At 52.0% G+C, this 285,538-nt stretch overlaps 1 protein-coding gene and 1 long non-coding RNA gene across 16 annotated transcripts; one reads left to right on the top strand and one right to left on the bottom strand.

Moving 5' to 3' along the window:
* Window positions 1–61,046: 61,046 nt before the first annotated feature.
* BCOR (BCL6 corepressor) lies at window positions 61,047–177,029 on the bottom strand. 15 transcript variants are annotated; one of them, XM_070502142.1, is made up of 17 exons: window positions 176,915–177,029; window positions 87,954–88,079; window positions 86,577–86,655; window positions 82,776–85,616; window positions 82,060–82,113; window positions 81,400–81,586; window positions 74,955–75,215; window positions 74,271–74,609; window positions 73,336–73,661; window positions 72,749–73,003; window positions 67,538–67,704; window positions 66,217–66,362; window positions 65,755–65,832; window positions 65,388–65,544; window positions 63,900–64,187; window positions 61,868–61,948; window positions 61,047–61,225 (listed from the first exon to the last, which is right to left on the bottom strand). In XM_070502142.1, exons 2-16 carry the CDS (start codon window positions 88,037–88,039, stop codon window positions 61,900–61,902), a joined length of 5,313 nt encoding a protein of 1,770 aa, XP_070358243.1. In that variant the 5' UTR covers window positions 88,040–88,079; window positions 176,915–177,029; the 3' UTR covers window positions 61,047–61,225; window positions 61,868–61,899. The 15 variants fall into 15 exon arrangements, with proteins under 15 accessions (XP_070358243.1, XP_070358242.1, XP_070358238.1 ...); XM_070502141.1 differs by lacking the exon at window positions 176,915–177,029 and adding an exon at window positions 148,113–148,247; XM_070502137.1 differs by lacking the exon at window positions 176,915–177,029 and adding an exon at window positions 106,872–107,655.
* LOC123282375 (uncharacterized) lies at window positions 118,878–126,389 on the top strand. Its single transcript, XR_006522466.2, has 3 exons — window positions 118,878–119,212; window positions 123,518–123,685; window positions 125,914–126,389. It is a non-coding gene; the product is annotated as an uncharacterized lncRNA (long non-coding RNA).
* Window positions 177,030–285,538: the final 108,509 nt, after the last annotated feature.

Below are 285,538 nucleotides of genomic sequence, written 5' to 3'. Positions count from 1 at the left end.
AAGAACAGCCTCGAAAAAAAGCCCAGGGCACAATTTTCCAGGATCCAGGAAACTGGATGACTCACTCACCTGTGTTGGCACCAGCCTGGGGTCCCGGCTTGACTTGAACCACACCCACCAGGCCCGAAGCGCACCTCGCCACCAATCAGCAGGCATTCTTAAGGGGCCTGTTCCCAGCACTGGGTCCCTGACGTGGTTGGGAAAGCCATTTAGAGGGATGTAAATAGAAGATGATTTAATTTGAAGGGAATCTTCTCCCTATAAAGTTTTTTTATAGTATTTTATGGAGAAATAATTTACATCCAGTAAAATGCAGAAATCTTAAGTATACAACTTGATGCATTTTTACATATGTACACACTCGTGTGCCTTATAAAGTTTTAAGGAGCATAAAAAAAGAAATTTCAATTAAAATACATACACACTGGCTGGAATAGCTAAAAGGTAGGCGAGTGATAACACTAAATGTTGGCAAGGAGCTGTGTGAACTCCTGTACATCTCTGATAGGCGTGGAAATGGTACAATCACTTCAGAAAATGGTTTGACAGTTTCTTATAAAGTTAAATGTATACCCACCATGTGACCCGGCCCTTCCACTCCTGGGTATTTACCCAAGAGAAATGAAAGGATGTATGCACGAACATTTGTAGCAGCTTTATTTGTAATAGCCCAGAACTGGAAGTAACCCAAACAGCCACCAACGGACCAATGGATAAACAAAGCGTGGCGCATCCATACAGTACAAGACGAGTCACCAATGGGAGGCTCAAGCTCCTCCCTGCTCCACACAACACGGATGAAGCTCAAAATAGTCCTGCTGAGTGAAAGAAACCAGAGGGTACCTACTGGCTCGTTCCATTGATATTAAACTCTAGAAAATGCAAACTATTCTTTAGTGACAGGAAGCAGATAAGTGGCTGCCTGGGGATGGGGGACAGGGAGAGGCAGGCGGAAGGACTACAAGGGGGCATGAGGAAATCTTGGAGAGCAATGGATCTATTTCAAGATCTTGATTATGGAGATAGTTTCAGGCGTGGATGCATATGTCAAAACACATCCAGTTGTATGATTTAAATGTGCAGTTTATTGTCTGTCAGTTAGACCTCAATAAAGCTGTATTTTTTACAAGATGCGTGTTTCACTGTATGAGAATTATACTTTAATTTATTTTATTTATTTATTTATTTTTTGGTGGAGAAGATTGGCCCTGAGCTAACATCTGTTGCCAATCTTCCTCTTTTATGTTTTTCTCCCCAAAGCCCCAGTACATAGTTGTATATTCTAGTTGTAAGTCATTCTAATTCTTCTATGTGGGACGCCACCACAGCATGGATTGATGAGCAGGAGCTAGGTCTGCACCCAGGATCCGAACCAGCGAACCCAGGCTGGCAAAGCAGAGCGCGGGAATTTAACCACTCGGCCATGGGGCTGGCCCCCTACTTCACCACTCTTCTCCCCACCAAAAAAAAAAAAAAACCCTGTACAACAAATACAGTGGAATTTCACATATCCCCCTGTCTTTGGGATCAAGCAAGAGAAATCCTACTTCAGGCCCAAGGCAGTGTGACCAGAGTGTGGCCAGCACACTGCAGCAGCAGCAGGAAGGCGGGTCAGCGTGCTGGAGCCCAGACCTGCCTTCCCTCCACGTGGCCCCACTCTGGCTTGCACGTTACCACCAGGCGTTTACTCCCAGGGTGAACCACGTACAAGGCTCACGTCTCCACTTTCCCTCTCTCCGCTTCTTCCTGTTCCTCTTCCTTCTCGGGTGACTATTCACGGCTGGGGCTCGGCAGGAACTCCACACCAGCAACCAGAATACTGCCCCGTGACAACTTCATCTCTTAATTATAGTAAACATTTACATAATGCTCGTGCCCAGCCAGTGCGGAAAGATTCGTTAATGCAGAAACATGCCCTTTAGCCATCCCGTTTTATTACACAAACCCCCCGGGGACCTGAGCAGCCCAAGATTTGCAAAAGATGAGATATTAAGCCCCTTTCCAGGTGCAATTAAAAGTGGGATGGAGAGCCCTCTGCTCACACAGACACACGTTTTTTTCATTCTGTATTCATACTGTAAGAATTCCGGGTACCTAGTTGCTGTCAGAATTCCAGCATTTGCTGGAGATGGGCTTTTGTTTTTATTCTCGTCTGCCCCTCTCTGTTTCTGAATTGATAACCCTGCCGTTTTTGCTGGGAGGTCTAATATTTCCACGGCCACCCAAGCACAAGGCCAGCTGGAAATAAACCCAACAGCGAAGCCCCACGAACATTATGAACGTTCTCCTTGCTTCAAGCCCTTGATTCTTTAAAAGAGACCCTCTCTAGAGAGACCAACTTTAATCACATTTCCTCAAGCAAAACCCAGCTGGCCTGGGGAGGGACGGCCCAGGCCAGGCTCAGAGCGGATGAAGGGGCGCCGGAGTGCCACGGCGGGCTCCCCACTTTCAAGAGGATTTGGACCAGTGGACAAGGAAGGTCACTTAAGCAGGAGGAAAGACAGCAGGCTTCGAGAAAAGTCAAATCTGAGCTTCCTTCCGGTCTCTCCATGGCCAGCCTCTCCCTGGCTGTGTGACCTTGGGAAAATGACTCCTCTCTGTGCCTCAGTTGCCTGATCTGTAAAACGAGGACAACAGTCCCTACTTTGCCAGGATATGGTACGGCTTTGGCGAGGTGGCTCTGTAGGGAGCCTCCAATCAGGGCTGGCAGGCCAGGGCCACGCACGCCATGCTCAGTGGCAGCTCAGAACCACCATTACCATTTTCTTACCGTCACCAGTATTATCGCCATCCTTCTCAAACTTCAGGCAGCCAAAGGCTCCCTCAGGCCACCTCCCTAGCAATGGAATGGTACTCGAGCGCTCGCACAGCTCACTTTCTCCCTTTGTGACTGAAAAGATGAGTCCACCTCCAAATCAGCTAGGGAAAGCCGCCTCCAGGGTTCCCACTCAGATTGGCAAGAAAGGCCCCTGGGCTGAGGGTGGGGGTAGACGGAGCAGCTGCGAGCAGTGAGTGGCCAAGGGGAGGGCACTGCCATGTGAGAGGGTGGGGCAGGCAGGCTGAGGTCAGGGCCAGCCAGGAACCCAGAGAGAAGTTCAAGATCCCGCAACAGCGAGACCCAAGGCCAGCCCTGGGGAGAGGCAGAAGGCTGGCGTGGGCTCTGCCTTGTTCGCACACACATGCAACAGCAAATGCCCTCCCCGACGACAACTTTCAGTTAATTAACTTACTTCACAGACATTTGTAAAGCGCTTTAGCTGTGCCAGGCACAGTTCTAGCACTTGATAAACACTACTTTGTTTAATTCTCACTACCACCCTATGAGACAGATACCGTTATGATCCCCATTTTACAGATGAGGCAAGTGAGGCTCAGAGAGGTTCCTCAGCTTGTCCAAGGTCACACAGCTAGTGGGTGGCAGAGCCGGAATTTGAATCCAGGGAGTGAGGCTGCTCAGCCCACACTCTCAACCACTGCAGATAATACATTCTGCGGGGGTTCACAGAAGGAAGGGACCCAGTCAGGCTTGAGCTAGGACTGGAAGGATCAGATAGGGCAGGCGGGGGGACAGAGGAGAGAGGCAAAGGGCTTTCCAGGTGGGGACAAGAATGTGAACGAAGAAGGTAGAAATGAGGGCCACGTGGCTGGTTGAGAAGGACAGGAAGAAAAGAGTTTGTGTTATTGCGTGGGAGATACAAAAAGAGCGTGTCGTGGGTTCTTTTGACTACAAGTTACAGAAAACCTCAACTCAGACCGGCTTCCACCAGTGGCTTTAGAACTCTTTGACCTCGATCTACAGTAAGAAATACTATTTCCCTTTGGCTCTGGACCCGCAGTCCACGTCACTAGACAGAAGTTTCACAAACCATGCCAGCACATGAGGCACTCTGATGTTTTCGGTTCTGTTCTTCCCTAATCCTACTTGTTTTTTCACTGTTGATCGTGACCCACTCAATTGATTTCATGGCCCACTAATGGGTTCTAACCCACAGTGGGACAAATCCTGGCTTAAGCACTGAGGGAATTGATGGCGCCAGTTAACAAGGAGTGCAGAGGTGGGGCTGGCTCCAGGTAGGGGCCATTCAGCAGGTCAACGATGTCCACAAGGACCTGGGTGCCCCCATCTGCCCACTCAGCTGGCCTCATGTCAGCCTCATGCTACGACTAGTTTCTCTAGAGGTCGTGAGGTGCTCCCGACCACCCCAGATGACACATCGAGGCAGACACAAGTCAGAGGAAGGAAAAGGCAGGCTAGGCTCAGCACTGATCTTAGGAGCAAGCCAATATTCCCCAGAAGCCCCCAGGGGACGTCCCCTCACGCCTCATTGGTCAGGACTGAGCCACAAGTCCATTCCTGACCCAACCCCAAGCCAGAGAAATAGACTGACCCCCAGCGGGGTGATAGATATCGGGGAGTCGGCCACCATACCCTCAGCAAGCCTATAAGGGCAGGCCGTCGTTTGGATGTCAGCCAGGAAACGCAAAATTGACCTCTTGGGGTTTGCAGCAGAGGTGACAGGGTTAAATGTGGCAAAGGACAGGGATCCAGAAGGGCCACCCAGGGAGAAGGCTGGGCTGTGGGGATGGGAGGCATGCTGAAAGAGGACAGAGACCACCTCCCCGGGGGCCACTGACCAGTCCCTAGAGGCTGGCTCTCGAGGGTAGCCTGGAAGGCTTAGATGGTGTACGTGTTGGGGGAGGGCAGAGGGGGCACCCACTCCCAGTCCTACCTCTGGGAAAGACCTGCAGGGGACATGCAGTTGAGGCAAGGGAGCCAGGTGACAGGACGCAGGCAGCTGAAGGCAGGCGCGCTGTCCACAGGGGCCAGACCTGCGAAAGCGGGTGCTAAGAATCAGATCGAGTTTGAAGTGGGATTCAGTCTGCAAGAAGGAATGTGGAAGATGCTTTAGGGGGTTCCCCCAGAGGCCAACTTTAAGACAAGGATTCTGGGGCCGGTAGTTCACGTGTATTTCAGTTACCAATTGCCAGGCACTGAACCACTCCCATACTTGGTGGCTTAAAATGAGTGACAATCATGTATTTGCTCACAATTTAACAATTTGAGCCTCAGCCAGGACAGCTCAACTGGGCTGGAGGACCCATTTCTGAAAGAGCTGGCAAGTTGACGCAGCCTGTTATCTGCCAGCTCAGAAATTCACCTGTCACAGGTCTGGAGGCCAGAAGTTCAAAACCAAGGTGTCGGCAGGGTTGGTTCCTTCTCGGGGGCTCAGAAGGAGAGTCTGTTCCAGGCCTCTCTCCCAGCTTGTCGGGTGCCAGCAATCTTCGGTGTTCCTCGGCTCCTACTGCATCACCCTGATCTCTGTCTCTGCTGTGACATGGCGCATCTGTGTGTCCACCTCTGTGTCTTCACTCCCTCTTCTTAAAAGGACACCTGTCATTGGATTTAGGGCCCACCTACTGCAGTATGACCTCATCTTAACTTGATGACATCTGCAACCACTGTATTTCCAAACAAGGTCCCATTCTTAGGTACTGGGGCTTGGGACTTCAACCCATCTTTGGAGGGGACACAATTTAATCCATTACAACATCCCACCTCTTGGTAGGGGGAATGACAAAGAATTTGCAGCCATCTTTAATCCGCCACAATCTGAGTGATGAGAACAGGAAGGGAAAGAAGTCATAAAGTTTACGTTATCAAGGCAGTTGTTACTGTGGGCAACTGGGTGGGACTCAATCCCACTGGGGACCTCTGGGCGACAGTGTAGAAGGCACCTCAAAGTTTCTCCCACCTAGGGATGAGGCGGCTGGAGTGTTCGTCTGCTGGAGCACCACTTCTGGCCCTCGCCGTGCCCCGCATGCAGCAAGAGGATGCGGCCGGGAGAAACCCCTCTGGCAGAGAGCCACAGGTGTTCGCACTAGGCAGTACTCTGAGCACCCCATGAGGGTTGCAGGTGGGTGGGTGGGGCACCGAAAGTGTCTGTGAAGAAGGGCAGGCCAAGGCAAGCCAGCGGCAGGAGTAGGGCTGCCCCGTGGCAAAATTCCAACCCCACAGGTTTAGCCAATAGGAAAGGGCGAGGGGCACAGGGGACTATATAGAGGAACCCCAGGGCCCGCCCCTAGCCATTTGAATCTGACCACGGGGAGCCAGCAAGGGCATAACATGAGCTCCTTATGGGTGGGCCACTGGAGGTCAGGTTGGGGACACATGGAACCCTGCCACTGGGCAGAAGAGGGGGCCTAGACTGCGGCCTTGGCCAGGAGCTGGGGCAGGCCCCAGGCTCCAGGATGAGCTTCTGGGGAGTTGCTTCCAGGCCCGGGAAGGCAGAGGGGCTCCCCATAGCCACGCTCACTGCTGGGGTGACTCAAGCACAGCCATCTGGGATCCAGGCGCGGCTGGGCCTCCGATCACCCAAGCGGCTCTTGCCGCCAGGAGCAGCAGCCCTTCCGACCGGGGCCTGGGGCAAACACAGGCCGGAGAAGCGATGGGGGGGCGGGCAGGATGGTTTTCCCTCTCTGCTCTTCATCTTCCTACGAGGCACTGGTGGCCGCAAAGCCGCCTGCAGAAAGCACAGCCATGCGTTTCTCATGAATGATTTTCAATGAGTCTCTTTCTGTCCGTGGGGGAATCACATATCAAAAAGCCAGCAAAAGCGTGGCCAGCAGAGGGTTGCTCCGGATGGCTGCGGAAAAGCAGATAGCGTGGCCACTGGAGTTCAAATGGCAAGGGGTCCTGGGAGAGAAACGGGCTCCCCAGGCCACGGCAGGCTTGAGTCCGGGGCGATACCCTCCGAAAATCAGGCCACGATGCACCCACCCGGTGCCTTGCCTGCACGGCCCCAGTCAATCCCCTGACCCATCATTTGCTTGCTCATTCGTTCATTATGCAACAAATAAGCGCTGAGCACTCGCTATGTGTCGCCCGCTGTTCCAGGCCCTGGGAAACTGTTGTGAACAAAACAGATTTTTTAAAAACCCCTGTAGTCATGGAGCTTACATTCTTGCGGGAGAGAAAGGTAGGAAACAAATAAATAAGCAAAACCTGCGGTGTGTTTTATGGTGAGAAGTGGGAAGGAGAAAAATAGGACAGAGAAGGGAAGAGAAAACATAGGGCCCAGGGGCCGGGGGAGGCTGTAGGTTTCCAAGAGCATTCAGGACCGACTTGCTGAGAAGTTGACACTTCAACAAAGACCTTGAGCAAGTGTGGGAGGGAGCCCTGTGGACAATGGAGAAAAATCAGGCCAGGGAACAGGCAGTGCAAAGGCCCTGAGGCGGGAGGGGCCGGGTGTATTCCAGGAACCACAAAGAGGCCAGGGTAGCTGAAGTGGAGGAGGAGGAAGTAACAGGCCACCAGCTCAGAGAAGCGAGGTGGGCAGGCACCCCATCAGGCAATGCCTTCCTAACACCCTCAGCTTTCACTCAGCTGATACAGGAAGGCTCTGGAGCATTCTGTGCCGAAAGGGACAGGATCTGACTTGGGTTTTAAGGGACCCCTCTGGCTGTTTTCCAAGCAGATTGTAGTGGGGTGAGGGCAGAAGGGGGATTCCACTGAAAAGACTACACTACCAATAATTGTCCCTATTCAGACACAGAGAACCACAGATGTAGTCGGTATTAGGAATTGTTTTCACGTCATCTCCAGCACTCTGCAAAACCCACCTTCTACATTATTTTCACTTCAATTTAAACAGACTCAGGGAAGCGCAGTAACTTACTCACGTTACCCAGTTGGTAAATTCTTTGACCAAGAAAAATCTGGGATCGATTTCCCATGAGGCCTAGCCATATGAAAACCCAAATGTATCTAACTCCTCTTTCTGCTCTTCCCTCCTTCCTTTGAGTAAAACAGAAAGTGGACAAAAAGCCCCATTTTGTCCACTGGTCTTTGGGTTGATGCCTGACTCCTTCTGCGACTCCTCACGCTTCTGGCCTTTTCCTTGGGAGGCAAAGTGGCATGAGTCAGGGCTGAGGAGTCAGATGGGCTGGGCTGAGCCTGGGGTCTGACACCACTCCCAGGCAGGGCAGTTTCCAGAAGCACAAATCCAGACTTCCCCTCCTCCGGCCATAGGTCCTTTTCTCTCCACGGGCCAGACGGTAGCCAGGCCTTGGCGTCCCCAGACTCTGGGCTTTCATGGGCAGGGCTGCGGCCGAAGTTGCCAGGCTCCCAGGAGCCGACCCCCTCCCAGGCTTTTGTTTTCGACTGAAACCAAAGCTGTGAAAGGATTACATGGGATCAGCCGTTCTCAGAGCCTGTTTTGTATAGCGCCAGAGGTACACAGACCGGTATTTTTTAATAATTATGGTTATGTATTTTGATGTGCTAGGAAAAAGAGAACCAGCACAGCCAACCCGTGACTTCATGAATATTATCGCTCAGGAGGAGGCTAAAGTATTTAGGATGTTTTTTTTAAAAAAGAAAAAAGAAGATTTAAATAAAACATATTATGTTAATAATAACATAGGTGGTACAAAATACAGAAAATATCGTGGAGGAGTTTCGGAATAATCCTGTGGTAGATTGTCCCAGGTGGGGAGGAAATGAAGGGAAGGGCTTTCCCCCTCCAGCAATCTGAAAGGTTTTTTTTTTTTAATATCCATTTAATATAACAGAACAACAGGCATACTGCAGAATTAGAAAATACAGACCATCAAAAATATTACAATGAAAACCTCACACTCTCACCTCCCCGATAGCACCACCAAGAACTAAGTGCACATCTGTCTTGGTTTTCTATCGCTGTGTAGCAAATTACCACAACTTTAGCAGCTTAAAACACCACCCATTTATTACCTGCCACTCCTGCAGGCCAGAAGTCCAGCTGGACTAGGTTCTCTGCTCTGGGTCTCACAAGGTCAAAATCAAGGTGTGAGCCAGGCTGTGCTTTTATCTGGAGGGTCTGAGGGAGACTCCACTTCCAAGTTCATTCAGGTTATTACCAGAATTCAGATCCTTGTGGCTGTAGGACTGAGGTCCCCATGCCCCTGCTGGCTGTCCTCTGCTTCTTGCACATCTTCAAGCCAGGGACAGCACATCTAACCCCTTTCATGCTTCAAATCTCTCTAACTTCTGCCTGCCTCTTTTGCCACCGCTGGAGAAAACTCCCTGCTTTTAAAAGGCTCACCACATTCACAGTTTCCGAGATGAGGGTATAAAATCTTGAGGGGCCATGTGTTTAGAATTCTGCCTACCATAACATCTTTCTCGATCTTTCTCGGTATACATATATTTATAAAGACATACAATCATGTGTCGCTTAACAACGGAGATACTTTCTGAGAAATGTGTCATTAGGTGATTTCATCATTGTACAAACATAGAGCGTACTTATACAAACCTAGATGGCATAGCCTACTACTCACCTAGGCTATGTGGTACTGATCTTATGGGACCGCCATCGTATATGTGCTCCGTTGTTGACCAACATGTCATTATGCAGTGCATGACTGTATTTGTATTTTAGATAAAATAAGCAACCTGCTTTTTCCAGTCAAGGATCTCCATCTTTCCATTTCAGTAAATATTCATCTCAACTAATATCCAGAATATATTCAGATGTCCTCAATGGACCCAAAATGTCTTTACAAACCAGTATCCAGTCCAGGCCCAAGATTGCCATTGGTAATGTCATTTAAATCTTTTTTGTCTAGCCAAGTCCTTTTATTAATGATCCTGATGTATTAAAGAGAACAGGATACTTGTTCTGCAGAATGTCCCACCTTCTAGATTTATCGGGCAGCTTCCTGTGGTGTCACTGAGCTTGTTTCTCTATCCCCTGTATTTCCTCTCAGCTGGAAGTCATACACTGCTGTGGTGGCATATGTTTCACACCCAGCTCTCCAGGGGGAAAAACCCTGATCTGGGGGGTCAGCCAGTTTCCATGGTGTAAATACTTCCACCACAGCTGATTTCAAGCTACCGAGGCGCTATCCCTGACTTCAGAGTTGGAAAGAGATGCGCACAGTCTGCCGACTCAAACCAGGACAAGTCAGTTCCGGCGCACGCGGTTTGATGGATGGGAAGAGGCTTTTCGAGGGGAGGAGGTGGAGGAAGCCATCAGGAGAAAGACGTGACGAGCCTCCCGCTCACATCCCCAGAAGACTGTGAAGGAGACAGAATGACATGCCCTCCAGGAGCAGAGGAGACTGGTACCCTCTCACCTCCAAGAGGAACGTTCGGGAGTGAAGTGAACCACACAAGCTGTGGTCTCAGGAGCCGCCGTGCCAAAGATCCCGGTGGTGGAGCCCAGCCTGGAAGCACGCACAGTACTTAAACCCTCCAGTACCCTGACTCCTTGTGTGGGTCCCTCTCCACTGACTTCCAGAAGTCCCCAGCAGGGCTGGGCCCCAGCTGTCCACAATAATAACTTGCTTGATACCCATCGCTTCATGGGTTTCCTTTCCTTCCCTCCCCTGACTCATCTCTGCACCCCTCTCCTGGGGCTTCCTGGGACCACCTCCCAAATAAAGGACTGGCCCTCCCATCCCGGGGCAGAGCCTGCCACCAGGACCCAAGCTGAGACTGAAGGCGGCCGGGGATTGGAACTGAAATGAGGTTGTTTCGAGGTTTTATGTTTTTTACAAAGGGATGTATTCATCTATTATTAGTGCAATTAAAAACCAATTTTAAATAATAAATTTTTAAGGAGAAAAACTACGGCTGGAAGATCCAGGAGAGTCACTGAAAGAGACCAGCACGTCCCTCCCTATCTTCTCACCCTGAGAACCTGTGGTCCCACTGACCCCCACACCTCTCTCCACACACCCCAAGACACGACAGCGGCAGGTGAGCATTTTAAGAGGAGCTGACATTTGTCGAGCAGACACTGTGCAGAATGCTCTGTGCAGATGATCTGTGTTACATACTTAGAGCACGCCGACTTATCTCTCCCTCCTCCCGAGCTCCCTTTCATATGATCGGGAAGGAACAAAAAAGGTATAAACTCACAGTAAGGAAGGGGGGACAGGGTGAGAGCAGATGAGGGATTTCAACACATTTCGGGAAGACAGAGAGCAGAAGGAAAGGTGGTGACAGGTGACGCAGAGCAGAGAGCCACAGCTGGAACCCTCCCAGGCGGGAAGTGCGAGGAAGAGGCTCCAGGCTGAGACTCTGGGGGCCCCTGAGGGCTTGTGTGGATATTAGTGCCTTGGAAGAAAGGCCCCCACGATCCATCAATGGGGAGACCCCAGTTCCCCACCCACTCCCCTCAAGTGGAGCTCACGAGCCACCAGTCTCCACCCGTGCACACGGTGCTTATGGTCCCCATTCCTCCGGTGGCACAGGAAGAAACACCCGCCCTGCTTGTTCATCTGAAGAAAGCTTGCAACATCAAAGAGAAAGTCAACAGAGAACAACAGAAAAATCGACCCTGGAGGAAACGGAGACAATTTAGTAAACAGAGGAGAACTTCAAAAAGAAAGAGGAGGAAGAGGAGGAGGAGGAGAGGAAGAGAAGGAGGAGAAGAAAAAGAAGAGGAAGGCCCCTTTACATAGCACGGTCACAGAGCTGCGAGAAGCTCTTGCATCCATCAAGCAAGAAGGCGGCGCTGACAATTAGAGAAAGTAAGAGCACTAGAAATTAAAAATATGGGGACAGAGTGAAAGAAATCGATTGAAGACCTGCCTGAAAGAAAAAATCAAGAGACTCTTCGAGAACATAGAGCATAATGAAAGAGACAGAAAACACAAGAGAAAAGATAAGAGACGTAAAGAATCGGTCTGGGGGGTCCAACCTGTGAGGAATAACAGGATTTTCAGAAAGACCAGAGAGGGCAGAGGGAAAGAGTCTGCACATGGTCCCAACCCTCGTGGCTCAGGACCATGCTGGACGAGGCGGGCTCTGTGAGGCGGGCTGTGACCCCGCACGCACTGCGTAAGCCAGGCTGCTGTGGTTTGTGTTTTCTGCGTCGAGTCCCCTTTTGTCCTCCCTTGGTATTTAGAGGCCACAGTCAAGCCAACAGGAGCCAAGTGGGAGAAAAGCGTGTCCACGCAGGGGACCCAAGTGTAAAATGGAGAGATGGCAACACTGGGGACCAGCGTGGTGGTATCAGTGGGCCTCAAAATGAGGGTCCCCAGGGGAAGGGGACTCTGGGGGGCACAAAGTCAGAGCTGCTCACTTCTCATCCGCTAAGAGAGTATCTCTCCAGAGCTAGATCCTAGAGGCCCCAGGTTTTGTTTGAAAAAGTAGTGGGATTTTCCCATACAGGTTATCTCGTGGAAGGGAAGGTCAACTGGTCCAAGATATCTTCTATCCAGAGGGCAGTACTAAGGTCAGCAGATGGGGCTGACGGGAGTTGACGGGGGCAGAAGTTATGAAAGACTTCTCAACAGATGTGGGGTTTTTTTGTTTGAGGAAGATTAGCCCTGAGCTAACATCTGCCACCAATCCTCCTCTTTTTTGCTGAGGAAGACTGGCCCTGAGCTCACATCCATGCCCATCTTCCTCTACTTTATATGTGGGATGCCTACCACAGCATGGCTTGCCAAGCAGTGCCATGTCTGCACCCGGGATCTGAACCAACAAACCCCGGGCCACCAAAGCGGAACGTGCGCACTTAACCCCCACGCCACCGGGCCGGCCCCTCAACAGATGTTTTTGATACTGGAATGGAATGTCTGGCAAAGGAGTGAGCCTTTTGTCACTGGAGGCATTTAAGCAGAATCCAGACAATTGTGTTAGAAAAATTACAAAAGGAATTGGAACCCTAGAACAGGCCAATTCACAGAGCTAGAAATTAGAATAAAGGTCACCGGGGGTGGGGAGAAGGGAGCAATAAGGAGTTAGTGCTTAATGGGTGGAGTTTCTGTTTGGGATGACGGAAGAGGCCTGGAAATAGAAAATGGTGATGGTTACACAGCATTGTCAATGCACATAATGCCACTGAACTGTACACTTAAAAATGACTAAAATAGGGGTCGGCCTGATGGCACGGTGGTTAAGTGTGCACGTTCTGCTTCAGCTGCCCGGGGTTCGCTGGTTCGGATCCCGGGTGCGGACATGGCACCGCTTGGCAAGCCATGCTGTGGTAGGCATCCCACATATAAAGTAGAGGAAGATGGGCATGGATGTTAGCTCAGGGCCAGTCTCCCTCAGAGAAAAGAGGAGGATTGGCGGCAGATGTTTGCTCAGGGCTAATCTTCCTCAAAATTAATTAATTAATTAATTAATTAAAATAAGAAATGACTAAAATGGTAAATTTCACGTTATGTATATTTTACCACAATTTATAAAATTAAAAAAAGGGGCGTTGGAACCTACATACACTGCTGGTGGGGATATAAAATGGTACAACCACGGTGGAACACAGTCTGGCAGTTTCTCAATCAAGTTAAACATCGAGTTACTATATGACCCAGCAGCTCCACTCCTATGTATTCACCCAATGTTCACAGCGGCTTAATTCACAATAGCCCAAAGGTGGAGACAACCCACATGCCCACCAACAGATGAAAGGGCAAACAAAATGTGGGCTATCCAGACAGTGGAGCGTTATTTGGCAATAACAAGAAACGAAGTACAGATACATGCTACAACATGGATGAACCTTGAAAACACGATGCCAGGTGAAGGAAGCCAGTCACAAAAGACCACATAGGGCACGATCTCATGTATACGGAATAGCCACAGTCGGCAAATCTACGGAGACAGAAAGGAGATCAGTGGTTGCCTCGGGCAGGGGGTGTTGAAAGAAAATGGAGAGTGACTGCTAATGGGCACAGAGTTTCTTTGGCGGATGATTAAAAGTGGCCATGGTTGCATTTCTCTGTGACTGTACTAAAAACCATTGAATTGTACACTTTAAATGGGTAAATTCTATGGTATGTTAACTATATCTCAATAAAGCCATTTTGAGAAGAATAAAAGATGAACTGGCCCGGTGGCATAAGCAGTTGGGTTCCGAGCTCCACTTTGGCGGCCCAGGGATCGCTGGTTCGGATCTGGGTGTGGACCTACACACTGCTCATCAAGCCATGCTGTGGCAGTGTCCCACATATAAAATAGAGGAAGATGGGCACAGATCTTAGCTCAGGGCCAATCTTCCTCAACAAAAGAAGAGGAAGATTGACGGCGGATGTTAGCTCAGGGCTAATCTTCCTCAAAAAGAAAAACAGAATAAAAGAAAGAGAGGCTTTCCACCAAGATGGGAGCTGGGGCCAAACGACCTCGCTCCACTCCAAGGTTGCATGATTTCCATCCAAGGCTCCACCCTCAAGGTTTGCCAGGAGGGCTTTCTCCGCAGCCCGGACACACTGACGCGCTCTCCATTGTGGTGCCTGCTAGTGGCTGAGTCAGAAGGCACCCCCTGCATCACGCTGTCAGCCTGGCCCCCTGGGCTGGTTTGTTTTTCCAGGGCATAAACGTATTTTATGGAGAAATAAAATGCACAATAATAAAAAGGGGGAGGGGAGTGTTTCCACAGGCTCACATTTTATCCAAAGGGGCCATGATTTGGCGTCCCTGGCTCGAATATGAAATTATTACACAAGAATTGACTCTCGGTGTCTCCGATGCTCCCTGGGATGATTGCTTCTATAACTTATGGAGACAGCTGAGCGTTTGTATTCAAGTGATCACATAAATTAATATCCATATGTGGAAATGGTGTGCTGGGAGCGGGCCTGGTTTCAGAATGCATTCCTTGTAATGATCCTTGCACCTGAAGAAAAATGCCCAGCCCGGGCTCTGAGCTCAGGTCTGGAAGGCTCCAGTCACGGTTCATAAGGGTTTGAAGTAAAATACGGCACGCAAAATGTTCCCCCTTTAAAGAGGGGGAGAACCGAGCGCTGTGTTCAGCCGTGATGTCATCAGAGAGAATGAAGGGAAGTGCTTTTGTGGGAAAAAAAAAATTGTTAAATAAATAAATCAAAAAGCATGTGCCTTAAACTGTAATGTTTTGCTCCCCAGACATGGGTTTAGCCCAAAGTTCTAATTATACGTGTGGCAGTAAAGGCCTTCCAGGTTTCGTGCGTGCCAAAAGCTTTTATTTTGCTACGTGACAGGAGACAAAATTATTCCTTTCTCCTTAAGAGATTGCCAACACCGTGCCAAGGGATCGACGGGGGCGGCGGCAGCACCAGCAGGAATTAATGCTGGGCTTTGTGTGGGTAGGGCAGGGGATCGGGCGGGAGGAAACCCAGACTCTGCCCTCGGATCACGGATCACAGATCACATAGCTGATCGCCAACAGGGCGAGGCTGCCCGCCGGGGCTGGGGAGTCACGGTCGCCCCAGTTGGGTGCTTGAAAAATATTTGCTGAATGGAAATACAGAAGGAAAGGAGCAGAGGCACGCAAAACGACTTCCACCTTCACCCCCTCACTCATTCCTTCCTTCACTCACTCATTCAGTAAATGCTTCTCGAGCGCTCATTGTGTATGGGCAAAGCCCCAAAGCCGAGCTGACGCGAGATGAAGGGGAGTCAGCCAGCAGAGTCCATGGCGTACATTTAATTCCTTTCGATTCATTCCGGGGCTTTTCAACACCGGGTAGATTTATAACCTTTTCAGGTGATGGATGACAAATTCGTGCTCAATAGAAAAGGACAGAGAGGGGCGGCACCTGGAGATTCCGCCACTTCCTCTCGTCCTTCCTGTCACAGGCCCTCCTCTGTCCAGGTGGCAGCCCATCAGCCTGACGCAGGACTCGCTGAATTTAAAAAGAAGATGTTTGAAGGCTGTTTTTCTATACTAAGACCTGAACACACACACACACACACACACACCCTTCGTTCCTATATCCACCTCCACCCCCATCTCACAAACTCTCATTTTGCCTTTACAAGGAGAACAGTAGATTTCCCAGAAATCTCGAGAAAGCCTTGTCTAAGATTTCAATGGTACAGACTTGTCCCTCAGCAGCAGTGATGTGCTGGTAAATGTTTAACAACTGGCTCTCCAGGAAAAAAAAAAAACCCTGTTCACAGTGTTTGCCGATTTCTGTAGTGTCAATACTCCCACGGTGGCCGATTTCAAGCCGCCGACTCAATGTCACAGACTGCAGACCTGGGAAGCGATGTGTCCAGTCTGTTGTCAGCGGCAGCTGAGCCCCGGCTCCTGCAGGCCCCCTTCGGAAGCCGGCCCGGGAAGAAGGCATTGGGAAAAGCAAGGGGGCGCGGGCGTGTCTCCAGCAGCTGTCACAGGGTCAAGTCTCAGTCCCCTGCTCCGCCTGGAACCTATTCCCATGGAAAGCAGCGCGGAGACTTTCCAGCAACACAGCCCTTCCCCCGAATGTGCAGAAGACTCCTCCTTCTCGCTCTCCTGGCTTCTGAAGGACTCCAACAGGAGACGTCTGAAGGAAGAGACGGGGCTCTCCAGAAACTTAATTGTGATTTCTCTTAAAAGATTACGCCTTCCCACAGTCCAACATTCCATTGTAAAAAAAAAAAAATGGGCATCAAAATTCTTCCCCACTCAGGATGAACAGTGGAATGAAAGACAGAGAAATCACTGAGGGGGAAAAATTGATTTGCAATATCCAGCGCGGATTCGGTGTCCTTCCCTCGCCGGTTGAGTCCTCTACTTCTGCTGGAGATTGGATTTTTTTCAGGGCCAGGTGCAGTTTAATTATGCGCACTTTCCATGCAAGCCAGAAAGGGCATGTGGCGGCTCCAACACCAGCTCGCTGAGGACCCTCGAGAGCTCCTCCCGCGTCCTGCTCCCTTGACATCTTTTTGTGTGGTCCCAAGCTGGTAAGTTGCACTCCTCTGCCTCAGGCTCTGGTAGCTGGGCCCTCAGGCTTTCCTACTGCACTGTGTGCACTGCGGTGGACGGCATCATTGCTCAGCAAATGTTCACCCCCCTTCCCCACTCCAGCCCCCTCCGAGCACCCCCTCCATGGGAGGCATATACTTCCCGGCCCCACTGATGTGGGCTTGGGCCATGTGCCTCACTTTGGCCAATGGAATACAAGTGAGCGTGATACACTCAGAGGTTTTAAACGTGCTCGCCTGCTTTCACCCGGCCTCCGGCACGCCTCCCATCACCGTGGAATGAACTCGCCTCCAGATAGCTGCTGCTGCGGCTTCCACCTGGGAGCCTGGGATGAGAGATGCGTGGCACTGACCTAAATGCAATCCCGAGCCTGGAGTGGAGAAGCCACAACAATCCGTGGGTGAGAAATAAGTGTTGGTGGCAAGCCGCTAGGAGCTGGGGGTCATTGTTACCCAGCTGGGTTGTAGCCATGGTTATTGCATCCACTCCAGCTTATGTTTAAATATCAAGCCTTTAGCAACCGGCTCCTACAGAAGACTTGGCTCCTCGCCAATACGGTCGGAGACCTTCCTGCACATCCACTTCCTAGGAGAGCAGCACTTAAGGGACGCACGTGTCCCTGTGGCCGCCTGTGATTCCACACACAGACGCCTTCCTGAATTAGCAATGGAGTTTGGGTTCTTCTTTTTCTCCCACAACGAATCATTGGCTAGGTACTTACTATATACCAGAAACTGCACCAGGTACCTGGAACCCATAATCAAGAAGGGTACAGTTACGCTGGGGACCCGAGGACACAAAAAGGGTAACATTTTAAAGCCCAAGGGAATGATACAGAGGCAGAGCGCCAGGGATTCAAGGGGGAAAGAATGGTCCCTTTTTCAGGGCTGGAGCCAGGAGCAGTGGGAACGCAGACAGGTTTCCCAGAAAAGGAAGAACCTGAGATCAATCTTCAGGAAGAGTTGGTCTCAGATGCGGGCTGGGGCCTACAGCCCAGGCAGACAGTGATGAGTTCAAGCATGCTCATGGGAGGTTTGAGGGGCGATGCACAAAACAGACCACTTAGAGGGAACGGCAGCCGGAGTCAGCTCACAGCGGCTTTCGGGGGTCAAAAGACTCTGGAATCTCGTTCTACCCGCTATGAAGGCTCACTGTACAGCTACAGTGACCAGGACAGTGTGGTACTGGTGGGGGGACAGATGCTTACATCGATGGGAAAGAACGCAGAACTCCCAAAGAGACCCACACGCTCATTGTGCAAAAGCTGTCTTTATACTCATGCCAAAACATAGCATTTTTTGGGCCAGCTGGGTGGCACAGTGGTCAAGTTCGCACCTTCTGCTTTGGCGGCCTGGGGTTCACCAGTTTGGACCCCGGGTGCAGATCTATGCACTGCTTATCAAGCCATGCTGTGGCAGGCATCCCACATATAAAGTAGAGGAAGATGGGCACGGATGTGAGCTCAGGGCCAGTCTTCCTCAGCAAAAAAGAGGAAGACTGGTAGTGGATGTTAGCTCAGGGTTAATCGTCCTCAAAAACAAAAACAAAAACATAGTGTTTTGTCCTTGCCATTTTCTATGAAGTCCATCTTTCCCTCTTGTAGATATTACAAATAGGCTCCTATTTTCTTCCAGTTTTTGTTGTTGTTTATATTTTTGTTTTGTTTTTGTATTTAACTCTAACCCACCCAGAATTTTTTTTTTTGCAGCCTCTGCTGTGACCTATGAATCAAGTTAGTTCTTCTCTATACCAATAAATTGTACTAATGGCATCTATTAAATAATTACTCCTTTATCTTTGATTTGGTTAGTCGTGGATTAAGTGCTCATAGTGTTTCAAATCTCTTTCTAGAATCTTTCCTATTCAGTTGATCTCTGTTTTTGAGCCAATTACGGAGGATCTTGGTTATCACAGCAGTAAATTTACCCCTTGACAGTTGAAGGGAATTGAAAAAAAAGGAGTCAGGATTCTATTTTGTGGCTAAGCAGGACCATTAGCAGTTTTCAAGCATAACACAGCAATCTTCCTATGCTTGGGGTTCATGAGGGTGGGGCGGAGAGTGTGTGACATCTAGAAGATGGAGTAGATCTGGAAGCCAGGAGACCAGGTGGCAGTCTGAGATGATAAGGCTGAAGCAGAGGCAGAGACAACAGAAAAAGCTACGCTTACAAAATCAGAATATATTAGCCATAAAAAATCTTCTAAAGCATGCACTCACAAAGATTCACTCTACAAAAGAGGAAACAGAGGCCCAGAGTGGTGAAGCCACCTTCCCAGGACCACACAGTGAGTTAGAGCAGAGCTGGGAACAGAGCCCAGATGAATTAATTAAGAATGCTACAAGTAACAGAAATTCTGAGAAACAGTGGCTTGAGTAAGGGGTTTCTTTTTCTTTTGTAATGAGAAGTCCAGAGTAACATACAGAATCCAGGGCCCATGCGTCTGCTCAAGTTGCCAAGGACCCAGACCCTTTCTATCTTCCTGCTCTGCCATCTACTGCACGTGGTTTACATCCTCACGGTCCCAAGATGGCTGCTGCACCTCCAGGCACAGCATCTGTGTTCCAGGCAGGAAGAAGACAGAAGGATTTAGTCTTCTCTGTTCAAGGTTTTACCCTATTTGGGAAGGGAAATCCTTCCCAGAGGTTTCTGCTTACCTCTCAGTGACCAGAACTGAGTCACAGGGCCATGGCTAGCTCTAAAGGAGCCTGGTGATTTGAGAATTTCACTACCTGGCCTCTACAGTAGAAACTGAGAAGGCAGAAGGGATTGGAATGGGTATGAGTGAGACTAACTAGAGTATTTGCCTGACACCAAGTCTCTTATCTCCTGGTCCAGGGCTCTTGGTACTTGACACTGTGACAGGGCCGGCTATGGTGGGGCTGAGAGGAGAGGGAGCCACACACATTCTCTAGGCCAGAGCCAGGGAAGACGGCCACCTTTTTCTCAAATACTGATAAGGCGTCATGAAAGACGTGGAGCATTAGGAACTGCTCCAAAGAAGGGAGACAGAGATCAATGTCTAGAGGACAAGGGGAAGGAAGCGATGTAAGTCCCGCCGCAACAAGCTCTCAGTCACAGTCGCCAGGCACTTCCTCCCAGGTGCTGAGCAGCGCTCCCAGACGGGGCCTGGCAGGTGACTTTAAGAGTACAACAGGGAAGATGAGATCAAGCGGAGGGATGAGAGTCGAGAAGACGTCCTTGGAATGGGGGCGAAGAAACAACACAGAAAAGCAAAAGAAAGGAAGTTCATCTTGGGAGGAGAGGCTTTGGGAGCAGAGCGTGAAATCCTGGACAGGCTCCACCAGAAATAAAAGCAAACATTCTTTCCCGGCAGCGACAGGATGAAGATGCCCCAGCACACAAGGTCCACTTCTGGGTGGGTCCTTTGGAAAGATGTAAAAAGAGGCCCAAGAAAGAAAACTAAAATGATGACAAAGCTCCTTGGGCCAAGCACTGTGGTAGGAGAGATCTGGGTTCCCATCCTGGTTCCATACCTTCTGGATTGAACTTCTTGGAACGTGTCTGGGGGCAGTGACCTCTATGTTTCCCCAGGGCGGCAGGTAAATCAAGAATCTCTCCACTGCAAGTGGTAGAAAACCCAAGTCAAAGTGATTTAAGCAAAGAAAGGGAATTTATTGGCAGGCATAAGTGAAATATCCTGGGGCAGGGCTGGCTTCAGGTTCAACAGGATCCAGGGGCTGAAACAACGAAGATTCTGTCACCTGGCTCTGCCCTGTCTTTGTTGGCTCCATTCTCAGGCTGCCAGCCAGCCTAGGCTCATAGCCTATCTTTTTGGTAACCCCAGTAGAAAACACGATTCTCTTTTCCACTAGAAACAGCGAGTTCTAAAATTGTCTCTCTGGGACCCACACAGGTCACATACCAACTTCTGAACCAATCACTGTGGCCAGAGCGAGGTGGGGAGGCAGGTTCAAATGCTCCATTCACCCCTTGCTGCCTCCAGGAGATGGAGTCAGACCCCTCCCACAAAGCATTTAAACTGAGCGGCAGAGAGGAGTGGTTCCCACACAAAGTGCAGGTTCACGAATCTAGAAGGGGACCAGACATTGGACAGGCAAAGCCAAAGCTTTCTACCAAGCTGCCCAAAAGTCAGAAACACCAAACCTCCCACTCAATCAAAAACCACCTTTCCCTGATTCCAGCTACATCCAGTCTGGAGGATCCGAACCCCAGCTACTTTTAGCCTGGTCGAAGAAATTGCCAGAATGTCTGAGCTGAAAAGGCCCAGAGGGGAGGAGGCCTGCGTAAGCATGCGGGCCACACCAGCTACGGAAGGGGACTAGAAAAGACCTACAAAAATTCAGCCAAGCATTCTTTCACCTCCGCCTGCAGCCTCTCTGGGAATGGTACATAAAGGACTAAATGAAACCCTGGAGAATGTCACCAGAAATGGGGACAGGTCTGGCCAGCCTACTGTGATAGTTCAGTGAAGAATTTCTTTAGGGGGAAAACCCCTCTTGGACTGGTGGAGGCCAGACCGCAGGAAGGGCTAAGATGTGCTCGGCCCTCAGGTGTGGATCGGGGACAGTGTGGCTAGGGACGGAGGTGGTGGCAGGGCACTTTTCCATGACAGGCTGATTTGGGCGGCAGAGAGCAGGTCCAGGGCTGAAAGACCCTTTAGGGACATGATGCAACAGACATCAATGAAAGAATCCGCTGACGGCGCTCCGAGAAACTGCCCGCCTTCTTTCTGACGCCACCAGCCAGGTGTCTTATCAAGACCTCCCACGCCGACCTGCTCCCCACAGTGAGCTCTGCTTCCCTCGTTCCCTTGGGAGGTCACGGGTCCCCTTCGTGTTTTCGCCAAAAGGGAAAATAGGGCCCCTCCCCTGGCTTCCCTTTCATCTTTCCCTTCCTCGCCAACATCCGGGCCTGGCAGTACAGTTCTCAGAAACTCGGGGACACCCTCGGCAAGTTTATCTGGACAGAACATCCTCGTGAGGGAAGAAAGCTTTCCGAGGGAGATGTTGCAATGCTCTTTATGATCGGCCGCCTTCTTACCTCCTTGCCTTCTTTACAGGACTCGAGTGGGAACACCAAATGGCCTCAGACCCCAAGGCATTTGAAAGGATTATCATGATTACTTAAGCAAGGGTTTTCTGAAACTCCCAGCCTTCTGAAGTCCTAGCCTTGCAGGGATTGGTTAGATAAGTGTGGGGCCCGAGCAAACAGACGAACCTGGAGCGTTTCTCCCATTAACTCTTTCAAGGCCTAGAAAACAGGCCCTGGAGGCCCCCCGAGGCCCCTCTGGGCCCTGGGACTGTACTCTGTAATTTACCAAGACAAGCCTTTGTTCCTTAGATGAAAGTTCACCCACCAGTCCTTTCTCTGTCTGCTCTTACTCCTCCCAGGTCCCCTAAAGCACAGCAGCTGCGGTGGGCCAGGCCATCTCATTCTTCCAGGGGGACAGGTCCCTTAGGGAGGGAAGCCCCCATTTCCGGGGTGGGGGTGGAAGCAGGGAATTCTGTATTCTGCAAGCTGGGTGCCTCGCCTCCCTCCCTTCTCAGCTGCCGCAGGGCTGGGCAGACTGTCGGAGAGGCCTCACCTCTGGTGGCCGTGAAAGAAGGCCATCTACCAGTCACCCTGGCAGCGGAACCAGACCCAAGGCTTGGCCTGGTGGCCGCTGTGTGCAGCCTCCCAAGATGGCAACATATGCCTCGCCTGGGTCTGAGGAGCAACTGAGAGGCAGTCTCGAGCCACATACATCACCAGGAGCGTTTGCTGGAAAAAGAAAACTGCAGGAGACCAATCTCTGTAGCTGCATAGACCTCAGCGGGGCCCAGCAGGTCAGAGGTGGGAGTTGAGCTTGGGGCCCAGAGCAGGCAGCCCCAATGTCAGAGCATAAAGGCGAGGAGTCTCTGCTTTCAATTTCCCCCAAGTTGCAAAAAGGAAAAGAAAAAAATCTACAAGAAGTGAGCCGAATCTGTGTAAACTCCGGATCCAGAGTCCAGGCCTGCCCAGGTCTTGGGGACCCTGGCTGCCTCACCGGATGACTTTATGTCAGTGAGGGCGGACCCAACACTTGCAGCTTGGGGGAATGAAGGGAAATTCGTAAAAAATAATGTTTTTTTTTTTAAAGGTGCTTTTTTGAATTCTGGAAACAACCCCTACAACACGGGGGTGCACCAAGACAGGAAGGAGGAGTAAGTTTCCCAGAATTTGGGAAACCCTGTGGGCCTTGCCAATCTCGGACCCCAGAAAGTGGGGGGAGGGGAGGTAACCAGCCCCTAGCAGGCTTCTTGTGAGTGAGCCCACCCAAAGTCAGCCCTAGGCCACCACTGACAGCCTTCTACCCCGCGAGGGCCACCAGAGGCCTCAAGTCCCACAGCCCGGAGCCCCGAGAACCCGTCCCCACCCCCGCGCCATTTCCAGTCCTACAGGCGAGGGGGTCAATGTCGTTCTAGTAATTTTTCTGCGAACACAAGATGGCAGCCTTAAATAAATGCAACCCTGCGCAGCTTTTAATCTTACACATCATTAAATTCCTAATTTACACATTATGTTTTCGTGGGCCAACCCATAACTCATTAGTGTTGAACTCACGAGGTATAAAGACTGACGCACGACGGGCGCCGGGGCGCCGTCACCTGCCTGGGTTAACTGTCCCTGCCGCGGGGGCAGGGAGGAGGGCGCGAGGGGGCTTGGGGCGCGCGCGGGGCCGAGGCTGGGGCGCGGGTGAGTCCGGGTGACAGGCCCCGCGCCGCCGCCGCGCTCTCTGCACGGCCACCGAGAAAGTGCCTGGGCCGGTCCCTCCCTCCCTCCTCTCCCGGGACTCGCGCGCGCGCACACGCGAGCACACACACACACACACACACACACACCCCGCACACTCACACACCCGGGTGGCCGCGCGGAGCTCCGAGCCGCATAGGCCTCCTTGGCAGACATCTTCCTGTGGGAGGATTGCAAACGAGCCGTGAAAGCCAGAAACTACACGGGTTACAAACTCCGGAATCCCTGGCCGGGCCCGGCCCGCTTCCCCACCTCCGACCCGGCCCCCTCTGCTCGGCGCCGGGCCAGGAACCCACCAAAGGGCAAAGCGCACCCGCCGTCGGCGCCGGGAGACCCCGGGGACGCAGGAAGTGCCCGAAGTCCCATCTCCCTTCTGAGCCGGGGACCGGCGGCCGAGTGCCGCGCAGCCAAGCTCGACCTTGCGGAGCTGGGGTGGCCCAGGGCCACCCGAAGCGTGCGGGCTTCAGGACCCTCCCGGGCCGAGGGTGGAGTGGAGGGTCTCGTGGGCAACCCGCCACCCGAGGCTAGCCGCCGCGCCCCCTTAACGCAACTCTCCAGGGAAGGACGTCACCCAGGCGAAGATGACTGCCCCAGGCCCTGGCCAGGGAGAACCCTAAGTGGGAGGCTGGTGCCTGGAAGGGCCTGGGAGCCAAAGGAAGTGGTTTGCGCGCAAGGGCAAGGCCCCAGGCGGGGGCGCCGAGGACGGCTGTCCAGGCGGCGAGGGCTACGACTGGCCTCGCCCTGCGCTGAGCCGGCCAGGCCCTCGAGGGGCACCACGCCTTCCTAGCCTAAAGCCAGCTCCGCGCCGGCGGCGGAGTGGGAGGGAGGAGGCCGGGCGCGCGTCCCGCCCTCGCCGCCCGCGGTCACAGGGGCAATTACACTCCTCGCTGCAGACGGTTACCAGCTCGCCTGCGCATCCCTCTCCCCTCTCCTCTCCTCCTCTCCTCCTCTCCTCCGCGGACCTGCTGGCTCCATCTTAGCGAGCGCGCCTGGGAAGCGCGGCCGAGGCCAACTACCTCTGGGGATCTCCCGAGGCTTCTCGCACGCTGTGCGCCCCCCGGGTCGCCCGGGCGAGCCCTCCGCACCCCGCAACGCGTCCCACGAGCGGCACAGCCCTGGAGGCGGCTGTCGCGGTCCCAAAGGGGTGACAGGACCCTTCTCCACGCGCCGCAAGACGCCTGCGCTCGCGCTTTCCTCCGTAATTCTGCTCCCAGCCAGTGCAAGCACCGTCGCGCCCCAAATTCCAGGCGCGCCCCTGTTTTCCAGGTCTCTCCCGCGCCCGGCCGGTGTGCTTTCCAACTGCCAGCTCGGCGCCTAGACCACTGGCCTTTGTGGTGCCAGGCGTCCTCTGCTGCACGCAAACCGTCCCCCTCCTGCCCCCTCAGGTCTATACTATTCCGGAAGGTGTCTTTGAACCTGTGGTGAAAACTCGGGTTTTGGATTAAGGGCTTCATTTCCAAGTAACAGCGTGACTCGAGCAAAGTTTCTTAACCTCAGTTTCCTTATCTGCAAAATGGGAGAGACGATGCCTATATAAATGCGTGGCTGTGAGGTTTAAAGAAGATATATGTATATGTAAACTGCTTGGCACAAAGTCCTGGTGGTTAGCGTTATTATTACCATACGGCCAGAACCGTGGCGCCGTTAAAAGCGAGGTGGCCTTTTTCCGATCAGAAGTGAATCCCCGCGGAGTCCAGGGCCACCTCTCACAAATCGAGGTGAGCCCAAGCCACCGGCTAGGCCTGAAGGGAGGACAGAGGAGCCGAGGGGCAGCCAAGCGAGCGAATCACTCAGCCTTCCGCCTTTGCAAATGAATAAGGCTCTGTCTCCGGCTTCCGCCATTCCTGCGCCAGGTCTGCAACGCCTAAGGCTTAAACCTGGCGCGGCGGTAAATTTAGCCTGAAGGCAGCGCCTCCTAAGGGGCGGGGATGTCTCGTCGGAGGAAGGAAAGTGAACTGGGTAAGAAAATGGAGTTGCCTCTAGGAAGGGGAGTCAGGGAGAGGAAACATTCAGGGCCGCCGGCGGACCACTGACAAAAAGAAATCGAACGCAGAAAAAGGACTCCCCAGAAATTGGGCCACCGTGGGAGCGCGAGACAGACTTCCCATCTGGGAAGGGCTGCCTACGGGTAATTGGGTTTGCTTGAGTTGCCTCTATAATTAATAAGTGATTTGACTTGGAGATTGGAAATAGTCGTTGAAAGGAAGCCGCGGGCGTAGGGGTGCGAGGCCCGCGAGCCTCCCTCCGAAATCCACTGACCGCGGAGGAGGACGGTTTAAGGAACACGAGGAATGTGATAATATTGGCATCTAACCTTCCAGTGTTTGAGTAATTCGTTGCTTAGCTACTTTGGATAGGCCATTATTTTGCAAACTGGAAACATTTGCAAGTGGTGATATTTTGCTCCTGCCTGACGCAGGGGCTGCAAACCTAGCCCGGCTCTGCTGAACTCTTCGAAATATATATGCATAAATTGTTCCTAATGAGACCATCTGTTTTTTATGGCCCCTCTGGAAGCAGGAGGAACCCGAAGACTGCTCTGTCTTGCAGAAATCTGTGGCCAGGCAGGCCCGGGAAATAAATAGGGAAGATTAGAAGGGTGTGCATGATTTAACAATATGCAGACGCGGGGGGGGGGGGGGGGGGGGCGGGGATGGTCGGCGGTCGAGATGTGTGCTTGGGTTCCCAGGGGTGCGGGTCATTTAGGGTGACTCTGGGCTGCTTGGGGCAGGAGGGTTCCAGCCAGTAGGTCTCCTAGGAGGCCCAGGGACTGTGCTGGGTTTCACAGCACACACGAACCTCGCTTTGCCATGCCTGGAACACAGCCAGAGCCACAACACGAAACTGACAGCCTGCCGCTGCTCCGGGGGCCCAGGACATGAACCGAGCGGTGGGTGGCCCCCGGCCTCGCCCACTAGCCATGGGTCCCCCCCACCCCCCGCCTCTTCGGAGGTGAAGGGAGCCGGATCTGGGGCACACAGCCTGAGAACGCGCCTTGCTCCCCCCCACCCCCGGGCTGGAGCGCGCGCTCACCCGGGGCCTATCCCAGAGGCTGAGCTTGCTGCTCGGCGTGCGTCTGGCAGGCCCAGCGGCGCGGCCTGAGCCCGCACCGAGGGTGGCAGGGCAAACACTTTTCACATTACCGGGTGGCTGTTAATTGGGGCAGTGCAAAAGACGCCGAGCCTACCCCTTTGTGGCGGGGGGGTCAGGAGCGGGCAGTGGGGGCTGCTTAATAATAGAGGGGCTTCCCTGGGGAGCCTCAGATATCGGTAACCCCCATGATTAATTCATAACTCTCCACTGCGCCTGGCACCGTCTCGGGTCTTTAATCGGTTCTGAATGTCAGCGAGGCTTCCCCGACAGGCTGAGCGCAGCCTTTTGAATGTGTTGAAAGTCGCTGCGCGCACACCAGGAGACAAAGTTGCCATCTGCTCCGGGGACCACGGCAACTGGGCGCTGGGCGGGGCCTTCCTCCCGCGCCTCCGGCTGCCCCGGGCGGCCTCCTCTTCCCGGCCGGCCCCAGTCCTGCCCCAAAGCCAACGCTGTCCCCCGCGACACCTCCACCCAGGGCGCACGCCTGGTGGAAAGTCTGGCTCGCTGCGAGGTAGAGCGCGGCGCCGCGGCGCGCCGGGAGCCTCTCGGTCACCCAGACCCAGGCCTATGCTAATGAGATTACGAACCGGAGTTGTTTGTGCGCGAGGACGTGGAAGGGGGCAGATAAAGTGAGGAGACCGGGATGACTTAGAGGGGGAGGGGGAAGCCCAGGGAGAACAAAGCTCCGGGCCGTCGGCCTCCAAAGAGTAGCAGAAGTGACCGCCACTGGCTGGTGCACAGGCGGAAGCGGGGGGAGGGGGAGAAGCCGGGCCTAAAGCGCCCTCGCTGGTTTAGAGAACGCAGGGAGGGCACTGGGGGTGGGGAGAGGCTGAACCAGTAGTTAAATGTTTGGACCTTCGGGTGTTTTTTACGGAGATCGATCTCAGGAAGGGAAAGGGGGCATCGCGCCCCGGAGAGGTGGGCGTGAGAAGCCCTGTCCCCCTTCTCCCCCTCCCTCCAGCCCCAGGCAGCAGAGGGTGTGCGGTGACCGACCTCCCAGGTCTGGCCCGGGAAGGGGACAGGCCGCTGGCCCAAGCTGGTCCGGGCGTCTGGCCGCGGCGGGCCTGGCCCTCCGCACTCCCCGGCTCCGCGCGTCGCGTCCCGCGGCAGCGCCTCGCTTCCCAACTGTAATTCCACACTCCGCGAGCGCCGGGGCTGCGGAATCGTTTGAGGGAGCTGGAACTGCATCAGATGAGCACGCCGGGAGGTGAGATCGGGTAGAAAGCAGACGAAACTTGGAGTCGCGCCCCCTGCCCCCCCCACACATCATTTCCCCTCCCCCTTCCCAGCCGCCACCTCCCCCACCCTCTCGATTCTTCAAGGTTTGCAGCCCAGTCCTGTCATATGGTTTTGTTTCTGTGCTGCTTTTTTTCCGGACACGTGGAGAATTAGCCGGGCTGGAGAAGCGCTGGGTGCAGACTCAAACAATGGTTTCCAGCAGCGAAGCGAAGGCAGCACCTTCCCCACCCCCCCCAAATGACAGCCCCATCGGGGTACAGTGGGTACACCCCATTACTGCCCACCCCTCCCCCACAACAGCCCCTTCCCGAGGGACACACACCCCTAGGTGGGCCTGGACTGCCGGCTCTGAGAAGAGTATTGCGCATGGCATCTTTGGGGACTTCCAGTAAAGGGCCTGCTGTTTGTCCAAAGACGCCACCCACGTGCTAATGTTTAAAAACCCACCCAGGCTCCAGGCCTCTCTATCCTTTGGCACTTCCACCCTTCCTAGGCTGTACTTTCCTATGCTGCTAGGAGCCCCCCTCTCATCAGAGGAGCCAGTCTCCAGGTGGCCGGGCCTCTTAAGAGCCACTTCCTTTAACGATTGTCTTCTCCAGAGGCCCCATCCTCCACAGCAGCTCCAACCTTGGTCCCCAGCCTCTGTGAGGCCCCCTGGACTGTGCTGTGCCAGCAGCAGCCGCAGCCCCCCAGGCAGCTCCTCTCACGCTGAGCGGCCTGCGCATCTCACCCGGGCACACACCACACAGAAGCTCTCTGCCTCCCGGAGCTGGTTTCCTCTTACAAGCTCCCGTCAAAACTGCTGGGGCTGTGGCAACGCCTGCGGCTCCCTGTGCAGCCCTGGGTCTCCCTGCAGCGCTGCGAGCTGTGAATCTGCCTTCTCTTCTCTCCCTGCAAAGGTCAAGCCATCTCCTCCTCTTGCACCGCCACAGTTCGAGTCTGGCCTGCAGAGCTTGCGTACTGCAGCTTGGATATGAGGAGCGGGGGGGGGGGGGGGGGGGGGGGGGGGGGCATCCTTGCAGGGGAGAAGTCACCCTCCAAGCCAGGGGGCAGGGACCAAGGGGTGTGCGATTCAGGAAGGGAAACACTGCGGACAAATCCCAGAAAGCAGTCCAGGATTTGCAGCCAGAGACTCAAGAGAGGGAGAGAACACAGGACAAAGGCTGTTGGGCCTTGACTCCTGCCGGGTAGGCCTTTCTCCTCCAGAGGCTGTGCGACAGGAAGGCCTGGAGAAGAGGCCTCGGGTGTCCACAAAGGGTCCTGTCCCTAAGGCCTGAGCACCTCCCATGAGGCTGTGCTCCACTCCAATCAGCAGTCAGAAGCAACCAACAGGGCTAAGACTTTGAGCTCAGTGGTTATGGGAGATCCAGTCAGCTCCGGCCCCCCAAAGAGAGACCCCAGAGAGGCCTTTCCACCACCCACCCCAACCCCAGAGAAGCCCCTGAGCCCTGCAAGCAGCAGGGGGTATGGCTGCAACATCTCTGATGTGGAGACAAATGAGAGGAAACGCCATTAAACTTGCTTCCTCTAAAGAGCGCTAGCCCAGGTTCGCTCTGAACTGTACCTAAAAAGTCAGGAGAGAGAACTCGTTAACTTTTGTTTGGTTTAACATTGCCAGCTTCAAGTCAACCATAGGCCCCCCGAAGGTTTTGTAAAATATTTAATCTAGCTCAGACAATTTCCTGCAGTCCCTAACCGGACCACCCCACTTACTGAGCGGCTGCCAAAAAGCAGGCTTGGCTGCAGGCTGGCGACCAGAGCCTTCCAGCCGCCTGGTTGGCCTGTACCCTTCACTCCAGAGTCTGCACAAGGCCCTTCACAGAATCCAGAAAGACCAAGACCGGGGAACCCGCGAGGTCCAGACCGGCAAGAAGGAAGCCCAGGAAATGGAGTTAAAGACGCTTTTCTAAGCTGGTGTCTGTATGACCTTTTTTGGCCTTCCTCTTTCCTAAAGTCTGTAAAATGGGAATGTGGATGTCTCACCTTCCCGGGGCGCTACGCCATTTGAAGTGCTCGCCCCGTGAGAGGGGGCGACCCCCTGCGTGCCCCCCAGCGCCCTGCACTTCCACCCGTTCCCTGTTTTCTTCCACGTCCTCTCACTAGGGAGCAGAGCAAGCGGGAGTGGGATCCTTCGACTGCGCTGAGCCTCAGCCCCTTCCAAACGTGAGGCTCACGGGGAGAACTCCTGCTCTGCCCAGTTTCCATTCCCGCCTCCAGAATAACGAGCCGAAAACATGTGTACTGTAAATAAAGCCTGGCTAAATAAAGCACTCGGTAAAGGCTGCCGAGAAAACACTCGGCATCGCTCTGTGCTCAGAGAGTGAGTCAGCTTCCCAGCTCCCGGGGAACAATGGGGACCTTGCCAAGGGTCCCCTTCTGTCGACCCCTGACGGTCCCCAGGCCCATTTAGGTGGCGGAGGCGCCAGCCCACGGGGACCTTCGGCCTCGAGGTTCCGGAGGGGGAGGGGCGCTCCCGGCGGCGAGGTTGGGGTCCAGCCCCAGGATTAGCGCCGCCGGGGATCCCTCCACCCGCCCAGCCGCCAGGGGCGGGGGTTAAACAAACACGGGGCATAGGGGCGAGCCTGGGGCGCTGTGGAGCTGCGCGGCGCGGAGACGGGAGAGGAGGGGACGCTGGGGGCGCTCGACACGCAGCCTCCCGGAGGGAAGACGCCCCCTCCCCGCTCCCAAGCCAGGCTCTCGCCCACTCGGCTGGCCGCCTCTCCTCCGCGGCCTCCCAAGTCTCAGCGGAAACGAACGTAGCAGCTGCCAGAGTCACCCCACTCCTTTTACAGTCCCCATGGGCCCATCCACGTACACCAGCCACACACACACACACGTGTGCTGGAGACTCGAGGAGGCCCGACCCCAGCGCTCGCAGTGTGGGCGCCCAGGCCGAGTGAAACGGCACTCCTTTGATGGAGGGCAGGGTTGGGACTCGTGGTGACCTCTGCGCTACATCTTCTATCGTGTCCCCCGGGCTTCCACGCGGAGCTGGGCACCCCCCAGGAGAGTTCAGCCGGGAGCGGTGGCCTCTGCTCCGGCGTGGGCCGGTGGTTTCCCCGCGCCCGGTGACCTTGAGGGTCAGTGATCCACCCGGCAGGCCCGCGGTTTCCGGAGCCGCGCGGCCAGCCCTTCCTCCCCGCCTCTCCGGCCAAGGCGGCCCCCGGGCGCCCAGCCTCGTCGCGCTCAGCCGGCCGGTTCCCGGCCCCGGGCTGGGGCGCAAGGGTGAGAGCACCAAGGGCCTCCCCCGCGCCCTGCGGACACGCGCTCCAGCAGCCTGAAATTGCCCAATCGTCGCTGGGCAGGGGTGGGGGCGAGGCTTTGGGAACCGGGTCTGAGTTGGAGAAGGCGAGGAAAACAAGTGAAACGGGAGGGGCAGAACGGGGTGACGGCTCATAAATCACTCAGCCCCACCCTCGGGCTACACCGCAGAGGCGCCCCAACCCCGCGGGGGATGGAGGGTCACTCGGCCACTCCTGGCCGACCTCTGAGCTCTCCCGGAGCCAGCGCCCCACCCTGGGCTCAGGCCGCGCTAGGACCAGCTCCCGGCCGGGATCGTAAACCACCCGCCGGATTCGGCGGGAAGCCGCCCTTGGACGCAGCGCGCATCCGCCCAAGGGGAAGTTTATTTATAGCTTGTAAACGTAAAGGAAACCAGACCGCGCTGGCTCGCCGCGCTCGGGCTCCTACGCTCCCCACCTGCCCACCAGGGAGGGCGCAGCGGGAGGCGAGGAGGACGCCTGGGTTCTCTCTTTGCCTCCCACCCCCACCCCCGCTCCGGTCCGCTCCCGGGGGGGAAACAGGGTAGGGTCCTAAGAGGCTGGCAAGCCTTAAATTCCTCTCGGGACGCCTATCCAGTGCCATGAAAGCCGGAGAGGGTGGAGGACAGGGCCAGGGCACCGGCGTGGTGAGGGTGGGGGCGGCCGAGCTGTCCCACTTGGCATTCACTGGCGGGCAGGCCAGGCAGTGCGGCGCGGGACTCCGCAGCTCCCTCTCCGGGCCCGGGGAAGTCCTGGAGAGCCCGGGATGGGGGCGCTCCGGGAGCCTCTCCTTGGAAGGCGGGATGCTTCCCCCGCTCCTCCCGAGCACGTGTCCTCAGCAGAGCAAGCAAGCGCTGCGCGCCTGGGGCTGCGATCCGCGAGTGACAGCGGCTGAGAGCGCTGCTTCCCCAACCCCCACCCCCGCCGTCGCCGCCTCTCCCGGGAAGCTCCAGGCTCCGGGGTGCGCTCGGGGCAGGCCGAGGAGCCGAAGAAAAGGAAAAGTGCCAGGGAGGAGAATAGGGAGAGAAGACGTTAAAAAGCCGAGCCCTGAATAGACAAGCAGCGGAGCCGAAAAAGACGGCTGAGAGCCTACCCCCCACCCCGCCGCCGCCGCCGTCCCAGCGGCCTCTCCCAGTCCCGGCGGAGCGCACCCACCCCCGGCCTCGGCCCGGGCGAATTCCTGTGTGTGTGTCTGTATGTGTGTCCGTGTGTGTCTGTGCGCGCGCGCGCCCGCGCGCGCGCCAGACGGGCAGTTGCGAAACGGGCTCTTGGCTGCAGCGCGGCATAATGGAGGTGGCTGGAACAATGCGCGCTTTGTGCGCGCGGGGAGTTGTTTTCCACCCGCCTCGCCCCCCTTGCTCGGGCCGTATGGCACTTTAATCCCCGCCACGGCTCGACACAAATGCACTTGTGTCCTGCGGGTCACCGGGGGCCGTGCGGCTGGAGCCTGCGCCCTCCACCCGCGGACCCCACCGCCGGCTGCCCCATCTTCCTTCCTGCTTGCCCGCCACCCCCATCTCAATTCCCGGCGTGGGCCAGCAAGCCGGCTTGGAAGCTTCCGGGCCCGCGGACCACTTTTATTTTCCGTGGAGACGGCGCATCCCCCCCTCCCTTCGCGAGCTCACACAAACAGACACCCAGGCCGACCGCAGGCCCCACACTCGCCGCCCTCCCTCTGCTCGCCTCGGCCCGCCCGCCCCCGCCCGCCCCCGCCCCGTGCTCCGGACTCTTGCGAACAATAGTAAATGTCAACAGATTCCGCGCGGCGAGTGTCTGACTCGGCCGAGATAAGGGTGCGCGGTTGGCCCCGCGCTCTGCGCCGCCTCGGGGGGAGCCCGCCCTGACCCCGGCAGGAAAGAACTGGCTGTGACGAAACCCGGATTGGGGAGGGGGGGTGGAAAGAGAGGAGGCCAGCCTTCCCAACCCCGGGGGGAGACCAGGCCCTGCCCCGCCCCCACCCCCACCCCGCCTAACCCGGTGTTCCTAGGGCGCCGATGGGCACCGTGAGAGCGGCCGGGTCGACGTGGCGCTCCGGCCTGCTTTCAGCTCACGATTCCAGTCCCCCGCGGACGCCAGCAAAACGCTGATCCGGGTCAGGACGCAGGCAGTTTTCGACCTACTGGGAGCCGGCACACGAAAGACGCAAAGAATTCAAGTGCTTGTCTCCAGAAGCTCATTAAAATATTTTTTTAAGCGCGCACACTCTCTCAGGTCTTCCTCCTCGGTCGTCCGCGGCCCACCACCCAACCGAGTTAAAATTCGCAAATTGATTCTCACGCGTTGGTATTAATGGGTTGTTCCTCTTAAATTGTTGCCAACTTTGCTAATGGATTATTATTTAAATGATTTCTTTTTTATAAAGTACGTGTTGTTTTATAGATGCGTATTTACTTAAAGAAATCAACTGCATCTATTAACATATTAAAGAGAGAATAAAGCATCGGGGCCGGTGTAATGTACTGTTCAGCCTTACTTTGGGTGCTCGCGAAGATAGGAAAATCTTATTTGTTTAATAATAAGTCACTCATGAATATGCAAATAGCATCGGTGCAGTACCTCACTTCTGTCGCTATTAATGAGTTGCAAATTAATGTGACAACAAAAGGAAAATCTATTTAGTGGAGGGACTCGGGTTCCTACCTGGGGAGATCCCAAGCAAGCTTGGAACCTGGGTCTCCAGGAAGGAGAGGAGTCGGGGTGGACACTTCCTCACCCGGTCCTTTCCTGGAGCGTCCGCTATTGTTTGGTCTTAGGGACCTGCTTTGTCAGGAGCCCCTTAAAATTCCAGGAAGAAAGGCTGCTCCCGGGTAATTAGGGCCAAGTGTGATTAATGGAAATCAGCGCACAGTTTGAAGTAAGGCAGTTGGTGAAGCAGGTTTGGGGCGGGGGGGTGCAATCTCCCCCCGCCGGCTTAAAGATTCCCCGAAGCCTTTTTGGCCTCCGTCGCTTTGGACAGTTAGGACTGTAAGGACCAAAGCCGGCCTCACAGGCCCGGCCACAGGAATGGAGACAGGCCCCCGTGCGCCGGCGTTTTTACAAGGTGACTCTGCTGACGGGGGCCTGCAGAGCGGATCGGCTCCTTCTGACCGCCTGCTTCCCAGAGGTTACCTCCAGAGTGAAATCTAGTTGTCACAGCCTGTTTTTATTTCATCGATGGATGCTGGAGAGAATGTTTCTAATCCGGTTAAGTTTGGAGATGTCTCGGAGAAAAAATAAATGCTGACCTGCCTGCCCGGAGCTGTGGGCTAGTGGTTCAGGTAGCTGGGTAGTATTTCAAGAAGCTGGTTGACTAGGGAGCCTTCTGGGGAGATGCAAATATTCTGTATCTAACCTGATTGATGGCTACATGGTTATATACAAACGTAAAAATTCATCAGGCCGTACACTTAAGATTTGTACACTTTACTGTGTGTAAGTTATATCTTGTTTTGGTTATCTATTACTGTGTAAAGCCACCTCGAAGCTTAGTGGTGTAAACAACAATAATCATTTATTTTGCTCAAGAATCCGCAATCTGGGCAGAGCTTGGCAGAGACAGCTCGCCTCTGCTCCACGCTGTCATCTGGGGCAGCTCAACTGGGACTGGCGGATCCATTTTCAAGATGGCTCACGCACATGGTTGGCAAGTTGGTGCTGGCTCTGGTTCTTCTCCATGTGGGCCTCTCCACAGGATTACTTGGGCTTCCTCACAGCATGGTGGCGGGGTGCCAGGAGCGAGCACCCAAGAGAGAGAGGAAATGGAAGCTGCCAGTTACTTAAGGCCTGAGCCTGGAAATGAGCAGTGTCAGTTCCGCCGTATTCTATCGGTCAAGCAGTCACAGAGGCCAGACGCAAGGGGGAGAGGACATCCACCCCTCACTCTTATCTCTCCGTGGGAAGTGTGTCAAGAATCGGGGCTATGTTTCAAAACTGCCACATATCTCATTGTATAGGAAAATAGAATATGTGACTTCATTTTTTTGCTTTGTGTGCCGCCCCACCTTTACCTCCTTCCACATCTCTTTCCTCCCAGCCATCAGTGGGAATTCTGTGATATCCCAGTAAATCCGTGTGGGTGTGTATAGAAAAGACCATTCACATTGGGGTTTTAAATTACTAATTTGTTAAAGTTCCAGGTTTTAAAATCGAGACTTTCACAAGTCTTTAACTTCCGTTTATTAACCTTGCTATTTTTATGTAGGATTGGAGCGAACATTTTCAGAAAGGGCTTTGATTAAGGCTCCATCAAGACAAGGTGAACAGATTAGATGCTCTTAAACTGTTCCACTCACTTATAAATTTAGCTAAATTTTCCTAAACATTTTGGACTGCAATAATACTGAATTTGTTTCCTTTTCTTTTAAAGCGTTCAAATGCCTGAATGGACAAGCTTGTGCCCCTAAGAAGCAAAACCTTCTCGAGGACTTAAACATTTGTAAATCAAATAAACTAGATTTGTAAATATAGTGAATATCCAGTTGTCTTAAACGTTGCAACTCGGCTTTCCAAGTCAAATTTTACTTCCTTTTACCTTAAAATTGCCTCTAAAGTCTATTATACAATTTTAAGTTGGAATCATAAGGCCAATCTGTCAGATTCTTTACTACCCCCAAGTTTTCATACACACTACGAATTAAGTCACATACACAGATTATTCCTGAATTTAGCGCTGAAATATCACTACGGTATATTTGATTGATTTCATCTTCTCCATATTCAATTCTCAACCTTCCCAAGGTTAAAGGGACACCCTCTGAGGAATGTGCGTGGCCATCTGGGAGGGAGCCGAGGTTACTAGATGTATGGAAAAATTTAAGACTTTGGAATAAGGGGCCGGCCTGGTGGTGCAGTGGTTAAGTGCACATGCTCCACTTTGGCGCCTGGGGATCACCGGTTCGGATCCCGGGTGCGGGCATGGCACCGCTTGGCAAGCCATGCTGTGGTAGGCGTCCCACATGTAAAGAGGAGAAAGATGGGCATGGATGTTAGCTCAGGGCCAGTCTTCCTCAGCAAAAAGAGGAGGATTGGCAGCAGTTAGCTCAGGGCTAACCTTCCTCAAAAAAAAAAAAAGACTTTGGAATAAGCAAGAGAGATGACTGGTTATTCCTTCAGTGGGATGCTGGAGCCCGAGGCGGGGTGAGATTGTCTGAACCTAGGGGGACAGGACCCTTTGTTTTAGGCTGGGCTATTTTACAACTCTGTAAGGTGCTAATAATACTTCTTGCCTATAGACAAGCAAATAACTTCTATCTAGGGAAGGGACAACCCCCACCCTCACCCCAAAAGCCAGTTTTGTGTCCATTCGCCAATTTATTTCAGTAATCCCGAGCTATAAATGTTTCTGTTATTGGGATTCTCCAAGAATCCCAAGCAGTATCTTGGGATTAGAGTGGTACTATCTTACTCATTGCCTCGTTTAATTAATGACTTAAATAAAACCTTTGACATATGTTCAATTTATATTTGTAAGAGTGTCATGAGTTTGCCCTTTTTCGAGAATTACTCTTTCATATTGGTCAACGGTTCACCACGCAATGTAGATAACACTTGGGGCCACCTAGAAATTGGAGGCCAGGAGGCAGAATCTGGGCCCAACCAATCTCCGACAGACCAACAGAGCCGTTTTTCACCCTTTTTATAGTCGCTATGATAACTGAAGACCCAAGGCTATACCCTTCAGGTGGAATCTTTTTCTCAACCTCAAGTTCTAAGTTCAAAATAAATCTTACCCTGATTCTTATCCAACCTCTTACCTCTCTCCACTCTGTCATCTGATTGGAAGAGAAGGAAATATATAGTCACCACCCATGTTGCCTCAACACTTGACTGGATTCAATTAACCTATTTACCACCTGTGGTCGTTTTTAAATATGTCCACAAATTCTTTGATTCTCCGCCCTTCAAAAGGTGGGGCCTGATTTTCCTTCCCTTGGTTGTGGGCGATGCTGAGTGACTCACTTCTCATGAATAGAGTGTGACAGAAGTGACTGTATGTGACACCCATGATTAGGATATAAAAGGCATTGTGGCTTCCTCGTTGCTATCTGGGGAAAGCCAGCTGCCATGTCATGGCGACATTCAAGCAGCCCTATGGAGTGAGCCATGTGTCGAAGAACTGAGGCCTCCTGCCAACAGCCATGTGAATGAGCCGTCTTCGAAGAAGATCCTGCGGCCCCAGTGGAACCTTCAGCAGACTGCAGCCCTGGCCGACATCTTGATTACAACCTCATGAGAGATCCTGAGCCACAGCCATTCAGCTGAGCTGCTCCCAAATTCCTGACCCACAGAAACTCTGAGATCATAAATGTTTGTTGCTTTAAGCCACTAAATTGTGGGGTGATTTGTTATGTAGCAACAGATAACTAATACATGAGTCAATCTTGATTTGGACCTAGCTCTAAGCCGTTCTCCTAACACTAAACACATTTCTATTTTGCCTAGACAGGTGGACATGACTCTCCCACCTCCAAAGGAAGACGCCTACCCGTTTTTCTCAATCTCGACAACCATTTTCTAAAAGCCACAAGGAATAACCTAAATCACATTGCTGGGAGGGAGAGAAAAGAGTGAACTAAATATATGACAAAATAATGTTTTCGGCAATAACAGTGCTGATAAGCTAGGAGAAGCAGTCAAACAGTTTTAAATAGTTCTTTTGATCACTTTGCAAGTTGAAAGTCGCATCTTTGTAAGAATTCATTACCATTTAACTTACAGAGAGGAACCATTCTTGGAGACCGAGTCAAAATGAAACAAAACACATACTCACACCCTCCAAGCAGCCACCAGAAGTATGAAAAGCAAAACTGGGCTGATTAAGTTCTGGAGGAGCGGATCTCCTATAGGTATGCCCCGAAGAGCTACTTAAAGACAAAGTAACTTCCTTTCTATGTGTACGGTATTTTTCAACAACTGAAATGATAAAACATTTGGAGTGTGACCTAAATGACTCAGGTTGCTTCCTGTCCCAGGAAAGAGGATTTGGTAGCGTAGCTGAGACTTCCTCGAAAAGAGGAGATAAACCATCACATATTCAGATTACTTAGTCCCACTCCTTTCTATGAACTTGGATGGGAAAAGGGAAGCTGTGTGTATGTGTGTGTGTGTGTGTCTCACGTTCCTCCACAAAAGAGCTCAGTAAATTTATAATAAAAGTATAATAAGCTAATAGAAAAATATAAATAATAAATAACAGAATCTAGGAGAATCTAAGTAAGGAGGATGGGACAATATGAAGGCCATAGAAGGACTACTTTTTTCTAGTGATTTTCCAGTATTCAGTATTTATTTATCTGAACAATATTTATTGAACAGCTACTATAAGCTAGATGGCCATGATACAAAAATATATAAGACGCAGCCCATTGTTAAAGATGCTCCCAGGGCTGGCCTAGTAGTGCGGGGCTTACGTTTGCACGCTCCACTTCAGCAGCATTGGGGTTCGGATTCCCGGCAGGGACCTAGCACCTGTGGCGGCGTCCCACATAAAGTAGAGGAAGATTGGCAACAGATGTTGGCTTAGGGCCAATCTTCCTCACCCAAAAAAAAAAAAAATACGCTCCCAGTCTAGTAGAGGGTAACAGGGATGCAAATTGTAGTGATGTGCAATAAAGTGTTGCAATTGTTGCAACAAGTCTTTGTGGGTGGCTAGATACAGATGCAAGCAGAATTGTGTACCTGTGTTTCCTCAAAGGCAGGGCTTGCTGGGATACTGTTGGGCGTGACCCCAAACTGGAAACTACCCAAATGCCCACCAACAGCAGAGTGGGGAGAGAAACTGTGGTGTCTTTACACAATGGAATACTATATAGCAGTGGACACGACAATCTATAATCCCACACAGCAATTGGGAGGGATCTCACAAACATGATAGTGCGCGGAAGAAGTCAGATGTCAACAGGCGTGTGCTGTATGATTCTGCCGATCTGGAGTTTAAAACCGGGCCAAACTAGCCTTTGCAGTTAGAGGTCAGGACAATAGTCACCCTGGAGTCGAGGGGAGGGGGTAATGACTGGGAGGAGGCACAGGGGACCTCTGGGAGACTGGGAAACTTCTGGTCCTTATTCTGAGTGCTCCTTACACACAAGTGCAACTAATCTTCTCAGTTTATGAAAATCCGTTGAGCTACACACTTATGATACACGCACTTTTCTGTATGTGTGCTGTCCTTCCAAAAATGTGTAAGAAACCCAAAGTCCACCCTTGGACAGAGTGGGAGGCCAAGAAGGAAGGCGTGGGTAGCTCATCTTAGGGTGGGGACTTAGGAAAAGCCTCCTGGACAGGTGCTGTGGCCTTGCCTTCACAGGGGAGTCCGTTTCCCCTTGGGGATGAATGTGGAAAGTTGTCCAGACGGGGCGGAAATGCCAAAGCCAACTCAGAGAGGCTGGAGCCAGCCTGAACACTGGGGACTGTAAGGAAAATATCACAAAATACCAGTGGCCGGGAGAGACGAGCCGGCTTCTGGCGCGTCTTTATCAGTGATGCTTTTCTCCCACTTGCTCGCCGGTGTCGACTTGGGAGCTGGCGCTGGAGAGGACGAGATTACATTTGTGTTTCAGGAAGTTCCCCTGGGCAGCCGAGCAAGCTGAGAGAACCTTCTGTGTGGTCCAGGCCAACGGGTAGAGGAGCGGAGAACACTGAGAGACGGCGAGGGCTGCCATGGGAGAAAATGAGAAAGAACATCAGAGAGCGAGGAGAAGAATGAAAAGGGGTATTTTTAAAGCTTCCAGTAAAACACATTTAAAAATACAGTCTGTTCAGCTTGTCTATAAAGGCAGCTTCGCTGGATTCTTAAGAAGGACAGAATCAGTCATCAAAGGGATGCCCCGATTTCTCTCTCAAATAGGGCTTCTTAACTTGGGATCTGTAGATGGAATTCAGCAGACTTGTGAACTTGGACGGGAAATCTTTTTATTCCTCTTTTCATTACCCTTTAACTGAAATTGAGCACTTCCTTCCGTCATGCGCATAGGCAACAATTACAATGGTATTAGAAGCACCTATGATTTGGCCACAAATCCAAATCACAGATATATTCATATTATGTTACAGGTGATACCAATATCCTATCATATTGATTACACTCATCACGAATTCGAAATTATGGTATTTGTTAAGCCTGCTGCTAGATCTTAATTATTTATTTCATAATTAAAGAGGCACATCCTTTAGTGTTCTGGTTATCTATGCTATGTAACAAATTTCTCAAAATTTAGTGGCTGTAAACAGCAACAATCTTTTCTTTTGCTCTTTTTTTTTTCTTTTGGTGAGGAAGATTGACCCTGAGCGAACATCTGTTGCCAATCTTCCTCTTTTTTCGTTGAGGAAGATTGGCCCTGAGCTAATATGTGTGCCAGTCTTCCTCTATTTTGTGTGTGGGACACCACCACAGCATGGCTTGATGAGCAGTGTGTAGGTCCACACCCGGGATCTGAACCCACAGACCCCAGGCCACCAAAGCAGAGCACACACACTTAACCACGCCATCTGGCTGGCCCCTCCTTTGCTCTTGAACCTGTAATTTGGGCAGGGCTTGGCAGGCTGTCTCATCTCTGCTCCAGGCAATGGCAGAGGCCGCAAGTGGAATGATCCAAAAGACAGGGGGCTCCTTGGGCATCTCCATGTCCCTGTCCCTCCAGGCTGCCTCCTACCCATCCATGACGTCTGTTCCAGGGAGCCTCCTATCATGGCAGCCTCTGGGTAGTGGGGCTTCTTCCATGGTGGCTCACAGCTCCCAAAAGAGTGCTCCAGAGAATAAGGAGGAAGCTGTCAGGCTTCTTCTGACCTAGCTAGCCTTCGAAGTTCCAGAATGTCACTTCTGCCACGTTCTATTGGTCAAGCAAATCTCTTACCAGGGGCAGCCTAAATACAAGAGAGGAAGACACGGACCCCAACTCTCAGTGGGAGAAGTGTCAAAGAATTTGCGGCCACAGTGACTATATCACAAATTTGTGAGGTTTTGGTACTTCGATGACATATTTCAATATAACTGGTTTCCTTTGTAATCCTATTATTTTATTATATGCATTGTAAAACACCATTCTGAGAAGCTTTCTCACACTGGCACAGGGGTCCATGATGGAGAACTTCTGCTCCAAAATATCCCTCTGATTATAGGCGTCCCCTTCTGTCCGCTCCCCACAGCCTCAACCTTGGCCCAGGCTCCGATCCTCTCTTGCTGGCCCACTGCAATAGCATCCTTATTGGCTTCTGTCACTGGGCTCTTTCATCTCAAATCCTTCTTCCAGAGTCTATCCTTTCTTAAGCCCAGATTCATTCAGTCATTTATTCATTCATCTACCCATTCATCCATCCAGTCAATGAATGAACTATCTTTTTTTTTTTAAAGATTTTATTTTTCCTTTTTCTCCCAAAGCCCCCCCAGTACAAAGTTGTGTATTTTTAATTGTGGGTCCTTCCAGTTGTGGCATGTGGGACACCGCCTAAGCACGGCTTGATGAGCGGGGCCGTGTCTGCGCCCAGGATCCGAACCGGTGAAATCCTGGCTGGCCAAAGCAGAGTGCACGAGCTTAACCACTCGGCCATGGGGCCAGCCACTGAATGAACCATCTTATATGGCCAAATGTAAAATGATCCCATGTTTTCCAAATGAGAAAGTCCTCAAACTTACCTTTTGTGACTACCTTGAACTCTAATTCCTAGAACATTAGATGCAGGCCCGGGCTGCAGGGCCAAAGGGGCTGGAGAACCAGGCAGTTGTTGGCAGGCCTCAATTCCTTGCTGGCAGTGGCCAGAGGCCTCCCTCACGCAGTCACCTCACGGGCATCAACATGGGGCAGCTCCCAGCCTGGCAATCGGCTTCCCCCAGACATAACGATCCAAGAGACAGCAAGACACGAAGCAAGCAGATGCCCACGGTGCCTTCTAAGCTGGCCTCCGGAGTGTCACACCTCATGGCCCTTTCATTCCTGTCATTAGAAGCCAGCTACTCGGTCCAGCCCACAGACAAGGGAAGAAGAATTTGGCTCTAGCTGCTAACAGAAGGAGTGTTAAAGAATTTGTGGACATATTTTTTAAACCTTCAGTTACCTATATGTATTTAAAAGCACAGATTACTAAAATAACACATTCATTGAAATTGTATTGCCTTTTCCACTGTCACAGCGCAAAGCTGTTTTATTCAAACTTCTCACAAATCTTTGACATTAGTGGTTTTGTCAGCACTCTCCTGCATCCGTCACCTGACACAGCTTTCCGGAGCATGTCACCTGCCCTGCTCACTGAGTGGTTTGAGACCCTACGCTTTCTGTGTGGAAATTTTATCCAAAGCTACAAGTATTCATTGCCCAACTATTATACTCTCTCTCTGATGCCTTCTTTCCGAGTGCCTTTGCGGCCTCCACAACAGAACCAGTGATTGTGTTGCTTTTGAAAACAAGTTTTAAAAGGCTTGTTCACTTAAAAAGAAAGAAAAAAATGGGGCCGGCCCCGTGGCCGAGTGGTTAAGTTCGCGCGCTCCATTTCAGCCGCCCAGGGTTTCGCTGGTTCGGATCCTGGGCACAGACATGGCACCGCTCATCAAGCCACGCTGAGGTGGCGTCCCACATGCCACAACTAGAAGGACCTACAACTAGAATACATAGCTATGTACTGGGGGGCTTTGGGGAGAAGAAGGAAAAATTAAAAAGCAAAAAGGCTTATTCACGACAACATTCAGTATTTGTGTTGTAACCGGGAATAATGACTAAATGTCGATTAGCTTGCTTTGCCTCTGGAATGGACTGAATGTTTGCGTCCCCCTCAGACTTGTGTGATGGGGTCAGGAGGTGGGGCCTTTGGGAGGAGATTAGGTCCTGAGGGTGGGGTCCTCAGGAATGGGATTAGTGCCCTTCTGAAAGAGACCCCAGAGAGCTCCCTGGTCCCTTGCACCACGGAGGTCACAGCAAGAAGATGGCCGTCTATGAACCAGGAAGTGGGTTCTCCCCAGATATCAGATCTGTCAATGCCTCAATCTTGGACTTCCGGCCTTGATAACTGTGAGAAATAAACGTCTATTTATAAGCCACCCAGTCTATGGTATCCTATTATAGCAGCCCAAACGGACTAGGACAGCTTCCTTTCTTTTGTTCTCTTGTCTTTTCTTCTTCTTGTAACTAATTCTGTTAGACGACCTCTCTAAGCGGTGCAAACCAGCATTGACTGACGGAGGCCATTTGGGGTTCATGGGTCTTCCCCAAACACCACTTTGTTGTTCCAAATAAGGTCATTGAGACTGCCCTCCAAAGCAAGAGATTGTGTTGGGACTCAAATATAAGGCCACCGTGGCCAACCCTGTGGACCAGTACGTCGTGGCCTGTTCACAGACCGGAGCACTGCACAGCCGAGAGGGTGAACGAGCTACAACCGGGCATTCATGTGGGTGAATCTCACAAATTCACGGTTGAGCAGAAGAAACCAAAAACAGAAGACTTCGCACAGTATGCTCCCGTTTATATAAAATGTAAAAACTGGCCACACTAATCTATCACGCTAGAAGACAAGCTAGGGGTTCCCCTCGGTGGGGAGGGGACTGGAAGGGGACACGAGGGGCTTCTGGAATGCTCGTCATGTCCTGCTTCATCTGGGTGCTGGTTACATGAGTGTGTTCAGTCAGTGCAAAGGCATGTATTCCTCAATGTGTATATTTATGATTTGTGTACTTTTCTCTCTTTTTCTTTTTTTTTGAAGATTTTTTTTATTTTTTATTTTTCCTTCTTCCCAAAGCCCCCCAGCACATAGCTGTATATTCTTAGTTTTGGGTCCTTCTAGTTGTGGCATGTGGGACACCACCTCAGCGTGGTTTGACGAGCAGTGCCATGTCCGCACCCAGGATCTGAACCAGGGAAACCCTGGGCCACTGAAGTGGAGTGCGTGAACTTAACCACTCGGCCATGGGGCCGGCCCCTCTTTCTTTTTTTTAAGATTAGCTCTGAGCTAACATCTGTTGCCAACCTCCCTCTTGTTTTTTTTCTCCCCAAAGCCCCAGTGCATAGTTGTATATCCTAGTTGTATGTCCTTCTGGTTCTTCTATGTGGCACAGCACCACAGCATGGCTTGATGAGCAGTGTGTAGATCCACACCGAGGATCCAAACCAGTGAAAGCCCAGGCCACCCAAGCAGAGTGCACAAACTTAACCACTGGGCCCTGGGGCCGCCCTGCATGATTGGTGTGCTTTTCTGGACGTTACATTTCAATCAAGCTGGTGAGGGCGAATTTGGTCGCGTGGTACTTGGGCCATAGAGACACAGAGTGAAGGAGACGATGCAATTGCTGCCTTCACGCGGCTTTCAGATGAGAAACACACAACCACATATGTTTCTACGTAATCGTGTACATGATAATCAATTTATTTACAGAGAAAGGTCTGCGGGCAAAGAGGGTTTAGAAAGAGGGCTAGAGGAGTTGGACCCAGCTTCCCCGGAAAACTGAACTTAAGCTGAAATTTGGAGTGGAGTGAGAAAGCTGGGGTGATGGAGGGGAGGAGTGTCTCCAGGCAGAGGGCACCGCCCGTGGGAAAGTCTCCAGGAAGAGAAGGGGGGCTGGGAAGAGGGAAGAGAAGTGGGCAAGAGCCAGACCATGCAGGTCTTAGGGCCTACTTCTCTGTAAAACTTATAGAAAGCTCTAGAAAGTTGAGAGCAGGAGTGATTGGATGGAATCCGCCTTCGAAGAGACCTCTCAGGAGGCAGGGTGGATGGAAAATGAGTGCAGCCACGTGTCAGACCAGGAGCCCTGGAGGAGGAACCCCGGGGGAAATCAAATCGTGAGGTCAATGTTGAACAGTTTGAGTTTGAGGTACCTGGGGAAATTATAGCGATCATAGCAGCAGCTATCATGTATCTGGCACTGAATACATTTATCCCATATGCAGACACTGCTAAGCATTGTCCTAAGCAGTTTACCTCTATGATCTCATTTAATCCTCACAGCAACCCTGGGCATTATTCTTATGCTACTTTACCAAGGAGGCAACTGATTTGAACCCAGATCAAAGTTAAAATGTAGATCTGATTATATTCTCTTTACTGCTTTTTTCACTACTCTTTTTTTTTTTCTTTTGCTGGGGAAGATTCGCCCTGAGCTAACATCTATGCCAATCTTCCTCTATTTTGCATGTGAGTTGCTGCCACAGCATGGCTGCCAAAAAGTGGTGTAGGTCCAGGCCCAGGAACCAAACCTAGGCTGCTGAAGCGGTGCACGCCAAACTTAACCACTAGGCATGGGGCCAGCCCTTCTACTCATTTTTAAGGTAGACTGCTAAATCAGTTAAGATTAGGGTCAGTTATGTGGTACAGAAAGGCTATAATAATAGTTGCTTCACAAGAGTGATGCTTATTTCTCTTTCACTGAACGATGTATAAGGCTGGTATGGCCACTCCATGTCAGGAATCTGCTCTCCTTCTGTTTTGTTGCTTCAGCATTCTGGGCATGACATGGCTGCTCAAGCTCCAGCCATCACACTTGTATTCCCATCAGCAGAAAGGAGGAAAAAGTCCTTACTGTTTCATGTCTGTCTCTTTCTACTTGCCCTCAAACCCAGTGTCTTTTCTGAGATCAGCTCTCCCACTAGACTGCAAACACTAAGAATCTGGGAACTGTCCACCGTTGATATGCTCCTGACGTGGTGCCCAACCCATAGTAAGGGCTCCATAAATAATTCTGGAATAAAGTGAATATCAGGCTCCAAGCTGTTCTGTGATGTGTATTATGCTCCTGCTTCTGTATCTAGCCTCCTACCTCTGCTGCCAGGCTCTGCCTTTGAAATGCCACTGCCCTTCAAGACATAGGCACTTGTCACCTCTTCTAGAATGCATCTGTTATGAGTTGAATCATGTCCCCCTGAAATTCATCTGTTGAGTTTCTAACCCACAATACCTCCGAATGTGACCATATTTGGACATAGGGTCCTTGCACATGTAACTAGTTGAGGTCAAACTGGAGTAGGGCAGGCCCTGATCCAGTGTGACTGGTGTCCTCATAAAGAGAGGAATTTGGCCGCAGACACGCACGCAGGGAGGAGGCCACGTGAACATGAAGGCAGAGACGGGGTGATGCTCCTACAAGCCAAGGGCCGCCAAAGACTGCCGGCTAACCGCCAGAAGCTGGGCAGAGGCCTGGAACAGGGCCCCCTCCCGCCCTCAGAGGGAACCCCCCCTAGCGACATCCTGATCTCAGACGACTGTCCTCCAGAACCATGGGACGAGAACTGAGATGATAACAAGGAGCTACCGACGTGGCACTTGGTGCCAGCAGCCCTAGAAAGCTCAGGCGGCGTCTCGTCTCCCGCCTCGGGCTCCCGGGGGCACTTTCCTCACTCTCTCTGGAGCAGGTTGTGAAATTCGCTTTGGACAGACGGAGCCTGTCTGCCCCAGTCCCGTATGTGAGTCCTGAGGAAAAGGCCCTGTGGGTCCTACAGCATGTAGTGACCCTCCCAGGTACCCAGGAAGGCACAGATAGTTGTGAATTCGACAGGGCCCCACAGTGCCCGGAGACCCAGGAGTCAGGTCGTCTCTGAGGCAGTAGCATGATGCGGCCATAGTTTTCTTTCTTGTGCTTAAAAAATATAGTTAACACCCTCTAGTGCAAGAGAAGTAGGACCTTTTTAGCTGTCTTAAAAACCAAGCAATAAAATCCAAGAAAACCAGGGGCCAGCCCGGAGGCATAGTGGTTAAGATCGCACACTCCACTTCAGGGGCCTGGGGTTCACAGGTTCAGATCCTGGGCATGGATCTATCACTGCTTGTCAAGCGATGCTGTAGCAGCACCCCAGATACAAAATAGAGGAAGACTGGCACAGATGTGAGCTCAGTAACAATCTTCCTTGAGCGAAAAAAGGAAGATTGGCAACAGATGTTAGCTCAGGGCCAATCTTCCTCACCAAAAAAAAAAAAAAATCCAAGAAAACCAGGGAGGGTTTTCTTTTGCTGTTTTTTTTTTTTGGTTTGGGTGGTACCAGACCTTTCAAGGCAAGACCCGTCTGCTTTGTAGACTGCCTGATTCAAATGATGAGGAACAGTGAACAGGAAAAAGTGGGGTCCGTGCAGATGGGCAGGAAGGGAATGGCAGTGTGAGGAGAATGCGGCATGAGGCTTCGAAGGTCAGAGGCCCTGCTGGAATGGAGGTGGCCTAGATTCTGAAATCGCTGAGCCTCTTGTGTCCAGAAAGATGCAGGATCATGTAATTAATTAGCAAACAAATAAACAAATGAGTAAATAGCTTCGCAGCACCCCAGAGGGAAGAGTGACTCCGGAGTCTGCTCCTGCATGTTCGGGATCCTGCACGTTCGGGCAGGGCCTGGTGCTCAGCCCAGGGAACACAAAGAAAATCCTCTCCAGCCTCAGAGGTCTTGCAATTTAGTGACAGATGACACAAATTCCTACAGGTAGATTGCCCGGGATCCGAAGTGGCCAGTGTATACAGAGGGAGCCTTAATGGAGGGGCTGCTGTGTGGACGGCTGAGGGGACTCGATACTCAGGCGGGCACAAAAGACCTTGGCCACTTGTCCTCAAGGCGCTCATGAGAGCCCAGGGTGGAAGGACAGCGTGCCTGGCCTGTTCCAGGGCCCAGAAAAGAAATGAGCCCCTCCTGGGCCTCCGGAAGTTTCCTTTTCAGCGTGGAGTTTGGGTGGTGGCTTACATGTTACTTCATTTCGCTTTCTTTCTTTCTAGAACTGCTATGTTGGGGAGGGTTTCTGAAAGGGCTGAAGGAGGGGGCAGGTGGGAGGGTGAAGCCACCCCGCTGGGAGGAAGAACGATTTGCAAAGGTTGGTGTGGAAAGTTCGGTGGTGGTGGTCTGACAGAGGAATTGGAAAGTGGGATGAGGCTGGGCCTGGTGTATGGGAAATGGCACTCTTCCAGGCTCCAGAGAGTTCCTTGAGGTGAGCCAAATGCCTCACCTGAGGGCCGCCGGGCACCCTGTGCACTCAGAATAGCCAGCCCCTCCCTCCCAAGCCAGGCAAGGCCGGGCGGCCACAACTACACACACCTTCCTCCCAGATGCTCCCTTGGCCTGCCCTTGGGGGCCCCTCTCCCTTCCAAGACGCTAAGGCCTTGCCGTCTGATATTAGGCCAGCGACACACAGTGAGCCAGAGCCAGGACCTAACCAGCACAAATAAGCCTGACGAAAGTCTAGAAGCAAGGTCAAGAGGTCAGGCCCGGTTGTTGGAGATTTGGGGGGAGTGTAGGGGGCATGTACAGGCCAGGCGCCAAGGAGAGGGGAAGCCAGAGGAAGGAAGGAGTTTGAGAGAAGGTAGAAGTTTCTGGAAGGAAACCCAGGTGACAGCAACAGATTTCGTCAGGACCAAGGGGGCCTAAAGTGAGGCCACTTTGTAAGAGGGGACTTTGGGGGACTTGTGAGCTTTCAGGCCTCGCCACATGTCCTTGACCTCTATTTCAGGTTGTGGCTGTGTCTACTCTTTATTCTACCTGCTAGGTCTAGGAAATGAGCCCGCTGACTCATGGGAAGTGTCAGGACAGTGGTGGTGGGTGACCGTGGGGACATGACATTCTTACGCTAAAATGGGAGGAGGAACTTCAGATGAAGCAGTCACGTGCAGAAGCAGCCAGGTCGCCTGTCCTGAGCGTGGCCCCCGGGGTGTGGTTGACCGTGTTCCTCTGACCATGATCCATCAAGAGCTCATCTGTCTTTCTGTGATGTTGGTGGCCTTTGACGACCACCGTCTAGACTCCTAGTTCATTAGGGGCTGGCTGCCAAATGGTGATATTCTAATTCTATCATTTATTCTTCACATATTAGCTAGGATACTTCCACAAAATAAAAGGTCAGCTGGTCAATTATCCTAAAGAAAGGAAAAATAAATGCTTGATTCTTTCCTCTGATTAGCCAGTCTTCAAAATGCTGTCTGCTCCCAACTGTCCTGCAAAGCGACAAATGAGGTTTCTTTCTCTCTCTCTCTCTTTTTTTTTAGTATCATGATTAACTCATGAAATTGAAGATATGTTATGTGTGGCGATTCATTACAGTTCCTTTTTTTTTTGGTGGGGAAGATTGTCACTGAGCTAACGTCTGTGCCCATCTTCCTCTATTTTATATGTAGGATGCTGCCACAGCATGGCTTGATGAGCAATGTGTAGGTCTGCACCCGGGATCCAAACCTGCGAACCCTGGGCCGCATGCACTTAACCACTATGCCACCAGGCTGGCCCCTCAGTTCTTCTTCTTGATGTTCAAATTGTCCCATCTTTCACTGATGGAAGCCCCTTCAAGTTGGCCCCAGAGCCCTCTCAACATAACCGATGTCAAACTTTCAAAGTTTCCTTGCTTTCTAGTGTAAGATGTTCCAGATTCAGCTTGAACTTTTCCTGCCCCAGATGTGGAATCAGCCAGTTCTCCAAAAAGCCCTGATTCCTTTGAGTGGAAAATGGTATTTAGAGGTCACAATTTGGGCACTAGGGTTTCTCAAGGGGCACAGACAACGAGAATCAAGGCTGCATTTCCCAGCCTCCCTTGCAGCTAGCTATGATGATATGACTAAATTCTTGTCAATGGGATATAAATGGGGCTGTTGGAGATGACTTTTGGGAAATGCCTTAAAGAAGGCAGCTGTGTCTTTTTGGTCCCTTCCTCATCCCTGCTGTCGGGAATGTGAATGTGATGGTTGGTGCCCCAGTAGCTTTATTGAACCATGAGGTGAAAGCAGTGTGTGCAGAGAGGCAGAGCCAAGAGATGGTACATCAACATGGAGTTGCTGACTTCTAGACTTGCCTGATGAGATTTGAACTTCTGCCTTCTTTAAGCTGCTATTAGTTCATCCATGTGTCATTCTTCACTTTTTTGGTTCTGGCCCTCAAGTCCAAAGCTATTCCTAACTGGTACAGCAGGGTGTTGATTAAATAAATCCTAACACAGTAAAATACCGTGTTAACCATCAAAAACAGAAACAGAGAAATATACTTATTGTATATTGGAAGATGTTCACAACATATTAAGTTTAAAAAGCTACTTATAAAACATGTGTGTGATACAAAAAAGCAGAATCGATGTACTCACAGAAAAAAAAGTGGAAAGGGTTCACCAAAACCTTGCCTTCCCCCCCTCCGTGAGCTTGTGGTTCATTTGTGTAATAAAAAATTCCAAATTTTTAAATTAAAAGAATTTTTTTAAGTTCATACTCTGGGTTCACTTATTTCTTTGCTAAGAAATTACGTGAGAACCTGGCCCAGGGGCCTCAGTGCACTGTTTCTCTGGGGAGCGTCTGAGGAAGATGCTCTTTTAACGGTCTCTTTGCCCCTCCCCAGGGGATGAAACCCCCAGACTGAGCATAGTTCTGGAAATTTCTATTCCATATTTCCACGTGAGTGAAAAAGTCTCCATGGACTTATAGCAGTTTGCAAACTGGTGGGCCCGGGGTCTAACTGGGATGGCTCTGTTTGGCCTACACAATGTTTTAGCAATGTCATGAAATGACGGTGAGAGTTCACAGAAAGATCCAGATTACTGGCTTCTCTTCTGAAAAGTCAGAAGACCCGCCACCCAGAGTCCCACCGCAGTGACAGCGCACTGCTGGGCGCCAGTGGCCCCTTCGGACCCGCACTGCTCCGGTGGCACAGGGGTTCCCTTTCGTGGCTTTGTGAAACGTAAACCCATCTGCAGGCATTTCAGAGGGGTTCTTTGCCTTCCACTCATTGAGTGGTTTCCCATCTGTAGCGATTCGGGGCATGTGTGAGGGAAAGGGGTGTGATGGCCTTCAAACAAGCCTCCAGATTCTTGGACACTCTTCTCGCGAAAGATGGAGTCTAACCTGTGTCTTCTTAAACGCAGGCTGGCCTCAGCTACTTGCTTCTAATGAATAGAATGCGGCGAGAGCGACCGTGCATGACTGTCAGAGGTGGGTCATCAAAGGAAACACAGCTTCTGAGTGGTCCTCTCCCTCTCAGGGATGCTTGCCCTTGGAACCCAGCCACCATGTAGGGAAGCAGCCCAGGCCACACGCAGAGTGTAGGTGGTCCAGCTGACAGCCCCAGCTGGAGTCCCAGCCAAGAGCCGGCTTCAGTCTCCAGACGTGTGAGGGAAGGAGCCTCCAGATGATTCCAGCCCCAGCCTTTGAGCCACCCCCACTGACGCCAAGTGGAGCATAGGTGAGCTGTCCCAAAGGAGGCCTGCTGGAGTGACGGATTCACGAGCAAAATAAAGGCTGCTGTTTTGAAACAAGAAGGGTTTTTTTGACATCTTTGTTGAAATATGATTTACACACCATAAAATTCACTCATTTAAAGTGAGTTCAATGGTTTTAGTATATTCACAGAGTTGTGCAACCATCACCATCAATTTTAGACCATTTTCATCACCCCCCCAAAAGTCCCATACTCCCCTTTCTCCACCCTCCCCTCAGCCCCTGGCAACCATTAATCTACTTTCTGTCTCTATGGATTTGCCAGTTCTGGACACTTCATATACATGGAATCATACAATATATGACCTCTCGTGTCTGGCTTCTTCACACAGCATAAAGTTTTCAAGGTTCCTCCATGTTGTAGCATGTGTCAATGCTCCAGTCTTTTTTTATGGCTAAATAATATTCCATTGTATGGAGAGACCACATTTTCACATTTAATCATTCATCAGTTGATGGACATTGGGTTGTTTCCACTTTTTGGCTTTTATGAATAACACTGCTATGAACATTCGCATACAAGTTTTTCTGTGGATGTGTGTTTTCATATCTCTTGGGTATAACTCTAGGAGTGAGCGGAATTGCTGGGGCATACGGAAAATTCTCTAACATTTTGAAGTACTGCTAAACTGTTTTCCAAAGTCATTTTACATTCCCACCAGCAATGTACAAGCGTTCCAGTTTCTTCACATCTCCACCAACACTTTTTATTATCTGTCTTTTGATTAGAGCCATCCTAATGGGTATACAGTGGTATCTCATTGTGGTTTTGATTTGCATTTTCCTGATGGCTAATAATGTTTAACATATTTTCTTGTACTTATTGGTCATTTATAGATGTTGTTTGCAGAAATGTTTATTCATATTCTTTACTGATTTTTAATTGAGTAATTTAATTTGTCTTTTTATTATTGAGTGGTAAGAGTTCTTTATATATTCTGGCTGTGAGTCCTTTATCAGATATGTGATTTGCAAATATTCTCTCCCATTCTGTGGGTTGTCTTCTCACTTTCCTGGTGGTATTATTTGCCGCACAAAAGTTTTTAATTTTGAAAAATCCCAATTTAGTTTTTCTCTGGTTGCTTGTGCTTTTGGTATCATATCTAAAAAACCATTGCCTGACCAAGATTTGCTCCAATGTTTTTGCCCAAGAGTTTGCTAGTTTTAGTTCTTACATTTAGGTCATTGCTCCATTTTGAGTTAATTTGGGGGTACGGTGTGAGGTAGGGGTCCGACTTCATCTTATGCATGTGGATTCAGTTTTCCTAGCATCATTTGTTAAAAAGACTGTCCTTCCTCACTGAATAGTCTCGGCACCCCTGTCAAAAGTCAGTTAACTATCTATGTGGGGGTTTATTTCTGGGCTCTCTATTCCATTCTATTGCATTGCTGTATATGTCTGTCCTTATGTCAATATAAACCATGAAGTTTGGGAGTGACTTTTTTTTCTTACTCAGCTAGTCCTCTATTAATGGTCATATGGGCTGGTTCCAATCTTTTGCTATTACAAAAAGTGCTACAAAATAGAGCTTTCTGCATACAGCATCTCATGTATTTTGCAAAACATCTTTGGGATCGATTCCTAGAAGTGTAATTGCTGGCCCAAAGGGTAAAGCATATATAAATTTGCTTGATATTGCCAAATTTCCCCCATAATGGCTGCATCATTTTGTATCCCAACCAGCAATGTATGAGAAGGCCTGTTTCCACACAGCCCCACCACAGAGTACGTTGTCAGACTTTTGGGTTTATGTCAATCTGACAGGTAAGAAACGGGAACATAGTAATTTACGTTTCTCTTGTTATTAGCAAGGTTGAACACCTTTTCATATATTTAAGGGCTATTTGCATTATTTTCTATGACCCTTCTAGTCATATCTTGGTGTGTTTTTCTATCAGGTTGCTGACCTTTTTCTATCCTATTTTCAAAAGAATGAGCTAACGTTCTAAAGAAGGACAACAGACCCATCAACACAGAATTACTAGAAAATGTAGTAGGATGGGCTGACTTGTACGCAGCCATCATAACTGGAACAGAGAGGGAGCGGGGAGGGGAGAGCGGACAGAAGGGATTTAAGTGAAAGATGGAGAGAAAGAAAGAGAAAGGTGGCTGAAGGAAGGAGAGACAGGAGCCTTTCTCGCTTCCTTTTGAGTCTTCTCAAGCCTATCCTTTGCTTAAATTTGTATCCCCTAATAATGCCAGCCTTGCACATGCATAAGCAGCCAGCTTCTGACCCCAGGGAATGGGCCATGAGGGCTGGCATTTCTGGAGGACTGAAATGCAGTGGCATAACAGAAGAGCCAGGCCAATTTAGAAAGCTTTCAGGGGCCGGCCCAGTGGCGCAGCGGTTAAGTTCTCACGTTCTGCTTTGGCGGCCCGGCGTTCACTGGTTGGGATCCTGGGTGCGGACATGGCAACGCCTGGCAAAAGCCATGCTGTGGTAGGCGTCCGACGTATAAAGTAGAGGAAGATGGGCATGGAAGTTAGCTCAGGACCAGTCTTCCTCCGCAAAAAGAGGAGGATTGGTGGCAGATGTTAGCTCAGGGCTAATCTTCCTCAAAAAAAAAAAAAATGCTTTCAGACTTGTCCTTATCCATCCCAAGCTTTTAGCCCGAAGCCTTTGGTTGGGGGCATTGTTAGGACTTGTACAGAGCTTGCAAATCTAGCAGAGGTGGAGGTGGCATGGCAGAAGCAGAAGTTCAGCCTGGGGCCTATCAGCCAACCTGACAGTTGCCTTCAAAGTACATTCAGGGTCATGCTCCCACCCGCTAGCAAGATTAATCTGTAGAGGAAAGCCAAGCAGATAAGGAATAATTGCAAACTCTTAGTTTTCCTTGTAGGACTGTAGACAGAGGACGTGCCCGAAGACCAGAAACTCTTTACTTCTGTTATTTTAAGCACCACAGGCTTCAGTCAAAAGAAACTTCCGCTTCCAAAATTCATATCCTTGGCATTTTTTTTTTCTTTCTTTCCTTCTTTCCTTCTTTCTCTCTTTCCCTCTCCCTCCCTTCCTTTCTTTTTTCCTTCCTTCCTCCCTACCCCATCCTCCTCCTCCTTCTGGTGACCATTTCCTTCCCTCCACTGCCCCCACCCAGATGTAACATCTATCCTGAATTAAGTATGTATCACTCCTGTTCTTATTGGTATTGCTTTACTAAGTAGTCAAAGACCCGTTAAGAGTATAGCGTAGTACTCTGCCTGTTTGTAACTGTTATATGTGTCACACCATATACAGTCCGCTATAATTTGCCTTCCATTTTGGTCAATATTATGTTTGTGACGTGCATCTCTCTTGGTTGGTGGAGCTGGGGTCTGGTATCTTGCTGGTTGCCTATAAGCCAATTTATCTACCCACTTGCCTACTCGAACATCACCTCCCCCGAGAAGCCTTCTCCGACCTGAAGACCCATCTAAAGGCAACGTTTTTCTTTCTTCCTCTTCCTCCTCTGCCTTCTTTTAATATAAACACACTGAGGAGAAACACCAGCTTCCAGAAGCAAATCAGGCCCCTGCCACCTCTGGCCCTAGCTGTCTTGTACAGTACGTGTGACAGAGGCAAAGGGGGTGTGTGCTGGGGTTGGCCCAAAAGCAGATGCCAAGATGGGATCAGACAGGAAAGCGAGCCAGTGGGGAGGAAGCAGGGCAAGGTGAGGAGAGCCTTTGACCCCATGAGGTCTGACAGGTGTGGGAGGAGAGGGGAAGGAAGGAGGAGCGGCTAGGAAGACTCAGGCTGCAGCGTAGTTCCAAGAAAGGCTCGGCCGGGCCCCAGGGGGTCCCGTTGGAGGAGCCCCGCATCTTGTCAGAATGAGCCTGCCTCAGTACTGCTTCTGTGCTCAGTCACTGGCTGGCAACAGCCCACGAGAAGTGCAGCGGAGGCCTGAATGGGGCGGGGGTCTGGGGGAAGGGGCAGCTGGGCCTTCCAAGACCTACGCTCTGTGAGGCGGGTCTGAACAGTGTGTGCTCGTGGCCGCACAGCCACTCTGGCCAGCAGCTTGGTTCCCACGGCCTGCTTGCAGGTGGTTACTGAGGACTTCCCTCATCAGGCTGAGATGGGGCTGACCAGTTCACCCTCTAAAACCCTCCCCTTTGTCCAAACCAGAGGGCCCTGGGAAGGAGGGTGTTACAGCCGGAACATTTGTGTCCCCTGCAAATTCATGTTAAAATCCTAATCCCAGTGCGATGGTATTAGGAGGTGGGGCCTTTGGGAGGTGGTTAGGTCATGAGGGTGGAGCCCTCCTGAACTGGGTCAGTGTCCTTATAAGAAGAGTCCAGAGAGCTAGCTAGCTCCTCTTCCGCCATGTGAGGGCACAGGAAGTTGGCAGTGTGCAACCCGGATGAGAGTCCTCACCAGAACCTCACTATGCTGCTGCCTTGATCTTGGACTTCCAGCCTCTAGAACTGTGAGAAAGAAATTTCTGTTGTTTATAAGCCACCCAGTCGATGGTACTTTGTTATAGCAGCCTGAATGGACTAAGACAGAGGGGACTTCCCCCGTGAGGGGGAGAGACACCCCTCCCCCAAACCAGACACCACTCCAAACCCCAAACTCTGAACCTGGGTTTTGGGAGGGGCCTTGGTGGGGAGGGGCTGCAAAACCTCTTGGGCCTTCTGTTTTTTGTGTGTGGGTGAGGAAGATTGGCCCTGAGCTAACATCTGTTGCCAATCTTCCTCCTTTTGTGTGAGGAATTGTCACCGTGCTAACATCTGTACCAATCTCCCTCTATTTTATGTGGGATGCCACCACATTGTGGCTTGACTAGGAGTGCTAAGTCCACGCCTGGGATCTGAACCTGCAAACCCCGGGCTGCTGAAGTGGAGTGCGTGAGCTTAACCACTATGCCACTGGGCCAGCCGCTTGGGCCTTCTGTTTTTGACAGAATTTTAATACCTTTTAGAAAAGAGAGAAGAGTGACAAGGTAATAAATGTTTTAATCTGTCTTTGTTTCATCTTTCTCTGAGGAAACAGATATGAGAGGCATTGAGAAAAGTCTGAGATGAAAATTACAATTTTTTTCCTTTTTCCCCTCAACTTATTATTTTGAAAATGTTCAAATCTATAGAAAAGTTGCAAGAACAGTTGAATATACCCTTCACCAAGATTCATCAATTATTAATATTTTGCCATACTTTTGTTATCTGTGTGTATATAGTCTTTTTGCTGAACTTTTGCAAGTAAATTACAGACATCATGATAATTCACCCCAAACACCCTAGCTTACATCTCCCAAGAATAAGAACATTTTCCTAGGTAATCACAATGCCATTATCACTCCTAAGAAAATTTACATTTATTCAATAATACTCTCTAATTTATAGTCTTTATTTCAATTTCCCCATTGACTCAGTAGTGATAGGAACCACATCGCTGGTTGCCTGGGGGAAGGGGGGCATTGAAAGCAAAGAGGCACAAAGGAACTTTCAGGGTGATGGAAATGTTAGATTCTTTTTTTTTTTTTTTTTTTAAAGATTTTTTTTATTTTTTCCTTTTTCTCCCCAAAGCGCCCCGGTACATAGTTGTATATTCTTCGTTGTGGGTCTTTCTAGTTGTGGCATGTGGGATGCTGCCTCAGCATGGTCTGATGAGCAGTGCCATGTCCGCGCCCAGGATTCGAACCAACGAAACACTGGGCCACCTACAGCGGAGCGCGCGAACTTAACCACTCGGCCACGGGGCCAGCCCCGGAAATGTTAGATTCTTGATTGGGAGTGGTGGTTACATGGGTTTAAAATTGTCAAAACTCACAGAACTGTGCCCTTAAAATGGGTGTCTTTTCTTGTATATAAATTCTACCTCAATAAGATTGATTTGTAAAAGCTTCCCCAGTGGTCCCCAAAATGTTTGATCACTATTTCTTCCCCGATCTGGGATTCTATCAAGGTTCATGCTTTGCACTTGGTTGCCTTATCTCTTCAATCTTCTTGAATCTAGAACGTTCCCTCCTGCTTTTGTTTTTCATGATACTGATTAAAAAATAAAAGGCCAGGCAGAATGTCCCACATTCTGGATTTATCTGTTTCCTCGTGATTGGTTTCGGGTTACACGTTTTTGACAAGAACACTGCAGAAGTAACGCTGCGTCCTTCTTATTCATCGCATTGGGAGGTATGTGGTGTTAGTCTGTCCCTCTCCTAGTGAGGTGCGCCTTGGACACTTTCTGCTGCAGACTCAGGGTCAGCCATTTCTTCGAGCAGCCCCGGTTCTTCACAATGGCGAATGGTATTTAGACACCAAGAACTTGGTGCTAGCTGTGCTCATTGCTGCTGGGGTGTCAAAGTTTCTTAGGCCCTTTCAGTGAGCAGACAGAGCTTGGAAAGCCACATTGTATTTGTTTTGTTTAAATCTTGAGTTCACAATTCAAATCCAACATCACAAAGTTCTTTCTCCCTTCCCCCCATTCCATATTCAGACCTCTCTTCTCACACAGTGGTTTCCAACATCACCAATAAATTTATTGCTTGCTCTATCTTACAATGCATATAAAATACTTTCAGAATTACAGAGAGGTCTGCTAAGTAAAGTTCAAGATACCTTTGCAGTTACTTTGGTCCTTAGAATATATTCCACTAAAGATGTATACTTTGTGTACTATATTCGAAACTTACTGAGGCTCATTCTTTTCTCTGTATGGTAATGTTGCCAGTGTGATACAAAGTTTAATTTGTTCCTGTTTGTATATTCAAAATCAGCATTTGCTCTTATTCATCTGTTTTTATTTTTTGTTTTTGGATATTTAAACCATTAAAATCTATATAATTGGTGTACAGAGATGTCTTACCCCATCCCTGACCTCTCCAGCCTTTGTCACTGAGAGCTAGCATTTGCCATGGTTTCTATATCTTCCAGTTTTCCTCGTGAATGAGTCATTACCAGATGGTAGAGATAAGAAAAACACAAATCTAGTTTGCAGGAACTTGCAAATTGTGTGTGAGAGGGCAAGTTCATTTCAGGGTCCTTTTTTTTTCCTTGTAAGTACACTACATTTATTTATTTATTTATTTATTTATTTATTTATTTATTTATGCTGAGGAAGATTCTCCCTGAGCTAACATCTGTTGCCAATCTTCTTCTTTTTGTATGTGAGCCACCACCACAGCATGGCCACTTGACAAATGAGTGGTGTAGGTTCACGCCCAGGAGCAAAACCCAGGCTGTGGAAGTGGAGCATGCCAAATTTAACCACTAGGCCACTGGAGATGGCACAGTACACAACTTTTTTAAAAGGAGCCTATACTATCTGTTGGGCATTGTGCTTGGTGCTCTGCGTGCATTATCTCATTTCTCCACACAACTCTGAAAGAGGTATTGATGTTCACAAAAAAAATTATTGTGGAAAATTTCAAGCATACCCAAAAGTAGAGAGAAGAATATAGTGCAAATAAACCCCACATACACATCACTGGCTTCAACTACCAATTGATGATCAGGCTTGTTTGGTGTATACCTCCTTCCCCTGCCTCCTGGATGACTTTGATGCAAATACGACATATCTTATCATTTCATCCATGAACATTTCAGCACATATTGCTAAAAGATAAGGACTCTACCAAAAAAATGTTCAGTGTTCCTATTTCCCTAGTTTCACTATTTGGTTTTTCAATTTGTCTGTTCAAATCAGACTCTGAGATCCATATTTTGCAAGTCTTGGCATTTCTAAGTCTCTTTTACTCTATGGGCTCCCCCTCCATCTGTTTTTCCCCCTTACAATTTATTTGAAGAAACTGAGTCCTCTGCCTTATAGAGCCTCAAACAGTCCAGCTTTGGCTACATACATACCCATAGTGTCTTAACATGTTCCTCTGTCCCCTATATTTCCTGTAAATTGTAAATAGATCTAGACCTGCACTGTCCAGTATGGCAGCCACATGTGGCTATTGAGTGCTTGAAATGTGGCCAGTCCAAATTGAAAAGTGCTGCAAGTGTAAACTGGACACTGGGGTTTTTTTGGTTTCTTTTTTCCTTGAGGAAAATTGGTCCTGAGCTAACATCAGGGCCAATCTTCCTCTATTTTGTATGTGAGCTGCTGCCACACCATGGCCCCTAACGAGTGGTGTAGGTCCATGCCCAGGGACGGAACCCAGGCCACCAAAGCGGAGTGTGCCAAGCTTAACAACTAGGCCATGGGGCCAAATCCCACATTGGACTTTTTAATTCTTAGTACCAAAAAACAAAACTCAAATATCTCATTAATAATTTTTATACTGATTGCAAGTTGAAATGGTAATACTTTGGATATATTGAGTTAAAATAAAATACAAAAGTTAATTTCAACTTTTGCACTTCTTAAAATGTAGCTACTAGAAAATTCTAAATTACACATGTGGCTCACATTATATTTCTACTGAGCAGCATTGCCCTTGAGGTTTGATCAGTTTCAGGTTCAATGTTTCCACAAGACTCCTTCATAGGAGGTGAAGTGTTTGCCCCTGAGGAGGCTCGTAATGCCTGCTTGGGTTTTTTTGTTTTCTTCCTATTTGGGGGAATGTTGGCATTCATCAATGATCATTCATTGCCTAGATCCACTATTTCATTAAGGGTTGTAAACTGGTAACATTATATAATTTCTTCTTATATTGGCCGGAATGCTATTGCAAAGCGAAACGTTTCCTCGATACAGGAAAGGCAGGGGAAAAGCTTGATTCTTTCCTTTTACTTGCCAGTTTCCCCCCAACATCCCTCCAAAGGGTTATCAGTGAGTTTGTTGTCTTGTAGACCATTACAAACTCATGGACTTGAACATATTTAATGTTTATTTATATTCATTGCAGTTATACTCATTGGTGCTCAAAGTGGCCCATATTTATCCAGTGGGGGCTCCTTCAAGTTGGCTGCTGAGTCCTTCTGATACAGCCCCACCAGCTTATTGTGTATTTCCATACTCCCTTCCAAGCCTCTCCCTTGCCAAACTAGAATCAACCATTTCTCAAAGGAACCTCAATTCTCTTTAGTAAGAAAAGGTAGTTAGAAACCACAGTCTGGGAGGTAGTGGTGCTTGCTTCTATTAGTCAGTTTCTAGGCCCTTTCAGTCGACTGAGCTAGGAAACAACATTTTTAAAGACAGAATTCATCCTGAGTTCATAGTGATACTTCTCATTCAAGATCAGGACTACATAATTTCTATTTAACCTCACCAATCCTCCATTTGTATCTCCTTTCTCCCATGCTGAAAATCCCAATCCTCAACAATATCAAGTATTTTTGCTTTATCTCAACAACACAAACGGAACAGTTTCAGCATAACAATGCTGATACTACAGGATTACTGAAAATAGTTTAAAATGGCTTCATACTTTTCTGTCCTTGGGGTACATCTACAAGGTTATCATATAATCAATTTATTGTTTTTAAGTCACTCGAAATAGTTCCTTTCTGTGTGGTCGTGTTGCCAACTGGATGCAGTTAGGTTTATTTGTTTCAATTTGCTTTTTGGTTTATAATTATGTAAACTCTAAAGTCAAATCTACACCAAAAAATTCAGAGAAGCATAGCTTCCATTCCTTCCCCAGAGGTAACCATTTTTAAACAGATAATATTCTTTCATTTTTTACATAAAGCCGATATGTGTAGATGCTCGACTCCCCATCCTCTTCTTAAATAGTAGGAAGCCACACACACTTTTCTTCACATTATTTTTTCATTTAACATATCCTGTGAAGAACACAGTAAAGCAATTTGGAGAGCTAGTCCTCAATTCCTTGCAGTTGCACGGTACCCACTGTGTACCACTGTTAATTCCACCAGGGCCTGGCAGATGAAGGTTTGGGTGTTTTCAGTCTTTTGCTATCGTAACTATCAGGCCAATTTGACAAAAGAGGAGAACAAAGCTCAAAGAGCAATGCGCCCAAGTGCACGCAGATGGTAAGCATATTAAGATTAGATTTGACTGGAGTAGTAGAAAAACTCAGAATACCAGTGGCTTCAACATAACGGTTTATTTTTCTCATACACCTTTTGTGTGTGTAGGCCGGTAGGGTAGGGCTGGTGTCTCTGTTCCACCAGGTCCTCAGGAATGCAGCTCCTCCAAATGCCTTGTTTTGAGTGCTTGACTTCCACACTTCACTGCCCCGGGTGGCTGCTCTGGATCCAGCTGTCACAAGCACATTCTAGCCAGGAGAGGGAGGAAAGGACAGAGGGCGTGCTCTTGAGCTTTAAGGGCACCTCCCGAAGTTGGATGAACCACTTCTGCCCTCCAGCCCCAGTGAGCATATGAGTGAATCTGCACCTCTGGTGCCACTACAGCTGGGGTGACCTCATCTACACTCTCTTCACCTGGAGAGCTCCTCTACACCCGGTGTGATATGGTCTACACCTGTGCTCCCCTCTCTTCCCATGGCGGGGTGCTTCTACCACCATGGTCATCTCTCATCCATACTCCAGGTCAGTCCTTTCATTCTTCTTCACCCATGTTTTCAAACACCCTGATGGTTCTTGCAATAAACGTTCTTTCCACCTAACCTAACAGCTCCTCCAACTGCATGAACCACAACGTCAAATGTCTCCTAAAGCAAGTTCATTCCTTCTCCCACACCACTTAAACCTGGGGCTCCCAACTGTTTTCTTGGCTTAATTAACAGAATGACCTTCATCCAGGATAGAACCTCAGTTGGCCTGGGGCCCTCCCGTTGCCTCCAAACAAATACAAACACAAAGAGCAGAATGCCCTGGAGTTCTGCTTTGCTTTAATTTGGGCTCTCGGGAGCCCCCGGCCTACAGCAGTCCAGGCTCACCAGTCCTCTTTCGCTTACGTCATTCCTGCGGGTCTCTTTTACTGCTCTTGCTATTTGCTTTTTTCTCTCTTGTTCCCACCTGATGTTTGAGGTGACTTCCTAAAAGACAAACATTTAGCAGACTATTAACAGTGGTTTTAGCTCTGGAGTGGGGGAGGAAGGGAGGCTTGGCATGGGATGACAAGAACCTGTATTTCTGAAATGCTTGGAATTTTTTCTTTTTTTACAGTGAAAGTGTTTTTTTTTAATCAGCAGAAAAATTAACAGATCAAAAAGACTTGTTGGCTGCCTTTTGTCTCCAGGAGTTTCATTTGGTACTTCAAGTCTTCCCCTGCCAGGGCTTTTTCTAAGTCTTCCCCAACAAGGGCTTTCTCTCTCATTCCACACACAGGTTATCGGACCGTGCTGGGTTTCCCAGTTCCCAACTACAACTTGCTTTTACCGCCTGCCAGGCCACAGAGCTGGCTGGCCTCTTCCCACACATACTTCAGGACTTCACCTTAAATACATTAGCTCCATGGCTTCTCCTTGACCCCAGAGCCCCCTTCCACCTGCTCTGCCTTGGCATTCTCAGGCTTCAGTGCACGACTGGAAAGCACCCAGGGCATCCTGAGCACAAACAGCCTTCATACAAGGAATCAGAAGCTCATAAAATCTTCGGGAGGACCAGAGGAACGTGAGTCAGGGATGACACTGGAACCACTGGGCTCAAGAACAATCTGCCAAGGTTGTCATCCAGGCATGACAAAGCTGTAGACCTGATCTTGAAAGGCTGGTCTAGTCACTCCAACTGGCTGGCATGTCTCCCTGACCTTTCTTAGCAGCAGCCACTAGAGAAGGAAGACACCTCTACCTCGCTCTGCCTTCCAAACCAAACAGGCATTCAGAAACCTAGCTGCAAGGGAGTCTAGTAGTTCTCAGCTTTCCAGCCTCTGCGATGAAGGAAGGACATGAAAGGATGTGGGACGAAAAGCCTACTAGGGTATCAAAGGAGGCGGGGAAGAGAAGGATCTGAAAGACATCATATTCTGAGTATAACTCCCCTGAAATACTCTAGTCTGCTTTGATTTATAGACACTACTCATTGCCCTGAAGTCATCTAGAAGGAACTGACCATCAACGTCACTTCAAAAAAATCCAAGACAACAACACTTCAGGAATACATAGGACACAAAGTACTTCAATTTTCTCCTTTCCTCAACAGGTTTATTGCCTTTTAAGAAAATTTTTGTAAAATATAAATACAAAGGCAGAGAATTTACTTACAAAGTTAAAACACAGATTTCAAACATAAACACACAATTCAGAAAATTTTAGTTTTATGTACATTTTCAAGCAACCTCAACATATTATGTTAGTTTTCAATATTTTACAGGGTACAGAAAAAAATAGCTCAAAGTCTTCTTTAAATAAGAGCATAAAATGTTTAAACATATAAACAATCCGGTTTGACGCGTGAAAACTAATTTCACAGCTTTTAAATTAGGATATAAAAGTTTCATACAATTAGTTGTTGTGTGTGGATATGGTTTGAATTTATATTACACACTACTGGATTATATCCAATAGCATTGACCTGGCCCGAGCAGGTACTCTGTAAACAAAACATAATGTTACAACAACGCCAAGTGCCATCACCAAATTTGCCCCCCGAAACCAACCACACGGTTCTGACCACACGCAACAGTTACAGCCTCTGTCATCAGAGCTTTGTATGAAATTAAGTCAAAGCGTGGAGCTCCTTTTCCTCATTTTTTTTCCTTAAAAAAGAAAAGAAAAGAAACAAATGTTCCAAGTAAAAACAAACATATCCCAAAGCATGTGTGAAAAGTAAAGAAACATTATAACAGCTTCATAAAAATTGACTTAAAGTTTAAAAAGAAAAAAACATGTTTCTAAGTCCTTCCGACTGGAGTCATTTCTCTTATATAAAGAAGAGATATTTCATATGTAATAGTGTCCTTTCTTTACAGAAATAGTCGTATTATGACACATATGCACAAGGATTAACACTATAACACACTGTACACGGAGGGCCTGGCGAGCTCACCAGTAGTCGTCTGAGACCATGTCATTGGGGTGTAGCCATTCCACCGATGAGCCCAGCAGAGTCTGGAGCTCGTTAGTGAACTCCACCAAATGTACGAGCTCATTGCTTTCAGGATTGAAGGCTTCCAGGTCTTTGGAGCAAGAGAACAAGAGACTTGCTGAAACCTGCCGGTAGAACTCCGCCTCTGTGATGTTGACAATTTCCACATTTGGGAAATTGCAGCGGAATATGCGCGAGGACATTTTCAACTTCTTAAGCACGTCCGACAGCAACAGCCAGTTTCGGGGCCTGCAAAAGAGAAAGGAAAGTGGTTCGAGTTCCTGGCAAAATTAAAAGCGCTCCCAACCGTTAACTACCACTGTGAGGTGCTCAGGGCCCTAGCGCTTGGAGGGCTGGGGACTTGTGCTGTGACACCACTGCCCTCCCCCATTTCTCATTGTATCTCAAAGAGAAGCCCTACCGCTAGCGGTGGGAACTCTGGACCCATGTGGATCCGTTAAGAGACCATCTAGGAAACACCAACCGACTCAGAGGGAAGCAGAAACAGCACCTCTGAAGGAGCCTCGTCACAGGTCGCCTCAGTGCTGCCGGGCCTCATGGAAACCGACAGGTAAAGACCTGCTCATAACTCGGGTCCCCACTCTCCACGTGAGTGCCCCGCTAGTGACTGGGGGAAGCCAGTCTGTATCCCAGCCTGAGAGTGACCATCAATGCCTCTTTGATCTCCCCTCTCCTCCGACCCTCACAAACAGAGCACTAAAACCTCTGGCTGGTTCTCCTCTCCTGTCACACAGCTCCACCCCCATCCCTCAACGCTTTCAGGAGCATGTTACATTCTCCACATCCACCCTGCCCCACTTTGATTTCTATCACTCATAAAATGTCACTGTAACGGAACAGCGTATGTGTTTATAGCCTCAGAGCCCAAGGAGGACGTTACTCTTTAAGCACCTTTGTCCACATACATGAGAACAGTCTCCTGACACATACACCCCAAGAGATTGGTCACCAGGGCATGGTGGCCCAACCCTGGGGGCAAGACTGGATCTAACCATGTCTGATGACACACAGACTCCAGGTACCACATAAGGCTTTTCCTAATCTTACATGAGAAGGGGGTATATGAGTATAGTCCAGTAAACCTCAAATGCCTTAGAAGGTGCCTACGGTGGCCTGTTGGGGAGGCTCCTAAGGAGGACCCCTTCCCAAAGAATTTAGTGACTGAAGGCTTCTTGCATGAAATTCCAGTCACTGACTTCAATGTCCTTTGGGCTCTGGGGGTGTGTTCTCATGAGGGCGGTTATACCATGCTGTGCCTCCACCCCGGCCCCAAGGACACCTTTTCTGGAGAAGATCGACTGCGTTACGTGAAGTTTATGGACACAGGAATGTCCTCACCCACCCACCGTCACCTGCTTACAGGGGTTTCTACCCCCCGACCCTGAGAGCAGCCGGGCTAGTTCTCAGCCACACACTAGCCAGGCTCACCCCTGAGTGACGGACACTTGGACGTTGTAACATGGCAAGAGGGGGCTTTTTGAGAATTCAAATTCAAACACATCGCTGTAGGCCTCGTCGTCATCATCCTGGTCCTCTGGTCCCGGGGGGTTTGCCAGGACATCACAGCCACTTTCATTAGGTGGTTCTAATGGAGAGCAAGCGAGAGAGAAAGGAGTCAGTAAGGGAGAGCACAATTTCAGCTGGTGTCCAAAAGGGGACTCTTTAAAGATTCTTTCCCAACTGAGCCCTGCTTACAGCACCCACCCCCCGCCTCCCAGCCCCTCACCCACATGAGAGAGAAACGTTCTGTAACTCATTCACGTCCCCCGGAACTAAAGAGAACAGTGCTGCTCACCGCACACGGAGCTGCCGTAGAACTCCCAAGCGCCATTGGTGTCGTCATCACTGCGACCCTGGAGGTCGTTTAAGTAGTCTGCAGAGGGAGAGAGAGAAACGATAAAACCCGCTGGGGAGACTCAAAGGCTGGCAGAGTCAAGGGGGGGCTGGCATGTCACTCCCTGTGCGTGCCTCTCCCATACCCTATTCTCTGCCCTATCTGACCCGAGCCCACACACCTGCTCGCCTGCCTTCCCGATGCACAGACCACACCGGCCCACCCACGTGACACCATGGCACGCATCTCTTCTTCGAACTGTGGCTCTCTTCTTTGACAGACTAACTTTATGCTGCTTTCCCCAGTAAGTGTAACTCGAGGTAAACAAGAGTGGGCCAAAGGAGCAAGTGGCATTCTTTGACTGGACCTGTGAAGTCACCTTCTAGACCTTTGAATAAGACCATTTCTTGCACTTCGTCGTACCTGTTAAGAACTTTTCCATGAGTTCACTGTGGGTCATTTTCATAATAGTTCTTCCTGAGTATGTAGCCAAAGTGGGGTCAGCACCATAGGAGAGGAGCAAGCGCACAATCTCCAAGTGATCGTTCTCGACGGCGTCATGGAGAGGCCTGGGGGAGACGCGCAATGGGATTAAACTTGGGCACGCAACGCTTGCCTCCAATGAGAGTGGCTATGTGGGTGCCAAGCTGCCCAGGTGCAATACGTCACCAAGGAGGTGTGTACTGTCACTGCCACTCCAAACAGGGAAACTGAGGCACCACAACTGGCCCAAAGTCAAGCAACAAACTACTGTGTTGTTATCTCTACACTTAACCCTTTATGGGGCAGGTGAAGGGGCTCTTTCAGGCCTAATTCTCAAATGTAAATCTATCTTAATCCAGGGCCTAAGGAGGACCTCGAGCCAAAATGAACCCGTTTTCAAGGAACTAAAGTAGTGACAAACTGTGAGATAATTTATGGGGGAAAAAAATCCCATTATCATGGAAGCCAGGACAATATGCAATTGTTATACCATTAAAACAGCCTACTCCATTCTTAAAAGAAACGAGGCGTCAAGCAGAGCCTCTCCTCAAAGTCAGATGCCCGCCGTCCGGAGACCCACGATCCACCCTCTGGGCAGAAGCAGAGACCCGGGCCAAGTTCTGAGGGGGCCCAGACGCCTCCCGCCCGTGTCCGCTGAGTCGGAAGGCCGCAGCAGCCCCCTCTTGAGGCAATGCTGTTTGGAACCCACGAAACGCCATATACACTGCAGTTTTGCTAATTGTATGACTGTCAGGAAAGCCCTAGAGCCCCACCTCCCGGTAGCACCCCCACACAACCCAAAAGATCCTTGGGTTGACTCAGACCTGGGCCTCTGACCAATGAACCGAGGTCAAGGACAGGGTGGGGGCCGGGCCCGGGGATGTGGGTGGACACGGCAGGTCCTACTGAGCCAGAGGCCCTTGGCCCTCTGTCTGTACTCCTGGGACTTTTAACTCACATAGATTTTAAACACTGTGCTTTAATAGATGCTGATGAAGACTCCAGACTCTTCTAAGGCCACACCCTTGACTATTCACGCAGGCTCAATATTTTCAGAGACTTTTATCCATGGGAGCATTACAACCTTTTAAAGCTCTATCTAAATTTGCCAGAAAGGTCTGCTCAATCCCATTCTAGAGACTCCACCATCAATGTGCTTACGTGTCACTCTCCACCTCTCCCTCAACGGTTCCCTCCATACCCTGAGAAGCACCGCCTGTGCCCCAGTAGGGCCAGGCCGAGAGCAGGACCGGCTACTGACCTGGTTCCATCCTGGGCACTGCAGTTAACATCAGCGCCATACTCCAGCAGATGTCCTACGATGTTGAGCCACCCTCGAGCACAGGCCTCATGCAGGGCACAGTAACCCGCATTATCTCGATGGTTCACGTCACAGATCTTGTTCTCCAGGCAGTACAAGACTACCTCCTGTGGGGAGGGGAGGGGACGCCATCAGACCACCACACAACAGGCTTTGTAAGAGTGACTCCCCATAGCTTGGCAGTGCCCACGTTCAAAGGCATAGACCCTTGGGTTGCAAAGCCCACTACGGTGCAGGCAGGCTGTGACGTCTAGGGCTCTGCTGCCCCACGGCCTGGCCCTGGGCAGGTTACCCTTGCACTTTTCCAAGCCTCCATTTCCTCCTCTGTGAAACGGGAGACTAAGAGGCTCCCTAGGGCTGCTGAGAGGACGCAATCAGACAGCTGTAGGAGCCCTCAGGCCAGGGCCTGGCGTGGCCAGCCAGTACAGAGGTGTCCTGGCTGCTAATACCTGAGATGAGGCACTGACAAGTACAGGGCCATGCTCCCTCGATGGGTCCCGTCAATAGATGGTAGTGGAGAAGAACACGATTTAGATAAAAGTATGGATGACCGATTCGTAAGAGAAATTAAATCATAAGGAGAACATTCTTCCACTTAGAGAGGGAGGCCCAGGTTAGTCAGGTCCTCAGACCCCAAATCAGAGCCTAGGCCACAAATGCTGCTGTTTGTATGTGAAGTAGAGCAAAAGGGGCTCTCTCTATGCACCACACACACCATCCAGAAATGACACACAATGCTTTGATTAACCCCATCCTTTTTTTTTTTTTTTTGATGAAGAAGATTGGCCCTGAGCTAACATCTGTGCCAATCTTCCTCTATTTCATGTGAGATGCCACCGCAGCATGGCTTGCTGAGTGGTGTGTAAGGTCTACACCCAGGATCCGAACCCTGGAACCCCAGGCCGCCGAAGCAGACTGCAAGAACTTAACCACTACGCCACTGGCCTCCCTCTCCACCCCACTCAGAGCTGAATCAATAGAATGTTTTCATATTTACTTAAGTTAATGACAGGGATCTGATATACCACATACTGCAACCTACACATTTCCAGAACTAAATAAAATAAGTTCGCCCTTCCCCCTTCTCAGAAGGTGTTCTGTGTCAACAGTTTGCATTAGAATCACTGTTATTAATCTTACTTCTTTGGCGTGTTAAAATATTAATATGAGCCGCTCCCAGTAAGCAGAGCAGTAATTTATTCAATGTTTTATTACCTTGATTAAGAACGTTTTCAAACACATAGAACAGCATTTGCCACCAGAAAACACGTTAGACTGTTTTCCTACAAGTCATGCCCAGCAGAGCGCTGTCAGGTTCGGAGAGCCGGGGGCAGGCAGAGCCCACGTGCGGCCCAGCACATGGTACACTTGCTAAGGGGGAGCTGGACGGGGTCGGGGCAGGCCCCCCGTGACAACTCTTAAATAACTCATCCGTTCAACCTCAAACAGGGGTCATTCATGCCACCTATAGATGTGAGGTGGGTTCTAAAAAACCTTTAATGCCCTTCAGGGGACACATCAAGTGACCATTCACTTGGGAGCTAACTAGAATGTTCCATATGCTCAACCTGGGAACCCAATGTGGCATGCTGGTAAACCTGGCCATCAGGGCCCAGTTGCTTCCGGTCACTGCAGCAGCTCCCTGTGAAAACCAGGAGGTTTAGAAGGCATGCCCACAAACTCATTTCTTCGTTCAGATCCGAACCTGCCAGAAAGCCCACAATCCTCTGGGCTCCCAGGCCACCTGCCCTGAGCCCTGGTATCCAGGATACCGCATGAAGCTGCTGCTCTTTTAGCAGGCCCTCACTAGCCAGACTCGAGTGGACGGCTGCAAGCTAATGAGTTGTGTGCCCCAGCCAGGGAGAGGCCCAGTCACGTGGCTCTGGGATCAGGTCTGAGCGCCACCGACTGCTGTGCACAGATCAATTTACCCGGGTCCCGGTGGCCTGCCTCATGTCCTATCAACCCAGGGTTTATTTGCTCTGACAATTATGGCCTTCACCTGGAAACCTCCATCGCCACTAGGGCCGATTCGAGGGTACCTAGAAATGAAAGGACATCAAAACTGATGGGTAAGTCAACTCTCTTTTCCTGGAGGATGGCAGCAAAGGCAGAAGTGACCGGACAGCCAGGTCAGACTTTCTGCTGTGGGCTGTCCTAACTCATCCGTGTTGACATTGCTATTTACTTAGCCCTTCTCATTTCCTCAAATGAATACCTTCCGTTACCCCACAGCACCCTAGGAGATATCAGGAAGGGACGGTGGTACTGTTCTCATGCGACACTTGGGGAAATTGAGGCCCAGAGAGGTTAAACGCCAAGTTCAATCAACATGAAGTACTAGACCCGTAACTCAGGTCTTTTGGTACTTGGGCAGCTAGGAAGATTCAAAAGGCCCAAGAGACCCCCAGCTAGAGGGACGCAATCCAGCCAGAGATGCAATCCAGCTGTGACGGGCCACCCTGCAGGCCCTCTCTGTTGGGGTCAAGTGGGCCAACCAACTTTCTTAGCTGGGAGGGCGATGGCCTCTGAACAGATGGCAACCACTGTCCCCAAGAGTTAGAGAGAATGGTTAAGAGGCCAGGTAAGTCTGTCTACCCAGTACCTTTCTTGGTTTATTTTCTACACTAGAAATGGGAGTGTTTGAAGGGCAGCCCACCCGTTCCCAAACCAAATCACACTGTTTTTGTTGGACAGTTCTCTGTTAAGTGGCTATAAGCCGAATGCCATTAACCGCAAAATGTAACCATAAAGGCCATAAACCCGACATTGTTAATTAATTAAATGCCTCATTAACTTTTTTAAAAACATGATTTATTCGATTCATAGAAAATTTAACCATCACCACTAAACGCACAAGCATGTGGTTGCACATTGGTATTTTAGCCTAAGAAACAGAAACCTCTTTACCGGGAGGGAAAGGTTTCAGTGTCGCTGGCCACACAAGTGTCTGTCTAACGCAGATCTGAAGACAGAACGTGTTGCTAAACCTCAAGAAGCAGATTCACGACATAAAGCTTGGACAGCCTTTTTATTGCACAGGGTGTCTTCAGCTAAGCAGAAAATAGCAACGGTACAGACTAACTTCAGGAAAAGCCTTGCAAACCTGTGCATCAAAACCACACCCGCACCGGGTTAAGCACACTGTCTTGCAATTTTAAAAGGTTTAAATTGCCTTATCTCTTGACCGGGCCACCATCCCAACATTTTCATTTCTGTCCAAAGAAATCCTAGAAAGTTGGATTGAAAGTTGAAAGCTTTCATCTAGTGGTTAAAATGTTCAGCATCAAAACTGGTGACCGGTGCAATTTACATATTGACATTTACATCTGAAGAAGAAAACAAACCACTTGTCCTGCCATAAACATTCCCAAGGCTTCATGTGCCATCAAAGGCCTGGTAGCCTAAAAAATTACAGATCGAGCGCTCCTGGGTCCAGGCCTCAGACCCACCAACTCTATGAGAACAACCAAAATGGGGTCCAGCCCCTGGCCCAACAAGGGTCTCTCAGGGTCTCTGGTCCCAAAGGGAGACAGGTGGAAATGCCAAGATCAAAGGTGAGGCCAGGAGCCCCGCCCTCCAAAGCAGGTGGAGCGGGCTGCCCTCCTGCCCTCCCTCCTCTCATTTCCAGTGTTTGCTGGAAGCACAAATCTATTTTCTCAACCACAACTAGTAAGGAGCGAACACTCGGCACGCGGGATCTAGCTCAGCCCCACGTGCAACACCTCCCCTGTCCTCCAGAGCTGCTGCTCTCAGCTCACAGGAAACCAACGCTTGCCACCTGGATTTCATCTGCAAGCAACTGAACTGACCACCGAACCCTCAGAGAGTCCTCTCCAGGTAATCAGAGACCTCCGGAAGAGACACGTTGATACGAACAACGCCCCAAAACATCCCCAAACAAAGAAGGCGCTAGTTCTTCCAAACGTCCTACTTGCACCGTCAGGCCTCGGGGTGGGGTCAGGGTGGAGGCAGTCACACCAGGAAGGGCTCCCGACACAATGGACAGGGGCACAGAGCTGGCTGGGCAAATCCTGCGAGCCGTCAGCAGAGCCTGGGGCCTTCTCGGCTCCTGCCCCGCCGGCGCTCCACACCTCCACACTCAGCCTGCTGAGCCGCATTTTATCTTCACCATTCAACTCCCAGAGGGCTGATGCCAGCATAAAAAAATGCCTCTGCCCTGTGGGCTATTACATCACAATTTCAACTGACAAGTGTGGGGGGAGCCGCGCCGGGCAGAGAGAGCAATCCATCTCACAGAGGGTTCGGATTGTAAAAAGGGCAATTCCAATGTGAGCCAGGCTTGGGCGGGGGTGGGGGGAGTGTGGGGGCTGGCCTTTGGAGCCAGACTGCCAGACGGCTACCTCTACAAGTATCGCTGACCTCCTCTAAGGCTCAGTTTCCTCATCTGGAAGCAGGATAACGCTAGTTACTACCACACGAGGATGTCGCAGGGGTGAAATGAGTTACTAGGGATCATCCGGGTTAGAAAGATATAAGCTATCTTTCCACTGATATTGCTATAGCAATATAAGCTATCACTGTCATTGGTCATGCTGGGTGGGGACACAGGAGGTGGGCAGTGAGTTTGGGGCAAAGCCCGAGTCCCCGGCCCTCATTAGCCCTCAGGCTCCCTTGCCCTCTGTGAAAGAGACTGCTCAAGTTTGTCCTCTCCCCGACCCTGCCCTGCACAGACATTTCCCACCCGCTGCCCCACGGGGCGTCCGCTCTGCACAAGCAACCCGAAATAAAGCTAATAACCTCTCTCCCCCTTGCTAATCAGAATCCAAAAGGGCTCATTAAAATTCCCCCAGTCGCCAAGGCCTGGGTTATGTCAGATTTTATATCAGAGATAAGGTGAGCGAGACTGGAGGATGCCGAAGCAGCCTACCTGCCCGGACACGAAGTGAACATCAGAGAGGCCTTTCTTTCCACACCGCGATTGAACAAGCCACCAAAGAGACGGGAGCGCGAGTGGAGATGAACACAAACATCCTGCTGGAGCACCCAGCCCCGCCCCCTGATATGGAGGGGGCTGGGCTCTGAGTCCCTAGCCCTCCCCTGCCCCTGCCCCAGCCAGTGTGCTCCCCCCATCCTCAAGGAGCAACAACCAGTGGTTTCTGAATCCAGGGCACCCACAGGGACACTCACCTCGTAGCCCAGCCTGGCAGCCCGCTGCAGGAGGGTCTCACCGGCGTTCTTATTAACAATCAGTCTCCGTGCTTCGGGTGGCATCGGGCGCGACTGGGAGGTCTCTGGAGGGGAGCCTGAGCGTGGCAGCTGCGAGGACTGGGAAGCTGGTAGCAATTGTTGCAACCGGTCGAAGGTCTTCTGGTCCTGCTTGGCTGGTGACAGTTCGTAGTGGGAACCGGGCTCAGGTCGCTTCCTGAATCTCCGGACAGTCCCCTGTGACAAAACCAGGCAGCGCACACATTTAAGGCGGTCTTCCAACGCCCGCCTCTTGCCCTCCTCCCCGAGTTATGAGCCAGAGCGCAGGAAGGCACTTTTTCCTTTCCTTCTGTTTGGGGGAGAGGGGGGTGCCCAGGGGGGCGAGGGGAAGGGGCTTCATTCTTAGTAGTTTGAAACCACCACCACCACCCAGGAGACACGCCCCTAGGACAGGGAGTGCCGTTTGCGGGGGGAGCTCGGGAGAAGGAAAGCTTTGTCCCCAGAAGCAGAGCAGCAGGCAGGCGGGATGTGCTCACACAGGCCCGGGGGAAGCGAGGAGCAAGCGGTACCTTGCCATCAGCATTCTCCGCGTAGTAGTCCCCTGTCAACGACAAGCCCCGCCTGGGCTCCTGAGGGATCAAATGCTTGGTTTTGCACAGTCTCTTCCCGGATGGTTTCTCGCTGTTGCCGGTGTATTTCTGCAGCAGACAGGCAGCCTGGCAATCCTCCTCTTCGTCTGTGCACAGCACATCTGTCTTCTGGCTTTCTTCAATTTTTTGCCGTTTGGCAGACGGCCTTGAGGCTGGTGTGCAGCTTGGCTGAGTCTGCTTTTTGCCGCTTGCATTGGTGGATAAAAGGCTCTTCATGGGCGGAGAGCCGGAGAACACAGGCAAGCCTAAATCCGGAGGGGGTGGCGGGGGGCGGGCGGGCGGGAGGGAGGGGGAGAAGAAGCAGGCGTTACACAGTTGTAGCCGGTGCAGAAAGAAAAGCCCATTGTTAGCACTGATCACTGGAGCGGCTTCAGTTTTTAAAGATATACCAATTATGTTTTCAAAGCATTAATATTTTAATTATCCCACATTCAAACGGCAAATAGGTTAACCCACAATACGCCAAATGGCAAGTTTCTTCAAAGGGCCGGGACAAGGGGGCAGAAGCCAGCCCTTCCTGCTCTCTCACCCCCAGCCACTGGAGGTCTGGGTGCTCAGGACCTAAGACTGGACACAGCCTGAAGCTGGAATGAGGGTTCTGGCAAGCCCCTGGGGTCACCCCGACTTCCCTTCCTGCCCAGCCATGGGCGAAGCTAAGCCTCCTCCTCTCAGGGGCCCTCCTCAATGTCCATTCCTGAATAGAGTGTGGAGGCTGGACGGACATCAGGCAACAGCTGCCCCCACCACATCCTAGGCAGTCAACTTCGGCGCTCAGATCCCCTCAAGGGCCCGTTCCCACAGAGGGTGAGGGACCCCCTCCGGGAGTGGGGCAGGGACGGGCGGCCTCCACATACCTTGTTCATTGTCACTGGATTTGAGAGACTCTTCCAACCAGCTTCTGTTGCCTCTAGCGTCCGTTCCTTTCCTGCTGGCTTTCTCTTCGGAGATGTTAGTGCCCTGGGTAACAGCCCTAGGCTGAATTGCCTGGGTCACTTCCTTCCTGCCCTGCCGGCCAGGTTTGCTCTCTGATACCTGCTGCTCCCACCGTTCTCTAAGGTGCAGCAAGTGCCGTTGCTTTTTGGGATGAAGCCCTGTTAATTCAATGCACACCTTCAGGTGGGTCAGCTCACTATAATGTGGGTCTTCTAAGTGGTTAGAGGAATTGTTTGTCATTTCCCTCTCAGGCCAGTCATCTAATGGAGAAATAACTACAAATTAATGAAAAAGCCCCCTGGGGGAGGGGGGAACAAACTGTCTTATGCATCACTAATGGGGGTGGGGGAGGGGAGGGGTGTGGTCACTGTCTCTGCTGGTACCAAGCCTTGGGGAGGGGGCCTATTTGTCTTTGGCCATCTTTGGGCTGGAGCTCCTGCATCTGGCTTGGGGGAGGGGAGGTGTGAGCGGCTTTCCCCAGGGCTCCAGGGTGGGAATGGTAACCTCCAGTGCTCCGCCCTGGGATGTCCCCTGGGCGCCCTGCGGCTAGGGTGGGCAGCCCGCCTCCTGTCTGTCCACCTTTGGCCGAAGCCGACCGAGCTCACCTTTGGAGACCCGTTTTCGCTTGATTTTCAGCAGAGGGTCCTCTGGCAGCTCTTCCACAGTGGTGTCAGCGTGCTTGCTGTCATCTGAGATTTTACGCTTTTTCTCCAGCTGGAGGGTGGGGTCGTGTGGCATATCCGTGGCCGCCTGGTCAGCGGGCGGCTCACTGGCGGGCTGTCTGTCCACAAAGTAGTTCTCCACAGCAAGATCTTTGTCCTCCGGGGCTTCGAAGGGATCCTGTTTGTTTCCAGCACTATCCTCGCCTGGGGGAGGGGAGACAATAACACACAGATGAAGGCCCAAAGGTCCCCAGGAGAAGGCAGGATTTGGGGAGCAGCAGGCGGGACCTCCATGTCCAAGGTAAGCTGCTATGAACAGACCCTTCTTTGGAGACTGGGGGCTTCACACATCGGAAGCACAAAACCCTCAGGAACAGAACGCCCCAAAGGAAGGGCAACCGAAAGACCATCAGCAAGCGAAGCGGAGAGTGAGGTGTCCGGTACACCCACGACTCTTGCTTTCCACCTTTTCATAGTTGGGACAGGGGAAAGTCAAGGAGCTGAGGCATCAACACTAAATTTTTTTTTTTTTTAAGTACATCATGAAAGAACTCCCCGCTTGCCACAGTTGATCAACTTCGATGGCGCTCAGGTCCCCTCCAGGGCCCTTTGCCAGAGGATGGGTGATCCCCCACAGCAAGATCCAACCCTAAAGATCTCTCTGAAAACATCTGCAGAGGTCATGATCTTGAAATAAAAGGAAGGCTGACAGAATCAAAAGACCAAATATCTCCCAAATGTCACCTACACACGGGCTAACGCCAATGTTCACTTATCAACAGGGGAGATGATGAAGAAAGAGGGACAGGCGAGTATTGGGAAGCAGGGAAGCTGGGAAACCAAGGGCACTGGGATGGGGAGCCTCGCAAAGCCAAAGGACAGGTTTCCTGGCACGCACACAGGGTCAGGCGCAAGTTCAAAGAACTCATGCATGTCCCTCTGTCCTCTTTCTCACACCCTCGCTGACACCATGCATCCCCATGGGGATGCTAGTCACTCCACCTGGCACTCCTTCATGCCTTCCTTCACATGCAAGCATGTAAGGACACCACAAAGACAAGACTCCGCCCCTCCGCCAGAGGTGCCTTGTCCACACCAGGCCAGGGCTCGCTAAACCGCTCCCTCCAGCACCGCCTGTGCCGCCTTGCCTTACATCATCTCAGCCCAACATCTGTCCTGACTCTTGCTTCAGCCCAGGAAACAGCTCACCGACTGCTTTGCTGGTCAGACTGTTTCTAATACACCAACATCCATCACTGCTGTCAAGGTGTTCCCCCAAGACCCCACACATCACCAGGGGTAGGAGTTTGGTATTTCGGTAACAGTGAGCTAAGCGGCCCAAGTCCATTTCCAGATGCAATCAAACACTCTCCTCGTATGCTGATCCCAATCCTCCTCCTTTCCCCAGTCCACTTCAGATATCACCCCCACTTCTCACCAGCCCTGCTGCTCCCCTGCTCAGCCTCCTCTAGGTCATTCCAAGCATCTAGCAACCGTCAGGCAGGGCGAGCTTCACCCTGGCCTTGGCCAGCCTGTGCTCTCAATGGTGGAAGGAGCCCATTCACCTCCTCTCCAGGGACATCCCAAGGCAGGCCAGAGGGGGCCATGTCTACTCATGCACAGAAATGGTGGCATTGCCCCAACTACATGGATCTTCTGTCACGGCAGTGTCCTAACACAAAGCTTGGTGGCAGGATCGGTGGCAGGAGAAACCCCGCAGCCCGCCCAAACCTCTGGCCTGTGCTTTACGGGCGAGGTAGTCAAGACAACCACCAGACTCGGTTCGGCTGGGCAAGCGAAGGAGGCGGCTGCGACTCTCACTCGGGCTGCTCCGTGACCCCCTTAACTGCACTGGCAGTAACAGCGTCACTTTACAACCTGGCCCCCTTCAGTTGTAAAGTGGGAATATGATTGCAAGCTGCCTCCCGGGGGTGGGCTTCATAAGCACACACCTAGCCCGGCAAAGGCCAGAGAAATGACTTTAACAAAAGGATGCCAAGACTCCCAGCCCAGCTTGAATTTCAACCCCACTACGTCTGAAATTTTAAGATGTGAGCCCTTCTACCCTTTGACTTCTCTGGTCCAATCAGTCTTCCCCGAAAGCCCCATGGGAGGGGCTAGGGATCAGTGTAAAACTGTAAGAGCTATCTTAAGAACCACCACGTGCGATTTTCAAGTTAATTTTTGTATATTCCCCTCCTTCCTGCTTTAGGTAGGAAAGATGGTTCAAACCAGGTAGGTTGATATCACTGGGTAATGTCAACAAAGGTCTTCCAGGGTTACACTAAGGCAGCAGCTTAGCCAGCGTGGGCCCCACCCACAATGAGCTGCTCCGCCCTGCCACCTCTGCCCACACTTGAGATGTCCCCCAGTCAGATTAAGAATCTGTCAAGCCCGAGTGTTTCAGATTTCACTTCCACAGGTTCCAGGTCAACTCTAGGTCTCACAGTCACCTATGTCCATCACAGGCTCAATCTGTCTAAAGAAGCGTCTTGCTCGGGGAGAAGGTTTTCCACTGAAGTTTTACGCCCTCACGGCAAGCATCCTTCCTAACAGTGAAATTAGTTGATCTCTCATCTACCCAGCCTTTTGCCACGACGGCCGGCATCTCCTGCCCATAGCACCCCCCCTGGAAGACTTGTGATGACCTATTTCACAGGTGCCAGCAGGCAGTGACGGACCAGGGACCTCGTCTCCCTGCTTCTCGCTGAACAAGAGCATCCTCACAAGATGAGCCCTTCCTCGCTGTCTCCTCCAGGCCTCCCATCCAGGAACAGCTGCCTGGGTGCGGAGGGCGCCCCTTCACCCACCAGGACAGGGAGTGCGTGGCACGTGCGCCGGTCCTCCCACTCAGCTGGGCGTGGCGCTCCTGTGCCTACCTTCTGGATGATCCCCTCCTGCCTTGCCCCCAGGGACCCCTTGGTGTGACGTCTGTGCTTCCTCATCCTGAACTATTACCAGCAATCCTTCATTGCTAAAGTTGGGGTTCACTGAAATCACCCACCCAACACACAGTTTAGATACCGTGCTCCCCATTATGCATGAGGATCTTTTCCCCAACTGGGTCCATCCATCCTGTCCCCTAACCTTGAGCCTCTCAGAGTAAAGACGACAACTCCCCTCAATGAAGGCCCCCAAGACCTTATGCTAGGGTGACCTTACTCAGGCCTGTAGCAATCCTGAAGAACACCTACCCTACCTGCCCAAGATACACATGGCTACCAGCTATGAGGCAGAGACTCCATGTGACATTCCTACACACCTGGCTTGGAGCTTCTCAAGGAGGCTATTCCAACCACAACTCACAGAATTAGCCTTCGGGTCAAAGGAGATGGAGAGAGAAATAGATACACGGGGGTCTTAACCATCAGACTCCACCACTGCTACTACTTTCAATCCTTCCATAAACAGGAAGCCACGTGTCCCGGTCACTTGCGCTAAGCAGACGTGAACATGGCTGAGTGGTTCCTGGTTCAGCATCTACTCTATGGCCTTATGACTCACAGCACATACATCCCATAATTCATCATGGTTGTGCCATAGCACTCTATCACAGAAGCAGTGCCATGGCAACAAGTCACTGTGGCAACAAAGCACCCTCACAACTGTTGAGCCATGCCCAGGGAGCTCTAAACAAGCTGGGAGAGGACAGAGAGGCTGGAGGGTTCCCCACGATTGAAATTCCCTCCTCTGCAGATAACCATAGCACCCCCAGCAAAGGCTAACCTTGTTAAAACTTACACCCTCCACAGAAGAGACAGCGGGAATCTCTATTCCAGACTCAAAGTAGTTTCAAAGCACCCAGGTGCTCTGCCACAATGAAGAAGCTTTGTGAAGCCCTTTGACTGAGCTTTCTCCAGTTCCTGCCCAGGCACTGCCACTGAGCAGGTCCTGGGTCGGCCCCAGTCACCCTAGTTCAAGAAGGGAGGGATCAATGCCTCCTTGTCCCTCCCCATCTTTGAAATGCCACTGATGGTTGCTATGACGGAATGCCCAAGTTGGAAATTCCAAATGAGTTAGGAGCCCCCTCAAGCACCCCTACTATCATAAAGAATAAATGACAATCCTGACCCTCGTGTTTCCATGTTAGTTCACTTTTCTTAAGCAAACCCCTCCCAACAAGACAGACCCACACCTGGGCCGTGCAAGAAGCACCCAGCATCTTAGAAGCTCCTGGTGCCTCCAGGGGTACAGGGCTGCCTCAGAAGAGGGAAGGCGTCCTGTACCCTCTAAGACCCCTGCCCGCCCCAAATCCCCACCTCAGCTCCCACGTGCTCCCAGCTTGGCCCTTGGCCACAGTGACACCCGTGAGAAGAAAACTGGAGAAGGGAACCAATGCAGAGCAGGGCCTGAGCCCACATGGGCTCCAGACACGAGGGCCAAAAGGACAAGAAGGCCATTAATTTGCAGCTGAATGTATCCAGCACCTGCTGTCGCCTGGATGAGGAGGTGGCAGCAAGGACAATGGATCTCTAGGTTACTCCTCTTGACCAACCACAAGCCCCAAGTCCCCAGAAGACTGAGGATGGTGACCCAGCTCCTTCGTTGCCCCAATGTATAAAACTGAGCCCTTCACCTTGCCCAACCCGTCTGCCCTCGGTAGAGATTTATGGCTCACCAGGCCCTGTTCTGGGGGCTCCAGGGAAGGGAACAGGGTGGGGAGGCCTTTCTGAATCATCTGGGGCTCGGGCCCTGCTCCCCAGCGGCCACCCCGAGTTCTCATCTCTAGGTTCAGCAGGAAAGACAGGGAAGGCCACAAATTTCTCTGAGAAGAAAGGTGGGGTGAGGTCATTGAGACGTGAAGGGCAGCGGCCACCCTGGGTCTGGCTTGTTACTGGCAAACCAGAGAAAGGGCAGGAAGACTCGAGGCTGGCTAACTTCCTGCTCCCTTCTTCCAGCTTCCCTGGCCATCCACCCAGAACAAAGAGGGCTTCTCCCTCGAAGGCAGTCCCCCCTCCTCCGAGAAGCACCTTCCCATTAACTCAGCCTTGCCCACGACTACCAGTCTCTCGGAGAAACTTCCCCAAGAGCTGGCCTTATGAGGCAGCTGAGAAGGGAAGGGCCGCATGTCCGCAGTGAGCGTGGGCAAGGGGGAAGGCTCTCGGCTGCTTTACTCAAGAGAGGCCGGATGCTCTATTTCCACCTTTCAATCCCCTGAGGGGGAGGAGTAAAGAAACCTTCACTTCAGGCCCATCCGGAGTCCTTGGTACTCGGGGAAGGCCGCCATCGACTAGCAACAGAAACTCCCTTCTACGGGACTAATGGGGAACAAACTGGTGCTGGTGTGGCTCGCCCAGAACCCTGGCCATAGGCCTTTGTCTGACCCCAAGGATGAGCTGGGGGTGGAGGATGGGGACTCGAGAAGCACACTCTCCCAGACCACAAATTCTCCCAGGCTCCATCAGGCACCGTTGAACTAAGCGTGCATGGGAACGCTGGGCCTGTGATGCCCAACGGCACAGAGGCCTCAAACGCACCCCCACCCCTGACTGTACCGTTGCAGGAGGATTTCTGTGCCCACTCTCCTTGACGTTCACCCAATGCCCTAATTCACCACCGCTCACGAGCTTTCTGAGGTCTGGAGCAGGCTTCAGGCCTCAAGCATGTACATTTAGGAAATGAGGAGAAAGACCTCCACTTGCTGCGCATGCATCATATCAGCCCAGGAAATCTCCTGGGCAAATCCCAAAGTCAATCACAGCGGGGGACCAGCTAGGGGGACTGAAGAGTGTGACTGGAGGAAAGCCCTAGGTTTCGCTCCACATTTTGCCTCCAAAACATAACACACCCTTTGTCTGGTGGGAAGATCCCCCTTGTGTGTACCACATCCGTGGATTGTGTTGTCAGCTCCTGATGATGGGAAACAAACCTGCCACAGAAAAGAGTTCTGCTCATATTTATGGTGCCTTCATCAGCCTGCATCCCATTTTAACAAAACCCCTCCTCTGGAGGGAGAACACAGTACTCTCCATTCCCAAAGAGACACTCCCTAGGGAGGATGGGGGAGCCGCCTCTGGCTGGAAGTAGCATTCCACTGCTACAAAACAAAACAGAACACATGCACACTTGCTACAGAATAGAACATACACCTGCCACAACTATGTTGCCCACTGCCGTGGCAATACTGTGTTACACTGTTACTAACTACAGGGCCAGTGTTTCTCTGGAAACGGAAATGTGGCCCAGGAAACAATCTTTCACAGACGCCTCATTCCGGGATGCTACAATGTTCAAAAGGACAATGAGCCCTTCACTCCATGGACGACAAGAGCACCAACTCGGTGAACTATTGTAAGCGAATTGCTTCCTCTCACCTCCCTCAGCTCTGGGAGCAGATAGGCCCGTTCCCACCGACATGGTCCCACGCAAGCCGCCTGGGTTCACTTACATCTCTCACTGTCGTTCTGGTCGGCAATGGCCTCCTCCAGGGCGACCGACTTTGGCTTTTTGTCCTGATTTCCTTTCAACCTCTCCCAGTCAGTGGGGCTGAATTTGCACACCTCGGAGTCTTTGGTCGTTGGGTGGCCCCCTTCTCTCTCTTTCATCTCCAGCTCTGAGAAGCGCATCATTGCACGCTGGAAAGAAAACGGAGATGGAAAAAAAAACAACGCCTTACCATAAAAGCTATTTCATTTGCCTTACCTTAAAGGAAAGTATTTTCAAAGAAAAGTTTGCCCAAAACCAACCACAATTTATGATACAACTGAGATATTTTTAAATTTAACAGATAAAAATTTAAGGGTATCTATATGTAAGTAGTCACACAATCTTTATTCGTAAAGCCATATGTATATAGATATATATGTGGCGTGTATGTATATCTATACATACACTAGTGCAGAGAGACAGACATTCTCTTGAAGGTAAATAAAACGAAACAAAAACACAACGCAAAGAAAACAAAACAAAAACACAACAGAAAAGAAAATAAAATGCACAATGAATAAAGACGACCATGGCCCACAAACTTCCCTTTGTATATTTGGAAATGAAATTTAACTCAAAAGGTTTATGTAAGATTCTAGTAATAAAAATTTGAAGAACTGACCTCACAGTAAGCAGCGGGTAGACATAAAATACTGTCCTCTTGTAATCCTTCCATCTATGTAATTAAAATGGGCACTCAATGGATCATTTAGATAACTTCATCCATTTTTATAAGCATAAACCAATTTTTTTCTTAACATTGCAAAACAATTTGGCTTTATTTATCTTTTAATTAAAAGTAAAATATCTTAAGGAAATTCCTATACAACATCTATCATTCACTAGCAAGTTAAATACATACTCTATCCCTTTAAGCGAGCTTTTTTTTTTCCTTTTTTTTTTTTTTTGGTGAAAAAAATTGCAAGAATCCCACAGACATGCGGCTGCTACACACTTCCACCGAGTATCACGTAAGGCATCCTAACAGCACTTCTAGATATACTCGTTAACGTACAGTAACGGCAGAGAAATCAAAGCAATTAATAGGTAAAAGTCATGCAGTCTTTAGACATCCTTCGCAACAATTAAAACTTCCGTTTTCAGCATTCGAGTGGAGTTCTCTTAAAATCTACAGAGTAACTTACAAGTATCCAGACACATGAACCTCCAGTACTGCCACTCATGTCCCCTTACTGGACACATTTCCTACATTTCAATTACCATAAGCTTCCTTAACCAAATCTGCCTGGTGTCCTGCCCTATACTCCCCAATCCTCTTTACACATTAAAAAAAGCTGACAACTGGTAAAGTGATTGAAATTCGGGTGGGGGGCTCACCTGCAATGCCCGCTGCTCCCGGCTGAGCTGACTGGAATCTGCGTACAGTTCGGTAGTGACACACTTGAATCGGTCACCCACGTAACCAGCGGAGTTTGCGATTCTCTTTGCCAGCTTAGATGGCTTCGGTTTCAGAACTTTGCCATCACTTGATTCTGCCTCATCAGCTCCATCTTTGGTATAGGTGGGGGTGACGTCCACACTCGGTGGGGCACTGCCCACACAAAATGGTTTGGGATCCTCTTGGGTTTTACCAAAAGTTACCGCAGGGCCATCACTTCCCAGAGTTGGCTCCAGGAATGGAGTCGAGACTGGCACCCCCAGGTTCTCCTTGGTGGTTGCCGCTGGAACGTTCTCCTTGCTTAAGCTGAAGACTGACTGGCCCGGAGCCTGTTTGAAAGTATAAGCTTCGTGGAAGTCACCGACGCGCCCCATCTCCTCTCTCAGGGCGATGAAGTCGCGGTGTGGCTGCAGGGCCGGGTCAGTCGGGGGCTTGGCAGGCTCCGTGCTCTGGCCAACACTCTCAGCTGCGAAGCCGGGTTTGGACACGTTTGTGTCGGGTTTAGCATCTGGCTCTTCCCGGAGAAGGTCTACATAGACAAGCTTGTCACTCTTGACGACAGTTTTCCCTTGATTCCAGCTGGGGCTTGGCTTTAGGTTCTTTTCGGCGGGAACTTCTGGGTGTAGCTTGGTGCTGCCAGCTTCCAACATCTCAGAAAACCGGTTCCGGAGGGTTGGGTCCTCATAGCGGCCTCTCTCATGGGACCGGGACCTCCTCTCGGGTTTCTCCTCTTTAGTGATCTCTATGGGTGTGTGAGGTATCAACATGGGGTGCACCATGCCCAACCCCAGGGCGTCTTGGTAGGTCACAAACTCCGGCCGTCCCGTGGGCAGCCCGTAGGGCAGTCCGGGCTTGGGGGCAAGGTGCCCAGGAAAGAGACTGCCACTGGGCAACAAAACTGGGTGAGGGTAGACAGGTCCCTTGCCATGTAAGGAGAGGGGACTTATAGCGATGCCCTCAGGCGCTGGGTAAGGGAGGTAACTCCTGGGGTAGGGAATTGGTGGGGACCTGAACGCCTCAGTTGGAGAGAGAAATATTGAACTCGGCGGAAGGCCGTTCTCGTTTGCTTTGAAGCTCGGTTCGGGGTTGCCGGCTTTGGCGCCCTTGCTGCTGGTGCCACCGCTGTGCTTGGCAGGCGTGGTCGGGGGCTGGCCCACGTGCTGAATGACGGATGGCGTGGTGTCCACAGAGCTCCTGCTGGTCTTGCTGCCATCTGCGTTGGCATTTGGGGCTGGCGATGCAGAGGCTGGGCGGCCCGCGCTCGACACCGACCCCGAAACGTTAGTGACCACGGCGTCTGTACCGCCCATGCGGGGACACGAAGAACTCCGCTGCTGTGGTATGGCCCAGTCCAAGGCTTTGTTTTTCAGCGGCATGCCTTTGCCATTGTTCTCTTCATTAGGACTTGGCCCGGGCACCACCCAGGATGAGGGAGCCGTGCTGATGATTTCCGATCTATAGAGCGCACAGCCATTTCCTGGAGGAGACAACGTTTCTTTCGGAATCTCACTTCCGGAGAGCACTAAGCCACTTCCAGCTCTGCTGTGAACCAGGACTGTGGGAGCCATCTTTTTCATGTGGTCAGCTTTGGAAGCATCTACATCCACCACTTTAGAAGACAAGTCTAGCGGCTTATCGGTGATGTCTTTGGTAACCGTCTGCTTCTCCAAGAGAGGAGGTGAGCCACCATCCTTTCTGTCTTGACCCGCTGCTTTCCTGGCGTGCCCGGGAACCGGCTGGGCACTCTCAGCCCCTTCTGGAGCCTTCGGGTACTTGCCATTGGAGAGCCTGGCCGCAGGGAACTCACTGCTGACTGTCATGTATGGCTTCGACAGAGTGACCGAAGGAGACGTGGAGATCCTGGCGTAGTGCTTGTGGAATTCGGAGTAAGTGTCTGCAGCGGGCTGGGAGGGAAGGTGGACTCGGGGTGAAGGCCGAGGCGAGGGGGGCAACAGGAGAGCTGTGTCCCCTGGCAGGCTACTGGTGACCTTGGCAGAGGGCACCCTAGGCTGTTTACTGTTCTGGATGTGGGGATAGGCATGGGAATCGACGGGGTTCCCAGGACTGACGCCCATCTTCCAGGGCAGGCTTTTGTCTGCGCAGTGGACCAGAGGTGGGATGGCTGGGGAGGCCGAAGGCGTCGAGAGCCTCATGGGAGAAGCCAGGGATGACGGGATGTGGGGACTGACGTAGTGAGGTGGTGGCAGGTAGAGAAAGCGCTCCCCGTTGGTGCAGACCGGAGAGTACAGCGGCTGGGCCAAGCTGTAGGACTGCTGAGGTAGCAAGGCCTTGTACATGTTCAGTGAATACTTATTTGGTGAGTCAAGGAAAGGGTAGATGGCTGGTGTGGCACCTTCCATGTAAGGGTTGACCCAGGGCAGCCGCAGGTAACTAGCACCATTGATGTTGAGAGGGCTCTGCTTGTCGCTGGCAGGCCTGTCCAAGCCCAGTGTCTCTGCTGTCGGGACAGCACTTTTTTGTATTCCAGGTGGCGTTTTGTATATAGCACTGAAGCCATTTGGGGGTTTTCCAGAGACAGCGGAGGCCTCCACTGTCTCAGGTGTATTCGGCTTGAACTGCATCTCTGGATTTCTTTCGGAGGAAAACCCAAGACCACCGAGAGTGCTTGTGGCAGCCTCCCGACCTTTCTCTGAGCCCAGTCCACACAAGCTAGAATAGACGATGTTGCCAGGGACACGCAGCCCTTCCCGGATGAGGCCAGTGCGGTCCATGCTCAGCGCTGCCAGGCCATCGATCCGATGGGCTGTGGTTGCGTCCACCTTCGCAGAAGAAGAACACGGGTGTTACTTAGCACGCTCCTTCCAAGCAGCAGAGCCCGTCCCCAAGAGAAACTGCAGACTAGTTCTACAGGACATCAGCCTCAAGATCCGAGCAGAAAAGGTTAAGAAACAAAGGATTCCCCGGGTCTGTGGCCCCTCCTCCCTTATCCAAAACCCTTTGCTGCCTGCCTTCTCACCTCTGTTCGACTCCATCCCGAAAGCCAGGAAAACATGGATCCCTTTAGACCTGAGGTCCATACATTAATGCAGTTACCTCTTAACTCTGGAAAATTCACTGTCTCAGCAAAAAGCCTTTGCTGCAACAGAGATGACACCAACTCTCCGACTCTGGGCACCACCCTCATGGGGTACAGAGCTCGCACTAACCTTCCCTGGGCCTGTCAGGCTGCGCGCAAGGGCGGTGTTCACCCGTCTTTCCCGGAAGGCCTTATTTAACATAACAAGAAGCGATCTTGAGTGGGACAACAGGAATGGAGGGCTTTGGATGTCTCATTTCTAAATCAATAAAGAGGCCATGGGTCAAACCGTGGCTGGGTCCTTTGACTTCCTCTCCCCGGTGTCTGAAGACAGGTCTGTGTTTCCTAGTTTACCGGAAAGGTAGACCCTAAGGGTCTACTGGAGGCTGGAAATTTGACCAGCTGGGAGCACTGATGTGGCACGTGGCTTATGGAAGGAAAGAAGGCAGCACATATCCCACCAGTCACCAGGGGACAGGGACATAAATGGCGAGCATGTCAAAAGGAGGGCTCGGCCAGAAAGCCTAGACAGGAAGAGCTGGGGTGAGGGTCTGGTCCTGCCAGAGGCTACTACTCAGCCTAGCCCCGAAACACCCCCACCCGGCCCCCAAAAGGCCCTTTAACGGTATGCAAATGAATGCACGATTGATTACAGATCACTGATACTCAGATAGCACATCAACAGAAGCCATTAGTCTCTTACCACGTTGTGGTTCAAGGGATTTTCTTCCCTCAGTTCCAGTCTGGTCTTTGAAGCATCACCATCATTTACGGGAATTTTCCTATTTAAGAGGACACACGAACTTCATGAAAGCATTCCTCACTTAACCCATCTTTCATAGATTGCCCCAGAACAGACCAGTTTCTAGTAACTCCATTATTTCAAACTGCCTTTAAAAAAAATTCCTCCCCCATGGCCTATATTAAAAGTTGTCCCCAAATGGTGATTCAACTAGACTGCCAAAAACAAAGGAAAGGCAGGACAACGGAGACGTGAAATCACAAATATGTCCCAAGCTGGGTAAGGAAGAAATCAAGCACAATCACTCCTCTGGTGCAATCTTTTCTCTGGAGAGGCCACGTAGGCCATTCAGGGCTCTGCTGTCCTACCACACCCTTATAAGCTGAGGACAGACATTAAACAGTACAGTGGCCAAAGACCAAGTGGAGGCCACAAGGCTAGAGGCTCTTGGCTGGCAGCTTCAATCACTTCTGTGTCACCCACGAGGGCAGACTTTCAAAACTTTTCCCCAAATAAAGTTAGGTACCATGTCCTATGAAACTGGTTTCCATGGTGATAATGAAGCCATATTTGACTGCCTCTATCAAAATGATGCAGGAAACACACTAATATCACACAAATGTCAGCTGCTCTAGGCTCCAGAGGAAGCTGTACATCTGTGCCAGGCTGCTGCGGCTGCCCTGGGACTTGTTATCAGAGAGCATCGATAAAGAAAGTGCTTGGTGCCAACTTCCAAATCCCCAGGATAAAATCACTGACAAGCAGCAGAGGAAAGTTTCATCATTACCTTGAAAAGCAGCTTCAATCGTCTATTGCTTAGTGCCTCTACCCTGCAGTCCAAAATTACTGATCAGGAAGCATAACAGAGCTGTTGGGTGACTGAAACCAGGGGCCAATGGCCTCACTGAACGGGCAGCAGAGGACACGGAGAAACCCCAGGCTTGAATGAAGTAAAGGGTGGCTACCCCCCCATTTATTACTGAGCAAACTATTTGTTTTAAAAGCACATCGAATGCCGATCCACCTGGGCCCACACTCCTGACATTTAGAGTTAAAGCAGCATATAGACCGGGATTAATTCTCCTTCATAAATATGAAATAATAAATTAAGGACGAAAGTGCACTTGAAAGGCCGCTTTAGGGGCTAATCTTTTAAAGGGCGGCAATGCTTCGCTGAGCCGGGTTGCCTGTTAAAACTGTAAATCAAGGGCCGCCAGCCAGGCGGGAGATCTTTCTCCCCCACCCTTTGTGGGCCCCCTCTGGCTGTAAGAAGGTGAGGGGGCTTCAGCCTGAGCTCTGCTCAGGAGCCCGGGGCCTCAGGCGGACAGGCGCATTCACCTGTCTTCGTTGATCCCACACATGCGGACCCTCTCGCTGTTCATCCAGCTGTGAACGTTCCCATACAGGGGGGTTGCTGAAAGCATGTCGTCTTCTTGGATGGCAGCGTTTCTTCAAGCGTCTAGTCTGTTAAAAAAAAAAAAAATTCCCAGGAGGTTGAATAAAGAGCCAGAGAACAAGAGAAGCCCTCTTCTGCTTGAAGCTCTACAGGAGCTACAGGATGTCCAGGAGTGAAGGGACACACCTGACCCGAAGGTACAGGAGAGGAGAAAGGTAACTTCCTTGGCAGGAGGCACCCAGGGTGAGCAGAAGGTTAATTAAAGCACCACGCCCCACGCCATCCAATCATAGAAGGTGGAGCCCAGGTCAGCCCCCTCCCCCGCCTCCTGTCCAGGGCCATCCTCCCTTCCCCTTTCCCAGCCTTTGGAGAACACGCTTGAAAGCATCCACGGCTGGATCCCAGGGAACCACACACTGATTCTTCTTGAAGCTGAAAGGATCAGAGGTGGGGGAAGGCGCCACAGTCAGGTGTGGCGGCCCCAACTACGACAGGTTCCCAGGGCTGAATTTCCAGGGCCATGGGGTGTGTAACTTACAGATGGAGGGTTAAAAGGAGCTGGTGGACCGATGAGCCACCCCACCCGAGCCCTAGATTAGATTAAGCACCAAACCCGGGTGGTTTGGCCTGGGTGGTTTGGCCTGGGAGCTGCAGAGGGAGGCGGCTGAGTAATTCAATGACGCCTGCACGCTGGGGACAAGAAATCATTAGCAAGCGCAGAAGTCTTAGCAGCCCAGGCTGCCGGGCTGCGAGCCGCTGGCATTCGGGGAGCGGGCAAAACCACCCATTTCCCACCACCCGGGAGGGGGAGGGCTGCTGAGGCAGAGGAGGGAAGAGCACCCCCCCTCCTTCTCTGCCCACCACCCCCACCCACATCACATTCTAGTTTGCTGCATGAGTGAAGGGTCAGGACAAGCTGCATTTTATTAACAGGATTATCACGGCGCGTGATTTATCCTCGTGCAGGATTTTAATTGCTCTTTGGAGGTTGAGCCGTTTCTTTTGACTGCGCTTCAGCCCATATCCTGCTGTTAAATGCTGGGTTAATAAGTAGGGGAGCCTTTAATGCCTGGGACCGATGGCCCTCGGCAATTCCCTGCTCACAAACACACTGCAGTGTCCCTTGTCCAGGACCCGGCCACAGCATCTTTACACGGGACCCAAACCCGAGTGTGAAATCACTGGTGTGCAGATCATCAGGGGAACTTTTCTTTCTCCTCCCTCACACACCCCACCCACACAGTTTCCGAAAGCCCAAATGTTCCCTAAGTCGACACATTTCCTTTGTTAGCAGGAAAAAAATATGCAAATGCTTGCTTTTACACTTTAGCACACGCAACGAACGGACTGCCGGGTCGGTTGGGTTGGAGACACCGGGTTCAGAGCCTCTTTCTGGGAGTAACTGAGGGTGCGGGTGAGGGAGCACCTGGGAGAACTGAATCCAAAAGCTAGGCCATCCTTCACATTTCTTTGTCCTAACCAGGTCTTTTGTCCACCAGCATCCCCCATCGGCCCTCTATACATGGAACACCGTCTGTGAATCAAGAGCCACGTACAGACACACCGCACAGGGTCGGAGCTCAACAATGAAACTGGAGGAGGAGAGGAAGAGGCAGAAATCTGCAGAGTTGGGGCAGGCCTAGTGGGCTTCTGAAGAAGCTACTTCTCTAGGAAGTGTCTCTCTTCAGATAGACCGGGGCGTTTCCAACGGGCTAGCCACAGCGCCCCAAAAAGACAGAGTCCAGTGCCGAGGAAGGTTCTGTGGGGGCTTGTGGGCTTTTCTTCCATCTTCCAAATATACAAATCAAGTTGGGGGAAGGGCACCACTAGTGCTGGGCCGACCACAGGGACATTTCAACGGAGTGTCCCCTCCCTAACCCCTGCTGCCCCTTCTAATAAAAGGAAGACATTCTGGGTGGCCTAATGGAGAGGGTGGAACAACATTCCTTGGGGCAAGTGTCCTGGTCATCAGCAGCAGCAGTGGGACCACACCATGCCATCCCATCACTGTGTGACATGATGAAATGCGGACATTACATCAGGAGCAAAAGGGTCACTCACTCAAACCCAAGAGAGGGACGAGGGAAGAAGAGAGTGTGTGTCTTCGAAACCTCCATCTGCTGGTGTCCCAGTGTTACAAACCGGCCTTCCCTCAACCAAGCCGCGTGCTACACGCCTCCTTTAGATCCCTTGTAACAAGGACCCCCGCCTCAATCATCCGAGAGCTCCCTCCCCGTCAAAAAGAACCAGTCGCCCCCTTCCCTTGAAAGGGCTTCGCTTTAGAAAGGGCAGCCTGGACGGGGGCAGAAGGGTGAACAGAGTTTAGCGACACCTGGGACCACTGGGTGCTTTCAAAGCTTCTCCCCCTCTCCAGGGCTCGTCCTGTGGGGTTTTCAATATTAACGCCGTAGAGATAAATGACACCAGGTGTCAGAATGAAGCGTTCTCACATGCATAGGGTCAGACGGAGGGTTGGGGCCCAGCGTGAGGTTCAGTGTCATGGGGGTGGGGGGACAGAAGGACAGGGCTGGACATGAAGCAGCAAGGAGGGGGGGACACATTGTCGGATCCTGCTGACTACACACACATGCACACACACACACTCTTATAATCTTTAGCTGCCCCATGAACTTTTTGTGAACTGTTTAAAAGTGGAGGTCTGTTGAACAAACAGCGGCGCCACTGCCAGCCATAATTTCATTGCAACAAGCTAAAGACTTTTAACTCTTCAGGTGCCTGGCTAAAGATGGAGCTGAGTGGAAAGGGCCAATGAGCAATGGCCCTGCCTGGCAGGAAGCCCTTCTCCAGGGTGACTGACAGACAGGAGGAGCAGCCCAAATCCCCGGCAGGCAGAAACTTTCTCAGTGGAGGCCACAGTCCTTACACTCCGCCATTATTGAAGGATGGGCAGCTCCCCTCCCCCATCTCCCTGGGACGCAGAACTCAGGGGTACGCTGGGGTGAGAAACACAGAGACTGAGGCAGAGATACAGCAATGCTCATCCCACTCCACTTCTAGAAGCAACTGTTGAAATAGTTAGGGCCTTTTTTTTTACCTCAAAGGGAAGGAAAGCGCTTCAAAACCGACTTCTGACCCTTGGCGGTGGGACATGGCAGAGAGGGCCACTGATGTGATTTCGATGACAAACAGATAGGTACTTGGCTGGATAAAAGGCTCATCTGCCCTTATTTCTCAACATCTCCCCCCGCCACACACCTTCTCTTCCACATGCAGGCTATGCTTCTAGAAGTGCCAAGATGTGTGAAGTCACTCAGGAAAAGTACTTTACAAGCACCAACCTGTTTCCCGTGTGAGCTGCTAAGCTACACCTTGGCTCTGCTTTTAACCCTTTTTTCCAGCAGTGGCGAGAAGGGGCAAGGACCCGGACTTGGGATGAAGAGGGAAGGCGGCTGAGAAGCGGCCAGACGGGGGGACTGTAGAGTGTCTGCTTTCTAAAGAACACAGTGGGAATTGTAGTGACCGCCCACTGGAGTGCCTAGGTCCGGGAGAGAAGGGGCTTGCAAGACGCACAGACCTGAGTGGTCTCCAGATCTGGATCTGGTGGGAACCGAAAGCACAGGAGACTGGGGGTCTCCCTCGACAGACTTAGGCAGGCGTTCATCTGCTCTGGGAGCCGAGTTATGATTAGTATCTGAGTTGGCCTGGAACTGGGGAGAAGGGCCTGATTGGCAGAAAGAGGTCAGATGGACCAAGATTAGGAGCTATCATCCCAACCCTGGCATCCCAGAGAAGGGACACTTGCGCCCACTGAAAAGACATGAGGGGGCACACGGGAGCTTAGCAGTGCCCACCACCATTTCGTTTATTCCTGCCACGAGGACATCGTTATGTGCTGAGGAACAGGAGAGAACGTTTGGGTTTTTTTAAAGGCTCTTTACCCTGGCAGCCAACAAATAGCAGGTCGAACAGGAAGAAGGAGTGACCATGACAGGCCGGGATGAGTGAAGGGAGGGGAGCCAGCACCAGACCACTCTTGGCACCTCTCCTTTCTCTCCACCCCGGCTCCTCCTGGCACCAGGCCACTTTCCACTGCCTCCACCCTTGAGGCGGCGATCCGTTAAAGTCTGCACATCACGCTTGTCAAGTGGCACAGACAAAATGGAAAGCATCGCCACCAAACCATCCCAACTCCCATGCGCTAATGGTGACTGACCCCTCCTAGTGTCTCTCTCACTTGGCAGCCCTTGCCCCGACTAGGCAGTTATCCAGTTAGGGGCCAAGAAGGCCTGGACAGGTTTTCGGGGGCTTCCAGCTCAGGCCAGGCAGGCATCAGGGATCCTGGCCAGTGTGCAGAATGCTGGGGTCCTCAGTGGGCTAGGGACCGCTTCCGGGAAGGGGTCTCCCTCACTGCACGGCTGGCTGACTCTGGAGAACATGCAAGAATGTGGTCACCACAGCCTCACCCTCAGCCACGGCATGTCTCTTGGCAGGTGGCAGAACCTCTTCAACCTCGGTCCCCTCATCTGTAAATGTTTGGCACCACGTTTTCCCGAGGATTAAACCATATTATGGACTTGAGTTTTGCCTGGCGATAGCTGGTCCATGTCACGTTTAACCCCATGAAACAGCATCGGACTCCATTAAACATACGATGTAACAAACCCCAGAACTGTTGCATAGTCTCTGTGGCAGTGGGAAGGCTGAGGCAGGGACACAGAGGGGGCCAGGCCAGGGAGGGGTGACCTTCAGCAGAATTGTGGGGATTTCATCGAAGCCCAAAGCTAACCACGCGGGAGCCCTTCTTGGGGCTGCTCCAAGCACAGACTGAGTCACGCACAGCGGCACTTCTCTAACTGGTGTCAAGGAAGGGAGGGGTGAAGAAGTTCCTATTTTAGGATGGGGGGGGCTGTGTGGGGGTGGGAGATGAGAAGAAAAAGCTCTCCCGGATGTGCAGTGTTGGGGCGGGTCCTCCTGGGCTTCTTTCCCGGGTGTGTGTAGCAGCCGCTAGTGGGGGGACCCCAAGGCTGCCCTCTGTCCCCAAGGCCCAGGCAGGGCCACAGTCTTCCAGGGGTATGGCTGAGGGAGGTCCCTGCTCGGTCCTCCCGCCCTCCCTGGGTGCTGGAGGGGTGGGGGTTGGGAGGAGTGGTCCAGCCTGCCCAGGCGCTGTCTCTTGGCACACTCCAAGCCATGGCCATTGCCTCCGGGGGCGTCCCCACCCACGCCCCAAGTTTTGCATTAGTAACAGACTGAGCTGCGGAGCAGGAGGGGAGAAAGAGAGAGAGAAAGAGAGAGAAGGACGGGAAACTCGCGCGGCCCTGACCCTTCGGGTAACTAGAACCTTCCCTGCCTCCTCCCAGGGCGCCTGGGTCAGAGCAGAGCCACTCGGGTCGGTCGGGGAGTGAACTTGGCCCTCGGGCGGCCGAGGCGGCGGCTGCAGGGAGAGCGGGGGAGGGGCGCCCCCTCCCCCGCCTCAGCCCAGAGCACGACCGGTCGGCAACAAAGGGATTTTCTCTCCCACCACACACACCCGAGCTGCTCCGGGCTCGCCCGCCCCTCCCCGCGGCTCCTCCGCCGAGGTCCCCGCGCGGGCCGCGCCACGGCACACACCCACACCCTCGCGACGCGCCCCCGCCCAGCCTTCCAGGAACTCCAGCTCCGTCCCGGAGGCGGCCCGACCTCCGCAATCCCCCGACCCCAGTTAACCCCTTGGGCCCTGCGGCCCGCACGCTCCCTTTCCTGCGCCCCCGCCACGGAGAACTCAGGACATGCTGCCGAGCCCACCCCGGGAATGGGCACTGCAGACCCCACCCAGCCATCGTCCTGGGCTCCCTTCCGACCAGATTGGAGTGCTGCTCTCCGTGGACGCCCCCTGCCCAGCAAGATGCAAACCAAGCGCAGCCAACCGTAAAGAGGGAGGAGTTGGGGGGGGGGGGCGCACCAGCAAGGATGGACCCGGAGAGTCGCTGCCAAACCGGGGCTGCCTGCCACTTACCACCCCCCCCCCAACCAGGCAAAGCCATGGCCCACCGTCGGACACTTCCCCTTCTCCCCTGCCACCCGTCCAGGCCACTGCCTCGGCTTTTTGTTCCTTTCACTTTCTTTCACGGTTTTGCCACACACAACCACGTGTGTATGCAAGAGGGGGCCCGTTTGGAAGCTGGTGTCCCTCAACAGGAGGTGGCCCAGGACAGAAAACCTAGATTGAATGCAATTAAGCACCCATACTCCCCCTTCCCTGCCCCCCCACCCCCCCAAACCTCACATACCCCCTTGGTCTAGTCCCTATAGAGCTGGGTTCCCACTTGGAGTCTACACAACCTGGGGGCAAATCCAGAATAAACGATCCATACCACAACTCTAGAGGGGGTGTCAATGCACTGCAGTCTCCACCAGGGCTTTGTAGGAATAAAACGCACTTAATGTCCCCCCCCCAAAGGGACAAGCTATACCATAAGGCTATTAACAACAGCTATCATTAGTACACACAGGAAGCACAAAGGAACTTTTTACGCATAAAAATTGCATAATACACAGGGTCCTGCGATCTGCACCAGGGTTCCTTGCTGATTGTGTGCCGCCTGGGAGTCCTGGGAAGGCTGGGGATGAGGGTCAGAGGAGGAGAGGGGCTCCCACTTTCTCTACAAGGAACAATAGGAACCCCACGTCTGCTCCTCAGTCTTGGAACTCAGAACACCCCAAACAAAGCTGCGAACGACTGCTGTATAGATGGGGGCCCATGAATTTTTGTAGCTGTTCAGAGCTTAATTACTCCTCCTTGATCCGTGGGACTAGACACGACACCGCCAAGGTTAAAATGCCCCGAACAGCGCCGAGCAGATGTGAGCGAGCTGGCAGACGTGCAAATGAGGCCTGCCTCGGAGCACGATAACAAGTGACTAATACATTGCATATCGTTGAAAGAAAATTATTTTTCTCTAATTTGCATTTGCTTGGGGGAAAAAAAAAGCCAAGCAGAGTCCCTCCTCACAAGCCCGAGTCTAATCCTGGAAATACAGCCCGGCTGCTTTAAGAGAGCTGGAAGGAGGGAAAGACTGCCAGTGTTTTGGCGTTGCAGGCTTGTTTATCTTTCCGCCTTTCCTCCAAGGCGAAACTCGTTTTGCAAGCAACATTCCTACAGAAAATGGCACACGTCATAAAAAGAGACCAATTTATAGAACTGGCACCGAAGTTCATGTATCGCTCCAGAAGCATCTCCCAGCTCCCCACTAGGGAACCCAACTAGATGTAGAGGTCCACGTTAAAACTCAGACGGTAGACCAGGTGTGGGGAGGACAATGAACTTGATTTGCAGCTATCCTGTAGGCTGTACACCCAGGGATCAAAGTCACATAGAAGGACAGGATGTAGAATTATGTCAGCTCTAAATGAGCCTCCAAACCCAGGGGCCAGAGCTGCGAAGGCTTCAACCTCGGGATGGGGGGGGGGCGCTTTTTACACCCAGCTTGCCCCAGGACAGCCCCGAGGCAGGCCCACCTTCTTGGTCATCCTGAGCCCGCCTGCTTGGGCCAGCCCTGCATCTCCAGGACTGGCAGCCACCAACTGCTTTCCCTCCCACCCTGGCGCCTCCCTGCAGTGGCTGGCGGAGGACCAGCAACTCAGAGAAGGCCTGTGGCTGTGGGCATCTAGTTGATTAAGTCACAGAGCGGGTGGCGCTGTGGGCAGACCTCAGGACTGCACCTTTGCGTCCTGCAGCTAAAGGCAAACGCGCTCTTGAAAATGGGGAGGCTTGGGAGGGCAAGTTCAGCCATGTGGGTCATCCAAAGCCACCCTGCGCCCATTTCCCCCAAATGCACCCCCCGGGGGGCCTGAACCTACACAAGCGTTTCCAATCAAATCTGGAAACCAGTGCCGAGTGCATAGAACACAGCGCCCGCCTGTCTCTCTAAGTTGTCTGAATAACAGGACCATTTCAGAGGGGGGAACAACGGCCTTCAGAGCCTCTGCAATTTCCAGAAAGCCTTCAGCTAATAATACATTCTTTCCAACAAGCTTGCTTAGGGCTGAAAGTTATTTTCCCAAATCTTAAAACCCCTGTCCTAAGCAGCTGAGGACCCAGGCCCACAGATCCCGGCCAACGTCCCCCCAGACAGTGACACTCATGACCCCGTGGGCCTTCTCTCACCACCTCTGCCTAACAAGTTTCTTAAACCACAACATACAAACCATGCTGCACCTCCATGCCAATCCTGGGAGCCATGAATGTGTGTGTTGGGGGGCTGGGCGGGTGGGGGGTGCTGCTGCGCTCTCTCTCATCCGAGGACACTCTGGCCAGAAAGTGGCGGCCACCTCTGCAGCTCTGCGCGGGGCTGCATAGTGCGCGCTTTGTGTAAGTGCCGAGGAGGCGCAGCGCTGCTCGCGCACCAACAGCTGTCACATTATTTGCACTCGCTGTAAACAGCCTTCACATTCCCCCCTTACCACATAGTTAAAGCCAGACTAACAATCCACAGTTAGAGATCAAACCAACAACAGCAGCATTGTGTCTGCCTTCGCTGCCTTCGCACCAAGCCCAGCAGCTGGCAGGTTTCTCCGGAACAAGGGACCCCCTCTACCCCACCCCTCCGGGCTCCAGCCAAGGCTAGCCAAGGCAGCTTGCGTTTGTCGCTGCGGATTGTTAAAGCAAAAGAGCACAGCCATTTCGCGGAGATTTCTGCGGGGTTGATCAGCTCTCCCAGAGTTTTCTCCTCCTGGTAGCTTGGGCAAGCACCCCTCCCCCATTTCCTCAGCTGGGAAGAAAGGTTGTTCAGACTCCCAGGGTCGGTTTCTATGCTCAGCAAAGCGTGGGCTGGCCTGCCCTGGCCATGCCTGGGGTCAGGGCAGGGAGGCCAGGCAGCTCTGCGCTTTCTGCAGCCCGCGGCCCAACGCCTTGTGTTTCAGAAATGTCCCACTCCCGGAATACTTACTGGTCGCCCCACTGATCAAAATGTCTCCTTTATGATTTTTGGTTAAGTCGAACATTTCCATAATCGTCATTATTAGCGCAAATTACACGCCTAATCGGTCCTTAAATAGATTTTAATTAAATAATCATACAAGGCTCATTTTATGACTTAAGAAAGGCATTACTTTTCGTTATAAACTTTCCACCAGGATAGAGAATAACGATAGCAGACAAATACTTATTCTTTGAAAATCACCAATAACCAATGGGCAGAGTATCATGAAATAGAGCCTGTTTCACCTTCTCGAATGGACGCAGAGACCAGACATACAACATCTACACAACTTTCCTCTCGAGAAGAGAGGGGATTTCTTGCTCCAAAGCATTACTTTTGTCTCCTCCTTGGGGCCAGTAGAAATAAACCCGAAACGCTACTTTTCCTTACCCATCTGAAGAGATTTCTCCGGCTAGAAGTCTCTTCTGGAGACCACTGCTCCCCGCCCCCAATCGTTCTCCACCCCTTAGTCTGCTGAGAGCCGGGGTGCAAAGCAGGCAGCCTGTACTTGTTAAATGCTGTGTAAAATGCTGTTAATAAAATAATAAATACAAAGGATCGAGGCTGCCGGGTCCACGGGTGTTTTGACTGGAAATGCCTTGGCACTTGTCATGTGTTTATGGGAGGGCAGACAACTCCAGGATTTACATAGTTTGGACATTTCTGTACTTCATTTATTCTTTCCGAAATGACGTAGGCCTACAGCTATTTCAAGTTTGCGTTCGTACAGAACTGTTAAATGCCTAAGAGTTTCTCCAATTAAACCAAGTTTTAAATCAGACCCAAAGCTGGAACAGACATACTCTCTGACTTGCCCCACTCAGCCCTCAGCCCCTGTTGCTGGAGAAAACAAACAGACCCTCAACAACAACCCCCTGTCCTGGCTCTCCCCACCTTCACCCCCTCTGGGGGCAGCGAGGGCAAAGGTTAAGGTGTCTTCAGATTACAGGCAAGGCCCTGGCTACACACACGGTGGAAATCATCGCAGTCCGGCGCATCCTGGCCAGACTCTACCTCTAAACCAGTGAGCTAAGATGGGGGGAAAACCGCTGGCCTGGTAAAACCCACTGTTCACAAAACAATGTCAGCAAAGGCTGGAAGGCATTCTTTAGAGAGGGACGGGGATTCGTGCCTACTGAAGCTCTTTCAGCACAAAGGCTTTTAGGGGAAGAAGGGAAAAAGAGGGAGGAGGAGGGGGAGAGGAGGAGAGAAAGGGAGGGCTTCTGTTTCAGAGCAGGCATCCCCTGAGAGTCAAGAACCAAGTGTAGCTTCAATCAAACGCTGACTTCCCCTCTGGGAGCGAGGAGGAAACCTGATCACAGTAGCTTACTACCGGCCTGGATCCATACAGGTCTGGTTTTCTTCTCATGCTAGTAATTTTTTTAAATACATATCAATATAAAAGAAGCAATCCCTGGCCGACTTTATTGAAAACCACACTGAGACCTCATAACATCCGGACTTAATCCCTATCAAACAAACCACAGCACCTCTGGCCTCTGCAGCAGGCCACCCCTCTCCTCTTCCAACCAGGTTTCTCCCCTCCAGCCACTGCTGTTCCCTCCCCGCCCCCCCCCCAAAGAATGACGGGAAGACTTGCCAAAGAGCACCTAGATACCGGTTCTGGAATCAATTCCTAACCATATAATGATCCCACTTAAGGGAAAAAAATCCAAGTCCTTTCATATGGAATCCTTTAAAAGGCAGAATGCAAAGAACTGCAACAAAGAGAAAGGAACCCACGGAGGTCCGGAGGCGTATTCCTGGGAATACCCTGGGAGGGGAACTTACCCTCCATCGCAGGTCCCTGGACACTGGCCTAAGCAGGTTTCAAGGGTTCTCAGAGGGTCTTAGGGGCCGCAGGGAATGGAGGAGCAACTTACAGGAACATGATCAGTCATTCAAAGCAGTTACTAATCCTCAGGGCCTACTATGTGCCAAGTATTCTTTGATCCTAAAGGTGGATAATTATTCCCAGTCTTACAAATGAAGAAACTTACTGAGGCTCAGAGGCCATAAATAACTTGCCCCCAAGGTCACACAGCTAGTAAAAATGGGCCACGGTCAAACTCAGTCCTGGAGTTGCGGAGAGGAGCCAATTATTGGTCTAATTGTGCCATTCGAAATCCCCAAGAAGTTGCGAAGGCTTCCTGAGCCCTCGTACTCAAGCACAGTGGAAAAGGATACCGTTTAACACCTATGTAACTCAGTCCACAAGGAACCCAGAACCCAGTTTCTCCTACACTCAGTAATCTCTTGGTTCATTTGAAATCTTTCACAATTTCCCTGACACCTTACACATCTCCCTACACTGGGATTACCCTGGTCTGAGGCCAGGGCTCTCAACATGCTCCCGTCTCGCCTCCTCCAGGAGCCCAGAATAGGCAGGGTAGGTGGTTCAAGACTCTCAGGCCTCCGCAGAAAGCGCTGACTCCTGGTCCTGGAACGAGGCTTGCCACCCTAGTTTTGCCACATAAAGCAATAAATCAAATTATCTAGATAGAGCAAAAGCCCTTTGGAAACAGTGCCTACACTTACCATTCCCAGGGTTTTAACAGAAAAATCCCAGAAACCAAAGTGGGGTGGGGAGGGAATTAAGAGGCAAGCGGCTTGCAAGATGTCAGGCCCTACTGGACGGCCCCCCCCGGGGGGGGGGGGGGGCACAAAAAGCCAACCTCCGAAGACAAGCTGGGGGGCTGGAGTAACTTTCCTTTCCCCAACCTCTCGTTCCAGAAGCTCAGGTCGGCGGCCAACCTGCCCTCCCCAGACCATCCCCAATTTCCAGGTCTGCCCCAGGCTTTCAGATGCTCCGGGAACTCTCACACCCGACGCCACGGGCTCCACAGCCGAGGGCCGTTTCCAGCTCGCTCGGTGGGGACCCGGCCGGGCAGGCGAACCGGGCACTCGGCCGCCCTTGCGGGCTTCCCGGCCCCGGACCGGTTGCTCCTCCAGAGGCCGAGGCTCCGGATGTGAGAAATGGCCCCAGAAGCGACTGGACAGGCAGGGGCCTCGGCAGCGGGAGGGATGGAGGCGATGGCGGCGCCGGGTCCTCACCTCGCTAGCCAGCCGAACACGCCCCAGCAGCCCGGCCGCCCCTGGCTTCTGGCCAGTGGCTCTCTCTCTCTTTTTTTAAACTTTCCGGCCTTGGCGATCAGGGCAGGGTTTCCAGTCCCCGCCACCACCACCCTCCCAGCTCGCTGCAGTGCCTTCCAACCTCCCAGGAAGCGACCCCGGCAGACACCCCACCCCGCCTTGGGCCACCTGGAGCGGGCGGCTTCCCGAAGCGATCGGCGTCCGGCCAAGACTGAGACGCCTGCGTCCGGGGAGGAACTCCCGCAGCCTCCAACGGGCCGGCTTGCCCGCGGTGCGCGTGCGGTGCGCCGCACACTCGCGCACTCTCGGGAAGAGCTCGCGGGGGCGGGGGGGGGGGGCGGTTAAGGGCTGATTTTTTAGAAAAAAATTCTTCAGCTACGAGAGTTTTGGGTGTCCCAGGCACGACTGCGAGCGCTCGAGAAGAACAATAGAAATGGGGGTGGGTGCCGGAAATGGTGCAGGAAGACCCCTATAACCCTATAAACCTCTCCTCCCCCTCGCAATTACTATTAGCATTAAAAGACCCCAGTGCCTTCAATGCAATAGTGCCTGTTTATAACTTTTTTCCGCTAGCTCCCCAGACCCTAAACAAGCCCCCTCCTCACATTATGAAATCATAAGGGCAAAGATCGCTCCCAAATTTGTGACCTCCTGAAGCTCTTGGGCCTCTCACCTGCTCTGCCCCTGGCACCCTGACCTGACTCAGCCCCCCTCCCCCAGCAGTTCCTCTGGTTTGCACCTAGACAATAAATTTAGTTTAATTTAGCTTCCGGTCTTTAATTTTAGCAGGTCTCCTTTTTGCATGCAAATCAATATGGCAATTACCATCTAAAAGCTCGCCCAGCCCCGGGTCAATGTAAATTGATCATTGTCCGCCTTCCACAAAATAACACCGGGAGTCTGTGGTGCATAATGAGATTATACTGGAAACTGTCTTTTAGATCACAAATTATATTTTATGCTGTCAGGGTCTTCTCCTAGCGGACTTCCCCCGCTAGTCTAATCACGGGGAGCCGAGCCCGTGGGTGCTGAGGGGCGATGTTGGCTGTGGAGACCTGGCTCTAAAAAATAACCAAGTGAGGACCCCCATTCCCGAGACCCTCGATTAGACACAGGCGGAGAGGAGCCTGCGCTGGGAAAGGGGGCCTTCTACAGAAATATCGTAGAAAAGTCTCGTTAATTAGTTCTCGTCCGACACAAAGTCAGCTATTTCTTCCCCACGGACACACTGGGGGCAACCAGCGAGGCCGTCGGGCCGGCCCGGAGGTCGGTGGTCGTCCCGTGCCAAGTGCTCGCGACGAAGGCGGCTTGGCCGCCACGGGGGCGGCCTAAAGAGGCCACTCACTCCTGCCCTGGCTGCTTCTCAGCCCGGCCGCCGTCTCCCGGGCCCCAGCAGCGCAAACAGACGGAACCCCGCCGGCCGTACAGCCCGGCGGAGTAGCCGGGGCGGCCGCGGCCTCCCCTCCACGGCCTGGGCGAGGCCCCGCTGGGCCTGAACCGTGTGAGCGGGCGGGCGGCAGAGGCCTCCGAGCGAGGAGAAGGTCTTCTGTCGCCGAGAGCACGGCTCTCCCGCCCCTGCGCGGCCCCCAGGGCTCGGGTGTGACCCTGGGGCCTAACAAAGGGCCTTCTGAGCTCCTTGCGGCCGCGGCGGGGCGGGGGAGGGGCGGGCCGGCGGTGAGCAGCGGCCCGAGTGGACCGCGCGGCCCCGACCCGGCCCGGCGCCCTCGAGGAAACCACCCAGGTGGCATGGCCAGGGCTGCCGGGCGCTCCCGAGGCCCATCCTGGTGGCCCAGGGTTCGGGCGGCCCCGAAGCCTGCGAGCCTCCCGCCCGGCCCGCGGCCCAGCCCTGCCCCGCCCGACCCGGCGCGGGCTCCACCCGAGTGCGGTCTTCCCTATAAAAGCTGAAATTCCCGGCTGGGCTCAGACAAAGAGGGACCGCGGCAAATCGACGCCGCGGGCAAACCAAACCCTAGGCCAGTTTACGTGCGCGTCTGGGGTCACAGAGGCGCCTGCTAATCCACCCTCTGCAGGCCGTCCCTGCAGGGTCCCCTCCAGGAAAAAAAGGAAAGCATAGCAAAATGAAAGCATAGCTCCCCTGTATTCCTCCCAGAGGCCGAACTTCGCACTTCTTTCGGTTCTGTCTTTGTCAGTCCACTAGGCCCTGAGCCGCCTCCGCAAACAGGACTTGGAGCAAGGGAACATCCATTCCTCCTGACCCAAAGTGGAAAGCTCTTCTTCCGCTACCATCCATCCGCTCAAGGTCAAGAACTCAAAACCTCTTAGAAATCCTCCTACCTGATCGACACATACCCTTCCCCCGCCCCCAGACGGGAAGAAACTGTAACCAGAAACAATCTTACTAATTGAGAGCCATCCACCCTTAGCTAGGCCTGCTCTGCCCTCAGTTTCCTTCCAGCCAAAGACACATTATTTCTCTGTGAATGAGCCTGCGAATGTGGTCGTGGGGCCCACACTTCCCTGCCCACGTCGGTTTCACTCCACAGGAAAGTCTGCGTGAGGCGTTGAGGAGTTTTTGTCATTCAGCCCGTGTATCTAAGCATGGATGTATGCATATGAATGGTTTTTGTGTTTCCAAGTGACCCTCTTCACACCTTTAAAGGGGCTTTTGTCTCTGAAACGTCCTTACAGAAATTCTGCCCCAGTTTCCAGCTCAATAAAGTCTGGGATTTTCTCTTCCAATATTGCTATAGGTCTCTCTATTTGCATATCCATGTTTACATTCCTCTTGGCCAGTTCTTTATCTCTTATGTATCTCTTGTTCCATGTGGGCATCGAAACCCAAGTGTCTTGATTTGTCTCGGCGCATGTCATCCAGGCGCACATCTTAATCTGAGCATTCCTGTCTCAGGCATACACCTCCCTCACTACTTACATTCTTGCTGTGCCTGTAATGTCACTCGTTCCCAGGCCAGACCAATATGGGTTTGCAGTTTAAATGTAACTAGAGGATACCCTAGACCACAAACTCTAAAAGAGAGGAGAGGAGGAATGAGACAGACCAGTGTTACTAACGATTTATTTATATATAGGGTTAACCCACCTACAGATTTCAACCTCTAGAAAGAACCAGACCAATGTCTGCAGAGTTGTATTAAATTTTTAGACCAATTCAATATTGGCCCAGTGTGTGTGTATACAAATGATCGATCTTGTACACATCACTGTCCACCTCCAGTTTGGAGGCTGTCTCCCTGCATATATCTGATTCTAACTCCCCACAAGTTCATGGTTAAAAGTGTGTTTACTTATACTGACAACTCAAGGACCCCTTTGCTCTCCAATGCGTACCTGTACACACTGGCCTGGCATTTCAAGCTTGGGTCTTCTGTCTGCAGCAGGCTTGGTCAGAGGCCCCACCCGACTACGGCTCTGAGCAGACCTTCCCACACTGGATTGCTGCCATGAATTCTCTCTGGGGACACTGAGGTCTACATCTGCATCTCCCAAACTCAGTTCTTTAAGTGAGGGTGCCCAGTGTGTGTGTCCACACCTCCCCCATTGAGAAGTGCGGTCAAACGAGATCATCTAGCAGCTGCGTTTGGTTTGTCGAAGAATCAAGCCAGTGCACCAGGATGTGAACGTGCATACACAGAAGAGAAAGGAAAACCCAAGGCCCCAGACTCCCGTCCCCTCCCCCCGGGGGCTACTCTGCCTCCAGAAATTTCTACAAGGCTCTTTGCCCCCGCTCCTCTTACACTCTCTCCATAGCCTTTAAAGGGTTAAGAGAAACCCTCGCAGCCTTCCCTCCACCCTGCTCGCTGGGCCCGCAGGCTTGCTCGCTCACTCGCTGCTCACGGGAGTCTGCCGCCGCCTCCGCGGCCCGCCCCCCCTTCCCGTCCTTCAGCCGGGAGGGAGCCTGCATGCCTGTCTAGACCGATCTATCACAGGCACACCAACAACACCCGCGAGAGCGCGGAGACCCTGCCCAGGTCCCCCTGCCCGCACGGCTCCCGGCGGACAGAACCCGGGGAGCGTGACCGCGCCTGCGGGGTGGGGGGAGCCTCCGGGCGCGGGCCGCCCCGGGCGCAGCGCGGGTCCTCCCCGGCCCCGGCCCCCCGCGGTCCCGCCAGCCCGGCTGCCGGGGCACAGTCACAGCTCTGCGCGCTGGGCAGTCCTATTTTTATCTTGTCTAATCCCAAACTGGGCGGGGAGCACAGGCGTCGTGCTTAGAGAACAAGAGATAGGCGAGGGAGGCGGGGAGGAGCAGCCAGGCGGCGACGCGAGCGGGAGCTAGTTAAAGACACAGTCGGGGCGACCGAGAGCAGGAAGAAAGAGCGGGCTGCGCGGGCCTCGCGGCGCCGCACGCAACACGCCGCCCGGCGAAGTTACACTCGTCTCCCTGTCGCCCTCGCTGCCGGTCCCTCCCCACTTCCCAGCGGCGCTCTCTGCAGCCCGGGCCGCGGGGCCCCGGCCTGTGTGGGAGGCAGAGGCCCGGCCGGCCCGGCAAAGGGCTGAAGAGAATCGCTAATGAGCTGCGCGGCCCATTGATCCGGAGAACACTTCCTAATTAACTCTCAGTCACCTACTGGTGACAGCGCCTCAAAGGACAGCGCTGGGGCCGTCCGAGCCCCAGCCCCGACCTGCCCACCGAGCGCCTGGCGCCCGAACCCCGCGCGCTCCCCAGGCAATCCCGGCGAGTGGCGGCATATGCCCGCACACCGAAGGCCAGCCTCGGATTAAACCTGGACGGCATATTAATCACCACCATCTCGCCCCCCCCACCGTCCTCCACGCGGTGAAATCATGCCCCAAATAAACACGAGCACCAACACTGCAAAGCCCAGACCAGAGAACAGGTCGGGGGTGGAGTGGGAAGGGTCGAGAAGCAAACGTATTCTCCAAATGTCCACGTACAGAAGGTCTCCGAAGCCGACAATTAAAATGCCTTCCACACACGCAATTCTGTCGGCAAAACCGAATCCAACACCTCGTAAGGATTGATTTCGGCCCGCGGTGTCCGTTTCCAGTGCCACAGGAAGTGTCAGATGGCTAGAAATACCCAAGTCTGTCTGCGTTCACCACCCACTACCTTCTGGGGTGGGCCATTTCCTCCCCGTTTTTACTCCCAGCCCACTTTAAGGATTTTTCTCCAAGAGGCTACCCCTAGAACCAAACACCACTACCCCTCCCCTAGTCTTCTCTCACAAAAAGAAAAAAAAAAACAGCTAAAAACCCTGCGCTGTCTAGTCCAGACACAGCGAGGCTGCGCGGATACCTATTTGAAGCGCGCTGGTTTCTTTTTAAGGTTTGTTTTTAAATACACATAACCCTCCCCCTTCCTTCGCTCTCCCATTCCCAACCCCCAACCTAAAGACGCCGGCGGCGCGCGCCCTCGTGCGCGGGCACTCACAGCCTCTAGCTGGAGATCACGGACTTTCTGGAAAAGATTCATTAACAGCAAATTAAGCCTCGCCCGGCCTCGGCCTACACGCGATCAGACTCCGCCGTCTCAGGGACCTGGGGACGTGCCCACTCGAGAGTGCGAGCGGCGGGAAGCCCGGCGGGACCAGGAGTGCCTCCAGCCGCCCAACTCCGCACACGGCGCCCCAGGGCTTGCTTGGTAAACAGCAGGCGCACGTCGCCGTCGCCGTCGCCGCCGCCTCCCCGAGCCCCCGAGTTGGCGGAGGCTCTGCAGCGCAGCCGCCCGCCTGCTTGGAGCGCGGGCCCCGCGGCGCGGCGGCGCCTTGCCCTCCCCGCCTTGGCCGAGGATCGCGCCCGGGTGCGCAAGTTCCTCTTCGCCCTCAACCTCCGCGCCGCACGCCCTCCGAGTGGGACCAACTTCCTCCGGCCGCAGACTCGCACACGCCCAACAAGGCTTCCCACCAGACTCCCCGCTGCCCAGCGGAGGGCCCAGGTCTCACCCCCCCCCGCCCCAGTCCCCGCCCTCCCTTCCCGCCGCCGCCCCCGCACACGCACATTTCACCCCCACCTCGGGGGCTCCTAACTTAAAACGCATCTCGCGACGTTGGGGGAAGGTGGGGGTGAAAGGGGGTCGCGGATAAGAATTTTAAAAGAACATTTGCAAAACAAAGCGTCTGACCTGGCGGACGGGCCGAGTCGGAACCCCTCGCTCTGCTCGATTTCCTAGTAGTTTTTTTTTCCTTTAATCCACGTGATTCGTGCTTTCGGGCAAGCCAAGAAAAAACCCGGGACTCCCCTCCCGAGTTGCGCGGCGGCGGCGGCGGTGGCAGCAGGTCGAGCTCGGCTCGGCCCGGGGCGCCCGCCACACACCCTCGCGCACGCACACGCCGTCGTTCCACTAGGAGGAACGACCGGCCCCCGGAGAGGCGAGACGAGGCGGCGGCGGCTGGGGGTTTTTACAGTTCTTTCCCGAGCCGAAAAAGAAAGCAGACGGGAACCCGCCGCCCTCCCCTTCCTGCTCGCGAGCTAACGCCGAGCCGAGCTTCCCAGCTTCCAGCCCAGCTTCCCCCCGCCCCCCCGCGCTCGACTCGCTGCGCTCAGCGGCAACCGCGCTCCCGCGCACACAGACACACACAGGCTGCAAACTTCCACTCCGCGAACTCCCTGCTCTCCTCCCAGCCCCCCGGGAGGCGGCAGGCCCCCCGCCGCACCCCTCCCTCTCTGGTGCCCATGCGGGGCCGCTTAGGTTGGCTGCATTTTTAATAACATAGCGATGAAATAAAAACGAAAGCGAGCAAAGCAGCCAAAGGGAAGCGCGAGGCGAATGCTTCGCGGGGTACGCGAGAGAGGCGGAGGAGCAGCCCACGGCGGGCGGGGGCCCCGAGGGAAGGGGCCGACTGCAGCCCGCGGCGCGCCCGCCCGCCAGCCCGCGCGGCCTCCCCGGGGAAAGGTGTTCCGGGCACTGACCTGAAATCCCCGGCCGGGGAGTAAGCAGGGAGCCTGCGATCCGGTGCTTTGAAGTTTTCCCCCCGAGCGGAGTCAAGGCGGCGAGGAGGAGCGAGGGGCGGCTGGGCGGGTGGGGAGAGGTGTGCGGGGTTGGAGGAAAGTGGGGTGGCGACGTTAGCGAGCGGAGAAGGAGCCGGGCCGGGCAAGCGCGGCGAGCAGCAAAGTTTGCCGTCCCCGGCTGCCCGCAGCCCGCTAGAAGCGCCGCGCTCGCTGGCCTCCCTCGCCGTCTGCTGCCAGCCGGCTGCCCTCGGGGTCGGCCCCGCCGAGGGGTGGGCTCTGGGCCGGGTGGGGGCGGGGCGGGGCGGGGCGGGCTCAAAGCCTCCGGGCAGGTGGCGACAGCCCCGCGCGATCCTCCGGGCTCCCGCGGCTGGGCCGGGCTCGGCCGGGCTCAGCAGCTCCCGCGCCACCGCTGCTGCCGCCCGCGCTCGGGCAGGAGCCCCAGCGCCATGTTGACGGATAGCCGCGAGCGCCCGCTCGGGCTGGGTGTGTGTGAGTGTGTGTGTGTGTTGGCCAAGTCGTCCCTGCACGGCGACAGCGCGGCTTGGGCTCCCCGCCCGGTGGCTCGCGGGCTCCCCCTCCGCCGCCGCCGCCGCCTGCCTCTCTCCCGCTCTCGGTCGCGGTCTGGGCTCCGGCGCGTCTCCCCCGCAGCCGCCGAGCTCGGCCCGCGTTCAGCGAGGAGCGTAGCTCTGCCTCACCTTGCCGCTGGGAGCCCGAGCTCCGTCTGCAGCCGCACGCCGCGATCCCAACGCGTCCCCCCTCCCTGGTTCCCTCCTCTTCCTCCTCCCCCTCCCTCTGCCCGCCCTCCCTACCTCCCTCCCTCCCTCCCAGCAGCCGCCTCCCCTCCCCCCGCAGGCGCAGCGCTCGGGCGACAGCCGCCCGCCCGCCGCCTCCAGCTCTTGCAAGTTTGAGCTCCCCCAGCCTCCGCTCACCCTCCGCTGCGGCGCCTCGGCGGTGGGGTTTCGGAGGGGTGATTCCCCAAGAAAGGTTTGCCCGAGTTTCCCGAGCCCGCGTTTCGCCTCTCTGGGTCCGAACCCGGGACCACTTGGGTGGCGCCCCCGTCGCCCCTAGCCCTCCCCACCCCCGCTCGGACCGAGTTGGATGCGCACAGCCGGCCCGGGCGCGCGTCCTGGGCGAACCACAGACCGACTCGGGCGGCGGCGGCGGGGGCGGCGAGGGCGGCTCGCAGATCCCGAGCCGAGGTGATGGGGGGCGGCGGGGGCGGCTCTCCCAGCCGCGCACCGAGACTCCCCTCGCTACCCAGAAGGCCAGTGGAGGACCGCAATTACCATAAAGCGCCTCGCACTCCGCTCAGCCAAAGCTGTCAAACCCCAGCGGCAGCCGCCGCTGCCTCCTCTCACCACCAGCGCTGCGCTCTCCCGGCCGCGCGTCCCCTCCGAGACCAAGCAGAGCCTGGCGAGTGCGCGTCGGCGCCCACCCCTACCCTTGGTCGCCCCTTACCCCCGGAGGAGCCCTTTCCCATTTCGGTGTTAAGAACTACCTGAAAACACCACCCCGGGCATGAGTGGCCGTTCCGCCCGAACTCCGCGCCCGAGTTCCCTGGACGTTTCAATTGTGTGGGAATTGTTTGGAGAGGCGGGGGGTGGAGGAGGCAGCCCGTGGGGCACTAGGAGGGCGGAGGTGGGGGCCGCAGGGGAGCGGAGAGCCGCCAGAATCTCTGCCCGTTCACAGGATTTCACAGTCTGCACCTCAGATGGTTGAAGGGTCTGTCCTGACCCTTCACTTGGGCCTCGGGAGATTATCTCCCGCGTTTTATTTTCCTTGGCAGGGAGCAACTTTTGGCTTATATCGTTCGCCCCATAAATTTCCACTCGGTAACGTCGTGCTGATCGGTGCTCGGCGGCGGCGTACAGCCTGCGCCCGCAGCAGTTCAATTCAATTGACACGTATTGAGCTTCTCCAGCGCACCCGGCGCGGCGCTGGGCGCGGGGGGGAGGGCGGGGGCAGGCAAGCAGGAGGGGGAAGCGGAGAGGCGAGGTTCCGGCCTCCCCGGAGCGCAGAGCCTCTAGGGCGAGCCGAGAAACCCCAGTTCGTGAAGCTGGCGGGAAGGGGTGGGAGTGGGGGAGGGGTGTTCCGGCCTAACCGCACCCAGACCGCTGGTCCGGACGTCGCGGCAAAAGGTGACTCCACTCAGCTGCTCGCTAGGGTCTTTTTATGCTGGGGGTGGGGGAGTCTCTTTCTGCCTAAGGACAAGATGGTGCAGGCTCGATGAGAACATCAATCCGAAATGGAGGTGGCTTGTAAATCCACACGGAAAGTTTTAAAATATCCTGGAGTGTCTCCACGCCAAAAATAATCAAAAGCATCTCAAGTTGATTACTAAGCCAAGGTCAAGGCCAAAATCAGCTCTAGCTAGCAGATCCCTTTTAAAAATTAGTGCTAATATTGACTGCGGGGACTGGCGATAGGCGCGATTTTATTTATTCTGTTTTAGTTCTCAATACATAGTTATAAAAAACAGCCCTTTTCAAAGCAGAAGTGAAACATCTCTACCGTTTGAAACCCGAAACTTCGGGCAGAATGAAGTCTTCGTGCTCCGGAGCTGCTTAGAACAACTGATGCAAAAGACAGGCGGGCGGGTGCCCCCGCGCGAGCAGTGCCCAGCCGCGCTGGGCCGCCACCGCTTCCAGAACCCGCGCCTGCATAATAGAATGCACGCCTTTTTCTTTCCAGTCTTTCTGGAGGTGGATGTCTCTGAAAGCTAACCCACACATTTTTTTAATCTCCGGTAACAAGCAGAAAGACACCTGGACTATTATGCTGTAAAGCTATTTTTTATAAAGACATTTTAGGGCCAGACATTAAAAGTTATTAGACTGAACGCATGCGAGTTACAGACACAGCTGGAGAAAAGGCCTCTGGTTGTGTGTTGTAGCAACATCTCTTTTTGAAGCGACTCCTTTTATTCAAAACAAGTCTAAAATAACCGGGAAGCCTGAAGTTGGGTATTTGTGGGGAAACTTTCTGAACGTGGTTCCAGACGAGGAGGCCGCTGTGCCACTGTGGGCCTTGCCAGAGAGCTGGCCTGGGCGAGTGCAGAGCCGTGCCAGTCTCTTCCGGCTCGGTTAGGCCGCCACAGAGCCCCTGGCCCCATGCCCAGCCACCTTCTCTCCCCTCCCCATGCCTCCCCAACTCTCCCCCCAGGCCTAGGCTTTTCCTGGAGTTAAGAGTTGCATGCAGCCGTCCAGAACTTTTAGAAAATCCAGGAACCAAGCGAGATCGTGGAGCCTGCTGCCTCACGAAGTCCTGTGGCCTCCCAGGGCTGCTGACAAAGGGGCCTGTTTGTCTAACTTTAAAAGTCCTGGAGTTAAAATGAGTTGGGGAGGGGGGTGGTGCTGTAAATTCGAAGGGGCCTAGAAGAGGGCTGACTGTGGGAGAAATTTGATGCTGGAGACAAACAGGCCAGTAAATTCGCCTTTGACGTAATTTGCAGCATTCACACACACCCCCTTTTTAAAGAAGTCTAGCCTCCATGGTGTCCTCATTCCGGCTGGTGGGATTCAAAGGTTTCTTTTCTATCTCCAAGGGATACATTTTCCAACTCTGTGGGATTTTAAAAGTATCTTATTAATGGAGTCCTAAGAGGCATGGGGGGAGGGGGGGGCCTTGGTGACTCACTGAGAATTAAAATGTGAGATTTTGCCCCGAGGTGCTCTAAGGGGGTGGGGGGTTGGGTGTTTACACCTATTGGTCGCTCAGTTGGAATTGATCCAGGGAGGAGAAGCAGAAAGCTCAGGAAGGGTAGTCCCATCTTGCGTCCCCTTTTGGGAAGGGGCTCCGGGAGCTGGGGACACTGCATAGCCTGCAGCGTGTACCGGCAGCCAGGGCCTTCTCCTGCTCCCCCCTCCCTTGTCCTCCCAGGAGTCCCTCGGGAGCTGACCTGGAGGTCAGGCTGCTACACCCGGCACTCAGCAAGGGGAGGATTTCAATGAAAGCAGAGGAGGAGGTGGAGAGGGCCAGCGAATTCAGCGCACAGGCAGCGGAGAAATAAAGAAATAGGCACCAAAAAGGAGAGGTGCTTCGAGTTGAGCTGGGGGGGCACCCCACCCTCACCCATCTCTTGTCCCTCACTGGCCTCCTGTCCCAGTAATAACATATGTAAGGTTCGACCTCAGGCTCTCGAGAGCACTCTCCGGATGCAGATTCTATGCTGGCTCTGCAACTGGGCAAGCAGGTTGGCGCTTTAGGGAGCAGGCCTGGAGCACGGCCGCCTCATTCAGGCCAGGCTGACTGTGCAAGGCCTGCCAGGGCCTCTTCCACACCTTCAGCCACCGCCCGGACCTTGGGGAAAGGTCATGCATCCTGTGCTGAGGTCCTTAGCCCGTGTTTGGGGGACCCTGGGATCCCAGCATCGTTTGTGGGGTTTGTTTGTGGCATATGTGTAGGATCTAAATCGTGAAGCTCGGTGGGCCCTCAATGGCGCTCTTCAGAGGCTGTTTTCACGTCAGGGACACTGGTTACTGGAATAGGTGGGACTTGGGTGATTACAGATAATGTATTTTTATATAGGGTGAGCTAGCCTATTATTGTTACCTATTTTTAAAAATACACTAATACCCACACTAACAGTCTTCCCTAGTCACTTTGTCAAAGAACTCTGGGCTTACCCAGTGGCACTTAAAAGACCCACTGGCCCAAGCACAGGGCATCCTTGTCCCAGGGATTTCAGTTATCTGGAAACATCTAAAGGTAGCTGCCTTGCATGGCAAGAGACTGCTAGACTTAGGGGTCACCAGGTTGAGAATGGCTGCTCTTTCTGCCTTGCCTTTGAAGGGTTACTGGGCGTTTGGGGGAGGAGGGTCCGAAAGACAGGCCCTACGTCGTACGTAGTAGCAACCGCCTCTGGGAATTTATGGTCTGGGCTGGATTAGTGTCAGGTTCCGAGCTCCCCAAACCCAGACACCAGTGGGTGAACTGCCGTTTACACTGAGGGGCCCTCTGGGTAGACGGGTGTCAGCCAAAGGAGCACAGAGACAGGCGGCTTCGGGGAGGCAGCGTCCTGCGCTCCACCTGGTCCCAGCTTAAGAGCCCTCGAAGCCGCCGCACTGGGCCGGATGCTCCTGCAGATAAACCCGGCCGCCACGTCCCGCCCCGGCTGCTTATTTAGCAAGGCGCCTCCAGCTCATATTTGACCCTGCCCGGGGCACTGAGTGGGGACCGCGGGGAGCGGGGGCGGAGAACCACCAACTACTTGCTCTCGGACCCAGCCCGCCGGCCTTCCGCCCCAGCCATCTTGTAGCCTGGTCCCTCTTCCACTCCCGCGGGAACCCTGCGGAGACGCAACACCCCGAGCCCCTTCGCGGGCACCACCCTAGGGACTGGAGGGATCTGGAAGGCTGCGCGAGCCCCTTGCTCGGGACAGGAAGGGAGTACGGCCCAGCAGATGGAAACGCGGCACTGATGGTCTCTAAATACCTCTGAAGCCCCCACAAAGTCGGGCGCAGAAGTGAGTGGCGGCGGGTGGTCGCCTCAGAAAGGTCGCAACCAGGAGCAAAGCTTGGGGGTCGGGCAGGACAGGGGATTCCAAAATCCGCGGCACTTTTTACCCGCTCCCCTTCCCCCTCCTGGCCCACTCGGCTCTGCCTTCGCCCCCATGACTCCCCCTCCCCCCGCCACATCCCTGGGTCTGCAGCACGTTAGCAGCCGCGCAGCCCCAGGTCGCGAGTGCCGAGGGTGAGGGGGCGCAGGGTGGTTTGTGTTGCGAGGCCTGACAGAACCTTCTGTGTGCGGCGGAGGGAGGAGGCTAATGCATAATGCACAGCGCCTGGAAGCCCGGCCATTAGCGGCCTGTCGGTGACACAGACAAACGACTGAGGGGGAGGAGATCCAGCTCGCTCTGGAGTTTAAATATACCAGCGTGGAGGGGAAACGCCATGATTTAAAAGTGTGTGTTTGCAGACACTCGCATATATTTTAATGATTTCCAGCAGGCCTTGCGTCCCAGCCTTGCATCCCCCTCCCCAAAAGGGGGATGTGTATAGAGGAGGGGGAATGAAGGCAGAGTGAGAGGCCTCAACCCGAGACCCACCGCCAGCTTTCGAGAGATGAAGAGAAGAGGTTGGTAAACGCAGCATGGAAAAAGCGAGGCCTAGGGAAGCCCCACGACCCAAGGCCATCCTCAGAATTTTTAAAAAATCTGGCCGTCAAGCCTTCCACCAAGGAGCGGACCCTCTACGTTGTACTAGAAAGATCTGGGGGGGGGGGCATAAATCCCGCCACCCTTGCTTCCCCCAGGCGCCCTCATTTTTGAATCTTCCTTTTCCACCGACAATCCAGAGACCTCCTTCCTCCGGTTTAACACACCAGTGTTTTTTAGCAATTAAGGCGAGAAGGGGGTGGGGATAAAGATAAGCCAATTTTTTTTTTCCTGCCATGCAAGTGTGAAAGATAAGATAACGCTAAGCTGGGGCAAAGCGGCTGCTTACAACCTCCCCTCAGCGATTTTGATCGGTCACTTCTTATCTCGCAAAAATGCTCCTTTCGAAAACTGCATCAAAAAAAAAGAGAAAGGCTGAAGGAAAGCATTTTCATTTGGAAGTGACATTTAAAACCCACCTCCTCTACACCAGCAGCCCCCTCTCCATCCGCAGGGCTCCCCAGGAAAAGTCGCACCTCGACTACGGGGTTTCAGGCTTTCTCGTGGGGGGCAGGATTACTAGTGTAATTAGGCTGAATAAAACCAGGGATGCGTGATGAGGATTTATCCTGCATCCGACCCCAAGCTCGCGGCCGGGTTTTCCTTCTCTTAGTTACCGATCGGTGTTTGTGTTTTACCATCGCGTTCGTGTGTTGAAACTAAACAGGTAGTTATATTTGGGAGGGTCATCTAACTATGTCAACATGAAGTGGCTGTTAATGTGAAATAATAAGAAACTCTGCTGATTATTACAGACTCCAGGAAAGGGCAGGAAAGGCATCACACGCCCCAGAACCGGAGAACTCTCAGCCGAACCGGACTCTCGGGGAGTTTTATAAAATCCTTTTTTTCGCACAAAAATCTCACGAAGGGGTTTCCGGAAGACTTTGTATTTGTTGAGGGAGGTTTCGGTATTGAACTCCAGGCCCGCAGGGTGGCCTGTAAATTCCCCCCAGCCCAGCGGCTGGCCCCCGATCACAAACATCAAGGCGGGCGCCCCAGGCCGAGCTGATGAGTCTCCGCGCCCACCTCCGGCTTTGAGCTCCAAAGCGCCCACCTCCTCGTCCCCCATCCCGGGTTCGCACCTTGGCGCCTGGCGCACACCGAGTCGGCCCTCTTTGGGCCAGGCTGCACGACCTGAAGCCCGGGGCCAGCTGCGGCCGGATTGTCCCCGGGGAGCCGAAACCGCCGAGCGGGGAAACCCCTCCTCTCGCCCTTCCCCGAAAAGCCTGGCCGCGGCGTAGGCGCCGAGCGAGCGGGCATCCGCTGACAGCCGGGCCTCACGTAAGGCCCACACGCGTCCCATTAGTCAGCCTGAGTTCCCCTCGGGCGAGCCGTCTGGCGCGGCCCCAAGGCCGGGCGCGGGCGGGGCGGGGGTGCGGGGCCGCAGCGAGCCGGGAGCGGGGCGGGGGCGCGGGCTCTGCGGGGCCCGGCCGGGCTCGGTTCCGCGTTCCTGGGCCCGCGGGTAAGCTGAGCCGGCGGGGCAGGCCGCTCCCTGGCTGGCGCCGAGGCGCCGAGCTGCGCTTCACGTGCCCGCCATATCAGCGGCGGCGAGGAGAGGGGGCAGGGAGGCGCGCCGCAGCCCCGCAGGGTCTCCGGCCCCCGTCTCCCCCTCCCCGCTGGGGGCTGGGCCGGGACCACCCGGCAGCCCCCATCCCCGCGCGAGCCGAGAGCCGCGCTGCCAGACGCCGAGAAGCTCCCAGGGCGCCGTTCCGAAAGCTGCGCGGCGGCAGCAGCCAGGGGAGGGTGCTCCTCGCGGCCGCCCCGGGAACTTCCCAGCCGCCCCGCCGCCGCCGCCGCCGCCGCAGTCACCGGGACCGGAAGCCCTTGCGCCGCCCCGAGCGGCCTGCGCTGGCCCCCAGGGCTGTTCCAGACGAGGACTGGCTGCGCGTCACCCTCGATTCCTCCCGGCCCCAGGCGGCCGCCTTCGCCCTGGGGCATCCCCATTTAAGCCCAGAGGACCCTTCTCGCGGTCCGGGGAGACCTCCCTCTATTATCGCCAACAGCGCCGCCCCACCCGCGCCCCCAGCCCCGCAGCTGGGACGGGAGGGGCGCGGAGCAGCCACTCCGGCCGGGCAGGAACACCTGCTCCTGGGCCCTGCAGCTGGGCGCGTGGTGCCGGGAGAGGCTGCCTACTGTTGTGTGCAGAGATCGCGGAGGAGAAAATGGGGCTCCGAAGCTCAGGGCCAGGCGCAGCCGCGCCTCGGCCGCCCCCATCTCCCACCCCTTCTGTGTGATCAAGCCCGAAGCCTGAGGACTCGGGTCTCGCCACCCCTGGGATCCGTCTTCTGGCCTTAAGAGGTCGTTCGTAAGACAGATGGGGCAGAACCTGTTTTGGGAGCCTTCCCGGTGTTCGCCCCCGCTCTCCAAACCAGACACACTCATCTCCCCTCGGCCCCTACTCTAGCCGCCGGCAGGGGACCGCAGTAGGTCACGGTGGTACCAACAACGACCCCCCTCCCCACGAAGGATCTGGTATGGGGTTCGGACTTGGCCACTCCGCGTGAGGAGGGCCGCTGGACCCTCCCCATCTCCTCCATGCCCTGAGGAGATCGGGCGGCCGAGATGACCTGCGCTGCTTGCCCTGCCTCACCCCCCTCCCCCGTCCCGCCCTCCCCGGCGCTCCTGGCTCAGGGCCCGGCCGGGGAAGGCGTTGTTTTGCCAGCGGGAGCCGAGCGAGTGCGCAGAGAAAAGCCTCCCTGCTCTAATGAGAGTGCACACAGCGCTGCAGCGAGGAGGATGATTACCCGGCGGGCGGGGGGGCGCGGGCCCGGGCCGCGGGCGGCGTGTGCGGCGGCCCCGCGGGCCCGGAGTCCCCGCCTGTCTGGCTGCTAATCGCACGCTTTCTGCTGTTACGGAGGCAGGCGGGAGCTGGCGGCCGAGCCCAGCGCCGGCGACTCGGCGGGTGACACGGAAACATGGCGCAGCGCCCCTCCCCCCCCCCGCCCCCCCCCGCGCTCCCGCCTCCCGCCTCGCACTTCCTCCCGCCCGCGCGGCTTTTGCAGTTCTAATGCTCTGCTGTCGGCCCGGCACCATTACGCTAGCAGCCGCTTCTCGGCGGCCCCGCGCGTCTCTTTCCCCTTTGTTTTCAGGGTCTATAGAAAACGTTTGCTTTTGTCCTGAGCTCTCGTTAAACCAAACTTGTGGTGGCAACGGAAGGCGGTGCGGGCGGGGAGGGGCCCGGGGATTTTGGCAGCAGGCGACCAGAGCGTGGTGGAAACTTCTCTCGCTGGGTTCCCCGCCACCCCGCCTTCCACCCTCCACCCTCCCCTCACACACACAGGCCAGCCGGCCTGCCGACGCTTCCCCCTTCTCCCCCGAGAGGCCTCAGCACTCCAGGAAGGAGATCTGGGCCAGAGGGACTGTGACCAGGGGTGAAGAGCCTGGGTGCGAATCTGTGAGCCCCAAGTTTTTGGCACTCGGTGACCTCGCTCCTCGCAGCCCTGAGTTGCCTGTCCCTCCCGTTGGTCATTCGGGGCTTTGTATCAGCCGGTGGAGAAGGAAGGGGAGGGAAGAGAAGAAAGTGGTTCGTGTGTGTGGTTTTTCTATTAAGGGTTTGGTGGAATCTCTCCCCCCCAAATGCAGCCTCCTTTATAGGAACTAGGACGAGATGGGGGAAACGTGGGATCCCCTTCTGGGGATAGGGTCAGAAACCTAGGCCTGGGGGCTGGATCCTACTCTACTGGCCGGCTCAGCCACATGCGGGGTGGTACGACCTTGCAGAGTGGGAGACAGGAGGGCCAGGTCCCTTGATCCAGGAGACGCGAAACCTCCCTCCCCCCGGGCCTGAGCGCAGGTCCCCCCTGGCGCGCTCCCCACACCAGCGCGCAGGCCTTGGCTCTCCGCACCGGAGCTGCTCAGGCGGCAATTTTTTAAGCCTACAATTAAGCGAGGCGTCGCCGTGTCCTCTGCTAGTGTCGATCCTGTCAGTCGCACATGGCCTTGGTGCTCCGGTCCGAGGCCCTGCGATTAGTCACAGGCTCGCTTCGCTCCTTCCCTAATCCGCCTCTGCAGGCAGCCTGGGGACGCGGCCGACTTGGCGGCGCTGGCAGGGAGCCACCGCGCGCGAGGCGGGCCGCCTGGCCAGTACCAGCCCGGCTGCGCCCGAGCCGGCGCGGGCCCCGGGGTGCGGGCTTGAGACGCCCTCCCCCTTCACAGCCCCCGGGCTGGGGCGGCTGCGCCCCTCCTCCTCTCGCCCCACTCCCGGGCCTGCGAGATCTATTTGTGTGGTGTCATTTGCATAAAAATAGGACAAGTGTTTCAGTGCGTTCGAACGCGGGAGGCGAAATCCTTATTGATGTGTCTGTGTGGAGCCCTCGGTTGTCGGAGCGGTTTGATTTAGGGTGTTTGTGTTGCCTTCTGCGAGAAATGAGAGGAAATCCTGCGCAACGCCTTCGGCGGCCCGGGCCCCCCAGAGCATGCCCCTCTGTGCGGCCGGGAACGGTCCACCGCCTGGACCCCGGCGCGACGAGTCCACAGCGAGCAGGTTGAGGGCCAGGCGGGCGGCCCATTATGACTCATAAAACCGGGCGGCATAATCACCAGCTGCCAACCGGTTTACGTGTGGCGTTTCCCAATGCTCCCTTCGCCCAGCCCGGGCCTCCAGCGGGTTCGCCCTGGACGCGGCCACAGCCGCTCAGTAGGGGCTAATCAAGGGGCCGCTCGGGCCCGTCGGCAGCGCGGCTTCCCTGCCCGGGCGACCCCCGCTCTCCGGCCTTTGCGCTGCTCGCCAGCAACTCCTCAGCTCGGACGAATAGCTGGGAGGGCGGCCGCGCGGAGCCAGTAAATCAATCATTAACTCCCCAGCGAGGCCTGGCCAGGGAGGGAGCGGCCGCCAGAGCCGAGGCCGCGAGGCGAGCGCAAGGCCCCCACCCTGGGTCGGGAGCCGTCCACGCGCCAGCGGACAGGGTGCGTGAAGGCGGGTCTCCCCGGCGCCTTCTCATCCCCTCCAGAAGCCTCCGCCCGCCGGGCCTTTCAAGCCCGCACCTCGTCTCGCCGGGCAGGTCGGGTTGCTGTGCGGCCCCGGGGCGGGCGGGAGCATTAACGAGCCGCCCGGGGCCTCGCGGCCTGCTCTCCCCAGGAGAGCCTGCCGCGCTTGGGTAAGCGCCTCGGAAACGGTCGGGCTCCTCCAGACTCGGGCTTGCCAAAGCAAGCTGATCGCCCTTGTGTCCACCGGTCTCCCTGCGGCGCCCTCCCCACGGAGCCCACCGTGGGGCGGCACGCCGGGAGTTAAACGCTCCGGTTCGCCCTGGCTCCTCGGCGGCGCTGAGAAAACGCTGATCAAAGTGGTTACGGGGAAGGAAACACACGCACACTCGGGCCTGGGTCGAGGAAGGCCGACTGGAGAGACGGCTCGGAGCCGCCTGCCTCGACCCGCTTCCCACACTCCCGGGAACGCGGCGGCGGCGGCGGTGGCGGCGCTGGCCCGCGCGATTCCCTCGGCGGAGCTCGGCGCGGCGGGGCCGGGAGGACGGCGGGGAGGGGGGAGGGACAAGGGGGCGGGAGGCGAGCCCGGGCTGCACGCCAAGAGGCCCGGAGCCGCAGATTAGTCACCGCTCGCCTCGGCGCTCACGGATGCGCCCGGGAACCGGGAGGGCAGGCGTCGGCCCCGCTCCGCCGGGCTCCGGGCGCCTCGGCGCCGCGGCGCGGGTGCCCCCGCCCCGAGCTCCGCGCGCGCCCCGCGCGGCTGGATGGACTCTCGGGGCTCGCGCTGTCGAGATCCACTTGTCAGTTCAAGGGCAGGACAGAAACTCTGCAAGCGGAGTCTTGCGAACAGGAAATTTCTCATTGACAAGGTGCTGCCCCTCCCCCACGCCCGGCTTCAAAACAAAACAAAAACCCAGCGCGAGCCGCCGACGCACCCAGCAGCGCGCGCCGCCGAGCCCCCAGCCGCCACGGCGACCCCCGCGCCGCGGCCCCGGCCCCGGAGTGGGGAGCTCGCCGAGCCGCGGGCCCCGAGCGCAGGCGGCGGCGCACGGACGGTCAGGCCCCGCGGACAGGCTCCGCTCGGGCCCCGCCGAGGGCGCGCAGCTGCTCCCCTCCGGGGCGCGGGCAGGGGCGGGCGGGGGCGCCGAGCCCGGGAGACTCCGCGCCTTCTTGGGCTGTGAACCCGGCGGAGCGGCTTGGCGGAGCTGCAGGAGGCCGCCAGGTCAGCAGCTCCCCGGAGGGGGCGAGGGGCGGGGAGGCCGCGCGGCGCCGCCGACTTGGCGAATCCCGCGGCGGGGACCCGGGAGGGCTGCGAGCTCGGCCTGGCAAAGTTCCTGTGGAAACTCCATGTTTAGAAACTCGAGCGGCGGGGCGGGAGGAGGGGAGCGCGCGGCGCGGGGGCGGCCGGCACCCGCCTTCCACGCCCGGGAGGGTCGGCCCCCCAGCCCGTGGGCAGTCTAGAGGGGGGCGAGGAGGGCCGGTCCCCGGGCCCGTTCCTTTGTGCCTGCCCCACTCTTTCCTCCACACTCGAAAGGAAATTTCTAAACCCCTTTCATTTATTGAATTCAGCAAGAGAGGAAGGCTGCCTTTTTAGGGACCCTGATATTGAGGGTAATTTCGTATTTGACACATGTAAATACTTAGTACTCTCAGGTAAGGTCAAATTATTTATCATCTTAATTTATATTTCAATAGGCCTACAATTTAGAGGCGCGAAATGCCTCCTTATGAATCATTATGGTCTATTAGGAGAAGTAATGTATAAACAGCACTATTTGGGAGGGAATCACTTATGTTGACATTTAAATGGCTCTTCAATAGTTAAAAAAAAAAGACATTCAAGTGCCTTTGATTAAATATACAATTTACAAGACCATCAGCAAAGCCATCAGGAATATAAATTCTTCCTGGGATTTTTATTTATTTATTTCCGATTTTTTTTAAGCCTTCCAGGGCATGTCATTTAATCCCTATGGGAAAATCTACACATTTCAAGCAAAATATCATCCTCCTCTCCCTCGGTTAACGTCTTCTCAGGAACCCAGGGAAGTGCTGATTATGTGAGCAAGCACCCCAGTGGGAAGTTTGTAGATCTTTGTACCTGGGTAACAGAATCAAGACTTTCTAACGATATTGCAACTGATTTGTGAAACATGGTAGCTTCCCTGCTCGAGTGGAACCTTCCTGAAGGCCTTTGTCCATCCATCCTGGTGTTCCCACAGCACTCAGCACAGGGCCTCCTCTGGTAATTTTGTCATCCTCCTACACCTGCTACAATATCCCTGCAGAAGCTCTTCCTGGCTGCCCCCTCCCCCAACTCATGTGCTCTTTATTGAATTACCCTGTCTATTCATTCCCTTGAAGCATCTCCCATCTTCAGAATGCCCTTCCTTGACCCCACATCTCCTTCCTCGGCTCCCTATTTATCTGTTCCCCTGCACAGCTGTACTTCTCAAAGGAGCTGTCTACATCTATGGAGCATTTCCATTTTCTTACCTTGTGTACACTCTAAAAATCAGCTAGGTTTGAAGTTATTCTATGATTTGGAGATAAATGCAGCTTTGTTTGTAACAGCATAACGTTAGAAACAAGCTAAACATCCAGCAATGGCATTGATGTTGCATACGTGCAATGAAATATTCTGTAGCTATTTTAAAAATAAAGATCTGCTCTGTGTACTGATATGGAATGACCCCTAAGGTCTGTTGTTAAGCGGAAAACATAAGTGCAGAGCAAACGGATGTATATAGTATATTACGATTTGGGTATGTTACAGTTTATGTTAAAACAAAGTAGGGGAGAATGTAGACACATATTTGTAGGTGCGGTAAACATCCTGAACACTCCTGGGGAGCACCCCCTACCACCACTTTTCTTTGTACATCTGCATGCCCTCCAGTTTCATTTTCAGAAACGGGAACACTGCACAAGCTATTCTGTATCTCACCTATGAAACTTATCGATACATCTTGCAGGTCATTTTCTATCAGCACTTGGAGATGGGCCTTGTCTGTGTCAAGGTTCATGGAATTTCACTGTCTAGATACAACGTTTATCACACTCTTCACCCCACACCTCCATCCTCCCTGGCCATTCTGCAGAAAGAACTCAAGATCACCAGTCATTTCCCTGTTGCCAGGAGTGGGGGTGGGGGGGGTCTCAGTCCTTCCTTGGCCTTGGAAGCACTCAACGCCCCGGACCACTCCCCCCTTAAACTGCTCTTGGCTTCCCAGATGTGGCACACACACGGTTTTCATCCTACCTGAGTCTCTTTCTGGACTCTTCTCTGTGCTCTACTGGTTGCTTGGGCCTGAATCCTCCCCTTTTCGCCCCAGTCTCATCCAGGCCGATGGCTTTAAATACCACCTACTTGCTGATGACTCCTAAATTTTTTCCCCAGTTCCAGACCCCCATATCAAACTGCAGACCTGACTTCTGCGCTTGGCAGTTTCTGTCCAGCTTAGTCATGCCAACAGCTAACATTTGCATAGTGCCGGCAGCACTCTTCTAAGCACTTGCTCTAAATTAACTGTGAATCCTTACGACTACCCTATAAGGTAGGTAGAATTATTATCCACATTTTACAGATGAGGAAACTAAGACAGAAAGGTGACAGAACATTCCCAACGTCACTCGGAAAATGGTGGCACTAGGATTCAAACACAGGCAGTCCTGTCTCCAGAGTTCATGTTCTTAGCCACTCTGCTTCACTGCCTCTAGCATGCCTAAAAGTGAATTCTCTTAAAAAAATTAATGAATCTACAAATATTTGGGGGTATTAACTAGATGCCAGGCTCTGTGGTGGGTGCTGGGGAAACAGCAGTAAGCTGGACAAACTGTCCCTTAGAAAGGGACAAGCTCTTCCCTTGCCACCTGCCCTTTGTCCCAACTCCCTTCCCTATCACAGAAAATGTCTCAGCCACTCAAGCGCTTAAAGCAGAATCCTGGACAGGTCATTCTTGGCCTGTCTCTTTCATCTCCCACCTTACCTTCCTCTGGTTCACTGCAAGGCTAAAATAACATTCTACTTCCAAGTGTTCTAGCAAATAAGCCCACTTCTTCCCGTTGTCCCACATCCACCTTAGGCCAGGCCACCATCTTCTCTTGCCTGGATTAGCATACAGAATTATTATTCCAGCTGGTCTCTGTGCTGCCACTGTCACCTCCCTCCAACCCATCCTCCACATGGCAGCTAGAAGGGTCTTTTGAAAACATGTCACATGTCACTACCCCACCAGTTCCCACTGCACTTGGAACAAAACCCAAACTCCTTAACAAGGCTTACAATCCCTGCCACGTCGTAGCTTGCCACTGTCTATCTCACCCTCTGAGGACCAGCACACAGGCCTGTTGTCAGCTCCTTAATAGGCTCTGAGTGTTTCTCCCTGGGCTGTCATCTCTCCAACAAGACTGTACACTCTGTAAGGACAGAGCGCATCATCACCATCTACTAAGTTTGCATCGATGTCCAGCAATGAGCACATATAAACGTAATGTTCTCATAATGTTGTTCGCAGCTGCATCTCATGGTGCCTAGCATGGTACCTGGCCTGTATAGATGCTAAAAAAAAATTTGATAAACAATCAGCGAATGACAGAATGCTTAATACCTTTTTGCTAACTGATTCTATATCCTATATCATGGCCAGAGAAGAAACCAAGTTCAAGAAAGCAAGACAACTGTAGGCGTGTGCTTCTGGAAAAGGGGATGCTGGGCGGGCAGGGAGTGGCTCTGTCGTTCTGGTGAGGATTGAGGCAGAAGAAATTTGGAAAGTGAAGCATGAAGCCGGAGGTGCCATTATGGTCTGGGGAGGTCCAGGGGAGGCCCATGGGAGTGTGGGGTGCGTGGCTACAGGTCCGTGTCAGAGGAGCCGAGGTTTCTGGGTGTGCACAATTGTGCGGAGGCCTTGGACCTCCTATCCTTGCTAAGTGCTGCAGAATGTCATCCCCGGGAGATGAGAGAGGGACATCCTAGCCGAGAGCAAGACAGAGCCCAAACCAGAACTCCTTAGAGTCCTTTGCCTCTTGCCAACCATTTGGCGGCAAAAGATGGAAGCTGTTTTGCTTCTTGAGACCCTCAGAAACCAGAAGAGTGGGTCCTGGTTACACTTGATCTTGGGCAGTTGGAGTTCTCTCAATTCTATGCCCTTTGACTTCTAACAGTAACTGTGCCGCTACAATGCATTTGATAGCAAAGCAAGTGAGGATGACAAATCCCTACATGATAAAAATAGCTACTGTTTATTAAGGACCTTCACTCTTTTCAGTTACTGTATTAGGTACATTTCCAAGTTACCTCACGTAAGCCCCAAAATAACCCTATGGGTTAAGTATCACGATTCACATTTTATAGTTAAGGAAACTAAAGCTCTTACAATTGCCCCCAAAATACATAGCTAATCCAGCCACGGGGCTTCTACCTGACCCCAAACCTGGGCGCTTTCCAGTAGAGTCTATTGCTTGCCTCCCACACGCATGCACTGTTCCCTCACACCTTAAACTATTTCTGGGATTCGATCCTATACAGCTCTCCAATCATGTCCTTCTGGGGTCGTCCTGGCAACTCACCAACTGCAGTAAATATCGCGAAAGGAGTTTGTCTCTTTCTGGGATCAGCAGGTCTCAGCTGATCCGTTACGTTCACCATGGGAATCTAAGAATTTATCATCTGAGTGAAGAGTTGCCTTCCTCCCAGGTAAGCTCTGAAAAAGTGTAGGGCCAAGTTCAAGGGAAAGACTTCCTCCCCAGAACAAGTGGATTATAAACACCTTGAAATCTTATACTTCTGGGCAACATTTTTTCCTACTTTGAGCTTCCATAAAGATGACTCTGCTCTTACCATGGGGAGAGCTGGCGCAGGGAAGGGATCATAAAGGAAGAAGCCACCACACAGCCCTTCTGAAGCTGGACAGCTCTAGAGATTTGGGGCTAGGAGTCATTAGCTTTTTTCAACTTTTAGAAGAATAGCTAGGATTTAGTAAGAGCTTACTCTCAGTCAGGCACAATTCTAAACACTTTATATGCATTAATAATTTTATTTCATAGAGAAAGCTACCCTATAATAAAGGTACTATTATTTCCCCATTTCACAGATGAGGAAACTGAGGCTTAGAGGATAATTAGCGTGCCCGCTTGCCTGGACACTCATTGCCTGATTCCTAGAGCCCCAACTTTTATCCGCGCTGTCTTTCGGACTTTCCTGGCACCTGTGGTCAGCTTCATTACTCTGCCAATTCCACCGGCTCATCATAATTGGGTGCTTTATTGGGATCTGAAGGAAATGGTCTTCACTGCATCCTGGCATGCAAACGATGTCCCCGGAGGACATGACAGCACCGACTGTGTCCAGCAGGTCCCTCTGAGATGCCTCTTCTCCTCTGTAGCTTTCCAAGATGAGGCCCGTTCAGGGCGAGCAACAGCTCTGGTAGGATCCCTGTGACAGAGTGCGGAGAGCCCAGCCCTGCTCTCTTGGACAAACCACACTAGCCAGTGGGCGGATGTCCTCGCCCTTTCAGTGTCAGTGGCTGCGCGGGGACCTTCCTGACCTGCTTGCTGGCAGAGGGAGCGAGGAGGAGGGAAGATCAATCTCCAAGATAATTTAGGTTCTGTCTTTCCTCGAACCAGCCTCTGTCCTCTGCTCTAGGTCTGACGACTATGATTAATGCACCAGCGAGTATTTCCTCTCCTCGGCCTCTTCCTTGCTTTGGGGTTTATTTTACAGCCGTTGCCAGAGTTTCTCCTCAGAAGAGAGTAAATACTCAGAGACTGGAGCACAGCCCTCGGTGTTACTCAGAAAGCGTCACAGGCGGCAGGTGGCACTGGGCCATTCCTGGAGTCGGTGATGTGACTTAGGGGGTATGATTAGCATTCAGTGGTAACCTACCCCCTCCACCAGTGGAAGCCTAATCTTTTAATTATTCTGAAAATACCAAAACTAAGGATGGCAGGCGAGGCAATTAATAGGATCATATGGTCTGTTCCTCATTTGTAATTATATATTATTATTTTTCTCCCTACTTTGTTCCAGTAATGATTTAAGGCTGCTTCCAAAGATACACAAAACCCAGCAAAGATAAATAGAAGTGGGACATGAGTTATAATGTCATGCCTGCTCACACACCTTTGCCCCAGTCCACATAGGAGGACTGAATTTATAACGCCTTTCAAAAATGAGGTAATTCTGCCCTTTTAGTGGTAACACTAGGCTCTTTGTAAAGTGAGGGAGCGGTCCACAGAAATGGAAAGAATGGTGGAGGGGACAAGAGATCCGGTTTCTAACGCTGGCTCCCTCGGTGTGTGACCTTGGGCAAGTCACTCACCCTCTCTGGACTTTGAATTCTGAAATTCTCAAAGGCCTCTGCCAATCTCTGAGGACTCCTCCTCCCTCGCAACCCCTTCTCCCTCCCTTCCCCACCCGCCAGCATGCAGGCGTAAGCCAGCACTGCCCATCTGGCATGGGGCTCCCTAGGAATTACTGTTTGAGAAATGGGTTCCCAAGAAGTGCGCGCCCTCTCTCGCTCTCGCTCTCTGTCTCTGTCTCTCTGTCTCTCTCTCTCTCTCACACACACCCACACTGAAAAATCTTCCCAGACACTGGGACAATGGAACTTGAATTGTCTCTTCCCCCAAGGCAAGGACCCCCTTCAACCTTTAGCTAAAGAGAGACTTCCTGAAGGGTGGCGGGGTAGCATGGAGGATATCCTTTGGGGAGGCAAGAAGTCACGCCCCTCCAGACCTCTCTCTCCCTCCCTCAGTGAGCTACTTTCCTTCCTCCTCTTGCAGTTCAAGACCCTCTTAGAACCCGGCCAACTCTCTAGATCCAGTCTCATCTCCCCTGCATTCCCTTCGCACCACAACTTCCCCTTTTTGATCCCTGGCGGCACCCAGCACACTGCTTAGCATATCATTTTCTGCCTCTACTAGGGCTTCTCCAAGTTTTTCTCGAAGGATTCCACCGGCCAGACAGGGCTCTGGAAGCTCAGCCCTCAAGACTTGCCGCACGTGGGAGGCTGCTGGGAGACCGTTTTGAAAATGCAAGCACACACAGCAACAAGGACGCATCCCACAAATGAAACGTTCCGCAAAAGAAGTCTGCCTCAAACGACTGTGCACAATAGTGTTCCATTTACATCAAGTTTTAAAGGGGGCCAAGCCAATCGAAGGTGTCAGAAGCCAGTGTAGGGGCTACGTGGAGGAAGGGGGACAATGGAGAGGGGCATACCCCTTGGGAGGGGGCGCAAGGGGGACTTCTGGGGGGCTGGGCATACTCTGCACCTTGATTTGGATGCTGGCTACACGGGTGTGCTCAGCTTGTAAAAATTCATCAAGCTGTACATTTAGGATTTATACACCTTTCTGTCTGCGTGCTGCACGTCGATAAAATGTTAACAAAATAAAAAATACAATAAATTAAAAAATACATAAACAGACTGGGGAAGAGTAAGGCTTATAGCCGCTCTCGAGCTCTGCACAGGAGACCTGGCTGCAGGAGAGGGGACCACTCGGGGCGCGAGGGGAGGGCAGTGAGGTTGTTCTAGAGACAGCCAGGAAGCACAGTTTAAAACCACGTGAACAGAAGCAAACTTTCTGCTCCATAAGAGAGTGACGCGCGGGCCACATGCGCCATCTTCACCCTGAGGGTTCACAGTGCCGCTTCGCAGCCGCCCTGCCCACAGCCCAGGACTCCCGAGGGAGAGGGGAAGGTAGGCAGCATCAGCAGATAGCCAGGCTCCCCATCCTGTCTTCCCTCTCTCTTCCTCTCCTCTGCAGGAACTTCCTTCCACTCCAGCCAAAGTGGACTGTTGGCCATCCCTGACACAGGCCCAGCCTTTCTCCAATTGTGCGCGCACGTTCCCCTCCAGGAACTCCTTTCACCCTTCCTTCCTCTAGCCGTGCTTCTTCTCCCTGGTCCCCCCATCCAGCTGGTCATAACATGCAGTTCTGCAGAAAATTCAGTTCGGGAACCTGGAAGTCGCCTTTGACCTCTCTGACGGCCTAACCCCTCCCCAAATCCTCTATGCAGCTCTAGGAATCACACATCCCCTCTGTATCCAGCGCCTGCCCAGCACAAGCTCTTGCCTAAGCCATGACAACGACCTCCTAACCGGTCCCCCTCATCTACTCCTGCCCCTCTGCAGTCCATTTCCCACACAGCAGCCAACGCAACAACCGCCCCCCAGGATACCAACCGCTACCGGGTGCCAGGTGCACTTCCAGGCCCTCAGCCTGCCCTGGGGAACAGATCGGATACCTGCCTTCAAGGTGCTTATATTCCAGCAGGAGAGAGATGGATGATAAACAATAAAGGTAACAGAGCATAAAATTACCTTGGGTGGTAGACAGCACTCTGGGAACAGTGGGAGCAGGGAAGGGGCATCAGGAGGGCAGAGGGTGGGGAGAGGGTTCCAGAATTCACGGGGGGTGGGGGGGTGGGGAGGCCTCTTTGAGAAGGTCAGATGTGACCAAAGACTTGAGGAGATGAGAGCGTGAGCCAAGAGGATTTCCGGAGGAAGAGAGCTGCAGGCAGAGGCATAGCCAGTGCAAAGGCCCTCTGGCAGAAGAGTGCCCGCTGTGTGTAAGGAACACCCAGGATTCCAGGGGGCCCAGAGTGTGGAGGAGGAGAAGGGATCAGAGCGCGAAGGGAAGGCAGCTCGTGTGGCCCGAGCAATGGCGCTCCCATGGTTTTCCGTGTGGAGATAAAGATGAAAACCCTCAGCCAGCCCACCAGGCCCTGCTCTTCAGACCTTTGCTCCCGGCTTCTGTTTCTAGTCCTTTCCCACATCGGGGCCTTCCCAGAAGCTAGCCCAGATGCAGCTTCCCTCCACTCCCTTTGCCTAGCCACTCAGAGCTCTATTCAAACAGCACTTCCTCTAGGACACCTTCCCCGAACCAGGTTAGTGCCCCAGCTGCACCTCCCGAACCACCCTGCCCTACCCCACATCACAGGCCTCACGGTTCACAGCAGTCTGTTGTGAAGTCTATATTAGTTCATTGGGTTCCTTGCACATTTGACAGGTGTTTGCTCTGTGCCAGGCACTGTGCCGGGTGCCAGGGCACTGTGGAGAACCGGAGAGACAATGTCCCTGTCCTATGGCAGATGGACCATAAAAAGAAAGCAAATAAAGAAGATAATTTCAGGGGGCGGCCCCGTGGCCCAGTGGTTAAGTTCGTGTGCTCCGCTGCAGCGGCCCAGGGTTTCTACGGTTTGGATCCTCAGCGCCGACATGGCACCGTTCATCGGGCCACGCTGAGGTGGCATCCCACATGCCACAACTACAAGGACGCACAACTGAAAATACACAACTATGTACTGGGGGGATTTGGGGAGAAAAGGCAGGAAAAAAGAAAGATTGGCAACAGTTGTTAGTTCAGGTGCCAATCTTTAAAAAAAAATTTTTTTAAAAAAAGAAGAAGATAATTTCAGATGATGCTACGTGCCCCAAAGAAGATGACCCAGGGCAGTGTGGCTGCGAGGGGTGAGAGAGAGGGGCATCTTTAGCCAGGATGGCCAGTGAGGCCTCATCCAGGGATGGCTTTTGAGCTGAGAAGGGACCAGCTGTCTGAGTGTGGGGGAAAGAGAGCCCCAGGCAGCTGAAAAGCAAAAGCCCTGAAGTAGGACTGACCTTGAACTACTTGAGGAAGAGAAGGACACCAGCCTTTAAGGCCGGATCAGAGGGGGTTGTCTCTCCAGCTAGAATAGCAGTCCCACAAGACCCAAGACCCCTTGTGTTTTCTTTGCGGTTGCACCCGTTGTGCTTGCGCACAGTTGACGCTCATGGCATTTGTTGAATGAAGGAGTACATATTTCAGTTCTGCCCCTCCTTCAATCCCGCTTTCTCTTTGAATCTTCCCAGCCCTCGCCAGACCTCCAATAACACCCCCTCCCCTAAACCAAGACCTCAGAACCTTCACTTGAGATCCTTAGATGGTCTGCTTGGGGCTGGGCAACCCTTTACGTGGCACAAAAATGGTGGCCTCAGCGCCTGTGTCCATTTTCCTGGGGGTGCATGCATCGGAGTTCCAGAGGGTCTGAGAGGCGAAAAACATTTATGAAACTGACCCAACCCCTTGCTTCGCAGATGCAGAAACTGAGATCTACAGGAGGGCCCGCGTGTCCTGGGCTCCCCATCGGGCCACCAGCTACCAGGCCACAAGATGCACCCCAGCTGGCTGCGAGAAGCCAGGGTGGGCTTGCTTGTTGGCATTTGCAGCCTCCCAGCCTCATGGGAGGTGGCTCACCACCGGTCCCTTTGGTATGGTTGCCTTTGCTTTGCTCTGTAACATACAGTAAGTCCCTTGTGGCGGGTCCATGTCCTCCCTTCTCACATTATATATTTCTTAAGGGCTGGAAGGGCTTTTTTTTTTTTTAATGTCACTTTACCTTATTCTTTACTTCTGTGTCTACACGCTTCCAATTGTGGGACGTCATGAGCACCGGCTGCCTAGTAAGCTCCTTCCTCTTATGCCTGAAGGGCCACGGAAGCCGCCACGTGGGGCGTTAACTGGCTGTGGTCAGCTCTGTGGCTGGATATTCTTAGCAGCCCTCGGCCGCCGGTCCCAAGAATTTCAACTCCCCTGTCACCAGGGCTTAGATCCCTCACCACCAAGGCAGAGATGTTTTCTATTTCTGAGCAGACAATTCAGAGTTCAGAGAGAAGCAGAGTGTGCTCGTTGAAAAGGCCCACAGCCCAGCGTCACACTTAGCCTGTCACTACTCACTGCTGCCTCGGGCCGGACTGACAGCCAGACTGTTTGGAAAATCCGTTCTGGCTTAGCGACACTGCTCGGCACGGCAGGAGCTTTTGGCCACAGCGAGGCAGTTAGCACATCTGACCCTTTTGCTGGGCCCCGGGGCAACTCGGAGGCCTGGGAGTCTCGGACGCTCACTGACCTTCCTTTATAGAGGTTTCAAGACGTCCACTGAGGGCCAAGCAGCAACTTAAGAAAAAAAAGAACCGCGGGGATCAGAAATCCCCATTTTGGCCCTTTCCTGAAATCCCTGGTGACTTCCCCTTCTGGATGGAGGTAGCATATTTGGCCTGCCACCAAGCTGTGTGTGCGGTGGTAGGGGCGGGCACGGGGGTTGAGAAAGGGTCTCGGGGACCCTCCACCAAGGCACTGTGGATGGAGGGGGCTGCGCAGAGTCGGCAGGGACGCTGCCGTCAGTGAAGCACGTCTTTTGGTGAAAGTTTCTGCACATTCACTGTCAGTTCATAACGGTGTTCAGAGATGGAACTGAAGTCTGACTGCCCCGCAGAGTCACAGCTCTGGCAGTGGGTGGTGGCTTTGTCAGCCTTTCTGTTGGGCTGCCACCCCCACTGTGTCCCTGAGCTGTGCTGCGTGCCCATCAGAGCCGCAAGTAATCTGGAGCTTGACGTCTCCGAACTCCATGCCATTTCTCCTTGTTTTCTTCCACACGTTCTCATTTCTCTTGGGGTGGCTGTACCTGCAGCTGTGTCTTACTTTCCTTCATTTATCTTGCTCTGGAAGTGCAGGGGCACAGCCTGGGTGGAGAGGCGGGCAGGGGTGCAGGATGGCTTCCTGGGGTGTGTGTGTGTGTGTGTGTGTGTGTGTGTAAGGAGGTTCAGAGAGAGCAGAAATGCTTTCCCTCCCCAGCACCAGCATTCCACCAATCCACAACAGGGAAAAGTCAGGTTCAACGTCAAAACCCCGCATCTTTGAGGGTGCCACATGGTGAGGAAGGGCAGCTGTGGAATGGATTCGGGGGAAGGAGCAGAGGCCTCAGAGGGGAGGAATGAGCACCAGAGCAGCTGTGATAGGAGAAATCTCTGAGATCAATCCTATTCTACAAACACTTATTAAACACCCCCAATGTATAAGTCAGGCACCATGGGAATGAGTATAGGTGCTCTCAAGGGAGACTGCCCTGGAAAAGACCCTCCAGGCACCTTGAGGGAAGCGTCAGGTCAGACGGAAGATGGAAGGGTTTACATGGGGGCGTGGAGGGGTGGCGGTGATAAAGGCAGCTAGGGCCAGGCTGGCTTGTCCTGTTCCAGGAAGCTGCCCACACAGCCCACTCAAGGCCAGCTGAGCGAGCAGGAAAATTGGTGGCAAAGGCAGGCCAGGTCCCTGTGGCCTGTTGGGGGGCCCAGCAGTGATGTGTTAGGGGTGGTGCCTGGGGGAAGGGGTGTGTCTGCTGGAGAGAGCGAGTCTGGAGAGTTTAAGGCCTGTCGTTGGAGTTTGTCCTCACTAACCGCACAAGGGGCAGGTAATAAAATAGCAGATATGGTATTACTAGCAGCTGGCACGTTTGGGCACTTACTATGGTGGGCACCGTGTCATCTCCTGTAGTAGGTTAAACATGGCCACGACTTCTTTGCAGCTCCTCCCACCAAGGGGGTGTGTTATGAGCTGAATTGTGTCCCCAAAATCTATATGTTGAAATCCTAACCCCTAGGTTGAAGTCCTACCTCAGGATGTGACTATATTTGGGCATAGGGCTTTAAAGAAGTAATTAAGGTAAAATGAGGTCATTAGGGTGAGCTCTAATCTAATACGACTGGTGTCCTTATAAGAGGAGGAAACATGGACACAGAGACACACACAGAGGGATGACCACGTGAAGACACAAGCCAAGGAGAGAGGCCTCAGGAGAAACCAACCCCGCTGACACCTTGATCTCGGAGTTGCAGCCTCCAGAACTCTGAGACAGTACATTTGTGCTGTTTAAGCCGCACAGTCTTTGTTGTGGCAGCCAAGCAAACGAGTACAGGGTGGACTCGATCTCCTCTGCCCTCGAATCTGGGCTGGCCTGGTGACTCGCTCTGACCAACAGAACGTGGCAGAGTGATCCTGTGTGACTTCTGAGTCAAGCCCTTAAGAGACCTTGCAGCCACCTGCTTCACCTTCTCAGGCAGTTCTGAAAATGTCACTGTGAGGAAGCCAGTCTCGTGTACTAGAGGATGCGAGGTGACAGGGAGGAGAGCCACAGTTCCCCCCAGCTGAGAGCGGGCACCAACTGCCAGACTGTGTGTGAGGCCATCTTGTGCCTCCCCTAGCTGTCCTCTAGCTGACTGAAGCTGCATGTTCAACCTGGCCAACACACCCAAGAGTGAGGAAGGAGAAACTGTTGTTTTAAGCTACTATGTTCTAGGGTGGTTTGTTACACAGCAACAACAAACTGATACATCTCATAGAAACATACTGTAGGAAGGTTTCCATCTGAAAGTTTTAGAAGCAAATATGTTTTCGTGAATATTGGGCAAAGTACTCCATTAAATGGGAAAAACCTTTATCCAGGGGCCAGCCCCATGCCTGAGTGGTTAAGTTCACGCACTCTGCTTCAGTGGCTGGGGGTTTGCCAGTTCTGATCCTGGGCATGGACCTACATACCGTAGCTCATCAAGCCATGCTGTGGCGGTGCCCCACATAGAAGAACTGGAATGACTTACAACTGTGTACTGGGGCTTTGGGGAGAAAAAAAAAACGGAGGAAGGTTGGCAACAGATGTTAGCTCAGGGCCAATCTTGCTCACCGAAAACCTTTATCCACAATTGTTTCTTCTCTCGAGGCTTCCCAGCTACCTCTGGGTTGCCCCAGCACTGTGTCTGCGCCTGCTGTTTTAAATTCTGGGGTACACACAGGGTACCTCTCAGGAGGTAAAGGGGGCAGGGAGCTCCCTGAATCAAGGAAGAGGATGACCTCCATTTCTTTATCTGCCCTCTAACAAGTGGCCACCTCTGCCAGTCAGATCCCTGGATGTCCTTTAATTAGACACCTTCCAGATACACAGCTGTAGAATCACTGTGGAAATAGTCGCCATTTATTAAGCATCTACTAAGTACTAGGTACATATTTAATGCATTCTCTTATTTAATCCTCATGGAAGTATAGTCAAAACAAGCCACTAGTCACAATTACTACCCTCTTTTGAAGATGAGGAAACTGAGACTCAGAGAGGTTAAGTAGCTCTCCTAAGGTCACAAAGCTAGTGGGCCTGGACTTCCAAACTGATGGTCTTTCCTCTCCCCTAAGTTTTGACGCTTAAGGAGAAAGGGGCTGTTTGCCCCAGTGAGTAGAAAAGGAGGAGCTGATCATATAATGGGGGGCTAGACCTCGGTGGTGGGGCTGGGGCCAGACCAGGTATGTAAGAAAAAGAAAGAACCTTGGGTGGAGCTGCCAGGAAATGCCTCAGGGAGAAGGTGAAACAGTCTGGAGGGGGGAGGAGCTGGGAGGCCTTGGGGAGGTGGGGGTAGGGCAGGGGCAGAAGCTCTCCAGTCCTTACCCGGGGTAGGAAGGAGTACAGAACCCACCCCTGGAGCAGGCTGTCCCTCCCACCACTCTCCCTCTGGCCTCCTGCTGACTTCTTCTCCATGACTCCATCTCCATCTTCCCTCGGCAATTCCCCAGGGGCAATTCCCCAGGCGCCCCTCCCTCCTTCCTTGGCCCCTGCTGATGCAAACCCCTAACATGTGAAGACTGACCTGATTAAGGGCTGACTAGGACCAGCCCCTGCTGAGTGCTTATCCACACCCCCTCATTTCATCCTCATGGCGACACTTTGAGAGGGGCACCTCGTTACCCCTGTGTTACAGATGGGGAAACTGAGGCACAGAGCTGTGACAGGATGGGCAGCCCGCAGTCCAGCCTAGCCTAGTTACTCAGTGCAGGAGCCCTCTCCTGGCCTCCCCAGTCCTCCGAGACCTGCCTTCCCATGGATTCCTAAGGTGCTGACACATGTATCACTTACTCGGGCCCATGCTGTGTGCTCATCAACTTGTGCTCCCCAGCCAGCATCCTGGAGGCTGTGGACCATTTCTTGCCCTTAGCTCAGTGTCAGGCACATAGCAGGAGCCCACTGTGAGCTCTGGCAGCTAAACTGTTGCATTGCTGTGCGGCATCAAGCCTCACACTGCCCTGCTCTGAACAACACGGTTGCCCAACCATGAGGCTAGTGGTGGTGATGGGGGAGGTGAAGGAAGCCCCAGAAGGAAAAGCAGGAGGACCAGAGAGAGCAGCTTCCTCAGACTGCCAAACACAGGCCTCACCGCCTTTTTCTAGAATAAGAGTGTGAGCAAGAGGGGTAAAGGGGCCCCTTCCTCGAGCGAGCTCTCAACCACGCCCTTCCCAAATGACAGCAAATTGTAGCAGACACAGAACAGCTCCCCCCTCTTTGGTCCTGCCTTCCCAGGGTACGCTGTTGGGCAAATCCTAACCAGTCTGGCACCAACTGGAGCCTCGCCTCCCTTTTAATGCTGAGGCACCCTCAAATGCAGCTCCGGAAGGCAGCCTCTCCCCCACCTTCCCCTGGGAGCCCGAGAACGGGCCCAGAGGGTCTCCCTTTGACCTTTCCTCAGCTCCTGGACTCTTTTCAGGCCTGCGGTGAAGAAAGCTGGGTCAGAGAAGGGACTCACTCCTGAACATGAGGTGGAAGAACCACGTCCACAATAGTCACTCGCCACCTGTGTTTTCTTAGCTGCCACTCGGTTCACCACCCCAACACAAATGGGCTTCCCAAGGGCCCCACCCCAGGGTGTTTGTCCTGAAGACATTATGTCTTCAGCCAGGTGTTCCCATTCAGAGCCCAAGAAGCTTCCAGTTGAGCCCAGGGACATGGGCTGGGCTGATAGGGGGTCTCAGGGAACCATGGGAGACCTTGTGGATCCAACGCCCATGCATCCGACAACTCCCATTGGTAAATCAGAAGGTGCCCCACTGCTGCCCAGTACTAACTATCCCAAGGCCAGAAGTGACTAGAAACCAAGAAAGATTGTCCCTTCACCCCATCCCTACAGCCCAGCAGACATGAACAACTGCAAGTGGAAACCTAGCACCCGGCACTGATTTTGCCCTGTGAGCTCCTGGGCCTTAAACCAGAAGGAGGGGCATTCACATCTGTCCAGCACTACAAAGAGATCATCTCACTTAATCCTCGCAACAACCCCATGAGATACAGTGGCGGTCTTCAACACGTCTGCAGGTTATTTGACACTCTTTCCACCAAGAGGTGGGGTCGATGCCCCTGCTCCTAGAAATCTGGGTGGGCTCATGACTGGCTTGAACACCACAGCAGTGATGCTGTGAGATGTCTAAGGCTAAGTTAGAAAAAGGTCATGCAGCTTCCTCCTGGTTCCTCGGGCATCCATTGTGGCAGAAGTCAGAAAGAAGTCAACAGCCATGCTGGGGAGTCACAGGTAGATGCCCCAGTCAACAGCTCAGCCAAGCTCCCAGACAATGGCCAATATCAACTGATAGTCACGTGAGTGTGCCATCTTGGACATCCTTCGGATGGCTGCAGCCCCTGTTGATATCTGACCGCAGCCCCAGGAGAGAACCACCCAGCTGAGCCCTTCCCAGAATTCCTGACCCACAGCATTGTGAACAAAATAAAACAGTTGTTTTAAGTGGTGAAGTAACTGTTGGTAAATTACCAACAAATCTGGGGTAATCTGTTGCACTGAAACAGATCTATGGTGCTGTTCCCATTTCACAGAAGAGGAAACTGAGGCTTCCAGACGTTGAGGAACTTGCTCATGGTCACACACCTGGGAAGTGGAAGAGTTGAAACTCAAATCTTGTCCCTCTAAATCCAAAACATTATACCCTGCCGTCTTCACGGCGCCCCCTGACATCTTTTTACTTCTTAGAAGAGAACATTCTTTTCAGACTCAACTAGTTTCCAAACCTGGCTGTGCATCAGAGTCAGCTGCGGCGAGCGTTAAAGATAGAGATTTCCAGGACCATCCCAGGCCGACTGAGGCACACTTTCCAGGCCTGGGGTCAGGACTCTGCATTCCATGCTGACACCCACGCGACAGTGAGGCAATCAGTGTGTGAGCAGCCAACAGGCCCTGATGCTCAGCCAGGTTATTATGGACAATTAGAGGAGACCAGCAAGCTCTCTTTCAAAACATATCCAGTGGCAGGAAATCACTAGGATCTACACTCATCGGATTAAATTTAGACTTTCTGGACCCTAACATCCGAGAAGTCTTCTCCAGTCCCACACGACTAAGAGGAGAACCCAATGGCAGTGTATGCGATCAATAAGCAGGTCATGGGCAACTCGTGTGTAACACCTTGCTAGACTCTATGGTTCCCGCCCTCTAAGAACTTACAACTGAACCAAGGAGATAAGATATAACAGAGCAACCAAATGATGTTTTGTGGCTGTGACAATAAACACAAAGACAACTGGGAGGATTAGCCTGAAAGCAGTAGTCCGAGAGGGGGTCTCTGGAAGAGGTGTGCCCGCAACTGGGCGTCAGAGGCAGCAAGGAGAGCACTCTGGGTGGGGGGCCCAGAAGCTGAGGCTCCCTTGAAGGGCAGAGCGGGCAGGAGGGCATGGGCGGGCAGCGGGAAGCCTGGTGGGTGAGCTTGTGGCTTACTGAAACCAGGGTGGAGCAGGACCAGATTGGGGGAGGGGGGAGGGCTTGAAGCTTCCTCCAGATTTTTATTTTCTCAGTTCCAAAAGCTACTGTCATTAAAGATCAAGGACCAAATTTCAGATTTCCCTGAAAAGTAAAAGAAAACCACAGGCTTTTATTTCCCAGGGCATCAGCTAACATTTTCCCCATGACGGTTTTCTAGGGAACACTTGGGAGAATTTTCAAGGAAGAAAAATACTTTGTTCCTGCCCTTTAGGAGGTTAAAATCTAATAGAGTCCACCAGAATACCCAAAAGGAAAAAGAGAAAATTCTAAATACTGGCAAGGAGAACTCTCATACTCAGCTATAGGGGTATAAATTGGTAGAAATTTGGAAAACTTTCTGGCACTATCTATTAAAGCTGAAGACAGGCCCAACCTATGGCCCAGCAATTCAACTCATGGGTTGAATACATACACCCAGCAGAAGTGTGTCCACCAGAAGGCATGCATACAAGTGTTCATAGTGGCACTAAGAGCCCTGAAGCAAGATTGCCCAAGTGCCCATCAACAGTGGAACAGCAGATAAACAAAATGTGGTGTATTCACACAGTAGAATACCACACAGCAAAGAGAACGGATGAACCACCCCGCACACAATATGGATGGCTCTCATGAGCATAATGTGGAGCTAAAGAAGGCAGACACCCACAAAGTTCATATTGTAGATTCCGTGTCTATAAAGTACCAAATCAGAGAGCACTCACTGATGCCATTAGAAGTTAGGAGCCCAGTTGTCTCTGGGCCCTCAGTACTTGGAAGAGGGCACAAGCTGATTTCTGGGGTGCTGGTGACGTTCTGTTTCCTGATCTGGGTACTGGCTATATGGGTGTGTTCACCAAGCCACACACTCATGATATGTGCGCTTTGCTGTCCAGCTATTTTGCCTCAATAAAAAGTAAATCATCGTCATCATCATCTTCTAACGGGGAATGAAGGACTGAAAGCACCGAAGGGCATCTGGGATAGAGCTGCAAGGAGATTTACAGTGAGAGTGACAAAGAAACCAAGCCGAGGGAGGTTCAGACACAGGTAAGTTCAAGATGGACGCAGTTACACCAAGCAACGTTGCCAGCGAAATCAGAGACCAAGTGGCAGTTGCGGGAATGCCCGCTGTCCTCCACAATGGCGGCTGGTCTAGGAGGCGATTACATGCAGCTGGTCCCCCTTCCAGGTCTAGGCTAGGATTAGTTACAGAAGATGGATCACCTCATACACCTTTGGAGACAGGAGGCAGAACTCTCCCGAATAAGAGATGGTCTGAATCCCCACGGGGTCCCACCATGAAAACATCTGTCCCAGCGCTCCATGCTCTCTGCTTACAAGATGTAAATCTTGATGCTGCCACCTCGAATTTTTATACAGTGGATTTCTTTGATTGGAATCACTTTGGGCAAAGGCGATTAGATTCCATTAGCTGTCGGAATCAATTGAACAGCGAGCTTTCCTTCCTAAGGGGAAGGGCCAGCTTCCAGTACTTGGCTGACTGCAGAGCCCTGGAGGGTGCATTGAAGGGAGGCTCCATTCTAAACATCACTTGCTGAAGAGACACTTAGGGATCCCTCCCACATGATTCAAGGAAGGCATGAGAAAGGCAAGGCAGGACTAGGGGGAAAGGAGCTGCAACAAAGACCTGGAATCTTCGACCTACACCCTTCTACAACACATCAAGGTATGTCCTAGACTGCCAGTGAGACTAGCTAAAGGTCTAGTTGGTAGTAGCGTGATGCCCAATGGTGACACCTCCTGCATCTTACTCCAGATTTGTATCACTCCAAGACATGCTCAGAGGCCAGCAAGGATATTTGCTAGGTCTGGGTTCTCCTCTGGTCTTTCCCACACGCACCATCCCTGCACAGAAAGCCCCGGCAAGAGGAAAGGTCTCCATCATGGCCTTCTGCTCTCCCAGCACTGGAACGGCCTGTGGTCCATCTTCCCAGGTTTCCAGAGGTTGGCAGCCATGACCCAGAAGCCTCTGGTCCCATAATAAACCACTTCAGGCATGCTAATGTGTAATTATTGCATGGATTTATTTAAATTTAATCTAAAACAGAAGATTCCAGCGAAGGTAGTTATAGCACTTGATATATGTATTTGTATATATAAATGTCATAGCTAGAGATACATAGTTTTGGTTTGAACCATCTGTTCCCAATTCTTCACCCCACCCTGCATCTACGCCCTCTGCCATGTGACTTTGCAATTCATCCCGCTAGAGGTGGAGTGTACCTCCCTGTCCCATTGATGTCAGGCCACAAGATGTCCTCTGGCCAGTGGAATGGAAGCAGAAGTGACAGTGTGCAAATTCTGAGTCTAGGACTTAAGAGCCATTGTGTTTCCACTCCACCCTCTTGCACTTTTGCCATTGCTATGAGAAGAGCATGTCCCAGGTAGTCCACTCGTCCATGGAGGATGAGAGACACATGGAGCAGACTGGACTCAACCACACTTGGGAGTCAAGCCCAGTTGAGCACAGTCTAGATCAGCTAACCACAGGTGACCCACAAACACATATGTGAAAAATAAGTGCTTATTGATGTAAGCTACCACATTTTGGGGTGGTTTGTTATACAGCATTATTATGGCAGCACTGACTGATACAACACCTAAGTACCTCATTCTGTCAACCCAAGACTCGAAATGCACAATCTACCATCGAAAAGAACATCATATCTCTCTCTATCCCCTTATTCTTCTTTTGTTTTTTAATGGAGGTATAATTGGTATATAACATTATATTAGTTTCAGGTGTACAACATAATGATTCAATATTTGTATACGCTACAAAGCGATCACCACAATAAGTCTAGTTTCCATCCCTCACCATACAATTGGCCCCCTTCACCCTTTTCACCCACTCCTATCCCCCTTGCCCTCTGATTACCACCAATCTGTTCTCCATATCTCTGAGTTTCGTTTGTTCATTTGTTCTGTTTTTTAGATTCCACATATAAGTGAAATCATATGGTATTTGTCTTTCTCCGTCTGACTTATTTCACTTAGCACAATACCCTTGAGGTCCATCCATGCTGTCACAAATGGCAAGACTTCCTTCTTTTTCTTTTTATAGTTTTTTTTATGGAGTTCATAATAGTTTACATCATTGTGAGATTTCAGTTGTACATTATTTCTTGTCTGTCACCACGTAGGTGCTACCCTTCACCCCCTGTGCCCACCCCTCACCCCCCTTCCCCTGGTAACCGCTGAACTTTTTTCCTTTTCCACGTGTTTGTTTATATTCTACATATGAGTGAAATCATCTGGTGTTTGTCTGTCTCAGTCTGGCTTATTTCACTTAGCATAATACCCTCCAAGGATTTCCTTCTTTTTTTAAGGCTGCGTAGTATTCCATTGTATCCTTCTTAATTCTTCATAGCCTTTATGGCAACTTGAAATATTACATATATTTTTTGCTCATGCATTTATTTCTCTCTCCAGTAAAACAAAGTTTTTTCCTTCTTCTTCTCCCCAAAGCTCCCCAGTACATAGTCGTATATTCTAATTGTAGGTTCTTCTAGTTGAACTACAGGGATGCCGCCTCAGCATGGCTTGGTGAGCAGTACCATGTCTGCGCCCAGGATCCGAACTGGTGAAACTCTGGGCTGACGAAGTGGAGCATATGAACTTAACCACTCGGCCACGGGGCCAGTCCCAAAAGAAGTTTTACGATGGCCAAAATACTGTTTTGTTCCCCGCTAGAAACACCTAAAGCCTTGGTAGGTGGGTAGTGGGCCTTAAATAATTATGTGCCAAGTGGATGGATATAGTCCTATTTGTCCTTAGTTAATATGCCTCTTGGGGCCAGCCCAGTGGCACAGTGATTAAGTTCACACATTCCACTTCAGTGGCCCGGGGTTCTCTGTTTGGATCCCAGGTGTGGACCTACACACTGCTTGTCAAGCCATGCTGTGGTAGGCGTTCCACATATAAAGAAGAGGAAGATGGGCATGGATGCTAGCTCAAGGCCAATCTTCCTCAGCAAAAAAGAGGAGGGTTGGTGGCAGATGTTAGCTCAGGGCTAATCTTCCTCAAAAAAAAAAAAAAAACAACCTCATCTAATTTATGTTCCAGTGTGCAGCTCAGTGACTTGGCAATAGGCAAAGTTGAGGAAGAAGAAAACATGTTTTGGAGAAAAATCTGCAGACAGGAGACCTCCGCATGTTGTCCCTGATGAGAGATGTGTTAGTCTTCCTCAAGGAGCCACTCACAGTGGTTAGGGCCCTCAGAAACCACAGCAGGCCTCCAGAACCGTGACAAGTCAGCAGGTGGCTTGGCCAGTGCCATCCAATGTAATCGCAACACAGCTAAATTTCTGTACCCCGTATCAGGGGCTGTCCTCAACCTTAGGAGGTTTCTCCATGTGTCAGTTCACTGGGGGGAACTTCAAAGGGACTGGTGTGGCTTCCAAGAGCTGTCAGAACGTTTGACTTGCTGGCGTCATGCCAGCATCACATGTTAATTAAATTATATGGCAGAAACACCACTATGTCAAGGTCGGATATTACAGCCATCAAAGCCTAACATTAGGCGCAGTATTTTACAGCACGGAGCAAAGTATACCTTGAAACAAATTTCTTTATCTTTCCCGTGTTGTGTCCTCTCTTGCCTCTGGCTCTTAAGATAGCCACCACTCGGCCATTCCTATGTGAACAGCATCCGGGCAACTTCGTCTGGGAGTCCATGAGACCCTCTCCGCTTGTCAGACAGGGGGGCTCCAGGGATCACACCCACTTGCCCGTCTGACCCTTGACTCCAGCCTGAAAGGAGCCTTTGTGAGCCTGGAGCTCCCTGAGGGAGGACATGTTCTTCCTGGCTCTGTCCCTAAAGCAAATGCTGGTTGTTTCTTCAAAGATGGTTCTATCAGCAGGGCAGCAACTAGCCAGGCTAGAAAATGGGGGGGGGGGGGAGATTTTTCCCTCCAAATGTCTTTTTAATAAGTACAGCGAGAAACTCCCCGTGAGTATGGAAACTGTCCATGGGAAGCTCCAGCACTGACATGCCACTCCGCCTCGGCTCTGCTCCGCGCTTGGGCGCAGGCAATTCCCTCAGGCGGCCAAGGATTACGAAGCCACATTCCTGGTTTCCTTGGGCCTCTCTCGCGGTTACCGGTGAAAACTCGAGGCCGTGAACCCAGGGCCAAATGATTTCCGTGCAATCACCAAAGCAAAGGGGATACCAAATGTGTTTAAGTCTCAAGTCTCCTCAATCCTTATGAAGCCCCTTCTACATGCCAGGTGCTATTTTAAGCACTTTATCTCCATCCACGAGCTGAATTCTTCCAACATTATGAAATCTGTTGGATTACTACTCTCCATTTTCTGGAGGGGCAAAGCGAGGCCCCAAGAGTAACTGCCTAAGGCCACACAGCTAGTCAAGTGGCAGAGGCAGGTTTCGAACCCGGGCAGTCTGGCTTCGCCCTACCAACTATGGTGTAGTCTTTGCTGGTGAATCCCACACGCTTTATTAAATGCTGACTGTGAATAAGGCCCCCTGATAAGGTGCTAGGGGCTGCGGGGAGGGAGGACGAACAAGCAACGTATCTACGAGGGCAAAGTCTTCCTAAGTAATATTTTAAGATAAAGTGAAATTAATTCAGATCTTTGAAGGGGTTTTGAATTCTTTCCAAAGGTAGGCGTGTTGAATAAATATAGCGCTTTTGAAAATCTGCCTTCGGATATGGGTGTTCATTGTACTGTTCTTTCCATTCTTCTGCAGGTTCGGGATTTTTCAAAATAAAATGCATTTTTTTTTCAAGAATTAGCCTTAATAGACTAGCTTGGGAAGGGGCAGCTAGAACCCGGGAGCAGTGATCGCCTGCAGAGAGGCGAACGGGGTGGCTGAGGACTGGGAGTGGGAGAGCTCGCTTTTCCTCTGCACACCCTCTATATCCTTCGCATTCTGTACCATGTGCAGGTGTTACCTGTAACATCTGCCGTGAACGTGACATCAGCTGGGTGCAACCTCGGGAAGGAAAGCACAGAATTCCCAGTTCCCAACTCCCTATTCAGCAGGTCGGCCGCTCAGTTGGGAGAATGTTTGCTTATCCGCCTGTATGTGGAAAGGGGGCAGAAGCACGCTATCCACCCTTTGGCTTCAAAAATGTGTGCCTGAGGAAGAAAACCAAGGGCGCCTCTTTCTCCTGGCTTTGGTTAGCGGGAGCACAGGGAGGTTTTCAGCCACGTGGGGCTTCTCTCTCTCGGGGAGACGAAGTTCTTTAAGGAGGGGCCCAGGGCCTGGGAGCCTGGGGTCTCCCTCAGCCGCCCCCAACAGCTACAAGCATGGTGCCCAAGAGACAAGGGGGACTTGGTCGAATGCTTGAGGAATGAGTGACTGAGCCGTGCTCACCTTCCGAGAAGGACCATGTGGCCCGATGCCCTCCCCGTTATATGTGTGGGTATCTCTTGGGACCTGGATACGACACTTAGCACGAGTTAGCAGTGCTTCCCAGCCTTGACACACATAGAATGTGACATTTTTATGGTACACTAGGGTAAACAGTGACCAAGTGTTCACAACTGCCCAACATGGCTGCTCAGGGCCCGAAGCCACCAATCAGGGGACTTAGGCCACTCCTCGACCCACAGGCCACCCCAAAAAGGGCTGGCCCACGGGCAACCCACTCTCTCTCGGGAAGCTCTGGGTTAAGGGACTGAGGGGGCCATTGGTGGCTCTGGGAGGAGCAGTCTCTGTGGAGAGAGGGCAGGCTGAGAAGGCTGTTAAAGGGCAGCAGGGCTTCCTGGGGCTCGGGCTGGGTGCAAGGGTGTGCCCAGATCTGGGGGGTGACGTGGGCCCGAGTGGTGGGCTGGAGAGGGCACGCTGCCAGCTCGGGCTGGCCCGGAGCCAGGAAGTCTGACTGAACTTGGGCCAGCCCTGTTGGCCCACAGACTCTGTAAGCTGAACTGCTCCGGCGCTCCTTGGCCTCTTTGTTTTCACTTCCCCACAGCTCTCCCTTAGTGTTTAGGAATGTGCTTTGAAGGTTCCAGCGTGTTTCGCCTCTGCTTAGGGAAACCAAGAGCAGAGGCTGGGCCACGGCCAGATGGCTGCAGGCAGGGCACCTGTGATCACACTGCGAGCGCCCCGAGGGGCAGGTGGAATCCGGGGGGCACAGAGTGGGGGGCACTTCAGCCAGCCCCGTTTCTCTGCTGGGAGACTCCGTTTCCAGTGCTAAACCTTGGAGAGTCTCGGGTTTGTTTTGTTAAGGGAGGCGGTGTTCCCTTACCGGCTCCCCCAGAGAGCTACACTTGTCCAGGAGCTTTTGGGGATAAGCTATACTCTTCGATTCGTCCAGGGCAGGAGAGAGAACTGCAATGAGTGCTGGAGCTGGAACAGATGCCACCTCAATTTGCATTCGACTGATTTTCCTGGCCTGCCTTGGGAAACAGTCAGGCTCTCTAAGGCGAGGGAAGTGAAGGGCCCTGGCCCAGACGACCTTTCTTGGAGAGAAGTCTCCTGTCCAGGCTGCCCTCCTGTAAACCTCACTGTGGGCCGCATTTAAAAGTGGTGCCCGCGAGCGGGGGCTTCCTTTTCCCCTTCTCCAGCCTCCTCGGCCACCGTCCTTCATGGCCTTTGTTACCAGACATGGATAAAGGACCAAGGCTCCCCTGCTCAGTCCTTTGAGGGCTCACAGCACTGCCGCCTCGTGTGCCCAGCACAGTGCTTTGCACACAGCAAATAAATGCTAAATGACTAAAATCCCAGGCCTCTTCAGTGACCAACAGCACCCTGGATCTTGCTCTAACAGAAGTCGCTTTCCTCCTCTGATTTCGTTTCCCAAAGCAGGGAGCTCTGGGTTCCGGTACTTTTGCCACTAACGTGTCACCTTGAGCAAGTGTTTTCACCCTCTGAACTGATATTCTCAGCAGGGTTAAATGGGGGCTCCATTAAAGCCCTAGCGACTGTCACTTTATCCCCAGGTCTGGCCACTTCCATCCTGCCTGGGCCCAGCTCTTAGTGGGGCCCCTGGCCCTGGCTGAGGGTTCTCCCTCTGCTTTTGCACGGTCTGTTTAGCTTCACGACACACACCTGGTCCTTGGGCTCCTGACGTGGCCGTTCCTTTCTGTCCTCACAGCCATTTATACAGCTCCAGCCTCTGTGTGTGATGGGGCCGTGGCACATGAGCAATAACTCCAACGCCACAAGGGCACCCAAGTCATTTTTCTGCAGCTGGCATTGTCTGTTTGGAGCTCCGGTGGACCTCCCTCCTGCCTGGTGGTGACACAGGCCCTGTTTAGTTCCGTGCGAGCGGGCTACGGGGGTTTTTTTTCTTCCTAATTTCCATTTCTCCTTGATTTCAGCAGGAGAGTTAATGTGCACTCCAAGACTCTGCTCAGAAAGTGCCGTCAGAGGGATCCCTGCCTCCTCGCCCTCAGAAGATTCACTTTCTCTGCCCAGGTAAGGACGGCCTTTTCCTCCCAGCTTCCTCTCAGCCTCCGTATATTTAGTGCACGCACATTGCCCTGGATAGAGTTTAATTAGGCACCAATGCACCCAGGGGCAAGAACCAAGGACCCCTCTCGGGTTGAGCAAATGGGGCCCAGCCCCAACGCAGGAGCCTGCAGCCAGCCTCCCTCCGCTGGTAAGTGACGGACTGGCAGCAGGTAGAGGAGGGTGTCCATTCTCAGCTAATGATCGCCTTAGGCGCCAGGTGATGGAAAATCCAGGCGGGCTGGCGAGCTGCAGGGCGCAGCCAGAGACAACTGTATGGACCAGTTTAACATGGCTGGGGGAGGGATGGCAGAAGGAATGCTGTGTCTGTGTGTGTGTGTGTGTGTGTGTTTGTGTGTGTTTCCCCCGTCTCTCTTCTCTCCCCTCCCTGCTGCCTTTCCCTCCTTCTTGCTCTCGCTTTCGGTTTTCTCTTCTGTTTCTAGCCCACGCGAGTTGAAATTAGAAAGGTCTTTGCATTCATTTATTTGTTTTAATAAAGACAGCATTTTTAAGCAGCATATTTGCAGCAATTGAGTGTTAAACTAAACACCAAGCCAACTAAATGTGTTAGGGGGAAATGAAAAGTCAGTTTACAAGAAACATATAATTAACACGTTCCCTGACTTTCCCTAAGCCTTTGTCTGGCTGAGGACAAGACAGAGGAACCATAATCAACTTTAATAAAATGAAAGATGGTATCGAGGCAAAAGGGGAACACGAAAGTTTGGAGTGAGAAACAATTCTCAAGAGGGGATTCTTGAGTTATAATAAATACGTTAAAAAATGAATCTTTTGTTGCCTTATTTTTAGTCAACAGCCATTTTCTACTTGCAACTACAAAGGCTCCAGAAGGCTCCAGTCTGTTCTGTACCTGTTAACAACGACTGGAGACTGGAGCCGAGACCTCGAGGGGGTATGGGGAAGGTGGTACAAGGAACCGGCAGGAGATGCATGGGAGTTTCCGGAGGCTGATCTGCCCAGGCTCATGGAAACGACTATTGCACAACATCGGAGCCTTCATGTGGCCTGACTTCCAATAAACTGTTCCCCTCCTCACCCCTCGGAGAAAGTGAAATAAGACATTAGACTTTCAATAATCTCATATGGTGATGATCAATCAAAACCCAGAGGAGAAGGCCAATTTATAGAAATTGTATCTGCTTCACTGGGCGGCTGGAACCAGGGAGCTGAAAAGAACATTGTGCTCGCCTTTGATGTGTGAAGTTGCCTAAAAATGACAAATGCCAAAAAACATTGCATGTACACATGAGGGCTTTTCAAAAGGAGAGAGGGTGCTCCATGGAGGCCTCTGCGGGGTGGACCAGGGTAGGGACCTGCCTGCCAAAAGGCACAGCACATGTTGAGGCCACATCAAAACTATTTATTTTTATTATCTTTTGGCTATTTTAAGTTGGCGCTTCCATCTTTCTTGTTTGTTTTATCGCCAATGAAGTTTATTTACTGAATTAACTTTTAATGGATCCTCTACTTTGTTCTTCAAAGTTGGCTTCTAGGACGTGGGCTTTTTCACCAGGACCCCTCGCCTTTGTGACCAGCTCTCTCCACCGCTCCCCCATCCCGAACCTGGGGGTGAAGGGCTCAGCGTCTGTTAACTCCTTGCCTGCTGGTGTCTTTTCTCTGTAGCTACTAATCACCTCCTTTTGATCATTGCCAAGTTCTCAGGTTGAAGGAAGGAGAAAGGACCTCTTGACCATTATGGCTGGCTTTCCACATGAGCCTGAAAATGTCGACAAATTTGAAACATCTGCCGGGCTGCTTTGGTTTGATTGCTAAAATATGCCGACCTCAAGCCCCCTCCCCCCCGCCCCTTTTAATCTGTTTCATATTCACAAATTAAGCATTTAGTCTGGGTAATAAATCAGGGCGGTTTACGAGGCTCACACGAGACAAACAAGCGAGTAGGGCGCAACACAAGCCCCTGGAAGCGGAGCGCGCGGAGCTGCCAGGAGTCGTGAGCTCCACGCGCTCGAACGCGGCGAGCAGCCCCGGCGCGCCCAGACACGCCGCCAGCACCCACACTTTGGCCCGGGCGGGCGGAGCGGAGGGGTGCAGAGGAGCAGCCCCAGCCCGGGCCCACACCCCTCCAACCTTCCGCGCGAACTCGCGGCGCCCGGCCCGCCCCAGCTCTGGGCAACTCGACGCCCCCGCCCCGCCAGGGAGGGGCCGCTGGCAAAGGCGACAGCCTCACCCGCACACACCCTCTGGTGGGCCCATTAAGCCTCTCCCAGTCGAGAAGGCTGGATTCCCCCCTCCCCCACCTCTTCCATCCGGCTGGGCTCGGCCTTAAGGATCCCAGGCCCACACTCGCCAGAGAAGCAAATGAACCCCCTCCACATCCACGTGTGACCTCCACGAAGCCTGGGCGCTAGGCGCCCCGCCCCCTCCCCAGTCTCTCCGCGTTGCCTCCTCCCAGGTTTCGGTCCCAGCAGCCACAAAGCTACTTTCAGATTCAGAAGGGGGGGCGGGGGAAGGGCTCTCCTTTAGAGTGGATCAAGGCTTAAGAGAGGCATGGGGGGGGGGGGGACAAAGGCACAAACAGGGCCCAAGCCCCCGCTGCAGAAACCTAGGCCGAGGCTTTAGAGACCACCCAAACTCAGGGGGTTCCAACCTGTGCGTTTCCCGCCCTCCCCTGTGCATCAGCGAGAACCAGACCTGGACCGGGGGTCTCAGACCAGTCCCAGCCCAGGACCTTGGGAGACCCTGAAGGGGAGAGTGGCTCCAGGTCACCTCGTCCGGGCCTCCGTCGCCCTGCCATGCTCAAGTTCCCCATCGACTGGCGGTCTCAACGCTATCGTGGGACGCGGCGGGAGAGAGGCAGAGGGCGGGAAACCGGGAAGCCGGAACATGCAGCCCACCCCGGACCAGGAGGGAGGCACAAGAACAATTCCCCCACCTCACAACACAGTACACACATCGCCCTTCCTCTCTTCTAGCACACATTCCGACTGCGAAAGCCATTACCGCCGGCGCGCGAGAGACTTTTTAAATATTTACAGCCCGCTCTCCGCACGGTAGCCTGATCCATCTTGTGGGCGCGGAGGCGGGGCGCGGGGCTCCGCTCCGGGGGAGGTGCGGAGCCCGGGAGCGGGGCGCAGCCGCCTCCCCCCGCGGCCCCCGTGTCCTCTCAGAGCTCTCCACCTTATCCCCCCGGGTGGGGAGGGGGCCGGAGACTACGCTCAGCGCGCCCGGGGCCCTGCCGGGGCCTGAGCAGGCGGGGGGCAGCGTCCGGGAGGAGGGAGGGCCGGGAGGCTGATTTAAAGGTTCTCACCGGGAAGCGAGCGAGGCACAGACCTGAGAGCCGCCGCGCGGTGAAATCCGAGGAGCTCTCTTGGCGAGGAGGGGCTGTCAGAGGCCATTTATCTCTCGCCAGAGTGGAGGCTCGGCTCCCACACCGCCCGCGAGTAACAATGGCAGCGATCAGCAGCTCTGCACGCGCTTCAGTGCATGAATGGATTGCGGAAGATGCCTGCGCTCCTCTCCGCTCAGGCGGCTCTCGGAGCGCCCCCTCCCCGCCCGCCGCCCGCCGCCCGCTGCGCCCCCACCCCGGCCTCCTCAGCCCGAGAGCGCGCGGGGCGCCTCGGGGTCCGCGAGCCCAGCCCCGCGGCGCGGTCACTCTCACCCCGACCCCCCGCCGCCGTTCCCAGGGCCTTGGCACCTTGCCACCGAGTGTCATTAGGGGCTGAAACTTGACACAAGCCTTCCCGACGCAGACACCCCCGCCAGCCCCCTCCCTCCTTAGCTCCCCTCGCGGCAAGTTTACTTTCAAGGAGTTGGACTGTGTTTCCGCCTCAGAGACCGGCAGCGTGCGGGCCTAGGGGGAGGGGGCCGGCTCCGAAGGGTGTCTTCACCTGCCCGACGGCCTAGATTGTTCGCAGGGCCCTGGCTGGCCCTCAGCCCAAGCGCCCGAGACCGGCGCCCCCTCGTCCCCCTTTATAGCGGCTAATCCACCAAGAGTCCCTGCGATCGGCACATGCACACGCACTCCGGGCACCCCCACCCGGACCCACACATCCAGCCAACTTTCGAGTCCGTGGCACAACCGTGTACTCATTCTCGGCGGCTTAGTCGAGTTCGAAGAACACCATAGACGGCACGAGGTAGGCCACAAAAGTGTTCCCCTCTAACTCTGCAAAGTAGGTCTCCTAAAAGCCCCCTCCAGTTGCTGCCTAGGGCTGGGAGCAATGAGGAACGAGGAACGCAGTGAGGGATACTCCAAGCCCTCTTGGCTTGGCTTCGGTGGAGCTAAACCAGAACCTAGGGATGTTTCAGTCCCGGAGGTCGCCGAGCCCCAGATGCGTCCGCCTAGGGCGAGGGCCGCAAGGGGTGGGCACTAGCAGCGATCCCCCAAACAGTGCCAAGTAGCGCGCGAGAAGAGGCCGAGCTGAGCCCGGGTTGAGGGAAGGCGGCCACACGTGCGCAAAGAGCGAGGCGGCGTAAAAGCCGAGATGCACTCGGAGAGGCAGAGCGCGACCGGTCGACCCAGGAGACTGGCGAGGGCAGGCGAGAAGCTGGCAGCGAGACAAAGCGGGAGGAGAGAGCCGGGGAGGCTCAGCCGCAGACCCGGAAACGCAGGCAGCAGCAGACGCCCGAGCCCCGCCGCGGAGGCGTGCGCAGCCAGACCCAGCCTGGCATGCCCCCGTGCGCGCGCCCAGGGACGCCGACGCGGACTGCCGGCCGGGCCTACTGCCAGAGCTGGTCTCTGCCGAGCCTCGGCCGGCCTGGCGAGTCAGTTTGGGCCTTCCTAGCAGATGGCTGGGGGGGGGGGGGGGGAAGGGGTGGTCTGCACTGTTAGGGACCCCTCTGGTCTCCGCCCTTGCCTGAGCCCCGGACAAAGGTAGTGGGTTAGAGGACCTCGGCACGGTACTTTCCCAGGGCTAGAGCACCGCCCTCGGAGAACCCGTCTCTCCGCCCTGGGGGACCTCGGGCAACTGTTTATCTGACTGGGAGGCGTTGGAGGGCCGCCACCCTCCACCGAATTAACACTTGGGCTTCCTGATCGCAAGACCCTGACGGCAAAGCCCACGCCCTGGCTTCCCAACACTCTGGAGTCCAGACTGGACTTCCCGAAACCAGGAACAGTATAACGTGGCAAGAGGCTCCCAGCCTCAGGGTCTCAGCCGCTCCCTCCCACCGCCTGCAGGCTGGGCCCAGCAGCCCCTGGTCCACCCTCCCCCCCCCCCCCACACGCCCCTGCCGCTCCAGGCCAGCAGCGTCCCCCACTCTCTGCTCTCCTTCCATCTCCCCCACCGGTTCCTCAGCCCGGGACAGCCACCAAGGAGCGCACCTCTCCTCCCTCCAATACAGCCAAGCGCTTTCCTGTGGCTGTTGGCTTTGCCACACTCGCTGCACCCACCCCCACCACACACACACACACACACACACGCATACACATGCACACGCACACACAAACACACAGACACAGTTTCTCGTCCTTCCTGCCTCCCTGCTGGGCGTCCTGGAAACCTGACTGCCTAGCCTGAGTGTGGAGTCACGGCTCTGCCCAGAGCCTGGAAGCCCAGCGGAGTTGGCCAAGGCAGAGGAGGAGAGGGCCCCTGATGGAGGAGGGGGTTCATGCCTGAGAGAGAAAGAAGCCAGCCAGGAGACACAGCCTGCAGGAGAGGGCGAGTATAAAGGGAAAGCCAACACTAATCCCTCAGCCTGCCTACGTGGGGCCTGACAGTTTACAAAAGCCTTTTCCCTGAATATTATCTCATTTGCACCAGCCTCACCACGGGGCTGTGAGCGGGGTAGAGCAGATAGCATCACCCCCTTTGGCAGAGGAGAGAGATGGGGCCCTGGGAGGTTAGGAGAGGTCTGGACCAAGGTGGCAGAGCTAAGAGTGGTGAAGGAGGCCCGAGGCCTGGGGTTTCCTGCCTCCAAGTTCACTTTCCTGTTCAGTAGCTCAGTATGTGTAGTCTAGGTGAATATCTGTGTGGAGGGGAAGGCGGATGGCCGGACAGGAATGAACATCCAGTTAGGGAAGTCCAGGAAGGAAGGACACAGCCCCACACCTCTTCCTCAACCCAGGTCTCACACAACAGCCCCAGCTCTTTCCATAGCAGCCTGTGAGCTGGCCCCCAACCCCCTGCCCAGGGGTGAGCTGTCAGGGCCGGGCTGTGCCTTCAGCAGTGGCTACTCCAGAGGTCTGGTATCTTTGGGAGGCCCCGCTCTGCTTGTCTGCTCAGCTCTCCTCTGCCTGTCATCCCCGCCCCCAGCCTCGGCTGCAGGATGCCTTGCGTCCAACTGTGGTTTCCGGGCAATAAAACAACTATTAAAGTCTCAGGCACGGCTGGTGATTTGCATCACATCCTCTCGTGCATGGATTCAATATTTAATACACAATATTGAATACGGATATTAAAAATCAATAGCTGAGGACCCCTGGGGAGGCGGCACAGTGCGATCCTGCTTCGGGAACACAACCAGCTCCTCTAAAAAGACAGGAACGGCAAGTTCAGCCAAGCTGAGCCCAGCGCCAGGGGAAGCGAGGAGCAGTGGATGCCTCTCAGCTTCCTGCACCATTCCCAAGCTAAGCTAAAGGGAGGCCACAGGAATTATATGCCCCCAGGCTTTACTAGTTGGGGGGTGAGGTGGGGTAGGATTTGTTTCCAAGCAAGCTACCAGGTGAATGGAGCGGCTGTTTTTGGTTGCTGTTTGCACTTTGGTTAGGTTCAGGTCTGAGTCCTGCAGGCAAGCACTCAGCTCTTCCCACCATAATGGCTCCTTCCCCAGGCCTCATGACATCCATCACCAGAGGCCCCATGGGGAGCTCCTGGCACACGCTTTCAGGGAGATGGAACAGGAATTCCAATAGCTCAGAATATTCTTTGCCCAGGAAAAGAAATGTGAATGCCTGATGCCAGGCTGGGAGTCGCGGGGTCTTCCGAGGCACCACCAGCCTTCAAGACAGAAACCCTTGGCCCATGTGACCCGCCCAAGGGCCTGGTGATGGCTAGGTGGTGACAGAGGGAAGGAGCCGACCAGGAGAAAGAGGCTGGGACATCGAAGCACTCCCGCTCCAGAACGAGAATCCAGATTGTCTGTTAAACAGCCAGGAGAAGAGCAAGCTCCCGGGATGCATAATTATCTTTTCAGGCCTGAAGAGGAACACAAATTACTCTCTTCTTTATCAAAACATAGAAATACACTTTACCCTACAGAGAAACAAGGTTCTCCCAGACTGATAGGGTAGGGTTGAAGGAGAATAAACATCTTTGAGAGGATTCATTTTTTTCCACTACAGAAAGAGAAGAGAAACTAACAGTGGGAGACACACTTAGGTTATCTGATTGGAAGGGTCTGGAGGCTGTTAGATGCCAAAGAACTAGATGAACTTGACCTGTTGAAGTGCCATCCTCGACACCAAGTTATAACATTAATTTTATAGATTCCCTTTTTATCATAGCTTAAATCAATAGGGATTGAGTTGGAAATTTTGCTCTGGTTATAAATAGATTGAGAGGACACTTCAGGAAACCCCAAAGTGGCGATTCGTGTAAAAGTCACAAGGGAAGGAAAGAGGTGTTGGAAAATGACAGTTAATGAGCTGGTGGCCTTGCCTCTTTGTTCCCTAACAGTTGTCGGAGAAGCATCAAAGGGAGGGAACAGGCGCTCTTCTCAGAACCTCGCAGGAACCGCTGAAGCTCTCTGGCTGCTACAGACCCCCTCCGTGGTGGTTCCCAGACGCAGCCCCCTGGGAATTTGCGTGTGTGTATTTACGCGTTTCCGGGCTGGGGGTGCAGCCACTTTTACAACATCATTGGGCCCTGTGAAATTCACTAGCAAGAGTTCTACTCAGAGAAAAAGACATTCCAAGATGGACGTTGGATATAGAGCAACTGCTCCAGCATCATCAGCAACATCTTCTTGAGTCCTTCAGCACTATCAAACAGCCTCACTTTTTCCCACCTTGGCCATCGGGCCAGGTTCTGGGCCTCCTATAGACCCATGCAGACCTGGCAGTTTGCAGACCCAACACTTTGCACCTAGTGGGGACATGTGGCTAGCCTATGAGATGGCTGGCCAAGGGAGACGCCAGGCTCAGCTGAGGGGACCCAAAGTCCAGGAGGGCCTCTTGGCACAAGCTTGGAGCTGACTCAGCTGGGGGGACGTGAACCTCCAGAATCCACTGAGGCAGACACGTCCCCCCTGGCACTTCAAACCAAGAGGGAAAGTGGCCTTGCCCCATTTGGGTGGACTATAAGGCCCAAGGCGTAGGAGAGCTCCGCTGCATGAAGGACCTGCATACACATGAAGTCCCAAATGCAGAGAGAGATTGGGGGCAGTGCAGGAGGGAGGGGGCATCTTCAGGCCTCCCACCATTCCACCCTTCTGTAACGTTTTCCTGGAACGAGTGAGCTTGTTAGTGGCGTTGTTCCTGAAGCCCCTCCGGGACTGTCACTACCTCCTGGTGCTAGACAGCGGAGCCGATGGCTTTCTGCCGAGAGGATCTCCTGGGTAGTATTCGAGCTCACCAAAACAACGAGCCTCGGATTCTGGCGCGAAGCCTCACAGTTCCGATAAAGCTCTACCTCCCCTCCCGCGCCCCGCAGAAAAACAGCCCCGAACTGCTGGGGTGAACACGGAGCCTGAGGCCAGGGTCAGCGGAGGGACGGTCCCCACCACCAACAAGTTGCCGGCTGAGATAACAGCTGTGGGAGGGGGAGGGGAGCCGCAGGCAGCCACGACTGAACGGTTGCGATCTAGAAAATTCAACAAGAGGCCGCCGCGGTGGCGGCGGCGGCGGCTCCAATTAGCTGAGCCAACTGGGAAGGCAGAGAGCTAGGCGGCGGCCCCGCCGATCGTGCCCGGGGCGAGCAGGCGGGCGGGGGCGCGGGGCCTCGGAGCTGCCCGGGCGGGCCTCGCCCGGCCCCTCCCGCGGGCTCTCGGAGCGCGCCTGGTGTTTACACACTGTCCTTCCGACACGGGATCAAGTTTCAGGCCGCGCTGGAGGCGCCGGGGGCCGGCCACAGGCCCGGGAGAGGGGAAGAGCTGGAGCGGGATCTGAGGCAGCGCTGCGCGGACGAGAAAGCACGGCGCGCGTGGGCACAGCAGTGCGGCCGGCCCCCGGGGGCGGGGTGGAAGGGGAGTCCAACGGCCCGGGTGGGCAGGGGCAGGTGGGGCTGCGGGGCGCTCCCCGCAGGGAGAAGCATCTCCGAGTCGCAAGAGTGGAGTGCTTTGCTCACTCCGGCCGGACAACTTAACCCTGGTAGAGGAAGAACCCTGACGCAATGACTGCTCGGAGCGCCCCTTGTGAGATCTTCCCCGCTCCCCCCCAGTCCCTTTGATGTACTACCCGATTCAGGTCATTGTTGGGAGGGGTGGAGACAGCCTGTGGGCTAGGGGAGGCGAGCGCGATTGGAGACCTCGAGCCTCCCCGCGCGCCCTGGCCCAAGAGCTGCGGAGGCCTCGGGCCGGGCGCCGGAGGGCTCGCCGCTCCGCGCCGCCTCTGAGCTGGCAGCGCGCGGGTGCCCCACGCTGTCAGACGGCGGCGGGTGAGCTTCCAGCAGCACAGGCACACTGTAAACAGCTGCGTGCGCGCCCTCCCCGCCCGGGCTGGGAACCTCACCCAAACACCATGTCGCCTGCTCTCTGGCTCCCGGCAGAGGCTGGGGGGGCCGCGGGGGGCGAGGCTTTGTAGTCGCGCCTGGAGAACGAGGGCCCCCACCCCGCCCCCAGGCCACCGGGGCCCAGGACCGAGCGTTCTAAACCTGCAGGGGTGCGGGGTGCTGCGGGGAGGGGAAGCAGTCAGCGCCTGCCCCCTCCCCACTGAATGTCTGCTTTGTTCCGGAAAACAAGGGAAGCATTAGGCTGCTGCCCCCGGGGAAACACAAAACTTCTTTTTGAATCTCGGGAAGGGCGGTTGACTGCGCTACGGGGCTCCCGAGACAGACCAAGGAGGGGAAAAGCTGAGAGGGCGGGCGGAGACAGGGAGACTCCCGGGGAGAGGACGACGGACAGAGTGGGGGAAAGCCGCTTAGGGTGACCCGGCGGGAGACCCGGGAACCCGACTCGGCGCGAAGGTGCCGCGCGAGTTCCAGAGAGCAGCCGGCCCGGCCAAGTGGCGCCTGCCCAGCCGGTGGCCGTGCCAGCTTCCTGCCCTGCCCAGGACCGCGGAGCAGTTGGGGACGCCGCCGCAGGCTGGCCCGGAATCGCAGGAGGACAGCGGGGGTGGGAGGGAGGGCGCGAAGCCACAAGTAAACCCCGACTAGAACTTTCTGCACGCACCGCCCCCCCCCCCCAGAGTGGGCCCGGACCCCGGGCCTGTGGGGCGTCGGCTCCGGGCTTTCAACCTTGGAGGAGGGAGGGGGCAAAGGCTCAGGGAGCTCCCCCGCGCGGAAGGTGGAGGACAGTCTGGGGTGTCTTTGGTCTAATTTGATGACCGCTAATGGGTTGGGCTCCCAGGACAGCCGTGCCATTCCGAGGGGCCGAGCCAGTTCGGCCCTGGCCAGCAGGAGCGGGCAAGGGGATGGAGCGAAAGCAAACCTGGAGCTCGCTCGCTCTCTAGCTCTCTGTCCTCCCCCGACTGCCACCCCTCACTGCGCCCTTCCCGCACCTAAGGAAGGGGAGGGCCCCCAGGCTCTGCCCCACCCCCCCCGCGGGGCTCTCCCCTCCGCCTCGGAAGCTCAGCCTGAGCGCGAGGGTTTTCCCCCTTTCCCCTGGGCTCGCTGGGTTTCTAACTTCCTCTAAGCCTCCCTCCTCGCTCCGAAAAGCCCCGAGGAGAGGAGCAGAGAGGAAGCACGCCGCTAGTGTGCGAAATGAAGACCATGTGTGGGGACAGCGGCATCAGAGTGCAGCCGCCGGGGGTGGGGGTGGCTGAGGCCCCCGCGTGGCCGGAGGCTCGGGGCGGCAGCAGCCAGCGCCTCTGCTCGGCGTTGGGGACCCGGAGCCGCAGCGAGCAGCAGCGAAGAGGCTGGGCTGGCCTCGTGGCGGGCGGCAGGGAGGGGTGCGGGGGCTGCCGCGCCGTGGGGGGCGGGGGGCGGGGACGCAGCCCCGGCTTCCTGGGCCGCAGCTGCGACCGAGGGCGCAAGAGCAGATCGTGCTCGGCGGCGGCGGCGGCGGCGGCTCGGGCCCGCCGCGCTCGCAGCTGAGAATCAACAAAGGGAGGCAGCGGGCGAGCGGGGGAGGGGCGCCGCCGAGCGTTCGCTGGCTGCTGTGGAATAATAAAAAATAATTAATAATGATAATAAGAGAAAAATCCCCGAGCTTTCATGGCTCTGGGTTTCCGTGTGGCTGCAGCGGGAAGCACGCTGTCCTTGAGGCGGCCTCTCTCGCCTGGTCTACCCGCCCCTCCCCCTCCCTCGCCCCCTCCTCTCCCCGGGAACCGGGAAGAGAAAGGTCTGCAGCTGACAAATATTATCCATTCTCCCCATCGATCGCGGAGTGTACAGATGTGAGCGCTTGATGTGCCCGCGGAGCGGCGGATCCTCCCTGCTCGCTCGCTCTCGCCCAGGCTCCGCTCGCCGCCCCCCTCCTCCCCCTTTGTTCTCCTCCCCTTTCCCTCTCTTTAAATAGATTTCAGGGCGCTGCCTGTTGGAGAGCAGCTGGCGATCTCTCCCGAGAGAGGGAGCGAGCGCAGCCCGAGGTGCCCTGTCACCAGCCTCCCCTCCCCCACCTCGCCTTCCCAGTGCGGGCCCACCCCCCCAAACCTTTCTCGTTTCCAAAACAGAAAACACCGGGAACACCCACGTCCACTGCACCGCCAGTCTCTCGGAGCCCTTGGAGCCCTCGAGCTGTCCCCGTGTCCCTGTGCCGGTGTCTGTGCGGAGGAGGGAGGGAGCGCAAGGAGGGGACCAGGGGACGTGCCGGAAGAGCCGAGGGTCGGGATCTTTCCCCGGCAGCAGCAGGGACGCAGCCCCGGTCACGCTGAGAGGGGACAGTTTACCCATTAGGGAAAGTCGGCAGAGGCGGCCCTTTTATTCCTCTTTTGCAGATGGCAGATTAAGCCGGCAGCGTCCGGCCTCAAAGGGGCCGGCCGCTCGGCGAAGGGTTAACCCGTCGGCCGGTAATCGCGGGCACACATACACACACACTCACACACACACGCGCGCGCGCGCGCGCGCGCGCGCGGCGCGTCCTCCCCGCCCGCCCGCCCGAGCGCCCGCCACAGCCCGCAGTGAGCCCGGGGCTGGGGGGGGGCCTTGGGGGGGAGGGGCGGGGCGGGCTTAACCAGGCCGCTCGACTGAGCCGAGGCCACCTCGCCGTCTGTCACTTAAATGATTGTCCTCCGCTCCGCTCGGTGCGGTCAGTACGGGCTGTTAACAGGCAGTTGCAATCAGTTTCCGAAAGGTCAGCCAAGGTCCTCCGGCTCTCGCAGACGGAAGGCATTACGAAACCGCTTTTGTATCTGCAGGCACTTTAGAAAAAGAGGCGAGGAGGGGCGCACCGCAGCGCCGCGGTGCTTCGAGCCCCGGGAGAGGGGTGGGGGCTGCGAGGCGGGGGAGCTCACCCCCCCGCGGCCTAGACCCTGCGGCGGGGAAACCACCCGGCGAGTGACCCAGGCCCTCCCTGTTTCGATGGGGAAGCAGGAAGGAAGGGGGGTCGCAGGCGGCAAGGGAAGGAGGAATGGGAGGAAGTGGGAGAGGCGTCCTGGCTCCCCTCCTCGCCCGGCCTGCGGCCCACACCAGGACGCAGACGGGGGCGGGCAGCCTTGGGTGCGGCAAGACCCCGCGCCGACTCTCAGGTCCTCCTGACGCCGGGAAGTGCGGCGGGGGTTGGTTGGGGGAAAAAGAGAGACCCTCGCCGAGCAAGCGAGTCCCCGCGCGGTGTCTGAAGACGCTGCTGCTGCCGCCGCTAGAAGTCGTCCATCAGCAACCAGTCCAACCTGCCAGTGATAATGTGCGATCAACACCAAATCACCCCCGCCAGGCGCGATCCATCATCGCTGTGCGCCGCGGGCCCGCGTGAGGCTGAGTCGGAGCTTGGGGGGGGGGGGGTGGTGTGACGCGCGGAGCAGGAGGCGGACGCCCAGCACACCGTGACTCTCGGCGCACCTGGCTGCCCCTTCCGGAGGCCTGCACCCCGGCGTTCATAACTCTCCAAGTTCCCCGGCCGCAGAGCGCAGACCCGGTGGCTCCGAGTTCCCGGCACAGGTCACTTAAGAGCCGGTGCGTCCTCTGCGCCCTACTACCCGGGTCACACCATACAAAGCCGTCCCTTCCTCGGAGTTGCCCTGCCCCTCCCCTCCCCCTCCTCCGAGAAAGCCTAGCTGGCGAGAAATTAATATTTAATATCGTGAAATTGATTAAAGGGCTGGAAGCCGGCGATGGGGTGGGGGGAAGGGTGGGGCGTAATTAAAGATCTGAGAGTCGTGGCCGCTCCTCATCTGCCCTAGCCGCACGCGGCCTTTGTGAGGCCGAGGCGGGGTCGCGCGGAGCTGAGCCCAGCGGTCCCAGCGCGGTGGCCCGCGCTGCCCAGGTTTCCGCCGGCGCCCGAGGGCGGAGGGCAGAGGCGGCACGGAGGGAGTAGGCTGTCCCGGAGGCTGGCGAACAACCTTAGCGCACCTAGGGCTGCCAAAGAGCCGCACCTCCCTTGCGGGCCTGTATCGTGGGTTCATCTATGCCCGCAGGAGTCTGAGAAGGTCGGGTGCTGCAGCTCCTCGCTGCTAGTTTGGCGCAGAAGCGCCTTCGCCGCCCGGGAGACCCTTGAGGGGGCATTCCCCCTGAGACTCCAAGGTCCCCGGCGCAGCTTCACAGTGTGCCCCATTCCGAGGTCGCCGCCTCAACCCCTGACCCGGGTCTCCCTGGCCTCCCACGAAGCCCTCCGAGAGCAGGGAGTCAGGTCCACCCAGCTCTGTAACTAGGGGATCCTGAGTCCGAGGCTGCCCGGAGCTCCCGCTGGTTCTCTCTCGTCCGGGCCCCATCCTGGGCTGCTCACGCTGGGGGCAGCTTAACTCGTTCAGCTGCACTGCAGATGGGGCCTGCCGCTGGAGGCGGCGGTCTCCAGGGAGTCGTCACCGAACCAGCTCCGCTGGCCGCCTGTCGTGCCATTGATGGTTACTGCGCCTCCCAGGAAGGGCAAGGGGCAGGACAGGGCTGGAGGTGGGTGCGCCCGGGCAGGTGCTACTAGAGGAATTCGGTGGACGCAAGATCAGTGGTAACCCGTTGGCGGTGGCTACGGTTTAGAAATCGGAGGGTGGGCTCGGTGGCGGGATGAACCCTCAGCTCGTGGAGGCCTGGCTCCAAAGGGCCGCTTTGAACTTTTTCTTGTATACGATTTATCTTTTGCTGAAGCAGTCTGTCTGAAAAGTACCAACAAGTGTGCAGATGGGAGAAAACACACATAAACACATGCAGCGTCCTTGGCCCTAATCAGCTGGGGGGCTAGGAGGGCCCGGCAGGCTCCAGACCTGCTAGAGGGAAGGTCAGGACCAGGGAGGCTTAGGCCCAGTCTCGGGTTTATTGCTGTACTTGAACAAAGGCCCCCGGGGGTGGGGGCTGCCTAAACTGGGGCAAGAGAGAGGTAATTAAAAAAGGGGCTGCAGAAGGAGGGAAAGGCTGGTGTGGCTGCTGCCTGGGTGGGTGGAGGACACGTTCTCCATAAGAATACAAGCCGCTGCAAACGTTATGCAGCACGACTTTATTTCACCAAAACAAAACCAAAAAGTTCACCTTCAGTCTCTCACGTTGAGCTGATAAGCAACATGCAAACTTTGGATGGAACCTTGAACCAGTGGGAGGTGTCAGCCCGCAGTCTACAAAGGGCAATGGGAAGCTTTTCCGGGTACTTCTCTGTTCCTATCATTATGATTCTACCTACATCAGCTACTCCCTAGGGGGGCCCTTCTGACCTCCCAACCTGAGCCCGAGGCGAGATCATTCAGAATGCACCGCATTCATCAACGCCATTTCTGGTAAATTGGACCTCAGCTTTTGGAGTGTCCAAGGAGGACGGCAGCCTACACAGTGCGCATACCGATGTCAGAGCAAATGCGATGGGCGCCACACGTTCTGGAGCCTTTACTAGATAATACAGATTTCACCACCAGAGGTACCAGACCTTCCAAGACGTTCCTGATCTCAAGAGGTCTGGGCCCTGTGTCTTACCCAGGCACGATCCCCGACCTTTGGTCACTGGTATCGTGGAGTTGTGCACCAAAAGGGTTCCAAGGCTTACTGGCCAGGCTGCCAAGGTCGGAAGAAACCGCTCGGGTGTGAGGCCTGCACACACTGGTACCCGCTGCTCCTCATCCACCATGTGTAGTCTGGCAGTCATCCTCAGCCAAGGCCTGTCCCTACCTCCTCCTAACAGGATTCTGGGGGATAAAATGTCCCTTTAAGGTCCTTCCAGGTAGGGCTCCTGGCAGGGAGACCTGGCTGCGGAAGTCGCAGGACTCGGTCCTCCGGGGTCCCCGTGGGCCGAGGTGGAGCGGCCTCCCGGCCGAGGGCTCGGCCGCGCGCACGGGCTCCCGAGGGGCCGCCGCCTGCCTCTCCCCCGGGCGCGGGCTGCACGCGGCCGCCATCTTAGCCGGGCGGCGCTGCCCCCGGCGGTGGCACCTCAGAGCCGCAGGCCGCGCCGAGGCGGCCGCGCGGGCGTGCCCAGGCCGCCGGGGACGCGCGGGGCGCCGTGCCCGCTCCCGCCCGGCCCTCCGCGCAGCGGGGCGCGGCCGAGCCCTGGCCCCGGGCGGCCTCTCCTGCTGAAAGCGCGGCCGGTAGTCGCCCCCGCCGCAGCGCCAGCGCGGCTCTGCATCCCGAGAAACGACCTCTTGTTCCCGGCCTCCTGCAGCAGTCGACACTTGATCCCTCTCCCGCGCCGGCGGCCGTCCGCGCACCCCGGACCCCGGGCTGCCGCCCGAGCCGGCCGCCACCTGCGGAGGCAGCTCCCCGGGGCGCGGCCTGCAGCCCTGTCCCCACCGTTCAAGGGGTTCTAAGGCGCTGTCGGAACAAGAGAGGATTTGAAAGTTATCTCTGTTGAAGGGATCGCGATTGGAGATTGTCACTCTACATGCCCACTTTTTGACATGCGTTTATCGAGACGCTTGCTAAGGGCTAGGCACTGTGTGTCCCAGGGGAATCCGTAAGTGCAAAAGTGAATTTTTTTAAAAAGCACCCCTGGCCCTCCAGTAATTTACAATCTAGGTGGGAAGGCAGACTTGTAAATGACTAACTAAACACAATTAAAAGGCAACTCGAAATGAATGCAAACAAGGCGCAGGAATCCCGCGGTAAATGGCCTGGGGAAGGGCCAAGTAACTATTTTAAAAATAACCTTTAGTTCTAAAAACTTAGAGTCAGTTCTGCAAGGGGAGACAGGCGCAGGGGGCTGGGGGGGGGAGCAGGGTAAAAATTTACTAACACTGGATAGTTCTAGGGTTCCAGGGAATAACAGTCATCACTTCTGAAAGGTTGATGTTTAGGAAAAATGGTGAAAGTTTATTTAAACTAAGCAAAATACCAAGAATCAGAAACTTTGGATTCATTTCTCAGCTCCTGACATTAGCTGGGTGGTAGAGATGCAATTGTCCATCAAAACACAATACCCCCGTTTGAAATCAGTAAAACTCCCACCACGCTTTATAAAAAGACAAGTTTTAGAAAATAAAACTAAAGGGAAGATTAATAACGTCTAAAAAGGTTTCAGACTTAAAGAAAATGGGAATTTAAAAAAGCAACACACAGAAAAAAGGTCAGCTTATTTGCAGATGGTCTCCAAGATGGGAACGTGCAGAAAACTTTCCCAAGATGATTTGTGCTGAGGCTGGAGAGTGTGGGAAAATCAGTCATAGGTCAAAGAAAATTAAGCAAATAAAACAACGAGGCAATTATTAACTCCAGGAAGAAAAAATCGCGCGGGAAAGGAAACGCAATCACTCAAGCTCATTTGCCTCAGCAATAAACAATATATATGTGGTCACAAAGTAAACACTGGATATGAATTTAATAAGAAATTATGATAGAGTGCTATTGTGAGAATGGGGGAGGGGAAGTATGCTGCAGAGAACTAAAATCCTCTTCTACCATATTAGGAGGTCAACAGATGATAGTCACTATGGATGATTTAAGAGAAGGCCACATTTCCATATTACTTAGAAATATGATGGTATCTTCCAGAGAAACAGGCAGAACAAGGCGGAGGGTGGGGAGGGTATCTCCAGGGAATTGCTTTTTTTGCACCAAGCCTTTACATATATTTGGCTTCACAAACTTTGGGCAAATATTCCTTTGTGCCAAACACAAATTAATTTTTTCAATTAAGAACACACCTACTTAGAAAAATAAAACTCTGAGAACTCCCAAACAGTCACAATGATGTAACTAATGTCCTTTGAAACTATCTTCCTTCAACATACCCAACTGAAATGACCCAAAGTGTGGAAAGAAACAGGGAGGGAGGTGCAAGGATTTGGGGCTCCTGGCCTATACGTTCCTGGTTATAAGGGAAAAGCAAGCCATTTATGGCTCTACTGTGGAAATACTTTTCCAAGTATTTATGCAATTCCGAATACCAATACCGTCCGCTGTAGAAATGAACAGGAGCAAGCTCACAGGGCTTGTTCAGGAGGCTTCCAAAGGCTTCCCCCCACCGGCCTACTGCTGATACCAGAAACCCCCCTCTTTGGAGTTGCTTAATTTTGATTAGGAATTGCTTTCTCCGGATGATCCTCCACTTTTAAATGCAAATTATCTGCATCCATTACACATTAGTGTGAATTTTAGTTCACAGGTAACTTGTTAGGATGTTAAACTCGATTGCACCACCTGTTAGGGTCTTACACGCAAATGCCTGCACCCAGTACATACAGGCCTGGGGTTAACAGCATTCCTTAAAGGCTTCCCATTCAAAACCAAAGAAAACATACCCCCCCACCCCCCAACCAAAATTCCACCTTGCTGGCTGAGCAAGACACATAGGTAGGGTGACACCCCTATCTTTTTTTTTCTCTCTCTCTTTACTCCAAATAAAGCCTAGAAAGGACCCAGTAATTTATGAACATTACACTCTGCAGATGAGAGGTGACAAAACAAAAGAGCGAGAAAATGGACCTACTGCTCTAACCTGCTGGGTAACACTGGCTTGGTCTGCAGCCTTAGGCTGGCCCACTCTGCTCCCAAGATGCCCTTTTGACCTCTGTCCTGCCCTGTGTCACCAACTCTTTTCTTCCTGATCACAGAGAGAATCTGTTTCTCCTCTGCCCTGAGAACAGAACAGCTACTAGCCTACTTGGTGACTTTGTGAGAATTGGAGAAAGGTGCCCCTCCTGGGCCTGAATTCCAGCCCTCACTCCCTGTCTTGGCTGCAACCTTGTGCAATGCACAAACTGCACACCCTGACGCAGCGGCCCTGCCTGAGAAACCAGCTTATTTCTGGGGCCACTCTGAGTGTTGCTCGGTTCAACCCACAAGGTTGCTGCTGAATCTGGGTTTCTTTGGTTTCCAGCATAGAAGCAGTCGGCCCTGCAGACCCAAATCACCTGAAGGGAGGCTGGGGGGAACGAAGTACATCCTGAGAAGTCGAGGTGAGGTCAGGAAAGGGACAGGTAGGTCAGAGTTCACCCAGTTCTCCACTAACTCTGGGACTTCCATTTTCATTGAGATCTAAAACATGAGCATCATGCCCCGAAGCCTTGCTGAAAATTAAATCTTCATGAGCGAAAAGGAAAGCAGGCCAGAGGGTGCACATGCCTTTTGGATTTTCAAAAGCGGGAAAATGATTAGATTTCAGATTTAGGGAAGGTGTGTCACATTAAGGGAGCCAGAGAAAATAATAACTGCCAATTCCAAAGCAAAACAAAATCATGTTTTTCCACCACGTTTCTATCTCTGTCTCCTAGTCGAGCCACAATGAAATAGCAGATCAAATAGCAGATCAAAGGCAGAGGCAAATACAATTATGTTGCCTGTGAACCCCCTAGCATGAAATTAGAAGTCAAACTCTCCATTCAGGGGTTAGAGACAAGGATAATGGGAACCTGGGGCCCTCGAGGTGTACCCGGTCGCTTTCAGTCACAACACTATCCACGCTGGATATTTAAAACCACACCTGGGGGCAGGAGACAAACATTAAGCATTAGAGTAATTTCTTATTAATGTATTATTTTTTCCATACTTCTTTTAGAAAATGCATTGACTACATTTCCAGCCGTGTGCTACATAAAGATATCTGGATGTCGAATAAAAAGGGGGGGGGCGGGATTTGTAAGCAGATAGTGAAAATAATGCTGGCTGGAGCGACGAAGGGTTCCCACAGATCCCTCCAAGATGGCAGGTGAAGGATGGCGGCAGACAAATGGCCAGTCCTGTTCTCTATCTGCTTTCCCTTCCAATGCTGAAGGACCTAAAACCCATCGGATCCCACCCCCTAGTCCTTCCTCAGTCCTCCCCACACTTCACAAGCTCGCGGAGAGAGCTGGCCTTCAATATCTTCTATTTTTCATAAAATCCATATTTGCTTTATGGCTCTTTCACCCTGGCCTAATTTTAGCGCTCTGCCTCCCTCACCCCCCATATAATTTATGCAGCCTCTTGAGGGCACAAGCTCCTATTATAACATAGACTATTCTGTTTAGAGCCATTGCTAATTAAGCTTAGCTCTCAAGAGTACCCGGCATAGCTCTTTTTTTTTTTTTTTTTGCCAATGGCCACAAGTTCTTTGAGGCTCCTCCCAATGAGCGGTGGGGTCTATGTCCCTTCCCCTTGAATCAGAGCAGGTTGTGACTCATTGTAACCAGTCGATTAGAGTAGAAATGATTTCAAGTGTGATTTCCGAGGGTGCGTCAGAAAAGGTGACACAGCTCTTGGCTGGTTTGCCGGCATGCTTGTTTCCGGAGCCCTGAGCTGCCACTATGTAACTTCAAGTCCTACTCCCTTTAAGCTACCATCCAGTGAGGAAGCCCAGGCCATATGCAGAGTGCGCTTTGGTGCTATGGGACACAGCTGAGGTCCCAGCCAACAGCCAGACATGCGGCTGAGGCAGCCTCCACGATTCCAGCCCCCAGCTGTTGAGTCCTTCCACCCCAAATTCCAGACCCACAGAATCCACGAGCAGAATTCAATGGCTTCTGAGCCAGCTCCCTTGAAGCTGACTTGTTACAACCCTTATTTTCAGGATAGTAAGTAGCAAAGATCAGTTTTATAACATGTTGCTAAATTCATGGAAGAAGGTGAGCTGGATGAAAAACAGAAGCGTGGCGGGCAGGACATTTTCGGTCAAGACCCGAATCCTCCACCTTTGATGATGCAATGTCTTGTTCTTCATGGAATCCCCATTTCCGCTAAAGGATCGGGTTGAAAGGACCCCATCTGTTGTTCCCTCCTGATGGGTGCTGGCTGCACAAGGGAGTCAGTTCACTGGGCAGGAGAGGGCCAAGCATTTCCAGCTGTCCGCCTTTGCTCTCCAGCTATGTTCTCCTCTCCCATTTTTCTTGCCTCTTCATTAAGGTTCTCACATCATCGATGGGAGGGATGGAATATGGAAGGAGTGTCAGCTTCCTTCATTTTCTTCCCAATTCCTCCACAATTTCACATCTTTTCATTCCCTGACCCCAACTACCCCACTTGTGTCACACTCTGGGCACGTGGGTTTTCATTCACAATACTCGGAGTCACATTTGCTAAGCCATACCCATAGAACCACCTAGCAGTGCCTGGGGCCTTGTCCCTCCTCCCCTCCCCTTTCCTCCCCTCCCCTACTCCTCCCCCAAGGCAGGCACCAACAGGCTAGATGCCCAGGCAGCCCTCCTGGGGAAGTGCTGAGCTCTGGGGAGACCTGGGGATGAGGTGCAAGTCATCTGGACTGCAGAGGACTGAGGAGGGGAATGTGGGGCACCCACGTCCTGCCTTCTCCCGCCCCCAGCAAGCAGGGCAGCCACGGAGCAGGAGAAAAGAACACGTCACCTGCAATGTGGAGAAAAACAGGATTCGGGATTGTCTGTGGGGTGAGGGGTGAGAGGTAGGGAGCTACTGAACAGGCCAGGATGGGACCAGCAGCAAAGAGAAGGAGGCAACACCGGCCCCTGCCCTGCCTAGGGATGAACTTGCCAAAGATAAAACACAGCTGTGAAACGGGAGCAAAGGTCAAGCCCAAAGGGACAATTCTCCCCCTGACCACAGAAAGCCAGCACCAACTGGGATTATCTGTCAGCTGCTCATCCGGGGCGGCCTGGCCCTCAGTGCACAACCAGGGCTCAGCCGCAAGTCAGCCCTACACAGGGGAGCCCTTCCCCAGAGCCGGCACGGCACCCTGAGCTCACAGCTTGGGGGCTGCCTGCCCCACTGGACAGTGGGGTTCTGGGGCTCCGATTCGCAGGGCTCCTGGAGCACACATTTGAGAAGCAATTCTCTCTTCTACCCCAAATTCCAGGCCAGAGAGACCCACATCCAGCTAGGGCCTTGCATGAACCTTCCTTCCTACACTTCAAACAATATCACCCAAACCCTCCCTCACTCCTTCAAGAACAAGGGCACAATGTTCATTAAAATCTTCTTATTACCTTCCTGGTGCTTCCCATGCAATCACTTCATCTACTCTTTCCCCAGGCTTGTGAAGTAGGCATTCTCGTGCCTATTTTACAGATAAGGAAACCGAGGCTCGGAAAGTTTACACAACCACTGGGGGCAGAGCTCCCACCTTCAGCCCAGATGCATCTTGTTCCAGAGCTTTCCACCAAACCTGTGATCTCCCAAACATTTTGATCCCGTATTTCGTGCCAGGCCTGTGCCAGGCTTGCAAAGATAAAGAAGACGGTCTCTGCCCTTGGGGAGTTCATGGGCTTGTGGGGGAGACGGAAACACTGTAATACAGTGGGACAGGGGCTCTGAATGGGGACAATCTAAGTACCAGGGAGCCCTTCTGACTGTCTTGATCATCTTTGCCCTTCCACCCCACCTCTCTTTTCTTAGCCCCTCTGGTTTCTTCTCACAAGGCCACTCTTCTCGTCTTTCCTTAGGCGCTAGCTGGTGGCTCACTCCCACGCCTGTCTCTTTTTCTCCTGTCAACAGGGTCTGCACCCACCCGCCTAGCAGGCATCCTGACACCCTACCTGCCTGGAGAAGCTGCCTTGGTTGGGTGGACATCCTTGGCCTCTGGGGCCCCAGGGGAAGAGAGGGATGCTCACTGCAGCCCCAGGCTTCCTCAGCTGGGAAATGGGCACAGGGGCTGGACACTGAGCAGGCTGGTAGGCCCTAGCAAGGCTTTTATTGAAGCCTGTTAAAGGGCTTCGGGCTTCCTCTGATGAAAGGCGCTTAAGTGCATCTGGTTTTGATTACAGGGGAGGAGAAAGCCAGGCGGTCTCTTGGGGGTTGGACCAGTCATCTGGCTCTGCCTTCCTCCGGGCAGAGCTGGCTGCTGGTGAGGCCAGGAGGCCAGGTGTGGGGGGCAGGCAGGAAGCAGAGCCAGTACAAAACCCTTCAAGGCTCCAAGGCTCCTGACCCCAGCCTCTGGTTCTGCCAGGCGGGACTCCCAGCAACAGCGTGATAGCTCAGAGATGCAGCTCCTTTGAGAAAGTCAAGTTCAGAGGGACTGCTGCCCACCTCTGACCAGCGACTCTTCACTGATCTCCGCTCCCTCATCTCCAAAATACCTTCCCAAGAACCCCTGACCCTCCAACCTTTCGGGTTGCTCTTCTCCCTCAGACGAAGTTAAAATAGGTTTCTGCCTCAAGGGTTTCCGCAGAAATGCAGACCTTTAAAAGTTAAAAAACCCTCAGTGTTTCCTTTCTGCTTTTCAACTAGCCGGGTATCATTTCTCATAAAACAGACATCGTTAAGGATGCCACGTCACTGTAACGGACAACCATGCTGAATTAAAGGAAGAGATTAATATTAAAATAAAGTGGCTATCCCGGAACGTCATCAGGCAGTCCCAAGCCGCTCTGTGCCCCACACTTGTCCCTGCGCGGGACTCCACGTGGGCACACAAAGCTCTTGGGGGATCGGATGGGTTAAACACAGTCCGCGGTTCCAGAAACGAAATTGCATTTTCTTATTCCCGCCCAGATTTAATCCTGCTGCGTGTTATTATTGTCAAGTCTCTTCGCACCACCGTTTCTAAAAAGAAAACCCGTGGGTCTGCGCGGCCCTTCGCCGCCTGCTTGGCTTTTATTGTGAGCGCAGCCTGGTCTGTCTGCGTGGATCCAGCACGTCGTGACCGCCTCGCAGGCGCGCACGGACACCCTCGGATTGGCATTTCGATAAGACCTGGGCGCATTGTCTCAGCGGCGACACACACACACAGAGATAATAAAGGTCTACCCTCCTCGCAACCCATAATTAGAAATGACCTTTGCGAAAGGCAATTAAAATATGGTAATGATCGATGCGCTTGCCCCTTTCCAAAAAGGAAAATACACAGGTGTTGGCTTCAGGAGGCTTCACCTGGCCCGGCCAGGAGGCCTCCTCCAGCTCATGAATGAACTCTTTCTCCCGGGAAGCTTCGATTCCCCGCTACCTACGCGAGCGCTGGCTCCCCTCCTCTCCTTCCCCTCCCCCACCCTTGCTTTGGCAGCCAGGAATTGCTGGCGGCGGCGGGGCTTTGTCATCTGAACGCACACACAGACACGCACACGCGCGCACCCGGTCACCACCGGACCGCGGCGGCCGCTGCGCGGTGTCCTTCCTCGCTGCGCTCCCCTCCCCGCCCCCTCTTTTTAAGAGCTCCTCCAAACCCTTTCTTCCGTCCTTTATGTGTGCGGTCCTTTTAATCGAGGAGCTCGGGAAGCATTTTAGGGGAGCCTCCCGCGGGGCGTGGGACGGCAGGACAGAGGACGCGCTCGGAGGGAACGCGTGGGCAGCTGGGCTTTGTTCTGCCCCTGGCCGGGGTCCCGAGGGCGGAAAAGCCTCTGCCACGCTGGGGCCTACCGGCGCGTTGGCGGCGGCTAACACCCCCCTTCAACTGCAACGTGAAATCCCCTCCGGAGTTCACTCCGGACTTGGTCCGGGTGGGGCGCATCGCCTCGGGGAGGGTCTCCTGGTCCACGACTGGCTCTCCCCATACAGACAAATGTGCGGTGTCATTATGGTGGCTCCTGTTGCTCGAGGCCCCGGGGGTGCTCCGGGGGCGCGCGCGCACCCCACCCCTACACAGCGCGGAGGGCGAGAGGGGGGCCCAGGGGCTGGAGCTCCCTGGGGGGCTGCCCGGAGGAGACGCCGCGCCGGGCCCTCCCGCACCTCCAGGCTGCCTTCCGGGACCGCGAGCACGGAGCCAGGGCGGCCTCTCGCCTTTCGTTACCGGGCCTACGAAAGCAGCAGCCCAGGCAAATATGTAGCTATTAAAATTAATCGCCCTGCGTTGTCAGCTGAACATAATGCAAATTATTTATGGGCTGTCTGCGCAATATTTATCATCGTGCAGGCTCCAGGCGCTTCGTGCCTCCCGGCCTCCCCCGCCCGCCCCGGCCCGCGCAGGGCGAAGCTGCGCGCAGGCTGCGGCGGCGGCCAGGGGCCCCTGGGCACCGGCATGGGGTTCCGAGGGCGAGGCCGCGAACCAGGCTGCCTTCCAGGGCGAGAGCTTCACTTTAGTTTTTGCCACTCGTTCCACATTTGTTAGAGGCCTACTACGTGCAAAACTAGGAGGGGCTGCGAAATTAGGGGGCAAAAGCCAATTCGGAGAAATCTGAACCAGACCAGCTCGGCCCCAGGGGCGATGCAGGCGAAGGCTCCTCGGCTGTCCAAGTGGATTTTCCGAGGCTCCAGTCTGTCCTCCAACCCGGGAAACCCATGTTTGCGGCAGCTAGATTCGCACTTAGAGAAACCGAGAGCATCGGAGGTGCCCAACAGATCCCAGCACAACGCTGTCGACTGGAACAGGAATTCGGCGTCCTTCGAGCCTCAAAACTTGTTTGCAGATCGCAGATAACAGATTAACTGCTAATTGTCGAAATCGGCCAACCATTTAGTTTATCACTGCTGGAGGCCCCTTGGTATTCGCTGCACTTTTTATATGTAAAAACAGCCTTGGTACCTCCTAAACGGCTTTTGTGTGGCTTTTGTTTCTCTTTCAAATACGGTGTTTTAAAAAACAGCAGCAACACGCCACCCCACCCCCTCTCCAACCGAGCCTTCTCGGTTAAAAAAAAAAAAAAAAAGAAAGAAACCCAGGAGGAGAAATAATCTATAGGACAATCCCCCCCTACTGGTCGGCGCTGGCGTTAGGGCTTTTTACGCAGATCGAGTCGCCCTGGGCTGCAGAGGTAAACAGGCTTTCTGCACCGCTGCTAAATGAATCACGAGGGGAAGGACGAGGACGGCGGGGCGGAGGAGGCCTCGGGATCCGGGCTGGGTGCCAGGGAGGGGAGGGCGCAGCCCGAGGGGCAGTGGGGTGGAGGCGAGTTGACCCCGCCCGGAGGCCTCAGGCCAGGGAAGGGAGAGGAGAGGAAGGTCGGTGGGCGGTCCAGCCAGAGGCCCCCGCTCGCAATCGGCGAGGCTGGGTGAAAGCGCAGCCTGGGGCCCTAAACCCAGCGCGCCTGGGCGCCACCTGGGGCGGGTCACGCCGCGTGAGTCCATCTGCGGGGAAGGAGGTCACGGGACGCTCCTTCCCACACACAGTTTCAGCAGCTCTGGACCTTCTGGACGCAGAGGGAGGCCTAGCTCTTTCTTCTGATGTTCATTTTAAGCAAATGACTGCTCTTCGTCCCTGTTGTCAGTCTGAACGCCAGCGTCGCCTTGCACTTAGCTGACCAAACCTGAGTCGGGGCCTACTTCCGGGGTCCTGGGGGGACAGAGTGGCTATGGCATCTGTTCCCCAGACTATCAGAAGGGTACAGAGCCAGGATGCGACTTGGAATTTATATTCTTTATCCACTTTTCTTCTCCTTAAAATGTGTTTTGACCCAATTTAGAGGTCTTTTTTCTTTCCCCTTTAACCCCCCAATTTTTGACAGGGATTTTTCTTAGCACATTCCAAAGATTCTCCCATTACTTCGGAAACTTAATTTGAAGTGATGTAAAAGAAAAGAAGGCTCAAAATATTAAGTTGCTCTTGGAGTCCCTTTATCTCGTACATTCCTGCATGGATTTGAGTGAGGGCTGAATTTCACTTTGTTTTGTTTTTTAATCAGCAAATCACTGTGTTTTCTGGGGTAGGAGACTGAACGTGAACGCAGTGAAGTGGAAGGATCCTGCCGCGTTTACCAAGCGCTTTATAACACTTTGGTCCTCAGAATCCCACCTGAGTGGGGCGGGGTGTTATTGTTCCCATTGTCCAGATGAGGGGACTGAGCCCCAGGAGTTTCAAGAATCTAGGCGTCCTCATTAGACGGGGGCCAGAAGCCAGGCGAAACCCGCCGGCTCCTGCCCGCCTCCACCTCCCTCTAGATCAATGTCATTAGTAAATGCTGCATCCTTTTCTGAGATGTATCGACTGGAACCCAGGCCACCTTCCCGGCTGAGGCAGCCCACATTTTAGGCAGTTCCTTCTACAGCCTGCAAATCGCACGGATCGTCTCTTACAACCGTCTGTTTACTCACTTCCCTCCACCGGGTCAATTCCGACTCCAGGCCCGGGAGGACAATTTTAAAGTGTTTCTGCAGACAGACCCTCTGGCCGCACCGGAAATGTTTTATGGACCTGTGAGCCGACTTAATCCCAGGAGGGGCGGCAGGATTAGTCCCTGGTGTGGGTGGGGGATTCCTATGTTAGGGTTTAATCCTCATGGGAGAAGAGCTGGGGGTCGGGTGGCTTCGGCAATGTGTGCTCCCTCCCTGTGAAACTCCCAGATTTGGGCCAAGGCGGCAGAAGGTCCAGAGCTGCTAAAACTGTGTGTGGGAAACTGAGGCATGTGGCCCTGGACCCCCAAGCCTCAGTCCTCGGCGAGGCATACTGTAGGGGGCAGAGGGCGCCCCGCGCAGACGCCCCGTGGGAGACCAGCACGGCCCCGGAGTGCGAGTGGAGAGCGCAGCCGTGCGTTTTTTCCCCAGGTTTTATTCTTCCAGCCCTGTGCAAAGGAGGAGAGCCGCAACCCGGGGAGGGAGCCGGAAAGAAACACTTAATCACCGGCGTCTCGCTGCTCGTCACGCGAAGATGGCAGCAGCTCCCCTGGGTTTCAAGGTTCCGGGAAAGGCGTGTGTTCTGCCTTGAGGCGCGCGGGCTGCTGCGCTCCCTCCCTCGCCTCGGCGGCCGGCCCGGGCTCACGGAGCCTTTCTCAACGCCCGCAAGGGCGGCGAGGTCGGCCAGCCTGCCCCTCGGCGGGCCCCGGCGGGGCGGTGGCCAGGGCAGAGGGGTCCGTGGGTCCTTGAGAGCTAAAAGCAAAGCTTGAGGAGAGAATCTGATCGTCCGGCGCCGCCTGGGACCACGAACCGCCCCCCACCCCCGCGCGCCCCCCTCCTCCCCGCGCGCCCCCACACCGGCCCGGGCACGCAGGGACGTCAAGCTGCAGCCAGTACGGGATGCAGGGGAGACTTCTACTAGCCGTAGCCAGCCTTTGCGAGAGAGGAGATTCATCGCCAGCCCCATTCACGCAGGCCCCACTGCCTGGCTCTCCCCTTTGACCCCCGGGCCATCATGAAACAGAGCGCACACGTTCCTGCCAGTCGCGGCCCCCTCCCGGAGGGGGCTGGCATCCACAGGCTTGGCTGCACGCCCCAGGGGTGGCAGCGTGCGCATGGCCGCTGGGGAGGCGGAGGGCAGCGCGGCCCCTCCACCCTGACTCTTCCTGGCGCGGCACACAGCCGCCCCGGGATCCCGAAGCGCCCGAGCGGAGAGGAGGAAGGGAAGGCGGAGGCCCCGGAGGCGGGCTGCGCACTTGGAACTCGTGTGTCTGTGTGTGTGCACGCGCCCGGAAAGGGGGACGAGTGTTTAGGGGGGCAGGGTGAGCGTGAGCAACCCGGAACCAGCCGTCCCAACCGGGACTGACTAGCTGGCCTCTCCAGCCCCCGGCTGTGGGGCTCGGTGCCCAGGGCGGGCGGCTCAAGCGAAAGGGAGCCCGGAGCTGCGGAAGGCGCTGCCGGGCGTCAGGCCAGCTCCGCGGGAGGAGCCCGGGGACGCGCCTGGAGCTCAGGGACTGGTGTGACCCAGCCGTCCCCGCAGGCGGCCGTTTAGCTCCGCCTCCCAGGACCACTGACACTCGGTGATAAGGAGTTCCTCGGCAATCGGCTGTCCCCAGCCCCCAGTCACCTCCGGCGGACGTGAACGCCGGATGCTGTGCGGCGAGGTGGGGCGAGGGGCCTTTGCACTGCCTTCCCTGACCCCTTCTCAGCCACAGAGCCACAATAACGTGCTTCTGTGCGACGCTCCGGAACCTTACTTTGCAAAATAAGAGCCAAATGCTGGGCCTTCTCTTCTCTTGCCGGAAATTTTTCCTTTGGACGGTGGGGGCCCCAGGCAGTCCCCTCGGAACACTCCCCAAACAGCTGGCCTTCACTACACAGTGCTAGAGAGATGGCACAGCCTTTCCTCCGTCCCTCCCCCCCTCAGGGCAATCCCTGCCCTATCCCAAGCTGTGCAGCTTTGAGCAAGCCGCTTAACGGTTCTGGGCCTCAGTGTCTTTATCTGGAAAACGAGGCCAATAATAGTGTCTAACTGAAGGCTGTTCTGAGAATAATATGAGTTAATACATAAAGCGCCTAGAAACGTCCTCGTGTGTAGTGCCACAACGTGTCTGCTGTTAGGATTTGGTACTCTCTTACCTTAGGATGGAGTGAGGGTAAGAAACCGTCCAGGTGAAAGTTCCCGAAGCCTATATGGAGTTGGGTGTGGCAGGGTGGAAAGGGCACTATCACTCACAAAAACGCTAAGCAGATACAGGCTGGAACTGTCTCGACTAGACTTTCCCTTACAGGCCTGTGTGTGTGGTGGAAATGCAGAGGGGGACTCGTGCTTTAATGGCACTCATTTAGACTGGCTTCATGGGAAGCTCCTGGCAGGGCTCAGGCATCATTATCCACCCTCTTCCTGAGGCCTTGGGCAAAAGGCACTGGTTTAGAGGACCTCCAGGGGACTTTTCCAGGACACCCTTTTTAATGGCTCAAGGCCACCTCCTATAAATCAGTTCTTGGAGGCCCTGCGCAAAAGCCACATCCTCTGGGGGGTGTACTGTAGCCAGGGCATGTGTCCCTGGGCTGTCACTGGGCCTTATTTTAGGGACACACAAATGCACACGATTTATGTAAACAGAATCAGTCGGATTTTTCATTTCAAAAAGCTTTCCATTTCCTTTGAAATGGGGTCTCCTGCCCCATGGGGAGGTGTTGGGGCAAAGAAGGGCCTGAGGAGGCCTGGCCTCTCCCAGGTCACTCATAATTCATTAGGTGGGACAGCCTTTTCCTTTTCAAAGACAACGCAAATGGCCTTTCCCTTACGTGGCTGCCGGCCTTCGCCTAATCACTGAAATATGCTGGCGGTGCGCTCTCACTCTGCTCTCAGTTGATCCTTATCGGAACTGTGCATGCCAGGCTGCCTGCCCCGCGAAAGACAAAGACATGGGAGCCTCCAGGTTTGCTCCCGAAGCCTCAGGGTCACCTCCGGGGCTTCCCCTTCACAGCCACCGGTCCCCAAGCCGCTGCTGGCCAGCCTCCGAAACAAAACCCGCAGCCCTAAGTCAGAATTCCAGTTCTCGAGCGCCACCCGGAGAGTTCACATTTCCCCTCCTCCGAGGCCGCGTGGTGCGCAAGCGAGAGTCCGGGGGCGGCGGCAGCACATGTCTGGGGAGGGGGGGAGAGTGCTCCCCGCACCCAGCAGCACGTACGCAGGAAAAGAAAAAGTCAAGAGGAAAACGTGGGCTATAAAAGCCAAAACTCAGGGCCATCTACTACTAAGTACGAACAACCCCAGGCAGGAGTTTGCAAGGAGTCATCAACCCCCAAATAGAAACTACAACCAAAATAAATCCCCTTTTAGAGTTACATTAAAAGTCCTTGATGATGGAGTGCAAAGGGGACCGCGCCTTCTGAGGACACACACGGGCTGTGCCAAGATACATCGTGCTCAGCCTGGCACCTCCTGCACACACGTTTAATACCAGGCAGGGCGCGAGCTTCTCATCTACCAATTAACCAGCTCTGACAGTCTTTTTTAACTGACTCAACGTGTACTTGATTAAAAACAAAAAGATTGATTTTGCTTGAAAGATACCTGGACAACCTGTATTTAGATGGGCTAAGTTCCCGCAGCTCTCTGACCCCATTTGTCTGGTCTCTCTAAGAATCCACGTTTTCTAGCCCGGGAAGGGGCAGGCGGCCCTGGTGGCTCCTCCTTTCGCGGTTTCCTGGCGAGGCGCCCATCATCCCCAAGCACCGGGAACGGAGGCGGCCGCATTAATACTCGCGGGCAGGCTGCTCTGACCTACACTGTCATTTTTTCCATCGGTCAGAAACGGGCGGGGAGGGGGGGGGGGTCCTCCTCCGAGGGGCTCTGCACGGATCATTGGGTTTTCCCCGGCGAACTTAACACGGAGGCAAAAGGGGCAGATGGAAACCAGGCCTCGGCTGGCCGGGCGCGCGTAAGCGCCGCACTCAGCAGCTCGACGCAAAGCCAGGGCTGGATTTTCGCGGCCCGGGCCGGCGGCCTCCCCGCGCCGGCGCGATCCTCTCTCCCTCCGGCTGAGCAAACGTGCTCGCCTAATTCCGCCCTGGAGACAGCAGCTGTGCGGCGAGTGGGGGAAAAAAAACCCCGCAACTTTTCCAACAGAAAGTGTATGCGCACAGGAGAGGTGAAGGCCCACCCCGATTCTGTGCACGTACCGACACAGCATCTAATCAGTGTCACTGCCAGGAATACGCTTCCGCGGCGGGCGACACCCCCGCCCCCGCCAACCTGCAGGAGGGAGGGGGGATGCAAATGGCGTCTCGCGTCGTCCCAGACTCTGCACAGCTCCCGCTGCCGCGACTCCCAGCAGACGTCGCAGCAGGCAAAGCGCCGCCACTCTGGGGACTCCAACACGCCGGCGGCCCGAGCCCCTCTCCTGCGTCCTGCGCCCGGGTCTCGGGAAAAGGAACTGGCACCACTCCCGGTTCCAAGGCCATTCCCCTGCCCCCACCTCTGGAAAAGCCCCCCTTCCCCGACTGGAGGGGGGGCGCGGGAGACCTTGCGAGACGACTGTTCCCCGGCTTCCCCGCGTGGCATCGGAGAGGAACGTGGGTGGGTTTTCCGTCCGAGGCCTGACCACACTCCCCCACTCTTCCAGGCCTCGGACCTGAACCTCATGGACTCCGGGTGGGGGGCCATTTCGGGCCACTCCGGGGGGGAGACCAAAGTCAGGCGTCCTCAAGGGCTCTGGCGGATGGCCAAGTTTGTGTCCTTTCCCTCCCACGCTGGAGTAGCGCGCGCCACTTTGGAGAAGCGTGAGTCTCCTCACCCCCAGCCACGAGGCCCACCCCTGTCTTCAAGGCGGGGCTGACGGTTTCTCTACAGCACCCTCTCCCGCTCTGCGGCCCCGCACGGCTCCCACAACCCCGGGGAGCCCCCAGAGATGGCCCGCGCCTTCCCGCGCCCGCTCTTCCGGGGCAGGAGGAGGCGTGTGCGTGGTACCCTCCGCGGAGCCACCTCGGCAGCCCTGCCTGGCCACGGCCTTAGCCGATCCCCGCCTGGAGTTGACCCGCTGGATGCAGCCTCCCCCACGCGTAATGGGGCGCCCTTGGGACGCAGGCAGGGATGGCGGTTCCGGTCGTTCCGGGATTTGCGTGCAAGAAGAAAAGAAGGCCGGCGACTACAAGAGCCGCGCCTCCATTCTCGGGGTTCAGACGCCCGCGCAGGCTCCGCGTCAGTCCCGCTATCGCCACCCTTGCCGGGGGGACCACTGCCGCACCCCCACGCCACCGCCCAGCCATCCCTCGCCCCGCCTGTGCCGCACCACGCGGAGCTCCAAGCACCCCGGCTCCCACACCAGTCCCTCCATAGCTCGCGCGCCTCCCTCGCCTCGCGCTCGGGGCGCCGCTCGCTCCCAGCGCCCCGCGGACGCCGGTTCCACCCTCGGCTGCGAAAGCCGCCGCCCCGCGCCTCCCCCGCCCGGCCCGGCCCGGCCCGGCCCGGCCCTTGTCCCAGCCCGGCTCCCCCGCCAGCTGCGCCGCCACCGCAGCACGTGACCCGCCCCCGTCGCGGCTTCCGCTGAGCTGCCTGTTCCGGAGCACAAACAATTTCTGCTCTGACGCGGGGTCTCTCGGGCCCTGGCGTCCTCTCCTCCCTGCCCCCCCCCTTCCGGGTACGAGAACTCAAAACAACTCGCTGACCTTCGGGCGGACCAGCTCCGGCTTCCACCGACTCCGGCATTCCGTTGAAACCCGGCAGCGGCGGCTTCTAAGATTTCACTCCGCGCTGGGCTGGGGGGAGGGGGTGATTTCTCCGGGAGGGGGTGTCTCAGATCGAAAGAGCCACTTCATGCTCCTTCCTCTCCTCCGAAGTGAGTTTTTAGACTCTCCGGAGGCCTTGGGGAAACACGGGCAGCCGCGCGCAAAGAAAGCCCCCCTTCCTCCCAACACACACACACACACACACACACACACACACACACACAAATGCCGCCTTGACTAGTGTCTGACCCGATTTCCAGGGTCACGGCCCAGCAGCAGAGCGCCCGGGCAGCCTCCGAAATACCACCAAGCGGTGGGCTGTGGCACCCAGCAGAGCTGGGGTGGAGGTATCGCGCTAAAAAATAGTAGCTCAGACTTCCACGCTCTTTTCTAAGTACTTGACAAGCCCTCCAACTTTACAGATCAAGAAACTGAGGCATAGACAAAGGTCAGTTAAGTATCTCGCTCAGAGTCACCCAGCTAATTAAATGACCTAGTGGGAATCTGAACGCAGGTTTTCCAGAGCCTCGGGTGGCTAACCATTATGCTATAGCGCTCACCTTGGAATCACAGAGCCACCCACAATACGAAACTTAGTGTTCGCTTGATGGCTACATATTTTGTACGTTACATTGTGGCTGGCACAGAGGCACTCGAAAAATATTAGTGGAAGGAATGGGTGTCTGAATAAGTGATTGACAGAATCATGGATGGCAAGTGAGTTTAGAGAAAACAGCGCCAACCATTGTTCCTTCTAAGAGGATTGTCTTACCTTAATAAAACCTCTAGCTGTTTTTTGAATGTTTGCAGGTAACAGGAAACTCTTATTCAAAAATATATGAACTTCCCACCCCTGCTCCTCAGCCAATCAGCCTGGCAGCATTTGAACTTGCTGGGGCACATACCCAAAGCAGCTTTTACTTGGTCTCAGCCATTTTTTCCCCACCCTGTTCCTTCTCTGTAGGCTTCCGCTCAGGGTCAGGCAGCCTGGAACTGCATTTGAAGTGATTCTGAACATATAGCAAGAAAGGAGTGTATACCCACCAAACATGGCTCACTGGCTTCCCTTCCACAGGCAGGTGGTGGTGGGGTGAGGGGAGCGTGGCTTGCAGCTCAGTGCTTATTTTTTAATTCTCGGACCACATAAGGAGCACGACCATCCGTGCAGCTTGCTTCAAAGTCACAGCCCCTCACCAGCTGTGAGGTCACACCTCTCGGAAGGCAGTAGTCTACCTTAACCAACAGCTCTGAGATGCTCATCAGTGGGACCACATCTGCAATTTGGAGAGCTGCCACTGGTGTTCTGTGCTGTCCTGCTCCTTCCGGTGGCCCAAGAGAGGATATGATTTTTAAAAAGTTGTTCTATTTAGATAATCCAGTACAATGTACTTTTATGCTACGTTGTTATCTTCCTCCCCTCCTTTTCTAGACCTAGCCAGTTGTCTCTTCTAGGTCGCTAGTTGGGCAACCTGAAATGAGGACAAGTTTCACTTCAAGTTACCTGAAAGTGAACTTTCGCCTTTCCAATTTGATTCCTCCAACATCTGTTGAATGGCTCTCGGTGTAAGTCACTGTACTAGGCGGAATATGGAGGAGGAAAATGCCTAGTCTCTGTTTCTGATTATTGATATAGTCTGTCTCCCTCCCTTCCCCTCCATTCTCTCCCTTCCTCCCTCCTTCCTTGCCTCTCTCTCTTTCTTTCTTTTTTTTTTTTTTAAAGATTTTATTTTTTCCTTTTTCTCCCCAGAGCCCCCCCGGTACATAGTTGCATATTCTTCGTTGTGGGTTCTTCTAGTTGTGGCATGTGGGATGCTGCCTCAGCGTGGTTTGATGAGCAGTGCCATGTCCGCGCCCAGGATTCGAACCAACGGAACACTGGGCTGCCTGCAGCGGAGCGCGCGAACCCAACCACTCGGCCACGGGGCCAGCCCCTCTCTGTCTTTCTTTCTGACAGTTGTCTATTTTGGCTCACGTTCCTACAATTATTAACCAAGAAATGAAAACGTTGATTTTCTCTGTAACAACCCAATCTTGATTCTGAGGCTGGGCTTTTGGCCTCTTCTTTTACAGCCTGGTCTGGAGGGACCAGCAGGACCCTGTGACCTCAACTTGTGGCCAGCCCAGGTTGGAAGCATCAGGTGATTTCCAAGGAGGCCACAGACTTCCATCCCACGTGGCCAGGTCGTAGCAGAGAGCAGCCTTGCCGAAACTCACTTACCCCTTGTGCAGGGGGGCCTGGTGACAAGTGATGCTGAACTGGAGGTTCGGGATGCTGATTTGATTTATTATCTGTGTACAGCTTGGGGAGGAGAAAAGGCTCATAAAAGTGTTCTAGGCTGGTCATTCTGAATGTGAACATTTATTTATCTGCAAAACTGCCGAATGTCCCCGCAGGAAGTCGCGGGCGCAGCAACCCCTGACTGCACAGACAAAAGTCTCCCCTTTACACAGGGCTGCTTTTATTGTTTCCAACAGCTTTGTGCTTTCCCTGGGGGAAAAGGAGAGTCACATAGCGAGTTTTCTTCCTCTTTTCTCACGCTGCAGAGGAAGTGATGTTGTGGAAACAGTGGCATTAACTTGGCTTGCAAAGCGCATCGGAGCCAGAGTTGGGAAAAGCTCGTGCCAGGTGGCATTCCTATGGCTTTCCTCCTCCAAGCCCCAAGAAAGCCCAGCCTGGGTCTGAGCATGGGGATGGAGTGCACACACAGGTGGCACAAAGCCAGAGGAGCCATATTTGGATTCATTCCCTGGGTATAAGGGGCTCCCAGGGAATGGGTGCTCCTGACCCCTTGAGCTGCTTCCGATTGGGAATAAAGTCCCCAAAGGGCTTCTGGAGCACTTTTCATTCATTCTTCATTCTTTTCTTGGGCAGCATTTAGGAATTTCCCCCTTTGTGTCAGGCATGGTGGTAGGCCTGGGTACACAATGGTAAGCAAAAGACATGGTCCCTGCCCTCATGGAGTTTACGCTCTACTTTGCTTGGCACACAAGAGGTGCAGGCTATGGTCCTGACATCAAATCCTGTAGGTCCTGCCTCCTTAACACCTATCCTATGCTCTTCCTTGTCCAGCTGCCTTCAGTCCGAGCCTTGAGGACCCATCTCGGAACAGTTGAACCCACCCTCCCCAAACTTACCTCCTCCATCTGATCGTGCTACCCACTGCTTTAAATCCTTCAAGCAGCAAGAAAGGGAGGGACAAGGGGTGAAAGGGGCGTCCCCTTCCAGCTGAGTCGGTCTCCTTTATAAGGATTTCTCAAAAGTCCCACCCAGTGATTTCCACTTGTGTCTCATTGGCCGCCTCTTGCTGTAAGGGAGGCTGAGAAATGTTACTTTTGAGCTTGGGTACATGCAGCCTCAAGTTACTAAGGAAGAGGGGAGATGGCTATTGGGGCGGGCAACGAGTCACCCTGCTTGTGTACTCACAGATGGTGTGTGGCAGATAGTATGAAAATACTTAGTAAGTGGTTGACGGGATTCAGTCGAGACCTTTTGGGGTGTATTCCTGGTCCATGTCCCAGTTCTCTGGGAACTGCCCTTTGCCTCCTGCCCAGGGTTGGGATCCACAGCCTCTTTGTTGCTGTAGCTGCACATGGAACTTGCCCCTAGCTGAGTCAGTTCTGGCCTTTCTCCTGGGAATGGGGGATCAGGAGAGAGAAAGCCGGTCAGTCAGGGTTGGGCTGGCTCCATGGCATCTGGCCAGTGCAGTCACACAGCCCAGTGCTCAGAAGAGCCTTACACTTGGGGTTTAACGCTCTGCGGTTGCCATCTTGACATTCTGAATGGTAGTATTTTGCATTGGTGTTTGGTAGGTGAAGTCTGGTGGGGCGATGGAGCACGCACCAGGGGCTTGGAACCTCGGCTCCTGCATGGTCCCACCTCCTGCCACCTCCTGGCTTACCTCCCTGAGGTGGGTTCTCAGATGCCCGCTGCCGCTCCCCTGCCCGGCCTCCCGCACACCACCTTGGCCTGGGACAGCTGTCGCCCTCTGCCCCTGGCAGGGCCTGGGTGCTAGCATTGGGAAGGGCAGGGTCAGGGTCGGGTGTGTTTCATGGCATCTTGGGATGGGGCAAGGTGGCAGGAGCTTCTCCCCTACCACAGGTCCAGGCACTGAGTGTGTCCCACCGTGGAGGTTGGGATCCCTTGGAGGCCATCGACTACCATGGGTTGAGGCAGCGGGCCTGTGGGAAGGGGAGACTGACTTCCTTACCCCTGACTGGGGCTCTGCATTTTAATTTTGTCCTAGGCCCTGCAAATTATGTAGGCAGCCCTGCCAGACTGCGCGGGCCATTGTGTTCAAGTCTGTGTATGCCAGGCCAGGGGCAGCTAGTCTGCAGGAAGACAGAGAATAATAAAGAAGTGCAATAAGTAACAGAGCGCCTTCAGAAACAGGGGCCCCAGAGAGGGCAAAGATGGGCTCCTGAAGGGGGTTCGGTGCCCGGGGCCAGCCCCCCTGGAGGCCTGGCTGCGCTTTTGCTCCTGTGTTCTTCTAATCAATTCCCTCCTGTTCCTTGTGCTTCTATGAATGGATTTCCCTGATTGCCAACTAAAAGCTCCCCAACCACGACGGAAAGAGGAGCTTGGTTTGCAGTTCATAGCATTGGGCTTCGGTCCCAAGGTTGCCATTTAACTAGGTGTGTGATATTGGGCGAGTTAGCCATTCTCTCTCAGCCTTCATTTCCTCAGCCTGAAAAAATGACTGGACGTAATGGTGCCAACGTTGTAGGTTGCAAGGAAAATGATCTGTTCGTGCCCCTTTTGGTTAATAGAAGGACTTAAGACACAAAACATGCAGGAAATTTAGAGTGAAATGACTCCCTTCTCTCACTATTTTCTCAGTACTTAAACACTGCTTGTTTGAAATTAACTCGAGGAGGTAGAATAGGGTCAAACAAGGCAGATGTCATGGGGTTGAGCAGGGGACGGGTTTGTTAGCACATTTCCGTGACTGAAGACTAAATGCATACGGTAGATATTCCGCTTACTGTCGCTGCACAGTGAACAGCCCCCCACTCACTGGTTTAATGTAACAACTATGTCACTCTATCTCATAATCTTGTGGGTCAGGAATTGGGGCGGTACTGTGATGGGTGATTCTTCTGCTCTATATGGAGCCGACTAGGGTCTCTCAGTGGTACTCAGGTGGCGGATGTGCTGGTCTGGAGGGTCCAAGTTGGCTTCACACACGTGTGTAGTGCTTTGGTGGGGATGACCGGAAGGCTGCGCTCAGCTGGGACTGTAGAATGTGGCTCCTACCTGTGGCCTCTCCAGCATGGTGGTCTTGGGGTAGTCCTTCTTACGTGGTGGCCCAGGTCTTGCAGAGAGTGTTCCAAAAGGCCAAGACAGAATCTAGAAAGCCTCTTCTGACTTAGCCTTGGACATCATGCAATATCACTTCTTTTTTGGCTCCAGAGCCCATGCTTTTTTTTTTTTTTAGCAAGGAAGATTGGCCCTGAGCTAACATCTGTTGCCAAGCCAATCTTCCTCTTTTTTTTTCTCCCCAAAGCCCAAGTACATAGTCGTATATCTTAGTTGTAAGTCATTCTAATTCTTCTATGTGGGACGCCGCCACAGGATGGCCTGATGAGCAGTGCCATGTCTGCGCCCAGGATCCAAGTGAGTGAACCCTGGGCTACCGAAGCAGAGTACGCAAACTTAACCACTGGGCCACGGGGCTGGCCCTGCAATATCACTTCTGCTGATTCACTTAGTTACTAGAGAGTGACAAGCTCACCCAGATTCAAAACCAGGGGACTACACAAGGGCAGGAATACCAGGAGGCATGGGTCGTTGGGGGCATCTTTAGAGACGAGCTATCACAGTGGGCCAATCACTCGTTCATTTGTGCCCTTGGTCCTGGGGGGCAGAATGTGAGTACACGGATGGAAGAGCTCAGATCCATCCCCATTCATCGTCAGGAGGGGTCCGGGAAATCCTGAGCGAGGAGCGGGAGGTGGAAGGGCTCTTGGGAACAACAGCCCCTGTGGAGGATCTGAGAGCTGAGTCCCTGGGATTTGGATGTTAAACTCTAGTCCTGCTTCAAAACCAACCTCATGGGCTCTTGAACTTACAAAAAAAAATCTCAAATTCTTATGAGGGAGCTACTATAATTCTCTCCATTTTCTATATGTGGAAACTTAATTAAATTGCCCAGAGTCACAGTTAGAAAATGGTACAGCTGGAATTTGAACCCAGATATATCTAACGCCAAAGCAGTAGGTCATTTTACAATTATAGTTTAAGTAACTTTCCCAGGGTCACCCAGAGAAACCAGAAATACAATTCAATACCCATTCATGGTAAAAACACTTAGCAAACTTAGAAGAGAATGGAAATTCCTTCATCTGATAAACAGTATGTATAAACAAAACTTACAACAAACATTATATTTAATGGTAAAATATTGAAAGCTTTCCCCCTGAGATCAGGAACTAGACAAGGATGGCTGCTATCACTTCTTCTATTCATTATTATTCTGGAGGTCATAGCCAGTGCAAGAAAGCAAGAAAAAGAAATAAAAAGCATTCAGATTGGAAAGGAAGAAGTGAAACTGTCGTTATTTGCAGATGATGTGATTATGCACATGGAAAGTCCAAAAGAACCTACACTCCAACTGTTGGAGTTAATAAAGGAGCGGCTGGCCCCATGGCCGAGTGGTTCAGTTAGTGTGCTCTGCTGCAGCAGCCCAGGGTTTCGCCAGTTTGGATCCTGGGCACAGACATGGCACCGCTCATCAGACCACATTGAGGCAGTGTCCCACATGCCATACAACTAGAAGGACCCACAACTAAAATATACAACTATGTACTGGGGGGCTTTGGGGAGAAAAAAGCAGAAAGAAAAAAAAAGTTAATAAAGGAATTCAGCAAGGTCATGGAATTTAACATAGGGCTCTTCTGGGGCTTCAATGAGAAGTTTATATCAGATATTAAACCCTTATCTATTTAATCCTCACAACCACCTCTCTTTGGCCTGTGGCACTGGTGACATTTTCTCTTTGATGTCCCCTTTCCCCTGGCTTCCTTGACACTATCCTTTATGTCTCATCCCCCTCTCCCTCTGAATTTCTCTCCCAGCCTCCTCTTCTGGTATCTGCTCCTTCAGTGCCGGCCATGCTCAGAGTTCTGTCCACAAGCAGTGCTGTGGGGAGCACAACTGCACTGTGTTCCATGTGGATGGCTCCTCCCATGGTTGTCTGACACCCTCATCATTTCTTCCCTGAACCCTCTTACTGACATAGTCCTTGGCACTCCCACCTCCGATTTTTTTATTGTGGTAAAATACACGTAACATACAACTTACAATCCTAACCATTGTAAGTGTACAGTTCAGTGGTATGAAGTACATTCATATTGTTGCACAACCATCACCACCATCCTCCTGCCTCTGGTCTCACTCCCTTTGCATTCATCCGTCACATAGCCCCCGGGGCTGACCCTCCTAAAATGCAAACTTGATCTTGCCATCTTTTCCCTGTTTAAATTCTTTCAAGACCTTGAGACGCCTTGGTTGAGTTCAACATCCTCTGCATGATGTAATAGCCTTCCACGATCACTGTCCTGCTCACTCCTGATGCACCGTGCATGCTCTCTCTCTCTCTCTTCCATGCCTGTCTTAATTTGGGTACCTCCAAAAGTTGACCCTGAGCCCACGATTTTTGGGCATAAGAGAGGTGATCCCAGGAAGCACAGGGAGGGAGTGAGAATTGAGACAGGAAAGGGAGGAGGGTCAAGAAAGTGTGCATTACTGATGTGGGCAACTGGGGCTCAGTCCTGCTGGTGCCTCTCTGGAATCCTGTGTAGCACACCCCTCAGAACTGTGCCAGTGAGGGCTGAGGAAGCCAGAGTGTTTATCCACCAGCTCCCATCCTGTGGTGTGCTGGTAAACCAGCTTTCTGGGAGAACAAAGAAAGTCCCAATTTAATAGTGTTTGCCAATTGTCATGATATAAATATCCCCACTGTGGCCGATTCTATGCTACCAATGGTTTAACCATTGGCTTGCAGATTTTCTGAGTAGGTAACAATCAGGCTCTCCAGAGTGAGTTCCACTGCTCCAGCACACCCCAGCTCTCATTCCACATTAGTTGAGGGTTATTTCTGGGAAACCAAGCTCTTAGGATCTGCCCGCACATATGGTGGCCAGCTGAGCATGCTTCAGAGGCCAGAGAACATCTTCTGATGGAGTTTCAGGAAGTCCTCATTGTATTTGGGAAGTCTTTTCAGGTGCCTTCTGGGGGGTGTGGAGGGACGTGGGTGGGGCACCGTCAGAGCTTGCTAAAAGGTCTTTGCATGGCTCTTCCCCAGCCTGGAATGTTGCTCCTTCTTAACCCCCATGCTGAGCTCTGCTCATCCTTCGACACTCAGCTATGTCACCACCTCTGTGAAGCCCTCCGTGCCTTCCCACAAACCATCCTTGCTCTCATTACAGCCCCAAAGCACGTCCTCGGCTTGTTAATTACTTGTCTGTCTTTCTCACTGGACTGCAAGTTGCCAGGCCAGGGAGGTTGTTTATTACTTCCCATGCTTTAGCCCAGTGCCCAGTGCAAGCTTGGCTACCTAATAAATAGATAACTTGCCCCACCCCAGCTCGGCACATAGTAAAGGATGAGTCAGATTAGCACTCTCCTCTCCCCTATTTATATATCTACTGCCCAATCAATCAATCGGTGTCTCTATGGCTTTATTGCTCATTCCCATCCCTTTCCAAAGAGGACTTTAGGCAGCAAGCAGGTGCTTCCTTTCCCGTGAAGGTGTGAGCGACCATATTTTCTGAAGCAATGATCAGAACACGTGATCTGACACATGTTCCAACACATGGTCTGACAATGGGACAGAATATTTTAAATCACCACTGTCTCGGAAAATCCGGGCTGTGTGGCTCTGTGTAGAAAAGAGCCAGGAGCCACGGCCTCATAATGAACACCCAGGGCGGGTGGGAGTTCTGTTTGAAAGACCTCTGTGATTTTAAGAGCGGCATGTGAAGATAGCTGCAGAGAGAAGTTGATTTCTGTGGCACTCTAGCTGGAGCGATCATAGGGAGCAGGGAAAAATTTGTGGCAGAAACAAGCTCTCATGAAGACCATATGCTGTATTTCTAATCGATGGCTCTTAGAAGCAATTCCCCGACATTTCATTCATTTTTACTGCCTCCCCTTCAGGGGCAGGAAGAACAGTGTTGTTAGCCTGCATTTATAGATGAGGGTATTTAGAAACAGAGGTTAAACGGCTCAGCCCGAGTCACAGAGTGAATCAGAGACACCGCCAGCCTCGAATCCAGAATTCCGACTTGAGCTTCTGTGCCAAGATCCCTCGGGGCACATTTTCGCTCTAATTTGCATAAATCATCAACATTTTTTTCCAAGCTTGTGCTGAGAAAGCCCCTTTTCAAACAGCGGAAACTCCCTTTGCCTTCTGTCGCCTTAGTTTTATTTTATGAACCAAATTCTTTTACTTCAACACGTAGACTTGCTATTTTCCCTTCCATCGAGCCCTTTTCAAAAGAGGTCGTGACCTTTGCTTATAGATGCAATGGAAACGGGTGAACCCAAATGAAATAAGACAGATGATCGGGAGACCATATAAAGTGTAATTTCAACTAATGTTCAAAATCCCATGCAGTTGATTATAAATCTTGGATCCTGGCAGGCTATCAGAAGAATAAGAATGGATAAATGCCGCTGCCAGTGTCTGAACCCTGTTGGGTGTAAGACGTGCCTCTAACTTTGGGAGCAGATTCATAGGATTAGAAATAAGAAAGCGGCCGTACCAGGGCCGTGCAAGTTTTGAGAAATTTCTGTTCGGACGTATGTAGGGAGTCATACCTGAGACTGTTGGTACGTGAGCTTGGGCTTCTAATCACCCGCATAATTACATAGTTACAATCCTTCCACATGTTTGAGAAATTCTTAGCTCGTGACCTCATCTGTCTGATGGTCCTTAGGTGACTCCAGCGTTGAAGGTTCTGAGCCTGAACTACACTTCCTGGGATCCCAGGTCAGCACTTAACGCATTGCTGATGCTCACGAAATCATAATAATCCTCTTGAAAGTAAAAACATATGCAACGTGTTTGGGAAAAAATGTGCCCTCCCTGTCGAGTACGTTAGATAATGAAAATAATTGATGGCTTTCCTGTTTAACCATTTGGAGAAAAGGGGTTCTATCTATTCAAAATCTTTGGTGAAATAGAATTCAGCTTAGAGAAACAGCTTTTTCTCTACATGCTAGAGTAATTTACTTTAGTACTCATCACATTAGTCAGCTATTGCCGCAGTAATGCTGGGTAACAAAAGTTTTAAACACATCGAAACCCAGGGGTTTAAAATGTTGATTTCCTGCTTGTGAGTGGGTGGGTCAGCTGCAATTCTGTTGATCTCGGGGGAGTTTGGCTGCCCTCAGTAGTTTGGTTCTGGGCCTTTTCCACGTGTCTCCTCCTTCTTCCTGCACCAGCAGCTTTCTGGGGCATTCCCACCTGAGAGCAGATCACCAGAGAGCAACACGAAGGCAAACGATGCAAGCACATTTACAGCCTTTGCTGGCATCATAGCTCCTCACGTTCCATGGGCTCAAGCGAGCCACAGGGTCAAGCCCAAAGTCAGTGGGACAGGACAGCACACCATCTCAAGAGGGAGGGGAAGGTGAGTGAATATTTGCTGACTAATACTGCAGTCTCCCACAATTATCACCCCAACAGCCTGTGTTACGGGCTGAATTGTGCCCCCCCAAATTTATATATTGAAGCTCTGACCCCCAAACCTCAGAATGTGACTACATGTGCAGATAGGGCCTTTAAAGAGATGATTAAGTTAAAATGAGGCCGTGACGGTGGTTCCTACTCCAACCTGACTAATGTCCTTATAAGAGGAGGAAATTTGGACACACAGAAAGACGCTAGGATTGTGCGCACACAGAGGAAAGGCCGTCAGTAAGCCAAGGAGAGAGGCCTCAGGAGAAACCAACCCTGCTGACACTTTCATCTTGGGCTTCCAGCCTCCAGAACTGCGAGATAATAAATTTCTGTTGTTTAAGCCCCACAGTCTGTGGTATTTTGTTACGGCAGCCCAAGCTGACTCATATAGCCTGTAAACCCCTTGTGGGTGACTCAGGGCTGTGTCTTACTCATTGTGCTGTCCTCACACAGTACTTAGCACATTACCTTGTGTTTATGTATATTTGGTGAATGAATGAAACCTCTCAGTCTCAAAATCATTAATTATTTTATCAGACAGAACACATGGTGGCAAGTGTTAGAAACCCATTTAAAGTTGTTTAAGCAAAAAAGAAATCTTGAGAAGACCGGAGTAGCTTCTAACATCTACGGAGTAATTTCAGGAACCAGGGCCTCAGGTCTTGACACAGGGGACCGCACTCCTGCCAGGTCCTCTGTCCAGACTCTCCCACTGAGATACTTGACTTTGTTCTTGCAGAGAACATGGCTACCGTGAGAGAGGCAGATTATACAGTCACGCACCATGTGATGACGTTTTGGTCAATGACGGACCATATATATGACCGTGGTCCCGTAAGATTATAACAGAGCTGAAAAATCCTATTCCCTGTGACGTCATAGCCATCAGAACGTCATAGCACAATGCATTACTCATGCGTTTGTGGTGATGCTGGTGTAAACGAGTCTACTGTGCCGGCAGACATATAAAATACATACAATTATGTACAGTACATAATACTTGATAATGATAATAAGCAACTATGGCACTGGTTTATATATTAACTATACTATACTTTTTATCATCATTTTAGACTGTACTCTTTCTACTTATATAAAAAAAAGTTCGGGGCCGGCTCCGTGGCCGAGTCGTTAAGTTCGCGTGCTCCACTGTGGTGGCCCAGGGTTGGGATCCTGGGCGCGGACATGGCACCACTCGTCAGGCTACGTTGAGGCAGCGTCCCACATCCCACAACTAGAAGGACCTGCAACTAAGATATACAACTGTGCATGGGGGGTGGGGTTTGGGGAGATAAAGCAGAAAAAAAAAAAAAAGATTGGCAACAGTTGTTAGCCCAGGTGCCAATCCTTAAAAAAAAAAAAGTTCACTGTGAAACAGTATGCTGTCACACCAGCAGCCGCCGCTTATATCTCGTGCTCACTGTGTCTCTTGACTACATCATTTTCTCTTGTGCTTGATTTGATCGCATGTTGTTTTGTTCATCATGGCCCCTAAGTGTGCAAAATCCACTGCTAATGTTGCCAGCAAGAGGCCATGTTGAGTGATTGACCTGGAAACGAAATTAAAAGTGATTAAGGAAAAAAAAAGTGATTGAAGATTGCGAAGGTGGAAAATCAGTGATGGTTATTGCTCGCCAGTCGGGCATGGCCCATTCCACCATAGCTGTGATCTTGAAGAAGAAGAACAAAGTGATGGAAGCTGCTAAAGGATCCGCTTCATTGAGGGCAATGAGACTAACAAAAATTTGAGAAGGGCCTATGTCAGACACGGAGAAACTTCTAATGACCTGGGTCGAAGACCAGACACAGGAGCATATCTCTCTCAGCACCGTGACGAGCATGGGCAAGGCAAAAAGTGTGTTTGCCATGTTGCAATAAAAGGCTGGACCTGACTGTGATGTGGAATTTACTGCTACTTCTGGGGCGTTTAAGTGACTCAAGAATCGTTATTTATCACACAATGTGCAAGTGGGTGGTGGGTCTGAGAGCGCTGATGTGAAGGCAGCGGAAGAATTTTTGGAATCTCTAGATAAGCTGATTGTGGAGGAAAATTATTTACCAGAGCAAATATTCGATATGGATGAAGCTTCCCTATTCTGGAAATAAATGCCTGAAAGGACCTTCACCCATAAAGAGGCCAAGTGAATGCCAGGTTTCAGGGCTTCTAAGGACAAGATAGCAGTCTCGCTCGGGGGCAATGTTGCAGGCTCTAATGGAAGCCCTTTGTGATCTGGCACAGTGGGAAGCCCAGGGCCTTCAGCCATATCAATAAGCACACACTGCCAGTGCACTACGGGAGCAATAAGAAGTCATGGACGACCCAGCTCTTCTTCCAAGGTGCCCTCCTGAACTGCTGTGCCAGCGAAATAGAGAAGTACTGTTTGGAGAGTCACAGACCTTTCAAGATGTTGCTTGTTGTTGATAATGCTCCTGGACATCCTCCCTTTATTGGTGACCTTCATCCCAAGGTCAAAGTAGTGTTTCCAAGTTTCCCTCCAAACCCCACGTCTTTGATCCGATCAATGGATCAAGGAGTTTCAGCAGCTTTGAAAGCCTACTACCTGAGGAGGACCTTTGCCCAGGCTGTTGCTGCAACCGAGAAGACAGTGATGCACTTCTGGAAGGACTGCATCTATGACCACACCGAGGGCCTTGCTTGGGCCAAGTAAACCAAGCCAACCACCATGGACATACTTCTGAAAAGAGTGACACCTCCCCAAGAAGAGCTTCAGGTAGGTCCTTCAGGAGGTGTTCCAGAAGAAGGCATTGTTCTCATAGGAGATGACAGCTCCATGCGTGTTATTGCCCCTGAAGACCTTCCAGTGGGACAAGATGTGGAGGTGGAAGACAGTGATGTTGATGACCCCAGCCCTGTAGGCCTGGGCTAATGTGTGTGTTTGTGTCTTAGTTTTCAACAAAAAAGTCTAAAAAATTTTAAAAATAGAAAAAGGCTTATAGAATAAGGATATAAAGAAAGAAAATATTTTTGTACAGTTGTACAATGTGTTTGTGGGGTTTTTTTTAAGATTTTATTTTTCCTTTTTCTCCCAAAGCCCCCTGGTACATAGTTGTGTATTTTTAGTTGTGGGTCCTTCTAGTTGTGGCATGTGGGATGCCGCCTCAGCATGGCTTGATGAGGGGTGCCATGTCCACGCACAGGATTCGAACCGGCGAAACCCTGGGCGGCAGAAGCAGAGCGTGCGAACTCAACCACTCGGCCACGGGGCCAGCCCCTGGGTTTGTGTTTTAAGTTAAATGTTATTACAAAAGAGTCAAAAAGTTACAAAAAGTAAAAAGTTTGCAAAGTAAAAAAGTTACAGTAAGCTAAGGTTAATTTATTGCTGAAGAAAGAAAAACGATTCTTATGAATTCAGTGTAGCCTAAGTGTACAGTGTTGATAAGGTCTCCAGCAGTGAGCAGCTTCCAGTCCTGCAGGCTCCCTTCCTGGTAAGTACTTTATACAGGTGTAACATTTTGTATATTTTTCCTGTATCCTCTCTATGTTTAGATACACAAATACCATGGTGTTACAGTTGCCTATGGTCTTCCATACAGTAACATGCGGTACAGGTTTGCAGCCCAGGAGCAACAGGCTACACCATAGAGCCTAGGTGTGTAGTAGGCAATACCATCTAGGTTTGTGTAAGTACACTCTATGACGTTTGCACAACGACGAAATCAACTAAAGATACATTTCTCAGAATTTATCCCCGTCGTTAAGCAACGCACGACTGTCTTATCAAAAAATGCTGGCAACAATATCTCCTATCCCAGACACTCACCTTACAATGTGACTTTGATGTTCCTCCCATTAAGAAATGGGGTCTATGTTTTCTACCCACAAATCTGGGTGAGACTGTGACTACAGCAGCAGTGACACTGTATGACTTCCAAGGCAAGGTCATAAAGGACGATACAGCTTCTGCCTTGTTTGCTGGAAGATTGCCTTTGGAGTCCTGAACCGCTGTGGCAGAAGTCTGAGGCTGCCATGCTGTCAGGAAGCCCAAGCTACGTGGAGATGCCACTTGAGAGTGTTCTAGCCAAGAGCCCCAGCTGAGGTCCCAACTAATGGCCAGCATCAACCACCGCATGTGACTGAAGATGCCTCCAGATGATTCTGGTCCCATCATCGAATCACTCTTGGCCTTTAAGTCCTCCCTGTTGAGGCCTCAGATATTGGGGAGGAGAGACAAGTCCTCCTCGCTGTCTCTGTCAGAGTTCCTGACCCACAGAATGTGTGAGCGTGATAAAATGGTGGTTTTATGCTGCTGCACTTTAATATAATTTGTTAAGCGGCAATAATAAGTGGAATGAGAAGCCCAGGATCACACCCTTACAGCTACCCCTCCGCTTCCTCTTTAGAAAATTCTAGGAAAGCTCTCCAATTGGCCAGGCTCGGGGGGAAGGTCCACCCCTGGAGCCAACTGCTCTGTCCGGAAGGAAGTAGAGTGTCTCTGGCCTAGTTTATGTGTTAATTCCTGGGGGTCAATGGGGATGTCATTACTGCCAGCCACACCAGAGGCCCGCAGCTCGAGTTATCCACCAAGGGTGATGGGGTGGTGTCAGAGGAAAGGATACAAGAATGTGTTCTGGGCAGACTAACAACAGCTTCATCTGTCACCTTCACTTTATTCAGTAACCTTTTCTTTTGGAGGTTTAACACAGTTTCCTTTAGAAGAAGACTGGAGAACACGCTCTCTTACCTACAAGCTGTGTGACTTTGGGCAAGTTACTTTGCCACCCTGAGCCTAATAAGAACTTTTTTTCTCCCCAAAGCCCCAGGGCATGGTTGTATATTCTAGTTGTAAGTCCTTTCAGTTCTTCTGTGTGAGCCACCGCCACAGCATGGAGACTGACAGATGACGAGTGGTATGGTTTCGTGCCCAGGAAATGAACCTGGGCCGCCGAAGTGATGAGAGCAGCAAGCTTTAACCACTGGCCATCACGGCTGGCTCAAGAATATTTTTGAGGGGCCAGCCCCATGGCCGAGTGGTTAAGTTTGAGCACTCGGCTTTGGCAGCCCAGGGTTTTGCTGGTTTGGATCCTGGGTGCGGACATGGCACTGCTTGTCAGGCCATGCTGAGGTGGCATCCCACATACCACAGCTAGAAGGACCCACAACTAAAAATACACAACTATGTACTGGGGGGCTTTGGGAGAAAAAGGAAAAATAAAATCTTTTTTAAAAAAAGAATATTTTTGATACTTCTCCGGCAATTTGTTAAGAGCTTGTTAGAAACACTTCTCATTTTAGTCAAAATTCATTTTGGTTCGGGTGGTCATTACTTGGAAGCAGGGACTTCAATGTCTGGCTGAAGTGTCCACAGTACTGTAAGCATTAATTTCCACATGGCTGCCATCTGCCCTTTTCCACCCCAAAATACACATGCATACACACATGATGCACACACACATATTAAATATATATATTTTTATACATTCCCAAAATAACCAAACTTTTCCTCTTTCCCAAAAGCCAGTAATATTTTTGCAGCCTAGAAATATTCCTAAGGTCAATATTCTCTGTCAGAGATCCTCCAACTTTTTCTGTATAGGGCTAGAGGAGAAATATTTTAGGCTTTGTGGGCCATATGATTTCTGTTGCAACTACTCAATGCTGCCGTTGCCCCAAAAGCAGCCACAGACACTATAAAAGCAAATGGGTGCAACTGGGTTCCAATAAAACTTTATTTACAAAACAGATGGCTAGCCCGATTTGGTGCACAGGCTGTAGTCTGCTATAGAAGCTGTAGCAGCACTGGCCAATAGAAATACAGTGCAAGCCACATATGGAGCTGCAGGGAGGGGAGAGGTCTCCCCAGCATCAATTCCCAGCATTCAGCAGCACGAGCTCCCTTGGTGCAGGAGAAAGTAGCCAGGCAGAGCATTAGAGACATGCACACGCTGGAGGAAGGAAGTTGTCAGAGCACAGTGAACTGTCTCCTGCAGCTGCTCAGGCAGGCCGAGGGGATAAGGAATGGGGGAGGGGGAGCATCTGCCTCACAGAGCAAACCTGAGGAGAAAGCCTGTGCCTCGGAAGACAGAACAGTGAAATAGAGAGGTACTAGGCATTGGAGACATTATAGTGTCGCTGGATCAAGCCTTGCCTGAAGCTAGTGCTACCTCTGGACTTTAAGGTCATGCAAACCAATACATTCCCCAACCAGTGTTTAAGCCAGTTTCCAGAGGGGGTTCTATGTCATGTAACAGAAACCACACATCATTAAGGAAAATGAATAATGGAATATTATTCAGTCATAAAACAGAAGGAAATCTTGCCATTTGTGACAACATGGATGGACCTCGAGGGCATTACGCTAAGTGAAATAAGTCAGACAGAGGAAGACAAATACTGTATGATCTCACTTATATGTGCAATCTAAACAAAACCCAAAGCAAACCAGACAACAAAAAACAAGCTCATAGATACACAAGACAGATTGGTGGCTGCCAGGTGGGGGTGGGGGGTGGGCAAATGAGTGAAGGGAGTCAAAAGGCATCAACTTCCAGTTACAAAGTAAATAAGTCGTGGGATGTGATGTACAGCATGGCGACTATAGTTAACAACACTGTATCGCATATTTGAAAGTTGCTAAGAAAGTGGATCTTAAAAGCTCTCATCAGCTCAGCAGTTAAGTGCACATGTTCCACTTCCACAGCCTGGGGTTCACCGGTTCAGATCCCGGGTGCGGACATGGCACTGCTTCACAAGCCATGCTGTGGCAGGCATCCCACATATAAAGTAGAGGAAGATGGGCACGGATGTTAGCTCAGGGCCAGTCTTCCTCAGCAAAAAGAGGAGAATTGGCAGCAGATGTTAGCTCAGGGCTAATCTTCCTCAAAAAAAAAAAAAAGAAAAGAAGAAAGTTCTCATCACAAGAAAAAAATTTTTGTAACCATGTATGGTGATGGATGTTAACTAGACTTATTGTGGTGATCATTTCGCAGTATATACAAATTTTGAATCATTATGTTGTACACCTGAAACTAATATAATGTCAATTATGTCTCAAAACAAAAGAAAAAGCCATACCATCAGTCCAAAAGAGATCAGGGCAGGTATGGCTGGCCCCTTAAACCCCCATTTCAACTGCCCCTCGCCGACAGTCCTTTAGAACAAGGCTTTAGAGACGAGCACCAGCTTTCCCAGGCATCTGAGCAGTAGGGGTGGCCATGTGACTCTGCTCTAGCTGGTGGGATGCCATCAGAAGTCTGCGGGCACTGCCTCTTTTGCTGCTTTCTCCTTTTGCCTGGGGCTGGATGCAGCTGCCACTGCCAAGGCTGGAAGAGGGCCAGGCAGCCAGACCCTGGCCTCGGCTTGGCCTTTGTGGGGCTCCCTTTCACACCTGGACTCCATTACCCTGACTTCTTACTGCTGGAGAAAAGTCAGGTCCTTTTCTGTTAAGCCACCGCAGTTGTTGACTTGCCATTGTGGGCGGCCGAGTGCAGTCCTGTGTGACACAGCCTTATGCAAGCCTCTTGGCTTTTACCAGGGTGTTCCCTTACCACCTGCCCAAGGATCATGGCACGTGGAGGCCTCAGACGGCCTAAATTGTGACTGGGGTACAGATCCAAATCAGGACAGATAAAGGTGGAGATAGGAGAGCTAAGTGACCACAGGAGGACCTGTCCAAGTTTATTTAAAAAAAAATCCTCAGGGCCAGCCCCAGTGGCCTATTGGTTAAGTTCCCATGCTCTGCTTTGGCGGCCCTAGTTTGGTTCCCGGGTGTGGACCTACATCACTCATCTGTCAGTGGCCATGCTGTGGTGGCAGCTCACATACATTAAAAAAAAAAAAAAGAAGATTGGCAGTGAATGTTAGCTCAGGGTGAATCTTCCTCAGCAAAAAAAAAAAAAAAAAAAGTCTTCAGGGAATCCAAGGGAGATCACACAGGGTTGGCTGGTGAACAAGAAGCCAGTTCTTGCCCCTCATTAATGTAGGCTATTGGCAAGTAAAAGTGTCCAGATTCCAATTCAAATTTGTAGGGGGTAGGGGGGTTCCCCATGCCACCAACAAGCAATGCCCTGGACACCAGTGGAGTATCCCAGAATTCAAGCTGATTCTGACACTATCTACTGTGACCTGTGGGATGCTATCTTCTCACCAAAAGAGCCCTGAACTAATTTTCCATTTTTTTTTCTCCCCAAAGCCCCAGTGCATAGTTGTATATCCTAGCTGTAGGTCATTCTAGTTCTTCCATGTGGGACGCCACCACAGCACGGCTTGATGAGTGGTGTATAGGTCTGCGCCCAGGATCCAAACCAGCGAACCCCAGGCTGCCGAAGAGGAGGGCGTGAACTTAACCACGGTCAACTTACTAGCTGAGTATCCCTGGGCAAATGACTTAACTTCTCTGAGCCTCAGATTCCTCGCTAGGTGATATTGCGAGTTTTAAACAAAATAATGCATGTAGAGGTTCGTGGTGAACTCTGAGGAGCCATACCCATGTGGTTGTTGTTGCTATATCGTTACAGTATTGGCATAACTTTGTGCATCACATTCTTTCTGGAGTACCAAAGGGCCTGTCTGAGGGTAGGTGGGGTAAGGGAGAGAATGGATACAGAGAAGGACTGGCAGGGTGAGGGCTGCGACGAGGGGCTCTGATGGGTGGGATCGAGGAGAGACGACAGGGGATGGCCAATGAGTCCCTCTGGCAATTAGTGTCATAGCAGACACTATTGATGTCCATCTCCGGATCCCCTCTGCCGTGCCCGCATTCATGGGCAGCTGCCGTGAGCTGTTTCTGGAATGCCTACCGCGCCTGTCCTCTTTCCTTCTCGGCCTATGGGCTTTCTTTGGCACCAGGGATCTTGTTGTAACCATGCAACCAGGAAACGCCACGGAGTCAGCACCATGGGGAACCCTCGAGCCGGCCGCCCCGAGCTGGCTGCTTGGAGTGGGGGATGTGTTCTGAGGTGTGCCTCACACGGCCCCTCAGCAGGTCCCCAGGGGGATCGAGCCTCAGCTGCCCCCAGCTGCCCATGAAGACCCCCTGAATCGGCTTCCCCCTCAGTCTCACTCCCCCCACCACCATGCTTCCTGGGGCCACCTTCCAAATAAGTACCCTGCACCCAAGTCCCTGTCTCAGGCTCTACTTTTCGGGGAACCTCAAGCAACCCCCATCCCCAACCCCGTTCCCCGACATACAAGGTGGAAAGGCTGAATACTCTCTTTCCTGGCTCCCTTCACAGTTTCGACCCACTGCCAGCTGTTGGCTCATAAACTGAAGTCTTATGGACCATTTCTTGGAAAGTTTTCACTTCTTTCTGAAACGAACAGGTATTTTTGGTGCTGGTCCTTCCCCCCCCCCCCCCCCCCCCCACCTTCCTGCCTTGACCGTGAACATGCTCTTCGAGCTACAGCAGTGGTCCTGAGACCAGAAGGAGAGGCCAGGAGAATCACAGAAACACTGTTCCTCACGTTGTAAGTCGCTGAACACGCGCCTATAGACATCTAACTCTAGACTCCTCCTTATGTGAGGAAAACAACCCTTGGGTTTGTTGAGGACGCAGTTCATGGAGTTCTTGCTTACTTGCGTCCTAGCGCAGTCCTAACGGAGACAGTCACTCAGGGCGCCAGAGGCAACAGAGGCTGCTTCCCGCGTCTCCCAGTCGTGGAGCCAGTGAGTCGGCTTCACTCACTTTCCAGCCCCAGTTTTCTTCTGTTTCACTGGGAAAGCTCTGCAGGAAAATGAAAAGAATCTATCTGCCTATTTTGGACAATTCCCTGATTCCCGGGGGATTTGCATCTCTTCTTCACTCTCTGTCTCGTTTTGCCCTCGAATGCAAGCCCGTGGAAGCTAGGCTGAGGGCTGCTTTGGGCTGAATCACGGACAGTTGGTCACGGGGACTTCCTGAGAGTCTGGACTGCCCTGGGCTAGGGAAAATGCCGAGGACAGGGAAGAGCTGCCCTGTCCTCAAACAGGCCACCATCTAGAAGGGGTGGCACAGAGATCACGGGCATATGTTCTGGGGTGGATGGCCTCCATTGCACGAGGCATTTAACCTCTCTGTGCCTCAGTTTCTTCCTCTGTAAAATGGAGAGAACCATTGTACCTAACCCCTGGGGTCACTGGTGCAGATTAGGTAAATCAGCTCTGCTCTTGATGAGGATGGAAGTCACGTGTTCATTCTTTATCTCCAAGTGCCCAGGGCAATGCTCTGAATAGCCTAAGTGGCAGGAATGGTTCCCTTCATCCACACGATGTATGAGTCCTCGGTACACACCAGGCCCTGGGCTAGGTGCTAGAGGTACGGTGGCAAAGTAGACAGGTAAGGTACCTGCCCTCATGGGCTGGCAGGGACGTGGACATGAGAGTCATTATGCCTGTGACAACTAAGTGTTCCCGGCAGAGGGCCGCACCGAGGTCCAGGCCTTGCAATGGGAAGTGGGTGGGGCACTGGAGCCCAGAGGGGTAGATGGAAGCGAGGCTGGAGGAGGGCCCAGATCCTGTGGGCCTGGAGGGTGAGGTGTAGGCGGACCCTCAATGTCAAATATCAGTGATTTGGACCAAACGGGTGGTAATTCCATCATGTAGGCACAGGGCAGGGTGTGTGAGAATCACGCCCGGTGCCCCCTTTTGACCTCTGCCCTGCCCCCTTCCCAGGGGAAGTGTGGAGGGCTCTGGGGCCCCTGCAGGAGCCAGGCGACGAGCTCCTGCAGGCAGCAGTTCTGATGCAGCCGCGGAGGAAGATTAGCGATGGAAGATTAATTTCTCCTTGTCATTTCCCCGAGGGCCTTAAGCAATCTCGGGAGCAATTTTCCTCACCTAGAACACCGCCCTCGGGAAGCTGGCGGTGATCTGCTGTGGTGTGGCGCCGGGTGAAGGACAGCCCTGGAGTCCCAGCCTCGGAGCTGGGTGGCGAGCCAGAGAGATGTGCCTGCCGAACTGTCATTGCTGGCCTGCCATGGACGCAGAACAAAAGAAGGGCAAGCAGAAGCCTGCTTTTGCCGTGTGAAGGATGCTGGCCCCAGAGCTCTGGGACCCTCAGTGAAGACGGTCACCCGGCCACCCGGAGCCAGTAGCCTTTGTCTCCAATGAGATTTCTTTGCATAGTCGCGCCTCTGCCTGGAGGGCGGGTTGCCGGATCCAAGGGCACTGTTTCCCCCTCCTGCTAAACAGAAGGCAGAAGGCAGGGCTGTCTCGAGCCCTGATCGGGGGACCAAACTGCACTCGGACAGCTGAGTCTGAAGGCAGACCTTAGGAAGGACTTCCTGGCCATAAGGGTAGTCTTCAATCTGGATTTTGATCAGAGGCTTTTTGATCAAACAGAGAAAACTGTGGTTTGGAGTGAATTTGAAGCAGCTTAGGCTGGAGAGTCAAGGAGTGGTCAGAAGATTGGCACAGGGTGCCTCCCACACAGGGTCGTGTTTCCCGGCCCCGAAATGGCTGTACCCTTCAGCCACTCATCTACGCCCCAGCTCAGTCGTTCAGTCGCCCATGGCACCTTTACTGGGCACTGATTGTATTTAAAATAGTGTTCCACCAGGGTGACGATGGATGTGGTATTAACCGCTCAGATTCCATTGCTTCATGCCTAAAGTGGGATTCAAAACGTCTTCCTCACAGGCCGGTTTAAGCTGAAGGAGACAACGTGCGTAAAGCAGGCGGTGGATGTGGCCAGTGCACCAGGAGTGCCTTCAGCTGTAAGGAACAGAGGACCCAGCAAAACGTGCCTTGACAGAAGGGAGCTCTGGCTCACAAGAGAAGAACACCTGAGGCAGGCTCGGTCCCTGGGGCGGGGCGGGGGGAGGGTCTGGGGAGTGAGGGGCTTCCCCTCCCTCTGCTCGGCTCTCCTTGGCTTGTTGGAGGCGACTCTCCTCTTGGCCTAAAGACGACTAAAGCCATGCCAGGCATCGCACGTTCAGCTTAAAGAAATGGACACCTCTGTCTCTGTGAGTATTTTATTAGTGCGTTTGACTTCGGGTCCCATCATCCAGGACTGGGTCACAGGGCCATGCTCAACCCATCTTTGGTGAGGGAGATGAGGCCACTGTAGCTGGATTAGACCAAGCAGGATTCACCCCCCTGGGACTGGGGAGGGGGCCCCCTTCCCTGACCACAGCGGAGGGTGAACACCAGAACAAAATTTGGGCTTGGCCGTGGAGGAAGATGGAGTGGAGTTGGGAGCATAGAAGGAGATTAACCCTTGGATGAACAGCCCAGTGGTTTTGGCCGCAGCTCCCTCCCTCCCTCCCTCTCTACCTGCCTGCCTTTTTATTCTTGACTGTATGTCATATTTTCATTAACAGAGAGAGTATAAACGCTTGCTGGCAGGAGCTGTGTCAATTTTTCTATTCTTCAGCCCTGGCACATAGTAGGCACTTAATGAGCATGTGTCATTGATGATGATGACATGTATAACTGTAGAGTGTGTACATATTTCTCCTTTTTTTTTGAGAGCTGTAAGGTACTTTAAAACATTATAATTGTCGAAGGGGTTCTTAAAGTGTCACCCTAAAATTCATTATGAGAGAAAGATCAAGGAGGGGCTACGACGGAGAAAGAAAAGGATGTTGTCTGGCGGGAGGAAGTCTGCAGAAAAAGTAACCAACATGCATCTAAGGGAATATATATACACACAGGCCTTTTGGGGGTCGAACTTTCACTTCCTGCTTTACCAAAGTAATCTACATCGAGAATCCTACCCCCGCCGCACCCCCCCTGCCCCCCCTCCCCCGTAGTAAAGTGTTTTTTACAGTTTGGTTAAGCCAACAAATCAATAGTGGCACCCAGTGGCTAGAAGGGTTAATCAGGGAACAGCGATCCCTTTGTGCATCTCTGTTCTACCACCCATAGCTGTGTTTAAAAATTAAGCCACTGAGTCAGGCATTTGAAGCAAATGACTTTTGGCTTAGACTCGGCTGAATTCTGTTTCCCACGCCTCCTCTCCCTGAGCTGCGAGATCTTGAAGGCCCATCCTCCACCTTGGAGCCCAGAACTGGGCGGGCGAGCAAGCCTCTCGCATCTGGCACGCTTATGGGGGTTGTTAAAAGCTTATTTATTTGGTGTCCTCTCTAGAACGGAACAAGTGTAATTACGGGCATCGCTGGAGTTCCAAGTCTTTCCTCCAGAGGACATTTCCCCCTAAAGTTGCTGACGTCTGGTCCTTCCCAGATTTCATGAGGCAAGTGAACCAGAGGAGACCGAAACCTCTTATCCAGTTAACAGGATAACCAATTAACCAACCCAGTGCGAGGGAACGTGAAAGTGCCCACATCTAGCTCCGGAGTTTCATCTTCGTTCTTCCAGCCATTAGCAGGGTAGAACACGTGACTTAGGCTTTGCAAGGTTCTCAGTCTTATTTATTAGGCGACGTGGACTGTGCCTCTGCCTCAGAAGGGGAGGTAGGCCCAGGCCACTCACTGACACACGGAACGAATTATTTCCTGTTCCAAACAAGCTGGAAGATTCCCCATGGCAGAAACCATTAATTGTCCCTAAATAGCTCCTTCTCCCACTATTTATAAGTAATAGAATTTTAGCTGGGCACATAGCCTCCTGGAGAAAAAAACCGCTTATTTCTCAGCTTCCTTTCAGCTAGGTGTGGCCACGTGGTTAAGTTCTGGTCAATGGAAAGAAAGTGGAAGTGTTGCATGCGACTTCTGGGAAGTAGGAAGTGTCCTTAAAGGGAGGGGTCTTTCCCTGCTCCTTCTAACATTTGCTTGGAATCTAGTCCTGAGGGCTGCAGCTCAGGCAGCCATCTTGGACTATGAGGTGGCATAGAATGGTCAAGTGGCAAAGTAGAAGAAACATGAGTCCCTGAGTGCCATATCAGTTCTGAATACATTATAGACTTTTTCCCCTAGCATTTTCCTACTTAAAATGTAGCCTTGGACCAGCAGAATCAGGATCACCTGGGAACTTGTTAGAAATCCAAATTCTCAGGCCTTATCCCAGACTTAGTGAACCAGAAACTCTGGGAGTGGAGCCCAGTCATCTGTGTTTTAACAAGCCCATGAGTGATTCTGATACACTTCATAGTTTAAGAACCACTGCCCTAGACTATTAAAGTATTTTCCTGTTAAGGTATTTTTATTGATTTTTCTCCCAAAATCTATTCAGGAAAAGTATTTAGGACTAGGACACCCTAATACTCCTTTTGTCATTTCTTCTACTTATTTTCCCCCAGTTAATTTAAGAGGAGATGTTATCAACATCAATACAATTATGAAAATACATACATTATGTATGCGTGAGGGTAGGACTCCTTAAAGCATAACATTTAGGCCATGCAAGAGCAAAACTGGTACTACAAGGGGGCCAGTCCCACGGCCGAGTGGTTAAGTTCACACACTCTGCTTCAGCAGCCCAGAGTTTTGCTAGTTCGGATCCTGGGTGTGGACATGGCACCACTCATCAAGCCCTGCTGAGGTGATGTCCCACATAGCACAACCAGAGGGACCCACAACTAGAATATACAATTATGTACTGGGGGCTTTGGGGAGAAGAAGAAGGAAAAAAAAAAAAAAGAAGATCAGCAACAGATGTTAGCTCAGGGCCAATCTGTAAAACAAAAAAAAACTGGCACTACAAGCTAAAAACGTCCAAGGATAAACAAGTTGAGCTGATGGAAGACAGTGTGATGGCTAATTGTAGGTGTCAACTTGACTGGGCTACGGGGTGCCCAGGTATTTGGTCAAACGTTGCTCTTCAGGATGTGCCTATGAGGGTGTTTCTGGATGAAGTTAACATTTAAATCAGCAGACTGAGTAAAGCAGATTGCTCTCCCTGATGTGGGTGGGCCTCATCTAACCAGTCGAAGGCCTGAATAGAACAAAAAGGCTGACCCTCTTGGGAGTAAGGGGGAACTCCTCCTGCCCGGCTGCCTTCCAACTGGGACACTGGTTTTCTCCTGCCTTTGGACTTGGACTGGAACATCCGCTCCCCCTCGGCTTTGAGCCTGAAGGCCTTCAGACTGGAACTCCACCGTCAGCTCTCCTGGAACTATTCTGTTGCCTCTGTTGGGTCTCCAGCTTGCTGACTGCACATCTTAGGACTTGATGGCCTCCAAAATCATGTGAGCCAATCCCTTATAATATATCTCTGTCTCTCCTTTCACACACACACACACACACACACACACACATTGCAGACACATCCTATTGGTTCCACTTCTCTGGAGAACCCAGACTGGAAGGCACCGTGACAAAGAACAAAGACCCAGAGAGCCCTGTATCCGAATTCTGGTTCCATTACTGGCTGGCTACAAAGTTGCTTAACCTTTTGAATCTCACTTTCTTCATTTGTAAAATGGGACTATTCATACCTTCTTTTCCAAGATTTGGACAAGATTAAAAGACATCACATTTGTAGAACACCTAACACTTGGTGCATAGGGAGCCCGGCGCATAGAGAGATGCTCAGTAATTGACCACAAGGACATCAATGATGATCGTTACTATGGTCAAGATGATGGGGCCAGGCCCCTCCTGAATGAATATGGGAAGGGAAGCCACATCCTAAATCTTTTAAGATAATGTTTCTTGGCCAACATCTTTCTCAAAAGTCGTGAGTGGGAGAACCCATGATATGTCTGACCTACTGTCCTTGTCATTATTATTCATCATTATCTACATAGAGAGATGATGAGGGGTGTGGTAGCCAGTCTCCAGGATGGCCCCATTGGGCCTCGCCTCTTAGTATTCCTGTCCCTGTGCCATGCCCTCCTACACCAAATTAGCATGAATCTATTCTGAATCTATTGTGACTAATAAACTCCTGCAGAGGTGCTGGGGTGTGACTTTGAGGTGGGTTATAAAAGGTGTTGCAGCTTTCTTTTTTTTAAGGTATTTTTACTGAGATGTAATGGACATATAATATTGTGTAAGCTTAAGGCGTACAACGTGTTGATTTCATACATTTATATATTGCAATCTGGTTACCATTGTGGCATTAGCCAACACCTCTATCACATCACATAATTATATTTCTTTTTTTTTAATACAGAGTTTTTTTTTTTACAGGGAAATATTCACCTTGAGCCATTGAATATCCGTTGCCGATCTTCCTCTTTTTTTTCCCTCCCCAAAACCCCAGTGCATGGTTGTATATTCTAGTTGTAAGTTCTTCTAGTTCTTCTATGTGAGCCACCGCCACAGCATGGCAAAGATAGACGGGTGGTGTGGTTCCGTGCCCAGGAAGTGAACCCGGGCTACTGAAGTGGTGAGCATTGAACTTTAACCACTAGGCCGTCAGGGCTGGCTCTCATGATCATTTCTTTTTAGTGGCGGGAACAATTAAGATCTAGTCTCTTAGCCACTTTGAAGTTTACAATGCAGCAGTGTTGTCTGTAATCAGCCTGCTGGGCACCGCAGCTTTCGCCTTGCGCTCTCGTGTTGCTTGCTCTGGGGGAAGCCAGCCGCCATGTTGGAAGGACATTCAAACAGCCTCATGGAGAGGTCCACATGGAGAGGAACCAACAGCTATGGGGGTGAGCTATCATGGAAGGGTATCTTCTGGGCCCCTGGCTTCGAGTCTCCCAGATAAAGCCCCAGACATGGAAGAGCAGAGACAAGCTTTCCCCCTTTGTCTTTCAGATAAAGAATTATCTGAATTCCTGACCCACAGAAATCAAGAGATGTGATAAATTATTATTGTTTTGAAGCCACTACATTTTGGGGTGACTTCTTATGATAACTAATATGGGGGGTGAGTTCCCTCAGAGCTCAGTCACAGCTGACTGTGCTCATGGAGGTAAATGACCTAAAGGGGACATGTCCAGCAGCCTCCAGTCATATAAGAGGAGGTCACAAAAGGACTATCTATTCCCCTTGAATAAGTTCCCATTCTCATGGTATTTAGGCCTACTTTAAAAAAAAATTCAAGTATTACATGAGGTTTTAAGATTCAAGTATTACATGAGGTTTTAAGAGATGTGTAGACATTGCTTCAACAGCTGTCTTTCCAGAATGGATGTTGGGAGACTGAAAGTTCATATTCCCACAGTCTCAACTCGGTGGAACTCAAAGCCCTCGATAACAGTGGCCTACACAAGATAGAAGTCTGGAGGAAGGCCATCCAAAACCAGGATGGCAGCTCCTTTCTAGGAAATGCTCCCGGATCTAGACTCTTCTGTCACCCTTCTCTTATCTGTGGTGCGGGTCCTCCATTCCTAAAGTCATCTTGTGGTTCAACGTGGCCGCTCAAGCTCCAGCCAGGATTTGCTACCTGATCTGTGGGGCCTGGTACAAAATGAAAATGTGGGGCCCCTTGTTCAAAACATTATTCAGATTTTCTATTCAGCCACAGCAAAGCACTGAACCAAATGCAGGGCCCCTCTGAGTGCGGGGCCCTGTGTGGCTGCATAGGTCACACACCCACGGAGCCAGCTCTGCCTTCCCAGGCCGAAAGGAGGAAGGAACAAGGATGGTTGTAGCAGCAGCACACGGCCATGGTGACTTCTTGCAGAGCACCTTCTGTAGAAACACAGGAAAAACATGCTCTGTACTATTGTTTTTGCCTGTCTAGCATCCGTTCTCCCTCCCTTCAATGACAGTATCTCTTCCACTTATCACTGCGTGACAAACTACCTCAAGACTTAATGGCATAAAATAACCCAAATAACAGCTCACGAGTTCTGTCAGTCAGGAATTTGGCCAGGGCATAAAGGGGCCAGCTTGTCTCTGCTCCGTGACATCTGGGACTTCAGTGCGAAGAGTCAACAGCTGGGGCTGGAGGATCCACTTCCAAGATGGCGTCTTCCCTTGCCTGACTGGCACCTGGGCCCGGATGGCTGAAGGTCAGATTCAGCTGTGACTGTTGGCGGAGCACCCAGATGGCAGGCTCAGGCTAGAAGGATGTATTTGTTCCCCAGGGCTGTCATGACAAAGTGCCACCGAGTGGTGGGCTGAGACAACACAAACTGACTGTCCCACAGTTCTGGAGGCTGGAAGTCTGAAATGAAGGTGTTGGCAGGGCCACGCTCTCTCAGAAACCTAGTCTAGGAAAGGGTCCTTCCTGGTCTCTTCCAGCTTCTGGTAGCCCCAGGCATTCCTTGGCTTGTAGACAGGTCACTCCAATCTCTGCTTTTGTTCTCACATGCGTCCTCCTTTCTCTCTGGGTGTCTGTGTCTGAATTTCCCTCTTCCTATAAGGACACCAGTCATGTCTGATGAGAGCCCACCCACACCGCTATAACCTCAGCTTAACTTGCCAAATCACAGTCGCAATGACCCTATTTCTAAATAAGGCCACATTGTGAGACACTGGGGGTTAGAACGTCAACATATCTTTTGGGGGGACACGGTTTAACCCATAACAAAAGACTTCTTCCAGGTGACTCAGTCACCAAGAAGAATTGTCCCCCCCTCCCCTGGCCTCCAAATAAGGCAGAATCTGTGTGGCTTTTTCTTACCCAGCTTTGGAAGTTATAGTGTCACTTCTGCTGTTGGTTGAATAGCCAGAAGCCCAGCCATCCAGGGGTCCTAGTGTGCTCAGGCTGCTGTAACGGAACACCACAGACTGGGGGCTCAAACAGCAGACATTTGTTTTCTCAAATTCTGGAGGCTGGAAGTCCCAGATCACAGTGCTGGCACATTCGGTTCCCAGTGAAGCCTCTCCTTCGGGTTTATAGGTGGCCCCTTTCTTGCTGTGTCCTCACACAATCTTTCCTCTGTGTGTGCAGAGAGAGTTCTCTGAGTCTCTTCCTCTTCTTATAAGGACCAGTCCCATAGAATTAGGGCCCCACCCTTAGGACCTCATTTAACCTTACTTATCTCACTAAGGGCCCAAATACAGTCACATTGGGGGTTAGGTTTTCAACCTATGGATTTGAGGGGACACGATTCAGTCCATAGCAAAGTGCTTCAGTATAGATAGTGTGACACGTTTGTGTGTCTTCGCTGCTTTTGAGCTAGATTGTAGAAGAGGTGGGTTTACATTTGAAAACCACTAATGAAGAATGTACACCTCAGGGGTGCTGAGTTAGGGTTCACGAATTAGCATCAATGTTGGAAATAAGTTTTCGCTGATAAAACAGGCAGTGTTCAAGACATGGGAGTCGGCCAGAAATATGGTGCCAGCGCCTCTGCCGTTGCCTGAATGGCGTGTGTGAGTCTGACAAGCCCGGGGGCCAAGAACGCTGGGGGTGGCAGGCCAGGCCACAGGCTCAGTTTACTCCTGTGGCCTGCCACGTACCAGAGGACATGGTGCCTGTTCTAACTTGAGGGTCAGCGGACTCCTGCCACTTAAATATTGTCCCTTCTGTACTCAGTGTACCTTTCAGCCAAGGCAGGGACCTGGCGCTTCGCTGAGTGACAACAGCAGATGACGGAATTGTTTTTTGCGCCTGCTTGTGATAAACGTTTTTAGGCATGATTTCCGATTCAGTTGGAGGCTGGCTATGATTTTTTAAAAAAAAGATTCTTAACGGAGCAGCTGGTAGTGAGGTTGTGAGAGACCGGACCAATAGCCTTCACACTGGGGCTCTTAACCTGAGGTTCGAGGATAGAATTCACAGGGTCTGTGCATTGGATGGGGAGAAAATGCCGTCTTCATTTTCACTAGCCTCTGACTGAAATTTAGCATCTCCTTCAATTGCGAACGTAGGCAGCAAACCTCAGGGGTATTAGCAGTACCTGCGACTCTGTCACCAATCGAAATCACTTTCCCATTGTTGCAGATATTTTGAAAGATCACATATGCTCGTCAACATATGAAATGATGGCCGTGATTGGATCTGCTACAGGACCTTGTCACAGAATGATTTACTAAAAAAGCACACAGACAGCTACAAATTTGTTTTAATAATTTGATAATGATTTCAATATTGTTGGTTTCCTTTATACTCCACTGTATTTATCTGCGGTTAAGGCCTCTGTTCTGGAGGCTTCTGCTGCTCACCGGAGAGTCCCAATATACGATGTAGACTCAAGGCCAGGCTTGTCATTAAAACGGCAGTGATTGGGGACTCGTGTTTCAAGTTGTCTCTTGGTATTTTCAATTTGAGGGCCGACTTCATCTCAGATCTGATTAGATCATGGTTCTTTTGGCCTCATGATGTGGCTGACGAAGAGCTCGTACTAGAAGAAACATCTGTTCTACCTCCATCTTGTTCGGGCATGCTTGTACTATTTCGTATTATTTTTAACACATGGTTTCTTTGCAGGAATCTTCTTAAGCCCTATGGCTCATTTGGGAGTTAAGTTAAAACTAGGTCATGTGATCAGTAAATCCACATCACTAGACACCTGTAAGCTGCCATGCGTCACAATATGCTGACAGTGGAGAAGGGAGGGGGCCTCCGGCGCTTCTGAAGCGGCGCGGGTGCCACCTGTGACCACGATTCACAGTTGTACTGGCCAGGTGAGGGCATTCACAAGTGGCAATCTGCACGGTCAACAGAGAGACCAGTCACATTGATTTTAATCTACAGATAAAAAGGAAATTAATGTCTATTCATATTTACACGACAACCATACCCTCTGTATATTTTTTATCGTAACAAAATAAGAGAGAAATTAAAGTCGTTAGGCTGTCAACGCACCCCGGTGGAGTGTCGAAGACCGTGACTCTGCAGCATAAGCCTTTGGGATTAGCATTTTTTGGCAGTCACATGACACAACAAATTCATGTGGCGTTTCCTAAAGCCCCTAAGTCATATTCATCCATGCATTTATTTCGTCCATTCATTCATTTATTCATTCACTCAGCAAGTATTTACTAAGCACTGTTCCAGGCCAGATTCTGCTAGGTGATCAGATTTAAAGATGAATAATCTACCTTCGCCACCCTTCCTTGGCTCTGCCCAAGGGGAGATGGGTGAGCAGTCCTGGGATGCTGGGAGAAAGATGCCTTTGTAGGTGGGTAGGGGTAGGGGGCCTAGGCCCCGGGATGGGGGGCTGCTGGCCTGTGCATGGCTGAGTCTGGAAGTGACCCCTGGTCTGGACAGAGGAGATGCGTTGGGTAGGGTGGGTGAGTTGGAGAAGTTCTGCCGACTCCCAGAAGGAGCTCACAGGAGGTGTTGGGGCTGTTGTTCATCATGGCTGGTGGGCCTGTGAGGGAGTGACAGGCAGCAGGGCGGGGTCAAAGCCCTGGGCCACAGGGCCTGGTCCTTGATTATATCATGGAGTGACGGGATGGAGTTTTTTGGTGTGGTTTTTCTTGGACAATAGGCAGGACTTGTTATTTTTTATTTTTTTTAAAGATTGATACCTGAGCTAACAACTGTTGCCAATCTTCTTTTTTTTTTTCCTCTGCTTTTTCTCCCCAAACCCCCCCAGCACATAGTTGTATATTTTTTTTAGTTGTGGATCCTTCTAGTTGTGGCATGTGGGATGCCGCCTCAGCGTGGCCTGATGAGCAGTGCCATGTCCGCACCCAGGATCTGAACCAGCGAAACCTGGGGCCGCAGAAGCGGAGCACGCGAACTTAACCACTCGGCCACGGGGCCAGCCCCAAGACTTGTTATTTATTTCAACCTGTTGAGATAGTTTCCCATCTTGACTAGTCCTACATTTTATGCCCTGAAAGTTGCAGATGAGGACTGGGGTACCTCCTGCAAATCGCTGAAAGCAGCCAGTTCCACTAAGGGCAATATGCGAGGTGACCGATGCTCACCTGCCTACAGCTCTGGTGGGGGGGCTGGGGAGCCAACAGTCGACCCACTTGCTCTCCATTTTGGTGTCATTTTGACGTTAAATAAACCACTGAAAGAGATCCTATATGAGTGAAAAATCCCTGGCCATAAAACATACCATGCCATATTCCGAGGTAGCAGGAAAATACCTCCCTATAAGAAATGACAAGTGAATCTGTGTTATCTAATTATACCCCAGCAAGTTCTCCTTCAACGAAACCGTGAACATCGCCCATCACCACTTCCACTCCTGCGCACAACGGCGCCGTGGGCCCAGACATTAGGAAGTTTACACTGGGGAGACTCTGAGATCACTTGATGATGGAGAGTTTGAACTTGGATGATTCTTGTCCCTTTTTAGTGGGATAAAATTGGCCTAGATATTTTTGCCTTCCCAAATATACACGGGGATGTGGCTGCTGGTGGAGGAAGGCAGAGGCGGGAGCTAGGCCTTTTCATCTTTGCATGGAAAATCGGAATTCAGGCCAGGCTGTCGTCACTGAGCTTTATCATCATCTCCTGGGTGCCTCCGTTTCAGAAGGTTGCTGCAGCCCGAACTCTCCCCGTTTACTAGCCGTGTCCAAACACTCAAGTCTCTCTTCTTGGCCATGGCTTAGAAGAGGCTTTTTAGCAGCTCCTGTCTAGGTGGGTCACTCCTTGTGCTTGGGCCTCAGCTGTCACCTGGGGCTCACCCTCCCTCATCATGGAGACTCCCTCTGACTCTACCTTTTTGTTTGTGGGTTTTGAGGAAGATTAACCCTGAGCTGACATCCACCACCAATCCTCCTCTTTTTGCTGAGGAACACTGGTCCTGAGCCAATATCCATGCCCATCTTCCTCCACCTTATACGTGGGATGCTACCACAGCATGGCTTGGTAAGTGGTCTGTTGGTTCATGCCAGGGATGTGAACCAGCGATCCCTGGGCTGCCAAAGCGGAGTGCGAGAACTTAACCACTACACCCCTGGGCTGGCCCCCTCTGACCCTATCTTGAGTGGCATCCCTAGTTTCCTAAATTCCACATTTTCCTCTTTCTTGACTTTTCCCAACATTTTGGCGGATCATCTCCTCCCATAGCTTCCTGAGAAAAGATGCACAGGCAGCAACTTTTTGAGACCTTGTGTGTCAGAGAAGTTATTTTTCTAGGCTCACACTTAATTGGTAGCTTGGCTGGATATAGAATTCTAAGCTGGATCATTTTCCCTGGGGATTTTGAAAGGCATTTTCTCCCAACTTCCAGAGTTGCTATTGAGAAGTCCAAAGACAGGCTGCTTCTCAATCCTTTGTATATAATACATATTTTCTCTTTAGAAGCTTTTAGGGCCTTTGTCCCCAGTGTCCTGAAAGTTCACAATGACGCATGTATTTACGTGGGAGTATTTTCATCCATTGTATTAGGTACTCCAATGGTCCTTTCAATCTATAAACTTGTGTCCTTTAGGTATGGGACATTTTCTTATTTCTTTGATGTTTCCTTCCTTTCTGTCTCTCTGTTCTCTCTAAAACTCCCTTTATTTGGACTTATGGACTAATTCATTAAAAAAAATTTATTTTCTATTTCTCATCTCCTTTCCTTTTCTCTATTTTCTGGAAAATGCTCCCAACTTTATATTCCAATCCATCTACTTAATTTTTCATTTCTGCTGTCACATTTTAAATTTCCAATAGCTCAATTTTTAGTCTCTGAAAGTTTCGTTTTATTCCCTGAATGCTTCTTTTTAATGCTATTAAAATAATGTCTCTTCTGGGACATTACTGATAGGTAGGTGTGCATGTGTGTGTGTGTGTGTGTGTGTGAGAGAAGTTCACACTTCTCAGCGTAGTTTCTGTTTCCTTCAGCTGGCTTCCTCTGTTTGTTTGGGCCGTGGTCATTCATGCGTTCATGTTGGAGGTTTTCCATAGATGTCTGGTGATCACGAGTCATGTGTCCACATTTACATCAGGGCACTAAAAAGCTGCTGGGAGCCTCTATGTGTGTGGAGGCGGCTTGCCAGTTGCAGACTTCAACTGTAGAGCTACACTTTTCAAAGTATGCTCCCTGGAACGGCAGCAGGAGCAGCATTTGGGAACTGCTAAGACATGCACATTCTTAGGCCCCTCTCCAGATTTATTGGATTTGAAACCCCGGCAGTCTGTGTCTTAACAAACCCTTGAGGGGATTCTGATGCAGGCTAAAGTTGGGGAACCACCACTCTATGTGGTCTGGCTTGGCCTTTTAATTGGGAAATCCCTGATGTCAGTATTCATCTCCTTCCTAGAGGATCTAAGCCTGATGTCAAGTTTCTAGGAGGTGAGTGGGCAGGACAGCTTGGCTGGGAGTACAATATTTATAAGAAAACTTACGCCTGATCTCCCTTTTTTCAACTGGGCATCCTACTTTCAACTATGCCTGGTGTCTCTATCCAAAGACCTTCTTGTGAAAAAAATTATTTTATCCAGGCTGGCCCTGTGACATAGTGGTTAAGTTCAGGGGGTTCAGACTTATACCACTCGTCAGTCATACTGCGGCAGTGACAAAACAGAGGCAGACTGGCACAAATGTTAGCTCAGGGCTAATCTTCCTCAAGTCAAAAAAAGAGGAAGATTGGCAACAGGTGTTAGCTCAGGGTGAATGTTCCCCAGGAAAAAAAATTATTTTATTGAGGTCATATTGGCTTATAATATTGTGTAAATTTCAGGTGTGCATTATTATATTTCAGTTTCTGTATAGACTGCATCGTATTCACCACCAATTGTCTAGTTTCCATCAGTTGCCACATGTAGGTGCCCCTTTACCCCTTTTGCCCTCCTCCCACCCTCTTCCCCTCTGGTAACCACCAATCGGTTCTCCTTATCTATGTGTTTGTTTACTTTCCACATATGAGTGAAATCATATGGTGTTTGTCTTTGTCTGACTTGTTTCACTTAGCATAAGACCCTCAAGGCCCATCCGTGTTGTTGCAAATGGCACAATTTTGTCTTTTTTATGGCTGAGTGGTATTCCATTGTGTATATATACCACATCTTCTTTATCCATTCAGCCATTGATGGGCACTTGAGTTGCTTCCTAGCAAAGACTCCCCCCCCCCTTTTTTTTTTGGTGAGGAAGATTGGCCCTAAGCTAACATCTGTGCCAACCTTTCTCTTTTTGCTTGAGGATGATTGTCCCTGTGCTAATCTCCCTCTATTTTGTATGTGGGTTGCTGCCACAGCATGGCTTGATAAGCGGTGCGTAGGTCCATACCTGGGATCCAAACCTGTGAACCTCAGGTTGCCAAAGCAGAGCACACGAACTTGACCACTATGCCACCAGGCTGGCCCCAAAGACCCTTTTATTTTAACCCTCTCCAGATAATGAAAGTCCAGTCTTCTGTCTGGAGTTGTGGGGAGTGGTGAAGGGACAGTCACTTAGGTGTACAGAGTGGGGGAAGGCATCTGAATATCTGACTGCTTCTCAAATGGACTTTCAGTTGATCCCCCATTCTTAGTCTCGGTTTCACCTCCCCTTCCAGAAACACCTGGCATTGCCACTTCTGAGTCTTTGGAGCAAGGAGAGGTTCTGCGATGCAATCCACATAGCTTTTCAGCTTTCCCCATGCCAGCTTCAGATTCAGCTTTCTTTTTGGTTTTTTCATTTTTTTCTTTTCAAGATTGGCACCTGAGCTAACAACTGTTGCCAATCTTCTTTTTTTTTCCTGCTTTTTCTCCCCAAATCCCCCCAGTACCTAGTTGCATATTTTAGTTGTGGGTCCTTCTGGTTGTGCTATGTGGGACACCACCTCAGCATGGCCTGATGAGCAGTGCCATGTCCGCACCCAGGATCCGAACCGGCGAAACCTCAGGCCGCAGAAGCGGAGTGTGCGAACTTAACCTCTCAGCCCCGGGGCCGGCCCCCGGTTTCAGCTTTCTCAGCGCTGCTGTAAGTCACCAAATAACCTTCTGCTTTCCAGCTTCCAAAATTCATGGCTTTTTTCTCCTTTCCTGTTCTCTTGATACTTGCAGGTGAACGCCTTTTAAAAATCCCTTTCCTCTCATTGTCATGAAGTCTTGGAATGAAGCAGAGGAGTGAATGCATGTGTGCAGCCTTCCATCTTTAGCCAGACATACCGTTATTCTCTGAAAGAGCTCCCTTTGGGGATGAGGAACTATAAACCATCCCTGAGAGAATAGTGGTTCCATAATTGCCCCCTGCCCCTGCTACTGTAATCCACGTCAGGGCCGGGGGCTGGCTGTGCTTTGGCCTCTCCGAGGCCCCTGGGGAAAAGGGCAAGGGGATCCAGGGCCTGCTGTCATCAGGGCAGAGTAACCTTCTGAAAATATGGCTGCCAACACCTGCAGTGTCTGTTCCCAGGGAAGGCAATCAAGGCTTGCCTTACCTGCGCTTCGTTCGACTCGCCCAGCACACGGCTCTGACCACAGACACTGGCGTTCTGGCTCCCTGCCTGCGCCCTCACACCCCGAAGGCCCTCTCTCTCCCTTTGGCCTGTGCAGACCCCCCCATCCCTCCAAGGCCCACCGAGGTGCCCCCCCGCCCCCGGCAGTCTCTGTGGCCTTCTCCCTTTTCTCACCTCACACACTCGTTGTCAGCAGCACTCCACGAGGACGAGGGCCATCTCCCACCCATCTTCTGGGCCTCCCACCGGGCCCAACATCATGCTGGGAGCACTGGATACTAAAAATATATTTTTGATTGATTGGCGAAGACATACTGTGCTCATCTCATATTCTTTATTATCAATTTATATTAATAGTCATGCGTTGCTTAACAACGGACACATGTTCTGAGAAATGTATTGTTAGGTGATTTCATCATTGTGTGGACATCAGAGAGTGCACTTACACAAACCTCGATGGTACAGCCTACTGCACACCTAGGCTGTATGGTAGTAATCTTACAGGGCCACCGTCGTACGTGCGGTGCGGTATTGACTGAAACGTTGTTATGGGGTGCATGACTGTATATATTCTTTATTATTAATATATCAATACATGTAACACATAATGCATATTAATATATATTAAAAGGTAATGAGCAATATCTTAGCTCGGTCCTCAGTTTCTCTTTCCCTATGATTCTTCTCTTTGCACCATCTTGCCCCACAACTCTTAAGAAAAGGTAAGAGGTTTTGCTATAGTTGACAAAGGTCTGTTTTTTATTGTAGAATTTCTACCCGACAGTTTTTTCTTAAACACATAAAAAAATACATCTCATAAACTGTGTTTTAACAATTTTTTCAGGAATCAAAATAAATTCACCAATCGTCCTATCATGGTAATGCTTGGAACAGTTTTTATTTTTCCGTGTTCCCTTTCAACCTCCTCCTAATCCACCTTTTAAAAAATTGACGTGAAATTCACATAACATAGAATTAACCATTTTAAAGGGAACAATTCAGTGGCGTTTAGTACATTCACAATGTTGTGCAACCATCACCTCTGTCTAGTTCTAAAATATTTTCATCACTTCTAAACAAAACCCTGTGCCTGTTAAGCAGTTACTCTCCATTCCCTCCTCCTCCCACCCCTGCCAATCACCGATCTGCTTAATCCACTTTTAAAAAAATTAATTTTCACAGTAAAATAGACATACCATAAAATTTACCATTTTAACCATTTTCCAGTGTATAGTTCAGTGGTATTAAATGCATTCACAATGTTGTGCAACCATCGCCACCATCCATTTCCAGAACTTTCTCATCTTCCAAAACTGAACTCTGTGCCCTTTAGGTAATTATTGCCCCTTCCGCTTCCCCCTAGTCCCTGATAACCACCTTTCGACTTTCTGTCTCTGTGAGTCTGACTACTCTAGGGGCCTCATATAAGTGGAAGCATACAATATCTGTCCTTTTGTGACTGGCTTATTTCACTAGCGTAGTGTCCTCAAGGTTCATCCATGTTGTAGCATGTGTCAGAATCTCCTTCCTTTTTAAGATCAAATAATATTCCACCGTGTGTATACAGCACACTTTGTTTATCCACTCCCCTGTCAATGGACACTCGGCTTGTTTCCACCTTTTGGCTCTTGCCAATAGTGCTGTTATGAACATGGGCACACTGTATCTGTTTGAGCCACTGCTCCTAAGCCACTTTTAACATAGTTGCACCAGTACTTCCAGCACAGTTTGGAGTTCTATTTCATTTAAAGTTATGTCACACCTGCCTTTTTCCATGTTGCCACATCGTCTTTATACTCCCCCTCCTCAATAGCTGTGTAACAGTCCTTGGAAGTAACTCGGTTTTCATAAAGAGGTGCAGCGCCAGTTCAGACAAGTTCTTTGGTGCCTTCTCCTCCCGCGTCTTTTGAAGGTTTGGAGCCGGACCCATATTGGAAAACCCTCCCCGGGAGAAGCAGTTGGAGCCTATAGCACGGACAGGCCTCGCCTCTCCTCCTCTCACCCCCGTCCCCACCCTCATCAAAGCTTCAGGAAACAAAAGGAGACATCCCCGTCCTGAACACAGATAACAGCAAGCTGAAAGGCAGAGAAAGGAGTTTCTCTGATGTTCTCTACTGAAAATAAGAGGGGAGGAAGGAGGCAAGAAGAAGCTTAAAGCAAAACAGAAGTGCATCCCGGTGAGCTGGCCTCCAGCCTCAGGGCGAGCTGAGTGCCAGGTCCTTGCTACCTCTGCCTTCACCTGCATCCTTCCTGTGCATCCTTAGGTAGCGCCCATAATGCGCCGGGACGCCGACCTCCATTCTTGCCCTGGCTCATGTCAAATGATGTAAGCAGCACTCACGCTCCAGAGCAGGAGCAGGCAGCAACAGAGGCAAAAAACGGCTTTCAAGAACCTAGGGACCGGCTGCCAACAGCCCTGGGTGCCTGGTAGGGAAAGACAGCGTTTGGTCTGGCTTTGTTTTCTTCACAGAGCCTCCTCCTGCAGCCCTTTCACCTTTACCGCATCACTCGAAGCAACAAAGTAGCTTAATTATGCTGCCTTTTAAAACTTTGAGCAGGCAGGCTTGATTCCTTGCGTTAAAATCCTTAAAGAGCTGAAAGGAGCTTCCTTGCTCCGCCTGCTTTTAAAACCCTCACACTAAGCATGGAAAATTCTATAAATACCAAAAGCAAACCTGGAGTTTAACCTTTAATTCTTCCGGCCTCCAGCCCAACCTCCCGATTCCACTATTTTCTTTCTGCACAGATGCCCTCTTTAGACTCTGTCCGGAGCTTGATCAACATTGACCAAAAAAAATGTCCTTGGGATGACTTTCAGAGCCGCCTGAAAAGGAATAGGAATTGTAAAAGTGGGTGTGGCCTTCGGAGAACCGCTCATCTGGAGGCCTGATTGTCGCATTGTTGTGGGGGTTTGTGTCAGCTTGACGGTCTCCGAGCCCTGGAAGGTCCCCTGAGCAGGGAAAGCCTGTATGTTGAGTTGGCTCCATTTTCTCCCAGGTGGTCTCTTGGACGCATTTGTTCTGGAGACTTTTGTTCTGGTTATCTATTGCTACGTAATAAACCACCCCCAAATTAGTGGCTTCAGCAACAATCATTTATTTTGCTCACAAAGCCGCAGTCTGGGCAAGGCCAATGGGGATAGCTTGTCTCTGCTTCACACAGCATCCTCTGGGTAGCTTAAAGGACAGGCGGTAACTTGACCACTAGAGTTGCAATCATCTGAAGGCTCTCTCACTCACAGGTCTAGTGTCCATGCTGGCTGGCTGTTGGGACCTCAGCTGGGGTTGTCCATTCTCCATGTGGCCTCTCCATGTGGCTTCTTGGCTTCCTCAGAGCATGGTGGCTGAGTTCTAAGGGTGACAGTCCGGAGGGAACAAGATAGAAGTGCATGGCAGTCTTATGACCTAACCTCAGAAGTAACATGGCTTCACGTCTGCTGTATTCTTTTGGTTGAGGCAGTCACAAAGCCCTGATCAGGTTCAAAGGAAGAGGGCATAGATCCCACTACTGGAAGCATCATTCCTATTGTAGTGTCATTGTCACACTGAAGAAGAGCCTGTGGGATGGGAGATACTGTGGTTGCTATCTTCATCTGCTTGGGTCGCCATGACAAAATCCCACAGACTGGATGTCTTAGATAAGGGAAATTTATTTTCTCACAGTTCTGGAGGCTAGAAGTCCAAGATCAAGGTGTTGGCAGGGTTCGTTTCTCCTGAGGTCTCTCTCTTTGACTTGCAGACGGCCACCTTCTCACTGTGTCCTCACACGGCCCTCTGTGCATGCACACTGGGGTGGGGCTTCAACATATCAATTTTGGGGACACAATTCACTCCCTAGCAGTGGCCATCTTTGGAAAATACAAGCAGCCACAGGCCCTTAGCTGTTTTCCTTTCTCTCTCTGCGTCTCTCAAGCAGAAATCATCCTTTTCTACCGATAAGCAAGTCAAAAAGACAGTGTTGAGTCTGACCTGAGCTGAGACAGGGAAGAGGCTGTCCCATGAAGGTCTTTCTCTTCATGAGCCAAGTCCACCTGCCGAGCCTGGGGCACGGAAATGTTTGAGGACTAGCAGCCTAATAGCAGGCAGCCGTCTGCAAGCCAAGGAGAGAGGCCTCAGGAGAAACCAAGCCTGCTGACACCTTGATCTTAGACTTCCAGCCTCCAGCACTGTGAGAGAACAATATGGCAGTCCAACTAGCTGTGTAAAATTGTGACAGCGGACTTTATGGCAGTCGGTTCAAATCTTGATTCCTGTGGTGGTTTTGTATTGTGTCACTTTGGCTAAGCTAGAGTGACATTTCCCAGAATCCCGTTCCTTTTATGGTTCTAGATTAGAGTTAGTCAGAAGAGAAATTTGTACAACATTTGGAAGGTGGAAGAGAAATAGCTGCCACTCCTCTCTGGTCATTGTGGTTAAATGCAGTCTAAGATGGAAGGTCCTAGAAGGTGCCAGCTTGTCCTTGTTCTCTCCTGCTCTGCATGCAGCTCTGCTTCCTGACTGCTAAACCTGCTGAGTCACAGCCATACCATTCTAGGCTCGCCACCAGACACAGACACATCTTCCATGGGCTTCTCCCCAAGCTCTCCTTCATGGCCCCACTCTGCTGCTAGACTCTTCTCTGACCCTCCAACTTCTCCTTCGGCTCCTTCCTTTCCCAGACTCTCCCACAGTTGGATCAGGTCTTGCTCCTGCTCTATGATCCTCGTCGTGGTCTGCATCCCTGCTCCACCCCTGACTGGTACAACCCTCCTCACCCTGTCTGTCCCGGTCTCTTCACAGTAACACACCAGCATGGGCAGCGTCCCGTGACTTGATGAGAATGATTCATAATTGAGACCTTGGGGTCAACCAGCGTTCTCCCCTCCACCTGCAAACCATACAGTCACCCTATACTTGCAGTGGCCCCAGAAAAGCCTGGAGACAAGGACCACATTCATGCACCCCGCTCCTTAAATAGATTCTACACTCAAAGGAATATAAGACGAAGCCCTCGCCTCCCTGAGGCCTGGCCCACATCCTTGAGCTAGGACACACACACGCGTAACTCTAAGCGACAATGCCTGAAGACAAAATGGGGTCAGCACTGTAGGGGAGATAGAAATGAGCTCAGGGCTTCAAGGGAGGAAGATAGTTTCTGGAGTACAGGGAGTGATCAAGATTATTTGACACTTTATCTTTTAATCAGAATTTGGCGTAAAACTGCGACTGCTCAGTGACTACAGCCAGAGCAAGAGTTGCTCAATGCAGGGAGAGGAAACTGATGGGTTCAGAAGTTTCTGGTTGAGAGTGGGGTGCGTCTCATTGCCTCCATGCTCCGGTGGGGGTGTTGGAGTCGGGGCAGGGCAGCAGAGGTGTGCCCTGCAGGACTTTGCGAAGCTGGAAGGAGCCTCTGGGCCGGCAGCAGGGCCTTCGTGCCCTCCATGAGGGCCCTGGCCCCCTCCACTGCAGAGTGCTTCAGCTCCCGGCTCTGATGGTTCTCATTAGGCCCTGTGCGAGGTGTGTCCTCACTTTTTCCGTGACATCATCTCTCCCCCAGGCTTTAGAAGCAGTGTGAACACAACAAAACACTGGAGAACCCGTGGTTCTGCACACTGGGCTTCGAGAGGACAGGCCTCGCCCTATTCAATGACGGCACCATACTGATTCCTCAACATTAAAACGAAAGGAACTCACCCGACAAGATAATAAATCAGCTTGATATTGTGAGGTCAGTTTCAAGTGACTTTCAAGTGGTCTCAACCCAAACGGTGAAACATTTTTTTCAGCACCCCCCCTCCACTATATGGATATTTATTTACTTAGAAGTTACAGTCACGTGCGAATGCTTTTTGCTAAGATCGTAAGGCTGCATATATGTGTGTGAGGTCCATGATTAACAATACAAGCTGAAAATCCACATTTCAAGTGATCTTCCCGTTAAGTTTGAAATTTTTCAAACGTACTCCTTGTCAAATCGCGTGAGATCGTGTTGATTCCTCCTAATGTGGCTGGCAGAGCTCTCGAACTTGGAGAATGTGAGCTCTGCCAGTTTCTTCCTAGCTTATGCTTACATTCACAGTGTTATCTTCAAGCCATGGTTTCTTTGAAGGAGCCATTTCAAGCCCCTTGCCCATTTTGTGACGATGAGTTTAGTTAGAGCTGAGTAATATAATCTGTAAATCCACTCGACATGGCACCCATAACAGCCTATTTACTGACAGTAAAAAATCATGAGAGGTGGGTGCTGTCCAAGTTATGGGACTGCCACTCTTCCCTTGGCATTCCTTGCCTGTCACACCGGGTGCTGGGCAGTGACATACAGCCTGAATGAGGCCCCAGTTTCCATCTGCATGTTGCATATTGCTCATTGTCACGGTCAGCTCTTGCTGCAATGACGCTGCAGGACACACACTCCGAAACTCCGTGACTTACAACGATAGGCATTTCTTTCTCTTGTTCGTGGTCCTGCGGGCTGTGAGGGTTTCATCGTGGCCGCGCTTGGCTGTTTCAGGCTGCAGGTTAGCTGGGCTTGGCCAACTTCACTGGACGGGGGGAGTGTATTCCTCCCACGGTGGGAGGCACTGGAAAGTTCATGGCAAAGGGTATTAATTCTATTCCAGGTGAGTGACAAATTAGGATCCATAAACCAAACTACCACAACGGTAGAAATGGAAGTTCTAAAGTTCTGACATTTCTTTCCTACCTGTATGCATTTGCTAGGGCTGCTGTAACAAAGTGCCACACGCTGGGGGGCTTCAACAACAGACATTTACTGTCTCCCAGTTCTGGAGGCTGGAAGTCCCAGATCAATGTGTCTGTGGGGTCGTCCCTTCTGAGGGCTGTGAGGGAGAATCTGTTCCAGGCCCCTCTCCTTGGCTTGCGTTTCCCCTGTGTCTCTTCACACTGTCTTCTCTCTCTGTGTATCTGTGTCCAAATTTCCCCTTTTTATGAGGATGCTAGTCATATTTTTCAGGGCCCACCCGAATGACCTCATTTAAACTTGATAACCCCTTTAAAGACCCCATGTCCAAATAAGGTCACATTGTGAGGCACTGGCGGTTGGGACTTCAACATAGGAATTTTGGCTGGGCACAGTTCGTCCATAACACTGCCCCGAAAGGATGGTCTTGTGTACCACTTAGGGCGTGTGTTCCCCTGCTTTGGAGACTTTCTGGCACAGAGACCAGTGGAGAAAGTTCTCTCGCATCTCGCCATGGCTGACACCTCTTGGCCCAGTGTTGAGCAGAGGACAAAGACTCCAGACTTTAAGACCCCGTCCCCAGCCCCACGGCCATCAGCAGAAGCCCCGACCTCCTTGGCCACACGGTACTACCCAAGTCTGAGGTTAAGTTCACCAACCCATCTCACACTCAGTTTGCTGGGGGAAAAAATCTCCCCCGTTGGCTATGAGGTGTCCTGGAAGCAGAATCTGTGTGTCAGTCTTACCACCTGTGAAACGAGTACTGCGCATCTTTCTAACTGGGTGTTGCGATGTTTGCGAGAGGAGCCCCGGAGGAGAGGGCAGAGTAACTCCCACTGATGATTCTGTAGAACAATCCTGCTTTTCTTTTTGTGCACAGAAAGGGGTCTGGGGAAGATGATTGAACTCACACAAGCTGGTGCTCCAACAAGGAGGGCGGAATGGGCCGGCTTGTAGGCACGCAGTAAATAACTATAACACTTTGGAGGAGCAAGCGAGAGGCAATTCTCTTAGCAGGCTGCCCCGTAACGCTGGTCTGATTCATTCCTGAGTGATGTGGCCCACATGTGCTCCCTGCAGCAGCAGAAACAAGTGTCCTTTCTGCCCCGTCAGCGTTTTCCATCCTGGCGTAAATTAGGTACACTCCAGCCATTTCATTAAGAAATTACGTCTCTGATGTGACGTGTCGGGTTTCCAGAGCTGGACAGGAAAGACTGCCCGTGGCTGGGGCCAGCCATTTCCCCTGAATACTGAATACAATGACCGCTCCTGAGACACCTGGCCATCAGGGAGAGGAAGAGGCACAAGCAGCCACACTAGACATGCCTCTGCAGACGACGACGATGACAACGACGAGGAGACTGCAACAGAATGATCAGCAACTTTCTTTCTTCTTCCCCACCCCCAGGCCTGGTGTTGGAATATTCCAGACATCTGGAATTATGACTGGTTAAATGCAGTCAAACATGCATTTCTTTTTGTGGAAATATTCTGATCTGAGACCCAGGAGGGCAGGGATATTGGGTAATTGCCATCCTTGCAATAAACATATTATGGAAGTTTATAAACTTGGCCTATCTCTTGGCTGCTTTCGGCTCCTGGTGGGCCGGGGATGGCTTTGATTTTGAAATCACTCAGACGATAGGCAGACTTTTCCTCTCTTTGCATTTGCAGTGCAATCTGATAAACACATCTGCGGCAAGCCCTGTTTTTCGCTCGTTTGGGGCAGACCAAAGGATAGAGTACTTTTTACGAAATAAATACATACCTAAAAAGCATGCATGTGACCCAGCTGGAGTTGGGAAGAATGGAAATACCACAAGATATTCTGTGCACACGCTATCTAATCTCCCTCTTAGACAGAAGAAATTCAAATGAGCCTCTGCCATTAAAACTCTGATTATCAGAAACTTCATTTTAATCAGAGCTTGCCATAAACTCTGTGTGCTCAGCTGACTTGTGTATTTAACATTCTTGATATTATATGCTGTTCCAATTATCCAAATTTTTCTTAAACTCAATTTCCTAGGGCCTCGTGGTGTTCAGCTAATCAAGCTTTAACTTTTTAAAAAAGTGTTTATCTCCAGCTCTCTATATACACACTGTGTATATATACACACAGGCAGCATCCAGGAAGAAGTGGGGGTGCGTTAGAAACAGCCAAATGCACCCCCACGGGGTAGTACTTTGCTGATGAAGTGGCAACTCTGGTGCTGTCGGGAATCTAAATGCTGCCAGCTTTATTCCTGATCACGTCAGTGCCCTGTGCCAACATTTCTATGCTGCCACCCTGTGCCACCCACCCCCATGCCGGCCCCGGGGCTTTGGTCTTGACCATCAAAGGCACAGGGTGCGCTGTGTAGAAAGATACTGTGGCAGCCCCAGTTTCTCTCTGCCCCCTTCTCAGCTGCTCAGAAAGATTAGCCTTCAGGAATGCGGGTTAGCACACACTGCGCTCGTAACTCAACCCAGAATATGACAGCACACAATCACAGGAAATACCGCATGTCATTACAACGTGCCCGCTCATGCGTCAGTCCCCACACATGCCCACGTACCTTCCGTTCTGCACCCACCACTCGCTGCACGTGCCCTGCATACACTTGGGCCCCAGAGGTTACGGGAGAGGATTTTTTTTTTTGCTTCCCATTCTAGGCTGAGTCCACAAGGTCAAGAATTGTTAAGAAAGCCCATCTTGGCCCCCTTCCAAGAACCGGAAGGGTTGGAGCCAGAGATTGTGTTATTTTAGGCGAGGGAGGGAGGCCCACCGTTGCCTGCCTTGGATCCAGCGTGATTATCTCCTGCAGACCGACCTCGCCAAGCCAAATGTCCACTCAGCATCTTCTACGCGTGCCTACCAAACCCCTTTGCCCTTTGAACCCAGCTCTTTTCTACCACTGGAATGTTCTTTCCCCCTTTCTCTGCCTATTGAAATCTTCCTCTTTCCTTAATGCCTGGTGCAAGCCCCACCTCCGCTGACGAGGCCACTGGAAACACGCTCTCTCTCATTCCAGCTCCTTCAAGGCTTTATTTTCGACAGCGCTCATTGGACCCAAAGTCAATACCATCATTGGGGGTTTGGGGTTTTTGTGCATGGGAGAGCAGGCCCTCTGCTTTGTACTTCTCTCTTGCTGGAGCCTAAATCTGATGACTTACACATAACAGACACTCAAGAAATGTTTGTGGATGATGATGATAATACTAGCAGCTACTGTTCATTGAGCACCTATCGTGTGCCAGGTGCCTTATCCAGATGATTCTGTTTAGTCTTTTTGGTTTTGATTAAATACATTTTACACATGTAATACTTTAATATGTACTCTTCATAAAAAACTAGAATTTAATACATAGAGTAAAAAGTGAAAACCTCTCCCATTCCACCCTCTGCCCCCTTTCCCCCACCCCCTTCCTTCCCTCGCTAGAGATAACCACCCTTAATGGTTCGGTCTATCTGACTTTTGTCTAATATACAGCCACGTGTTGAATAATGATGGGGATACGTTCTGAGAAATAGGTCATTAGGTGTCTTGTCGTTGTGTGAACATCATAGAATACACTTACACACACCTGGATAATATAGCCTACTACACACCTAGGCTATCTGGTACTAATCTTATGGACCACTGTCGTATATGTAGTCTGTTGTTGACCGAAACATTGTTATGTGGCATGTGACTATCTTCTGGAAGCTTTCTGGGGAGCCGCTTAGGTCTTTCAGCAGGGGCACACATTGTGGTTCTCAGTGATATCCTCAGATTGAGTCTTTCTTTTTTGCAGGGGAAGATTCGCCCTAAGCTAACATCTGTTGCCCATCTTCCTCCTTTTTCCTTCTTCTCCCCACCCCCCACCAAAGCCCCAGTACATAGTTGTGTATAGTTGTAAGTTCTTCTTGTTCTTCTATGTGAGCCCCCACCACAGCATGACTACTGACAGATGAGTCGTGTGGTTCCACACCCAGAAACCGAACCTGGGCTGCCAAAGCAGAGCACACTGAACTTTAACCGCCAGGCCATCAGTGCTGGCTCTCCGATTGAGTCTTTTCTGAGGGCACCTGTCCAAACATCCTGCTAAGGTGGGTCTGCCTAGAAAGATCTACTTGAGCTGAGGCCAGTCCCTGTCTATCTGCTCTAGTGACAGCTAGAAGGAGCTCCAGAGCATCTGGCCACCTCAAGAGGCTTTTTCTTCTGTGGCTCGTACTCTCTCCTGCTGTGGTTTCAGAGAGCAACCCTTTGGGGATGCTGTTGGCGTCCAGCCAGGTTCCCGCAGCACTTGTTCAAAGCTGGGTGGCTCATAGCTTCAGCCTTCTACAGAGGACTGCTCTCTGCCCACAGGAGCAGCCTCACCCAGAGCTGATGGCTTGGGGCTTATGAGCCCTCCTGCCCCCGTGGAGGTGGCCTGCAGTCAGTGACTGACCGATATGGGAGATATAAAGGCCTGGCCCCCTTGTGCCAAGTATGGGGATGAATCCTATGATGCCGATCCTCCGTCTCCCCACCTCGCCCCCAGGGGCTCAGGCTGAGCCTAGACTTTGGCCGCATCTCCCTCTTTGCTTGGCTTCTTCCCCTGCTCTACTCTGCTTGCCTCTCGTCCTTGCCCTTGTCTCCTGAGAGCCTCCCTCAATAATTCACTTGCACAAGAATCCGTGTCTAGGGCTCTGCTTCCATGGAACCTGACCTGAGACACCGCTGGTCACCACGTCCTGCGGTAATGACCCTCGCAATGCACAGCGACTGTTAGCAAGCCATCCTGTGGCCTCTTTGTCCCGCACTTAAGTAATTAGTTCCCTCCCAGGGCCTGTTTTCTAGCCACTAATCAGAAGCTGGCATCGGAGAGGGGAAAGTATGATAAATGAAAGAGGGAGCCATGGTGCAGTGTGAAGCTGAGAAATACCGTCATCTGGGAGCCAGGAACAATGGGAAGGCCCCACTCCAAACCAAGTGTCAAGTCTACCAGTTGGAGGCACTAATTTGCCTCTCCTTGTCTGCGCATTTGCATCCTTGAGGTCAGGAGCCCTGAACACCAACAAAATAACATTAGTTAGTGCTGCTTGCTGAAGATGCGTTAAACCCAACATAACAAAGGCTGGATGCATGGAAAATCCGGAAGAGAGTTTTAAACCTGTTTATGTCATTGCATTGGAGGTTTGGAGGTGCAGGAAAGTGCTGGAAGTTCACACAGGCCACTGATGTGGACCTGCCCCAGTTTATTATAGAAACAAAATGGCCACCAGGTTATACAGAAACTGATAAATAATAATGTACACCTGAAATTACACAATGTTATTAACCGTTATGACCTCAATAATTGAAAAAACAATGGCCACCAGAAATGGCTGTCCTGTCCACTGCCTTTTGGTCGAGCACTTTCTTGACAAACATCTGTTGACATCAGAGCCTTTGAGTTTCTCTCTGTGCTGCAGGTCCCTGAACGCTGTCATTGCAGAAACTGTTTTGTATGCAGGTGACACTGCTGTAATTTTGGACATTTGGTTTTTAACTCCCTTTCTTAGCTCTCATGATTTCAATACAAAATATGATATACTAATTAGGGCAAATGTAAAGAAACACAAACACCCAGGGGCAAATTTAGCAATTTTTTGCATACATTTTAACTCCTAAATAAATGCTTAGTCATCTTCTAAGTTTTCTTCTTTGGCTTCAAGGAGAAGCTTTAATTTCCTCCCAACCATGTTTCACTGAATTTTAAAAAATGTCAGGCCGGGGGGCCGGCGTGGTGGCGCAGCGGTTAAGTTCACACGTTCTGCTTCTCGGCGGCCCAGTGTTCGCCGGTTCGGATCGCAGGTGCAGACATGGCACCGCTTGGCAACAGCCATGCTGTGGTAGGCGTCCTATGTATGAAGGAGAGGAAGATGGGCACGGATGTTAGCTCAGGGCCAGGCTTCCTCAGCAAAAATAGAGGAGGACTGGCAGTAGTTAGCTCAGAGCTAATCTTCCTCAAAAAAAAAAAAAAGTCAGGCCTGGGTAAATCTTGCCAGCTCCCCCAATAACTGAGTGTGTCCATGTGGATGGTCTAATATTCACTCAATTAACCAACTGTATATATATATATATATACAGTCATGCGCCACATGACGATGTTTCAGTCAAGAACAAACCGCATATACCGCGGTGGTCCCATAAGGTTAGTACCATGTAGCCTAGGAGTGTAGTAGGCTATACCGTCTAGGTTTTTGTGTAAGTTCCCTCTATGATGTTCGCACAACGACGAAATTGCCTAATGACGAATTTCTCAGAACATATCCCCGTCAATAATCGATGCATGAATGCATATTTAATAGATTTTTTTTATAGAGCTTTAGGTTTACCGGAAAACTGGGCCGATAGTATAGAGATCCCATATGCATCCCCCCGCTTCCCTATCATTAATATCTCACATTAGAAGCTTGGCTCAATATTCATGAATCAGTATTGATACATGATTATTAACCAATCTCCATATTTACATTAGGGTTCAGTCTTTGTTTTATACATCCTATGGGTTGGGACAAATGCCTAATGTCACGTACCCACCATTAGTGTCACACGGAAGTCTCACCACCCTAAACATCCCCTGTGTTCCATCTGTTCACCCCTCCCTCCCTCCTTCAGACGCCCGAACCCCTGGCAACCACTGATCTTCTTACTGTCTCTGTGGTTTTGTCTTTTCCGGAATGTCACGTAGTTGGACCCGTAGGGTATGTATCCTTCTCGGATTGGCTTCTTTCACTTTGTAAACGAATTTAAGCTTCCTCCGCGTCTTTTCATGACTTGATAGCTCGTTTCTTTTCAGCGCTGAATGCTATTTCGTTGTCTGGATGTACATGCCCCTTACTCTATACTAGACATTGATATGAGAGCTGAAGAGATCCAAGGGGGTCGAAGAATCAGTCTCCACCTTTGAGGAGCTTCTAGTCTGGTCGCGGGGAGAAGACACACACCCTGACAGCATTAAGCAGTAAGTCAGACGGGCTGAGAGACACCGATGGGGTGACGAGCTGCTGTGACAGTCAAGAAGCAGGAAGAGTCATGGAGGGCTCCACCAGGGAAGCCAATGGGAGAGAGGACATGGGGGATTCGAGGGAGGCTCTGGGGTCTCAGCTTTTAATGCTGTCTCCTCTCACCCAGGCTGAAGACAGAGGAGAGAGACGCGGGAAATGATGTGCCCGCAGTGTGTCCACTTCTTCGGCAGGAAACTGTCCCGCGCAGAGAGTTTCTCCGGCCGTCAGCTCGTGGGGCGCGAGCTCCTGCCTGCTCTGAACAGGGGACCCAGCAAAATCTCAAATCTTTAGCTGAACTTTGTGTGCGCGTGTGTGGAGTATAACGTTTACTTAGAAGAGATCATTTTTTTAATACTGTTTTTTATTGTGGTAAAATATATGTAACATAAAATTTACCATCTTAACCATTTTCAAATGTACAGGTCAGCGGCATTTAATATGTGCACGTTGTCGTGCAGCCATCACCACCATCCGTCTCCAGACTTTTTTCATTTTCCTAAACTGAAACTCTGCGCTCATTCAGTGCTAACTTGCCACTTGCCCTTCCCGCAAGCCCCTGGTACCCACCATTCTACTTTGCTTCTCTCCAAATTTGGTTACTCGAGGCACCTCATATAAGAGGACTCATACAACTATTGACCTTTTGTGTCTGGCTTACTGTTTTCCACAGTGCCTGCATCATTTTACATTCCTGCCAGCAGTGCACAAGGTTCCCGTTTCTCCCTGTCCTTGTCGACACTTGTTACTTTCTGTTGTTTCTGTTTTTTTAAAAAAAGATTTTATTTTCCTTTTTCTCCCCAAAGACCCCTGGTACATAGTTGTTTATTTTTAGTTGTGGGCCCTTCTAGTTGTGGCATGTGGGATGCCACCTCAGCATGGCTTGATGAGCAGTGCCATGTCCGCGCCCAGGATCCGAACCTGCGGAGCGGGCGAACTTAGCCACTCAGCCACTGGGCCGGCCCCTTTTTCTGGGTTTTGATAATAGCCATTTTAATGAGTGTGAAGTGGTCTCTCATTGTGGTTTTGATTTCTTTAGCTAGATTTCTTTATGTTAGGGAAGCAGTTGGGAATAATGATTCCTGTACATGTTAACTGTGAGTGGACTCAATTTTGCCGGTTAGAGGCTGGCCCTCCCCGCCCCCCCCCCCTCCCCGGGCAGTTCACTCAAGTCCTCTGGGGCCTGCTGTATAAAATATGTATAAAATGCTAAAATCCTTTCCCCGCACCTCATCTACCTTCCCCAAGGATTATCAGTGTATCAATTCATATGTAAAAAGTTTTTCTAAATATTTAAATGCACACAGATATACACATACAGTTGTGTTTTATCCTTTTTTAACTCATGTTTTAAATAGCAAGCAAGTTCAAACACAGGGGCCCCAAAGGCTGGGGTGGGAGGCCTGGGTAATCCCAGCCTAAGAGCCCTGGGGGCTGGACACAGGGGAGGGGAGGGACACAGAACTGGGAGCGGTCCTTCAGGTTTCTCTTTTTCCCACCTCTGTTAGCAAGACGTTTGTTTTTGTTCTTGTAACACATTCTGGTGTCTGCTGTTAAGCACACATAGGACTTTCTAGGAAAGCCGCGGCCAAGGCCTGGCTGATTTGGCTGATAAAGATGCAGCAAGCCATGTCCAGATTTGGACAGTTCATTACATCTGTAAGAGTGAAGGAGGATTAGCCAAAGGTGCCAGCTCCTGGCTCCTTGCCCCACACCAAAAAGGATGACATTGAAGTAGATGGGGCCGGCTGGGCTCATTCTAGATGGGCAGTATAAAGTGGGCAGGTCTATGGTCTGTGGCTCTATCCTGAGCGGGGCGTATGAGTCTCAGACCTCAGAACCCAGGAGGTGATGAGAAAGGGTCTCCTGAAAGACTCCAGGGGAGACAGGGGGTGTTACAAGCTGGACTATGCCCCTCTCCCCCAACTCAAATTTATATATGGAGATTCTCACCCCCAGGACCTCAGAATGGGACTGTATTTGGAGACAGGGCCTGTAAAGAGGTGGTCAAATTAAAATGAGATGATAGGAGTGGGCCCTAGTCCAATCTGACTGGCGTCCTTATGAGACAAGAGATGAGGGCACAGACACACACAGAGGGACGAGCATGTGAGGACACAGGGAGAAGACGGTCACCTGCAAGCCAAGGAGAGAGGCCTGGAGCAGATCTTTCCCCCACGGCCCTACGAAGGAACCAAGCCTGCCGAAACCTTGCTCTTGGACTTCCAGCCTCTAGAACGGTGAGAGGTGAACTTACTGTTGTTTAAGCCCCAGCCTGCTGTACTTTGTGACGGCAGCCTGAGCAGACCCTCGCGGGCAGCGAGTGGAAGATGGCCTGGGAGCAGCTCCACACAGGCCTCCATCTCTTCATGTTCTGCCGAGACTCGGATTCGCTACAGTTCGCCTTACCTGCGTGACCCCTGTGGACACGTGGAAGGTCATGAGAGCCCCATGGCAGAGTCGTGCCTAGGGGGAGACTGCCAGTCGCCTGCTTTGTGTATAAGGAGATGTTGTGCTAGCCGTGCTTTCCAAGTATTTTAATATACATATATATATTCTCTCGTAAAGGATTTTTTTAAGTTAAATATCTATTTTAAAAATGGGATTATGGGGCCAGCCTGGTGGCACAGCAGTTAAATTCACACGTTCCACTTCGGTGGTCCGGGGTTCACCGGTTCAGATCCTGGGTGCCGACATGGCACTGCTTGGCAAGCCATGCTGTGGTAGGCGTCCCACATATAAAGTAGAGGAAGATGGGCACGGATGTGAGCTCAAGGCCAGTCTTCCTCAGCAAAAAGAGGAGGACTGGTAGTAGTTAGCTCAGGGCTAATCTTCCTCAAAAATAAATAAATAAATAAATAAATGAAAATAGGATTATACTCTGCCTACTTTATTGCAAGACACTTTTTTCACTTGATGGGCAGTGTCATGGGCAGTCTTACGGTGGCCTCCTGCCCTCTGGATTGCCACTACAGTACTATACTCTTGAGGCCAACATTTCCGCAGGCTGTCACCTGAGTCCCCACCTTCCTGACGGTGGCAGAGATGACTTGAGAGGTGAACCAGTGAAGAGACCATTGTGTTTTCAATAGCAGAGGTCACGGTGGCTTTAATAGAGGACAGTGGCAATGGGGAAGGAGAAAAGTAGAATGTGGATGTACAGAATATGGAAAATGTCACCCTTTCCTCTCCTACTGCACCGCCTTCCCTAGTTCATAGGACAAAAGTCCTTCCAGCTATTTAATAAACATGAATCTCCACATATAAAATTCTGTTTCCATCTTTTGTTTATCTAAAAGTGGAATCACACTGTACATATGTTTTTTTGTGGGATGCTGTTTTTCTCTCAATGATGAGTGGACAGCCTCACACATCAGAACCCACAATGTAATACATTGTCTTTTTATCAGCTGCATACTATTCCTAGTCAGGATGAAGCATTATATTATTTTTTTTAACCCTGTCATTATTAATGAACGCAGAGGTTGACCTCACGATTTTTTTTTTTTTTTGAGGAAGATCAACCCTGAGCTAACATCTGCCAATCCTCCTCGTTTTGCTGAGGAAGACTAGCCCTGAGCTAACATCCGTGCCCATCTTCCACTACTTTATATGTGAGACTCCTGCCACAACATAGCTTGATGAGAGGTGCCACGTCTGCACCCGGGATCCTAACCGACGGACCTCAGGTTGCCAAAGTGGAATGTGCACATTTAACCGCTGTGCCACCGGGCCAGGCCCTGACCTCATGATTTTTTTTTTTAAGATTTTATTTTTTTCCTTTTTCTCCCAAAGCCCCCTGGTATATAGTTGTGTATCTTTTAGTTGTGGGTCCTTCTAGTAGTGGCATGTGGGATGCTGCCTCAGCATGGCCTGACCAGTGGTGCCATGTCCATGCCCAGGATTCGAACTGGCGAAACCTTGGGTCGCCAAAGCAGAGCGCGCGAACTTAACCACTCAGCCACGGAGCCGGCCCCCTGACCTCACGATTTTTTAATGTTACAATAAACACCCTTGGACATGCAGTCTTGTTCTGTCAGAGGTTTCTGTAAGATAAATTCCAAGAGTAAAAAGTGTGGTCAAGAGGTATATATCCACAGAAGTGTGTTTCTATGTGCACCAAAAGTCTCATACCAGAATGTTCATAGCAGCACGACTGGCATTGGCGCCAAACTGGAAACAAACCAAATGTTCTTCATCAGTACAGCAGAATATGAAAGTTCCATCTAGTCATACAGTGGAATTCTATACAGCAACGAAAATGGATGTTCTGCTTCACAGAGCAACATAGATGAAACTTAAAAATATAATATTTGATGAAAGAATAGAGACACAAAAGAACGCACGCTCTGTCATTCCATTCACGGAATGTTCAAAAACAGGCAAAACCTGTTAGGAGTCAGGTCAGTGGTTACCTTTGGGAGGATTTACTGACCAGGAGAAGGCAGAGGGGCTTTCTGGGTACTGATAAGATGTCTTTCGTGATCTGTGCAGTGGTTACGTGGATGTGTTGTGTCTGAGCCACACACTCAAGATTCACGTACTTTTCTATATGCATGCTCTACTTCAGTAAAAGGTTACTGACATTTCTTTAAAGATACATGTATTTATAATAATGATTGGAACCGCCAAATCGCCCTCTGAAAAGGTTGCACCAATTTACACGCTCACCACCAACACACACGAGTTCACCTTTCCCCACTTCCTTGCCAACAGCAATGCTCGAAAGTGTTTCGATTTTTTGCCAATTTGATGGCTTTTGAAAAAAGTATGTTCTCATTTCCTTCGCATTTTCCTAATCACCAGGAAGTTGAGTATCTTTCATCTTCATTGGCCATTTGAGTTTCTTTTTCTCTGAATTGCCTACTTGTACTTTTCCCCATTTTTCTATTGAACTGTCGTCTGGTTTGCATTTACGTATAATAGATACTAACTTTGGGTTGGGTGTGCTGCGGACATGTTCTCCTGGAGCATCTTGTGTCTTTTCACTCAGTTTGTGGCACAGCTCAGGGGCCTGCTGAGGCTAGGCAAGTGATGAGATTAAGTGAAGCAGGCTCGAAGACGTCGGCAGGCCACGGAGCGGGCGCGCGCCCCTCTGCTGGGCTGCGGCTGAGCATCGCCGGGTGCGAAGGTGGGGACCAGATCTTCTGATTCTTCAGGAGATGCTGGAAATACACATTTTTATGGGAAACCCTCCAATTTTAAAATGCCAGCAACTTGTTCAAAAAATTGTAAAGCCCTATAAGAGGCGACACATGTTTGGGCTGGGTTGGATCTGCATTTGCAACCTCTGGTTGATGCTGTATTTCACAGCCAAGGAGGTTTGTGTGGTTGCGTCTGTCCATCTTTTCCTTTATGACTTCTGAGTCGTCTTTTTTTCTTTTTATCCATTTAATACGTTTTTTTTTACTCTCTAAATCCTTCTCTTTTAGGGATACAGAGAGAAGCTTTTCATACTTTTATTCAAATCTCCTTAATGAGAGATAAAGGCGAGTACACACATTCCTGGACTCAGAGAGCAGAGGCGGTCCAGACCTTGGGGATGTGAGTGGCTGAGCCAGGAGATGGCTAAAATACCAAAATTAGAATTCCTTCCTTTTTTCTCATTTAAAGCCAAGGACCCCCCACATGGTGGGATTTCAAAGGAAGAGAATAAAGTGTTTTATTCCACGATGAAAGCAGAGACCCTTGGGAACACTGAAATTCATACTAAAATGTAAATGACTTACTTCAAACTCCTTCCTGGGAACAAGTGTGCAAGTCAGAACAGGGAATGAGCAGCTGGGCACTGCAAGCCCGAAAGTGCAGGAGGATGGAGGAAGACATCTTGAGCCCCACTCCCCTGTCCGAGGTAACTTCACCATGCCCATTGCGTCTGCCTTCCCCAGACCCTCCCTGCCCCACTTGGCTCCCACTCTGGCTGGGAGTACAGGCCCTGCTCCAAGTGGAGTTGAGGAGAAGCAAAAAGAACACCCCCAATCACTGGGGTAGTTTAATGGCAACTGTGGTGGTATCCTCTGGGCATTTCTCACTCATTCTAATGAGCAGCTTGCTTTGGCCAAGGTAGCACACCTAGAAACTGCTCTAAGCGGAGAAAAAATGTATCTGGCTGCATAGACAGCAGGACCCAACAAGGGACAAAACAGGGCATGGCTCATTCCTTTTCTGGCACCAGATGACTGAGATGCTGCACCCAGGAGAGTCGGTGTTGACGGGCATGCGTTTATTCCTGATAATCATAACTGCATTTATCCAGGGCCTAGACCGTTAGGGTCTGTGCAGAGCACTGTATGTGCGCTGCCTCCCCTTTAATCCGCACTCAGCCTGCGACGTAGGACTGTTACTCGAAGCGCTGAGGTCCAGCGTGAACCAGGCGGCCTGCACAGTCTACTTCCAGCCCAGGGCTTCCTGCCCTCTCAACCCCAGGCCAAGCAGGGGCGGCGCTCCCTTCCAGCAACCTCTCCAGCCCAGCTTTGCACGCCCTTGGGTTCCTGGTCTCCAGCCCGTGGGAGGTGTTTGGAAGTGGCCCTAGGTACCGACTGCGCATGCTCCAGGCTCACTGGCCCCGCCCCTTCTGCTTTGCCTCAGTGGTCCCGCCCCCTCTTGCCTGGTGCCTGGTGCCTCTCCCTTCCCGTCTTTCCTCGGGTTGAAGAGCAAGGTGTTCTGAGACACTAGCTAACAATCCAGGTGTGAACCAATAATGAAAGTGCTGGAAAGGAAGGGTTTTAAGGCGGTTTTTTTCCAGGCTGCATGCATTCATAAAAAGCAGCCCAGACACTATAGCTTATTTTCTGACTGTAAAGGCAATTCATGCCCTTTGCAGAGAAGTCAAAGATACGGAGAGAGAGAGAGAAGGGAAAAACTTCATCTTACCACCTGGAGAGAAGCATTGTCAACATTTTCAGACGGTTCCTGCCAGCCATTTTCATATATCTTTCATATATACATATATATAAATTTTCAAATATATATAATTTTCAAGCCAAGTTGAGATCATTCTAGCAATATCCTTTTAGATCAACTCTTTCTATGCATTGTACTATGTGTGAGCACCAATGGAAGGGACCCCTGGAAGGCAAAAGGCTTTCTGGGTAAGATGGAAGAGCCAAGGAAAGGGGAGGGCGTGGGGTTTTCAGCTGGGGGTTCCCTACCCCACCCACGACACGGTCGCTCCTGGGCCTCTGGGGTGGAGAGTGATGCCGTCAGCCTGGGTGAGGGCAAGGAAAGATCCCTCTGCCACCCTCTTCACTGTCACTCCCCAGTTCTTGGGAGGATGGGGAGTTAGCAGGGGCCTCTGGTCATGCCCACCCCCACACCGTTGTGAGCCAGGTCCCCACAGCCGCCCCTGCCCTGTGGATGTGTGTGTGTGTCTCCAGGGGGGCTGTCTCGTGGAGGGACAAAGAGACTGGCGTCTGGCTTCCTGAGGCACTCCAGTGGTGGAGGCAGGGCACCCTCGGCCGAAGCACTTCCTGCCTCTTGAGAAAGAAGCTGCCTTTTGGCTGTGACCGCCGTGCTGCTGACCTCCATTAGCTGTTTTCCTAGAAGTGAAAATGGATTTGCTCTGAGCTCTCTCATCCCTTGTGACCCAGGGCTCACAGAAGCGGTTCCGAGAGCACAGGACTGGCCACCAAACGGAGTCATGCTAAGTGGCCCTCAAGGGGACGCGTGCTGGGTGCCAGCCTTGTCAGCATGCCCCCTGCCTCCCTCCTCCAACCACCCAACAAAGACAAAGTTCTGGAACTATAGCAAGGTTTGGGCTTCCCTGGAAGGCTGTTCATTCTTTGGTGTCAGTGACGGAGGCCCTGCTGGCCCATAGCGGTTAGAATGAGAGATCTGAGTTAGAGCTGTGCCACCTTGGGCAAGTTACTTAACCCCTCTGAGTTCAGCCTCCTGGCCTGTAAAATGGGCCTAACAGCACTTACCTCACAGAGAAGCTGTGCAGAGTAGGGGCTTTAACTTACATACAGAAGGCACCTACCATAGGGCCAGCAACACAGCAGGTGCTCAATAAATGATCTTTGTTATTGTGTCTTAAATTTACTCCTCATAACTTTAGGCAACACATATTATCACCCCATTTTAAGGAGGGAGCAGCTGAGGCTCAGAAAGGTTAAACAGCGTATCAGTTCTTTATAACTGGGTAACAACCACCCCAAACCGTAGTGGCTTAAAACGACACTGATAATGAATGAATGAAAATTTCTCATGATCCTCTAGAGTGGTTGGGCGGTTCCTGGGCTCCAGGTGGCGTCAGTAAGGGTCTCTCTCATGTGGATACAGTCAGTTGACAGCTAGATTGGGCTCAAAGGTCCAAGAAGGCCTGTCACCTGCCTGAGGCCTGGTACTAGCTGTTGGCTGCGCTGCCTCGGTTCTCTCGCTCATGCCCTGTCGCCAGGCTAGCTTGGGCTTCCCCAGGCCTGGCAGTTGGGTTCCAGGAAGGAGAGTTCCAAGAGGACAAGCCACAGGGTGCTTCACATCGTGCTTGTTAGTGTCCTATTGGCCAAAGAAAGTCGCATCCCCAAAGCCAGAGTCCACGTGGGCGGGAACGACAGGGGGGCACACATCGTGGGAAGCACGGCTCCCTGGGGGCACCCACGTCACAGTCCACCAAAACAGGCTGGTCTGGGATCCCATGGCTATGGAACGGCATAGCTGGGATTTGAACCCAGGTCCATCTGACTCCAAAATCTGTGCTACTCCCTCAAGGCGTGGCTGAGGCTGGCTCTCTGGCGGTCTGGCGTTTGTAGCTCCACCATCAACCTGATGGCGAGATGACTTTCCATCTCATCTCCGGCCCACCCCCGCCCCCAGCACTCTGTGGTGTCCTGGTACCTCTCCTGCTCACCTGACAGAGGGGAGAAAAGCACCCTTATTCCGCTGGGCCCCTCTGCCCTCTTCTCTCCCATGTCGACCACAGGAAGCTATTCCTGCTTCCTCCAGTGTCCCAGCCAGGACGGTGGTGGCTCTATCACTTCCGACCTCTGTGGCTACAGCAGCATCCTGCCTCTGCTGGCTTCAGGGCACACACACCCCTCTGGACCCCAGCTCTATTTTCAGGGGCACCCTTACTAGGAAGGTGAGAGTCATGGGAACAAAGACAATATCAAGTTCAAGTTTATAGCACATTGTCATCATCCCAGTGGACTTCCAGTCTGTCTACCAGCAGGGCCCCTGAGATAGGCCACCTACCCTGATCCCTGTCTACGCTCAGCCAGAGGCTGATATGAGCTGCCCCCACGGTGGTGACTGTGGAGACCCAGCCCCTTTTGGCTCCTGCCTACCTCTGACTGAGTGAGGCCCTGGTCAGTCCACCCACTGGTGTGACCCCTCGGCCCGGCACCTAGACTAGGAATGCCCTTCTGCCGGTCCTCCCCTGCTCCTAGTCCCGTGCTGGCAGTGAGCATTGCTCGCTTTCCTATGGCTGGACCCCCACTCACTCCTCTTCTGAAGGCCCCAAGAGGGTAAGCCATTTGTTCAACGTCCTCTCGTGAACTGATGGCAAAGCTGGGGCCTTGAACCTGGGGCGTCAACTCCAGCCGTTATTCTTACAGGAGCCCCAGCGCCCCTAGCCTACATTTTTGGAATCTGAACAGGGCCCACAGCTGTTCCGCCTCAGCGTGGAGTGAAGGCTAAGAAAAAGCAAAGCCTCTGGAGAAAGAGGAAACGTTTTTTGGATGTTGAATTGGTGACCTTGGGGAGGTATGTGTGTGGGGGAGGCCTCTGACTTGTGCCCACGGAAAAGCCATGGTCAATGAGAAAACCTTTGATGGAAAGAGTCTGAGATGGAGCGCACGAGTATCATCATGCAGCTGCCCGGGGTGGATCCGGGACCTCCGTCAGACCAAGCCAGTTCTCCTGACATAAGATCAACAGGCCGAGGTCCTGGGATACGGAGCTCCCAGGAAGTGAACTGGGACGCGTGAGGTATGTAGGAATTAGTGGTGTCCTGTGTGGTCTCGCTGAGGAAGCCAGGCAAAACCTGGCCACTGAGCTGTAACAGCCAGGGCTCTGGGCTCTGAGCAACAGGAAGCAATCCTGGTTTATTTAAGCAGAAAAGGACTTTATTGAAAGGATCTTGGGTCGTTCACAAAATGACCAGGAGGGTTGGAGAACCGGGTTTGGAAAGCAGGCCAAATGGAGACGGCCACGCAGCAGTCAGGACCGTGGCCAAAGTCAGGCCAATTCAGTGACAACCCCACTGCCAAGTCCAGGACGACCCGGCTCACACTGCCACCTCTGGGCATGGATATGGTCCCTGCCATCCCAGGAATGGAATGTCATTGCTCCGGTGACTGCCAGCCCCCACCAGAACGGCCCTCTGTGCTCCCCGCATCTCTGCATCCCTAGCTCCTGACTCAGAGTCTCTGATGGGGCATCTGACCGGTCGAGACTAAGTCAGGAGCCCATGCTCACCGCAATGGCGGCTGGGAAAGTGGCTCTCTGGTGTTTTCAGCTTCTCTGGTGGGAGGCAACTAGGAAGATGGAGAATTTCTCAAACATGGTGGTGGAGGTTGCACACAGGTCAGCTGTGCACCTGTCTCACCTGGAAAAATGTAGAGCTGCTGTCCCCAGTGAGTGCTAGAGAACTGTATGCTTCCAGGGACAGCCTGAGCTTATCTTCCCTTCCTCCAGATGGTGACTGGAAGTGTGTGTGTGTAAGGACAGGAACAGTTACAAACAAAAGAGGCTGCAGGCGGTCAGGAACATCGCCCGAGGCAGGGGTGGGGTCAGCAACCCTGGGTTAGATTCCGAGTCCCTTCTGCCTGTTGACCTTAGACAAGCTGTTCTCAATCTTGGGGCCTCAGTTCCACTCAGCCTGCTGTCCAGCCTTTGAGCACGCAGAAGCTGTGTGGTAGCTTCCGCTGTACTCTGGGCCATCAGGCTGAAAGATGCCCCAAGACTGCCAAAGCCCCAAATGGAATGGGGCCCTTGGTTCCATGTAACAGATGAGAGGGCAGGTTTTGGAACCCAAGAGATCAGGGTTTACCAGCCGTGTGACCTTGTGCATGTTCCTTAACTTCTCTGGACCTAGTTTCCTTATCGGCAGAATGGAGATCACGTGGCAGGAACCCAGCCTCCATTCTAACCTCGTCCTGTGGTGCCTCCACGTTCTGCAGAGGCTGGAAGGCTAAAAGCTACAGTTGCCAGACACCTTTGCAGCGGGGGCTGCAGATAAGAATTAGATTTCACCAATTAGATGCACTTGTGTGAAGTTAGGAAGCCAGCTGTGAGGCAGAGACTGCATGCCTGCTACCCTGGCTGTGGCTGCCCGAGACGTTGTGTGTGTGTGTGTGTGTGTGTGTGAACATTCTAGTGTTTGATCAGTCATTGGCTTTGTGGGTATGGAGAGATGTTGTAGTGGCAGTGGCTTCCTGACCCCTGGATGGCAGCTACAATAGCGTACTCTTGAAATCAACATCTCCATGGCTGGCCCACTCCCCATCACCACCCTGAGGGTGGCAGAGACGGCAGCAATCTTGGCAGCCCAGCTCGGTGGTGTTGTGGGAATCTAGGCCCTGCTCCTCTGGCCCTCTCAATGATTTCGTAAGCACCAAATTTCCTGTATTAAATCTCTTCTTGCTTAAAATAGCTGGACAAGCGTTCTGTTTCCTGCAAGTGAGCCCTAACTGCTATCGAGGTAAGACTCCATTGCTCCCACAGTTGTTGGAATGAGATGAGACGGTGGATGCTGCACAGTTCTGTAAACTGTAAAGCCCTTTACATGTGTTAGGCAGTTTTCCAGAAAGGGTACGCCTTTTGTCAGAGGAGACTAAATGTGATAGAAACCTTTGTGCTGAGCCACTCGAAGTTAACCTGCCCCACAGAGCTGCTGGGGCAGAAGACAACGGGAAAGAATTCAGGTACTTTTGGGGGGGTCGTCTGCTTTCGGAGGCCGAAGGGTTTTTCTGTGTATTCATGGGGAATCCCAGCTCTCTGTCCATCGTTAGAGCAATGACTCTGTGCCACAGGAGTGCCACAGGCAGCTGGCAAGGTGGCGGGCTTCCTGGTGGAGCGGGCAAGGCCAGCTGCCATGGGGACGGCTCCCACCGTTCGCACCACCAGTTTGTGTTAAAGACCACTTTAATTCGTCACCCCTCCCAGTTAAATCTTCATATTTATGAAACCTTCCCCTCCCCCTCATCGGGTGTGAAGGACCTCCCTTTCGATGGTGAACAACGTTCTCACGGCCGTGGCGCCGGCCCATTAGTGCCAGAGTTTCCAGAGTAAAGAAGGAGAATGTAATGTCTTTGGAGTTGCTCAGGAAGAAGCTGGGGAACCTGGGCAACTCCAGCCCAAGCGCGCTGGGTGCTGAGGGAGCAGAGGAACACAGAATTGGAGAGAAGGGCGTGAAAGTAGTGGGGGATCTTGTAGAGACGCCTAGTCTGTTCAGTGAATAGATTGCTTTTCTCCCCTCAGAGATCCAAACCGCTCACCCTCTTGCTCTCCCTCATTCTATTTCCTGCCACAAAATGGGGACCCTGTGTGGAGTGAGGGGCCAGGCAGGTGGCTCTAGGGGCTAGGAAGCTGGGTGGAAGCTGGGCTGGGGTTGGTTGCCAGAACAATCCAGGCTTCACTCCAGCCCATCAGGGGGCTTGAGGCTGAGTGGGCAAGATAAACCCTTTCCGTGGTTTTCAGGAGCCCTAATCAATTGCCAGGCAGGGCGAAGCCCTCCGGGGACAGATAAAGCCAGCCCTGCGCTCCAAGCCCGGTTGGAGCCAACGTTTGTGTGGTTTGAACTTTCGTGCGGTTTGGACAAGTTGGCTGGGCTTTGCTGGGGCGGTGCGCTCTGTTTCCAAAGTGCAATACAGAGAGGCGAACGGCCCTGGGCCCCACAAGCCACCCCTGAAATGAGATAGGTGGCCTGTCCACTCTCCCCGCACGGTCTACAGGCTCGGGGAAGGGAGGGTGGGCATGTCCGGGCCATACCCCGGCTTCTCGCCAGGGGCGCGAGATGCAGACGGTTTTAGAAACGCTCCCTCGCCCAAGGCGGGCGAGACCTTCGCGTTGGGGAGTTGAGCTGCTGCAGGTTTGATTGTCTGCTCCTGCTTCTAAACTAGAAAACCGAATGAAGGCCCACTCTGAGATTCCATCTTCAGCCGCAGACGCCTCAGGGACGCGCAGTCGCGCCGCGCAGAGGAAGCCCGGGACGCTGGGGACACCGCCTGGAGCCTCCGCGCATAGCACCGGGGCGTTTTTTCCTTCCAGCTTGAGGTTTGTCGTTTAACCTCTAAGGTGCCAGAAGATCCGGAGCGCTCGCGGGCAGGCCTTTGGCTGGCTCCGGTCGAGGCTGGGCACCCCAGATCCCAGCGCCGCCAGCGGGCACTCCACGCGCCCATGTCTCTTGCACTTTGTGTGCGTGAGAGCAAGGCTGCCCGGCGAGGTAGACGGCCGCTAGGCAGGAAGGGATCTGACAGTGCCCTGTCCCTTGGGAAGCCTGTGCCAGCCTGCGGGGGCCACAGGAAAATAGAACCAGGAACATGTGCTGCCTGGGAGGAAAACTTGCGCTTGGCATATCTCGGTGATGCTCGCACCCTCCAGGGACCTTCCTGCCTCCACAGAAGGTGGAGACTGAGAGAGAAGCGAGCACGGAGAGAGAGAAAGGGAAGTGGGAAGAAATTGGTCACGGAGGAAGCTATTTTTATTCTTTGCTACAGCTGCGTGCGTTTCTCTGACCAACTAGGCGACGAAAATTAGACTGGCTCCTGCTGAAAACAGACCCTAAACTTGGGGGGGGGGGCAGGTTGTGGGAGGTGCACAGGAAAGGGGTGGAGAGGGGGACATCCCTGAGGATCCAGCAAACCAGTCTCCAGAAGCCCTCACTGGTGCAGAACAGCGCCCTGTGCCATCCCTAGCCTCAGATGCCTCCGCCTTAACCTTGGCTCTCAGAGTTGGGGCATCTTTCTCGTTTGTGTGTCATCTTGGGCACGATGCTGAAAAGATTGGGAATTTGTTCAGCGTCTTCTGCTGTTCGGCCTCAGAGGAGAGCTTTATCCCTTCCGACAGGGGACAAGACTTGCTGAGGGGTGTCAGTTACCATGGTCACCCCAGCACCTGGAGAAACTGGCAAATGTTCCAAACAGAAAACCAAGACTAGGGGTGAGAACCCTAGAGTTAGAATCTTTTGAGGCCAGGATTGTCTAGTTCAGCAGTTCCCAAAGCGTGGGCAGAGGATCCCTGGGGTTCCCGAGACCTGTTCAGACTGCCTTTGCTAACTGCAAAGCTCTGTGAGGCTGGAGTTTCTTCCTACACTTCAACCCAAAGGAGGTATCATGGCAGATTGGATGCGGAAGTAGCTATGAGAAAGCTACTGTCTTCTACGAAACCAGATATTAAAGAGGTTTGTAAAAGTGTAAAACACTGTCACTTTTTCCCCTCAATTTTGTTTTGTTTCAGAAGATTCAGTTATTTTTCCATAAGTCGTGTTATTGACGTTAACATGTATGAGTCATCTATTGCTGTGTAACAAATTACCCCAAAACTTAGTGGCTGAAGATGACAAACATTTATTCTCATTTATTCTCTGCAGGTCAGGAATCTGGGAGCGGCTAGTTTAACCGGGTGGTTCTGGCTCAGAGTGTCTGGCGAGGCTGTGATCAAGGTGTGGGCCAGGGCTGCAGTCATCTTAAAGCTCAGCCAGGGAAGGACAAGATCTACTTCCAAGCTCATTCACGTGGCTCTTGGCATGCCCCGGGTCCTTGTCATGTGGACCTCTCCACAGGGCTGCCTTGTGACATGACAACTGGCTTCTCCCAGAGGGAGTGAAAGAGAGCACCCAAGACAGAAGCCACAGTCTTTTTATAATCTAATTTGGAAGTGCCATCTATGGCTTCTGTCCTGTCCATTAGAAATGAGTCAATGAGTCCAGCCCACATTCAAGGGGAGGAGATTACTCAAGGGTCTGAATGACAGAAGGTGGGGATTCTTGGGCACCATCTTAAAGGCTGCCTACCGCGCATAAGTTCATTATTGTTATCTTTGTATCAATTAATAAATACTAAAAAATTTTCTTTTTTCATTTTTAGTATGGGAAATATTGATAGATATGGCCAATATACGCAAAAGCTTTTTGGAGTCCTCAAGAATAAATTAAAAAGTAAAAAGTTCCCAAGACCTAAAGAGTTGAGAACTGCTGGTCTAGGTGTTATGGTATCTACAGGAGAAGTACCTTGGTACCATGTGGAGGCCAGTCCCCCCACCCATCCATCCGCCCAGCCACCCACCCACCCATTCACCCATCCATCCCTCCATCCATCCTTCTATCCATCCATCTATCCCTAAATCCCTCCATCCATCCTTCTATCCATCCATCCTTCCATCCATCCATTCTTCCATCCACCCATCCTTGCATCTAGCCACTCATATATCCAGTCAAGATGTTCCAACCACTGGGCCAGAGCTGGTGCCTTAACAGTGAACAAGGCTGCTAGAGACTGCTCTATGGAGTTTATAATAATTTAACAGATGACACAGTTAACAAGTAAATAAGATGAATTTAATGTAGTTATTTCAGGTTTTGATAATTTGAACCCCCAAAGCCTGGAGCCCAGGGAAGCAGGTACCCTCAAGTTGGCACCATTTTGGGGGGTGACATCACAGGTGGCCTAGACTGAGGGTAGGGTGGGCCCAGGCTGCAGGGTCCAGGGAGAAGGGAATGTGTCCCAGCTGTGGTCGGATGGGTATGGGGCCCTGGTGAGCCAGAATGATCTGGTGTATCTGGAGATCTTCATGCCTAGTTAAATTTTGACCTCCCCCCGCCCCCAAGTTTTTCATAAAAGTACAGCCTCCTTTAAATCTCTAGGGGAACCCTGGGAGTAGGGAGAAGGGGGACTTATCTAGGCTTGCCTAGAGGCCAAGGCATTGGTGACTGTGGGACTCGGGATGAGAGACCTTCAACCCACATGGGCAGAGTTCTGATGTCTTGGTTCAATTTCCCTTTTCTCAATGGACGATCTCCTTTGGGAACTGATTTAACACGCTCTGGCTTTTATTTTGAGCCTGGAGACTCCTCCATGGCTTGTAGTATCCCGTGTGAATCCCTGTGCCCGAGGTTCCACCATTTGGGAGCCTCCAGGAAAATGCTAAGACTCATGGGAAGTGCCTCAACCTACCGCCCCCAAATATGTAAAGATTGGGTTCTTTTATCATCTTGTCACAGACATCTCGGAAGTTCGAAGTGGCAACCTTCTGATAGGAGGAGCTGGGGGAAGTCTGGGGCAGAGAGAGGCAGGAAACCCAGGCTGGAGACATAAGGAGGCTGGGCTCCAGAACAGGAAAAGCAGGGTGGCTGGCCAGGATGGAAGGAACACATAAATGCTAAGTAGTGATCTTCTCTACTTCAAAGCCTAGCTTTGCCAGCTCTGCTCTGAGGGTCAGCTAGGGTATGAGCCCCCCAGCCCCTCTTCCAGTCTCTGAAAGCCATTGAGCATTTTAAAGAGGTAATGTGGCCCCTCACTGGGTGGTTTCACGGTGTGAACTGTGCTCCAGAAGGCCGGGACATCCACCTCCTCAGGGAGCACGGCAGCTTGAATCAGTTAGACTTGCTTTTGGTGACTGTGCCCCAGCCCTGAAGGCTCCAGAAAGACCATGCCAGGCCTCTCTGGGATGATATATGTCAGCAATGCTTTTCTAGGGGAGGAGGGATGTGGCTTAAAATGTGGCCTTTCTGTGGCCCTGCACAATTCTTCCATATAGTCTTCTCCATGATGGTCCATTGGTGGCTTCAGGCCTCAGGTTTGAATGTGGGCTGTGTCTTAGCAAAATGCTAAAACGATGTGACTATTTGTGTTCAAGTTCAACCCCTATTTGGTTCTTGAGCCCTTTTCAGGAGGGAATGGGGTGTTACCTTTGGTTTCAGGCCTCATCATGGATGAGTTTTGTGAACGAATCCTAACCAGCCCAGTTGCCCATGACGTCAGGAGATCTGAAGGCGTGACCCCTCACCAGCAACATCAGCATCGCCCGGAACTCGTTAGAAATGCGAGTTTTGGGAGCTCACCCCAGACCTGCTGAGTTAGAATCTTTGGGCTGGGGTGGGGCCTGGGAATCTGTTTTTTTGGCAAGCCCTCCAGCTGATTCTGACGCCTGTTCAAGTTCAAGTTTGAGAGCCACTGTTTTATTAAGTTTATTATCCCCATTTAACAGATGAAGAAAATGAAGTTGCGAGGGGCTCGGTAATTCTACCAAGGCCATGTGGCCAGCCAGTGGGTTGCCAGGACTGAACCCCAGGGCTTTCATTAGAGAACTCTGTTTTTTCTTTTGTTCCTTCGGTCCTCTTCCTTTCCGTCCTCACCCCTCCATCTTCTCTCAGTCTCTATCTTCTAACCCGGAGGTGCTCAACTTGCCTGCATATTGACATCACCTGGGGAGCCTTAAAAAATAATATTGCTGGTAGGACTCTACCCTAAGAAACCGAAGAAGCTCCGGGGTGTGACTCTGGCATCTGTACTTTTTATTCCCTGTTCACAGGCAGTCTTACTAGATTCCTCTGCTTTTCGAAATGTTTCTGTCGAATGCATTTGCACTAAGGTGTTAGTAACGGGATGTGTTACCTTTCTCAGGGCATCTGCATTTGAAAAAAGAACCAGGGACATAAAATAATGAATTGCATAAGCATCCTAGCAAGTGGGAGAGACCAGCTTTTGATCTGGTTTCTCCCACTTGCAACAGACTTATGGCTCTCGCACATCCTGCTAGGAATCCACCCAGCGCTCTCAGCTGAGATTTCTGAATACGCTGTCTTTTTTTTTTTTTTTTAAAGATTGGCACCTAAGGTAACAACTGTTGCCAATCTTCTTTTTTTTTCCTGCTTTTTTTCTCCCCCAATCCCCCCAGAACATAGTTGTATATTTTCAGTTGTGGGTCCTTCTAGTTGTGGCACGTGAGACGCCGCCTCAACGTGGCCTGATGAGCGGTGCCATGTCTGCACCCAGGATCCGAACCGGCGAAACCCTGGGTCGCCCCAGCGGAGCGCACGAACTTAATCACTCGGCCATGGGGCTGGCCCCCCGCTGTGTCTTTTTGAGGGGATTTGGGGGCTAGAAGAACTTGAATGCATCATTTTTGAATGCCCTTAAACAACCACCTTGCCCACAGAGGGCTGAGTTTCCGAAATCAGTAACAGCCAGTGAGTTCCATTCTAACTAGCAGCAAAACCAAAATCGCTTTAAAAAAATTGTTTTTAAGCATTCAAGAATGAAAGCTAAGGATCTTCATCCCCCCCCAGGTCTTTCTCATACCCATTCAAGCATATTCAGCCACAGAAACTGAGGTGGCACCTAAGCCATAAGTTAGAGTAATTTCCTAGACCCCAATTCAATCAAATCCCGCGAGACCCAGAGCATGGCTACTTCCAGGACCTGCCAAGATTCAGATGTTGACCTAGGCTGTACGGCCTCCTCCCCCTTTTTACATAAAGCTTTGGTTCTTTTTAAAGTGAGGAAAAATAAAAGCCTACCCTAAATGATTTTTTTGTAAATGGCAGCTACTGTGTCTCTACCCCGCTTCCTGCACCTGGCCGGGGACGCGGCGCATCTCCGCCCTTCAGGAAACAGCCCACTTGTCAGCAGCTGGGCTCCCAGGAACAAAGGCCTAGGTTCATTACCACAGTATTGACCCTGACACGTTCCACCCGGGCCACCTCCCCCAGAGTTCCTCAATTCACACCCCAAATGAAGCGTAATTGGACCTGGACACCTTTGAAGTCCCCCGAGCAGATTGCCAGCATTTTGAAATGTCCTTGATTTGCATGGTGAGGACCTGGTTGGAGGTGACTTTTTCCTTTCCCTCATCCTACAGTTTTAAAGACAGAATTATTTTAAATGACATTCCCCAGTCAGGAAGAGTTACCAGGGAAGAAATAAAAATTCTCAAAGCCCAAAACAGAAAAGGCAAAATAAGTCCGAGGATTGGATCAATCTCTAATTTGCCCTTTGGCCCAGTTTTTCTTTCCTCTCAAACTTCTCCTCAGGTCCCCAAGCTGGGGGAAGGATCCAGGAGACGTGGCTAGGAGGTTCTGGAAGCCCGCAGGCCGCTGCCAGACCTGAAGCAAGGAAACAAGCCGTGCTGGTGGCTGCTGAGACAGGGAGGGAGAGCTGTGGCGACTGGGGATCATGTGTCCTCCCTCCCAGCTGAACCAGGGCCGCTGCGCAGAAATGACGCCCGGGCCCAGAGATCAGCGAGCCCATGCGCAGCGTGGATCTGAAGCCTGCTGATTTCCCGCAGCCCCCAGAGGGGCCCGCCTCGGGGGATACACGCCTGCGGCCTACGCGGGCATTTCTGGAGCCCACGAGGAGCCAGCTTGGGGGTCTGCTTTGCTCCAGGAAGCAGCCTGCCCCAAGGTGGCTGCCACCCACCCAACTCTGCCTCTGTGAGCCTCCTCAGGATAGCCACGCTCTGAAGCGAAGGATGCACTTTTCCCTGGAGTAGCCCTGTCCAGTAGAACTTTCTGCGAGGATGGAAATGTTCTCTATCTGTGCTATCCGACAGGGTGGTCCCTAGCCACATGTGGCTATTGAGCACTTGAGACATGGCCAGTGTGACTGAAGAAGTGAATTTTTTATTTTTTGAGGAAGATTAGCCCTGAGCTAACTGCTGCCAATCCTCCTCTTTTTGCTGAGGAAGACTGGCTCTGAGCTAACAGCTGTGCCCATCTTCCTCTACTTTTTATACGTGGGACGCCTACCACAGCATGGCTTGCCAAGCGGTGCCATGTCTGCACCCGGGATCCTGACTGGGAACCCTGGGCCACGGAAGCGGAACGTGCGAACTTAACCACTGCGCCACTGGGCTGGCCCCTGAAGAAGTGAATTTGAAGTTTTACTCAAGTTTATTGAATTTAAATAGCCACATGCGGCAGGGACAGATGGCACAGGGACACGTGATCAAATGAAACTCAAGTGGATGCCTCGGTTTGGGGGGTATACGGTATTGATGAACAACCCCCCAAAAGACCATCGGAAACACTTCGTCAAGCAAAGCTAAGTGCATTCGACCCCCTTCGGTAAGGGAAATCACGCCTTGAGAGACTGTCCGTAATGTCTCCAAGCAGAGACGTTGGGGAGGGGATTTGTAGCACCTTAGAGGCTGGACTGGGTAATTTTGAAATTGGACCTTTCAAGACAAGAAACTGGAATTGGGGAGAGTTTCTGACAAAATAGTTTTGGATTGGTGAACCCAGTAGGGCAAAGGTCGGATGAGCTCGCTGTTGGTCTAGATAACAAGCTGTTTGAGTTGGTTCAGTCTTATCTTCCAGGAGCAAGTATTTCTTAGAGCAAATAGCTAAGTTATTTTTGCTTCTTCTGGGTATTATTTAAACATAAGGACAGGAAAGTATGCCTGGTCCCAGTATTGTTTAATGTAGGGAGACGGAATAACAAATTCCCCCAAAACGTGGTGGCTTAAAACAATAAACGTCTATTATCTCACAGTTGCCGAGGGTCAGGAATCTGGGAGCAGCTGAACTGGGTGGTCCCGGCTGGTGTCTCTCAGGAGGTTGTAGCCAGGAGGTTGGCCAGCGTTACCAGCAGTCATCTGAAAGCTTTACCGGGGCTGGAGGGCCCACTTCCGAGGTGGCTCACTCACATGGCTGGTGAAATGGTGTTGGCTGTTGGCAGGAGGGCTCAGGTCTTGCCGCATGGGCCCCTCCAATGGCGCCACTTGAGAATCTTCATGGCACGGTAGCCGGCTTCCCTTGGAGCGAGTGATTCAAAAGAGAGCCAGGTGGAACCCACAATGTCTTTTATGACCTAACCTCAGAAGTCTCACGTCATCATTTCCACGATATCCTATTGGTTATCCAGGTTGGCCTTATTCTGTGTAGGTGGGGACTATGCAAGGGAGTCAATGCCAAGGGGTTGAGAATCACAGGGAGAGGGAATTAGGTGGTTTCAGTTCCTGGTGGTAAGTGGGGGGCAGTGGTGTAAGGGGAATGCAGAGGGTCCTGGGTTTCGGAGCTGAGACACAATGGTGGCAGGTCTGGATATATGGGGGAAGGGGGAACCCACCTGCTGACGCAGCCTTCCACCCACCTTTTTATGGCACACTGTTCCAGTTATCATTGCTATGTAACAAATCACTCCAAAATTTAGTGACTCCGAACAACCATTTTATTATGCTCACAGAGTCCATGGGTCAGGAATTCAGATAGAGCACAGTAGGGGACGGCTTGTCCATATTCCACAATGTCTTGGGCTTCAGCTAGAAAGACTCAAAGCCCAGCAATGATAGTCGGGGGCTAAAGTCCTCTACAGGTTCAATCATTGACATGTCTGGTGCCTGGGCTGAGGGGACTCAAAGACTTGGACCATGGACTGGAGTACCTACAAGGTGGCCTCTCCATGTAGCTTGGGCTTCCTCATGGCACGGCGGCCTCAGCATAATGGGACTTCTTATGTGGTGGCTCAGGGCTTCAAGTGTAATTGTTCTAGCAGACAAGGTGGAAGCTGCATGAGCTTTTATGACTCAGCCTTTGGAGTCACCCAACGTCACTGCCACTGTACTTTGTTGATTGAAGCAGTCACAAGCCTGCCCAGATTCAAGCGAAGGGGACGTAGATGCAGTCTCTCAATGGGGACCGTCAACGTCACACTGTAGAAGAGCATGTGGGGTGGATGATATTGTTACAGCCATTCTTGGAAAATACAGACTGCTACGTACACCAATTTCCCTAGGCTTTTGCCTTTGATGGGTGGGAGCAATGGGGGCTGGGCTAATTTGGGCCTGGGACATCCCACATCAGCATCTTTGTTAGACAGTGCTGGTTCCTTCCTGATCATAAGCCACTGGCCCAAGTCCAAGGTGAGTGGGACACAGGAGGAGGAAGAAATGAACCCAGGGGTGAGGGTTCTCACAGAGGCCCATAGGACAGCATCCTAGGGGATGGGGCCAGAGAGAGCTCCGCCACTTACTGACTGTGTGGCCTTGGACAAATGGCTGAACGTTTTTGTGCCTTATCTCTAAAGTGGGAACAATAAGCCCTGCTTGGGAATCACTTCGGGGGGCAGGTTAGGTGAGGTATGTGGGGCTGTAGCAGCGTGCCTGGCACATAGTGGGTATTCAACAGATGGGGGCTGCTATAATGATATCATATTTACTTCCTCAGCCGTTATCCAACCTGAGTTCAATCATCTGTGACACAGTATTAGTTATATATTGCTGGGTAAAAAATCACCCCAAAACGTAGTGGCTTAAAACAACAAAAGTCGGGGCCGGCCCCGTGGCCAAGTGATCAAGTTCATGCACTCCACTTCAGCAGCCCACGGTTTTGCCAGTTCGGGTCCTGGGCAAGGACCTAGCACCACTCATCAGGCCATGCTGAGGCGGCATCCCACAAAGCACAACCAGAAGGACCCACAACTAGAATATACAACTATGTCCTGGGGGGCTTTGGGGAGAAGAAGAAGGAAAAAAAAAGATTAACTTCCTTTTAAAAAAAAAAAAGTCATTTTTTTTCACTCTGCTGGTTTCTCGAGCACGGAAATCAGGAGCTTGGTGGGCAGCTGTAGCTCAGGATCTCTCAGGAGTTGCAGTCAGATATCAGCCGAGGCTGCAGTCATCTGAAGGTTCAGCTGGGGCGGGAACATCCATTTCCAAGGTGGTTCACTCACAGGGCTGGCAAGCTGGTGCTGGCTGCCGGCAGGGGGCCTCCGTTCTCTCCATGTGGGCCCTCCACAGGGCTGCTTGAGTGCCCTCATGGCATGGTGGCTGGCATCCCCTAGAGCAGGCTTCTCCAGGACGGCAGAATCTGGATCTGTCTTGGTCCCCCCTGTATCTTCAGATCCCAGGCTAACGCCTGGCTCAGAGCATCCTGTGAGGGTTTGAAAGACTGAGAGATGCCTTAGCTATTTTGTTCTAGCTCCTTTTCATTCTTCTGCAGGGTCTTTTGGTGTCTCCACCTATGTTGACAGCGGGCTCAAAGTTTTAAAGGGGATCCCAAGGTTGTGGGAAAGGTTAAATCAGGGAAAGACAGCCACCAAGGCTCAGGGCACTTCCTTGTTGGAAACTCTTTCTCCAGAGTTTGACCTTGGGCTTTTGAGTGTGTTCTAATGGAGTCCATGTTCACAGAAACCCCAACAACTGTCCTACAAGGCTGAGAGCTGTGTAGGCCCTGAGAGAGAGAAGGAAGTGCATGGGAAGGAGCTCATGTCCTGCTGAGGGTAGCCAAGGGGCCCAGGGTTCCAGCTGGGCCAAAAAGGACAGGTCAAAGTTACTGTTCTGGGGCCGGCCCCATGGCCGAGTGGTTAAGTTTGCGCACTCCACTGAGGCGGCCCAGGGTTTCGCCAGTTCGGATCCTGGGTGCGGACATGGCACCGCTCATCAGGCCACGTTGAGGCAGCGTCCCACATGCCATAACTAGAAGGACCTAAAACTAAGATGTACAACTACATACGGGAGTGGTTTGGGGAGAAAAAGCAGGAAAAAAAAAAAAGAAGATTAGCAACAGTTGTTAGCTCGGGTGCCAATCTTTAAAAAAAAAAAGTTACTGTTGTGGTTAAGTAGCAGATGCAAAGGCCCTGAGGCAGAATGGTATGGAGCAGGTCCTGAGGCCTTTGAGCAGGAGGGCTGGGCTGTGAGGGGGGGGCCAGATGAGACTGGAACATGGGGTTAAGCAGAACAGTGGGGTAATTGAGGCAGCCACAAGGAGAAAGAGTGGCTGGGGCGGAGAGAATGAAGCAGGGAGACTGCAGTGTCTGGGCTGAAGTCCTGAGGTCTGACCCACTGCTGCAGCCTTGGGAAGGGGATGGGAGGAAAGAGGAGAGGCAGGTTCAAGAGCTATTTAGCTGTGAACTTGACCGGATTAGATGGCCAGATGGATTAGAGGGGAGGGGGTGGAGAAGTGGTTTCCCTCTGAAGGTTTGGAGGCAGCAGTGCTTTAAGGAGGCTTAAGGGATTGGCTCAGTGTCCTGGGACAGAAAGAGAACCCAGAAAGCCGGGGGCCAGCAGAGCTTGGGCCGTGATGTCATTCACACAGGGGGCAGCCTGTCTGGGGTGAGGCCCCCACTGCTGTTTGTCTCCCAGGCAACCTAGTCTGCTGAAAAACGCACAGTAATGATGTCTGGATGTGCAGGTGACCGAGCGCTTGCACATAGATCTTTGTCACATTTAATTGTCCCAATGGGAATTGATATCCCCATTCTACAGATGAAGCAACCAAGGCTTCAAGGCTCAGAGAGGTGTGGATCTTTTCCAAGGTCAAGAGGTGGCAGAGCCAGGCCTGGAACCCAGTTGTCCTAACTCCCAGTTGAGTCTTCTCTCCAACATACTTCCCAGCTTTCTTGTCTCACAGGCCTCTGAATAGACACTTCTGTTGAATCAGGTTCACAGGTCCTGCATTTGCAGAATTCCTCCAGGGCCTCTGGGATGGGGGTAGGTGTGGCAGGTTTGGGTAGGGCTGTAAGCAGCTCTGGATTTTTTTGGGTGGGGGATCCTGATAGGTGTGTTAGAAGTGTGGGTGTATGGTAGGGTGAGAGTAGGGGGGCGAGGGACGGAGAGATCAGAGCCATCAATCAGAAAGGGGTCCCTGAAAGCAGGCTGATGTGGCTGGGGCCATCTTCCGGAAACCCATCAGGATGACAATGATCTTGGGCAAAGGCCCATCAAGGCAGGTGTCAAGTCCACAGAGATCCTGATAACAGGGCTCTTTGCTATCCCCCTCTTCTGGTGCCAGATGTTCAGGAACTTGACCCCCTTTCCTGGTTTTGTCTTGTTTCTTGTCCTCTCCCTGCCCCCCACCCCCACCCCGCCATGTCCCGCTTTGCTGGTTCCGTCTTCCCGGAATGGGTGGCCAGGGTAGGACCAGGACCCAGAAGGGAGCTAAGACCTCTAGCCCCTTAATTCCTTCCCCAGCTCCCCTCGCTGCCGGGACACCTACATGCTTTCTGCGACAAGCTCTCTAAATGATTGGAAGTTTCTCCCAAATCAGCGCTTTTTCATGCTACATTAGCATTTATTGGTTTGATATTTACATTTGGCAAAGGAGCACCCAGTCTCTAGGTCCCTGGGAGCACACACTGTCAACTGAAACAGACTCTAATTGGCACTCACAGCCCCCCCATCTGCCACCTGCCTTGTCCTTCCCCAACCCCCAGTCCATTAAAAAAAAAAGCTTAGAAGGGTTATCTTCGCAGACCAAAAGTTCTGCTGAGCGACAGGGGCCCTGCCCAGAAGCAGAGGCGCTCCCAAGACAAAAGGCCCTGCGGGGGCAATTTGAATCTGCACTGCACTGCTGCATAAGCTTGCTAGCTTCGCCACGGGATGGTGACTTCCTTGAGGGCAGGAATCTGTTTTAGTTCTTTGAATTTCCCCATATTCCCCTCCAGGGCCAAGAACCAAGCTATGCGAACTGTAGGTTCTCCAGAACATTTGTCTCCTCTGGAATTAGTAGGAAGTCGTGCCCTCCCTCCCTCTGACAGCTGCTGCGGGAGAGGGTGGAGGAATCATCCCCGGAATGCCAGAGCAATAGGGGCCACACCGTAAGAAGCAAAGTTCTCCCTTTCAAACACCCCAGCAGATTTGGCCAAAGAGCCCAGCCCGCGAGGTTGCGGTGGAGGAAGGAAGCCGTGTGGTGATGTGGTTAGAGCTCAGCACACCCAGCTCCAGAAGTCAGCCCTGCTGTGTGACTGGGGGAGGCCTCAGTTTCCTCTTTGGTGAAATGGGGATTATGGCCGTTCCTTCCCTCCCAGGCTGGTTGCGGGGATTAACGGAGATGAGGTGCTTAACGGGCTTCGGGTACCCTGCAGGGCATCCCTTGGCCTTCAGAGACGGCGGGTCCTGGGATTGACTCAGACCTGTGGCCCCATGCCCTGCGGGAGTGGAGCCCTAAACGTGAATCATAACTCCTCAAAGGCCTGCCGGTCTATTTCCTCTGTGCCCTGTGGTTTTCAAAGGGCAGGCTCTCACAGCAGCCCGGGAGCCTTGCTACTCAAATTAGGGCCCATGGACCTGGGAGGCTGTTAGGAAGGCAGACTCGCCCGGAGACCTGCCAAATCAGAATTTGTATTTTCAGACCCTGAGGTGAGTCATATGCACATTAAAGTTTGAGAAGCACTTTATCACCCCCCTGTGAAATCTGCGATGTGGAAATGACTGGTCTCATTTCGAGGATAGGAAAACGTCCTCAGAGAATCATGACTTCTTTTGCTCAAACTCCTGAGCTATCTAGAAGACAGCTTGTGACTCCTGTGTGTCCTGGATCCTTTGCCCTGCCCCTGGCTGTTTCCTGAAGGATCCGCATACTCCGGTGCAGGGTGGAGATGAACGGGGCCAGGGGCCAGGGCCTTATCTGCAGCCCCATCTCCCTGGACGGTGCCGGGCTGGCTGCCTGCCATCGGGGTGCTGTGTCGCGTTCACTCTGAGGACTATAGGGTATTGGCCCATGGGCTTCAGCTGGGATGACAAGGAGGCCAGAGAAAAATGTCATGTCAACAGACACAAGCATTCCTCTGTCGAAGTGGAATTTTCAAAAGGTTAAAACACTGCACTCGCGTGCAAATATAAAATGACCACATGTCAAAGATTTGATTTAAATCGGTCATTAATGAGGGAACCTCTAAGATGTTAAAACCGGTTCCAATGAGAATGCAAGCAGCTAGGTATTTATAGGCAATTTCAGAGAGGAATGTTAGGGTGAGAGAGCTGGGTTAGAAATTATTTGCATCTCTACCAGACAAAAATCTGAAAGTTAACCAACCTCTGCCTCTATGGGATTGTAAAATAGCGCAGTCGATAGGAAATCGATTGAAGGTGCCAGGCCAGCACCGCGCTGAAAGAACACCCAATAATCTCTTTCACCTATTTCCAATTCTGGATAATTTTTTCCGACACTACCCTCGGTTAGTCCTTGAGAATCCGGAAATAGCTGTTGCCTGAGAATTACCCTCAGAATGGAATGTGGGTCTTGGAAGGAAAGGAGGAAAAAAAGATGAGCAAGCCCGTCTTCTATCAGATTGGGGACGTGCTCTCCTGTCCACTGACCATCCCTCTGTCCTGCCGAGGACGGTGCAACTGCTCGCAGAGAGCACGAGCTGGCATTGTGCAGGAGAAAATGACCGTTCACAGAAAGGAGACAGTGCGGGCTGCTCCTGACTCCCCCTCCCTCTGCAGAGGGGATGATGTATCTGCAAACATATGCAGCCTCGTCCAAAATATTTCCCCCTCCCGTATGGTTCTTGCCAATATTGTTAATCTGTGGGTTGACTTCAGACCAAAACAAATCTCCCAGCCCTGGCCACCAGCTAGCTAATTTTACTTTGTAACCGGGGAATAGAAAGTGAGGGCCCTCGGCCGACCATTCTGTGTTTATTTTGCTTTCTTTCTGCTGCAGTTTAAAAATCACATTTGGAAAAGTAGACTCTCTGTGCATCAGTGCAGCCACTGAGAGAAACAACAACAGAGATGGACGGACCAAAGAGGCAAGCTCTACCCTGGCCCGCCACATTTGTCCCTCTTCTGAGGATTCTGATCGTCCCCACTGGCCTTTTCCATGATGTCTAGAGTTGTAAAATGTGCCAAAAAGCAGGGGACGTGGCCATTCCGGGAGGATTTTCTTAGGACTGGGTGCATTCTGTCACTCTTGTCGGTCACTACCTAAGAGAATTTAACTCTGGGTTCTCCTTGACCAGTCCTAGAGGAAGCAAATGGATAGAACCTTAACACATCAGCCCCAGAAGGCACCTTGGAGGGCATGTGGTCCAGCCCTGCCAGCCGAGATACAGGATTACCCGAGGGTTGGGAGCACAGATTTGGAGCCAGACAGCCCCACTTTGAAGCTGACTCCACCGCTTACCAGCTGTGTGACCTTGGACAAGTTACTAACCTCTGCCTCAGTTTCCTCATCTGCAAAATGGGGATAGTGATAATCACACCTACCTCACAGGACTGCAGTGGAGATGAAACGAATTAACATATACAAGCATCTAGAACAGCACAAAGCATACAGTAAGTGCTTGATAAGCTCAAGAAATGAGGCTCAGAGACCTCCCCGAGAAGCAACCTCCCCGAGGTCACCCAGGGAGTTGCCAAACTGAGTTGGACTCGGTGAAAAAAGAGGAGAGGTTATTGCCTCTTGGAAATTCCGACTAATAACTGTTTTTCTTGCCTGTGTTACATCAGCCTCGCTCAGCACTTGGAGGGAGCCCTAACGTGGAAGGCAGGGCGGCGCTTCCTAATCCAGGCGCACCTCTGACCGACGGTGGCCCTGATGGTCATCAGTTTGGGGCTGAATGGTCTCTGGGGTCCCTGTTGCTGCTAAGATCTTATAATCCAAAATTAGGGTCTGCACCTTCCACTCAAGTCAGTCTGTCTTTTCCCGCAACATTCTTTCAACTGATTTTCCACCCCATTTCCCTCTGACATTTTGCCCAACTGTACCTTGTGGACATCAACAACTGGTTTCCTTTTGGCTCTCCCACTCCATCCCTCCCCACATGGCTCCCTCTCCCCTCCCCCCTGCTAGGGCAATCATGGGCTTCAACTGCCCCATATCTGAGCCCTGCAGTTACCATGTCTAAGTTGATTAGACACTGTCAGTCTTGTAGGTGCCTTGAAAGTAGGGACTTGATTTATTCCTTATCATGACCCACTTTGAGAGCCCAATAGAGTGCCCTTGGCAGCGTGGCTTATCCATTATGGTTTGTTGACTGGCTCCAAAACAAGTTGAGATATTGGACAAAATCTTGTATTATCAAGGCTCCCTCTGGTACATTCAGTACAGTTGTCACAAATGTCCTTTGTTTGAGAGGAAGCCAGTATTTTCCAAACTTCAAAGCCTGTTAAAAAGGGTATTTTAGAGCAATTAAAATTTCAAACTTGAAAATTTCAAGCTGGGACACAGGAATATGTTAGACACTTCCTCTGCCGCTTTCCTTTCTCCCCGACCCCATCCCACATCCTCTCTCCCTAAAACACAGGCCAGAGTCAAATGTTAGGTTGCCACCTGTTGGTGAAATGAGGCACTGCAGCTCAGCTCTACAGGACATTGCACACACCTGGAGGGAAGTGAGCAGGGATGGAACGAACGCTGGCAGATGAGAATATAGGGTCAGGTGTGGCCCAGAGAAATATTTTTTGGATTAGGTTGATTATGGGAGGCTATTAGCAGAGGGGAGTCCTGGAGTAAGAGAGACTCTGCACTCTAAGGACTGCAGAGGAAAAGCGAATAGTTATTTGGGAACACTAACTTCCGTAAGGCCTAACACTGCTAGCGTATCTATATCAAGGCTCTGCATACCGTTGGGCTGACCACCAATGTCATCCTGCCTTTTTCAAACCTTTGTCCTTAGTCAAAGTTATCAGAGCCCAATTTAAAACTCTACCTTGGAGAGCAAGGCAAAAAGAGGTTTCACTATATAGTTGGGATGGCTGCATTTCAAAAAATGGCTGCAACAATATCCCACGTGCTTTTCTGCAGCATGACCTGCCACTCCCCTCCCAAGAAGAGGGGTCTGTCTCTCCAACCCCTGAACCCGGGTGGATCCTGTGACTGCTCTGACTGATAGAATGAGGTGGAAGTGATACTGTGCGATTTTCAGGACGAGGTCACAGAAAGCCTTGCAACTTCCACCTGGGCCTACCAGAATGCTCGCTTTGGAGACACTCCCTCCTGGAACCCAGCCACGATGCTTTGAGAAGCCTGAACTACATGGAGAGGCCACATATAAGGCACTCCAGTTGAAACCCCAGTTAAGTTCCCAGCCAGGAGCCAATGTTAACTGCCAACCCTACGTGTGTGCCCTCTTGGACGTCCAGCTCCATTAAGCTTTCAGAGGACTCCAGCCCCAGCGGACACCAGACTGCAACTGCATGAGAGACTCCGAGTGAAAAGCCCCAGCTGAGCCCTGTCAACTCACAGAACCATAAGAGATAATAATACATTGTTGTACTAAGCCGCTAGGTTTGGGGGTGCTATGCAGCAATGGGTAACCAGGATAAGAGCAGCTTTGGTTAGAGACATGAACAGCAGAGTGACACATAATTAGGTATATTTTTTAAATCTTGGATTCAGCTTCAGGGCAACGAGACCCTAACATCACAGAGCAGTACTATTTCAGTTCACATCTGCTGCCTCTGATCAAAACACTGTCTTACACTTCCTGAGAGAGAGAGCACTTCCTGACAGGTGTCCCCTCTCGTCCCCATCTGTGTGACTGTGGAGTTCAGTGTCTCTCACACATTCTAGCACAGCACTTTGGTGCCCTAATTGCAGGCCAAGTGGGAAGAACCCGTGCTGTTATTTCCAGAAGGTTTCATGGGTGGGATTGTGCCATATATAATGAGAATCCACTCACACATTTTCTTTTAATCAACTTTATTGATGTGTAATTTACAGGTAATAAAATGTACAGATTGATGAGTTTTGACAAATGTAACCCATGTAACCACCGCTGTAATCAAAGTAGGAAACATTTTCATCACCCCAGAGAATTTCCTTGTGCCCACTTTGCAGTCAATACCCTCCTCCCTTCCACAGCCCCAGGCAAACACCGATTTGCTTCGCCACTATAGATAAATTTTTGTCTTTTTTGGTATTTCATATAAATGGAATCACATAGAATGCCTTCTCATGTGAGTGCACAATACTTTGTTTAGCATAATATTTTTGAGGTTTGTCCGTATTGTTGTGTGCCTCCATAGTTAATTTCTTTTTTGTTTTTACTGAGTAATATACTATTGAATGGATGTCATAATTTGTCTATTCATTCTTCTATTGATGGACATTTGGGTCATTTACAGTTTGAGGCTATTATGAATAAAACTATGAATGTTTGTGTACAAGATTTTGTGGCCCTATGTTTTTATTTCTCTTGGGTAAACATCTAAGAGTGCAATTACTGGGTTATATGATAAGTGTATATTTAATTTTGTAGGAAACTGATACATTGTTTTACATGCCCACCGGCAAAGTATGACAGTTCTGGTTGCTCCATTTTCTTATCAGCACTTGACATTGTCAGTCCTTTTACTTGTAGCATCCCTGCTGAGCGTAATGGCACTTCATTTGCCCACGGGTTTTGAACTGTCTCCCCCCCCCAGACTGTAAGCAGGGACTTCTTTTTTCACTGCTACATCCCCAGCACCTGGAATGGTGCCAACACCTGGAACAGCTCCCAGCACCTGGAACAGTATGTGGTAAATAGTTTTGGAATATGAGTTCATATCTCCCTGAGTTTTTGTGTGTTTCTGTAAGATTGATTTCTGTAGGGGTTATTGAGCATAAAGGATTTATCCACTCATAATTGCGAGAGAGATTGCCAAATTGCCTTTCAAAAAGTGCCGAACCAATTTACCCTCCCACCAACACTAGCTATGGTCAATTGTTTAAATTTTTCCACCAGTGGAACAAGTCAAAAATGGTATTTCATTTTGATTTTAGTTTTGTACTACTGTTATCATTGGATGAAATTGAGCATCTTGTCGTGTGTGGCTGGGCCTTTTACACTTCTTCATCTGTGATTTGTCTTACTCTATTTTGCTTATTTTTCATTGGACTATTTTTTTCTAATTAATTTATAGAAACTCTTTGCTTATCAATGATGGTGACATTCTGTCTGTTATGTATGTGGCAAACTTTTGTGGCATGACAAGCAGAATGGTCCAGTGATGACTCTGGCACTCCTTCTCTTGTTGCCTGCTCAGGTTGAGGACCCCTGCCTTCCCCCTAGCGGGAGTAGCTCTGACTAAACCCAAGTTTGCACTGGGCTGAGGGCTCCCCTTCTTCCAGCGTGCATGCAGCCAGGTCTTGACAGTTTATTCCCTATATGTAAAGCCTCTCCAAGCTTACACAATTCAAAGGCAGCATACAGGGAGGGGAGGGCAGGGTCCCTCCCCTGTATCACGGCCTGCCATGCATCCAACATCCAGAGCCCTTGCTTGCCTCTGTGGGCTGATGAGAGAGCAGGGTCTGTGTGCCTCATCTTGCTGAGCATTTATTTGAAAAATTTCCCAATAAAACCTGCCCCTTCCAGCCCTTCCATGTGGCATTGTGGGGTTTGCCTTTACCTTCTTCTCCGCCTATTTCCTCCCAGTCTGCCACTCTCTTACACATTGTTTACGAAGTCTTTTTTCATACACAAGGTTTTACTTTTATGTAGTCAAATCTGTCCATCTTTTCCATGACTTCCAGATTTCATGGCTTGCCTATGAAAGCTTTCCTCACCCCAATCGGGTGAAAAATTAGTTTGTGTTTTCTTCTAGTACTTTCATAGGTTTTTAATGTTCGACTCCTTATCCACCTTGAACATACTTTTTTCTTTAAAGATTGGCACCTGAGCTAACATCTGTTGCCAATCTTCTTTTTTTTTTCTCCCCAAAGCCCCCAGTACATAGTTGTATATTGTAGTTGTAGGTCCTCTGGTTGTGCTGTGTGGGACGCCACCTCAGCGTGGCCTGATGAGCGGTGCTAGGTCCACGCCCAGGATCCGAACCAGTGAAACCCTGGGCTGCTGAAGCAGAGTGCGTGAACTTAACCACTCGGCCACAGGGACGGCCCCTTGAACATGCTTTTAAATGTGGGGATGGCTACCTCCTAGGAGTCAACAGCAGAATTTCTATCCTTGGAGCTGCTCTCAGAGTATAATGTTACTGTACTGTATTAGTTATCTATTGTGGCATAGCAAATTATGCCAAAACTTAGTGGCTTCAAAGAACAACAAACGTTTATTATCGCCTTTTCTATGGGTCAAGAATTCAGGAGCAGCTTAGCTGGGTGGTTCTGGCTCAGGGTTTCTCATGAGGTTGTAGTCAAGACGTTGGCTGGGGCTGCATTCACCTGAAGGCTTGACTGGGGCCAAAGGATCCACTTCCAAGACAGCTCACTTGCATGGCTATTGGCAATAGGCCTCGGTTCCTCACTGGCTATTGGCAGAGCCCTCAGTTTCTCACCATGTGGACCTCTCCACAGAGTGTCCTCACAGCATGGCAGCTGGCTTCCCCTAGATAGATTGATCCAAGAGAGAGCAGGGCAGAGGCCACAATATCTTTGATAATCTAGCCTTGGAAGTCACACTCTGTCATTCTCACAATATCCTATTGGTCATTCACAAGGGTGTGAATAACAGGAGGTGGGGATCACTGGAGGCTATCTTGGAGGTGGGCTACCATATGCATTGTCTGGCCAACAGTCTCGACTCTGTGGTGCCTGGCCCTGTGGGTGAGGGTCCTGTGGGTCTGAAGTACACTTAAGAAAGTAGAGAGCTATCAAAGTCAGACAACTACTCTAAAGGTCTGAAAAGGAAACTGAAAATTCCTGTTATGAGCATGAGCCCCAAAGACTCTAATTTTGCTCTTTTAGAATCCAGGGAAAAGGTAAACTTTTCAAAGTGAATCAAATTGAGTGACGATGGGGCCAAGACTTGATCCCAGGGTTTCTGACACAAATTCCATGACCTTCTCGGCTCTTCCTGCTCTCACTGGTCCTTGCTAGTTAGAACGGTCCACGTCCAGTCAAGAAAACAAGAACTACTCTAGGTATTTTGAGTAGATGAAACTTAATGCACAAAATTGTTTACACATGTGATGGAGAATTGAGCAGCCAAACAGGAGAAGGTGAGGCAAGCCAGGCATAAGCAAGTGCAGGAAGCCTCTCTTGCTCCTAAAGCTGGAAGGATGTAGAGCAGAGCCAGGTTGTGGAGCCCGGAAGTGGGGTCAGCAGGCAGAAGCCAGAGCTGCAGTGGTCCTGTCCTCTGGGATCCGCAGCCGCAGAGGAGCTCTAGCTGCTGAGGCAGAGAGCAAGGAGGAGAAACACTTTGGCTCTTCCCTTCCTTCTGTTCTCCAGTCTCCTTCCAGTGCCATCCATGGACACCAAGAAACATGCAGACAAAGCAGAGCAGAGGAAGATGAGGAAAGGGGTGGAATCTGAGAGTACCAAGCCCGGGACTGGCACAATAATGTTGGGCGTGAGGCAGATTTTATTTTCCCAAAATGGCCACAACACTATTTCTGGTCCCATGTGTTCTTCTAGAACCATGACACGCTCTCATCAACAGGTGGAGCCTGAGTCCCCCTCCTTCATCCTGGGTGGGACTTTGTAATTGCCTTGACGAATAGAAGGAGACAGAAGTGATGCTTTATGACTTCTGAGGCTGGGTCATAAAAGGCAATACAGCTTCCACCCCCGGGTAGAGGCTCTTCCTCTTGAGCCGCTCTGCCTTACGATCCAGTGGCCGTGCTGTGAGCAAGTCCAAACCAGCCCAAGCGGAGAGTCCACATGGAGAAGCTCATGGGGAGAGAAACTGAGGGCCAAGCCAATGACCGACGCTATCCTCCAATCCCCCAGCCGGGGCCCCAGATATCACGGAGCAGAAACAAGCTGTTCTTGCTGCCCCCTGTCTGAACTTCTGACCTGCAGAATCTGTGAGCATAATTCTTTTCTTTCCTTTTATTGCCACTATGTCTCGGGAAAATTTGTTACGTGGCTATTGGAACTGAGACAGTGGAGGCGAGGGGCAGGAGGTGTTCAGGTGTATATCCAGGGCGCAGGGCAACATCAGCCTCCTCTCAGATCTTCTCTTTGGGGGCAGAATCCCAACCAATAATTGGAATTGGTTTGAGAGCACATGGAAACTGGTCTCACTCTTCTGCAAATTCCTCAAACCTTGTTTTTGGAGCCATTCCCTTGAAGAATTCATTAATTCATTTCACACTTATTATTGCCTGAACTGTGCTAGGCAATTCGTAGACACTTAAAAAGAAAACAGGCACAGCTCCTAACTTCAGACGGAAAACAAATGGCCTTATATGTAAAAATATAATTACAAACCGAGATCAGTGCTCCGAAGGAAAAATGTTGGATGCGGAGAGAGTATAATCGTGGATCTGGATTTTGTTTGGGGTGTTGGTGAAGGAAGTGCGATTTCTCTCTCTCTCTCTCTCTCCTCTTTGCTTTCCTAAACTTACCTATTTCTACAAAGCCATGAAATGTTTTGTAATATACTTTTAAAAGTTAGCAAAACGAGATTTTTCACTGAAAATGAGAGCTGGACATACATATACAAAAAAGCATTTCTTCAGAAGAATCCAGAAATCATTGGGAGTTTTTGCTGGGAGATATAGGAAAACGAGGGGCTCCCTCCCTGGAAGAGTAGCAGCACACGGAATTTGTCACAGAGTTTGAGGGGAGGGACTCGTAGTCCCCAGGGGCCAGGGCCCCCAGGCTGGCCGGTGTGTGTGGCTAGTCTCAGCTGTGACCGTTGTTTCCAGAAGTCCAAGTGCGGGGGAGTCGGCTCCGGGGAAGAGAAGGGCAGGAGGGCTGCAGGCGACAGCGGAGCTGTGCCTGGGACGCCCGGGCAGTGGGGACTGGCTTGCAGGCTGCAGGCAAGACCAAGGAGCAGGTCAGGTCCCTGTCCCAGCCGCCTGCTGTGCCCTGAGTCTGATGAGCTGAAATTGCTACTTCGGGCAGGCCCCGGGGGGAAAGGGGCAGGTCTGAGACCACTCCCAAGGCTCTTGATTTCCCTTCCACTGGAGACGAGGGGTCCCTCCGGAGATGGGGCTGGGGTCTTTGCATCTGCCGTCTCTCCATTGGGGCGCTCCTGCCCGCGGTGGCATCTGTCCGGTCTGTCGGCACTACCCTCACACCCAGCCTCTTCCAGCTCCACTTCTCCTTGGGCCTGAGAGTGGACATTGATGGCTTACCGCACCTCCTCCACCACGAGTGGCCCATGCACTGCCGCTGCTGCCTGCATCCGCACAGCCTGGCCCCCACAAGATGCTCAGCAAATGTCCCTTGCAGGGATGGTCATCAAATAGCACTCAGCCAAACCTCAGAGCCGCAGCCCCGTTTCATGATGCTGTGAGGGACATCCGGGGCTCGCCCAGCAGGCAGGAAGGCAGCAGTGAGGGCTTGAGGCCAGGGCTGCCTTGATGGCCCTGCTGGGGTCCATCCAGGTCTGCTTCTTCCAGGTCTGCTCCCCGCTCTGACTCTTCCCTCCCTATAGATACGGAGACCAGACTTACTAATGGGTGATCATTGTGAACACACTTGCCTTTAACTTTGTTGGGGTCCAGGACAAGAGGACACACAGAGGCCCATATACCGTATCTCTAAATATTTAAAAATTAAAATCAAGCTTACCAGTCATTACATAAAATAGGTTGACAAATGTAACATCACAGTGACGTGAAAGACCAGGGACAACTTCAGAATTCTTGGATTCCTCCAAGTTCTGGAGCAAGCTGGCTCCCGGCCCCCATCGGCCCCTTCTCTTCCCTGCTGTGGGGCTCGGTCTCATGCCGGGAGGGGTCTGGTGTGAGTACATGCTCGCCCTCCAGCCCACATGGTCCAGCTCTGTCCATTTTCTTCCCCGCCCCAATCCTCCCCCTGCACACAGTCACCCCTCTGCTACCTAAGGGTGCGAACAGATGGTGACGTGTGCTCCTGGGAGGGTAGACAAGGGGAGGAGACCTGGGCAGTCCGTGGTAGTGGGCTCAGGGCCATCTGGCAGGGAATTCTGGGGTCCCGGCATCCCAAAGAGCATCCAGACAGAGAGAACAGCCTCCAGGTGGGTGTCCCTTTGGTCCTGTGGACTCCTTGCCCCCTGGGCAGGGGTGTGACCAGAGCAGGGCCTTCTAGAGCATGGGCCCCAGGCCATGAGCCTTGATTGCTCAGTTCTAAGGGTGCTTCTTGTCCTAGAGAGCAGACCAAGTCTTGTGCAGTAGAAGTACTCTGTGTCCTTTGAGCTGTCACTCATTTCCTTTTCTTTCTTCCTGTGTAGCTGCTAGGAACCTTCATCGGGGCTAGTCATCGCCCTGGCACCCATTCTTCCAAGGGCGATGTTTGAAATATTTCACCACCGTAGAGTATAGGCAAGGACCAATCAGAGCAAATGTCTGCCCAGGGCAGAACCAGCATTCAGGAAGTCCTCTACCGGGCCGGGCATTGATCCTTCTGTGTCTGGGTCGTGGGAAGATAAGAGGAGGAGTCAGGGCCACAAGGAGGGACGTGGGGGGGGGGCGGTGAGGCTTGGGGAAGGGGCCATTTATCATCATTATGGAGATATTTCAGTATTTTAAACGACAGTGCTGCTGTACCCATGAATATCCACCCTGCATTCTTCCCTCTTCCTTGGATTTTATTAGGGGCAGCATTGTGCCCAGGTAAAAGACTACATTCCCAGCTTTGCTTGAAGCTTAGAGGTGGCCAGTAATATATAAGGGCAAGTCTTCAAAGAAGCTGATTCGGCTGGGAGAAGTCCCCTTTGCCCTTTGCCCTTCTCCTTCTTCCTAAATCTGTCCTGCATGGAATGATGATGGCTGGAGCTCCAGCAGCCATCTTGTGATCTTGAGGATGGAAGCCCCATGCAAAAGAAAGCAAAGCAGCAAAATTAGAGAAGGAGCCTGGGACCCTGATGATGGTAGAGCTGCCATACCAGCTCCAGACTGCCCACCACTGGACTCTTTTTATGAGAGTTTTATGAGTTTTGTAAACTTCAAATTTGTGTAAGCATCTGAATTTGATGGCTAACTCATTTCAATTCCAGTCCTCAATGCCCATGTCTCCTCTGGGCCGGTCTGGGGTCAGGATGCGGAAGAGAAAGGAATCTTCATTTGGCATGTGCCTTCCATAGGCTAGATGTGTTTTGTCAGCTAATCCTTAAAACCATTCTGGCCACTAGTGTTACCTTCCTCATTGTGACAGGTGAGAAAACTGGTCTGAGAGGTTATGTGGCTTGACCAGTGGCAGAACTGGGGCCAAGACCTGGACCTCGCAGGCTCCAGAGCCCACGTCTGCCCCACCCTACTTCTCAGTCTGTGCAGGCAGGACTGGAGTCCCCTTCGTGCTCGCCCCTGGGGGAAGTGCCAGGGAGGTTCTCGGAGGCTGGGTACCATGGCTCGGACTGCGACATTTGCACATCCTCACTGGCATCCAGGCAGGCCTCTGCCTGTCCAGAAAAGCGGGGTATGTGTGTCAGAAGGGAGCCTTTTAAAACTCCTGTTTTTCTCCACTGTTACTCTCAAGAGAAAAGCCCAGAACACCTCAGCAGGGCTATGGGCCAGAGGGTAAGGGAAGAGCTGTGAGGAGGCAGCCTTCCGCCCTTCCCGCTCGGGGAGTGGAGACTCCCTGGGCACAAGAGGAGCGGGGAGGGAGACAACTCTGAGGCGGACACCTCCGAGGTGCGTGAGCAGGTGCTCGGGCTCCGCAGGCTTGGTGGCCGCTGTGTCCTCTGCCCAGCTCACTTGTTCCCCTGAAAACCAGCTTCTCGCTGACCTCCGATGGCGGCCACAGCTGGAGGGCCATTTTCTGAGGCGGCTTTACTGTCCCAAAGGTCACTGGTAGATGCTGGTGGAGGCGCAGCACCTGGAGGCTGGTCCTCCCCCCTCCTTGGACCTCTCTGCTCGACTCACTTCCATTCCTAGTACATTTTGTGAGGGCACCGAGAACTGTCCAGAAGCCGAGGCCCTCGCATTCCTGCAGCTCTCCCTGAGTCCTGCATGACCTGTTTTGCTCTTCAGGGGCCAGGGCCTCTCGTTCCACCTCCCCTCCACCTGTGCAGGGACTTGCATGGGTGAAGTGCGGCCTCTGACACCCCCAGAGAGGGCCTGCCCTGGGCGAATGCCTTCCCGAGCACTGGAGAAGGAGCGCGCAGACGCAGGGCGGGAACAGAGGCTGCGGGGGCGGGAGCCTCCCCTGGCCGCCTCTGACAGCCCCTCCCTGTCCCCGACTTCCCTCGCAAAACATGGCCCACCAGGCCCCCCCGCTCCCAGGCCGGCTCCCAGGCGGAGGAGATGGAAAGCAGACTCTCCAGAATGTTTAACTTCGGCGGAGATGATAATAACTTTCCCATGGACGCAACTGGATCCCTTCTCCGCGCTCCTGCGGGGATCCCAGGCTCCATACGGTTCTCATTTGCAGCTCGTTCCTGAGGAGGCCTCATTTCCTCGCCACACACCCCTGATGTGGTCAGGATCTCCCTCCCGCAGCCCGGGGGAGTGAGGCGGGGGGAGGGGGGCTTCCCTGAGTTTGTCTCTAATGGCTGCCCCCCTTTGCCTGCCCTGGCCTCCCCAGTCCCCTCTGTTGGCCTCTGCCCTTTCCCTAACCTCTGCCCCCCAACGCCTCAGGCCTTTCGCTTCCTGCTCCCCACGCCCAGGGGCTGTGGTCAGGGCTGTTCCCTAAGCAGATGTGCCTTTCTAGAAGCTTCTCCCAGTCAGCTTGGTAGGCATGTCGGATGACTCCAGGGTTCGCCAGTGGCACTGTATCCTATGTGAATGGCGCCTCCTGGAGTTAGAAGGCCAACACTATGCTGGTAGGCCCCCCCCAAGGAGAGTCGTTTCAGAACCCTTTCCAGCCAGGAAAAGATCCCAGTGGCTTTTATTTCCACAGCCCAACCCCCTCTTGCCCGTCAGCTCTGCTCCCCAACCTTTCCCCCCCACGCCCCTTGTCACTTTGATCTCTCGGGAGGAGCTGAGCGGAGGAAAGAAAAGAACCCTAGATTCTCCTGTTTGCGTGGCCTGTAGTTCTGTTGTTGTTGTCACACTTTGACGTTCCTGGCATCTCTCAAGCTTCAAAACACCCCTGCGGGGGCCTGTTATTGGCATCTGACAAAACAGATGAGGAAAAGGATCCAGAGAGGTTGAAACAACAAACCCGGATGTTAGAGCCAGCCAGGACCCCTTAGGTCTGGCGCTGCCCACGGCCGGTTTCCAAGGTCACGAGGCTGGTGCTTAGTCGTGAGGTGTGTGCACGGTGGAGCCAGACCGCCTGGCCTGCGTGGAAGTCTCCCGCCCCAGTGTTTGCAAATTGCGTGACCTTGTGTGAGTCACTCCACCTGTCTGTGCCTCAGTTTCTTCATCTGTAAAATGGGGATTATGGTAGTAGAGCTGTGGGTTCATAGAGAGACCGTGTGAAGAACAGTGCCAGGACTGAGTGAGTGATTCCTGTTGCTGTCAGCAGATGAGGGGGAGCCGAATGAAAGGCTACCCGAGAGCCTGGCTTCCCCTCCCTCCAGCCCGCCTGTCTCCACACGGCACTCTTGGAGATCCCTGTGGATGTTGCTGCTGTCGCCTCTGCATCTGGCTGCCAGCTCAGGTCTCGCTTTCCAGGCCTAGTTCTGAAGTCACTGGCCGATGGTTTCTCTCCCCCTGGGGCTGTTGGCAGCTCTCCGGGCCGAGCTGGGGCTCAGGGCTCCCAGGACCACCTTCTTGGTTACCAAGGTCCTGAGTACCCACAGAAATGCAAGCGCTCCAAACGGGCCTCAGGACCCCCGGTCCTTCCAGTTGGTTCTTTTGTCTCAGGCCGGACCCAAGATAAATAGATGTGATTAGGAGATCAAAGCACTTTGCACAGGTTTGGCCTGAGGGGGCCCTTTGATCTGCCATCCCTTCAACCCCTCCCTGTCAGCCCCACCATCCCCGGAGTCCTCTCAACTTGAAATCTCTCTCTGCTTTCGTTCCTCTTCTTATCAAGCTGCTGCCTCAGCCTCCAAGCCAGGCCGTAGAGTCTTGCCTGTTGATGAGGAGCTGGGTTTTCCCCTCCAGCTTGTTTACTAAATCACCAGTTCGAAGCTGAAGCCAGCACGCTGCGGCAGGTCTGCGAAACCCAAATGGTTTCGTTTTGAGCCTCAGTTGCAAAACCTGAAATCTTGATATGCTTGTAAATGATGGGCGGGTGAATCACGCCTGGCTCTTGGGGTAGCTAATTAGATGCAGGTCCTGCCTGGTCTCCCAGAACTTGGCCCAGTGAAGGGAGAAATCATTATGAGTATTCTTTCTTTTTCCTTTGAAAAGGGTAGAAATTCCTGTAAGTGCTTACTGTAGAGAACCTGTGGAATTTTCCTGAAAACTTGAGAGATGGCTTTGACCGATTGTGTTGTAACGGCTCAAAATGTACCCTCTTGACATTTATGAGCTCCTCCTCAGGCCATTCAGGCTGCAGGGCCCCAAAACCAGAAGAGGGGTGTGCTGAGGCGAGGCCTCTCCCAGCCTCCTGGGCGCATTCCAGGCCAGGCCACCTCAGCCAGGTCTCTCTGCCACCAACACAGACCACGGGGGCCTGCTCCTGGAGCTCTCATTCCGACCCTGGGTCTTGAGTCCAGCTCAGGAGTTGATGACGTGCAGGGCAATGGGGCGCCCGTGAGGGAAAACTTCCTCATCAAATGAAAGCAGTGGTAGGGGACATGGAGGAGCATTTCTGGAAGAATCTCCAGGCAGGAGGGAGGTCCCTGCCCCGAGCTTCCATGGAGCGCAGAGAAACTGGGGGCTCCGGCTGCTTTTACCTCCAGGAGGCCAGGCCTTGGGGAATCTGCTTTTTCTAATCCAAGAGCGATGGACACCCTGGGTTCATTTATTCAGCAAATGTTTAGTGAGCGCCTGCTGCGTGCCAGGAGCCAGTCTAGGCACTGGGGATAGAGCAAGGGGCAACACAGATGGGAGAGTCCACCTCTGGTGAGTTTATAGTCTAGGAATGGGGGAGACAAGCAGGAACCGGGATAATGAGCAAATGATCTTATCTCTTAAAAAGGGGAGAAGCGCTATGGGAAAACGTACGAGGAGAGGAGAAGGGGGACTAATTGAAGGGGAGCAGAGTTTGTCACCCCAAAAGCTGCCTCTGGCGTAAGGAGCATCCTGAGCTGGTTATTTTTCAGAAAGAGCAGACACAGGAGAAGCTCCGAAAACCAAGTAGAAGTTACCCTTTTGTAAGAGACGTTCACATTTATAAGGGAGTCTCCATTTGTGAGGCTGTCTCCCTCTGTACCTGGAAGAGAAGCCTGGCTCTAAAGCTCTAGAAGCTCCTATCAATGGAGAAGGCAGGACTTCAATCCGCATAACCACCTGACCCTTGTCTGCTGTGCTTTGCCCGATAACCTCTCATAACTGGCCCCCTCCCCAACACCTCTTGTCTTCAGTGGGAGATGGTATTTAATGGGGTGTCTTGGACCATTTCGTGGAGTTACTCAGTTTTCCTGGGTCTCTCCCAGGTATACTGGAGGTATACTTGTTGTTATATGTCTGCCTGTTTTTCTCCTGTTAATCTGCCTTTTATTACAGAGGCGTCTCAGTCAAGAACCTAGAGGGTTAGAGGGAAATTATTTTTCGTCCCCTACAGTGGTCAGGGAGAGGCTCAAAGGAGGTGAAGGAGTAGGCTGGGCGACTATCCGGGGAAAGACCATTCCAGCCAGAGGGAACAGCCAGTACAAAGGTCCTGAGGTAGGATCACCTGGAGTGTTCCAGGAGCAGCAAGGAGACCAGTGTGGCTGGGGCAGAGGAAGGGAGAGAACAGGACACTCAGGCCGAGACATAACAATGGGGCAGATTCTTGTACCCTCTTGGAGGCCATTGCTGGGACCTTGGCTTTTACTTTGAGTAAAATGGGGAACCACTGCAGGGTTTTGAGCAAAGGAGTGACTTAGGTTTTAAAAGGATCACCTTTTCAATATGAACTTTCCAAAATTCTCATGCAGAATAAAAAGGGAATGAGCAATACTAAATTTCAATATTGAGTGTCTAATATGTACTAAGCATTGTGTGTCCTGGTTGCTCAGAATATAGCAGGCTCTTCATTTAAGGACTCACTGTATATGTGTGTGTGCACATGAGGGCTCGTGTTAGAGACTGGAAATGAATTCAGTGACCACACCAAGTGAAGAAGCACAGAGGTGATGGGAGGAGTCAGGGAAGGCTTCCTGAAGGGATATCAGAACTGGGTTCTGAAGGCTGAATAGGAGTTTTCCAGGTTGGACAAAGCGGGAAAGATCATTTCAGCAGAGGAAATAAACTGCGGAAAGGAATGGAGGCTTGAAGGAGCAGAGAATTATAAGTAATTCAGGGAATGAGTGGACATTGTACTGTGGAATGTGTTGGAGGGAGTGAGCAAAGATGAAGTAGAATTTACATGAGGAGTGAGGGAGCTGGGGTATTTATCCTTCAATCCCTTTAGTCGTTAGTTGAGGGCTGTCCCTGGGAGCCACAACTCCTTGCCTCTCCCAGGCTTTCCTGCAGCCAGGGAAAACCCCCAGGCAAAGAGCTGGAGATGTGAAAGATGGGTACCAAGTGCACATGCATAGGCACCCACAGCATCTGTTACAGCTGTATACATTTCTTCAACGACCTACTAGGTCTGCAACACTGTGCTGCAGAGGCCTTGAGCCCTTCTGTGGCCAAGGAGGACACCGAAGTGGAAGGCGTCAGGCAAACCAGGCCCAGGCCCACACTCGGGCATTCTGGGCTCCATCTTGTGACAGTCCACGTGACAGAGGCTCAGGGGTAAAGGGAGAGATAGATGAGAAAGGCCCAGCCTGCACACTTGCTCTTGAGTCAGGTGTAGTGGAAGGGTTTGCAGTGCAGAATCTCTTCTCAGTGTTGACAATCTCTCTCTCCTTTTTGTGTGTGGTAAAAATAGACATAACGTAAAATTTACCATTTTAACCTTTTTTTATTTGTTTTGCAGATGAAGATTTGCCCTGAGCTAACATTTGTTGCCAATCTTCCTCTTTTTTTTGCTAAGATTAGCCCTGAGCTAACATCTGTGCCAATCGTCCTCTACTTTGTATGTGGGACGCCTCCACAGCATGGCTGACGAGTGGAGTAGGTTTGCACCCGGAATCTGAACCCGCGAACCCAGGCCACCGAAGCAGAGCACACAGAACTTCACCACTATGCCACAGAGCTGGCCCCCCATTTTCCATTTTTAAGTGTACCATTCAGTGGCATTAAGTACATTCACAATGTTGTGCAACCATGACCACTATTTCTAGAACTTTTTCATCATCCCCAGCATAAACCCCATACCCGTCAAACAATAAATAACTCCCTCCCCTCTCCCCCCACAGCCCCTAGGAACCTCTGAGCTACTTTCTGTCTCCATGAATTTGCCTATTTTGGGGACCTCATGTAAGTGGACTCATACAGTATTCGTCTTTTTGTGTCTGGCTTCTTTCACTTAGCATAACGTCCTCAAGGTTCACCTCTGTTGTAGTGTGCATCAGAATTGCCTTCCTTTTTAAGGCTGAATACTATTCCATTGTCTGGCTACACCACATTTTGTTGATGGGCACTTGGGTTGCCTCCACTTTCTGGCTATTGTGAAAAACGCTCATTGAGGAGCCGCCATCTTGTTTCCCACGGCGGCTGCGCTATTTTACACTCCCACCAACAATGCATGAGCATCTCTGTTCAAGGCACTTTGGTACAGCTCTTCACATGAGCTGGGGAGGTGGGGACGGGATGAGGACCACCCCCACATGGAGGGATTACGGCAGGGCCAAGTGAGCACACACCCAGACTTACCCGGCAAGGCCTGGAAGGGGACCCTTCTGGTCTCGGGTGTCCAGTTCATTCTACCACAGCTGTGTCACTTCAGCTGGACTATGTCGTAGTGCTGGACAGCTGGAAGGACACGGGTTTGAGTCCTGCCTTGACTATGGCTGTGTGACCTCAGACAAACGACCTCCCCTTCCTGAGCCTCAGTTTCCTTCTCTGTACAGACAAATGAATAGGATGAGGTTGGGCAGGTGATGAGGTAATGTGAGTCCAGCGCTCGGCACAGGGCCTGGCAGATGGTATATGCTCCAGCAGTGGGCTTCATTGTCACCATGATCCATTTCTGGGGATTCCTCTTAGGGTGAACCTCTAGGTGGCAACTTATGCTCCTAAAGTCAAAGTTAAGAGCCTATTTGGTGCCCGTAACTGTGCCAGGATTTGGGCTTGGAGCAACGTGGTGGACACCATGATACACGCCCAGATCCCCCTTTAAGAAAGGACTTGCTGTGCTAGTTTGTGGGGCGCTCTCAGGGGTACCCTCGAGCTGTCAGCACCTTCAGGGGCTGCCCTCAGCTGCAGAGAGTGCCTTGGTCAAAGTCACACCCTTCCAGTGACCTTTTCATATGGAGGTATAAAGGCCTAGCCACCTAAGCCTATCTCTGGGCAGCTCTGTGGTAGGAGTGTCCCCCAGCCCCCCAAGAACATCCTAGTCCCCAGAACCTGTGAATATGTTTATCACCTTGCGTGGCAGAGGCACTTTGCAGATGCGATTGAATTAAAGATCTTGAGATGGGCGATCACCCTAGATTATCCAGGTGGGCCCAAGGTAACCACAAGGTTCCCTATCAGAGGGGGACAGGAGGACCAGAGTCACAAAAGGAGATGTGACGATGGAAGCAGAGGTCAGAGGGATGTGACTGCTGACTCTGAAGATGGAGGAAGGGCCCCCGAGCCAAGGAATGCAGGTGGCCTCTGGAAGCTAGAAAAAGCAAGGAAACGGATTGCCCCTGAAGTTTCCAGAAGGAACACAGCCCTGCCGACGCCTTGATTTTAGATCTCTTACCTCTAGAACTGTGAGAGAGTAAACACGTGGTGTTCTAAGTCGGTAAGTTTGTGGTAACTTGCTCCAGCAGGAAGAGGAAACCAGCCAACTCTGAAGCTGGGTCTAGCTCCTGAGCGCCCCTTGGGGGCGGGGGTGGGGGCACAGAGCTCCTGCCCCGGAGACCCTCCCAGTCTAGGTGGGGAGCGCAGATGGTGCCAATGTCTCTGAGGCCCAGAGAGCACCAGGCAGCAGACCCCACGTCAGCAAGTGTCCGGCCCGGGGCGCAGAGAAGCAGCCTTGGAGAAAGGCAGGAAATGGGAGAGGCGACCAGAGCCGACAGGGCAGGCCCTGTCCTGAAGGGGTGGCTCCCAGGGTCACAGGCAAACTCGTCTCAAGAGTCCTGAGTGAGGCAGGAGGCAGGTGATGCAAGCAGCGCTAGACTAGGGTAGACCATCACCTGCCTTTGTGTTCCATTCCATTGTCTTTCTAAGCCGTTTTGGTTTTGTTTTAAATAGGCCTCCACCTGCTTCTACGAGACTCTATTCATGAGAGCAATTATAGAATAGTGCCAGCTGCTGGGCGAAGCACCTCCCGCGGGTTCGCTCACAATTCGCCCAACAACCCTAGGAGGCAGGTGCTATTTTCATCCCCCTTTCACTGAGACTCAGTGAAGGAAGGCCACTTGGCCAAGGTCCCATGGATAGTGTATTAGTGTCCTAGGGCTGCTGTAAGAAATGTCCACCAACTGCGTGGCTTACAACAACAGAAATGGACTCTCTCCCTTCTGGAGGCAGCGGCCTGAAACCCAGGCGTCGGCAGGGCCGTGCCCCTCTGGAGGCCCTGGAGGAAGAGCCTTCCTTGCCTCTCCCCGCTTCTGGGGGCTCCAGGGCTTCCTTGGCTTGGCGCCCGAGCTCTCCAATCTCTGCCTCCGTCTTCTCATGGCCTCTCTCCTCTCCATGCGTCTCTCCTCTGTGCGTCTCTTCTAAGGACACTTGTCATTGGAGCCAGGGTCCACTTGGATCATCTGGGATGATCTTCTCTAACATCCTTAACTTAATTATGTCAACAAAGACCTTTTTCCCCAAATAAGCCCACATTCCCAGGTTCCAGGGGTTAGGACGTGGACATAGCATTTTGGAGGCCACCATTCCACCCGCTTCAGTATGGGAAGAAGGGCACCAGGAGTCTGAACCTCAGAAAAAGTATCTGTCGTCCCTGGAATGTGATGCAATCTTTCCAAGAAGAGCCAGACAGGTAGGAACCCCTTTGTGAGGGTTTTACGATGTGGCCCCAAGTTCGACACTCCTCCCATTGAAAAGTGGCGTCTGCCCGTAGCCTTGAATCTGGATGGGCTTGTGTTTCACTTGTCCCCAAAAGAATGTGGCAAAGGAATGTCGAGTGACTTCCAATGGTGCATCAGAAAAGGCAATGAAGCATCTGTCTTTTTTGCAAAAACATCTGCCTTTGGAGCTCTGAGCTGCCACATGAGCCATCTGACAGCCTGGAGGCCGCCATGCTGGAAGGAAGCCCAGGCCACGTGGAGAGGTCCCGTGGAGGTGTTCTGACCAGCTCTAGCTGAGACAGCCGACAGCCAGCATCCTCCACCTCCAGATGACTCCAGCCCGCAGCTGTCCGGTCACCCCCAGCCATGCAATCCTCCCAGCCAAGGCCTCAAGAAACCATGGAGCAGAAACAAGCTGTCTCTGCTGTCCCCTGTCTGAATTCCTAACCCATGGAATCAAGGGCTGTTTTATGCCACTAGGTTTTGGGGTGGTTCGTCAGACAGCACTAGTAACCAGGACACCCCTCCTTGTCTAGAGAAAGCCCCAAATAGGAGGTTAGCAGTTCCTGAGAAATAGGTCTGATTCAGAAGGACAAAGAAAATATATCCTGTCTGAACTAGCACCGCCCCCCCCCCCCGCCCCAATTCCCAGCGGTTCTGTGATGAGAGATGAGATGAGATGGGGGGGGTGGGGACACAGAAAATGGAAGCAGCTCCTCTCAGCATGAGAAACCGCCTCTTCCCAAAGCCCACTCACAGGGCCTGGCGGCCCGAGGCTCCTGATCGGGGCTACAATGGAGCACAGCTGCGGGGACAACTTCCCAAGCAGCTGCAGCAGACGGCAGGCCCCTGGCCACGGCCCCCCAGGCCTGGCCACCTGACTGACCACACGGCCCTCAGGGCCCAGCCCACGCTGTCCCCAGGAGGTTGGCTCCTCCAGCCCTGCCTGAGCCAGGGCCCGGGTCTGTCTGCCACCCTGGCTGCCAATTCCAGCACCAGCCCATTCGTTTGCTGGATTGGCTCTTTGCATTTTGTCATTTGCTATGCGGAGGTTTTCTTTCTGACTAATTTGTTTACCAGGTTTAATTCTTCAATCATGTTTTCATTTTAAGAGATTTCAGGGTAATTATGAACTTTGAATAAATCCATCTGAGGCACCGAAGTGCTCTCAGCCCAGCTCTGCTAGCGCTGCCTTTGTTGCTACACTTGAGGTTTGGTGTGAATGGAACCTTTCCTGCCCGCCCCCACCCCCCTCCTGCAATTGAAAACAGCTGGGCCTCTAGGAGCCAAGGTCAGGATTGGAGAAAAAGCCACAAAGGAAAACCACACTGGAGTTGGGGAGAGATGAAATCAGGCTGGTGTGTGAGTGAGGCTCCGGAACCTGTGAGAACCAGCCCTTCTCCACCCGCCTCGCCCAGGCTGCTCCTCCGGGCATCGGGCAGAGGCGCCCAAGGCCCAGGCTGCCCCAGCATTGCCAGCTGAGTGTTTGTCGAAGCAGAGTGCAGGGACACCCGGGGAAAGGACCGGGTGCAGAGGCTGTGCCTCCAGCTCCAGCCGCACAGTCCCTGAGCAGTGGATCCGTAGGCAATGTCTCTGAGCCCTCAGGAGGCAAATAGAAATATCTCGAGGATGATGGTGACAATTCCTGTTCCCTCCACTTTGCAGGCTTGTCACGAAGGAGCAGATGGAGGGGGAGGCATTTTGTAAGCTGTGTCCCATGGCACCGTTGTGAGGTGGCAGTGGTGTGGAACAAAGTCTTTCGGTCATATCAGCAGGGTCACACTGGCAGGCTGGGGTGATGTGACACCTGAACAAGTGATATAAAGGCAGGAAATGCCACCAGGCCCCTAGATGTCTTGACTTCATCACCATTTCTCAACCAGCGCATCCTGGCTCCTGGGTGTGCTGGGATGGTCTCTATGGAGGGTGTGAGTGTATGAATTGTGACTCCAGATCCCAGTTCTGGCCTCAGCACCTTATCAACACCACACAGGAGGGCTGCCTGTGTCCTGCATCTTATCAGCATCAACAAATTAGGGTTGCCTCATTTGCATATCCATATCAAACCCACAGCCAGCCGGGGGGTGGGTAGGTAGGTATAGTGCAGCATGTGCAGTAATCATAACCAGGATCAAGGGATTAAGCTTAGCTAATTTACATGCAGCCAATCATAGCCAAGGTACGAACAGCAGAGCTGCCCGGGGAACCAATCACATGAAGAGAGCTCTCTGGCGTAGAGTGTAAGCCCTTGAGCTTCCGGGGTTTGAGGGCGCTTGCTCCCCCTGCAGGGGGAGAGGCTGTGTGGGATCTCAGGACTTGCCCTCGTCAGAATCGGGAGCTGGATCCCATCCACAGTGACAGCGCAGGCAGCCAAGGTCGAGAGGAAGGGAGCGGCCATGCTGTTGTAGTTTGGGTTCTCCCAGAAGCAAGCCTGAGCTAAAGATTCTAGTGCGGGAAGCACCAGCGGGGGACCGCGGGGGTGTGGGAAGACAGCTAATAGAGGGTGCACGATCAGGCCACTGTGGGCAACTGTTATAGACTGAACTGTGTCCTCTGCAAATTCATGTGTCGAAGTTCTAACTCCTGGGACCTCAGAATGTGACTGTATTTGGAAATAGGGCCTTTAAAGAGGTGATTAAAGTAAAATGAGGTCATATGGGTGGGCCCTAAGCCAATCTGGCTGGTGTCCTTATGAGAAGAGGAGAGCAGGACACAGACACATTCGGAGGCAAGATCACGTGAAGACACAGGGAGAAGAAGGTGGCCGTCTGCACGCCAAGGAGAGAGGCCTCGGGAGAAACCAACCCTGCTGACACCTTGATCTCGGACTTCCAGCCTCCAGCACTGTGTGACAGTACATTTCTGTTGTTTAAGCTGTGCGGTCTGTATTTACGGCAGCCAGAGCAAATGAATCTGTCACAAAGTCTCATTTCCACTGTAGGAAGGAGTGTGGAGCACGGGCTTCCAAGTTATTCTCCCGAGAGGTGAGGAGGCTGGGGTATTTATCCCCCACGTGCATCTCTCATTCAATAGGGGCTGTTCCCCGGGGGGCATTAGTTCTCGCACTCCATCCGCCACAGGGGCAGGCAAAGCAGCTTTGGTGACCAGTAGAAGCTCCCAGGTGAGCAAACTAAGGGATTGCCATTTGAAAGTGGGGCCTGGATGTATGAAGTGGTAAGAGTGAGGGGACTTGTGGGCAGCAACGATGATGGCATCTGCTGCCCAGGCCAATGAGATGAATAACGGGCTGTCTTAGGTACCCACCTAGAGGCTAGGCCACCAAGGCCTTTGACCTCTACCCCAAAGGAATATGCATGTGTGCAGTGTGTGTATTAACAGGAAGGTTTAGTCTAGGTAGAATACACACACCTATATTGCATAATCCTGCGTAATGTCGTGTGACCCTATAATAAATATAACTTACAAGGGTCCCTCTGGTTAGTTTCCATGCCAAAGCCAGTGGGGCGAACAGAGCATGCAACACAGTTCACTGTGGTCTTGGACCCCTGTCACTTTGGTGGCCTCCCTAGCGAGGCCTGGAAACATTTCAGTGCCTCTTGCTAATTTTAGACTCGTGGACTGGGCACAGCTAGGATGAGGGTGCTTTGAGTCAGGCTTCTTGGTTTTAAGCAACTGAAACCAACACTAGCCTACTTCGGTCAGAAAGGGGTCTCTGGAGGTTGGGAGGTAGTCCACAGACTTGAGGGGAGGGAGCAGGACTCATAGGCAAGAACATTCTGCTGCAGAGTGGGGGCGACTTGCCAGGGCACTGTTACTGCTGGACCCTTGAGATTGCCACCACAGTGTCATTGTTCCCTCTTTATGACATTCCCTTGAGATTCAAAGTCTTGGGGCACCCTGGCTGCTGGGGTTGGGGGAGGGGGTAGTTTCAGGGAGAGCAGCTTGGCCATGAGCTTCTCTAAATGGGAGGCAGACCATGTGTTTCCCCAGTATTACCCAAACCATATGGGAGAGACACTTGTTCTTGGCACATGGGTGGGTGAAAATTCTAGAAGAGGGGAGATGAGGGTGGATTTGTTCCTGTGAGTCCTGGCTCTTTTGCTCAGTCTTGGGCCAGGCTAGTGGAGACAGTGGGTAGACTGGATATCTGGCTGTATGTGGGGTGAATGCCCTTGACCAGGGATCCCTGTGGGCACCAAGACGAAACAAGGGGGAGAGGCAGGAAGATGAAAGGACACTGGGTGTTCTGCTTATCTATTACTGCATAACAAACCACTCCAGAACAGTGGTTTAAAACCATAGCAATCACTTAGACTGCTCATGAATCTGGGGCTCGACTGGACTCGGCCAGGCAGTCTCTTAGGATGCAGTGACATGGCGGCAGGGGCTGGAGTCATCAAAGGCTCCTTCACTCACCGTCTGGCTCCTGAGCTGGGAAGACTCCCACAGCTGGGGTCGGAAGCAGCTGCGGCTCTTTGGGGCTCCCTGTCTCCATGCGGCCTCTCCACATGGCCTTTCCAACATGGCAGCTCGGGGCAGTGGGACTTCTTACACATCGGCTCAGGGCTTTCAAGAAAGAGAACCAGACAGAAGCTGTGTGGCCTTTTGTGGTCTAGTCTTGGAAATCGCTCAGTATCACTTCCACCGTATTCCAGACGAGTCTGGAAGGCCAGCCCATATTCCAGGGAAGGGGGTTAGACTCCTCCAGCCTTTGATGGGAGGACTGTCAAAGAATTTGGGGACATGTTTTAAAACCACCACAGTGGGCTAGGAGATGGCAAACAGCCACTTGCCTTGACTGTTTGACTGGACCAACACATTTTTCCTTGTCGATTTTCTAATTTGGCTGCTTGTTTCCCAGGATGCAGACAGGCCCTGGCTCAAGCTGCGGGCAGCATGTTAGTAACTAACGTGTTTGCACCTCGTGGGCTGGACCCACCGTCTCCAGTTAATCCCACTTCATCATTATGCCAGGAGAGCTCATTCCAACTGAAATTTGACTATTGGTTTTTAATTTGGGTGCCATTTTTCATGCTGATGGCTCTCCTGGCTGACAGTGAATTACCCCGGGTGCAAATTAAATACAATAGAATTGCTAATCAGGCCATTAGAATACGCTGACAGGAGGAAATCTACAAGTTGTCAGACCTGGGCCGGCTCTCCCCTTGCCTTTGGGACAGCATTCACTTGACTTCGAATGGTCCTGTTCCTAGGACCGATTCAATGTTGGAAATAGACACCTGCAGGCAGCCAGAGGGACTGAGCAGGTGGCTGCCAGGCCTGCGATCTTACACTGGTTCATCTGATTCTTTTTGCAGGAAACATCTTGTCCTCTAAGGAGACATGCCCTGGGGATCGCTGTCTAATGTCCCATACATTCTTCTCATGCAAGGAAGTGTCGCAATTTAATTCTCAACCTCCAAGCCCATATAGAAGGCACCAACTGCCTCACATAATGAACAATGTTTTTGGATTTCTAAATTTAGAGGGAAGGTGAGAACACACCAGCAGTTTTTCTCTTGTATCTAATTCTGAGCAAAGATAGAAAGACGCTTATCCGTTGAAGCCTTCATGTCGCACGTTCAGTCACAGTTTCTTTGTATATATATTTTTTAATCCCTACAAAACTGAGTGAAAGGAAATAGATTCAGGAACACTTCCTAAGGGTGCAGCGCTTGCTGCCAAATAGTGGTTCTGTAAATCAGGAGGCGTTCGACCTTCAGAGAAGACAGAATGTGGTCTTCGAGGGCGAAGATGCAGGCCCGGATGCTGGGCGGTGATTTTGCTGGGGGAGGGGAGGTGTACTGGGATCATTTACAAATGAGAGGAGGACCCCACTGAATCCATAAGAGCTAACACTTATCGAGCCCTGCCAGCTGTGTCTGGCCACTAGAAGTGCTTACAACGTTTAATATTCACGACAGCCCTCGGCGGTGTGGATTACTATTTTTACTCCCATTTAACGGATGGCAATCTTGAGGTTAGGTAACTTTCCCAGGGTCACCCAACGAATTAGTGGCAGGGCCAGTGTTACTAGATTGGGTTCAGCTGCCAGAGACAGAAAAAAATACTGGCTTAAACAAGGTAGATATTCTTTCTTACACAAAGTTTGGAGGTAAGCTGTCTAACTCTCGTATGGCAGCTCCATAATCAACAGCCACCCAATTTCCTTCTGTCTTGTTACTCTGCCATCTCCAACATGAGGTCCCTGCCCTGGGCTGCCAATTAAAATATGGGACACCCAGTTAAACTGGAATTTTATATAAACAACGAATAATTTTTTAGTATAAGTATATCCTGTGCCATATTAAGTAGTTAAGTAAAATATTAAAATTATAGTATTAGGATTTTTTTAATTAAGTAAAAATAAAAAAATATATGTGTTTTTTTGCAGGGAAGGCTTCACCCTGAGCAAACATCTGTTGCCAATCTTCCACTTTTTTTTTTGCTCCTCAAAACCCTAGCGTATTGTTGTACATTCTAGTTGTAAGTCCTTCTAGTTCTGCTATGTGAGCTGCCACCACAGCGTGACAACTGACAGATGGGTGGTGTGGTTCCGAAACCAGGAAATGAACCCTGGGCCCCCGAAGTGGTGAGAGCACCGAACCTTAACCACTAGATGATCAGGGCTGGCTCAATAATAAAATATTTTAATTTGCTCAATCTGGCAACCCTATCTCTGCCTCATGGCTCAAGATGGCTACTTGCACTCCAGCCTTCAGGACCATACTTCAGGCAGCAGGAGGGAGGAGGGTTGAAGAAGGGTCTCCCTCTCTTTAAAGACACTTCGTGGAAGTCACACTGCAAACTATGGCTCACCTCATATTGGCCACATGTGACTTTTAGGGAGGCAGGGAAATACGGCTTTTATCCTGGGCAGCCATGGGCCTGGCTGACCATCAGAGCTTCTGTATTAAGAAAAATGGATATCAGGGGTCAATTTAGCCTCTGCCACACCTGAGATTTAAATCCACGTCAGAATGGCTTTCGAGGCTTAGGGCTTAATCACTCTGCTGTCTTGACTTTTCTCCTTTTCATGAAAGAAAGGGTGGGACAGACATCGTGTGTGTTTCACACAGCCCTTTTTGAATCCTTTTCATGATTTCTGGGTGCCTCTTCCCTGACTTTTCTGTGCTTTAGCTGCAACAGCCTGCACGTGTGACACTTTTCAGAGGCCTGCCCTTGGGCTACTGGAGCCTCTGCTCACACCTGGGAGTTTGGATGGCCCTTAGCCAATGACTTACTGTGCCGGAGTAAGCAAGCCCAGCTCCCTTGCCTGGAGTCAGGACGAACACTAAAGCGTAATTTACACTCTGGAGCCCTGGCGGGGTCAGGCCAAGGCCAAGTGTGAGCCCTTGCTCAGCTGCTCCCCTTTTCCTGTCCACCTTTCCCTGCTCCCTTAACTGGTCTCTCCTGGAAGCACTGCCTCCATAAATCACTTGCATGCAAATCCTTGTCGTGATGTCTTCTCGGCCTAAGACAAGGGTTTACCCTGGAAAATATAAATAGGAAGTGGGACAGCACTTTTGAAGACAAAGCAGTTCTGTTGTCACGTGCCCCTCCATGATGAAGAGGCCAAAGTGACTCATAAAGCCCTTGAGCTTGAATTAGGTCACAGGCAAATCCTGAGCTGTGACAACTTGGACGAAGTTGGACGTTTAATATTTATTTCTGTCTTCCTCCAAGCTGGACATTTTTTTAGGGGATGTGTATTCTTAGTCAGGGTTTGGTCAGGAAAACGGCACCCTGTGTTTCAAGTAGGAAGGGACTTTAATACTGGAGTTTAGGCGTTTCTCAAACAGTTGGAAGAGCTAGAAGAGCAAAGGTCCGGGAAAGCCAGAACTAGTGCTCAGATTTCCTCCACACTTCCGGAGCGTCAGAAAGTACAGTGGGGAGCACACCAACCTGTAGGACCAAGGTCGATGACTGTCCAGGAGGTGCCTGGGGATTGCCGTGGAAGTTTTCATTTGCTGTCCCCTTCCTACCTGTCTGCTGCTGCTGCTGCTGCTAGAGAAGTGGTCATTCTGGCTTCTTGCCTCCATTCGGCCGTCCGAGTCCTGTGCAAGTACCGTGGCTCCTCATTATTTGTGGATTCCCCATTTGCAAATTTGCCTACTCACTAAAATTTATTTCTAACCTCAAAATCAGTACTCATAGCACATTCAGGGTCGTTCATGGATTTGTGCAGAGCAGCAAAAAACTTGAGTGCCCAATGCGCCTGTTCCCAACTGAGGGTGAACAAGGAGACACTCTGCCTTCTTGTTTCAGCTCTTGTACTATAAACGTGTCCTTTTTGTGGTCTATTTAGTGCCATGTTTTTTCTCTTTTTTTTGTGCTTTTTTTGGTGACTGTGCTGTTTAAAATGGCCCTGAAGTATAGTGCTGAAGTGCTGTCCAGTGTTTCTAAGTACAAGAAGGCTATGATGTGTCTTAGAGAGAAAATATATGTTAGATAAGCTTCATTCAGGCCTGAGTTAGGGGGCTGCTGGCCATGAGTTCAATGTTAATGGATCAATGATATATATTAAATAAGATGCCTTTAAACAGAACCACACATACAACAGGGTTACGTATTGATCGGTTCGCAAAAATATTGTGATCAGAGGCTCTTAGGAACATGAACTTGTATTTCCACTAGGAGCAATGGTTCAGTATTCACTAACTCAGTGTTCTCGGCCACTTTGTAAAGCATACATGAATAATGAGAATCAACTATGCTTCTCCTTGGTGGAATCAATTTAGTAACCCATTTGGCAAAGAATGCTGGATCCCAAGCTCCCAGATGGTGCAGTACTTGGGAGAGCATAAAAGGGGAAATGGTGCTAAGTTGCTGTGAGACAATCCAGCACAGTATGTGAAAGCATTTAGTGCTTTGAAAAAAAATTTTAATGGTTGCCTAGGGTTCACAGTAATTAATTCATCAGTGTCCACCTTCAAATAATATCATGCCACTTCACATGTAGTGTAAAGACCGTATAACAGTATACTACCAATTCTTCCTTCCCATCCTACATTTTACTTTTAATCATAGCATAAACACACAATGCATTGCTGTTGTGTTGGCTTTAGACAGTCAGTAATCTTTTAGAGCAACCTAAAAGAATTAAATGAATTCTTATTTACATTGTTGGTTTCATTTCTAGCCCTCTTTATTTGTGTAGATCCAAGTTTCTGTCTGATATCACATTCCTTCTACCTGTCACTTTTCTTTTAGTGCAGTTCTGCCAGAAAGGAATCTTCTTGGTTTGTCTTTGAGAAAGTATTTCTCTTTTATTATTTATTTATTAAAATGGCAGTATGTTTATTGCATTTCTTGTTTTCCTCCGGCTTTATTGAGGTATAATTGATAAATAAAATGGTAAGATAAAGTGTACAATGGGATGATTTGATATATGTATATATTGTGAAAGGATTCCCCCCATTGAGTTAATTCACACATCTATCACCTCACATATTTACCCATATTGCATTTCGTGAAAGTCAAAATGCCAAATCTAAAACAAGTAATTTTTAAAAATCCATTTGCTAATTACATCTCTTTTATTTTTGAAATATATGTTTGCTGGGTATAGAGTTTGGGATTGACATGTTCTTTTCTTTTTAAGCATTTTAAAGATGGCACTTTATTGTCTTCTGACTTGCATGGTTTCTGATGAGAAGTCTGCCCTAATTCCTGTCTTTGTTTTACTGTATATAATGTGTCTTTTTTTCCTCTGGCTGTCTTCATGATTTTCTCTTTGTCTTTGGTTTCCAGCAGCTTAAATACAATGTGCCTAGTTTTGTTTTGTTTTTATTCCTGCTTGGTGTTTTCTGAGCTTCTTGGATCTGTGGTTGAGTGGCTGTCATTAATTTTGGAAAATTCTTGATCATTGTTCCTTTGAATATTTCTCCTGCCCCATTCTCTCTCTTTCCCTGGGATTCCGACTACATATATGTTAGACTGATATTGTCCCACAGCTCTTGGATGCTGTGTTCTGGTTTTTTTCCCCTCACTCTTTTTTCTCTTTGTCTTTCTGTTTGGATAATTTCCACTGACCTGTCTTCAACTTTGATGATTCTTTCCTCAGCTGTATCAAATCTCCTGATGAGCCATCAAAGGCACAGTAGTGTTTTTCATTTCTGGCATTTCCATTTGATTCTTTCTTACTATTTTACTCTGTCAGATGAAATTACCATCTGATCTTGCAGGTTGTCCACCTTTTCCACTAGGGCCAGTGTCTGGTGGTCTTTGCCCCAGGCAAACAGGTGCTTATATGTTGTCTCATCTTAGAGACAGCTGTCTTTCCTTGGAGTTCAGGTCACTTGGTTGCCCCGTGACCTTGGCTCCCTGATGAATTCAAGAAAAGTTGTGATTTTCAGATTGTCCAGATTTTTTGTTGCTGTTGTTCTAAGGGTGCTCTTTCCAGCATTCTACATCCTAAGTGGACTACTGCTTGTTTTCTGTTTTTTTTTTAGGAGATATGCTTCTGTAGGAAAAGCACAAGAGTTAATTTTGTGTTTAATTCCTGGTTTATTTTAGATCCTTGAGATGTGCACATATAAGCAAACCAAGACATCTGTATTTACTTGGTGGAATTTAAGAGGAAATTCTCAGTCTCCATAAGCCTAGCCTATAAGCATTCGTAAGTGGTATAAATGACTGATCAAACTTAATATAGTAACCCCTGTTATTGTGACTGAATTGTGTCCTCCCAAAATTCATATGTTGAAACCCTAACCCTTAATGTAGCTGTATGTGGAGATGGGGCCTTTAAAGAGGTAATTAAGGTTAAATGAGGTCATAAGGACGGAGCCCTAATCCAATCTGACTGGTGTCCTTATAACAAACGGAAGAGACGCTAGGGATGTGTGAGCACAGAGGCAAGGATTCTGGTCACCAATTACAATATATGGTTTTTTTTCCCCACATCAAGTAATTCTCAGGCACTAGCTGGGTGTCCTACAATTCAACTCAATTCTGACACTATCTACCTGGAGGTAACATCAGATTCCACAGGTTAAGGGCTCAGTCCCACTAGACTGCTATCCCCCAACTTCAGATGCCAGTCACAAGCCCAGGTTATCACCTGTGCTTCTGACCACCAGGCTATAGATCAGAGGTTCCAGTGACCCCCCCCCTCCTTGGGTTCAATTAATTTGTTAGAGCAGCTCACAGAACTCAAAAAAACATTTTACTTACCAGATCACCATTGTATTATAAAGCATATTAAAGGATACGAATCAACAGCCTGATGAAGACATACATAGGGCAAGGTCCTGAACAAAGGATCTTCTGTCCTTGTGGAGTTTGGGGCCAGGCATGGTGGCATGTGGATGCATCCTGGTTCCCCAACTTGGAAGCTCCTCAAACCCCATCCTTTTGGGTGTTTATGGAGGCAACATTACAGAGGCATGATTGATTAAATCATGGGCCATTGGTGGTTGATTCACCCTCCAGCGCCACCCCCTCCCCAAAGGTTGGGGTTGGAGGGACTGAAAGTTCCAACCCTCCAATCACATGGTTGGTTCCCCTGGCAGTCAGCCCCAGTACTTAGGTGCAGTCCAAAAGTCACCTCCTTAACATAACAAACGATGCCTTTATTGCTCTCATCACTTAGGAAACTCCAATAGTTTTAAGAGCTCCATGCCGGAAACAGGGACAGAGACCAAATATGTATTTCTTATTATAAATCACAATATCACAAGAGGAAAGACCAAGTGTGGATGCAGTGAGAAGGCAGCCACCTGCAAGACAAGGAGAGAGGCCTCAGGAGAAACCAACTCTGCCTGCAACTTGTCTTGGACCTCCAGC

The sequence above is a fragment of the Equus asinus genome, chromosome X (genome assembly GCF_041296235.1).
Source record: "Equus asinus isolate D_3611 breed Donkey chromosome X, EquAss-T2T_v2, whole genome shotgun sequence".
Lineage (NCBI taxonomy): Eukaryota > Metazoa > Chordata > Mammalia > Perissodactyla > Equidae > Equus > Equus asinus.
Note: the sequence above shows the minus strand (reverse complement) of the source record. Positions and strands in the feature narration are given on the sequence as shown.

Bases quoted from the DNA above. Each gene is read 5' to 3' on its own strand.
- BCOR (XM_070502142.1), bottom strand. From the start codon at position 88,039: ATGCTTTCAGCAACCCCCCTGTATGGGAACGTTCACAGCTGGATGAAC. The intron at 74,610-74,954 runs GTGAGCTCGGTC...TTTCTCCATTAG, and splicing joins GCGAAAACGGGTCTCCAAAG to ATGACTGGCCTGAGAGGGAA. The intron at 67,705-72,748 runs GTGAGTGTCCCT...CCCTCCCCACAG, and splicing joins CTGCCAGGCTGGGCTACGAG to GAGGTAGTCTTGTACTGCCT.